This window comes from Pezoporus flaviventris, unplaced genomic scaffold (genome assembly GCF_033815535.1).
Source record: "Pezoporus flaviventris isolate CSIRO_AGI_PZ_B2104156 unplaced genomic scaffold, CSIRO_AGI_Pfla_v1 ptg000013l, whole genome shotgun sequence".
Taxonomy (NCBI): Eukaryota; Metazoa; Chordata; class Aves; order Psittaciformes; family Psittacidae; genus Pezoporus; species Pezoporus flaviventris.
In genome coordinates this window covers 9,258,762-9,482,251 of record NW_026892561.1, presented here as the reverse complement: position 1 = coordinate 9,482,251, position 223,490 = coordinate 9,258,762, and the positions used below count along the sequence as shown (strand labels likewise).

The window sequence follows — 223,490 nt, the reverse complement described above, 5'->3', positions numbered from 1 at the left end:
TAGCTGGTTGTCATTTAACAGTATCTCATCGAGATGGAAATGAAGTAGTTTTATGGCTTTGGAAAATAACACAGGATGCAAAAAAAGTCCACATAAATGAGAACATGGAATTGAATTCCAGAGCACTGCCTGTTCCTGAAGGTACAGCAGCTCTTCATGGTTCTGGGGTGAGACTGAAGGATCAGTTTGGTTGTACTTCTACCACTTCCTGTCTCTTCTGGTGAAGAAGCTACAGTCGCAAGAACAAAAATTTGCAATCAAAATGATAACATTTCTGGAAATTCATCTTGAAAACTTTTTATGGATCCTGTACCACTAAGTCGGTTCCATTACCATTCTTATTGGTGCCTCCAGTAACTACACGAAGCTGAACTAATAGGAAATTAGTATGGGACCAGCTGGAACATGCTGTTCTGGGCCTTCTCTTTTTGGTTAAACCAATTACCTAACACCCATAGCCTCCCATCAAAGCTAACTGGGTTCTATGTTTTCAAAAATCACTTCAGAATCCCCCAGTATTTTATGAGTCTTCTAGTTTTTTGTCTAGTGCCTGCTCAAGCACTAGTGGCTGGCATTTTTCACACAAGCTGCTACTCTGCTACCTACATTAAATCAGAACCAATGCTCTTGGATTGATGTGCTTTCACATGCTGGTGCAAAGTACATGAACAGTTTGAGTTTGTAGATTCTGTAACAAAAAACAATTATCTGTAGCCTTTTTGATAGAATATGCTGAATTACATGCTTCTTCTCCAGAAATAATATGCATTTTAGTGTAAATGCAGAACTTATTTGCAGCCCTGTATTTTGCTTAGTGTGGTATAAATTCAGCCAAGACTGCTGCAATGATGTTTTCATTTTAATGAGAAACCTGTTTTGGAACTCTTTTGCTACAGTGCTGTTAATGCTTTTTTGTTTAAGCTCTTAATGCTTTTTTGTTTAAGCTGCTGTTTACCCCCTCCCTTCTTGAACTTTTTTTTTTTTTTACTTTTCTACTCATATCGACATGTTACTGAAGTGAATTAAATCACCAATTGAAAGGTAGTGAAAACTACCAAGAAAAATCTATTCTCTGGATCTGATTTTCACTGAGTCCCAGAACTGCCACTTGACGTAACTTTTGAGGACATCAGGATAAATAAAACCTGGGATGGGATAAAATGTGCTGTTTAAAAGTTTGAGGATGAAATGTTGATTAACATTTCAATGTAAGACAAAAAATATTAAAAAAAGCCATAACCAAGTCACTGTTAAGCTTTGTTTTGATAAACTGAATAGCTGTAGCTTCTACTTTCCAATTACAGTGTAATCATTCTTTGACCCTTCCCTGAACAGTTTCCAATTTATCAACAGGCATTTTAAGCAAAGGCATTAACCAGGACACACTGTTCCAGAAATGGTCACACCAGTGCCAGGTACTGATGTGACTGAGCCTGTATATAACACCCTCATAGTCCTCATTTTGCTGTTTTCATGCTCACTGGCTGAGTTTGTGATGGTGTTCACCTTTAGCTGGTTATCTAGCAGACCCAACAGCTCTGCTTTCCACTCAGTTTTCTCGCATAAATTCCTCCACTTGAGGCTCAACACCTGCTTTTTATTCCTTGATGTATGACTTCATGTATTTGCTTGCATCCAATTTACCAAGAAAGCAGCATGCTCAGTAACAATAAGCTGTCCCCTTTGTGAGTTGCCACTTCACTAGTCTTTGCTCTCTAGCAGTGGTACCAGTGATTTTCTTTTTTTTTTTTTTTAATCAATAGAACTGTTATAGAGCACACAGCCAAAACACAGCTCCTAAGGGACCAAACCCCAGTATTTTCCATTTACACTTCATTTTTTGAGACCACTGAATCGTGAAATATAGGTGCATTAATTTTGATTCACTCAGCTTTCCTAAACAAAATATCTTGCAGCACTAAATAGATACCACCAGAACATCACACTTTAATTCATCAGCCAAAACAAACCTTCTTGAACAAGTATCTGTGAATAGATCCAAGAGAATTGTAGATTCAGAGAACAGGTTGGATCTATGCTCAAAAAATGGTATTGACTAGAATTAATTAAATTCCATATAAACTATATTCTGGTACATTCTTTTCAGTTCTGTTTTTTTCACTAAGTTCCATCTTAGATGGACAGGCCCATAGCTCCCTGTGCCAGCATCCTTTTAAAATACCAGTCTAATGTATTCCCAGAATGCAAATATTTCAAGGATTCTTACAGGCCTGGAATGTCCTTTCCAGCTGTTTTAAAAATCTGATACAACTTATCCAAATATGCAGATTTACTCAGTTGTTTTTAGTGGCTACTATTTATAAAACTCACCTAACTACCTACCTGTAATGGAGAATGTTTCATCATTATCCTGTGGTATAATTGCATCACCTGATTATTTCTCTGTATACAGAAATGCGAACATATTCCAGTCATATTTTTAGGAACTTTTTCTTTCTTTTATTCAGAAAAACAGCTCTTTTAACTGCTGTTCTGCCAGTCTGACTATTGAGGTTTATGTAATTTCATTTCCTTTCTCAATTTTTACAGTTCTTAAATCTCTCACATATATTCCTTACAGCTTCTAGTATTTGTTATAGATTTTTTTTTTATTCTTATGTATCTTTGTTTTCAAGACAAATTGCTTTTTAATCAGTGCTATCTTCCTTTTTTTTTTTTTCTTTTTGAGCCATAGGTTGTTAGTACATTGGCTGTTTTGTAGCATTTCTTAAATAATTCCAAATTATCATGCTTATTTTTCCATTTAAATCCTTGTTCTTGATCTGGCTTATAATAATTAGATATTATGAGGATATGGTAAAGGCATTATGTAACTTAATAAATTCAAGGTTACCACCACAGGAAATCCTTAGGCCGCTGAGAGATGAAAGGCAGGAGATCCTGTAGAGGTTTTCCTTGTTTTTAACTCAGTCCCTAAGATGTCTGGTCACAACTGGTGAGAACACAGACAGGGGCTCACACAGACTTTGTAATCAATCCATGACAGCTTCCTGATGCTTTTTTTTGCTTTTATTTTATGCCAATTAAAATTAAATATCCGGCCCCAAAGTGTTACAGAAATTGCTTTTAGGAAGGATTATTTTATTTTCCTCAGTCACCATTTCTCAGTAACTAATTAATAAACACCCCGAGTCATTTAATACTAAATTTTCAACAACTTAGAAATGCTGTGCTATTTTTTTCCAATAAAGTCTTCATTCCTTTGTCTTTTCAGCCTAAGGATCCAACAACAGATTTTAAGGTTCTAATCTGTCTCCAAATAATACAGTCAATAAAGCATTTTCAGTTCATCTTGTTTACTCTTTATGAACTAAGGAAATGCGGGTTGCTGTAGGAAAAAAAAAAAGACAAAAACAACACAAAGAAACAGCAGAATTCTGTTAATAAAACAGGCTTGAACTAAATAATGACTTGTGGGTGGTGGTGGTGGTAACAGAAAAAGAATTCAAGCACAGCTATTAAACTTTGTCTTGGGAACACTATGGAGCCTAAGATCATTAAAAAGTATGAGTGTCTACTACTTATCATTTGGGGTTTATTTCAGTGCTATAATGGACAAGCACCTTGTGGCATTATTTCTATAACCTGTTTTTCAGTCATACAGTGAAAATCTTCCCTACTTGAAAATCACCTTGATACAAAGTGCAGCTCTTGAAAAGATAAGCCTCTTTATTTATTTGTTTATTTATTAAACAGTAAACTAAATGAATCGACAGTAATGCCAACTTCCCATATAAAGGGCTTAGAAGAGTCATATCATGATTTTAGGAATTGTTCACACTGAGAAACCTTCAACATTTTCTGGTACTTGTATCTTTACACTGGCACAACACATTGTGATGTCAAGTCATGGGGAAAAAGGTGCAAGTTAATTTGATGTGATGATTTTTTTTTTTTTACTGATGGTCAAGAAGTATTCTTGGCAGGACTTTTTCCAAGTAGGGCTCCAGGACATTTTAAAATACCAAGTTTTGCTTCACTGTACTCAAGAGAAGTCAATTTTGGTCAGGTTGTACACGTATGCCAGAGAATAAAATAAAAATATGTGAATAAATAAAGAAATAAAAATTCCTGGTTTGTGACATGGCAATGTTTTTTACTTTTTTATATTTAGGATTTACAATGGGTTAGTGTTGATACTTGCTCTTTCTGACATCTATCATGGCAATAACTAGTGCTCTGGTTAAAGCTAAGAGTCACCTATTTCCATATTCACTGTATATTCAGTATATTGCCACATAGCAGTAGCTGTCAAAATCTCAGTCAGCAACTAGTGTTTGTTGTTTTGTTGCTAAAGAACTTAGTTTCGTTAGAGCTAAAGCTCTGTTTGTTTTTCATATTTCATAATGAAGTGGGAAATGACTGTCCAAACCCCCTTTTCCATACCCAGGAATGCTGTCATGTAGGCAGGTACTGGCTCTCAACTCTGAATTCTCTTGTAAGGAACACATTTTTTTGTCAAGGAAGTATTAATTTTGATTGAGGTAAGTTGTTTTTCAGTGAGCTAAGGTTCTTGAACTCATCAGTTTAACTTTTTGTTCTTGGATCACAATGAATAGAATCAATATATAATTAGATAAAAACCAGAATACAGAACAAGGGCAAGATAAAGAAACTACATCTTAAGACACAATAAGATGAGCTGAGAGACATGAGAGAAACTGGCAAACGTTTTAGTAATGAAAATGTTTTAATGGTAATTCAAAATTCATCCTTTCTGCTGACACACAAATACATTGCCTGAATTTAGTCACCAACTTCAGTGAATGTTTTCGTGACAGTATAACAAATGAGAATTGGATCAAACACCTGTTTTCAGTAGAAGATGACACCCTGCCAGATGGCTTATTAGCAAATACAACAGTTGATGAAACTGTCACGTGATGCTTGAACTTGAACTCAGATTCAACAAAGCATGGGTTGAAAACTTTCAGCTAAATGGAAGAGTTTAGCCTGATACTGAGTAGTTTTTAACATTTGAAATTACTAATAATCATTGGCACTTCTTGAATCATCAAGACTTTTTTTTTCCCATCATGCTATCCAATAAAACCAAGTAGTTGTTCAGCTGCAGTGGTAAAGAGGAGCCTTGGCCTTATCTTACTAGTAGCTCTTAAAAGATGCAGCAATTGTGTTCTGGGAATAGAACAGACCCTGGCAGGGTGCTGGAGTCATGACCCAAGGCAGGGTTCAGGAGAGGCTCACTAAGGACAGCTGTTTTCAGGAGAACTCCTTATGAAGTTCTGCTCCTCTGTGAACTCACTGTCTCAAGAGGCAGGTTACTATAAAAAGACGCAGCTGTACAAGGGACAAACTCTGTGCCTGTGGCTTTCATATTTATTCATAAATGTTCAGAAAAAAAAAACCAACAAGCTGACTCTTGTGTATTTGGAAAAGTGATCACTTGCTTCAAATGTTTTTTCTTGTATATCCTGATCTTCATGGGTTCATGAAGCAAGGCCTGTCAGTATCTTTTAGTTCCTTTTATCCATGTTTTCTCATAAAATGAATCACTAATATGATCCTTGCCCTGATTTATTACAAATTTGAAAGAATGGCTGTCTTGAAGTTTAGAGTCTTAAAAATGTCTTTGCAGCTTTCAGACTACACTGCAGCAGTGAGAAACCAAGATGTTAATAACTTTACCATGTGTTTGAATACTTTCTATCTGATACACCAGAAATTAATTTGTTAGCAATAACACCAAGCAAGTAATTTTTTTCTTACTTTTTAAAAAGTAATTCCGTACAAAAAATGGATCAGATTCAGGAATTTTTCTAGAGTCTTTACTTTCTTTTGTTGTTATCTTATAGCTGAGTTGGTACTTTTGGGAGAGATTTGCATATTCAAAGATCTCTTAAATTATTTCTTCTTCGACATTATACAGTTACATCACCTCTGCACCAGTTTTGGACAGAATTTTTAAAATTACCCCATAGTGTAGCTGACATTTTATTGTTCTATAGAAGTTGATTGACAATAAATGCTATTTTACTGAATTTTCCTGGCTTTCTGCTGAAAGTTTTTATTCCCTCAGCCTCTAGGCTAGGGAAAAGAGAATCACGACTTCTAGAGGTAGACTACAGTTTCCTAGCTGACTTCTTCTATGGAAACAGCATTACGAGCAATTTCTGGGAAAAAGATTGATTTTACCATTCAGTATTACTAACACACACACACAGACATACTCCCTTTCCAAAACAAATTTTTCATTTATGAATCTATGAAGATCTCCTCTGAGAGTGAGAAGACATTTCGTTTCTAGAATTCAGTGCAGATAAATGGCCTAACGGATGACTTTATTTCACAAAAAGATTTAAAAACTAATATAGCAATTTTAGATCATCATAACTAGATACAGAATTACTGTAGGAAATGGAAAAGATGGCTTATACTGTTCTGGTTTCTAGAGGTGGGTATAAGGCAGGCAAAATACATTCAGCCTCCTTAATTTTAAACACTTTTAGAATCTCATGATAAAAATCTATCCATGGAAAAGAATCTGTATTAAAAATGCTTCTCATAACATGGTAATATGTAACAATGAAAAAAATTTGAAATTGTTTTTCTTATCTTGCAGAAATATGCAGGCAAACAGAATCAGATGAAAGAGCAAAAATGACTATATAGTAAAAACACCCAAAATGTTTTAATAGTGTTTGAAGTATCCTGGTTTCAAGATGATAGGAAATTAACACTGGATGCTTTCAGACCTTCCAATAAGAGGTGCTGTACAGCTGCAAAGCCTTTATTATTTTCATATTTAACAAAGTTAAATGATTATAATCCTTATTTCAAAGCTAAGTAGCAAGTAAATGTATGTAGCCTTGACCTCATATCATGATTTTCATATCATTATGCTGAAAAGATTAATCTTAGTTCATTCTTAATTTGTTGTTTAATTGTTTGCGAAACTTCAATCTGGAATTCTTGCAGTCCACAAATAGACCACACACTTCTGTACCTGCTAAACATATATTATTTTCTTGAGATATATATGTAATATGAACATACAGCTGAAATGTAGGATAATTTTTTCTAGCATTTACAGAATGTTATAATGAGAGAATTTTTGCTTAAGGAAATCTTTGATAAACATTAGAGCGTTAGAGTGCAGGAAGGTGATTTTCACCAAGATAATACCTTTGCAAATGCATCCATTAAGGCACTGATTAGTTGAAACTGATTGACTGAAGGGTGCCTTTTCTCCATACACAAATTGAATGAGCATGTGAATTTGAATGCCTACCTTAAAATGTAAAAGTTTATTAACTACAGTAAATGCAGCTTTTACATTTTCATGTAATATATATTTAGCAGCTGAAACAGTTAGTTCAGGTCATAGAACACAACAGATACCTGGAAATGACAGGCACATATTCATGTATTGGTAATTCCTGTATCACTGGGACTACTTCTTTTCTTAATGGCCTCTTTCAGTTAGAAAAATCTCATCCGGATACAATCCTTAAGACAAAGATAAGGTCAAGTAAAAATAAAGCGTTTGGATTTTTTTTTTTACTGATGAGAGTTGCAAAATGACATAAAAGCCATACAGATTTTGTAACAGCACATTCTCACCTGGGCAGCTCTCCTCAGTTTGCACAGTATCCTTATCAACTTAAGCTTTTGGCTCCAATTTGGCTTTTAAGAAAGAAACTACCTGGAGGATTGCCTAGTCACCAGTTTACTTTCTTGCTGAATGTGTTTGGTTTCATCCAGACTTTCTGCTTAGTAATAACCCATTTAATTTTTTAAGCAAAATTCCACCTTGCACTGAGTGCCAGCACCGTAATGGTGAAAAGGCCTTTTACTGACCTTCTGCACAGAAAGGAATTTCAGCAAGACTCACTTTTATAAATCATAGCAAAATCTGGCTCCCAAGCAGCATGATTTCAATTTAAGAAATCATTCTGGCACTTCTACTTTGGAACAGCTTCCAGCAAATATGCTCAAATAGGTACTTTTAATTTCAAAGGGCAGAGAGTTAAGAATTTATTATGTGTTGAAGGATACACCATGCTTAGTTCAGCATGAGCTCTTTCCACCTGATCCATAGCAGCTTTTACAGTATCCTGCTAAATGAAGCTAAAGAAGGAACCAAAAGCTCTGCTTTACAGAGTTTCAGTAGTAAGAGAAATTATAAGGGGTTTCTGATCCACTGCCGCTTTTGCTCACAGCTACTCTAAAAAGGATAAGTGAGCTTTTGTATAAAAATATTTTGGGTTGTTTTGTCCTTCTACCCCAAAACTCCTGGAAAAAAACAGAAATAACCATGCATATTTACTTCTAAAAAATTTAAATTGTTCCTTCCATTGAGACTATTTCTTTAAAAGTCTTAATCGCTTATCTTTGGATTTGTTTTAAATTTTGCTGCTTGAGTGCAAACTAATGAGTTCTGATAGAATTTCAGTACCCATCACACAGTGATCTACATAAGCTTTCCTGGCAATTTACTGGATTCAGTTTTAGTTAGTGTTCAAATATTTAATGTTAATCAGTGTGATTGTACTTAGTGTACAAGTGATGTTTTTTAAAGTTGCCTCACTGCAACTTCAAGATCTTACTTCTAATACAATTTCATGAAATTGAGTATTTTTTTCAGCTAAAGCTGATGTGTATTCAACCCTTAATTTTCAAAACTTTTGTTTGTTTTCTCATATAGTTGCTGAGTAGTCCTCAATGGAGTAAAATCTCTTGCCTGCCAATGAAGAAAATTACTTGGTATATGTATATTGCAGGCTGTAGAGTAGTCTAAGAATATACACAGTAACTTTAAGTAATGGTTTGAGAGCTAAAATGAATCCATCTGCAACACGGCCCTTTACCTGAGTTAGTTTAACCAGCAGAGCTGGGACTCCTCCAGCTCAGTCACTACAGAGAACACCTTCCTGAGGCATTCAAATACTTGGTGTGTTTGGACACGTGACAGATTTATCACAGAGATGTCAGAACGAGTACTGGAATCAAAATGATGACTTCTTAATGATTCTAAGCCATGATATGTTATATCCACTGCTTGAAATTATGCTTATATATTTCACTTTATTTAGAGCAATTTAATTAGGATTCCTACCTTGTTCCTAATTAAGAAACCCATTAATTTTCCATTTGAGAATGAGCCCTTTTGCAATATTAATGGAAAAGTACAATGGAGACGGTAATTAAAAAAGACAGTGTTTCTTTACTGCTATATTATTCACATATTTTGTTATTTTAAGAAATGAGAATGTTTTGACAAAAGTTTTCATCATTGCTTTCTATTGAGAAAAATATTGATGCACTGAGACCAAATGTGATGTGCATTCATATTTCATGACTGCCATTGCATTCAACAAACTATGTAAACAAGCTGCCACTGTTTTTTGATGTTTTGTTTTCTCATATTTTATTTACTTTTACCGAAAGGATAAGCTGTTGCAGTGGCTCATAACCTCGTGTCTTCTGAAGACGAAATACTGGATTTTTACACAATTCAACATTATGGAACCTCCACACCTCCTGGTATTTGTATCATTAACAACAGAACTAACGACAAGGTAAATGGTTAATTCATTAAGAACAAATGTCAACTGAATTTCATTGTCAGTTGCAAGGTTTTTGCCTGTGTTCTATTCTGACCTCAAAAGACACTGTTAAAAATGTCTGTAGACTCACTTTGTAAATAACAGTATAAAATATTGTCCACTTTATGATTCCGATGCAGAGATAAGCAGTGTAATCTATGGATGAAAAGAAGTGTAGGTTCTAATGTGTTTAGCCAGTGTTAAAAAAAGAATCTATTGAGAAACACAATTCATTACAATTGTTTCAGCTCAACAGTATTACAAGCAAGACTTCTTTCAAGTTATTTTTCTTTGGAAGTTCCGTGTCTGTTACTCTCACCATATTATTTTTGCATATTTTTCATCAGTATTCTTTGCTATTGTAAATCTTCAAAGTACAAACATTCTGTAGTCAAGCCAGTCTTCCAGTTACAGAAATGGGAAAAAGAAAAACAAATGAGGAGAGATCTATCGTTAATTTGATTACTGTTGTTTCATTCAGGTTCCATATTTGAAGATAGCCATTTTATCAGCTCAGATATCAAACTGTAGTAGACTTGTCTGGTCAGTACGATTTTTTTCATCTATTGTATTGACAGTCAAAATGAAGAAAGTAATAAATCTGCATTTTTTTTAGTGAGATAATACAGCTGAGCTATTACTGATGATTCCTTAGGAATCAGTCTTGTTGACTTACTTCATTGCAAGAGTGCCTTTTCATTTTTCTTCTGGAAGCATAATAAATAGACCCAAAGATACATTTCTTTATCTTCTACAGTAGAAGATTATCAGGTAGTACATGCAAGTCTCATAAAAATAGGAAAAAAAAACACAGAACAAGGATGAAGGCTACAGAAAAAGGGCTACACTATGATACCTACAGGTAATATAATCAATACATTGTTGTTAATACCAACAACATTAAAGATATTTAATTGGTATTGTTGGCACAGAAGAAAAAAGTTTGTGGTCAAAAAGTGGCAGGTAAACTCTAGTTGGGACAATCCCTGTTTTAGGAGTTTACAGAGTTACCCTTGGGATTGCTGCCTCTCCTCAGAGGAAGCCAAGGATTGTTGGTTCCATGCTGGACAGGAGCAAGCTGACAGATGGCTCTTAGAGGGCAATTTCTAGAGAGTATGGATTAGAGGATTAGGGCCTGAGCAACCTGCTGGAGAAGGAAAGAATCTGGAAGGGCACCAAGATGTGCATCAATGTGAATAACAGCTGCAGTTACAGCAGCTTTTTAAATGGTTGTTTTAATTACAGATCATTTTGGGATACACACGTGGTGTCCCTTCTAATTACTCAGCATGAGGTACAAGAAACATTGTGGCAAAGGTCAAGCTAAAGAGACTCGGAGCATGAAAAATGCTGTGATTAGCATCAAAACAAAGCAGAACGAAGAACCAGAAGCATACGGTATAGGGCTTAATTTCTAGGGAAAAAAGCCCAGTACAGGCATGGGAGCAAACACCAAGTCTGTGCTGAGAGCTGCCTAAGGGAATAAAGATGAAAAAAAGGAAGGCAAAGCTTTTGGTACAATCTTGCTGGGGAAAAAAAAGAAGACATGATACTACCTCCAGGAATAATGCCTGAAGCACTGGCAGACTTGTGTGTCTGATGAATACTAAAGCCTATGAAAAGACTGAGACTGCAAAGAAATAAAAGGCAGAAGTAGATCCATTACAAAATACACACAACCAAGCTACAGGAATCCAGAAGGCAAACCAGAGACAGATTTAAAAATGTGAACCATACACTGTATTACGCATCACGTAAAATAGAGGGAATAATGGCCATTCTTTTGTAAGATCCCAATGAGTCTGTGAAACTGAGCTTGCCCTAAGTCAGTGCTGCATCTGCCCTGGGATGGAAAGGCAACAATATGACCCGAACACCTACGCTCTAAAAGAAACACCTGCAGTGTGACTGTAATTGATCCAAACATTATTCTCACACTGCAGCAGACAGCATGTGACACAAGACTGATGAGTTTGCAGCTCCGCTTTTACATCAAGAGCAAGCCAAACCTTCCTGTAGATTGCAGAACCAACCCATGAGAAACAGCAGCAACACTAACTGGACACGTATGCTTAAACTATTCTGACCTTTGGTGAAACCTAGGATTTCAAATGTCTCATCCCATACAGGTGATCTTTCATGTAAGGAAAATTTGCTACAGTTCTTAATTACTCAGCACAAATACTGGATGTTTGCTTGTAGGGCCCATAAATGATAATCTATGTTTACACTATTCCAATGCTACTTGACAAAAATTTTGGTGGGGTTTTTTCCATTTCTTTTTATCTTATGTAGCAAATCATACACAGTGGCCTGAAAAGAATGTCATTCAAACTGAAAGTCGAGTATTCCAGAGAATTTCACAAGGTTTGGCAGTTTTTATGTGAACCAGATGTTTTCAACTTTTATTTGCAGAAAATATGTTCAGTACTTCTCACATCAGGAATGCTTCTTGGTAAGCTGAAGTTACCTTTTGGTAACATTTAACCGAACTTTTCATTCAGTACAGACATCAGGATTTATGCCTGATTCAAAGACATATCATCAGGATACAGCTGATGGCATTCTTCTATTGGAAAAGCTGTTGACCAGAATGCATGATACCAAAGGATGATGAATATTTGTAATAAATGCAATGAGCAAAGAACTGAGCTTAACAGAAAGAAGTTCAGTCAAAGGTTAAGACTTTCTGTCACATTTTATCTATTCAACTCCACATGGGAGCTGAAAGGTAACAAGACGCTATCCAAGTCAAAGCGCATGAAATCAACTCACCAGTTTGTAAGACTGCATGAGTACATGCTCTGAAAGATAGCTGCCTATCCTTTAGTATTACTGACGCATCTTGAACACATCTCAGAATGATCAGAGGCCTAAGCATTTGAAAGGGCAAGGAAAAAGCTTAAGCTTGTCCCTAGTCTTAAATTCAGTTAGTTTTTTAGAGCAAGAAGCTAAACAGTGGAACTTACAAGCAGGCACCAAGGGACAGACACACATAGCACTTCTCAGCTGTTTCATAAAAGGTTCACATGGCAGACGTGAGCACAACATGAGTTGGTGGCTATAGTTTTTGATAGGGAGTTTGTCAGCCTTAGGCACAAAAAGAAAAGGCTATCTAATTACATGTCATTATTTTTATTGAGGAAACCAGCGATGCTTCCAAACAGCAAATGCAATGTTGTTGAAATTCCAACATCAATACATGGAAATATGCTGCTGTCTGAGAAAGTCATTACTGATGACAAGTACACAGAGCAGGAAATAGCTTCCATGGTTCATGGCAGGTTCTGAATCTTCACTAATGGAAGCCATCAGGCAATTGAACAAAGGTGGTGACAAGGTGAGTTAGTGGAAATGAAAGAATCAAGACCAAGTGGTTTGATACATTGAAATAAAAATCTGATGATTCATCAGCTCAGAGGGATGTATGTGCCAAAGGCAAGCCTTTAACAGGGCACTTTGACAGAAGACTCAATTCCAGATCCCCCTCTCTTCTCCACCAAAGGTGGTCGTTCTCCCCAGCTCTCCTCTTTGCTCTCTAAGGCAGCTTTTGCCCTGCAGCCCAAGGCCTCAGGTCATCCTCAGCTTGGCGTGCCAGCGTCAACAAAGTCCAGCGACTCCAGCATGTTTTTCCTAGGCAGCTGCGACGTTCGTCTGTTGTTACACCCCCAGGAGCCTCCCAAGCCAAAGGCCAGAGTGCTTTAACATGTCAGCCAGGCCTGTCCAAGGGATGGACAAGGTCTGGGTAGGGCTGCAACACCTCATGACGCAGCCAGAATGAACACGTATGCTGAAGGCGGTGGTGAGATCTGCTGCTATCCCTGCCTCAGCTCCGTAAAAAACGAATTCTAAGCAGGCTGGCAAGGCCGAGGGAGCTCTGGTATGTGACTGAGCGCGTGGCGCGCCTCAGAGCAGGCACGCGGTCCCCCCGACCGCCGGGCCGCCACCTCGGAGCCACCGCGCCAGCCTCCACACGGAAACTACAGGGCGCGGAGCATGCGCAGAACTCACTTCTCCCCTTCCGGCAGCTGCGGCGGCCGGACCCTAGCGGAAGAGTCAGGGTAAAATGGCGGCCACGGAGTCCGGCGCCAGCTGGGTCCGCGCCGCCGCCACCCTACTCCTGGGGTGCTGCGGGGCAGCGCTCACCAGCAGTGTCCAGGTACGAAAGCTGCTGGGAGCTGGTCGGCGGGGAGAGAGGGCGGAAGGCGCTGTGCTATCCTGCAGGCTCTATGCTGCTGGTTTCTCCGCCTCCCTCTCTCCGCGGGCAGAGCCCGTGCTCACTGCCCTGGGCTGCCCCGGGGCACTTGTGGTGCCCCTGAGAGGGATGACGCTGGGCTCGGCGGGCGCGGTCTATGAACAACTCTCCCCACCGGCTGTTCCGGCAGTGCTGCCGGCCCCGGGCGGGGGATCGGTCTGTCCCTCCCCTGGCCCGCCTCTCCCCGCTCCGCTCTGCCCTGCCCCGGTGTTCGGCGGTAGAACCGCGTGGACTGTAGTGCAGGGCATCCCTGGAGCGGAGGGCTCAGCGGGCACGTGTAACTCTTGTAAACTGTTCAAAGTTAAGCGAACAGTCTTTGAACGTGTTTGTAAGTTTCTGAATCTGAGCTTATCTTTGGCTACACGGTGTAAGTTTCAGTAGTCGGGGTTTTAGGTTACTTTTCCGGACTTTTGTTGGCTTAAGTTATGTGTGAATGGAATTTCATCGGTTAAAGACCAGGGTGGGGTGTTTGGGCCGTCTAGCTACCTGGCCTCACCTGTGCTCGATTGGTTACCCTGACCCCCTCCCGCAGGTTGGAGAAGGCATTTACCCATAGCGATGGGAGCTAGGATTGTTTGTTTCAGGTGGGAGTAGTTTTGTATTTCAGTAATTATGTTTTTGCACGGTGCCCGCACTACACCTGGAGTGTTGTTTGCATTTGAATTCTGCTTTATTACAGATTGTCATACTTGAAATTAATTACGAACAGGACAAAAAATAGCCAAATAAAATATAAGTCTTTATAATCAAGCTGCCAGTTTGCTACTTGGAATACAGTATGCTTTACATTTATTCTAACAAATGCTTTTTCTGTTGCTGTGTGTTTTGTGAGAAACCACAGGCATCAGCCCAGTACCCCTCAGAGATTTATCAGAATCTGATTAAGAATCAGCAAGTCTTGATTCTTGTCCAGTGACAGACTTACTCCTTTACCTCTGCAAAGTCTTTATCCCCTTTCTGTGTCCTGACATATGCAATCTGTTAAAGAAAAAGGGCCCTCTTTGCAAAGCCCAGTGGGAACTATGGAGATTACAGGCTATAAGAAGGCTGTTATCATAGATCCTGATTTTGGAAGATAAATGTAACCACCTTGGATTTAAAATGGGTTAAAATTGCAGATTCGCTTAGCTGCTTTTGAAAAGATGATATGAACAAGGAAAATAGAAATTAATGCAAGCCTCTCTTCTCATTAAGGGAGAAACTGTAGGTCAATAAATCATTTTATTTTGTTCTCAGTGTCCTTTGGAATAGAGATGTGTGGGCTTTTATTTTAACTAAGCTGCAAGTGACTAATAGTTCTTTCTCCTTTGTTATTTCACAAGTTTCAGGGAAAGATTTGAAGCAATTAACTTGCATGAAATAGGAAAAACAGAAAAAGACAAACTACCTCTTGAAGCTTTTGTAAGATTTATTCAGAGTTTCAGTATGGTAAACATATGCATTGAACACTGTCTTGTGGAAAGAATAAAAATGAGTAGTCATTTCTTATTACTGAAAAACATCTAATGTCTTCATCTTTCAGGATCAAGCAGAACAGTTCTTTAGAAGTGGACATACAAATAACTGGGCAGTTTTGGTGAGTATGGCCCAGGTAGTTTTCTTCCAATAAAGTTAACAACTTTTCAACAGGAACCATAGTAGCAACAGTCACTCAAAAATTCTGTTCATTTGAAAGAAATGGAAAGATAAAGACTTGGGAATGAATAAATTTGAAATTGTGCATGCAAATTTATTACACTGTAATAAAATTATCTTTTCAGTATGACTACATTTCAGGTACTCAGAATGTGTAGCTACGTGGCAGGATTTGTAAAACAAAAGCTCTGACAGCATTAAAACAGTTAAATTGCCATAGTGCTTATTGAACAGAAGTATAATTCTGATATCAGAGAATTGTATCTCTTAGACCAGAAAGGCACACTTGATTTCTGCTTCTTGTTCATACTTAACCTGTTGACTTGTGGTAACAGGCTTAGAATAAAATAAATTCAGGCAGCATGATGTTTAGATCAACTGTTCTTATGCCTTTTTTTTTTTTGCCATGAAGCTATTATTAGCTTTGGATCATGCTTCACAATTGGTTCTTAATCACAATTTGGGTCTTAATGACTAATTTGTTTCAGAACATGATTGTAATTACTCAGTAGCAGCTGTTTGTTTTCCAGATACTAAAACTGAGCAATATAAAAGTTAACAGTAATTAATTAAATTAGAAGGAATAATTTCTATATTCTACAATGAACAAACTCAAAACTATTAAAATATCAAGTACTACTCTAATACTCTTAACAAGTAGGTGCTTTTATGCTCCATAAAAACACACAAAGAAGGTGGAAAATTATGTCCAAGGTGTTATATTTTCTCTTCTCAACAGATTCTCTGCTGGTTATATCTTTTCAGTAGTTCATAGGTAAGCTTTGTAACAATTGCTGCTACTTTTTGAAGCAGTAAAAGAGGGAGGGTTTTACAGCTATCAGGCCTGGCATTGTATTGCAGTCCTTCATCAGTAGTTGGAATTAATATGCCACAGTCTTGTGGAAAGCTATATTTAAAGCATAGGAACATTTTCCACTGTACTGTAAGAGAGGTAACAGAGGAAAAGGGGCAGGTGCTAATACCTTGAAACGTCATAGCTAAGTAGGCCACAGTTAGTTTTCAGAGCTTTAAATCTTGCTGAAAGGCAAGTATTCTCATGGGCTGATTCCCATGGGCTTTTTTTCCTGACTGACAGCATGATTGAGACACAAAGGGATCCTTTTAGGCTGAATTTTTATTATTATTCAAGCTACTACTCATTTCTTTTTATGAAAAGGCTAGAGACAGAAATGTTACATAGTGTAACTTACAGATGTTTCTATTTAAGAAACATACATTTTATCTGTGTTTTTCTGTTCAAGGCCAGGTTGGATGGGCTTTCGAGCAACCTGGTCTAGTGGAAGGTGTCCCTGCCCATGGCAGGGGGTTGGAACTAGGTGATCCTTAAGGTCTGTTCCAACCCAGGTCATTCAATAAATCTATGATTAAATTAGAGCTTTATATTTAAAGCTGAAAAATTAAAAGACCTGTTTAAATGCTTGTTACTGCTTCTCTGTTTTTGTGTTTTTAAAGTTACCTCTTCTAACATGCTTCTTTATGTCTTTGAAAGACTTGTAAAAGTGAAAGAAATTTGTCTCTGGAGCAGGATTTCAGTCCTTGGTGTGGAGCAAACAAGAAGTGAATAAAAGTTAAGCACAAATACAATGATAAGGCTTTAGTAAGGAACTACATCAGATTGCCTCTGAAGCTTTTTGAAATCTCATTGCTTTAAGGCCTTTGAGGACAGATTAAATAATACCTGACCTAGGGATTGATTTAAGTGCAGGAATGGCTGATCCCCAGCACTTTGCCTGTTAGAACAGAAAAAACTGAACTCCTTTGAAATTTTTGAGAATTTGTATTCAGAGTTTGGTTAGAGCTCACTTAGCTCTTACTTTATTATATTCGACTCTTTAAATGCAAATGTCCTCAGTGTATTTTCCCCTGCGTGTGGCTTCTGCATGAATTCACTTATGCATTTGTGCAAGAATGATCCCAGAATGGGTTTGTTATTGAGATGAGAACTCTTCCTTTGATTTCTCTTTGATACAGAGAAAGCAAATGAAGAAAATTTAGCTTATCCACTTGCTATTGCTGAATTATTCCCTGAAGTGCCACTTTCTATACTTCGTTGGGTTTTATGACAATTTTTTCATGAGTCAGTATGTTAAGAACTAATTTTTTTTAAGGTTTTATTTTCAGCATTTGCAACTTTGGTACAACAAAGACTTCTATAGCTTATATCATGAGGTTTTTGGTGTTGCTGTGTTTTTTCCGATTTGTTACTAGTTTGTTGATATTTCTGTAATCACAGTCTTCTGATGCAGTGTGCCAGGCTATTTTTATCTTTTACAGTATTTAGTATGATTTTTTTTTTCCTTCTTTTCCCAAGGTGTGTACATCTCGATTCTGGTTCAATTACCGTCATGTGGCAAATACTCTCTCAGTATACAGAAGTGTCAAGAGATTGGGCATTCCCGATAGGTGAGGGAATATTGATGAATACCATTCCTTGCAAATGTACTACTAAAAGTCACCTTATTGTCTGAAGCAGTTTAAAAATACATTTCTCTTCCCAGTTTAACTGGCTAAAAGTAAAAAGGAGGGATGTGATTACATCAGTGTATTGAAAAGTGTGGTGATATTGTTCAAAAAATATGCCAGTTGGAATAGGTTAATTAGATTAAAATTATGAGGAGCTATCTGGCCACTAAAATATGCCACTTGGAAAACTTGTGAAAGCATAATGTGAAAATTTATAAATGCATCAGCAGTGACAGTACTACTCTGAGATACAGCTTTTGCTGTACTTTCAGTGTGGAGATGTTAGTAACCATAACTGAACTGAAGTGTAAGACTTCCACATCTGCAGCTACATTGAGAGTCTCTAAAAGCCTGAACAAAGCTGCTGCTACGTTAAAAGTAGCCTTGAAAAATCCATTTTACATTATGTTTTTAGAGAAACCAGAAGCTTTGTCCATACCAGTTGTGCTTCTTAGTGATAACACAATAGTCAAAATAGTATCCCTTCTTTGACAATAGGATGAGGAAGGTGAACAAACCGTTCTGAAGTGTCTGAGTTGTGTTCCGAATGGAAGTTGGCACAGTTCCATCAACTGTTTTGGAATGCAATTTACTCGTACCAGAATTGTGCACCAACATAATAGGCTATATCCGTAGGCTTCTGTGGAAATCCTAGTGGTTCTGATTTTTCATGTTTGTTTAGGGCACTGGTACTTTCGTCAGTATGTCTGCGTAAAGAAGTCTGAACAGCTTAATCATTGCAAAATATATGTTTTACTGGATTGAATTTGTACGGCATTTTTTTGTCAACATCCAAACTGTGGTACCTGGAGTCCCGAGCTAGTTTCCACTCAACTGTGACTGTGATGCAGTATCATCCTGTTCCCTGTGTTTATTTTTTAAAAAGAAAAAGTGAGTTCTTGGTTTTTGAAAGAGGGGATGTTGAAATCTAGCTTTTGGAAATGTTTGGGAGCTGTAAATCCAAGGCAACATACTGCTGAAGCACTGTGGGCTGAAAGCCACAGAAATATGGCTTTTTTCTTTTTTTGCAGGTTGTATTCGGAAGCATCTGTCTTCTTTCCTTTATAGCCTTGGAAGAGTAGGTACCCTAGGTATACTACCTTAGGAATTCTTTCACTAGTTTTGCCCTTACCTGAGAACTTTCATGTTCTCTGCATCCATCCAGCTTGACCATCAAAATAAGTGTCAGTTTTAGAAATACTGCAAAACCTACAGCATATCTGAAGACTTGTGTTGTTCAGTAGCCTAATCTGTTTCTTAGCCATACCCAAGGATCTTGAAATTGATCTCAAAAAACCAGCAATGCTGTAGACTAAGGTCAAGAAATAACACATTGGAGAAGACCTAAAGAGAGAGCATGCCTATTTTTTCCCCCATTTACAGCAGTTTTGACATGGGTTTGTGTGGATTTCTCCCTTAGACAAACTTCTTCCTCTAGTTTTTCTTTCATTTATCATGGTTTTTGGGGTTGGGTTCTTTGGAGGGGTTTGTGCATAGCCTCATTTTGAATGGAACTATGTCAGTTTGGCAATGTAAGTAGGTTTATCCTCCAACAACAGAACTCATTAGGAGAATGATTTGTGGTTTATAACTGTAAAGTGCTCTGGTTTGTTGACATGTGGGCACAATGCTCTAATTTGCAAAAGAAAAGTTTTGCTAAAGTAAAACAAAGAAAAAATGAATTCAAAAATTGTTTCTGATTCCTGGAATCATTATGCAATATAAGTCGTGTATCATGAAAATATTACTATAGTATATAATTAGGTTACTTTGGCTTAACTGTTAAGCTACGAGTTAACATCTAGATTGTTTTGCTGCATCTATGAACCACTTGTATGCAGTGGTTCTGTGGTGTATTCCATATGCATGTATACAAATGCCATGCAGTATCCAAACTCTGCATGTTTGTGCTCACCTGTCTGTACTACTACAAATCAGAACCTTTTCCTGACTGCATGTGATTACTAATTCCTCTTTTTGAATAAACACATTCCTAGCAAAAATACAGGGCTAAACTGTAGGCCTAGTGATGTCTTAGTGTGGAATATTCTCTTCTGACTAATACAAAAAATGGATGTACACTGACTATCTCAGTAAATCTGCAAGGCATATATTCTCCATATACTTCTCTTTTATAAAAATAGATTTGTACTGCTGTGCATGTGTGGAGAAAAAAAAATCTCTTTATTTCTCTTCTGTAGCTCTCCTCTCACTTCTATCATTACACCTTCATATTTATGCCTACATTTTATTCCCATTGAGATAATTTACTGTGATTATTTCTGAGGATTTATGCTTATGTTATTTTGGACAGCATTTCTCTTTTTTTCCCACCCCTCTCCCCTTCCTTTTTTTGGTGGAGTGTGGAGCCTATTAGCACTTAATAATGAATAACTTTATATAAAGTGCTCATGCAGGCATATAGGCGAATGATGACAAGCACAGGAATGATGCTTAAATAGCACACCACAGTTTAATTTATAGCTGTTTCTTGAGAGTCTGAATTAGCAGAATTCTTTGCAGGATACAGAGCTTTCCTTTTGTAAGCATTGTTTGGGAGAGCACAGTCCATGAGAAGCTATATCCAAGACAGGGTTATCCAAGGAAAGAACCAACTTCACTTTGTTCCAGACATCTCTGGCACATTCTTCCAGTGCTAACAGTCTCCAGTGACCTCTTGTTGTTTCATATTTTGACCCAAACCTTGCCCTTTTATGGGTAATAGAGGTCTTTGGCTGCATGCAAGTTGGAACAATTTTATAATATGCTGATTGTTTGTTTGTTTTTTTTTTAATTGGTAATATGAAATGTTGGGTTGGGGTTTTATTTTTTATTTTTGGTTTCTTTATTTCTTCTTTGAACTATGAAGAAGAAAAAATGTCTGGTGTCAGACCATTTGTGTTCTTCAGCAAAATTCCAGTAACACAGATAGTCATACAGTAGTGCATCAGATGCAGTATAATGGTTTGAGAAATGTTCATGAGCTCCTCAAATTAAAAATTGTCATAATATTTTTAAATGATCTGAAAAGGTGCAAACAGGCTTGGATTTCTTCTGATTTAGTGCCCCATAAAAATCACATTTTTTTATGAATAGTTCTGCCAGTCTAAGCCTGGGCATGTCTGTATCATAAAGCTGATAAGATCAACTACTCTTGTGTTCATCTTTGGCTTAACTTAATCCTATAGCTGTATAAGAGGTAGCTGCATTTCTGTGTGTGGTATTCTCATAATACTGAGGGTGTACATAAGGAAATAGGGTGTAAGTAAGCAAAGTTTCACCTATAATCCCAGGAATCTTCTTAGTTTTATAAGCCATTTTTGTAACTGTGGGACAGTTTTATTGTAATTTCTGTTGGAATGTTATATGAAAGTAGAATGTCTGAAATATTTTTGTCTTATTTTCCATAGTCACATTGTCCTGATGCTGGCAGATGATATGGCATGTAATCCCAGAAATCCCAAACCAGCTACTGTGTTTAGTCATAAAAACATGGAGCTAAATGTCTATGGAGATGATGTGGAAGTGGATTACAGAAGCTATGAGGTGACTTCTCTTAAATTAAATCACTGGGTCTTTGGTTTTAGTGTTGGTTTAAAGATTTATACATCACCTGTGAAGTCTGAGGAAGTCTTTCTAGTCACATTTCTGGTTTTGGGCTAGGCCTTTATTATCAACTGATAGGTTTAAACACCACACCCCTCCCCTCCTTGATACTTGTTTTATTTTATTTGAAGTTTATTATACTAGAATCATGTTATAATTCAGGTAATGAAATTCCCACAATTAAATGAATATATGGAACCCCTTGTATGTGTTAGGAATCCAAGTATTACATTTCTCTTTGGAAATGGTTGTTCAGTGTCTCATCTTGCAAACTCCACCGCTGTGAAATTTCTGGTGTGCAAGTGAAATGTTTACTTGGCATATCTACTTACATTTCTAATGTTAAGCATATGTTTTTATCAAAATACACAAAAGCCATAGTTTATACATTACTGTAAAGTAATTACTGTAAAGAAATCTGCATTCTACCATCTTTTCATTTTTGTGTAATATTCCTTCAAACAGTGTCTTTACAGTTAATCTTAATTTGGACATCAATTGCATGGTTTAATAGTGCTGTATAATCATTACTAACGGTTTATGGGGGAGAGTTAAGTATATAGTAGATGTTTTATTTCTCTGAAGCTTTGTATAAAGAAGTGAAGATACAACACCGAAATAGAGGTATATTCTTTTCATTGTGTTTTTTCCTGAGTATGGATTTTTTGCTAGCATTTGAGCTGTGTACGTCTGCATGAAGAGGAAGTGGTGTTTTACAGAATGTTTTACAGTCGCCATCCAGATGGGTCTTACCTGAGCTCTCAGACTTATGTAGCTGAAATTAATCTTGTTTTTCCCTTTCTGTGTTGCAGAGGGAATTTAAGTTTATTTTTCCATGGTAACACACACTAATGTTGGAGCATGTTTTGAGTACATGAACAGCTTTGACAAAATAAAGCTATACACTGACAGGATTTCAGATGAATGAAAATGTATTAAGAAATTATAATGGCATTAGCCTTATTTGGTGTAACAAAGCAACAGGCTGATGTTAGTGGAATAAAGTAAAAGGTACCATATGATTATGAAACTGCAGTAAAACCTTAAACAGAAAATGTTTGTTTATACAGTTTATACCATGAAGTATTACTTTTGGGTATATACACTGCCTCTTTTAGTGTTCCATTACTTAATGTAACCCAGGCTATAGTTGTTAATTGATATTTTTCTCTTTAGAAAATTAGTTTGTGCTTCTGTTCCTAGGTTACTGTCGAAAATTTTTTGCGTGTATTAACAGGAAGAATCCCACCAAGCACACCACGATCTAAACGTCTTCTTTCTGATGATAGAAGCAATATTCTAATATATATGACAGGTAATTACAGGTTTCTGTATACAATTTATTGATATTGTTCCCTTGGATGGGCCTGTTTAAAGCAAGAAATACCATTAGGAGTCCAAACAAACAAAAGGATTGACAAAAGGATTTTTTTTTCCTTTTTTAGCATGTAATACTAAGTAAGAAGAAGCCTATATGGCAGTAAGTATAGTTTCTATCTTAAATGATGTATGTATACTGTTCTCACTGTACTAATAACTATCTTTTGCTGGAGTCTGTTTGGAGAAGGAAAATTGTGTTTGCCTTTTTTATTTTTTAAGAGAAATGGTCAGCCGGACTGAGTGTCTTCCTCTCAGCTACCATCTTGCATAACTTCCGCTTTTTTTTTTTTTTTCTGCCAGGCCATGGTGGAAATGGTTTCCTAAAATTTCAGGATTCTGAAGAAATCACAAATGTAGAACTGGCTGATGCCTTTGAACAAATGTGGCAGAAAAGAAGGTGAGGAAAAAAGCATTATTTAGAGGTTAAATATTGTGTTTCCTGAACATGCCTGAAGTCTTAACCAGTAGGCCTTGCTTATCTTTGGCAGTGATACTGTCTGTTGTCCATAAAATTGCATGAAAGTTTACATTCAGAAAGAAGAGTTTTAAGTTTTGTTTGCAGCTTCCTGCGGTTACAGCTGCTCAAATGTACTGTGCTTTGACTGAACTTGCATCTTAAATGAATCAGTATAAACTCTTCTGTTCCTTCGGTTCCTAGCAGCTGTCCTGGTAACTAAAAAGCAAAGTATGTGAATGTTGCTTAAGGAGAGATGGATAAAGAGGCTGTTTTATTTTTTTTTTCAGGTACAATGAATTGTTGTTTATTATTGATACTTGCCAAGGAGCATCCATGTATGAACGATTTTATTCACCTAATATAATGGCCTTGGCTAGCAGCCAAGTAGGAGAAGATTCTTTATCAGTAAGTAGATTTTTGTGATCCTGAAGACAGATTTCAAAATGCCTGAGTAAAAAGCACAGGTCCTATTGTTTTTGAACTAAAAATTTCCCTTCTAATTCCTGAATGTGTAAGGTATTTAGTTACAAAGTGAGGTTTTGACAAAACTTGTAATTGCACTTTTTCTGCTTGTTTTTATGTGCCATTCCAAAGAACCAGACTAATAATGGATTTCTGTGCTTGCTGGCCCATTTATGCATAGCCTAGGATAAGAAGAAATTTTATGGGAAGATTGCTGGAAGATATGTGTGGGAAATATTCAATCTAGGACTTCTTACACTTGATGAACCTATTAGAGAGGGTCCAGAGAAGGGAAACAAAAAGATCAGAGGCATGGAGCACTTCACCTATGAGGAATGGTTGAGTGAAATATGGCTTTTCAGCCTGGAGAAGACTCCGGGGAGACCTTTTTGCAGCCTTTCAGTACTTAAGAGGGGCCAGTAAGGTGCTGGAGAGACTTTTTAGCAGGGCCTGTTGGGACAGGGGGTAATGGTTTTAGACTAAAAGAGGGGAGATTCAGGCTGGATGTGAGGAAAAGAATTTTTACAATGAGGGTGGTAAAACACTGTCACAGGCTGCCCAGAGAGGTGGTGGATGTGCAGTTCCTGGAGATATTCAAGGCCAGGCTGGATGTGTTTCTGGGCAACCTGATCTAGATAAAGCTGTCCCTGCTCGTTGCCGGGATGTTGGACTGGATGACTTTGAAGGTCCCTTCCAACCCAAACTATTCTGTATACAGGAAAACCCCAGACCACTACCTTTCACCTGCTGTAGTTATATCCCAGCTGAATTACAGACAGAGTGATATGAGAGAGATCCTAGCTGGACCAAAACCATCAAGTCAGGGTTTGAACCTATGCAGACCTGAATCTGTGCAGAGCCTAGCTCTGAACCTGTGCAGATCTGTAAGATAAGCTGTCTCTCCCAGTCCTGTTTTCCGAGTTCTGAGAAGCTCAGGGCAGCCCACAAACCTTTACTGAACCATCAAGAAAAAGGGGTTCCCTGCTTTTTCGCAAATGTGGAGATTACCAGGATACAGTATAGAAAAATGAAGATAAACTGTATTATTCAGCTTGTCAACAATATGTTTCTTTATGGGTGGTCATTTTCTTTGTGTAATTTGCCTAAGAACAAAAAATTGTTATGCTTAACTTTTGTAACATGCTGTTACATTCTATTTGCTCTCTAAATACTGAATTCTTTCCTGCAAATGCCCAATAACTGTGTGTTGTTTTTAAGCATCAACCTGATCTTGCGATTGGTGTTCATCTCATGGACAGATACACATTCTATGTGCTAGAGTTCTTGGAAGAAATTCATCCAGCCAGTCAGACAAATATGAATGACCTAGTAAGTAGAATATTGAACATTCAAGAACATGCTAATGATTGTAACAGTTTCAAAATGGTTGTCTGTAGGGTTCTCCAAATGATTTTTGTTCTCCTGCTGTTTCTCTTGGAAGCAGCTTTGGGGAGAGGGTCTTTTTGCCATTATTATAAATGTAGTGATGGTGTAACACTTGATTGTACGCAGTGTGAAAGTGGCTTGCTGGCTATGGAAAGAGATTAACCAAAATTAGCCAGATTTTTTTTACTATTCATTGGAAAATTAATATATTATTCAATATTCATTTTGATAGGATGAAACATTTGCACATGAAAAATGATAGTAGGAAGCTTCTAAAATCAGTTTAATGGGTAGTAGACACTTTATAGATATGGAAAAGCAGACACTGATTGTTTTGCAGAGAGATTAAGCATTTAAAATTCTAATGGTGCACTCACAAATGCCTGCAGAGACTAATTGCTCTGTATATCCGCTTAGATTCCAGACCAAGATACATCAAAATACATCAGTGTTTGGAGTTAATTATATGTTAGGTAAATATTAATTACAGCTTTTGGGGTATGAGGGAGGAGGAAAAAAAAAACCAGCCAAGCAGGTAACCTATGGCAAAATTTATGACAATGCCTGTGTAAGTTAGATGTGAGGTGATATAAAGTGTAAGTGTATTTTATTTATTTATTTATTTGTAACTTCACTAAAGTAATACATTATGCTTTGGTGCCTTGTAGCTGTAAATCCTGACATACTGTGTCAGTGATCCAAGAGCCGCTACTTACAGAACACATTGTCTTTAATTCATTTCTGTAAAAGGAGCAGCTGCTTGAAAGTTTTATGCCACCCTCTGTCTACAGAGGATGGTGTTAGCCTGGCTGCTAGATGTATAGTAGAATTCACTGTAAACAGCCCACACATGACAGATTTTATGTTGTTACAGAATTGATTCAATGACTAAGATTCAAGGTTCTTTTACTACCATGGGATTGAAATTTTTGTCCTGTAATTTAATACCTTCTGACCATGGGATACAGATGATTTTAAAATAAATCTTGTTAAACAAGAATATGCAAGTCCTTTATTGATTCTATCTTTTTCTAGCCAATTTATTCAAGCAGCACTTTAGAACTATTCTGTAAACCAGAAAATTAATTGCTGTTTAAAAAAAGTCATAACAAATGAACAGTGGTTTCTACTGTGTAAGAGACCATCTGGTAAGTGGTATAACTACTCTAGCTAGCTAGATACTAATCCAGTTGTTGTGGAAAGTGTAGAAAACTTGATAGCTGGCCAAGTAGTTTACCTTTTCAGCTCTTTGGAGAAGATGTTAAAACATTCTCACTTGTGTTTTTTCTTATATGTGAAATTCTCAGGAAGAGCTGTGGGAAGTTAACCCATACTGGTAAATTTCTTACATCATCAAAGTCATCATATGCTGATGTGCTTATTGTTGGTCTGGGAAGGGAAAAAAATGGAGTGAAATATATAATGATTTTTGATGAACATGCAGTGACTCATAATATGTATTTCAGCAAATGTGACCACTTTATTTCAAGTTGGTGCTTTTCAGGGCTTTATCTAAGAGTTCCGAAATGGCATATGGTTAGTCCATGGTAAGGATATAAACCCATTATTTGCCAACAGTTATAGGGTGTACTTTAGAACTAGAATGCTTTGTTACAGTTGTGCTGGTTTAAGAACAAAGACCTACTTTTTATCCCAGTCTCATTTTTTTTGTTAATGCTTTCCAAACTCAGGACAACATTTTAAGTGGCTCATTAACCAGCTTTAAAATCATTACCTAATGTTTAGTTGTTCGATCTTCTGATATGTCAAATGTCTGCTCTTTTGGAAGAGCTGTGTATTTGCTACACTGCTTCTATTCCATCATCTCTGTACTTTTCTCCAGCCACTCTTAAAACAGCTTCTTCACATCCACCTAAGGTCTGGATATTGCATTCCTGCAAAGAATGAGACATCTTTTTCATGATCCACTCCACCTACTCCCCACCTGCTCCGTCTGTGTTGCTAAGGGATAACATAAAGCTGTGCAATTGACTGACTTTGATCACAATTCAAAAAAATAAAGACTAAATTAAAATGTCACACATTTGAAGTTTTAAAATAAGTCTCAAATACATTTCTAAATGAGATATCATTTGTCATAAAATAACTAAAAATGTTGTTAAGAAAAGATAACAAAGTTCCCATTTTTGGGAATTGTTTAGCTTTACTTGACTAGTATCTTATTTTAAAAAATTTATGAAAATGGATACATGAGCAAATGTGTTTCCTTTAGCCAGTGTTTGCTTTTTCTTTTGTCAGAAGACCTTAGTTATTAGTGTTACTTTGCTCTGGTCTAATTGCTTTGCAGTCCTTCTTTTTTCACACTAGTACTGGATAGGTAGATTTTTTTCATACTGAAGTCTCAGTGTCATTGCCTATTTTTGTTTGATTCATCTCAACATCTAATAGTAGCAAATTGTTGTGGGACAGGTTAGAAATAGTTGTGTGGAGTATCAGTTTCCCAGTTTCAGTGCTGATGCAGTTGTTTTGGGAGATTTACACTCTCTAGAGCTTGGTAGAGAGACTAATTATATAACCAGCATAGATTTATGCATCAAGTAATGGGATTAAAAACAAGTACTTAGCTTTTATAGCTTACTTCAGAGACTTAGTTTTTATGTTTGTGCCCTTAGTTGCAGCAGAGCTGAAGAAAATTGATGGCGTTTTCTTGAAACTGAAGCTTAAGAGGGTTTGTGTGCCTTGACAGGTGGCTTTGTATGGGAACGTGATGAGTCTACTTCATTTTCACTTCACAGGGAGGATAATAAAAAGATCTGCTCTGCCCCTATCTTTTCGTCAGCAGCTGTGTGGTACTCTGCCAATAGGAAAGTTGGGAATCATTAAAAAACAGCTTGGTGGATATGCGTGCTTGTGTGCTTCTCTTAAGGTAAAGGTTGAAAGTGAGCTGAAGTCTCTTTGGGCATTAGGCAGCAGCCTAATGCTGTATATTTAGAGGCTTAGACAAAAAAGACAAGGTGTGGAAGAGAAACTGTAATGGAGCAGAAAGGGGGAATGGGAAGATGGAATCTGTCCTCTTTGAAGAAAAGCCAGGTACATTGTTTCCTCTCTGGGAAGCTTTTTAAATGTAGGGCACTGTTGTCCTAAGAGGAGGAGCCATACAAGCCCATGTGTTTTGTGTCAGGCTGAGTGCAGAATTTCTGCTAGGAGGTGTGGGCTGAAACTCACAGGCTTTGTCAGACACAATCCAGGGTAACTGAGGTTGCATCTGCGCTGAATTAATTAGGATGTGTGATTTTTGTCCTAAGAATGCAATGTTTTAAGAGCTGATCTGTGATTAGGTATATGAACTCTAGACCCAGTGACTGATGAACCTGGTTTGAAAATCGCCCGGAGAATTTAATATTAAGGAAGATGAGCAGTCATGTGGAGAGTGTCCTTTATAGTCCTGTGCATGAACCTGTTATGTTGAATGTTCTTTGTTGCTGGAATGCGTGAAGGCTCACATAACCTACACTGTTACCAGGTGATCTGCGGGCTGTTGTTGAATGGACAGCAACATTTGCTCATGAAATTGTCCAGAGCACTGTAGAGCTAGTGCCTCTATCTAACAGGGTTGTGTCTAGCTCCTGTGTCTAGTAGAGTTGTGAACTTCACTGTGAAGTGCCTTCTAATGACTGAGACATGAACTCAACTTTCCAAGCTCATCAGAGAGGTCAAAGAGTGAGGCCTTGGGCTGCATTTCATGGCACTGTAAGCTAGGTAGCATTATTAATAAAAATATGAACCAAGTATTATTTATTATATTACGTTATGTGCATTACAGGGTCCTTTGAAATAAGAATCTCTCCAGATGAGAAATATTGGAGACATTCATGACAAGTGTGGTATTGTGTCCAAAATGCCTTGGTGTTGTCTTGACTATCTGCTGGGTACATAACAATCTTATTATTTAATAGGCATGCTGTCTTCTTGGATATCAAAACGCCACAACAAATCTGTCACTGTTACGCCGTCTTATTTTCTTCAAATGTACCTTTATACAGAATTGAGTCCATTAAAAACAGTTTATTTGTGCTGTTTCTGTTCTAATGTGTGTTAGATATCGGGGATCTGATATATAGACAAATTAGATGGGTAAAAGAAATAATAAAGTATTTAGGTAAATTGTAGGTTTTACAGGATGACTCTGAACTTCATGTACATAGAACACCTTTGATATTTGAAGATCCTAATTCTGCATTAATTTTCAGCCTATAAACTAGAAATAAGACTGAGACTTTTTGATCAAAATGTAAATTCTTGCTTTTTTTTACAAAAGCCTGTACTGTTACTTACTTCTCAAAGCTTGTTTACTCTTGCATGCCTCTGGTAAATATGAAGAATTTATACCTGCTTGTGCTTTTTGGAAGGTTATAGCAGCACTGCTGCATCTGTATCAAAAGTAATTTGTGCATTTAATCAGTTAGATGTAATCAATGGTTGACTTTCTCAGAAGCATTTCTTAAACAGCATAATCATGAGGATAAAGGTTTTCTGAAATGCACAATCAAGATGTGTATGCCTTTAAATGCTTTTGTTCAATCATTTTTTTAGCTGTGGGGCTTGTACTGAAATTAATGAGTTTGTGTATCATTTATATATTTTTTTCATTGATTTAATTTTGGAAAGTATATGTGGAGACTAGTGATGAATGAGGAACAGGATATGATTGTCCATCTTGGTTTCCAGTTTCAGGTCTGTCCAAAAAGCTTGTGCGTTTCCACACCTGGGCACCGAACTGATCTCTTTCGGCGAGACCCTCAAAATGTTCTGATAACAGACTTCTTTGGCAGTGTGAGAAAGGTGGAAATTACGAGAGAGACTATTTCTTTGGACCGTGACATAGCTGGATTTGAAAGCAAGTAAGTAGTCACTCTTTAGAGTTGATTTGTATAGCTCTGTGCCACAGAAACAGAATAGTGGTATAGCTGTCAAGGAGAGAACTCTGATTTGCTGACATTTCTTGCAAAGAATCGGGGAATTAGTATGGACCTGCTACTATGATGATGCTGGGGTTTGTCAGCTAGAACTTAAAAGTTTAAAAGTTCTCATCCCTTTATTTAGACTTGTAAAGAAATACTGCTAAGGACCAAGGTGCAGATGTCAACAACAACAAAAATTAGTCCATCTTTTTTCCTTATAATTCCTTCTTTAATGTGCAAAAATGTTTTGTTACTGTAAATTTGTAATAGATAAGCTCTGAGTATAAGCCGTCAGTTGTTTCATAACAACTAGCTCTTTAATAAATGCTTTATTTCTGTTCTGTGAATCCTCTGGCTTTTGGCATTACCTGTCCTGACAGTTTCTGTTGCTGAGATGCAGTGATACCTTTGAATAAAACTGTTGGTGTAAGTTCATTAATAGTTTTAACAGGGCTTCCATTACGTTGGATGAAGAAAGAATTATAAACTACTTTGTATTTTTGGTATTCTGTTGCCACCTATTGGGAACATGTAAAGGAATATGTGCTTGTTCTTTAGAGTTTATTTATCATTGCACTTCCATTTCTGTTGCATCTTTTATGTTTCATGATACAGTCTTCTAAGAGGAGGAAAATAAAAGGTTTGAAATAGTCTGATGTACCAGGGCTGAAATATTTTTCAACCCATAAATTTATGCAGATCATTGTCTGCCTTGTTGTTTACTGTTGCTCAAATCAAAGAACAAGTTAGTGGGTAGCAGTTTACACATGGTTTAGTATAATACTTCATATAATTATGAAATATTTAGTATTATTATTGCTATTCCACACAATTATATTATTGTATTTATCTCGTATTTTATTTTCATACTGTATTTTTATCCATATAGTGTGTGTTAGGAATAACAGTATATGTATCTTAAGCTGATTTTGTGACTGCTTATTTTAGAACAGTATTTAGTGACACTGGTTTTGTTTTTTTTTTGTTTTTTTGTCAGTCAAGAACAGTATTGAGTGACACTAAGTTTGGTTGGTTTTTTTTTTTTGTTGTTGTTCTAGAGGGAAAAGGAAAAAATTTTTGGCAAATAACAAACATTTTATCAGTCAAGAACTATAATGGAAACTTATTTGTTTGGGTTTCTAATTTGTGGATGATTAGAAGGAGAAATAGGTTTTGGTTAAGTTTACTGTTCTCAAGCTGGAAGTGACTGGTTGGGATTTTCAGTTTTTATTTTTGAGTTAGTTTGGTGCCAATATATGAGGGTTTTTTTAGGTGTCTATCACACTGCTGAATTGGACACATGGAAGCAGCGTTGAGAAACTGGCACTCATACATGGAGCGGAATATTATCCTTGTGAAATGCTCTGATATTTAACGAGAGCTGTATTACATTATCACAGCAATTCCAGTCAACTTAAATCTGTGAAATTGGGAGGGATGGGAACATTCTGGCTTTTAATAGCTAAATAGTTCTGCTTTAGCTTGAGACAGTCTTTGAGAACATGTACGCCTAGGAATGGAAGCACACAGCAGCCACTTGTGGAATACTGCCTCATGTCTGTAACGTATGTGACCAGTTTAAGTGTTCTTGTATAAAACAGTAAGTTACTCATTGCACTATATTGAGATACAATTTTCAAAAAAAAGTATTTTGATTCTCAGCTTCTTGTTCCCACTTTGAAAGAGTTTATGGAGAATGTGTTTTTAATAGAGAAGAAAGTATGGACTTCATGGAAAAGTGCGGGAAAATTGTAGCATAGCCCTCTAGATAGTGATGTGGAGTGCTTGATAAATTCCTTAAACAGAATTCAGAGATTAGTATCTCTTGGTATGACAGATCTGTTTTGCTACAACAGATTTAAAAATTATAGCTTGAAGTGAATTTATTAAAAATGTTAATGCTTTTAAAAATGAAGTTTTGGAGAGCCTGCTCTGCAAAAAGCAATTACTCTGGTTTTATGTAAGGAATATTATAAACATTACACGTATCTGTTAGGGTGTTAAGAAGTCAGAACAGTTCACAAATTATGGAACCTTTGAAAAGATACTTCCCAGATTGTTCTACGTTCATATAAAGATAACCCAAGAATGAAAGAATGTGAATTCAGTCTTAGTAAAACCATTCAATGCCTTTTGGGAAAGTAAAATAATTTGGGAAAGATGGGACTAGCACAGCCTGGTTTATTGTTTTTGCTGTCATTGGGAGAGAACTAATCCGAGCATTTAAAAAATCAAATAATCCTTCCAAATTAGTCATGAATAATCTTGTTCATGCCTAGTTCTGTTTTAAGAGTCTTTGGAAAGAGGGGAAGAAAAAGTCATGCAGAATTGAACTTGTGCCTCTTAAGGGGTTTGCAAGAAGCGTTTACCAGGAAGTATCTGATAGATCACAAATGCATGCCACTAATACAAATTTTGATGTTTTACATTGGTTATGTAGTGTGCAGATCTCTTCTTATCCTGACAAAATGTATGTAGAATCTGAAATCTTTCCCTTTTTTCTGTATTGCATTCAAGTTACATTTTTTCCTAAAAGATAATTTGCAGAGGTCTTGCTGGTTTAATATTTGATATAGTCTTTGGCCTCATTCTTTTATGACTCATTTCCTCTTTGTTTTATTCTTCCCTCAATAGAAGGGAAATATCAATTGATACCTTTTTCTCTTTTATACACTGGTGGCAGTAGAATGCTACAGAATAGTTATGTTACAGAACATAACCAGAAGATGAAACAGACCTCAACTCTGATGCACTCTTAAGTAGTCCATGTTAGATCTGATTTGTTTCTTTGAAAGTTGCAGGAGTCATATGTGCAGGTAAGGTCTTTAAAAAACAACCAAACAAAAGAGATAACCCGCTGATAACGCAGGTAATGGGTAGAGAAGATGCTGTCATGTGAGGCATGATCATGTTATCTTAGTGCTGGCAGACTGACCCAGTTTTCATCTACCATGCTGCTGTGGCTTTGCCAAATCTTTTCAGTAGAAGTCTGTTCTTTTGTTACACACTTGCTTAGCGATTACTTTGTAATAGGGATCCACTCCCGAGCTCAGTGTGAGCAATAGCTGTGCAGCCAGACCAGAACTGACAGTTTCATGTTGAACGCAAGCCGTGACATTGCTCGAGTGAGGCCTTTGAGGTGTTCTGCAAAGAACAACTGCTAATTAACCAAAAGAGGAGGCTTGCTTTCTGTCCACGTAGTAGAAGGTGACTATTTGTGAGGAGAAGCTTTATACCATAAAAAGAATCCTCTGCTGTTTTCCTTCTTCATAGCAGTTTCAATCTAAGCTATGTTCACTTCAAAGGACTTGTTCTGCAGCTGCCACAGGCCTGACTGCGTTTGTAGCTGCCAGTTTTAGAAGAAGACCTGTCAATCTGGGGGTTCTGGGGTTTCTGATTGTATTTTTCTACATTCCTGTGCAAGAGCATAAAGTAACCAACCATTAAGGAGTAGAAGAAATCCTGCATCTTTGGAGAAGGAGCATTGCAGAGTTTAGTATATATAATAAATTAGGAGCATGTCTCTTAAACTTGGACTGTAACTCTTCAGCCAGTTGCAAGGAACACTTTCTTCTTTTCAGCTCCTCTCATGAGGAAAAGATATGTATCAGCAAAAAGCATCCATAAAAAACTGGGATGAGTATTTCTCCTGAGGGTAGTAAGAAGTGAATTAAAGACAGCATCATATAAAACCATCCCAGTTTCATTGCTTTTGAGAATTGGGCCTCATATTTAATACTTTATTAAGAAGAATTGTGGTACTACTGGCAGTGACTGTTTTCCTGAAAATGAATAAATTAGCCACTTGTGTTAGGGAGGATGCTTTTGTAACAGAGTAATTGCTTCATTTGCAGTATGTTAATGGCTGTTGTTCTCCCAATCTGTTTTTATTTGCTAGTGTCTCTTTTCCCATCTCTTTCCTCTACTTACTTCTTTTCCACTAGTTATTTTCTGTTTGATGTGCTTAATAAGTAAAGTTGCTGTTGTGTGTTCCGTGGGGATCCAGTTTGTGAAACAACAGGTTGGGGTCTTTTTTTTCTGGCTAGTATATGCTGTTCAGATCAGCATTTTTTATCTTAAAATAAAAAAAGGCTGTGTTTAGTCCAAGATCACCGTTCACTTTTTACCAGATGCCTCAGATTTTTAACTCTTTGAAGTTCTATAAATAATTTTAGGACTACATCTGAAAGCTTTTGTTCTCCGAGAAATTCCCAGTTCTCATTTGCATCCTGACCTGAAGTTATGTTAGTGCTAAGTTCACATCAGCTCTTCCCCTCTCCCTGTATTTCCCGCCTCTCCTGTACGCGAAGGCTTTGAACAGAGTTGCAGTACTTGTCCCGGTGGCAGAAGGTCCGGGCACTCCCCGTCTGGCGGAGGAACACTGTCTCCGTTCTCTGCGCCCAGGCAGCCTCCGCCTTTAAGCCGCGACCGCGCTGCATCTTCGGCTGCCGCGGGCGTCGGCGAGGCTTCGCCGGCAGGGGGCAGCATTGGAGCGGGCGAGCTCCAGCCGCTGTTGGGGGTTGGAGGGGAGCAGGCGAAGCGGGATCCTAGTGGTACTTAATGGGGAGGGGCTGGTGTGTTGGGGTTCTGTGCTTCCAACCCCATTTGTATGACAGTTTGAAATGAGACGGGGAAGGAAAGGAGTTGAAGGTTTTTTGTTGGGTTGTTGGTTTTTTTTTTTTGTTTGTTTGGTGTTTTTTTTTTTTGTTTTTTTTTTTTTGTCCTTTAGTGTAAATTTGAGGGGATAGTGTGAAATTTTTATTTTGGGCTTTTACCACTGGACAGCATCCTTGTGGAGATGTAATGTGTTTCAGTTCCAGAGTGATGCATCAATAGAAAAAGTACTTGTAAATTAGCAAACCTCTGCTAATCTGTACTGAGTTGACAGTGGGAATGAAGCTATTGTTATGAAACTCATTATTATTATGCTGTTAATTCCAGATAGCACTATTTTTCTGGAAATATATGCAGATGGATTTCATAATACTGTTTTTTTCCATGAACCATGCTAATCCATTACATACGTACTGTATTTTCCTCTAGTGCCTTACTATGAAAGCAGAATAAATTTCTAAGTGTGGAGTTTTTGCCCCATGTACATTTTAATAGCCTACAAGTAATTACAAAAGATGGGTGAACTAATACTTGCTGGTAAATATATTGCTATATTTCTTAAAGTATTTTGTAAATACGAGTGATTTTTCCTTGCTTGCTAAAGATGGGTCAGTATATACATACACATGTATACATAGGTTCCTATACCTCCTAGTGTAAAATAACTGTTCAAGGTAATGCAACTAAAATCAATAGGAAGGCTATAGTAGGAAAAATTGTATAGGAGGCTAGTTTTCACTAGAACAACATCAGTATAAAATAAATAAGGATGACTGACAGGATCAAAAGGAACTGCAGGTATAAATTGTGTTGGGAAGTCTTTAAATATACTCAAGTGTTATGATGGTAATTATAGTCCCTATTTAGCAAGGGATTTTAAAAAGCAGCTTTAAAGAATTCATTATTTGTTCATTTGGAAGGGTTTTTTTGGACCCTTGTTTTTGCTGGATTTTGTTTTTTTTTTGTTTAAAAAAAAAAAATTTGAAAAACTCTATCTCCCAAGTCAGGTTTTTTTTGGGATTTAAATGATTTTTTTTCTCCTCTTCCTCTACTTTTAGTGTTTTTTTTTTTTTATGACATCCTGCATTTCTTCTATGAGAAAACTTCAACTAAGAGTACCAGGTTGTGCTTCTATTTTATGTTGTTTCCGTTAGAACCCTACTTTGTGGAACTTATGTGTAGTTAATATTAATATGCACCGATGTCAAGAGAAACCCTTTGGTCTGTTGAGGTGCTGTGAAGCACATACAAGTCAATGGAAATATTAACTTCAGCTTTTGAATAAAGTCCAGAAGCTACATGTTCGTGACTTGCATATGCAAATTGACTCACGCACATCATAGTGTTAGGTGATGGATAGGTAATGTCTAAAATTGTTGCATGGCAGATTCAAAAGGAGGTCTCAAGTAAATCTAGAAGATTTTAATGTCATCTAGATAGCTGAGAATATCTAGAAATCACAGGATGCTCAGTCTATGGTTTTTACTTAATTTTCTTTTGCCCACTCCTTTTTACGCCATTCCTATATAACATTTTTACTTTGTCTTATTACTTCTTCTTCACCTCTTCACCCTGTGATCTTTAACTGCTATTATTTTTGCAGTTGAGTGGGCTGCTCTATAATTCCAGTCTCCTGAAGTGCTTGTTAGTCTTTCTAATGCTCTTTATATGGAGGTCTTGGCTTGATCTTCTTGCTTTGCTGTCCAGGTGCTAAATACAATTTAATGTCTGTTCTTAGAGGTACATCTGTAGTAGTGTGCTGTATGTTGCTGCTCAAGAGCACTGCACAAACAGATGTAGAATTTGGCATAAAGCAGACCAGGAAATATCTTAATGTAATTTTGGCCTATTCTCAGTGCTTTGAGATAGCTTGATAATTTCAATAAGAAATTACTTCCTGTCAAAAATACCAGAACTGCTGTTGCTGTTGTTTGTTAGGATATACTTTTTTGCGTGATTAAGTGGTAAAAGGAGATAGAAAAACGGTGCAAAGACCTGCAAACAGGCAGCTTCAAGCAGTGATTATGGGACTGTTATGTCTTTGGAATTTAGTGGGAAAGCATACATTAGCATTCTTTATGCCCCAGAAATGAATCTGGGCACATAACTATTAAGTCTCTGGGGCTCAAGCAACATTACTGTTTGTTTTTTCTTTTTTTTTAATATGGTATTAAGGCATATGCAAATGCTCTTAGTCCTTCCTTGTTCTGATATTGTGAAAAAGCTTACACTTGTTTGTTGAGTGTCTGAGGGATTACCTTCCAGATGGTCAGCGATTTCTGCTGCTGAAAATTCCTGTCTTGTCCAAAGCTGGGGGGGTGAGGGAGAGGGACGTTCTGCCTTCACAACACACTTGTACAACTGGTGGCTAAAAGACCAGAAAATGATCTCTATCTGCACCTCTCAGGTCTCTAGTCATAAAGTTTATTACTTAAATTCAAGTCCTTGAAGCCTTATTTTTGATTTTTTTTTTTTTTTGTAAGCTGTAAAGTGAAATGTGAGTTTTGAGAGAAGAGTGGAACTCCAAAAAAAGCACTGCATTACTGCTAAGTATCTTTTTTTCTCTGTCCAGTTAGCTGTTAGAGTAGACTAATGTAGATTCCTGGCAACAGGAGAGCATGGAAGTCACAATTGCATCAAAGGATGGAAAGAAAAATAAAAATGACTACAAAAGGTATTACTGATGACAAAAAGAAGTGGACTTACACATAGCTTGCTGAGCAATGTTTAATATTACTTTACAAAATAACATTTTATGTGCTTAATCAGTATCAGAAATCTGTAGAAACTATGGGAGGGGAAATAACAGATGCTGAATGTGTCTACCAAAGTGCCCAAGTTACTGCTAAGATTACTGTTTAAAATTTGCATGACAGCAGAATATTACCTGTGTGGCAAGACTGACCTTTGAGGAGAAGAAAGTAATTCTGTAAACAAAGAACTTTGTACAAAATGGGATTTATTTAGCATTTTTGTAGGCCATGATTTACATGAAAGGTTGATATTGGTAAATACCAGGAGACAATAACAAGAAGTAATGAAGCACAGTAAAATGGACTGCATTTTCTGAAGTAGAGAAAGGAAAAAAAAGAAAGGAAATTGGGATACAAAGGGAGTTGGAAGAATAGCTATTCAGGGTTGGATATATTGTAGTGTCTTTTGAATCCTAGTCAGCTTAATTCCGTTGGCTCCAATTACTATTTCAGAAATTTCTGGGGTTTCAGGGAAATATAGTAGAGACTGTGGATATTCAGCTTTCATAGAATGGTGACAGCCCATCTCTGTTGTGCCAGTTAATGTTAAAAAAAAAAACAGACTAATTTGGCCACAACTTTACATGATACTGAAAAAGAATTAAAAAGCATGAACTTAGTCATCAGCCTAGAGGTTAGATCTAACTTGGAACTTCTAAGATGGGAAGAATTTATCTTTCATAAAAGGAACTGGAAATTCTATTGTGAGTATATGCGTAGAGGTGCGTTTATATTTTGTAATATAGCACCAGAATTTATTACCACTGAAAGCAGTATATTTGCGTATCATAAATGAGACAAATATATTTTTATTGCAAACTGAAATGACTAGTTTTTTATGTACCCTGACTATATGTATGTTTCTTATGGATGTGAGAATGGTTCAAATCATTGGACTTCTGAAAATATACATTAAAACCACCAGTATTGTTTAGGGATTTCCATTTTTGCTTTGTACATACATACGGAATTATATAGCACAGAATTACCTGGATAGCATTCTGGTGACTGGCAGGAATGAGGATTTAGAAGTAAATTTGGAGAGGGGGAGTGTGTCACCCTCCCACCCTCCTGAGTGTTCAGGCATAAATTGCTCAATCCAGTAGTTCCCAAGAGAAGGCAGGACCACAGTGGAGGCTAGGATTTCCTTTCCTCTGGTGAAGGGAATAAATGTTGAGTATTGGTATTCACAGTTGCTTTAGAATAAATTCCTTGAATTATATGATAGCTATTTTAAGTTTCTATTCCTACTGGTTAAAAAACCGCCAGCCACTGAAGTCTAGCTGACATACAGATTTGTTCCAATACTAAAGGGAATGGTTGATCAGAAACTGAAACGATTAACAGTGTTGCGCCTTCCTCCTACTGCTGGAGTTTTAATTTTGCGCTGGTACTTTCTGTGTCAGTCTCTGTGTAATTGCTATTTAAAAACTAAAAAAAAAAAATCAATTCTGCAGGGACCAGATGCAGAGGAAAAGGCTGAATAATACTGACCATGTATTGGGACATTTTTAGTTCCTCCACCAGTCTTTCAGAATAATCTTCAATGGTTTATAATCTTTAAATTGATGGTATGTTTCCACTCTTTTTATGTTTCTTTTCTCAATATTTAAAACAAAGTATATTAGATTATTGGTTTTTCAGTGCTGAATGGTAAGTGACAGACGTTTGGATTTATACAGTTTCAGAAGGTGTGTGAAAGGTTATTTTGTAGAAATGGGCTACCTATTGTACTTTGCAAGAAGTTTAAATTCATATTTATCATGACAGGGGTACTCCTATTCCTTCAAGTTAACCATTACTGAAAGTGGTTTTGCTGGCCTGGGATGTTGCATGTTCTTAAGCCAAAACTGGGTTTATTTATTATTTTTACAAATCTGCTACCAGAGTAAGCCACTAAAATGCATATCCCACATTACTTAATCCATACCATAGCTGGTCCCATGTAATTTGTTAGCCTGTTTAATTTGTACTCTGCTGGCATAGCAGAGCCTGCTGCCCTTACTGCGGGAGAGATCAACTGCAAGGAGAGAACAGATGGTCTTTCTGCTCTTCACTGAAGGCACTGTATCATGGAGGGGGCAGAGTTAATCAGTGGCTAGGATGTGCTGGCTGGGGTTGCTGACAGTGTCCTCCTGGCCAGCATGACTTGCTTTTCAGTTTGTGCAGACCCCATATGGACTCTTAGAAGGACAGGAGGGCTGGGGCTGCTTGGTGCCAGTGTGTTTTCCCCATGGCTGCCTTCCTGGATCTGCAGTCCAGGGCAATGGTTCTGCTGGCAGAAGCTTTCCTAAACTAGGGGAACAAATCTGGCTCGCAGATTATACATCTGAATTTCCTCCTGAGCAGCACAGAACTCTGAAGGATAGGAACGGTTAGATTTTTCTATGCAGTCAGAAAGATTACATAAGTGTAAACTCTGTGAAAGAAGCAGATAAGAGTATGTTTTTTCTATAGTTCCACAGTGTGAGGCAGTGCATGTAATATTATAACTGTATTAAATAATTCAAATGAGATCAAAACCAAAGAGTTACTTGTATTCCTGGATGATTTCTGGTCCTGTGTTACCTGCAAGTGAGATGTGTTGCCATAGGCATGTTTCAGCCTCTCTGAAATTTCAGTAATATCTTTCTTTTGAAATAGTAGGACAGAAGTTACATCTCTACATATTTAGCAATTTATGTCTCGTTTTAGTTTGGGAGAATATAATGAACCCTGTAGTTACTGTAAGGTTTATCTCAATTTAACTGTAACATAATATTTAAGGTTCATAGTTCCCCACTGACTAGTATTTTTTTTTTTTTTTCTATTGGTTACTTAAAGAGTCTGAACCATGACTTCCTTCTAGAATAGAATAGCAATGAAGACTTCTTGCTGTAGGTCTAAATTCTATCTGGGGAATTGGAGCAGAACAGCCACTTAGTGAAACTGCTCTAAATCTCAGCCATAGAGGACATAACCTCTGTTTCTTCCTTAGCTGTCAAACAGAATGCCCTAGTTCCTTTTTCCTCTGTATGTGGTTTCCCTCTGATACAGTTTTTACTAATAGGTATTTTATTATGAAATATTCTGAGCTGACTTCTATCTTATTAGATGCTTAGGGGGCTTTACAAATGTCTCCATAAAAATATACGGTGTTCCTGTGAAACGGATAAATCTGCACTCTGCTTTAATGTTTTAAAACTGCAAATGGTGTATGCTTACAAAAAATGCGGTTAGATGGAACATTGTCCTTAAAACACAATATTTCTACGTGGCTTGAGAATCTAATGGCACTATTGAAAAATGTTAGACTGTGCATTAATCTTTGGGTTTATAAAGTAATTTAGGGAGGAGAGGAAAAAGTATTATGCCAGCTGTGGCAGGAAGATTTTGCATGCCATAGATTCAAAGGTTCACATCAGTGGTCGCTCTATAAATATTTTATACTTATAATGGTTGCATTTTAAGTAACATGTGTTTGTTCGGTTACTAATGAGTAAACACCTAGGAAGCACCATGAAAACAGCTTCCTCAGTTGCTGACATTCTTGGGGATGCTTCCGAACAGCATTGGTGGATGTTGAAATGATATGAGGAGGGACATACTTCCAGTTAGGTGATGGAATGTGGAGGGAAAAAGTGTACTGGCAGTGTCCATATTCTGGAGAGGGCTTCCATTATTGGTCACAGAATTCTTGTTGTATTGCACTTTCAAGGTTTTCTGCAAATGTAGTTATTTCTTCAACACTGTGAGAAAGTATACATGAGTCATTTGGTAATTATGAGCCAAATTATGACTGTTCTTAAATTCAGCTAACAGTAAACATAAAGCATTTAAAATTATAATGCAGTTCTTAAAAGATTATCTCTATAGAATTCTGTGTACACATATGTGAGTTTTATGGTTGGTAATGATAGGTGCAAGAGATGCCTTAGGATAGTAACAGTTAGTAGTGGACATGGAATTTATTTATGGTAGTGCATCACCCATGAGGTACTTAGTTGTGTGTTTTTAGATATCATAGATAATTGTTTCTTAATGGTTTCTAACTGTTTCTTTCTACTTTCTCTGGATGTAAAATGAAGTTCTTTACAAGACACATTGAGACTGGGAAAAAGAAAAAGAAAAGAGGGAGGGGAGTTAATTTTACGTGTCAATGATTATATCATAAAATGCATCTGTGGAACAGACCTAATCCCTATGCAGCTGTTGCCTGTATCTGTCTGTGAGCATAAGAGAAAGCTGTAGAAACTATGGCTGATACAGATATCATTAGAACGGAGATCCTGCCTACTGAGGAAATCCCTCCATCTTTGAATGTGCCAAATGAATATGCAACCTGCACATGGTAACAGACTGAAGACTCAGTAAAGCTAGTGTAATACGAGTTGAAACAGGGAATAATTAATGTGTTAATGCATTTTGTGCCTCCTGTGCTCATCTAGTAATCAGATTATTTTGCTAAATGTAATCGGAATTGCACAAAAGAGTAATTATATAATACAGCTACCTTCACCATAAATTTGAAAAGAAAGAAAATCAGTGAAATGAAGCAAATTGTACATTATTTATTCTCATTTGTAATTGTCCTTGTAAAATAAAAGAGTAATTTCTAGGTATGCTTCTTTTCATACTGAGTTGGGAAAAAAAATAAAAAAGCTAATAGTAGAGGAGGGAATCAGGAAGTCAGTACAGCCAGAAATAACAGCAATATACATGCTAGTAGTCTACCGAAGTCAAAAAACATAATGTGTTTCTGGTTATAAAACCTGAAAGCAAGGAAAATTTCCATATCGATGATACATGACAAAAAGGTGAATTATTATTGTTGAGGGAAATGGATATTGAATGCAACCCATCCCTAAACAAAGTAATGCAAAATTATTCTCAGGGTTGAATTCTACAAAATAGTAGTTTTCTTAGTTTGTAAAGCCTTTCAATTTTTGCTGACATTACTGATACTGCTTAAGAGGATGACAGTATTAAAGTTGAATTAATTTTACCTGAGGTTATTTCAACAGCCAACACTACTAACTGGACCAAACTGTCTCCAGGACGGCCCTGCCTATTTGCACTGCAGAGTAAAGTTAGGGGCCAGAGCCAGGTAACAGTGTTCAAGTAGAAATTTCGTCCAAGAATGCTACTTTTGGTCTTTATTTTGTGAGTGAAGTAGGTAATCTGTTTGTTGCTATAACTTGGTGTGGATTTACGGATTTAGTGATCAGTCCTGTGTGTTCGATGAATTTTGTGTAATTGTTTAATCAGCTCAGTCTGACTGAATCCCTGTGTCTGAGATGCTTTATGTGAGTAAGGTGGTAAGTACTCTTGAGAGGAGCTTCCTGTCCGGAGCAGGAAAAGATGACGTTATCCTGTAGAAAATACCAAGTGAGCATCTCCTTTCCATTAATTCAAGGAAAATCAAAACTTCAAATCTGCATTGAAGAATTTAGCTCTAAACTTCAGTATTCTTGGAAAAATAGATTTAAAATAGAGTCTTAATGCAGAGTGTTTGGAAATGAGTCAAGCCTTTGCACATGCTTCATCTGTTTGTTGGCATATGGAGCTTGTTTCCTGTAGGTTATAGACCAACTTGGTAACAGACTATGTGCTAATCTTAAGAAATATTTTATTGAAGTGACCAGAAGTATTTCTGGTCTATGACAGGGAGGTTTGATCTAATGTTAATCTACAGTGTAGTGCAGAAATTAACTCAGTTCTCATTTTGTTTAGTTATGTCTTCTGTTCCTTAGGCATTACTGATTTAGAAGTTGCTCTACCTTACATGTACTGGCATGTTAATTAGTATGTTTTACCTGAACAATATTCAGATTAAAAGAAAGAAAGGTACTCAGACACTTAAAACCCAAATAAACAAACCCCCTAAAGCTCCCGCTTCAATTGCTAGTTTCCAGAATTTAGTACAACTTGTCATTTTTCTACTTACTACTATGAAACACCAGGATTCTCATCTGGTACAGTATAGAGCACCTTAGTCAAGAAACTATTGTTATAGAGCAGATAAGATTAAAAAAAGTCATTGGGTTTGATGAAAACCTGCATGAACAGTGGGGAAGAAAGCCAAAGTTGCCATAGTAACCACCAGTGCTTTAGAGAGAAGCTAAGTAAAATGAGGAGACGTGTAACAGAAAAATGAGGGCCATTTCGTAGATCATTAAGAACAAAAATGACGTTTTAAGGCAAATATAATTAATACTCAGCTTTTATCACTTAGAGATCCCTGATAAGCAGCAGTTTATCTTTGAAATAAAAAAATGAAGACCACTATTAATAAAGAAGTTTTAGTGTTGAGCCTGTTAGACCCTTTTAGAGAGACACTTACATGAATTTGGTGAAAAATGGGTGAAAGTTTGATGAAGTTAGGTTGTTTTTTTCCTTTTTTTTTTTTTTTCTCTGCAGGCAGTTTTCTGAGTAACTGCAGTCTTAACCTGTATGATGGCATTTTCACAGCCTATTCCATTAGTTGTATAAACACAATCAAAAGTCTCCCTAATACAAACATGATCCCACAGTGGGAATACTGTGAGTTCTTCGTGGGGTGGCACATTGGGTCAAATGACTGTGTAGTGCTCCCTTCAGTTGAGGAGCGATAAAGGCAGCTTTACAGTTCTTGGACATCAGAACTTCAAGAAAGAGCAGTGTTGGTAAGTTTAGCTGTGCAAGTTGCCCATACGTAACAGGTTTACATAAAATAATGTGTGCAGTTAGTTGCGTGTGCCTTTGTATCTGAACCTATGTTCTGCTATCAGTGATTAATTTAAAGGCCGAGCTTTGATACTTTTTTGGTCTCTTTATTTATTATTATTTTTAATTTGTGTTATTTTTTATTTTCATTGAATGGAGTCAGCGTTCTTCTGTGAGTTGATATTGGTTATGAAGTCTAGTGTTTTGCCTGTGTATTGCTTCGTAGTTGTGCAGAATTGGATTTGATGTGGGTGAGCATCAAATGTACATGGGATAAAATTGCAAGCATCATTTATTTTCTACTAACTAAGCATCTGTTAAGCCTTAAGTTTAATCTTGGTCCTCATGGAGCAAAATGCCCATGTTGGAACCTTAAGCAAAGAAGAAAACAATGAAGAATGCAGTTTAATGGTCTATCCTGAAAGAGCAATTTGTATGAGTATTGAAACAATCTGAAAGTTTGAGTACAAGACAGGAAACAAAAACCACTCTCTCATCTTTAAAATCCAGTCTGAGTCACTTCTTGCCTCCTCTTTAGAGGGTTGTGTTGGTGTCTGCATGGTTGCAGCAGTTACCCTCCGATGTTGTTAGGATATGATCCTGTCATTTAGGAGTAGATTGTACTTAACTGTCCTAGACAGTACTGTAGCCTGCAGCTTTGGATATGTGTCAGTACAGTTGTTACTTGTCTGTTCCTTCAGAAAAAATAGGCTTTGTTTCTGAATAAACAGATTTTATAAACCATTGTGAAATGGAAATGTTTTCTTCTCTCATAGAAGGATAAAACGCTTTGCATTATTCCTCAGTCTTCCTGAGAATCCGAATGAAATATATAAGTTCCTTATTGTAAAATGGGCTTAGTATTTTTTTCTCTTCTGATATTGCACAAGTTACAAATTACATGTCTATATTGAAGTGAGAATTAAAACTGATTAAGCTGAAATTATGAAATAACAAATATTGAGAAAAAGAAAGGTGATATGAATTTATGTGAATGCTCAAGGACCCTACTCTGGAAACTTCAGGCAGGAGATCTTCTCCACTTTGGCACTGAACTGTTGCTTATTTAATTGCCCCCATCTAGAAAACATTCTATAGTTTCTGTATAGCATGATTTCTGCTCCAGATCAAATGCAGCAGACTTCTTTACTACAGTATGTAAATTTTTCCATAGGAATAATTGTGAGAAAAATGTATTCTGGATCAGTTCAGTGTTTAAATCAAGTCCTAAACGGCATATTTAATGCATTCTTGTCTATTATCAGGTTGTGGGTTGACCTGAGAAAAGAACTTTTCCAATGCAGCTGGACTTCACATATTAGTTTTGTCCTGGGGAACTGCATTATAAAGCAGTAAGCTAATAAACACAAACTGGAGTAGAACAGCTATTGCAAAAACAGCATAGGGGCTTGTTCCTGCTGCAGTTGGACTTTATCACTCGTGGTTGTAGCTCCCTGAGGAGCCCTTTACCTGCAGACAGAGCCCTTTGTGCTGTGTGCCTTCCTCTGCCAGGGGTGTGATCCTAAAGTCCTGCGGAAATCTTCCAAATCTCAGTGTGCAGCCTTGCTATCGCATAACAATTCTGTTAGGACTGTTGAGATTATGTATGGTGTGCTCTGAAGAAGTACTGTTGACATGTACTGCAAATTAGAAACTTGGAAATGTTATATTGGGAAACAGTTTACTATGGCATCTCTGTGAAGTTCCTGCAGAACTTAATGTAAGAAAAATAGTTATTGTTTCCTATCATTGTTTTTAAAGCTATGATTTTATAGATGTGTGGAAATGGGAAGTGTAGTGCTGTTAGTGGGTCATTGGGCCATGAAATATTAAGCATGTTGCGAGAAAATGTGGTATGTCATGAGGTAAGAGCAGAGCTGAGCTCTGTTTTGGCAGATTAAACTAAACCCCACTAGGTGGTGCAAGCAAATAAATCACTTTGCAAAATACTTCTCTCCAGATGAATAAATTTTGGGAAAGAGTGTCTTTCACTAAATTGAAATATACAGTCTTGGGGGGGGGGGGGGGGGGGCAGGGTATTTGCTAATATGTACAATAGTTATTAAAATTTAACACTTAACTGTCCTAGACTGCTGTTTCCACATACAAGAAAAAAGTGTGTTATGATTTTGGCTTAGACATGTGTTATCTGCCTTTCTTATGGTATAGGATGATGTCATGATGCTGTATGTGTAGCTGGGGTGGTGGCTTACAGAGGAAGCAGCAGAGGACTTCCACTGTGTTTTGCTGCACTATCAAAAGTGGCTGCTGTGAAATAATATCCTTCGTGGGGGCTTACTGGGGCATTTTCAGACTTAACATCTGCTTGGAGAATTCTCTGTCAGGATCTCTCTTGTGACTGTTTATCCTCTGCCAGTTTCACTTTGGATTTGCTTACCTTTACAGCACTATTGTGTACATACAATCAAAACTAATTATAAGAAAACTAGATTTCAAACAGTAAGTTACAGTAGTGTACTGTCAGTTTGCTGTCCTGAATGGAGTGAGTGAGGTTCCAATAGAAAATAAATTTTGAAATATAATGTATGCACTTGGTCTGGAAGGGTTAATGTAGTATGTCAGTGGTTCTATCATGTTTGTTTTTAAAAAAAACAACAAACAAACCAACCAGAAAACCACAAAATAAAACCTTAAACCTGGAAACACTCCTTCATTGTGCTCCTGGAGGTGATTATAGTTTAACATTATCAGTCTGTGTTGCACTGGGTATAGCATTGTCTTGAATTCAGACTAGATAATCTTTTAACAGCTCATGTTTTAACTGTTTTTTCTATTGCTTCTTCTTCTCCCTGACACTGAAAAGGCCTCTTTTGTAATGGTGGTTTTTACTAAAGATGGACTGGCTGGTTGTTGGTCAATGTCTTTTTATGAGATAAGTAGAAATTCCTGGAATCTTCCAGTTATGGAGAGCCATCAGCACTGTCATTTTATTGTCATAAATCATATTTTACCAGAGTTTGTCTGGCTGCCCAGTGGACCTCAGGCTGCCAACTCCTCTGGGAAGGTGATGCTACCATGGCTCTGCTTGTGATACTGAGGAAACCCCTGCCTGGGCTAAAGGGCATGTGCTGCATGGAAAATGTAGTCAGCTGCGTAGCAGTCAGCTTGAGATACTACGTCTTCTTATTGCTGTTTCCCCCAATATGTCTGTCTTTCAGGTATTTCAGTGAATGTTACCACGTTTCATTCCAGGACTCTGTAATAAGACAATAACTGCAGTCACTAACCAGCTCTTTAGTGAGAGTTCAGTACTTTTCAGTGCAGTATGTTTACTGAAATGGAAATTCTTTATTTCAAAGTGACTCATGTATTCATTGGTGGAGATGGGTGCATTTGCCACATTCATCCTAGTCTTGGTAAATACAGCAGGAACGGTTTTTTGGTTTTGTTTGTTTGTTTTGATGGGTTTTTGTAAATAAGGTAGGAAAACATTAAAGTATAAAAAGCCTGAGCCCATGAAATCTCAGTTGACCAGCAGGCATGAAGAATGCATATGCTAGCTACAAATCGTCAACACATACTCAGAGTTTTACAGTAAGATTTTGTTAGTGTCAATAGGGTAGCCATAGAAGAATTGTTGCATGAGTTATTAGACTTTAAGTGAAGAATTTTTTTTTTTTTTCTATTTCTTTCTTAGTTTCCTTGGGTCTGGAATACTTGCTTGCCATTATACGCTTTTGGTTATTGTTAACTCCAAAATCAGAGTAGATGGTGTATTTAGAAGGCCTTTATAGTGTGTATATTGAAATACTTTGGTATTCCCGCTGAAAAAAAAATTGGTGCCTATTGTTTTAGCTATTAATATTATGGTGGTGTGTGGGAGTCCCACTCATGAATGAGCATCCACTGTAGCTAAGCAATGAATATACCTGAAAGATAGATAAATCTCTGCTGCCATGGTGCTTACGTTCAAAGTACTCTAACAATTTTGGTGACAGAATGTTAAATTCATGAAAACATGAGAGAAAATGGATGATTTCCTTGTCTCTAAATTGAAGAGATACCAGTTTGATAGGTGGACCACTCAGCGGATGAAGAACTGTCTGGATGGCTGCATGCAAAGAGTTGCAGTGAATGGCTCAATGTCCAGCTGGAGACCAGTAACGAGTGGTGTCCCTCAGGGGTCGGTGTTAGGACCGGTCTTGCCCAACATCTTTGTTGGTGACATGGACAGTGGGATTGAGTGCGCCCTCAGCAAGTTTGCCAATGACACCAAGCTGTGTGGTTCGGTTGATATGCTGGAGGGAAGGAATGCCATCCAGAGGGACCTTGACAAGCTTGTGAGGTGGGCTGATGCCAACCTCATGAAGTTTAACCATGCCAAGTGCAAGGTCCTACACCAGGGTCGGAGCAATCCCAGGCACAGCTACAGGTTGGGCAGAGAAGAGATTTAGAGCAGCCCCGTAGAGAAGGACTTGGGGTGCTGGTCAATGAGAAACTTAACATAACCCGGCAGTGTGCACTCACGGCCCAGAAAGCCAACCATATCCTGGGCTGCATCAAAAGGAGTGTGACCAGCAGGTTGAAGGAGGTGATCCTGCCCCTCTACTCTGCTCTTGTGAGACCTCACCTGGAGTATTGTGTGCAGTTCTGGTGTCCTCAACATAAAAAGCACATGGAACTGTTGGAACAAGTCCAGAGAAGGGCCACGAGGATGATCAGGGGACTGGAGCACCTCCTGTATGAAGATAGGCTGAGGAAGTTGGGGCTGTTCAGCCTGGAGAAGAGAAGGCTGCGTGGAGACCTCATAGCAGCCTTCCAGTATCTGAAGGGGGCCTATAGCGATGCTGGGGAGGGACTCTTCATTAGGGACTATAGTTATAGGACAAGGGGTAACAGGTTAAAACTTAAACAGGGGAAGTTTAGATTGGATATAAGGAGGAAGTTCTTTCCTGTTTGGGTGGTGAGGTACTGGAATGGGTTGCCCAAGGAAGTTGTGAATGCTCCATCCCTGGCGGTGTTCAAGGCCAGGCTAGACAAAGCCTTGGGTGACATGATTTAGCGTGAGGTGTCCCTGCCCACGGCAGGGGGATTGGAACTAGGTGATCTTAAGGTCTTTTCCAACCTTAACTATTATATGATTTAGAAATTAAGTTTGTTTTCCACAAAACATTTAAAATATGAAGTTAGAAGGTGCGGGACAGAATGTAAACTCTTCACCAGACTTCATGTATTTGATAATATGTGCCATGCAAAATTGTGTAGAAGGAAGTCGTCTTTTGGCTTTTACATGTTTTTTTGTTTCCCTCACTTTGAATCTTTCTTGAGCATATTACAGTGCCGTTGGAATTCTTCCATTGTTTCTGTAACTGTTAGTTATTCCATATGCAGGTAGCAAAAGAGAAATCTGGCCTCATTATCTGTACTAAGTGAACCAAGAAACTTAATTCTTGCCTTAGTTTCATCGTTGTTTTATGTATATGTGCATACACAGACACATACATATTTATATATAGGGTTGTGAAGGACCTTAGCAGCACTGGGGATTTTGCTCTTTTGTGTAAGGTGTATTGAGAGCCTGAAGTTCTCAAAGCTGAGTGACAGATTGGCATTGTGATGTTTTCTGCTTTATGCAGTCTCTTGCTGGCGGTATCTACTGATAATGTATACTTAACATTCACATTGACTGTTAAAATGTTTTGTAGATTTGAAACATTTGCAAGAAATTGCTTTTAAATAATGGAAGAACCTACCTCTGGAATGAGATAAAGACTGAGATTAGGTTATTAATACCAGGGCTTCAATCTTGGTTAAAATTGCAAAAAATTTTTATGTAAACCTTTACATTTGTAAAAAACAAAAAGCTCCAAGCAAAACAAACAAAACAAACCCATGGATAATCCTCTGACAAAACAGTCGATATTTTTTGCGTGTTGTTTTTGAAAGTAAAACCAGATCGACCCATTTAATATATGTACTGCCATAAGACAGTCTTAGAATGTCATGGTCAGGTTAAGTTTGGTCATGTTCTGACTGAATACTGAAAGTTGAATTTTAAAAATCGAAGTCCTATTTTCAAAAATATTTAATATTAGTCATTGTTAGACATTTTTATTAGCAGAATAATTCTACTAATTCATAAACTATTTTTACTGTGGGCAAGGTCCAACCCATATAGGTGTTCTTGAAAAATGCACTTTATTTTTCAGGAACTTAACATTTCATAGAAGTAGCTTTTGCTTTATTACATTATGAAGAAGATCTTTGCTTAAACATTGCTTAGTATTTACCATGTTGATAATTAAGATGGTGTAGAATTTGTATCAACATAGATAAGGAAATAACCTGAAACTTCTATGAAAAACCTTTTCCATGTTAAATGGTTTTACCTCTTTACCCTTGCGGTAAGACAAATAAAACACTACAGAGAATTTAAGGTAACTGAGAAGGAAAGATAGGGAGGGACATGCCCATAACCCTCAGAGCTGCTTCTGTTCCTGCTTTAGCCTTGCCCCTTGGAGACTGCTGAGAGAAAGGGAGCTGATAGCTAGTGGCATGCTCCGAGCTACTGCATCTGTGCCTTCCCAGCAAGAAGAGAATGAAATAACCGTAAATCTGGACTTGGCAAGTGTCTGAGATGCCAGATCTTGTGTCAAGTATTTGGATGAGAAATCACCTTGGAACATTAGAAATCTGGCTAGTCCAGCCAACTTTTTGTTTTAGGAACCAGGAATAACTTGCAAATCCACACGTCTTGTACAGGTATAGCTGGCAGATATTAAAGAATTAGGTGGCATAGAATTAGGTGGAAGGAGATAGTGTGCCTCTCTCTGTCCCACAGACGTCTGTCCCACAGACCTCAGACCTAGTGGCTTGCATGGATAGGCAGGAGAATTCCCGATCGTGTGCCTGCTGGAAGCTTTGCAAGTGATGTGCCATATACTTGACCCAGGCAAAGTATGACTTGCTGCCAATGCTTTTGTTTTCCTGGGAGCTGATCACTAAAATCATTCAGGCTTAAAGGCTATGATGTTTGTAAAGTCCCTGAATTTAACGTAGGGCATGCAGTGGTCTGTGGTGGACAGGAGATGAGTCCTTTTTGGTCCTAATACTATAAAATAAGTAAGGACAAAAAGGCAGACTATAAAATACCAATATGAAGAAAAAGGGTGAATTTTTACAGGGTCAAGCATAAAGAGTTTCATTGTTCAACATCAGCAAACTCAGTAAACTGCAGTACCTTGGCCTCGGAGAGTATAATCTGGTTAAGTGTGTTTGAACTTGAGGTTTCATCTGCCATTAACAAGAACAAACAAAACCAGAATACAGACTTGAAAGTGCACAAGTCATCTATCAATAACAGAAAATCATGGTCCAGAGGATAAGACTGATAAAAACTTCACAGCTTTCTGTGAAGAAATGTCCTCCTAACACACTTGGCAATATAATGTTACATAGATACATGTAGTGACAGGAGATCTAAAGCATTTACTGCTAGCTGACTGGAATGCTACCTGTTCTGTCTGCTGTGGTCGCTCTTAGGACTCTTAGGGTTGGCTACAGAGAGGAACAGTACTGGTGAAAGAAGGAAAGAAGGGAAGGCAGTTGGTTAAGTTTTGTGGTATAGTGTTTTGCAGTTCTTGGTGTATCTTAGTTGTCAGATTTATGGAAATATGTTACTGATCATGTTGTATTCAAAAAGATAAAATGCAACATCGAGTGTTCAGGGGAGACTTGAGTGCACAGTAAACCATTTTGCAAAAGCCCAGAACTGTAATTTTTATGATTAATTTTCTGAGTGCTGAGGGTATAGCATGTTTCTTTCCAGAAAAGCTGGGTCTGTTATTGGTACCAATATATATATGGTCTTTTATAAACTTGTAGAAAGAAGTTCAGTTAGTAGGTTTTCTCAGTACTTCATTTCAGTAGGGGCTGGAAGCTGGCAAGCTGATTAGCAGCCTTGCTGTAAAGGATCTGGAGGCGGTGGTGGACACCAGGTTGAATATGAACCAGCAGAGTGCTGTCATCATCAGTAAGACAAGCTGCCTCCTTAGCTACATGAGGAGGAATATGATTAGCAGATTGAGCAATATTGCTGTTATTTCTCTTTGCTGGTGAAGCCCCACCTGAAATACAGAGCCTGGCTTTGGCCTTCCCTTTCAAGAAAGATGCTGAGATAGGAGAGAGTGGTTTCTAAGATGGTCAGAGCCTAGGCACACAACCTGTGAGAGGTGGTTGAGAGATCTGGGCTTGCTTAGCCTTAAAAAGAGAGGAAATGTAGGCTGCAACTGTTTGTCATGGAGATGGTGAAGGTAAACTCTTCTTTTGGTGACAAGGGCATTGGCTGTGGCTTGAGAGGTTCAGGTTGTACATTAGAAGTGGTTTTGCAAAGAGGGTAAAGTAGCCCTAAAGCATGTTGCGCAGGGAGATTGTGGAGGTTTTGAAGAGTCAGCTAGACAAAGCCATTGCTGACCTGATCTAGTGCTGGGAGGTTGAACTGGATGATCTCTGAAAGCCCTTTAGAAACAGCACTTCTTTATTTCTGTGTAGTTAGCTACATTGATTAAGGGGCAAAAAAGTGAAGTAGGAAGCTTGAAATGGGGAGGTAAGATAGAAGGTCTGAAGAACAGGCATTGTCACTGCTACTTAGATTCTTACACTGAACTATACAGTCTCATGAGAAATTATAGCTGGATGGTACATTACATGACTCATGAACTGAAAAAAATAGAAATATATCGAGTAGGTGTAGAAATACTGGAACTTAAAATATATGTATTCCAGGGTTTTTAGAAGGTGCTCGTTGAAAAGTATAACAATATAAACAAATGCAAGGACATTGTTTAATTTGAACATATGAAGGAACGGTGGTATTAAACAAACTATGAACTTTGCTATAAAGACTGTGTGTGGCCACTGAATAAAGGTGTTATCCTGGCACATTTCCATGTTAATTCTTTGTTTTAAAAACACCTTCCTGCTGTTTTCTCTGGCTATTTGTGCACTGGCAGGTGGTGTTGAGTTGCTCTACATAAAGATTAGGCACTGCTGATAAACTTTCAGTTATGAAAAATGAACAAGCTTGCTTTATCCATCTAAAAATATAATTCTAACAGGTACTGGTAGTACTGTTTAAACTGCATGTGTGATGTGATGGGGAGGGTTTGGTCTTTCTGTAAAATTCAATCACAGGTTTCCAAACTACTAGTCATAAAGCAGTAATGACCTGTGGGGTTTTTAACCACTCTTTTAAACATTTCCCATGCAATTAGGAAGAATAGAGTCCAAGGAGGAAACTTGCAGCCACAGTTACTATGTAGAGCACATAGCCACTTCAAACTACATTGAATATTTGCTACTTCAGTCTAGGTGGCAATGTTTTTTTCTGACTGGTTTGGACCATTAGTAGAGGCTTCTCTGATGTTGCTGGCCTTGTCCCATGCTGAACATGCCCCGAGTTTTTTTTTTTTTTTTTTTTGCCAAACCTTTGGGAATAAATTAACATTGATCAATGAGTGCCTACTTTTAGCTGTGGACTTAAATTGTGATTTTTAGTGATAGAGACTTAGCTAGTCTTTTTATCTCCATTTTTTGATTAGCATTATGTGCTTCAGCAGCATCATCATGTTGAAGTTTAAATTAATTCAAAAGAGATTTTCTAATTTACCTAAAATGTGGAATATTTGAGATAACTAAATGAAGCCCTACAGGTCATGTGTTTTCCAGTAGTAACAAAGTCAGTTCTGCTTACTTAAGCTGGTGTTCTTTTTAATTCCTTTCCTGTGTCTTGCCTAAGTATAAAAATAGAAGCAGGAAGAACAGAGCATCCCTTCAGCAACTACACATATTTTGACAAAAGTCATTGCTAGAGAAGAGCGAAGACACAATATTGGTCACCCTGTGTTAAAATTTCTATCGCCTCTTTAGGATCTTGGGATGGTTAAAAATATGTGGCTTGACAAAGGTTAATCCCACAAAATTCTTTAGATAAGAAATTATGTGTGGATCACAGAAAGGCAGAGGAAACATTTGTTACCCTCTAGTTTTATCCAGTTTATGAACAGCAGATTATAACTCAATGTGTCTGTCAGATTCCGGGAACACCAGCAGGTCTGTTTGTGATCAGGTCCAGCAGTGCATTACTGTGCATTAAAGAGACTGAAGGTATTTTTTTAAACTCCAGAAATAAGTCTGTACAACTCGTTTGGTTCAAAATCTTTCACATTTATTTGAAAAGAAGTGTACAGATTACAGAACGTATTTTCTAAATCAGAAGATACTTTGCTACTTTATTCTGCAGCAATATCTCTGTAGAGGCCAGCAGACAGGAATAAAATATGTTTTCTTTTCAGTGTAAGTTAGTAGCTTGCTTTTTCAGATAATCATAAATCTGATTGTGTCTAACGATTTAGTTTTTAATTTTTGCCTTAAATTTATATTTTTTACTTTACCTCCTTATTGTGTTCATTTTTATGCAGTCTTTTCAAGCTATCTTTCATAGTGCACCACTTGCTGCATTATGGTTCTGCAACCATCATGAAGTGGAGGTCACAGCATTGGCGGACCGGAGAATCTTCTTGTGCTTGGCATGTGAAATGCATGCATATTTACACTGTAGACATAGCTCCTCTTCTCCTCGTCTTTGAGTAATCTTTTACCCATTCAAAGTCATGACTTTCAGACTCCATAGCAGTGAACTGAGAAAGATGCACATTAGCATTCTGTTAGTGTCCTCCAAGGTCTCCCAAGGTAAGCTGCCAGCTGTCCAGCCTACCAAAGCTCAGTACTATGATAGTGAATAAAGTTGGTTGCATTATTAGGTATATCAGGTTTTTAGAGGGGAACACCCACAGTCACCTGAGCAAAGGCTGCGGTAACAAAGAGTACACTGAATGCTTTCTTAAGTTACCAAAAGACTTGGTTTGACCCCTTGACTGAAGAAAGTGATGCCGTGAAGGAGATGTTGTGAGGGTTTTCCCAGAATGGTTATGCTCTTGGGTGTTTGTGTCTCCTCTTTGTGAGAATCCATGTGGTAAATAAGCTAAGCAAATCTTGCATTCCCTTGATAATAAGAAATGATTAATTAGCACACTTTCTGGGGAAGAGCAAAGTTAACCGTGATCTCATTTTCAAGCACTGGCATTTTCCATGTATTAATGCTTCTGTTGTTTAAACATACCCTATTCTTTAATATGCGTACATGTGTAAAGTCAGGATTTAGCAGATAGATCAAGTACCTGGCATTAATCCAAAGTCTAATTCTTAATCTTCTATAGTATGGATATGGTAGATAAATTTTTCAATGGCCAATTTTAAAAACTATTTACTCAAACCCGACATAGCTCATTTCAGCCTCTCTTTAATAGGAAACCTAATAACTTTTTGTGATGTGGTATATAAAGCTCTGGTATTTTGTTTTGTTTTTATTGCCAGATGCATGTGTGTTCTTGTACTTACAGTCAATAAAGCTATCAGCACTATATACAGATGTTGGTTAATAATTTAAATCTTTCTGTCTGGGGTGTCTGATTTAGGCCAGCGCTGTGTTACTTGCATCCTTTGGTCACATACTGACTGTCCAATCCATTGCAGTGCTGCTTTCAAGCCGCTTCTAGAAGTGAGACAGTCCATTTCAGTGTTTCATTTATACTATTCAGAGGTTATGTGTTAAACAAACCAGGCTGTGCTTTAGGAGCAGTGTGAGCTGTGTACATCTACAGCAAATAAAGAAGGTAATCCTCAAACACCTTTTTCCGTAATGCATTTTTGTCTCTCATATCTGCTTCTTTACCCTATCCACACTCTTGACTTTTGATTTCAGTGATTACATGCAGTTTCCAAGAGAGATGATTATATATTAGGACTTAACCATCAAGGAACAGTAGCTTCAAAGAGGTGCAGTATTACTTGTGCATGGGTCATATGCATGAAAGAATGTGTGAACTGTCCAAACCATCAAATGTAGAGATTGTATAGGAAGGAAGAAATACTGGCTTTAGTCCTGTTGCCTTATATAATTAGTAAATGTGTGTATTTACCCAGAGAACCAGGTTTTATGGCTTGTCCTGTTACCTAGACTTTTCTCTCTAAAAGTGTCTTAACAGCCCATTTCTGCCTTGAGCAAACCAGTTAGTGATCAACGTTGCTCTTTTTTCCCTGTATTTTTGTAATACTTGCATGTGATAAAACATATCTCTGCCCTAAAGCCACTGCAGCTGTTCTGTGTAGCAGACCGTAGGCTGCGTTAGCACTTGTGGCAAAATATGCCACCTCTTGATGCTAGGGATTTATTTTACTTTAGCACACGTTGACGCGCTCAGGATTTTTCCCATGAGAGCAAGCATGCAAATATAAATAACAAATAAGATTTTTCACTAAATATCTTGACACATTTTACTGGATTTAGGTTCACTTTCTGCACTTTGCTTCATGCTTACTTTGCTTCATCTAAGAGCAGTCACAGTGGCAGTATAAAAATAACTTTTAAATTGAATTTTCAAGATCCTCCTCTTCTGCTGTCTCTTAGTGCTTCCCACTTCTCTTCTGATTTTCTATTTCTTTCTAGTCTTCTCCCTGAAAATCAGGATCTCCTTATGCTTTGCGTTACCAGCTGTCAGGCGTGATGCTGTATATGCTGATACTCTGCTGTGTTAGCTTGCTTTGGCACTGTTGGCAGCACTCTGCTGTCATGCTCAATTGAGACAGAAAGGACCGTTTCTTACTGGGAAATTAATTCATGAAAAATGACTTTTATTTTTGTGCTAGAATTGTTTTGAAAGGAATTAAACATACAAAGAAATGTGTATTATAACAAATTAGCCTTTAATTTTATAAAGATTCAAGTGTCAAATATCAAAGAACTAAACAGTGAGGCCAGTTAATTTTGTGAAATTATAACCTCAAATTGCTCATGTGATTTGAGCATAAATTTCATCAACTGAGATTTTTTTGTTTGTTTTGTATTTGTGGGCTTTTTTTTTCTGTACATAGCTGGATTTGAGCACAACAGAATACACCCCAGGCATCTGAAGATGGTCTGTGGGAGGAGAGTAGTAACCAATTTACTTGCATTCTTGTATGAAAGGAAGAGGCAAGGTCAGGAGGATAGCAATGAAGATGATCTTTCTCCTGACCTGTTCTCTTACTCCACCCTGCAAGAGAGGAGCAAGTAGAACATCCTCTTCTGTGCTGACCTTTTTTTCCTCTCCTGTTACGGCCTTCAGTGTCCCTTATGCTTTCTAGAAGAGGATTGCCTCTTGCAGGTAATCCTGCCATTCATGGAGGCCCAGTGTTAGAGTGCTACGAGCTTTGGGCTCATGTAAAATGAAGTATTGTTTTTTTGGCAAATTTCTTTATCCTTGGTGGACAAAAGCCTTTGTGGCTTTTCTTTGATCCACTTGCAAAACTGAACAAGCTAACCAGTCTAGACAGAATATGAGGCTGCTTCTGTCCTTGTAAATTAGATAGTCAGACTGACTTGCAGGCATGTATGATGTTTAATTGTTACCATGGTCCCGGATACTATTTTGGCTCATGCCAGCCAGCGCTTTCCTGGACAATGTTTGTACATAAGATATGGGGATAACATATGCTGTGAGTACCTAGTTTTAGATGCAGCCCTCACTTTGGGGCAGAGAATTCAGCCATGTAGTTGTGTGCTATGTCATGTTGCTTATCTTACTGGCAGTAAGCTGTCTCTGTTCTTATTGAAAAGACTATTCAAAAAATGACCTCTGTGCCGGCTTGCAGGGGATTTAAGGCTCCAGAAGCTGTTTCTGGCCTTTCCTTGGGACAGACAAATCTTGACTTTACTCCTGGAAACCAGAGCTTTCAGGATTGATGTTGCTTCCTTTCATATGCAGTGTTTTATCCTCCGTGCTGCTTACAGGATAGCAATTTCTTGTTGCATCATCCAGTTTTCACCTTTATTAGAAGGAGTGACTGTACAACAGGTTTTGTTGGCAAAATAAAACAAGCAAAAAGACATGTAGAGGAAGTTGCCTTATACCTGTTACACAAATATTTAGACCAGTAAGCTGGTGCTTGCTCTGAGAAATGAAAATGGGATCTATGGAGCCTCATAATAATAATTCTCTTCAGAGGAGTTTATACTGCTTGTATCTGCTAAAATGAGTACTGAAAGTGCTATGACTGACATTGTTACACAGCTAGAACCTAGCATGCTGGACATTTTGAAGCACTTCAAAGCATTTTCCAAACAGACTATAATAAGTACTAAAAACTGAGGACTGGAAGGTACCTCTCAATTTGTGTCACAGTTATCATCACTTGATAGGAAAATTGGAAAGGTTATTGATACACTGCTTTATTAAACCTGCTAGCTCAAGGTAATGACTTGCTCCAGGTAGAGAATATAGTTGGGTAAAATTTGGTAAGCTTTTTTTTTTTTTGGTCAAGAGCTTTGAGCTCCCATGCTTTAATTTATGCAGTTTCATATAAAAGACTGAGATACATGCTCATCTGCTTGAGGAGGCTTATCTGCAGGAGAGAAGAATCAAAACTCTGTTTTGTACACTTGACAGCTAGTACGTCACTGAGTATATATAAAAGAACTTCATGGCATTTAAGCAAAGATTTTGAGAGAACAGTTGAGAACTTTTTCTCCAAACTAGCTGTGTGCATGTGTTTATGTATGGTGTTGTGGGGGTATATATATGTAGACATGTGTATGTGTATATATTATAATGTGCACCTGTGTAATCTATATCATACAGTGTATATATAAAATATAGTGTAGTTCAATTGACTTGATTTATTTTTTCAGAAAGAAAAATAAGAAATAAAGTCTTTCTTAATGTTGAAAGGCTCTTATCAGCCTAATTTCAATTTAAATCTAATTACTTGAAAATACATGTTTATATCATTTTCCCCTCTCTATTTTTCTAGTGAAGCTTCCTAAGGCTCAAGATTATCTTGGTAATTTTCTCCATCTTTTTTAATCCTTTGACATTTGAAGAAAGGTCTTTTTTCCTGCATTTGGCAAGGAGGGTGTTTGAATATGCAAGGGAATGCTGACTGTCTAGACGGAAAACATTGCCAAATGTATGAAGTCCTTGATAGAACAGACAAGCCTTTTTTTTTTTTTTTTCTCCCAGCTAACATTCAGTTTACAGTAATTTTAGCTGTTACTTGCAGCTTCAAGTATTTAATTTTGGGATTTGAGATACTGGTTTCTTTTTTCCAGATTTGCAGGTTTTCCAGTCTGTAAAGACTGTAAGAGATAAGTGTTCAAGATAATTGATGAATATGTTATTCTGTGTACAGCGGTTACATATGTACAACTGTGGCTAAGAAATGGGTTTATGTAGCTGGTATCCATAAATCAAGGTCTTGTGTCAGCTGTCAGGCTCCCAAGAGAACACAAGTCATCTCAAATTCACACTGACTGTGATATGTTTGCTAGTCAGTACTCCGCAAATGGCAGAAAGTAGAAAGGAAACGAGTGGAAAGGTTCCTTCTGCACACTGCGGTGAAGTTGCTGAGCTCACTGTAAGTTTTGACGATTGTGTTGGTGTCCTGGCTTCAGCAGTGCATTTCATGCTGCAAGTACAAATTCATCATTGCCGTAATAGTCCAAAATCCCTTTCACTAAACTAGCTTCAGTAGTTCAGAGCTTGCTTTCTTAATTTTTCTTAAGCACGTTAAATGGTTCTAGACAGGCTGTCAGTATGATCTTTGAATTATTGCCATATTTCTTTCTTTCTTTCTCCATTTTAAAATTTCTTATACAGTAAGACTTTCATACTCTGTTCATAGCAAATTTCTGGGTATTTAGGCTTTTATTTGGAGCTTAACAGCATAGCAAACCACGACAGAAATTCACAAATGGAAGAGATGTGCATTTATTGTCCTTTCTTTTACCACAGCCTGTTGACTCCCAGTGTTGACTAAGCCTACAGTTTCTGTCTCTTACCTGGCAGCTGGTCTGCAGGTAAATTAACCCAGCAAATGTGTATCATTTTTAGACTAGGGTGGGTATGAGGTAGTTATTTGAAACTGGGAAATAATATCTTGGCCATAGTTCTTGTCTGAAAGAAATTCTTCAGCTTAGGGAAAGGCCTTGTTTTCATAGGAATCTTTTTCTGTCCTTCATGTCCGGTCATATTACTCAAATTCCTGTATTCAGAACTCTGCTGAAACATTGAGGAATGGCTGATGAAAACCTTGAATGATACTTAGAAAATGTAGCACATGCTGTGCAGTTTCAGTAGATGAAAGCAGTATGCTTGAAGGGTTTAAAACATGCTTTCATATTAATTTACTATCATTTAAATATAATGTCCTGGGTTCAGCAGTAGCCGTCATGTTTCTCCTTCTTGGTAGCTGGTGCAGTGGAGTGTTTTGACTTTCGGCCTGGGAACAGAGCTGATAACAATGATGTTTTGGTTTGGCCAAGGACTTTGTGAGCCTCATGCTCTGCCAGGGAGGAGGGGAAGCCAGGAGGAAGCAGAGACAGGACACCTGCCCCAAGCTAGCCAAAGAGGTATTCCATACCACAGCACGTCATGCCCAGGATGTAACTGGGAGTTAGCCGGAAGGGCTGGGAGACTGCAGGGTTGGAGGAGGTATGGGTCGGTGCTTGGTCAGGCTGGGGGGGCGAGTTATCAGTTGGCTGGTGGTGTGATGTTGTAGTCTCTTCCCTTGTTATTTCCTTTATCATTATTATTACTGGTGGTAGCAGTAGTGATTTGTGTTATACCTTAGTTACTAAACTGTTCTTATCTCAACCCATGGGAGTTGCATTCTTTTTGATTCTCCTCTCCGTCCCTCTGGGAGCAGGGGGAGGGCAAGAAGGGGGAGAAGTGAGTGAACGAGTTACCTGACTGGGTTTAAACCACGACATAAGAACTAACAATTCAGAATCCATAAGAAGACTGCTTATGGATTCTGAATTGTTAGTTGCAACTACAGTTTATTTGGAGTTTAAAGGGATATAATGCTTTTTCTGTGTGAAGTATTCTACTCTTCTTGTTCACGCTGGTTCTTTGGCTTTTTCGAAACCAGTAGTACACACTACTGTGCTGGCAAATGCATGAATGTTTGTGGTGTTGAACTTCTGTTACAGCTGAATGTTGATGTGTACTTGCAGCAAACACAGGAAATGGTGAGGAATGCCTCTTACTTTTTGAGTTGGTCATATTTGAATTATGTTGGCATGATTGAGTGAAGGAGCTTGTATTGCTAACAGTGCTGAATCTGCTCTGTAAATACAGAAGGCTTTTTAGTGTGGGGATTTCAATCCAGTTTTCACCAGCACTTTGTTCACCTAAAACAAAATGTGTAAGTTTTCTTAGGTTTCTGCTGGTAAATCTGTGGTTAATGTGCGTCAGTCAGGAAAAACTCCACAGTTACGCACATTTCTATTTACTAAAAATGTTTTCTTTCATTTAACTTTGTAAGAAATTAAGGTCTTGAACTTTTTCTTCGTCTTAAGCAAAATATTATCCTAGGTACTATATTTTTTACAGTAATGTACCTGAAACTCTTAAATTTCAGTAATTTAACTTGGTAAATAGTGTACTAACTTCCACGTTAACTTCCATTTCTGCCCAGGCTTCCAAAGGATGAGTTGGCAACAGAACCACTAAAATATGCTGAACAGCTTCCTGTAGCTCAGATAATACACCAGGTATGTCTTTCTATTTTCAGTATTTTTTTTTGTTTTTGAGAATGAACAGCATCTGTAATACTTAAGCTGCTTTTCTAGGTCACACAGAATCAATGTCCTCATGCTGTAAGTATGTAAAAACAACATACTGTTGCTCAGTTGACAACTGCTAGATTGTAAAAGTCTTATTCTGAACATAGCAATGAAAAGATGTTTGCTGTATAACATAGTTAACACTTCAGAGGTTGCTGTTAAAATTGCTGTCTACTGATAGGAAAAAAAATCCATTAATTTCTCTGAATTTGCATCTTGACCTAAATCATATTCCCATTCCTGAAAAAGCACCAAAGTATAGAGTCATTTTTGTGGAATAATTGTCATGACAAGTTCAGTAGGGAAAACAGTCTCCCCTCCTAATGCAGTTCTGAATTAGCACTATTTTTGACTATAGCAGTGTCATCCTTTCTGCTTTCCACATTTTTTTTTGTTTTGTTTTGAAAAAAAAAAAAACAAAAACAAACAAAACAAACCCCAGAGATTGTGATTTTGACTAGATTGTGCCTTCTAACTGTTTTAAAAACATTATTCTAACTTTATTTAAAAACGTAGACTAGTTAGGGTTGGAAAGGACCTTAAAGATCATTAGGTAAACAAATGAGGGGTGATGTGGACATCTGAGCTGAGATTGAATAGAAGGCGACAGTTTTTATTATAGCTTATCTCTTTTGACTCAGTTTATGGCAAGGAGGAGGAAGAAATCTTTTCTGTGTGAAAGGTTCTGTGCTCTGTTCTTGCCTTTTTCTCAAAGTTCAAGGTGTGATTCTCAATCCATCTTTCTGGTAGGTTAGAAGCCCAGTCTGCATTCACAGGTCTTCTCATTTTTTGCTGTTAGCCACAGTGGGCTCTGCCTATTTTGTGAAAACACTCATGGTCAAATAACATACGTAAAATTTGCGATACACTTTAGAACAAGTGTGTTGAGACTTAGAGACTCTCCTCTAGGTGATGCTTTAAAGGAAGCAAAAAGATGTACTCTGTTGCTGTCAGAAAAAAAAAAAAAAACAAAACCCCAAAAAAACAGCAACAGCAAAAAAAAAAAAAAGTTGGATTACCATTTTCTTAATGTTACTTTGACAGTGTGATATCTTTCAGGTAATCCAGTGTACTCTGACAAATTGACTTGTAAGTTGGGGAAGATAATGAAAGTTCATCATGGGAGGCAAAATGGTGCTGTTCTCACTGCCTTGAGATAAAGAAAACTTCCAACCTGAAAACTGGGACTTGGTGCAATAAGGCAGATAGACCATGTTTGATAAAGCTGCAGTTTCAGATGGAGCTGGTTTTGAATGCTTGAAGATCAACAGAGACAAATAAAAGTCCACCAAATATCAAAGTTGCTTACAATATCCTTTAAGTATTAATTATTATCGTAGAGCTTTCTGAATAACTTTGTCATGGATGTTATTAAGCATTTGAGTTGCACACTGCAGGCGGTGCTGGTTCTGCCTTAAAGGAAACATAAGCTTTATTTTAAAACTTTAAAATGTACAAGTCTTTTCTGTGAGATGTAAACACAAGGGATTAAAAAACTTCTGGCTGAAATCTGCACCACTGGGAAGAATCTCTGATGTGTTCAGAACATGGAAGATTGGAAATCAGGACCAGTTTGTATGTCAGGAACTCCCTGGTGTTGTCAGAGCTTCAAATGACCCAAGAGCCTGCAAATGTCACATTTAAAATTCTGTCTTCATGCCTGACTCTTAGCATAAATGAATTAAACAGCAGAGCAGGCAGCCAGTCAATATGTTCTTAACAGTGAGAGTGAGCAATGAAACAGTTTGAGGGTTGTTTGGAATCAGTAAATAGAAAGTGCACATATTGGCTCACCTAGAGGAAAATCTCAAATAGGAAACAGAATTAACCTTTAAGATGGCCGACCAGACGAAATGTCATAGTAATATTTTTACTACATTAGGTGGGTAATAACCACAGAGGGTTCATTTGGCTACTGTGTGTTACACTGCAATAGAATATTGCACTGTGGAAAGGCAAAAGCCTGTTTTTTATGTACTCTTACCTGTTTACTATAACAGATTTACTGTCAGTACAGAGCCGTGGTCTGCTCAAAGCTGCAGAACAGACCCAAAAGAACTGCAAACAACCCTGATGTAGAGAAGTAGAATAAAATGTTCATTGTTTAGCTGTCATGTCAAGAAGTCAGACATCATGCCCTGGGTTTGAATGGTGTACATGCCTTTTCAAGCCTTTAGGAACTGTAATCAGCTAAGTATACTCTGCACTGGTGTCCTGGTGAATTACTGCAGCATATGTTATAATGTGTTCTTTCTGAGGGACCTGTGACAATTGGGATGTGTAGTGAGTGTTAAGTTTATAAGAACAAATATTTTTTAATTTAAGAAAAAAGAAAATATGAGTAAAAGCAGTGAATACTATTTGTGGAATTATGGTGCTCCATCCAAATAAATAATCACTGTGTTTAAGTGTGGGCCTTGTTGTTGGTTCTGTATCAGATTAAGATTTCTGTCATGTTAACCCGTGTTTTGTTTACCTGTGGGCAGAAATAAGAACAAATATACATTAGAATTTCACAGTGGTAGACAGGCATCCTAAATCAGTATAATGCCAAAGTACATTTTAGTTGTATTTGTTGGCCAGTGTGGCTGCTAATTCTATCCAAATTTCACTGTAAATGTGTTCTCCTGAACACCAAGTCTACATGTTTTCCTTGGGTGTTTACATGTGATTTCTGACATTCGTTTCGGTACTTCATCTCTGGTATTTTAAAAGCTTTTGTACTAATGAACAGAAATGCCCTTCTGTTTTTTGTTTCAAAAAACACAACTCCCTCCCAAAAAAAGGGGGGTGGGTGGGGTGGGGTGTGTGTGGAGAGACTACTTTAATTCTGCGCTTGTCTTTAGCTGAAAGAGATCAGGTGAAAGAACGGGGAAAAGATTGTTTTCATTTATCATAAAGGATATTCATTTCTGGCCTTCCAGTTCAGCAGGGTGTTTTAATAAAAGTACCTAACTTCAGTGGCAGTGCTCGTGCTCTGAATGTCACTATGTGTTAACATATTTTGCCAACCTTGGGGTTTAGGATATTGAAAGGACTTAAACTGTTACAGGTGTCTTACTGATTGAAGAATGTTTTATTGATGAAAGGCACATTTCAGTGGATAAATGCCAAATCTCCTGATGTTGTTATAATTGAAAACAAAATGAAACAGCAAATTGAGATCATGATCAACTCGCATGCTTGAGTCGATTGTAAAATATTAAGCAGATAAAGTGACGTGCTGTTAAAACAGGATGGCATTTCAGGAAACTGACTTCCAGCCTGTGGTAGCAATTGAAGAATTTACCTAAATTTGGCATGGCTTGCAGTTGCACAGTTACTTAAAAATTGAGAGTTCCTAAGTATTTTCTTACGTCGGGGAATACATGGGGGAGTGTTGGATGTAATTTCTAATTAAATTAGATTGAGTTTCCTTTTGGAGGTAGGTCTTAAGCTTGTTGGATTTGTAGAGGTTTTTAACCGGTGTGTTCCCGTAGCCTCTCTGTAGAAGCCTCATTGGAAAATGCCTTGTGTAATCTCAGGAGATTATTACTGGGAGATGATGCTAACCTGCTAAACGAATGTGTCTCTCTCTTCCAAAAGCTAGTTGAGCAACTCATCTGAGCACCATTAGCTTTCCTGAGTTTAGGCTCAGAGACATTAGGGAGCTGCCACATCCACTCCACTTTGAGGGTGTTGAGTGCAGACCACAATAAGGGAAATTAAATAAGGAATTTAAGAAAGCAGGTGGGAGGGGGATCTCCGGAATTATAAATGCCCAGGCTGATGGCCATCAGAGATGACTGTAAAGTTGTAGCTCTGTATTAAATCTTTCAAGGTCTTTGTTTCTGTAATTTCTGTGCTTCTGTGTCGAGTTTGCCCCCACCCCAAGAAAATCCTTTTGCTTTGAAGATCAGTTTTTATTCATTCTCAGGACCTTGTTCTCGCATAGTAGAGGGGTGTTAGTTTATTGCATTTGTTGATGTTATTCTGTTTTCATGCTGATTTAATTGAGAGAGGTTTTCTTAAGCAGCATTTGGCAGAAACTGTTGAAACAGTATTAAGAAAATAGAACAAACTGTTGTATAGATTTTCTGAAGTATTTTTGATTATCTGTATCACGACAATTTTAGTCTCAGACTTAAATATTTTCACAAACATTAAAGTATTTTTATGTGGCTTACAATCTTTGTGAGTGTCGTGGTTTAAACCCAGTCAGGTAACTTGTTCACTCACTCCCAGTGAGTGGTGCCGAGCTGACAACAATCAAGGTCCGTGTCCGTCTCCCCCCCCCCCGCACCGGGGCTCTCCCCTTCCCCGCTCCCGGAGGAATGGGGAGGAGGATCGAGAGAGTGCAACTCCTACGGGTTGAGACAAGAACAGTCCAGCAACAAATCACCACCGCTACTATCAGCTAAAACAATGATAAGGGAAAATAACAAGGGAAGAGAATACGATACCACCGGCCAAGAAAACGAGTTCCACCCGGAAGCTCCTGTCCTTCCGGGTAACTCCCAGTTACCCCCCACCCCGGGCATGACGTGCTGTGGTATGGAATACCTCCCCGGCTAGCCCGGGTCAGGCGCCCCGTCTCTGCTTCCTCACAGCTTCCCCTCCTCCCTGGCAGAGCATGAGCCTCACAGAGTCCTTGGTCAGGGTAAACATCACTTAGCAACAACCGACAACATCGGCTTCACCAACGCTGTTCTCAAACTAGAAGTCAAAACACAGCACTGCACCAGTTAACACAAAGGAAAAAACATGACTGCTACTGCTGAACCCAGGACAGTGAGATGCTCAGTATGAAAATCATGTGCTCATACAGTCTTGAAAGCATAAATTTAAAATTTAGGCATTGCACTGGTGCCTTGCCCATTGCCCCATAGCTGTCCTTTCTCAGCTTTACTTTCAGGCATTCAGGGAACTACTGCAGTCAGTGATGCTATTCAGGACCTTCATATGTAAGCTGGTAGTGCGGACAAACAAAAGGTTGTTTCTCTCTTTTTCTTATTCAGAAATTAAGTAGCATGTTAGCCTAATGAAGCCTCATGAACAAAGTCTTAACATTCCTGAAATAGAGCATATTTCTGAGTGCAGCATTTTTGTAAAAGATTTAAACAGCAATTTTTTTGATTTGCTGCTGTTTTTCTCATCAGTTCTTTCCAATCACAGAATACAATGATGTGGAGTTAGCATAAATTACTGATGATTTGTTTTTGCAGACAAGGCGCAGCTGCTTTGTTTTGTTGTTTTTCATCTGGGCATGAGGGAAACCCTGTGGAAGCAGAGGCCTAGTAAAGCAGTCTCTTTTCTTCCATCTTCCTATTAAACGACTGTTGTGGGTGATCACTCTCTACCTTGGATCATTATTTTACTGCTTCTCAAGCACAGGGGAAGTTCTGCGTCTTTATCTCTTTGTTAAATTCAAATATTAGATTAGACTCCAAGACACAATAAAGATACGTATCTTGGAATTAGTTTTCTTTCAGATGCTGACTCCCAAATCTTAAAAATCTAGCAATAATTATGAGGAACTTAATTTCTGTAAGGGTAGACTACCAAAATATTCATACCCGGCAAACTCTTCTTTTGTGTGCACACAACACTGCTTGGCAGAGACAGAAAAGAAGCATAAGTGTTTTTTGTTGCTGACCAAGCATTACAGGGGAACTGAACATAGTATTAAATTCTTCCAATTACAGATAAATACAATGCAATAAAGAAATGCATTGAAAGGTTTCTTCCATGAGGAACCTGAACAGTCAGTTGTAGGGTTCTTGTTTCTAACCATTTCCTACCAGAAATACCACACTAAACATTTTCTGTAAGCCAGCTGTCCAGAAACATTGGAGAATAGTAGCTTTTTCTTGGCAGAAATGTTGCATACATGGTCCATCCTTTTTTCCCTGCTTATGCATTAAAATATGTAACTTTGCCTCCTTCTTTGCATTTTTAGAGATTAAACCAAAGTGTATTTTAAAAACAATAAAAGAATTTTCTCTTCCTGTTATACAGCTTGGTTAAGAACAGTTAGTTAAGTGGTTATCAGATTGTTCTTGTTTGATGTGCATGTACATTATTAGCTTGTCTGGGCATCAGTAGGGTCCAGTCTCTGCTGTCATTTCTTGGAATGTGAATTTATCACTTCCTCACACAAGTGGCATACAGCAAGGTGATGGTAACCCCTAGACCATGTTCTTCCTCAAAAACAGTCACCTCTTCACGGAGAGGTAGTAGCAGAAGCGGATGCAACTGATGCAGTGTTTTCAAAATGACCATTTTCAGCTACATTTTTCCTGCAGTTTGGACAAAGAAGTATTGCACCGAACTGTTCAGATTTCTGAGGTCGTGTCTCCATTCTCTTTCCCTGACCCATGAAAACCCTTACATTTAAAAATCGGCGTTGTATCTTCAGTTGTCTTTGGCACAGAATGGGACATCAGTTTGACAGGCAGCTCAGAGTAGTTTAACAAGGGCCTGCCCCTCCAGTGGCCACACTCTCCCTGTTAGATTCCTGTGCTCATTAAGCAACAGTAAGCTCAAAACTACTGCTTAAAAAAGCCTGGCTAGGGATGTGAAGACAGCTTTTCCAAAGCCAGATACAATAGATATCAGCCCAAATTGTATGTATATCCCCTGAAAATTTTTGTTTATATTTCTCATGAGCGCGTGAGAGTGAAAATAATTGTTACTCTGTTGAAACTGAAGTAAATTTAAGGCTTTTGTGCTTATCATGGGAGTGTGCAGTTTGCCTTTTAGAACAGTGGTAATGTGAGTTGTTATATGTGAATGTAGCATCATCCATTTAATGGGTTATGAGACATCAGTTTCATACCCACCAGCACATAGAATTGTCAGATGTTCTATTAAAAAATACGTGAAAAGGTACCCTGGCTTATTAGTAGCTATAATTGTTAGAGGTGTCATGGTGGATTTGCAGCTTCTTTAAGAGGTAATTCCTGTAAGTGTTTCTTTTTAATAAGCACTATCTAAGATGTAAAATGAAGGAAGAGGTTCAAGAAGGGACTGTCATACATCAGGCTTTATGGAGTGCTGTAGATCTTTGTGGTTTACTCATTTGAACTTCAAATATCTGCATTTGGAGGGTTGTTAGTAACTGTATGGCCATGACCTCTAAAAATTATTTATATATAAAAATGATCTGTGCTTTTTTTCATCTGAACCAGCCATGTGTTCGAAGATCCTGTATGCACAAACTTTTCACTATGCATTATTGATCTTTCTTTGTCTTTGAAGATCCTGTATGCACAAACTTTTCACTATACATTATTGATCTTTCTTTGTCTTTGTTTTGGCTTTGGACTGGTTGTGCCGTGATCCCCTTTTGTTGGGCTTTGCAACCTGCTCACAACTGTGATTTTAAAACTGTGGTTGTTGTTTCTATTATGCTGTAGCTGTGTTTGAGCTTTACAGAAAGAGACATATTCAAAAATGCTTACAGCTTAAAGTAAACTTCACATGGCATGTTGGCAAAAAGCAAAGGAAGGTTAACAGTGAGAGATTCTGATTTGTAGACTAAGGCCGTAAAGGACCATTATGTTAATCTCTTCTGACTTTCTGCACAAAGTACATAGATACCTTATTTATGTTCTCCCTTCTTTGTGGCTGTATTGAAATTAGGAAGGTTAACTAGAATTAAGGGAGTGAGTAGAGGCTGGTAGATGTTTAATCAAAACATTGTAATTATGGAGGGAATATAAATGAGGAGAACAATTACAGCATGTTAGTAGATGTACATGATTACAGAAAGTATGCTGTTACTGAAGAAGCAATATGTATGTGTCCCATGGGTCTCAGTTGCTAATGTCACGTGAATTACTGCACAGTGCTATAGATAAAAGTATCAATAGTGATCTTGCTTTGTTTTGGGCAGCTGATATTAGAACTTCTGCTGTCACTGCAAAAATAAGGAGGTTATTTTTAAGTGAGTTCTGTGATTTGAGACTCTTTGCTCTCCTTTGTGATCATAATAAGCTTGGCTAATGTCAGATCTTTTTTGCTAAAATTATCTCTCCAGCCACTTCATCCTCAACTTTGTAGTCCTCTATTAAGCATATAATTCACTGTTTTTTATCATTCTTTGCTTCCATGGGACTTTTTTGTGATACCCTACTCTGCATTCATTTGCATTTGTCATTTATAAGCCTCGATTCTTAGATGTTCTGAGTCTTTTTGGATTTATCTGCACTGGGTCCAATTTATTTGCTGTTCCTTCAAATATAGGAAAAGTGAATACTATTTAGGTCACTGTGGTGAGTTGTCTCCAGTGGGGATTACTGAATAGGTTTTTCAGTGCATAATGGTATGCAAATAATATACCTCTGCTTCACATGGGAATAGACTAAATATATGCCCAAGCTTTTTGTGACCTTAATATGTTTGTAGGCATCATAATACACCATGTGCTGCTGTACCCGATGTACAGATACTTCAGCTGTGGTTCAGGGCAAAGAAATGTATGAAATAACTGTGAATTTAGTATGTGATCCACACACAGTGTATGGAAGCGTATACCAGCTATATAGCTGATTTACTGTTGTAACATAAGCAGTAGGTTTTAATAATAGTCACCATCAATAAAACAGAAGATGCTTAATGTCTTGCACTTAAAATACGCTAATTCATTACACTGGTAGAGTGTCTTCATGCACGATGTGAGATGAAACTGGAAAACACACCGTAAAATGATAAATAAGTTACTCCATTACACTGGTTTTATGTTTATGGTGTTTCACATGTAAAAGCACCTTTTAAAAATTTTGCTGCTTTTTAGTTTATTACAGGTTCCAGAGCAATTCAGAAAACAGATGCTCCATGTAAAAAAAGCTTTGCTTTAGTGAAGCTTTCTGTGCAAGAGAATGTGTTCTTCCTAAAAAACTTCATTTTACTTAAATTAACTTGTATTTCCACTGAGGATGGCTTATATTAAGCACAAAGGGAGGCTTAGCAGTTTAGACTTCGATCAAATAAACTGCGTAACTAAAAAGAGAAGATGCCAAGCCTCGCACTCTTGTACTTGAAAGTATTGTGTTCGCTCTCATGGGAATTTGAGATTAGAGAAATTATAAAGGCTTTGCATAAAAACAGGGAGTTAGAATTAATTTTTGCTTAAGCAGGGAAGTGTCAAAGCCTATTATGGTAATTTTTCAATTTTGTCTTAACTGTTCACACATTTTAAAATGGTTGTACAATTGAGTGGAGGCATAATTGATGTGTTGTGGTTTCTGTTTTTTAGCTTGGGCTGTCATGAAACATAGCTTAGGTGCACTTAGGCTTGGAAGGAATAGGTGTGCTAATTAAGTAGATGAAAATTTTCATATCATAGTGAGAAAATTTGCCTAATGGATTGAAATAGTATTCTAAGAATGGTTTCCCTGTTCTTAATTACAGCCAGGTACCAAATATCAATATTACTCATAGACAATTAAACTACAAAACCTTAGTGAGAAAGCTTAATTCCTAGCAGTAGAATTTTGGGGTTGTGAAGACTATCATGTTCATTATTATTATAGTAAATAGTAGCAGTAAAAGTCTACCTTAAAAAAAAATGTTTCTTAATACCTTTATTTATTGTCTTTTAATGTAAATTAAAAGCTGAACATATCATAGAATTAATTGTTAGTGCTACAGTTGTTTAAAAAATAGCAAATCTTGTCTGTATCGTAACAGTCTATAAAGTGGTAGGGTAGTAACATAAAATTTATGCTTGACCTAAAATGAGTTTTAGGACTTCTGTAATTAGAGGAAAACTGATTTAGCAAAGCCTTTCAATGGTAAATTAAATTCACTTGTTCTATTAGTAAATACAATATTTAACAGAAGAAATAATCTTCTGGAGTCGCTTTCGTTTTGGTGATCAGTTTTGCTGTTCCATAGGAGGAATCTTTGTTGGAACAAGCTTTGCATTTGGGATGACACTTACTGGCAAACGTGAAAGTAAGTGACAGTAAGTGGTCATAGGTTAGTGGTAACATTGGTCACTGTTTATGCAGAGAAAGGGTCTCCTACCTAGCTTTCAGCTAATTTTTCTGCAGAGGCCTGTTTTGGCTATGAACTGCCTTCGGCATCTCCAAATTATGCCCAACTTGTTCAGAATTTTTCTGGCTTTGTCTGCAGTAGAAGCTGGCAAAAAGAGATCTGCTGTATCAGAGGGATGAGGCATGTTGTGCTTTATCGCTTTTGCTGAGACTGCTGAATGGCTTCTGACAAGGTCTGCTTTTCAGTTTCTCTTAACAGGTGTACCTTAAGAGGAGTCTGGTTCCTCCTTAGCTCTTCCTTAGAACTATCCAGATAGAAGTACAGTATGGCTGTGCAGTTTTTGTGAGACACAGCCTGGGTAGGCTCAGCATCTGTTCTGGCTGTTAAATTAGTTCTCCATTTTACAGGTTTCTGGTGTTTTGTATTTGTGTCCCTGGAGTAATAGTGCCAGGAATAAGAAAGCCAAGTGTGTCTCAGATGTCTGTGTGAAGTAGAAGGAAAGAAGGGGATTTGTTAGAGCCTTAGGCAAAGGGCAACGTATTTTTAGTTTTCATTCCTTGTTTTATAGCTTAATACTGATTGCACTGGCATAGAAACAATGCTAGTGTGTGTGTAAGCCCATATGTAATTTAAATGTAAGATTAAGTTCTTACTTAATTTGTGTTACCTGTCACTAAATACATGCAGGATCAGGGCCTTTCTTTGTAAAGCAGGTTACTGGAGTATGTTATAGATTGTCCACGACGCAAGATTTAATTCTGTTTTCTGGTGTCAGTTCAGTGTTCTGTAACGTTTTCATTTCTCACATTATAGTTTTTATTAATAATTACTTTTTATTGTTTGCACATGAAAGCTTCTCTGATAGACAGTGTTTATTTAAATGGTATTTCATTGAGTAGTAAAATTAGCAGTAACAGTTTTGCTAGGTTTTTTCTTCTATCTACTGTATTTATTCTGAGCTTATGCAGCATAAAAAGTAGCTGTTACCAATAAGCTCACATTTATAAGGAAAAAATATAAATGTTATCAATCTTAGCTTGACATATTTTGCAGTTCTGTGATGACAGATACCTCTCTGAACACTTTTCCTCAGGTGCAGGCACTGTTAACTCCAAATATATTTACTCATTTATCCCACTTAACTTTGTAAACTTAGCGAGGTGTTATTGGTGATTTTTTGTGTTAAGTTAATTATATTTTGTTTACTCTTCAATGGCATGCTGTGAGGAACACTGCAGTGTAACCCACAAGCTCTTGACAGGACTGATGAATGGCCAGAGATAGAGATATTGGCAGGCTGCTCTCTGGTGCTCTGTCTAGAATTGTTTTCCTAAATAATTCAGAGGGTTGAAATTTGATGAAATTATTTCCATTTAAAGAATGAATGGAAGGGGTAAACGAATAAAGTCTCCAGTAATGGAACAGTTGTGTTCATACTGTTGGACAGACAGGACAGCATCCTGCATCATTGTTCCTGCCCAAATTCTTTGCATGAGGTTGTGATTTAGCTTTGTGCAACTGATTACTTCTGTAGTGGCTTGCTTTCTTGCTTGGCGTGTGGCACTCTGCCTTAGCCAGCCTTCAGCCTTCCCCTGGCCTGAGAGGCCCTGCACATTGACAGCAGTCTCTTCTCTGGTGTCCCTGGAGAAGCCTGGCTCCGGTGGTGGGGCTCTGATTTAGTGAGATTGTGTATTTTCAGGAGGGAGTGCTTAACACAGGAGACCATCTACAAATGCATGGTTGACAAATGATGAGTAGTACTTAGAGGGGACTGAGTGACACATGATGTCAGTAGGTCAGTAACCTGTGGTTAGTTTAGCTGGTTGGCAGGAATGGTGCCACTAGATAAGACCATCTGTGGTTTTATCTTTTTTAAAAGACTTAACCTTTCAGAAAGAAGTCTGGAAGGGTGTGTATTAGCTGTGCTCATTCATCCTTCCAGAAAGATGTCTTTGAGCCCTATTCAGCTGATGAACCTAGTGCCATGTGAATGTCATGTGGGAACAGTGAGCATGTATGATACCATAAATGTGCCATTCTTTCCTAATGACAGCTGCCTACAAAAACTCTCTGCAAGAATGGATCTGCTCTCTGGGACTCTGTTCTTTGACATACTAACCGTAACAGAGATGGCTTTCTGCTGTAGGTCTAATTATGTGCAACTGCTTTGTCTATATTTCATGATTCAGTTTTGAGGTTGTATAGCAGCTAGAGTAACTGAAAGCATTAGGTTGATATTTCAGAACAGTTCTTTTTCCTTTTTTTTCTGCTCACATAGAAAGTCTATACAAAATAAACTTGGGTGAGCATACTTGTCTGGCATATGAGTGCTAAACCGTTGAATGCAAAAATTGCCTTTTAAAAGCTGGGTGGTGACGGGGGACAAACCAGTCTATAGCCAGCTGTAATACACTGGTTTCTCCCTGAAAACGAAAATGTTTTGCAAAAAACCCACAGCTATATTTGATCTTGCTCATATAAATGTGCAGGCATCTTTTGCCTCAGCCCTGCTCTGTGCATTTTTTCATGCCAGCCTCCTAAATGTAATGCCGGTTTGACTTGTGCAAGCTGGAGCTAGGAAACGTGGAGCTCTGCTGCACACACGTATCATGTAGCACACAGCTCAGGGCAAAGGAGAACTTTTAAAATTAGAATTGTAGAGCTTTAAGAAATGAGCAGTGAAAGCTACATGAATAAGGCATATTTATTTGAATTCCAGTTTCTTATGATGTAGCTGTTGAGATATTTGATTAGATCTTTTACTCAATATGGCATATTGAGCATAAGATCTAATGTTGTCTAACATCTGTTGTTAATACAGCCTGTCACCTGGAAATAAATGAATAGATACTCATGGGATATCTGGAAGAAAGAAGTGTGTTTAGAAGCATCACTACTCCTTTGAAAGGAATAGCATAATAATTTATGAACATCATGGTTGCTCCATATAAACAGAAACAACTTGGAATTTTAATGATCAAAATTATACTTCATAATGGAAGTTCTAAGGTATGCAATTAATTATATGAGATTAAGAAAAAAAAATCCTGCCTCAGAGTGCATTGATTTGATAGCATTTGAATAGACTCACCTTCTGGTCTAGAGAGATGATGTGGGGTATCTGAGTTAGAGTTCCAAGGAAGATGTGGGAGTGCTCTGCTCCTTTTGAAGGGTTGGGCTGAGCGAGGCTGGAACTTGGGGAAATCATCTCAGACTGAAGCAGGTAGGAAGGAGCCTAGGCATGCATGTACTGCCTTGGCTCTGATGAGCTCAGAGGTTGGTTCTGCTTCTGCTCCCACTGGCGTTGTATTTGTGTGAACAAGATCTGCCCCACAGACTTTGGGGTAATCTTTTCTCAGGGGAAGCAAGCAGTGCATACTGCTTGGGAAAACAGTGCTCCAAGAATAGCGTGGCCTTGTTTACACACTTGTAGTATTGTGAATACAAAATATCTTTGTCCCTCTAGCAGTCCCTAACTACCCCTTTCACCTCTGTTGATCTCCGCAGCTGCTGTTTCTTTCTGCTTAACCCAAAGTTTCAGTAGCAGCAAGTTGTTTTCATATCTGATCATTTTGGGAGGTACTCTCCACTGAGCTCTGCCTCACTAGTGTGTATTTTTGTTGTTTTCTGCCCCCTCCAATTAAGGACCTCAGGAACTGTTTGTGGCGTGGCATTGTGCACTGAATGCCTTTACTCTTGCTTTTACTAATAATCTGCCTCTTTCTTAAATTAATTAAATATAAACATATGAGAAAAGGATTCTTCTTAAAGTAGCGGTGGCCAAGTTTTAGATACTGAGTCTGCTTAATTAAGCTGCTCACCTTCTATTTTTGCATGCTTTGGCTGGCATGAAGCTTTGTGTTTGCAAATGCAATTCATATATTTGCTGTGGATTTAGGTGCCCTTCTGTAAAAAAATCATAATTGTGGCTTCATATAAAATTATGAATTTGATTAAATATTAAAAAATTAAGCTCAATATACTTTAAATAGATGTAGGTGTGGTTTTTTTTTTTTTAAATACATCTTTAAATTGTGACTTTTTTCCTCTCCAACTAAAGCATACATGAGTTCCATAATGTAACTCCCTGGCAGCTGAGCAGGCAGGAGCTCAGCCTTTGTACCTGAGCAGAGGTAAGACCTTTGCTGGGCTGGTATGTCAAAGACAGATTTGAGTGGTTGCTGCTGCCAGTATAGAGATGTGTTTGCTAGCTTTGGGTGTAGCAGATCACACACCTTAGTTTGGAGCCCCCGTAGTACAACCCCTGTTATGTCTGCCAGGCAGGCATCAGTCATCTGAGCACTGGCTGGTCTGGGAATTAAACTGCACTGGGTCCCAGGTGCTGGAAAGCTCCCTTTGGTTAGAAGTATATTATGTGTTGTGTCACAGGTTGGAAGATTAAGGAATAATTATTAAACCAGGGAAAGCACTTTAAAGTGCTGTGAAATGCTGAGAGGTAACACTGAAAGTAGAGAATAATAAGTAGAAGTACATTTCTAAAAGGCCGTTACAGATTACGTATTTTAGAAGAAAATGAAAAACTAAAGCTGTCGTAACGATGTTGTAGTTTATATTATAGTGATTATACAGTTTTCAAAGTAAATATTTAAAATGCAATTGTTGCCGTTGATACATTAACTTCATTGAACTGCTTTTCTTTCCTGTGTTCTTGAGTTTTTTGTTGTTGATGAGTGAACTTTCTTCGTGACTTTATTAATATTGATGATATCCGTAATCATGGAACTGTGGTTAATAAATGGAAACTGGGAGATTAGACAAAACTCCTTTAAATTGTTTTGCAGATTAACAGGCACTGTTTATGTTGGATTTCTCTTAGACTTTGATCTTTGTGTGGGCACAAAAGAGGATTAAACTATTACTAGATGGCTGGAGTTGTTTGATTCCCCAACCCCCTGCAAGGACCCCAGATCCAAGCTGTATCTGACAAATCAGAAGTGCATACTTCCACTAAAAGCTTTGAGGACATACTTTGTGCTGCGATTTGCTTGCGATTCGTACAGATTCAGTCTGAAATAAAACATTGTGTGCTTTGTCATAAGAATTGAGAGGATTACCCAGTTTGAAATTTTAAATTGCAAGTAAACCTGAATTATTATGGAGTGCCTCAAGGAAATACATGGTTTGATATTGGCACGATGCGCTGCATAGCAGGATTTGGCTTTTCCAAGGGGTTTTCTTGTAGTTCAGCTTGAGATCAGTAGTTTTTTTTTTTTTCTGAGATGAGAAGTAGGTGGGTTGCTTCAGTTTTGGGTCCGAGGTTGGCTTTGGGTTTCAAAGACTTGTTTTGAAATGTGGATCTTTCTTTTTCCAGATTTCAGTACTGGTCTTTAACACAGACCCTAACATAAAACTGGGTATCTTGAGATGCAAGAAAGAAAACCTTTAGTATTGTACTGGAAGAAATAGAAACGTTCATTTAAATGAAGAATGACAAAAAAGAAAACTTAGAAATTTACACCCCAGGATACATAAAATTCACCCCAATGGTCTAATACGACGGTGAGCACCACACAGACAAGTGTGTATCACTTCCCTTCAAGTGCTTCCTGATCCCCAAGACTAGTAGAGGTGGAGAACCCCACAGAGGGGTGTGCACAGGATTCTCCCTGTGCCATAGCTGCTGCTCTCTGCCAGGCAGCCCCAGAGTCCTGGGTGACATCTTAAACCACATGTGCTACAGTAAGTAGGCCAAAACTGGGTCTAGGGAACTCTGCACTGAAACTGCAGAGACAATTAAGCATTTGAATTTAAGAATTTGAAATACGATAGCTGCCACTTTAATGGGCTCGTTGGAACACAGCACTTGTAGTGGTTTGGTTTTGTGCAGTTGCATAAGAGATTTTGCACTTGTGGTGCAAGCACACCATCTGCCTCAGGTTGGGGAGGACATTCCCCGTAACAAGGATGATGCGCACATCAGTTTCCAGGTTTTGCTCACTTTCTTAAAGCCTGATTTAGAATAAGATGCTGGAGGAGACTGCAGAATTTGCATATCCCTTTTCCATTTGGGAATTACTACAGTCCAGACTATATGTACTGCTTTCTCTACTGCTGCCATCCAAATGCGAATTACGAGTTTAACCCAAAGCTTTCTGTACCTTTATTTTTGTCCTGACTGTGAACAGTAACGCAAAGGGAGTTCTGTTGGAAGAGGACTGTAGGGTATGGATTATAATCATACTTACCATAGTGTTTTCCCCATGAAATGTTAATACATGATATTTTAATTTTTTTTTTTGTGATGTAACATTTTAAAATTAAACCACTTTTAATCTAATTACCTTAATTCAGCTTTAATGTTTTTTCATTTTTTTTTGCATAAAGCTCAAAATTTGAATTGAAGTAACAAGTATTGCATGTTTTATGAAACACCTTCATTGAAAGTCTTGGATACTTTCCATTTGGGTCCCTCCAGACCCATCCAGTTTGAAAATACACTGTTTTATCCTCTCCTTAATTACAGTACTTGGAGCAACTCTCTGTTAACTGTTCTTAAGTTCCACAGGATAATGAGTCTACCAGAACTAGAGAGCATACGACAGAAAACTGTTCACAGGAGGAAGCTTGCTGTTGCTTAGCTACCTATCTTTTTAATTTGGAATTTCCAACAATTCGATAACGACTAGCCCTTAAGCTGCTAAGTGTATTTGTTCATTTTGACACACCGTACTGTGTTACATGTGCGTTCCACCAGTGTGTACCTGCTATTATTGGAGAGATAAAGAGGGTGTTGGTGTTATATTGTGTATATTGCAAACCCAACCTATTATGTCAGTTACAAAAGCAGCACTTGGTGTATACTGAGTTCTGAGGTGGGAACCACAGCAATGAAATTCAGAGTAACTCGAGCCAACAGAGCTATTGCTTCTGCTCCTCCAGATCAGTCCCAAATACAAGAAGTTATGCATCATTTGCAAGTTCTGCAACTGATCTGTGGTCTTTTAATAGAACACATTCTCACATCAGTTCAGGCATAATAAGATACATAATTAATTGCAAAGGAAAATACTGCAGCACTTCACATTTTTTATCCCTTTAGCATTTCCTCTCAAGTGAGAAAATGCCTGACTTTCAAAAATTGCCTTTTGCAGAAATTTGCTGGAATAAGACTCTGAACTAGGGAATGTGCATAGGATAAATACTGAATTATTGGTGTTTTTGTTTTTTTTTTTTTTTAGGAATCTGGGAAAAACTTTATATTCACTAGTGCTTTCTGATCAAACCTAAACATGGTGCAAAGGAACAGCTTATCTGGGGACTGTTTATGGCCGTAGAACTAGTATAAGCATAGAAAGAAACTGTTTTTTCTAAACCATTTTTCTGGTACGTGGATCTAAAAAGGAAATTTACTCATTTGCTCTTAAAGTGATTCTGTCTTGCTTTAATAATTTTTCCCACTGGGAGAAATCTCTGTGACTCTTCCCCGCCTGTCTGCACAAAACGGTCAAAGCACTTTCTGCGGCAATGCAGTTAAGGCTTAGCTATGTTCATAGAAGGGCATCATGCCTTGGCCTCTGACTTCATCATGCAACACTGCTGGCATTGCTGTGACGGCTGGGAGCAGTGCCTGCTTCCTTGCTGACAGAAGTACGCAGGCAGTGCTTTTGCTAGTGACACAGCTGTGCCAAGAGGAAAGAACTGTTGGGTCTGCCTTTACAGCAGTGCTGGCTGAAGGCTCTTTGCCAGCCTGTGTTACAAGCGCAACTTGCTGACATAATTGATGGAAGCAGCAACTCCATTTTACACAGAAGTGAGTTTGATTCACAGGAGCAAAATGCAGCTTTTTGTAAAGGAGCTTCAGTGCTGTTTGCTGCTTGTGGAAGTGCCCAGCTGGACAAAGATCTGTTATTGGCATTTTCTGTTATATTTGTCATGCTTTTACAAGGATGAACTCGCCAGTTTGACAACTGACTACATTTTTAATTCCGTGATGAACTTGGGAATCTATGATCAAGTTAATTTAACAAAAATTACCTATTTCAGCTCTTATAGTTATACTTTGTAGGCTTAGATATGAATCTGTGTAATTCCATTTTAGGTATTCAAAAGATTTTGATGTCTGTATGCCCCTAGTGGAAAATCCTGGCATATTTCAGTATAATTTTGTGCTCAGTTAACCTCACTATTGACTTAGAGATGTACAATAGAGTTACATCTCTTTGCCTTTTTACTGTGGTTTAGTGTGTGTGTAGATTTCAGTTCTGGGTCTGTAAATCTTTCTGATAAAGATAATTTGTTTTTAAAATTACTAAGTAATCTTAAAGGCTGTTGTGTAGCCTCCTGTATTTTTTTGTCATTCCTTCATGTTTTTAAGTCTTCCCATTTTAACATTGCATCTCATGGCTTTAAACTGACTGTATGCGTGTCCTTGATTTCCCAGTGCGGAGCCACCACTGCACTGGCCTCTGTTTCCTTGTGGAATTCCATGGATGTTTCAGTATATGGCATGACAAAATGAAAAACCATACTCATAGATCACCTTATAAATATTTATTCATATAAATTCTTTAAAGAAATTAAATTATGTGCTCTATACAACATAGGAGAGAGAGGCTTTTAGTGTCACTGACTGCAAATTGAAGTCATTTGTCTAGAAGGGTCAGGTGCCACTTTGTGGTAAGGTATTTGTCTGAGATCCAAGAAAGGAAAGATTGATAGTACAAAGAGGTGGATGAAACAGGCACTGCAAGAAGGATATGGGTTAATTAGGAGGATTTAAACAAGAAAGTTCTTTTGTGGGGAAAAGTGTCGTGTTCTGTTACTTTCAGAAGCGAGGTGTGCTGGCAGCCTTCTTGAACATGCAGAGTTGGTTTTCTCTGCTGATGTGGAGATGTGTGGTTGTATCAGCAAGGTGGCAGATTACCAACAGCACGTACGCTGATGATGAGTGATGATGATGAGTGCTGCTTCGGAGATTGTGGGGCTTGTATATACACACACCGTCTCTGCTGTATCTTTGGTTTTGTTGTTGTTGATGTAAATTATAATGCTGGTTCTGTGATTCCTGTATCAGAGGCAAATCATTAATATTTCAGACTGCCAGGTTCTCCGGGTGTCTTGGGTGACATGGCTGTTTGTTATACTTTTTAATTACAAACATAATACTTGAAGGAAAAATCCTAAAGCTAAACCTCTGTAGCTTAGAAAATAAGAGCAGAGCAATCAACAAACATTGTTCTCTTGTTGATAGGGAAGCTGTTCTGAAAGAACAGATGCTGCAAACTGTTCCTTATTGCATTGAAGTTCACCAGCCACCTGCTACATTTAGCAGAGAACAACAAGCTCCCATACACAGATTCATGCAGAAATTGAAACCGTACCATCTTTTGTAATAGTTATTTCACAGGACAGAAAGGGAATTTTAAAATTGGCTTAAGTGCCACAAACCCAGAATACTGTCTGTGCCCCTTGTGCCTCATTCTGCACAAGGACAAAATAGTGCAAATCTTTCAGCAAGGCAGGAATAAAAAGCTCAGCCAGCACCTCAGTATTCATTATTGTAATAGTAAATCACCTCTGTCTGCCTAGGGGATCTGTAAAACATACCTGCTGAGGGCAAGAGGAGGCACAGGCATGAGGGGCTGAGCCCTGTTTCTGAATATGGTAATTCTGATAGTTGTGATGTTCTTAACTAAAACTGCATTCACCTAACTGCACCTTATTCTTAGCCCCAGGGACAGATCCTGGGGCACATAGCAGCTCTTATCTTCTGCAATGCATTTCTCACTGCATGTGGAGTATCTGAGAATTTCTTTAAAGAGGAGGAAGAGGACAGGCAAGTTTTATCTTGTCTTACTGCTGAGTGTGATATAGAAAGGCCCTAACAAATTGCAGTGCATTGCTTTTTACTGAAGATGAAAAAATTGTTGAAGGGACAGGTATTTGAACTGAAGAATATATTTCTACGTTAAGAAAAAGCAGTTAGTCTCAATGAGGCCCCTGGGAAATGTGATTGACATTAAAAACAATCCTGTTTTGTTTTATTATATTCCTGCAGTAACGAATCTTAGCTTCTCATGTGGTTAGATACCTGTTTTTTCATATAATTCTGAGTACAAAAGGACCAGTAAAAAACATTCTAAGTGTTGGAAAAACAGCACTCTCTTTTCTCTGTCACATTTTCACTTACAGGAACTGTTTTTCATGTGGCATTTTTTTCTTGTATTAACATGAGGCCAGATACAAGAAACTTAGTCCAAACAAATAAGTTTGAGCATGTTCCACAATACTGATCAAAGTGCACTGTCAAAGTGGTGTCTCAGGCATAGTTCTGGTCGTCTTTTTGTGGTACTTAACCTCCCTCCTTGAGTGGCAGCTCACCTCCCGCCCAGCTTTGCCACCACATCAAGAAGAAAGCTGCCTCTACTTCAGGAAGAAATACAGCTTATTGGTATTTTCTCTACTGCAAGGGCATTTTTTATTTGCACTTGATCAACAACACGGTGCCTGTTTGGTGTGAAAACTGAGTATGAATTCTTTGTTTTTCTCTTTTTGTTCTTTTTTTCTTTTTTCAGAAACCAAAACAAAAGGATTGGCATCCTCCTGGAGGATTTATTTTAGGACTCTGGGCACTGATCATCATAGTTTTCTTCAGAACGTATGGAATCAAGCACATGAAACATGTCTTCTGAATTCATGCAAACAAGATGACTGCCTTGACTGCTATGTTGGATTCTTTGGTGTCACCCGAGTTCCCTGTTATGTGTGTTATGGCTGGAGTGAAAAACAGTGTTGAGATATTGCTTCTAAAAGTTCTTTTGAAGTCATGTCTTCTGCGCTTTCTTCTGCAGAGTCTGCCGAATGATTTTAATGTTACTGGTCAGAGATACCGTTTTATGTTGTCTTGTTTGAAACATATTTTAATGCTTTTCTGAGCAATTTTCTTTCTGGATAAAAAAGAGGATGGACCTAAACCAACTAACAGAATTTCTGAGGCTGCGAATTGTAAATGGGCAAATTTTCACCCCTGTATATCCAAGTAAATCTTAGAAATAGTCAGCCTATCACTAAAGAGCTAGGCATTGCACAGAATATTATTTAAGGTGTCATTTTATCAATGTCAAGCCATTTTGCAGGCTTTGGCATGATGTATTGAAAGCTTTCTTCACAAAAATAAACATACCCTAGAATATATGGATTTTTTCTTATTCTTTCTTCTTCCCTGTTAAATACAACCTTTAGATCAGTCCTCTCACCTCAGGCAGTTTTGAGTCTAGGATTCGATGACTTGGTGAAAGTGAAACAAAAATACATGACGAGCTCAAAAGTGAAACTGACTTCACCATGTCCACGAGGAACCCTTTCCAGGTGTGGTATTTTTCACTGCATGCAATATGGACTTGGATAATTTCGGGATCTTCAGTGCATTGGATTTTTGCAGAGAAGAAGAAAATCGACTCTGGCATCAGAATGAAAAATGTTATAAATCGTTCTGTTTTTCTGAGCTCTTGGAAAATGAGCTTCATCACCTAGGTTTTGTAAATCCTGTTTTGGCATACTGATTTGTTCTTCTTGGGTTTTTACTGATGAATGTATGCTAAAAGGGTTTTGTCTGTATAATATACTGATACTAGCGAAGAGAAGGGCAAATTGTGCATGTATAGAAACAAGTCTGCCAGCAAGGATCTCTTTTGCAGTATGCTTTTGGAACCTGTTCTCTAGCTTAATCATAATAAAGCTTACATGATGCATACATAGTGTAAATGCTAGATACAGCTCTCTAAAAGTTACTAGGAAATATTTATAATCACACATAATATTAGAGCCAATATGTTTCTCTTAGAATATGGTGTTGAGCATTTTCATGTTGCACAGAACAGGCAAATCTGAGAGCGTAAACATTTTTGTTGTCCTTTTTTCTTCTCTTTCAGGTTTGCTGTGGCATCATGTCCTCAGGTCAGGGGTAGCAAACTTGTCAGAGCTGTGTAGGTGCTCACTGGGGGGGTACAGAGGAGGCAACCATGGAGGCTCCCAGCTGGATCCAAGGGCTGATTGGCAGAGAACAATGAAAACAGCAGTGCAGTACAGCTCTTGAGTATTAAAACCTTATTTTTTTTCTCCATGCACCATCTAGGCTTGGAGAGGATAAAAGCACAAAATGATCTGTATCAGAATGTAAACACTCACCTGCTGCACCTTTGTTGTGCTTTCTGGTGGAACAGCAGAAGTTGTTTTCAGTAGCTCACACTAAGCATCAGGAATAGGAATTAATTTGCATTTAAACCAGAAGATTTTCTACACCACTATCCTTACAGTTCTGCAAACTGATATTCTGTGCTGAGTAATATTAGAGGCTTCTTCCCAGTTTGCTGATGAGCAGTTTTTATATAACTGTTGCACAGGTACCCCCTGCCAACAGCAATGCAGCTTCCTGTGAAAGATGAAAGATCTGGTTGCTGGGAGTGATTGATGGGCCTGAGCAGCATTCCAAGTGTTGGAGCTTGGATCTCTACACAATGTATGAGGTTTGGGGTCTGTGTTTTGGATAGCACCTTTCATAAGCAATGACTTTCTGTCCAAAACCTGATGCAGTGGTGACTTTTCTGAAATTCGGAACACATTCCTCCCCCTCCCTCCAGCTATTTCTAATGCAACAATCGACTAAGATCTGTTGTAGACAGACTGTATAGAAATGCAGATAGACACTATAGAAATGTGTAGACCCAGTACAGAAATGAATCCTACAGAATTTCTGAGAGGATTTGCTTAGCTTTCATTTTCTAATCCAGCCTTTGATACTCTTTTTCAATTGTCACGAATATTTTTTAATCAAATATTTATTCTATAGGCAAATTTTGTCACACTTTAAGAAGTGGTTAAAGTGAAGCTGATAGAGCTTTGTGCCTTGCTTCGGTTGCAATTAACACTTCTCAGGCTCCTCAGGCCTTATTCAATTTTTCTCTTTCCCTCAGGCCTTACTCAATTTTTCTCTTTCCCTCTTTCAGCCACCTTTTGCAGGAAGCAATAGATAGAAACATCTGCAGAACTCAGCTGAATTTTGCAAGTAGCAGAGGATGCCAAAGATGCTGTCTTCTTAAAAGCTTATTTGCTGGGGGAGAAGGAGGCAATTAGGTGGGTTATTAAAATGCAATTTATGAATGGAAGCACTCAGTAAGTGTGCCTGTGAAGGTGATTAAATTGAAGTGAGAACAACAGTTCGACTGGAATGCAGCAAACTGTGCTTCAGGCAGTTTCAGTGTTTTTCTGTGCACAGAGTGGGGAGCTTAAATAGATCGTTCTCAGAATCACCATAAAGTTGCCTGTGATAGACTTATGAGACGGTATTTTCCATACTGTGATAACTTTTATCTCTGGAATAGTTATACCATGAAAGCAGTATAGGCATGTCACAGAATTGTCTATAAATGTGTTTTGTACAATTACTTCTTTCTTTATTTAAATCTCATAATTAATTTTCCCTGAAAGCTCTTCAAACTCAGTTTGGGATCTGGGCTCCAGGAACCAGCCAGGTCATTCTCACAAACCATTTGTGTTTTGCAGGCCAGACAATGTGCTCATTCAATAGAGATGCTTCCTTTGAAGCAAAGATCTTCCTGTGCACAGATGATCTTCGTAATGGAATCCAGCAAACAAGCCAGATGGCAGTTTCTTGATGTTTCTTTGCATAGAAACTTCTAGAGCAAGGTGAGATGTCAGCATTTTGTGAGTCTCCGTAGATAGGTTTGTGAACCAAGCGTGCCTGGGCTCGCAAGATTTCGTACATTCATGTCTGCACCATATACCACGTAACTGCATTGACAGGTCTTGCAGCAAGTGTCATGGATGTTGTTTAGAATACTCATGGATGATAAGCATGCAAGTGTTCATTTCATTTCAGCTTTTTCAGGATTACATATTGAAAGGTGGTACAATTTTGAGCTGAAGAAATGGTAAGTTAACAGTAGGGTGATATTCACATACACATTCTGTCATGTCTGCATTTGATTTCTGAACTCTATGAAATGCTGTATACATTTGAGGATGCTGTTCTGAATGACAAATGTATGACCATGCCCAAACGTTTACACAAATGTATGACTCTAAGCTACACTTTTGTAACAGGCTCAACAGTGAGATTTCCACAAAATCAGTGGAGAGAGAAGCCAGAGCCATGAGCAGGCAGCATTTCGTTGGTCTGTGCCAGCAGAATCTTTTTGTGTCTGTGTGGCTGTTGTGAAATGCTGTCATTTTAGCGTAAGAAAAGAACATGGGATGTTCAAAAGCCTCTTTATAAATATCATTAGTGATAGCACATCTCTTCCAAAGAGGGGACTCTGAGAGTTTGTGTTTTTTTGTCGGTTGTTTTTTGCCCCCAGAGGTGGTCTCTGTTATTGGTTACAGAAAAGCGAATGTAATCTGGTGTCAATTCCATTGTAGGGTGTCTGCAAATCGAGCCTGTTTCCATCTCATGTTTCAGCAGTCAGGGATTTCCATTCCCTGGTACTGCATGCACAAAATGTACTGGATGTGAATGGATCTCGTGGACTTACGTGCCTTCAGATGGACATTGCTGCGTGGTAAAGCAGGGCTGAGTTGACATAATACTGAATCAGTGATTTGTGAAGGAGGAAAGACCAGATTCAGCTGTAAATTTATCATGGATGGAGAGGATTTGCAAAGTGGCAAGGACAGGGAGGGGTTGTGCTGTATCCCTGTAAGAGAGGTTTGAAGGACTGACCCTCTGAGGCAGGCAAGTAAAGTCTGCAACCCTGGCAATTCTGATAATCCAGTGTAGCATTCAGGGGTTGTTATGAAACTCAAGAGCTTCTTCTCTGATGGATACTTAGAGGGAAGGAATTAAAAGAACTTTCTGGTCTAAAGATTTCCAAAACCTGACCCAATTACTCCTTCGGTATAGATGGGGAAATGAGATGCTGCCAGTTGCTGGTAATTAGATTTGATCCAGTGCTTTATTGTGTTGTGCACTGAAAAGCTTCTACAAGTTCAGGGTTGTTTGGACTTCATAAGAACAGGTGAAGTGGAAGGCAGTTCACGAAGTGGGAATGGTGCATTTCACAGAGATCATGGCATTTGGAGACAAGGCAACCTTTGTATATGGTACAACCTGGGGGTAAAGATTGGGCGTAGCAGAAAACTCTGTGCCTGTGTACAGACCTTCCAGCTGTGCCTGTCACACAACACTGTGTGACCTGGTAGAATTTTACCATGCTTCTGATCCACGTTTGGACGAGGACAGGCATAAAATATTTCACCCGAGAGACTAATCTCTCCATTAAGTGATGAGCTACAGAAAATAGCAATGTGTATAATGAAAGTGTCTTCTCAACCATCGAGCTCTATTCCGCTGGAATATGAAGACTGAATTGAGGCATTGCTGATGGAGTGGAAAGTTGTGGCTTAGTTGCAGTGGCTGTCCTGCAGAAGTTTCTTTCCAGTATTCTACAAATTGATTGCATGTGCCACGGAAACTTTTCAGCATTCACTTCAACACTTCTGTACAATAATGAGCATCATAAGTTTTGCATTTTTTAAGTTGTGAAAGGCAAATTTAAACCCAAAACAAAAACCCACAAAAGAAATTTATTTCTCTTGGAAGATATCCTCTGCTTTGTGCACTCTACTGTTCTTTCTGCTTTTCCTCTTTCTGTGAGCTTTTAAAAATAATATGCTGTGGGGAAATGCATCTTGGAAGTGTGGGTGTTTTATGATGGAAACTGAGATCAGCATTTCATAGCACTGATTTCACTTGCAAGTTTTTTAAAATGAGTTACTTTTTCTCCCTTAATGAGGATTTCTGCCTGATTTAGTGATTAAATTGATAGTGTTTAAGGTTTTGGTTCAAAGTTTATGAAGACGTACGTCTGTTAAACTTTGTGCCATGTCTTCTTCCCCACGCAAATATTAAGAACTTTTTTTTTTCCTTTAATGTATATGCACAAAGAACACTGAAGCCTTCTCCAAAACTGAGCCAGGTTTGCTGCTGTGGCCAGCAGGCTGAATAAAGATGTGAAGTGTATCAGTGGAAGTTACTTTGGTGGCATCACTTAGAGCAATCCATTGACCAGAATAAGCTATAGCAGGAGCAGACTATTACAAGTGTCACAGCAGAGCTGGCAAAGCTCCAGCTTAGTTGCTATTTCTTTTGAAGCAGGTTTTTTTACACTGCTGACCACTACGCTCTGGTGACAGCTCTGCAGAGACCAGGCCACTGGGCTCTGGTTTATTTGGGCGATTCATGGCATGTAATGCTAGTTCCTATGTCACTGTTGACTAATTTGAAATAGCAATTACATTTCCTTTCTTGCCTGCCCCAGGACTGACTGGAAGCATGCTGTCATGTATTAAATGCATGACTTGATCCACTGGTCTTGCATGCAGTGAGCATTTAAAGCTTAGGCTTTGTCCTTATATCCTGTTCCGCTACAATGGTGCTTATTTCCTTCGTCAAATGCTTTTTACCAGTGAAGAGTGTCACTAAGAATTAGATAGAGCTGTTTGGTTTTTGTTAATTTTTCTGTACTGGTTTGTTTTCCTGTGCAGGTTAAGTTTGTGGCGCAAAATATCATGACTCAGACTGTGATGATTTTAGGGTCCCCTTACCCCCCTCAGTCTTCATAGTGCAAATGGAATGACAAATGGCATCAGTGTATCACTGCAATGTGTGTTTGTGTTCTGTACAAATCTTTTATGTCCCCTTCCCTGCATTTGTCCTTACCTTTGAAGTCTTCTTGTTTGTATAGGTTTTCTGCCTGTGCTTTTGTTGCTCATTTTTGTATAGCTGTTCCATCTCTTGCAATCTCATTTGCAGCTGAGTGACGAGGTAGCTTTTTGGTGTTTCATGCAATGCTTGACTACAGATGTAGAGGCATATTAAAAATACTACTGTATGGGAAGTTTTCCAGTTTTGTCCAACACAAACAAATAGTCCCACTGAATTCCAGTAACCTCTTTCCATTTTGGCTTTGTGTGCAGCCTGGTTACAGTGGGGGGAAGCACATCCTTGCTCACTTATTTTGCCTTTTTTGTTAAAACATATACCTAACCTGAGCTCTTGCCGTAAACCACACCAAATGTTTCCCTTCAGAATTTCCTTCAGTTTGCTGTTAACAGACTTGCATCATGCTATATGTCTGCACCCTAACAGGCTCCAACTGATCTGATGGCCAAAGTGATGTCAGCAAAGTACTAAAACCTTATACCTTGCTAAATGTGCTTTATTTCCTGTGTCCTCCCTATACATCAGGAAGTATCTAGTGTCCTAAAAGCTACTGATGCTATTTTAACAGCTGTCTGGGTTGTGTGAAGGATTAGGTGTCACTGGGCATCTCCTACTGGAGTTAAACTTGTTCTGAGAAACCAAGTTACTGTGATGACTTTCCTTGGCTGCTGGAAAGGTTACAGTCTCACTGTCTGAGCTGGATGCTTTGACACTGCTTTCAGTAAAATGGGAATGTTGTTAGATCTTGTGGCTGCCTTGCACGTTGAGTGTGGCAGGCCTGTAACTGGGCTCTAGTGTGTGAGCTGGTGTTCATTGTACGTTTTTTTTTTGTCCCCCCCTGTATTTTATGTATCTGTTTATGTAGGGTCTAGCTCCTGTATCCTGTGTCTACAAGTGACCTCTGGTAGATGTCAAGGAAGAGTATAGAAAAGCAGAGAAAATGTATTGTGACATTTTCTGGTGGAATTCTGCCTGTCACCTTAAGCTGATGATGTGTCTTCTTAGCCTTATTTCAGATGTTCAGATGGGTTGCATAGGTGAGGATCTCTTTTATCCCATGGTACTGTTGTTTCTTTGAAAGTCTTTTAGAGACACCTTGCAAAATTAGCTGTGGAACTCCAAGTGGGTCTTCTTGTCCACTTGCTTGAGAGAACTTGAAGAAATCTAAGTAGCTGTGCAGGGCATGGCTTTTATTACCAAAGCTGCATTACATCTTAGCCAGTGTATCTTCTTTATGACTGCTAATTCTGGTCTTCGTTAGTTTTCTGTTTGTTTGTGTTTTGTGACTTGTCTTGTGTAGCTTCCTGTCTTGCCTTTCTTCCTTACAACTCCCAGTCAAAGCACTCCACAGTGAACAAGGAGCACTGTAAGTTGATTGTCTGCTGAGTGGTTTCTCTGGCTTGATCTGGTGTTCAGCATCAGACAACATGAAGAAGCGTCTCCCTTTTCTGCTGCCAGTGCCCAAGTGTGTCCTGTGAGAGCTGAGTGCCCTCCTCCTGCAGAAGGGAAGCAGATGCTGGTTTATGGCCTGTTTTCTGCACGTCTGTGTTTGTCACGGAGCCTGTTCTACAGGCAGCTGTCATAAAAGTCACCATCTTTGTCTCTGCTGTGATACTGAAACTCCATCCATACGGTGGTAAAAGGGTTTGACATTTTAGGCTTTTTTTTTTTGTGATTTTCAATGTAGAAAGCATTTAACAATCAAATGGTTTTAGTGGTATCTAGTGTAAGCAAAGCCATTTTACAGCCATTTTACAAAACATCCTTTGAGTTTTATACTTTTCTGCTTCAGTACAGAGAAATTTCTCACAACCTAAGACTCTCGCCCTTTTGTATTGCCTTTTTTTATTTTATTTTTTTTTAAAGGGTTGTCCTTCAATATTTTTCTTCTCTTTTCTCCTTATAAAATCTTATACATGTGATGGGCAGGGTGTGCTTTTGCAATAGGCAGCTGGAAACTCAGAAGTGATGAGTATTAACTGGGGTACTAATGCCTGTGAGATTTTCTTCTCCTCTGCGCTGTATCTTGATGATTTAGAAGTGGTTCTTTCACTGTTTAACTCTTTATGGCTTTTTTGTTTTGCTTTTTAGTTGTGGGGTTTTTTTTTAATCCCAAAGCTGTTTTTCATTGAGCTAAGAACTGCATCTCCTTGCATCAAATAAACTTTCATTAGTCAGAGGTGATTACCAGAATTTTTTGAGGAGTTTATATGGCACTTGTGGTCGATTCGTAGAACACTGGAGTTTCTGCAGGACAGGCATTTCTCCTGCGCCACAGCTTTTCACTCCAGCTCCAGACAGACATTGGTCTTCATATTCCAGCGGCATAGGGCTTGACACACAAACCACATTTTATTCCTTACTCATTAGATATTGCTCATCACACCCCCACAATGTTTTTCTTGCTGTTTTTAGATGATTGTGTCTTTGCCTCGTTAGAGCTATTTCAGGTAAAAATCGCTTAATTTCCTCTGAAGATTGCCTGAGAAGTGCTGCAGGGCAAGACCCAGGTAAGCACCTCCTGCAAAATTTGATCCATTTTCACTCCTGCTCACACGTATGTATATGCAATAGGTGAAATTGCGATCATATGTTCTACTGGCTAGAGCCAGTTCTAAGGCTGCAACTTGGTCTTTGCAAGTTTCATAACCTCCCCTTTCCGTGGGTTCCTTACCCAGGAATAAACAGTATTAACTTGTCTTTTCAAGGTGCTTTCACACTTTGGATGGAAGGTTCTCTTCAAAGTGAATCACAGTTTTGCTTTGTACCATGATGCTGGTAGCTGAGTATCTTGCAACCATTGTGCCAAAATAACAGCAGCAGTTGGACTTTTCTGTTCTTAGCTGCAGAGATACTTTGTTTATCATTCTCAATTCCACTTGTACATATCAGAGCATTTCTTTGAGATGAAAAAGAGCCACTCTGGTGAAGCCAAGCATGAAAGCGTAAGGTATGCACAGAGTTCAGAACTAAAGTAACATAGATCTTGAAATTGCTGATGCCTGTAAACACCGTTTTGCAACAGTTTTTAACATGTGAAATGATGTGTGATGAAGATCATGAATCGATCAAATTATAGTGAAGAGTATAAGATGACAGCATAGGCCAGGGAATGGCAGCAGTGCCGAGTTTGTACTGTTTATCTCTGGTCTGGCAGCATTTTCTATCATGAATCTGTTTAGTTTATAACTAGGCTATAAAACCTTAGTTCGGGCTGAAATGTAGCAGTATACACTGTGGTTCAAAAATTGTGCTTTTACAGAAAAATACATCAGTAATTTGTAAATTAAAATTGCAGCACTTTAAAAGCTATTTATATTCTATGTAAATCTGTGTGATCAATCCTATTTAAAACTTGCTGTCTCCTTTGCTTCATCAGATTCATTTTGCAGTGAGTTTTATATACACATGTCATGACTTAGAAAATACTCTTTTATACTTCTTGCGACTAGAAGGGGGAACTTGCTGAGACTTGAGGAGGTTGCTGGGTCAAGGCTGAAGTGAGTTTTGGGGTTGTTTTACTTAAAAGACTGGATGTGTGTATGGGTAACAAGAACACAGTTGTTAGTAACAGAAACTGAAGAAGGAATATTTACCATCCTTAGGGTTGCCCTATTAGAAGTTAAGATATTTATTGTCAGTTTATCCCATGTTTCTTCTTCATCTTCTTCATGCTTCATCTGCTCTACTTGGTATTGACCAGTGTTTCAGACAGGAAACAAGCATGTGGAGCACAAAGGAGCCTGTCAAGTCCCCATGTTTCTACTGAATACTGAAAGTAGATCAGTGTAATCTATATTAAAATGATTTTGTTTTAAAAATAACATAACAAAACATTTAGCATACACATCCTTTGGCCCTTCATTAATGGAAAAATAAGAGCTCTATTTTAGAATGGCAAGGTCTTTTTATTATTACATCAGTAATAACAAAAGGATAGTGGCATCAGAGGACCTACTATGATTTGTATGATCTCTTTGCAATCACATTAGAAATGATCTGTAATCAGTTTGACAGAGTTCATCAGTTTGAGCAATATATGCTGGTTGCATGCCCCAGTATGCATGCTGAAAGGGATGTTCAACTTACCTTTAGTTCAAAATCCATTCTGTCTGTTGTGAAATCCAGTGGAAGGAATAAAACATCAGTGTAAGGGGGAGAGTTAAACACCAGCTGACAAGAGCCAGGTTACAAGCAATTGGCAATAGAGCTTTGTGCTCAGTTTGTATGCCGAAAGGGGTGTACCAGGAAGAACACCGAAAGACAGCTTTTAAGGCAAAATAACATTTAGTTTCTTGTGGAGGGCTGCAGCAAGGGGAGTGGCTTTTGCAGGCCTGCCTTTCCACTCCAGGCAGTGTTACAGGGGTAGCACTTTTTGCCTCTGACAGGGCAGTTCACTTTGTCCCCAGAGAATCGGGGTATCTGTAGGGTAGCTGCAGCTACTGCCATCCAGTTTTGGGAAGACCATGGGTTATAAGTGGGTTTAAATGATAGTGAGTTTGGTTCCAGTTCTACGTATCACCTCTAAGGTTCAGCTTCTTGGATTTAGACATTTTAAGGTAGTATTTTTGTTCTAGCTTTAGCAGTTGTCTAATGAGAGACACTTTTTATCACCTGAGGTATAACGCTTCATGCAATAGTTAACTCCTACTGATTACTTTGAAGAAATTAGAGATTCAGTGTTTTTGAGGCAAAAGGAAAAATAATAGTGTAACTGAAATCTTCTTTATTCACAAGAAGTAATGTAACCCAGTAATTCACACTGTGAGGCTCCACTTACAGCACTCGCATTGTCCATCCTGTGGCTTGCCATGCACAAGTACTTCATGAAGAAACTGCCAAGTGTAACTTTGCTTTTTTCAAGGGGACAGTTTTGTACTCGTGAAACTCTTTTCCCATCCCATATTGAACACGATCCAGGATCTCGGAGGTCAGTGGAAATCTTGGAACCGTTGGAATGCCAGGATGTTTGCAGCTGCAGTGTTGTAATACTTTTTTTTGCTAGTGTGGCTGGTACTGTAGAACCTGGTAGTTTAACATCTTAATTTCAGAGATTTGGTCATGGTGTTTCCTGTTTCATTGTGTGTTCCCTCAGGAGGGTTGCGTCCTCAGCCTCTTGCAGTGCTACAAGAGGCAAAAAAGAACACAACCCCTCCAGCCTTAGCCTTCACTGAAAAGCATGCTGCTATAACCAGTGATCTTTTTGTATAAATTTTGCCCTCCTTCCTCCCACCCCTAATTAAAAAACAGCAGCTTGACAGCACAGCAGCAAATGCACATTAATATCAAACAGAATTTTCACTACTGTTTTCTTATTAACATAGGACGTCAGTATGTAGAGTTAGCTAGATCTGCACATGGGACCATTCTTGCTGTTAAAGGCTTTAGGCTGGAATAGAGCCCCAGTTTTTTAAAAGAAATGCAACATTTGCAGATCAGATATTAATTACATGCTATATAGAATTGTATTTTTCAAACAAATTTTATAAATAAAAAGCTAGGCCTTTCAAACCATCAGCAATATTAATTTTGGATTTGAAAGATAAACAGCCACCTAACTGTGAATTAGAAAAATACTGGCCTAGGTTGCATAAAAACCTCCTTTAAATAAATACTGTAAGTTTTCACTATGAAAATTCAGTGGCATTGTACTTTAAAAAACTGTAATGATGTAACCATCTGTAATGATGCTCGAGTTGTTTATCACAAATCACATACACATACAGGAAGTCAGATGGCCAAAAAAGGCTATGTACGGGATTAACACACAGCTCGACAGAAAGTACTCTTGGTATGCTCTGCTCCTTCATCATAACTTCCTGACTGTTGTTGCCGTGATCAACTGCAAATCCCGGCACCCTTCTCCCAGAGGTTGCTTTGCCGTTCTAGAAGGTCCAACACCCCAAAGGCTGATAGAGGTGACTGTGGTTGTGGTCTTGTGCATTGGCCCCTCAGACCACCGGTTTAATCTCAGGGTGGTTTACAGTGAGTGGGTCTGGCTTCCAGTCTGGTTGGAAAAAGTGAATATTGAATGTCCGTGCCCAGTTCTCAAACACTCGTTTCTCTGTGATAAAACGGTGATGGCTGCCCTTCCGTCCCCGCTCGTGTGACATGTACATTGTGCATTCGTCAGGTCCCAGAGGTTCATAATAATGATAAGGTACTGAAGGATGATTAGGATCCCTGTGGAAGAAAGAAAATAGATGGAAGACCGAGATGTTCTTTTTCACTGATTGAAAAGATGCTATCTTTAATAAACTGATGGGCTTAAATCCACTTTTTCTCCCCGTTAAACCAAATTTCTAGGTGGCTGCATTGGTTTTGCATCTTTAATACGTCAGAATACGGCAGAGGTGTTTTCCTTTCTATTGCTCTCCTTTAATCGCCTCCTCCCAGTTAAAGAAAGGACAGCAGCAGCTCAAAACCAAGGAAGAGTGCTGCAGGGCTGTCTTACTCTGAAATTTGAAGCAAAGTGCTTAAAACAGATTTATATCTAGATTGTGATTTGTAAAAAGCCTTGCAGAGGTGTTTACTGGGCTGAGGAAGAAGGGGAAGAGAGAGATAGAGGGAAGTGGTTATCTGTGTCACATCAGCTCAGAGCATTCCCAGCATGGTACACAAGGTTCTGAGGGCACGCTGCTGAGTGCATATGCATGCTAGGTCAGTGATAGTCTGCTGTTGCTGGTTTTATAATCATACATCTGATGCACAAATGAGTTCTTTCTGATTCTACAACAGCAACTTTCATGTATCTAAGCTAAAAATTGAAACTGTTCTGCCATAGTATACTCCTGACACTGTGAGCCCCCTGGCATTAACCGGCAGGAAATGTGTACTCCTGTGGTGACACACAGGGTATGCTGAAGACCAATTACATATTTAGGATGAAGTTCATTTTAGCAGTTCTAACCTCAATGTTTTGATGTTATGTTCTGTAAAAGGCACATCTGTATTAAAATAAGCCAGTGATTCATTCTCCTTTTGTTTTACTCTCTATGTTAAACTGCACCCATTATGTTTTTACTTTGGGCACAGGCATTTTGGGCTGACAAGGACACATACAACCCTCTATCATAAATTCAAAGAGAGATGCCCCAGACAGAATTAACCCAACTGTATTGATCTCCACAGCTCCTATCAACAAACTGTTTTGTAGCGGCAGAAAAATAAATCCAAATATTACCATTTAATGAAGTCTTGGAACTGCTCTGTGTTAAAGCCTGAGCTAAACAGGACACTAGTACAGAGCAAAAAATCTCATGCAGATTCTGGGCTGTCAGCTCTAATATAGAGTTGATTATTTTCATTTTGAAGAGGTACTATTTAAGCTTACTTTCAATTGAATGCATCTACAACCTGTCAGTATTTTGTCCTGGTCATTATTTGTACTGTATAATTCTGTCACCTACACAGTTCTCTAATTTTTCTTATTTTGCCGTTATCCATATAGTATATGCACTGGTAATGTACAATAGTGCTTCTGCTTTCCATTTGTACCATAGATTAATGTTTTAATTCAATCAATCTAGCTTCCTGGTAACACAACACAGTGATCAATCATACAGAATAACAATAAAATCACATTTCTAGAATAAGATGGATTCTAAATTTACTATATATATATTCCCACTGGAATATGTAAGACTGAAAAGAAATCCTTCAATACCTCACCTACAGAAAACATATCTGTAATGTAAAATATAACCCTAATCTAATACTTTTAAAAAAGCTACAACTATTAGATCTCACTCTTCAATTAATTTTTACAGACTTTTTTGATAAATTGGACCTCTTATTATAATCTCTTAAATTAATTATTTTTATGGTTACTGTTAAGTCTAACAGGACACATTTTAATGCACAGGCCTCTGCCTCTCATTTAGACTGCTCTTCCTCTCTGCACTGAAGCTGGATTTTACTCTTGTGTTCTTGAGGGTAAACCTGTGTTGCTCTGGGTAAATTAACTGCTTTAACATGGGGATTAGTAAAGTTGAAATCAGACTTTGAACAAATGCAGTCACAGTGGGGAAAAAGCCCAGCACTGCAGTAGATTTGGCCAGGATCCTCCACTGTCTGTCTCCTCACCCCAACCCTTTTTGTTATGAAGGCCTGAGTTGGGTTTGCAGAAAATCAGTTGCTGTACATCTCTTCCCTATTCCTTTGCTGTAACTGAAATTAGCAATGGATGGAAAGTCGGGTCATTTTTTTTTTTTCCTCCACACAAAACCCAGCGTATACAGGTACAGGGTGCTGGTGGATGAAACAGAGGAAGGAAAAAAGGCTCGATAGTGATCCTCTTGCTTCTCCCTCACTCTGGTAACTTAGTATTTACCTAGGGTTGCACTCTTCTGTTGCCTCTTGGAAGAAACATTTGGAAGCCTCCCAGTAAGTGCTTTCTCTCTTACATTACTAGTATTCTACCGGTGGATATTTTAGCAGTGGGTTCCCTTTTGAAGACAGGGATTCCACATTGCATCAAAGGCTCTGAAGCTAGCACCAGAGTGTCCTAAGCCCTTAGCTCCAGGCTGTATAGTGGGTCACTGGGTTTGGCCCATCAGAAACAATCCAGAGCCAACTGCTGCACAAGGCCTGGTAGGAAGAGAGGCAGGGGAGCATGGTTTGGGCATCCTGTGGGGTTCAGGCATCCCCTGATGGCTTGCATTCAGGTCTGCTGGCTGAACTGGATGTGAATTCAATGCAAAAATGAAAATGCTGGTAGCTTTAGAATAGCTCTCCAAGCCTACTCTTCAGCTGACCGAGGCTTTGAGGCTAAATTCCAAATGTCAAATTTTGGATTTAGGAACTCTGAAAGGCAACTTACTTAGGATGTTTTGTATGAAGTCTTTCTCCTTTCATGGGAGTTCTGGATTCCACTAGATTGCATGCTAGTAAGGTTTGCATTTGAACTCTGGCTTGAGTAGCTACACCATAACCCAAATTAACTGTACTGTTATTTTCTAACTTTGCAATTAGCTTGTGTCACCAGCAAATGAAATGCATGAGTAATTTCTATACGGAAATTGCTTGCCACCTCATTTATTAACGTTAAAACAGATGCTGTTTTATCACTGACTGATACTGGACATTAATCAGTATTTTGTCAGGCTTTGCATGCATATTAATATCACAGCTGGGAGAATCTAGGAAAGTTCCTCTGTAAAATACGCTGTACTTCCTGCCTAACAGCCTGCCAGCACAGCAACCGCCTAAGCACTTGTAACCAGTGTCAGTCTTCTACTGTTTGCCACTTCAGTGCACATTTTCCCACAGATGGTATCCACCCACAGTGAAAGCTGAAAATACAGCAAACAGTGTTTGCCTCATAAGAAACAAGGCAAAAAAACAAGGGCATCCCATATCACATTTTGGTCACATCTTCTTTTACAGATGAAGAGATATTATGAATCAATCCACTGAAGCTATATGTACGTTTTGTCAAATAATTTGTATTTTGAAGGGTGAATAAAGGGTCATTAATATGTTGAGTGATGGGCAAGGTGCTATGCCAGGACTGTGAAGCTTTGGATATTTTTTTGCCTTCTATTGCTAGGATCCCATTTGTTTGAGCTCTGGAAGAGTCCTGTTTGCCAAACCAATTATGCGTTTTGTTATTAAGGTAATGAAGTGAGATTCAGGCATATGGACAAAAGGGTATGACTGTCTCCCACACAGTTTACAGTCCTGTGAGCACCCCTTCTTCCATTAAGCCCCAGGAAACATAAACTAGCAACAACTGCTTCTTTGCATTTGATTTAAAGCAATTGAAAGAGGAGACGGGGAGGTAAGAAAACACTAGATTTAAAAGCTGTACCCAAAGGAATAAATTAAGGGATTTCAAATGCCAATTTTCAGGCAAATTATCACAGATGGGAAATGGCCTGGCAGTCAAATGAGGATTCTTACAGGAAAATGATCTGGTTCCATAACTGGAGCAAAAATTATTCATATTAGTTAAAATAAAGCTTAGAATTAAGCTTTAAGTTTCTGGTAGTTCAAAAAGGCCCATGAAGAGGAGGGGGGTTAAAGAGGGCTTTTCTCACTAATACTTCAAGTCGTCTTTGTGTGCATGAGTAGCCAGATATACCTGCAAGGAATCAGCCTCTTGCTGCTACAGCTACTCCAGTGTTGGAGTTACTACAAGCTGCATTAAGGCTTGTCTCTGTCCTTCCCTCATACTGGCGATGCTGCAGAGCCACCACAAGAGCAGCAGCACTGAAGTGCCTTCAGGAATGGTGGTGCAATTCATGCACCACCATCTAGCTGCTTTCATAGGGAGGCAAGAGGAAAATCCTCCATATCCCAGTTTAGGAGGGAGTCCTGTGCATACAGCAGTCTCCTAAAGGGAGCTCAAAGAGGGAAATGCTTCCTCTCTGGGGTATTAGTTTGCTCCAGCAAAGGCTAGGACTGAGCACTGGAAAAATACATCAGGATGGCTTGCTTTCTTGTGAGAAATGCACATGCTCTCCAAAATCTTTGCAATGTGCAAGGAGGCACAAGGTTTCATCTTACTCTAAAATGTGCAAGTCAGATGTATTTAACAACATGAGAGCAGTATCAAAGCCATTAACCCTTACTACAGCATAAATCTATAGCAAAATAAAGGGATCCAAAGTAACATATAGCTTTGCTGTAAAGTACGAAAAATTTATAATAATCAAGTCACCAATTCCAGTTCAGCTATAAAAATCAATGTCCAGTGAAAGTAAATAGAAATGAACCTAAAAAATGTTGTTGCAATTAATAGTGACAAATCTTTTAGTCTGTACTCCAGACTCCTTCACCAGGCTAATTTCCCTGCACGGGTGGGAAGCAATTTGGTTAATGATCTTAAGCTAATAATGTGTAGCAGAATCAACAGTATGATATTCACGGTACCTTTGAGATGTCCTTCACGTTACAGATGTGATACTAATGGAGTTCCATGACAGTGATCACCCACACTCATTACTTACTCCACAAATTAATACTTAAAAAATAATGGGTACTGCTGCAGTTTAAATTTGGAGATACTAACTCTGAATAGAGAAAAGAGGTTTGGGTTTATTTTAATCTTAGTGATTCTTTTGTTGCACAGCAACTGAAGTACATATACCATCTTGTGAACACACATGAGAAATAGGGTGGGGTTTGTTGTTTGGGGGTTTGTTTGGTTAGTTTTTGTTTTGTTTTTTTTTCATGGTAGGTTTGTATTTTGTCTGACTGAAAACCAGGAAATGTGGCTTAAAATTACAAAACACTTCTTTCTTTCAACTGTTCTATTTTATTGTCATATTTCTTTGAAAGGAAGCACTGTTTAACTTCCTAATGAGTGGCTGAAGAGCAAACTAAGAAGGTTAACTGTATTTATGGCAAGAGATTCCTTTTGTAGATCTTCATGGATAGCTTCTTCCAGGCATGGCAACTGCAGTTTTCCCCTTCATCACATGGCAAATATACCTGAAGTAAAGACACTTTATATTCTTTTCATTAAGAAATGACCTTTTCCCTTTCATAAAAAGGGTGAGTGTACCTTTATGTTAGGATTTTTTTATGCAGGCTGTAAGCATTATTATTACAGCTATCAGTGGAAGGACTGAGCACAGCCTTTTTTGTGTTATAATTTAGTGTTATATCCATTTTATTTTAGGATGTATCCTAATATAAAATGTAATAAAAATAAAATGTATCAGCTATATGAAAGCCTTTCATATGGTCTCTACCTGAAAAGTTAGTATTGAACTTTGCAGTGAATTGCGGTCTTCTGCATTTTCAGATCATCAGTTTATTCAGGAACTACTTCCATGTGCCACTGGAATACTTCTGGAGTAAGGCAGACCACCCACTTACAGAAACTGAAGAAGTGTGTCTTGGCCAACTGCAGTGACAGGAGAACTGAAATGCTGTGCTGCGGAAGGTATTTATGTTGTCTGGAATATCTGATCTGGTTTGTTATTTTCCTTGGAGAATTCATAACGAAATCTGGCAGTACATCACAGCATTTATCATTAGTGTTCTGTTATAATTTGTAGAAATTCTCACAAAGTGGTATTTAGTGTTGACATTTTATAGCGTAATTTCTTCAGTGATTTGTGCTATGTGCCCAGGACAAATGCAGATTCCGGAATGATCCTTTCAGTGCTCAGAAGGAAGTCAGAGCAGTCCTGTTCTCTGACAGATGAGCTAACCTGTCACTGCAGCCTTGCTCCCCTTGCCTCTGGAAAGGATCTTGAATTAGTCAATGGACCAGACCTCAGTGAGATCACTCTATTTGCAACAGAAAATTCAAACAAGTACTTCTTAGTGAAAGGGAGTCATGTGCAGTTGACAAAGCATTGCACTGATGCCACTGTTCCAGACTGCTAGTACCAGCTCTGTGCGCATCACTGGTCACTGAACAACGCAGATGGGATGAGGTCAAGGTGTGGCCACACAAGTACATTTTTCTGAAAGCCCAGAGTGCCAGGCCTAGGAATGGATGGACAGGTGATAGTTAAGTCAGCATAAAGATTGTTGATGTAAAACAAATCTGTATGAATTTATATCAGATCAGTACTTTGCATCATGTGGCTAAATGTGATTTTGGTCCCGTAGCTGAAATCCTGAAGACTCTTTCCCTGTATCACTGCTCCACAGCAGGAAACCTTAACCAGCACCTTGCATCTAAGTGGTGAATATGTCTGGAGGCACAACATATCCATAAAATGTACCAAAGCTGTTGGTTCATAAACAGTGTGAAAGGGGGTAGTGATTTAAGCTCAGCTCCCACTGGCAGAATCTGTGTGCTGCTGCTTCTGCCACTTGCAGCCCATGTCCTGAATGCCCCAAATGGGCGATTACAGGACTGATCATCTATTCTGTGTAGGTCCAAATCCTGTTTGGTTTTTAGTTTTGATTTTATTTTTTTTTTGGTGGGGATTATCTAGGAAGCTAGTTTACTGGAAGACTGGGATTTATGTGACAGATACAATTTTAATTGAGCTGCATAGAAAGTTCAATTTAGAAACTAGTCACTGTGAGATCTCTGTTCCTCTATTAGCTGGGGGGAAACATTAAAACAAAAGTAATGTTTTCCAGTTCTACTTTTTTCAAGACTAATTTCATGCCAATTACTGCCTTACTTTTAGCTGATAAATATATTCAGAGACTAAACGAAACCAGCAAGATGGATTAACTCTCCCATACTACAAACAACATTTTTAAATATTTTATATAACATAATTAAATGCTGTTTGTTGTCTTCAGAATCAGATCTGTGGACGTGTTAATTAATTGCTTTAAGAGGGCTGAAGATGTTGCAGAGAAAAAAAATTAAAAGATTCAGATATTTATCTGTAGCGTTCAACCTTGTTGGCTAATAATGGTTCCAAAATAATTCCTACCTGCAGAAATCCGGTGGCACCATGCCATAAACATTTATCCTGTCACAGAGCTCTAATGCGATAGACATTGTGAACCAGCCCGTGCTAAGCCAAGTGTTGGATATCTTCCTGAAAGCAAAAACATAATTAAGTTTCTAGGCTGACAAATAATTTGTGATATATCTGAAGCAACTTCTGGGCATTTTATTTTATTCTTGTGAAAGGTTATGAAAATTGGGCAACCAAGACTACTTTGCTTGTGCACCTTTTAAGGCTTTTGCTAGTGTCTTCTGTCAGCAGACTAATCTATGCAGAAAATGTCCTTGCTGTAATTAATTTTGGGCACAGCAATGTTAATATTTAGCTGACCTTTTGTTAAGTTTACTGTAAGTGACTGAATCTCCATGTGCTATATTTATAATCTTCTGCTAGTAATGTATACACATCTATAATCACATACTAAGTGCTCAGGAAGATGCATCATGAGGGGTAAAGAGGGCTGCTTAAAATGCTGCCTCCCACAGCATGCAGAGGAGTGTGTCTGCTGGAGCGAGATTGAGCCTCAAGTGCTTGGTCTAACCCTCTTTCCTCTTACCCTGTCCACGATTTGATTTCTAGAAGCTCCCAGAACCTCACTGTGACTGCTGGCAGGAAACTCTTAGTTAGCTGCTATGCCTGTCCCTTAGCCAGCTTGGGAGTGAACCTGCCCGGAGTTGCCTCCCTGCCTGGTGGGCCCTTTGAATTTGAGTGACAGTGCTGCAAGGGAGCCCTCTAAGGCAGCTCCTTTCCTGGCCTTCTCTGCAAGATGGGAGAAATCTTTAAAAGAAGCACAGCTGATCCCAGCATTATTTATGCAAAATAGGAGAGATCTCCATGTAACTGCTCACAGATGCAAGAGATTTAGAAGCTGTGCTTAAACTTTGCTGTAGCACAGGTTCTGATCTGAAAAAGGGCAACAGTAATGTTTGGTCTTCCTAGCATTTGCCAGTCGTTGCTGTTCAGTGTGGATGAGCTGGCTACTATAACGGTTGCACAGCACATACACTGAAAGTCCTGGTCCTATGTTAAGTTCCTGCACTGTCCCTATGCTGGGGGAATTTTGGCAGTCTTGTAACAGGAGGGTCAAGGCAATGCCAGAGAGAAGCACATCTTAAAGGTGTTGTAAAGGCATGTTTAGCAGCAGCCCTAAATGACCAAGTTGGGCATCTCTCTTAGAAATGGAGGCATATAAAGTTGGGTATTTGCTCCAGAAAAAACAAGTTCACTCAAAGTCTCTCTTCAAATGTTGCTAAAGGAGACAACTGACCTCCCTAATGCCTTCCACTCAGGTAAAGAAGTCCTGCAGGAAGAAATTCATGGTGGTATCATCTGTGAACCAGAAAGGCCAGAAAGGCCTCAGATTCCTGATGTCCGCCTGTCACAGTGATTGGCTATCCTTTCATCTCTTGCTAAAACTGAGGCACGATGAGAGCACGCACAGGCTCATGGATGGGTTGTGTGCTGTATCACACTGTACTGATGTGGAATGTACATTAACCCCATTCTACTACACCTATATCTGCCTGACACCTGCGAAGTTTTGTGAGCCCCCCCAAAAAGCATAGCAAAGAACTCTCATCAGAGCAGTCACCCAGGTATCCCAGGTCTTGACCTCAGTCCAGGGCCGTCTTTTACAGTGACAGCAGGATGCACCACAATCCTGGAAGCAGGGACCTGAAGCCACAAGAGCTACTGTAAGCCAGTGCCAGTGATCACTAACAAGTAATTCAGTAGGAAAGCAGCTTCCTAAGATAATGCTGAACAAGTTGGTTCCAAGTAGGTCACCTAAGGGCAGCAGGAGGGGGATGTTTTGACCACTGTCAGATTAAGGAATGCCTTATACGAATGTTCCCAGTTTCCTCAGTGAGTTAGACTATTACGAAGGAAAAAAAAAACAAGTGGTAGTATCAATACCTGCTGCTTAACTAAAAGTGTCTGAAGGATGGTGGAGAGCCTGTGTAGCTTGTCCTGTCCTTTGCTGGGCATCTGACAGCGTGTGAACACCTGAAATGTACATTTTTATTGCTCCTGACATACAGACTTTCAGGCTAAGCTAGCATTTGGAGAATAACATGATTTAAGCATCTCATTAGTTCCAATTATGGAGCCTTATTTATTTTCTGAAATTGCACTTAAGCTTTGGGGGTGGTGGTGCAATTTGTCACATTGTCATAGCTAGGTCATAAGCTCAGCAGAGGCCTTCAGGCACTGAAACAATACAGTGAAACCAGTAAATAATTTTTGGTTCAAAATCATTAGGAAAGGGAGAGATAGGGAAAAGTCTAAAAAAAAAATCGCGTTCCTGAGCCTGTGAATTGCTAGGTAAATCAGGAACACGGTCAGGCTAAGAGTACTTTGGAGTAATGTGCACAAGGCCACTGTTTTAGCTGTCTAAGACTTTACATTCCAAAACCAAGGGAGCAATCATATCTAGACCATGACCGAAGTGGCTGTGCTTTACACAGGTCCAGCAACCCAGCTAGGCTGCCTGTCAGGTTAGTTTTCTTTTTGCTTACACACACTTACTTTGTAATTTAATGTTTTCAATAAATAGGAGAATAACTGAATTTAAATAAACTAGCTTAAAAGCTAAACAATGAAATAAAATTTAAAACTTAACTCAAGTATCACTCTAGCCTCTTTAAATACCATGTCTGTAGGACAGCAATACAGACACAGGGTTGCAGTGTCTTGCCTTTTCAAGATCTGAAGAAGAGTCCAACAAAAGAATACTGTTTTTATACCTACTCAGCTGTAATGGAAGGATATGAAGAACTGTCATGTGCTTATTAGGGGAAATTATCAGATATTCTTTTATATCCTGAACTAACACACTGTGCTGATAATTCTGTAGTGCACACTAAATTACAATTAAAGGCCTTTCTGCTCCACCAAAATCTCATTTATAATCTCTACGGAAATACTCTTCCTGCAGTTATTTCATTTATGCTTCCTTTATCTAATTACTGTAATATTGGTTCTGAATCATATTTTCTTAATGTGCCCTTATTCAATTATAAAGTTATTTTGAAGTACAGGTACTTTATAATACCAAATATATTGCTCTGCAGCCTTTGTCATTCACCAAACAATTTAAGTGGCAGTGTTTTCTGAAGGTTTCCCTTCGTTTCAAAATCAGGTGGGTTTTTTTTGAAAAGCACAATACATCCAATTACCTTTATTCTCATCATTCTCAAGACAGAAATGAATGGTTTGATCATTGCAACCTTGTAATCAGGCTTCTCTCTCCCTCCTTTGTTTTTTGCAGGCACTAATGTCAAGAGCTCAGCAGAAACCTCACAGGGAACAGCAAGCAGCATTCTGGGCTGTACAATGTTCTGCTCCTGCCCCCACAGCTACATAAATTTTCTCCCCTTACTAATTCCTTCCTACCCGTGTTTCTTTTCATCTTCCCTCTCTTTTGCTGTACTGCCTATTCATTTATTTTCATCTCCCGTTTTAATCTTCTTAGTCCTTCAAGTATGCTGTATGTGCCCTCTAAAGGAGCAGTTCGTACACAGCAGAGCCTGTGATTTCTTAAAAGCAACAGGACCTATTCATGCAGCTGAATTTTGCTAGTGTTCATGTGCCCTTGATTCACACTGGGAGTATAGGGTGCCCATGACTGAGTCTGCTATAAACTGGTTATAATGTCATTAATGTCTCAAATGCCTTGAAAGTATTTCAGAAACCAAGACTGAGCCTGGTGCCTGTGCAGAAACAGAAATGCTTTCACCACATGCACAGCTATAGGCCTCTTGCTCCCCATGGGTGGTGCAGAACCAGAAAGAGGAGCTTGCACAGCAAGTATCAGGAAGGGAATGGGACTGTGGCTCTCCCTGGCAGAACTGACCAGACTGAAGCAGAGGAGGTAACTTGTTCCTCAAAACTGGGAACTGCAAGTGGTCTTACACTGGAAAAGTAATCCAGGAAAGGAGGTGGCAGTGTGCACTCCTTGTGTAAAGGATCTGACCCTTAGGGCTGATGGTGGGCCATGGTACACTGCGACTACAACTTTGTTAACTTACGTGCCTTTGCAAACAGTGGGCATACAAATAGATAATCCTTTGCACTGTTCTTGAAGGGTTCAAATGCTTAATTCACCTTCTCGCTTCACTGTACTTTAGGTGAACAAACCTGGGAAAGACCGTAATACATCAGAACTGGCAGGGTATCTCCCCTTGGTATCCCTCCTTCTCGTTCTGACAGAGGCAGTCTCTGGCAGAGACCCAAGCAATGCTTTGAAGATGAAGAGAAAAGGACCTTTAATGGTAAGAAACTGACCAAGTTACTGTGAGTCAGTCAAGAACTTAGATGCATAGTTTGATACACTATAACTGAACAGAGCTCTGCAAGCAAACTGAGGGGGTATGACAAAGGCAGCGAAATGCCAAGCAAAGATACAGTCACCTTCAGCTAAAAGGATACAAAAGCTTCCTTTAACACTGGTTCTGCCTTTGTTGTGCAGCCCAGGAAACACAGTCCGTGCTCTTGAGTCCTCCCTCCCACACACTTTGGTGTGTATGTACAGTATTTGTGAAGCTAGAAAATCTCACTATGAATTACTGCACAATAAACCTACCTCTTCATTTGTACCTAAGTGGTGGGGACCCTGTTCCACTTTTACAGCAGCATATTTAATAAGTAAAAAATAGGAGTTCATTAAAAATAAATTTATTTCTTGCTAGGAAGTCTTTGGTTTAAATGTCCATTTTCAGACATTATATGCTCAAGTCCTGCAGTGGGTCACTTACTAAAATTTGATTTGAAGATCTGCCTACAAGTCATAAACAGTCTCGTAAAGATGTAACTATCGTAATAACTTTCCTTTTCCCGGTTGGAAGTATAAGATGAACTGTTTTGAAGCACCTAATGTATAACTAATGTTTATTTGTTTTACAAGAAGCTTTACAGCTGCAATGTTCCAAGAATGCTTAAATTCAATAAACAGCTATTATAATTCACTGAATGGTGACATTTCCTCTATAAGAAAACATAACCTATCCCTTCTGATTTTTCAGAATCAGTAAAAAAAACCAACTTCCAGGTATATTACCCCAAAGTGAGACTTAAACAGCTCCTGCCTCCTTGGCTGTGTAAACAGTACATCCAGCTTCTGGTATTCAAAGTTGATGAGGCAATATTCTATACAAATTATTTTGATGCATATTTTTTACTTATCTTACAAGTGATGTTATTTGGCATGTCATATTATATTACGACTCATGAGGCAGAGGATTTAATGGGTGTGATGGTCCCTCTGAGCAGATCTGAAATTGGTATATATATATAAACTATGTTATTTTACTACTGTATAAACATCCCCCAAATGTACCCACATAAATTCTCACCTGTCTTTCCCAGTTTCCTGTTTAAAAAGGTCATCAAACTGAAGCATCTTGTGGCGAGAAATCATATATGCTTTTAATTGAGGAAGTATCTGATTCATCAGCTGCAGGTTGTTATACACCAAGCCTTTACCATCTCTCCTCATGTAGCTGCTAGGACCCCAGAAGATAAACACGGCTCCGTGGCTCATATTTAAGAGTTCGTTGCGATTTCGCAAAATCCTCTGAATACTGGAGTGTGCAATGACTCGAAGGCTTGTTTTGTTTCCAACATCTTTTCCATAACCTCGAGTAGGTGCATCATTCATTCGTATTACACACTCTGTCTCGTCGATTCTTTCACCTTGTTTACTTCCCAGAAGGTGTCCAGAGCTGGTTACCAGTGCACAGCTCTTGCAGTGCATTTTTAAAGGCTGCAAAGACATACATACTTCAAAATTAGCTGTAGACATCTTCGCACCCACTACATGACAACTATGTTTTACATGTACATGGCATATTTTACAGCAAATATCTCAGAGCACTTTATATAATTCTCTGCCAGCAGTTTTCTGAAATAACTGGGGACACATTATCTGCACATTTCGTAGATGGGGAAAATGTTGTGTAGGTCTACAGCCCTTAAACTTCCTCCGTGGGTTCAAGTCATAGAATCATAGAATAGTTAGGGTTATAAAGGACCTTAAGATCATCCAGTTCCAAGCCCCCTGCCATGGGCAGGGACACCTCACACTAAACCATGTCACCCAAGGCTCTGTCCAGCCTGGCCTTGAACACTGCCAGGGATGGAGCATTCACAACTTCCCTGAACAGCCCATTCCAGTGCCTCACCACCCTTACAGTATATCCAAGTCCTCACCACCCTTCCTTATATCCAGCTCCACTGTTTAAATCCTCCTTTCCACTGCTGCTTCATATAGAGTATTCAGAGCAGCTCCTATACTATTCTTGGCTGCCAGGACTGTACTTCCACTTGCCATAAATGAGCTATAATTAGAGCATTTCTGATTATTCCCTTTCAGTCTTTTGCAGGACATAATCAATTTTAAGTCCTCATAAGCACAGGCGTAAATAGCTTTTCAACCTTGGGGTCAGGGAATTTTGCTACAGGAAGAGAGCTATACCTTGGTCCAATCCTTCCATGCTATTTCCAAGTTGCTATAGAACAAGTGTTCGTGTACCTCTGTGTTTCAACAGTCAGAGCTGGTCATTAATGTCTGTGTATATTTTACATGACAGGGAGTTAGTGCACTGAACTTTTTCTAGCTTGTCAGGTCATGTTTAAAAGTTACACAATAAAATGGAACAAGGAGGTGCCTGATCAGTGAATGGCTGACCTAATGGAATCAGGAGAGTAAAACAAGCTTCCATGAAAATGAAAATGCATGATAAATCCTATTATTGAAGTATGCCACCGATACAGATATAAGTAAGATAAGTATGAAATTGTATCTGCCGCTCAGCATGAGAACTAAAAAGGGGCCAAGGGTTATCCTCGAACTGCTACTTTGTAACAAGAATACAATAAACTGGGAGGTAAAGACTGTTTAAAAAGGTGGCCTTCCAGGAAACAGTATCTTGCAGCATTTAAGACCGGTAACATTGTATTACAGAATATACATAGCGTGTCTTCTCCTTTCTTTGAAAAAATACAAGTGAAACAAACAACCCCAAAACCAAAACTGGCAAACTGAACTGTGGTTGCTCACTGGTCCAGGCTTCCTTGGAAGGCCATCTGGATCTACTGATCTTCTTCCCTAAGGATGTCCATCAGAAATTTCTTTTCATTGCTAACCATAAAGAATGACATTCCAATACCATCCTGGTGAGTAACAGGTTGGTTTAATTCCAGAGGCTCCAAATCAGGCACACAATACACAGAGAACAGTTGTCTCCTGCAAGTGGCACTGGCCTGATCCTGTAACACCAAGTAGATCAAGTGTACCTAGGAGGTGACAGTATTCATTGCTCTGAAGAGTGCTAGCAACCTAAGCCCATCTTTTACAACAAGGGCCTCAACACCTCGGGTTCAAACCCTGTGGTCTCCATGGCAGCTTGTTATTCATGCTATTACAAACATGGCTAACATACCTCCAGGTGTAAACTTACTTGGTGGGTTTATTAGCAATGAGGGGACATTATGGTGACACACAATTACACTTAATATCAACCACATGTATATTGGAATCAAATAACTAAATCAGTGTGAAGTGAGGCACAGCTTAAAACTGTAAAGCTGAGAAGACATAGCCTAGGTCTGAGATTATCTCAGACTTCCATTCCAAAATGCTTTGGCCCCCAGTATTTGAAGGGGATATGTTACTTAAGTAACTTGGTTTTAATTTTGAAGGTAATAAGTGGTTGTAGTCTGAGCCTTTCTTCTGTGAGAATAGCTAATGAATGATTAAATGCTTTTCAGTTAAAGAGAGAATCTGTGTAATGATACAACCAGTAAGCTTTGTATCTCCATCTTCCCCAAACTGTTAACAAAGTCCCGTTTCTTTCACATACATGGATTGTAATCCTGAGCTAATGATATGGGTAGAAATGTTCATGCCTTTGTGAGCCAAGGTTCCTAATGCAGTATTTACATGCATTTTCCTTCAACCTTTCATCTGCCAGTTTGATGAATTACCAAGCAAAAGCTCTAAGGTGAACTAGCTGCTCCACCATCATGCTTGGGAAGGCAAGATGAAGTGCTAATGAGGTTAAAGGAAATGTAGTCAGCACCAATATTAACTCACATGGGTTTGAATATCCACATAGCAAGACATTTTCACCTAAACAATCTCTGCTGGTTTCTGGCCTACTGAGCTAAGACTTACTTGTTTCTTTTAAAAGTCTGCCAGAGAATCCATCAGTTGTTAGAAAACAACGGCCACCATCAGCAGAGCTGTGAAAACTTGGGGAGGGAGGGTGAGTGAGGAGCTGTCAGCATTTGCTAAATGCCAAACACTAACACCCCCCAAAACACCTGTCCCAGATCTTGTTTGAAAACTGTTTCTTCTGGGAAAAAGTCTTTAGACTGAGAGACATTCAGGTATAGCCCCGCTACTTGAATGATGCATGGGGGCTGAGCCCATGTAGCTGCTCCGGGCAAGTCATTTTCAGTCACCTCACTCAGACGCTTTCAGTTGTCTACAAAACTCACACCTAAAAACTGTCAGATGAATTCACAGCCAACAGCCACAACAGTCTCCTACCAGCTGTTTATAATACTTTGACAATATTGAAAGCAAGGGGAGAAAAAGCTATTGGCTGTAATATCATCTCATTGGGAGGCAGCAGTTGCACTAGAAATGTCATCTACTTAAGCAATAGTAATGGAGGCACAAGGCAGTTCTTTGGGATTGATGACCAGCTGGGAAAAGTTGATGGCCTGAGAATAACCAGGGGCCATTAAGCCAGAAGAACATTAGCTCCGCAGAAAGCTCTGTTACAGTAATTATTACAGTGATGTTTGGGAAAAAAGGCAAACAAAAAAAAAAAAGCAAACCCATGACATATGAGTTACATTTCAGGTAGGAGATGCAGCTCTTGCTTCATGAGCCTTGCTTCAAAATGACCAGAAAAGGGATAGGGTGAGAGGCAGGTGAGCTTTATGGCATCTGTATTAATTACCTTGAAATGCAGCATATTGGGCATGTAAAAGCTGCTGACACTCAGTCATACCCATTGTCAGTAAGCAGCCACAGTTCCATATGTACCTGAATCACATGTACAGCACCTTGCACAACATGGCAGTGCATGTGGCTATTTGGGCAACACAAGGCAGTCATATCAACACTGACGGCACTGAGACAATGAACAAGCCAAGAATTTACCACAAAAATTGCCCAAATTACCTCTCAGTTCCAGTCACATAAAGATACATACAGGGAGAGGGAGAAGAGAGGGTACAGGACAGCAAGCTCACAGCGTCAGAAACCCGGAAGATGGCAAAATCAGTTGCTGCTTTCCTGGGATAGATGGGCTATCCCAAGGGAATGAAGGAAGCAGGTGAACCTTGCTGGTAAACCCCGTAATAGCACCTTAACCCTGTAACAAATGAGTGCAACCTTGCACCACTGTAAGTATCACAGGCCAAACTAACTCCTGGCAAGTTTCACTTATATAGATTATAGCCTGGGAAGTACTGCTGCTATATGACATACCTCTGATTTGTTTAATACCAACCAACAGACAAACAGAAACAAAAAACAATACCACAATTTTTTCTGTATATTCCAATTTGAGGCAATCCACTCTCTTATTGACTTTCAAATCTATGTTGTTCAATGTTAGAAAAATGTTACTTTCAGACACTTTATTATTCAAAATAAATCAATGGAAAAATGTTATTCCTGATTCAAAATGTTACTCCTAGATATAATTATTTTCTTTGTGATGCAATCAAAATTTCCCTTCCCACCCCCCCCCCCCCCCCCCCCCCATAGAAGTCTCTTATCTTAAAGCAGATTTAGAAAACAAGACAAATCCTTCCAGTAAAATCAGGAAACCCTGGCAAATACATTTTTTCCTATACGGAGTACTTAATGACCTACTTTCAAACCCCTGGGTTCAGATCACTCCATTATCAGTAGTATGGAGTATTTTATCTTGGGATAAAAACAGCAAACAGCAACCAACCAACCAACCAAGAACAAACCCAAGATCTTCTGGAGTGAAGAACACCTCACTACAGAGTTCAGCAGAAAACGACTACCTGTCAGTTCATGAACACCAGCATTCCTCATAGATACATCTGGAAAAACTATAGATGACTTCAAAATAAATATATTGTGAAAGACTGGGAAAAGTTAAAGAATATCCAAATTCCTTTCAGATGAATGACCTTTAACTAAGCATTTGAGACTTACTTATGGCTTGTTCTCGACTGTTGGGTCATCAGCCACTGGCAACAACACTGCGTAATTAATGCATCTCCAGTAATACAGTATTTTGCCCTGGCAGCTTCAGTTCTAACTTTTTATTTGCAGCTTTAAGCTGCTTTGAGGTTTCTTACAGGCTCCTGGCTTGGGACCACTGCTCCACTAGGCTGGTTCCTCCTACCCAGTTTTCCTCTCCCAGAAGCTTTGAGGACAATCTCCCTGTCACAATGGGCACCCCAACCTCTGCAGGAGCTCCAGGCATCCTCAACCCATTGCTGGCAAGTGACAAGTGGCTGCTCCAGCTCTTGTGAGCTCCTGTCACTCAGCACTGCTCCAAGTATAAAGCTTCTCTATCCATTACATCCATCCTTCATAAGCAAGCTATACATACTGTTTCTATCTGATTGCCTCCTCCTTTTCCCTAGGAGGCTGACAATTATAAAGGCCAAATCTGGTTTTTTTTTTGAGAAATTTCTAACAATCACCTTAAAGTAGAATAGAAACCCTGAATCCTCACACTTGTGGAGTAAATTCTGTTCTGTAAGTCAACACAGCAAGCTGTGGCGCTTAACCTGTCTCGTTAGTGAAGTGCAGCTGCACTGTACTGTACTGCAGTAGTGATTTCTACAATGCAAGTACTCTGAGAGACATGATCCTGTGAAAATAATGCAAGATCCCTGATTATTTTTGCTTCGTAATATGTTGATGTTTCATAAAAATATGAAAACAACTAAAAATGAAAATACATACAAGCACAAAGGTTTGCTTTGCTATTTTTCAAGTCCCATCTATCTGATGCACTATGAAATGATGCTCTCGAACTAGTCTCCGAACAGTAAAAAATCATTCAGATGCATAGCGGGACATTTCAGGTAACACTTCTGTATATAAAAAGCTGGAACAAAAAACCAGACTGAAACACTTAACGTGTGAAGAGAATTTTGAACTTCAACCAAGTTCAACTTGCTCTGGTACATACCCTTTTCAAGTCTCTGGGAGTTTTGATTTTGTGGTGCCAAGTTCTGATCTAAGAGATGATTTTGCTTTGACTTTGACATTTTCACATGTATGTTCAGATGCAGAGTGTAGCTTAATTTCTACACTCTGCATGTCACCCCAGACTTCTCCCTCAAGCTTTGTGCATTTTTATTCTTTAACCCTTATGCTAGCAGGTACAGAGACCTCTTAAGGGGGGGGGGGGGGGGAGAAAAATCCTCTGAGCAAACACATTTATAATTTTTGTTGAACTAGACAGTTGGAATGTTGGAGCATCTGCCATGAAAACAAACTGCATTATCGCTGAACTAAAAACACTGATTGTCTTGAAAACTATATCCTAGTGGCTGATACCACACAAGTAAACAGAAAGGGTAGGAGATACCACTTGCCCAACATTGTTCATCCTTATGCAAATCTAAGTAACAAGCGTTTGCAACAAAACTTTGCAATTCAAAAAAGGCCTGGCAAGTCTGTTCATAAAGATAAATGCATGTCTGTTTAACAAGATAAGAGATAAAACAAATGAATTTCTTATTACTTCTCTCTGTTTCTTGGGCTGTGGAGCTTGCATATGCAAATGTTATGGAAACATTAGCATCTTCATTTCCCATTGATTCTTCAGAGTTAATTATATAACTGGACTCTGCCTTCAAATATTTGATAAGTAGAAACAGTGAAATAACCAACCTTCAGCAAATGCATTCATTACAGTAGTGATCACAGCACCCTAGGCTTTATTCCTCCAAGGAATGGAGTATTTTTGTTTTCCATGATACTATACTGATGGGCATCTGCAAAACCTGTAATAAAAGTACAATCATTCTATTTTGAAAAGGCCCTTAGACATGTCTAATTCAATTTCAAAACATGAGGCTGTATTATGAAAAGAAAAATAGAAAAACAAATGTACTCCATAAAGCTTTCACTGGGATAATTTTCTTAGAAAAAGTACTGTTAAGCACATTAGTCACTGAAGAGCCTTCTGCTTGTGTGAAGTGTTTTCCGGCACATTAACTCTTTTTCAGGGAACTGCCTGCTAGTCAAAGCTTCCATTAGATTAATAAAAATATGGCTCCTCTCACTGGAAAGAAAAGGCATGAGTTTGGTTACAGGACATTGACCACCTACAGAAACTGAGCCCTTTCTAGTTATATAAAATACACGCAGCAGCAGCACACGAGACTGAACAACAATATAACTTTTAGTATATGAAGCACATTTCTCTTCTTATTTGGAAGCATGATTACAGTTGCTGATGTTTTCCCCTAAGCCACCTGAAGTGAATATAAGGTGCAACCTTGCAAATTGTCAGCACATATAAAGCTAAGATTTAGAGAGTAGTTTCTGTCCTGCATCCTATAGATGTGTCCCATGAGGAAGATTAGTATCAATCATAGGCTTATTGGAGAGGGAGATAGGATACAATGATAACCTGAAGCTATCAACTAGAGTAATGGTCTAAGAAGAAAAAGCAATCAGAGAAAGAAAAGAATATCCTCAATGAAAGACAGAACTGGAAAATCAGGCAGGAATGTATCACATTGATGAACATGAGCTGTTATACAAGAGAGAGAATCATATGAACAATATACAGACTCTAAAGAAATGGTTATTACCTAATGTTTATCTTAAAAGGAGTGCAAATAGACATCCATATTACATCAAACTCCTTTACTTTTGTTCTGCAGCTAAAATACTTGCATTAATATGCAATAAAGCCATAACTGTGGTGTCTTACTATGCAAAATGTTATCACTGAAATGTCAGAAAAACAGGAATTATTTCAACAGCCTACAAAAAAGGGAAATGGACAATCAGATTTTTGCTTTAGGAAGTTTTCATATCAACTTCTCTTATCTGCTTTGGTATGTTTTGGCACCCCTTTCCAGTTCAAATGCTCCATGGACATACTTCCTCAGCTGCTCTCTCTGCACCTGTCATGGATGTGCAAAGGTGTTTTTGAGCCTCAGGTTCAACAACACACAATGTTGTACCACCTCCACAGATCCCAAGGTAGCCTCCATAATCACACTGATACTAAAGACAGATGCTAGAAACAGGTATCGGCAGCAAAACTGGTCAAAACATCCAGATGAAAAGAAAACATTTTGGAAACAGATGTTTAAAACTATCTATATCTGCAACTCTGTATCACTGTAATATTAACTGGTTTCGGACTACAACTAAATTTGAAAAACAATCCTCCGAATTCAAGGGTCAGCCCTTGAGATTTTTTGGGTGGATGGAAACATTCAGCACTGAAATGTGCCTACTGAGGGCTAATTAGACAAGCACAGGAGATGGCACTCTGTCTGCCAACATGGCATTGCTTCTCCAAAGAGATGCTCTTCAATTCATAGCAGGATGTTGAAACTATCTTCTGAGTAAGTTAGGGGTAAATAAGTTTGGGTGAGAAGGACGAGGTTAACTCCCAGTTTCTGGTAACTGGAGAAAAAAGCTGGCTGGAGACAAGGTATCTCTTTGAAGAAGGAACTCTGAGCTGCAGGGCAAATGAGAAGAGAGAGACCTTGAACAACTGAGCCAGGAAAGAGCTGATATCAAGTCAGCTAATTACAATGAGAGAGGTAAGAGGTCTATTTCTGCATCTATGTATTTCACAGACATTTATAACTGTGCATTCTCTTGTGGCTGTGGCACATAAACACACTTATTGTATTATTATATGCTTTACCATCAACTGATTTGAATGAAGCATAATTCCCAGGCACTTGGCTAACTCTCTTCAGTATATTCCTTGCTTAAAAGATGTAGGTTATCTATAACTGGGGAAATGATATAAATTAAATCCACAGTTACCCACCCATGGTCAAGGAATCTGAAGAGTAGAAGGGCATGCCACAGAGAGGATGCAAGAGGTAGGTTTAAGTACAGATACCACAGAAATCAAGGAAAAAATATATCATCTTTAAGTGAGCAACAGCAGAGATGGAACCTTCCTGCAATAAGGTGAAAAACGGAGTACCAGGGGATTTGTGGGTGCTTTATACACTTTATCTGCTTTTCATTTTACATTATTAGTCCTAAATTGTATTCCTTGGATGTGATGTGTCGTTTGAAGTGCATTTTACCTTGTAGTGACATTAAACAATTCCTGCTCACTTCTTCCTGCATGGGTGGGGGAGTATATTTCACTGGATCACTCCTTGGATCCATTTCATAATGGGAATAGGAGGCAAAGATAAGTAAAAACAAGGCAGGAAAAAAAAAGAAAGAAAAGAAGATAGGTGGATGATACCGCTTTCTTTAGTGATACCTAATGCACATAAAATTCAGCCCAAAATGCTACAATAAGATGGGTGATGGTAGTCATGGAAGAATGGAAAGGAGAGCATGGCAGCATGACCAAGAAGTGCTAGGCTGCAGAGGTTTTCTTTAAAGCATCTCTTACTCTTTCATTGTTTCAAATCACCATTACTGAATGCCTTGACATCTAACTGATATCCGTCAGCAGGAAGTTTCAAATCCTGCGAGCAGTGGTTGGACTCTGTACCATGCCTGGCTGCAGCCCAGCATTCTTGTTCCATGCGAATGAACTTCTGTCAAATGGTTTCTTCAGAGCTATAGGCACATTCTAAAGTAGTTTTTCTGCACTGGACATGTAGGTCATCCTTCCAGCTTTATTGCCCCCCCAGATAATACCCACCCACCTAAACAGGATATTTTTACAAACCCAGACCTCTCTAGAGCCACAATTTCTGCTCTCAGGAGAGATGACAGGATATTTTCTTCTTGCAGGAGAGAAATACTGAAGTGTCAACAGGTTTTTGTACAGGAATCTCTCAGTAAAGAATTAAAAAAAAAACCAAACGACCAGCTACTCATCAGGTGTAACTGCGTCAGTTCACTGAACAAAGATGTGACCAGGTAATTCAATCCGTCTTTACTGCATGGCCCTTGGCTTGCCCTCAGGGGCTGCTTCACCCTGCAGCAGAATGGTCCAGGACCCTCTGCCTGCAGCTGCCCAAACCCCACCGCCTTGCTGACAGGGCAAGGTGGCACCAGACATATCAGGTGGTTCTCAGGAGCTGCCTGATGCTTCACCCTCAAGAGCCCAGCAGTCATGTCTACCTTACTGCATGAGCAGAGGTGTAACATCTGACCCCAACAGCCTGCAGCATCCCCAGGAGGGCTCTGTGCAGTGCCCCTTACCTATGCTGTCCTCACCATTCCCCTCCCTGTGCCACACAAGGCCACCCACAGCCCCAGTGGCCTTCCCACTGATGTCTCTTGCTGTGTGTGACAAATACATCTTCAGAGGACAGGGCAAGGCAGGGCAGAAAGGGACACCAACAGCGCAGGAAAGGCAAACACAGTGACAATCTGCCAGGAGATGGCATGAGAGCATAATCCTGACTCGGCCTGCCCAGTTGCACACAAGTGTCCAAACTGCTTGCAAGGCAGAGCCCTTGAGGACAGCTGGCACCTGGACAGTATTAACCAAGTGGGAATTTCACCCTGGGCATAGCAGTGTCTGCACTGTGTTAGGCCTATTTCCCAGTTTTGCCCATCTGAAGAGAAACCAACACATCCTCCCAGGAGAAACTGTTGCTCCTGTTAGTGCACACAGCCAGGAGGAGCATCTGTCCTGGAAATCCACATTTGGAGAAACAAGCAGCCAAACTCCACTGATGTGTCAGCATTTAATTATAGAGCTGGAATGTGGTTCGAATCTCTCCCTTTCTATGTGTCCTGCTTCCCAAAACACAGAAAACAGCACCAGTGCATGCTTTCTACCTCTCAAAAATAATTATCACACTACAGCTATGATAATTCAACAAAAATTAATTACGTTCTATAGAAGGGGACAGGTTCTGAAGTTTTAGCTGGTTTGCTTTTTAATTATTGTATTACATTGAGAACACAGCGAAATCTTTTTAACATGCTAGACGTGCTGCAGGTTTTGTTTGCTTTGAGAGACTGCGATGGATGCTACGTTTTCATTTAATTAAAAAAAATAAGTTACTAAAATAGTCTATTTTGGTTCAGTATGCGTTTGCTTTACATGTGGATGGGTTCACATCAGAAATGAGGTATTTTTTTTCAATCTGTATTGAACAACAGACATCTGGGAAAGCAAATAAAGAACAGATCAATGTATTTTCAAAAGAAAGCTTGTTAATACAAAAACAAGTAGTCCTGTCAAAACCAGGTTATTTTTGAATAGTCACCATTTCCAAAGGAATCAATCTATCCCATAGCTAAATAGGGCATTACCTTTTTGACAAGAACAACATAACACAACCTCAGAAACTGGAATGCTTGCAGAAACCTCACACCAAGTATGGAGAGGAACTTGTAAGAGCAAGTGGTGATAAGACAAGGGTGTGTGTGTGTGTATGGTTTCAAACAGAAAAGAGGATAGATTTAGACATTAGGAAGAAATTCTTTACCGTGAAGGTGGTGAGACACAGGGTGCCTGGAGAACTTGCGGCTGCCCCATTCCTGGCAGTGTTTAAGGCCAGACTGGACAGGGTCTTGAGCAACGTGATCTAGTGGAAGGTGACCCCGCCCATGGCAGGGGATGTGGAGACAATCTTTAAGGTCCCTTCCAACCCGAACCATTCTGTTATGAAGTATGAACTACCTTATGAAGAAACAACTTGTCTGGGTAGATGCATCATCGCTTCCAGCTACGTTTCTGGGGGGCATGGCTAGCTGTTTGAATGTAGGGTGGGTTGGCTGAAACAGGCACACCATTTATGAGAAAGAAGTACTAATATCCAGCTCCTGAGCAGCCGTAAAGGGGAATCAGAGAAAGATTCTGGCAGATGCAGGAAAAGAAGTGTAGGCACCCAGTTCACTTGAAATTCAAATGAGGAAACAGTGAGTTGGTGCTTTCAGGGTTAGGCAGCAGCTAAGCAAAGATTTTTAATACTGCAATTTTACATTTACATTTAGGAGTGGAGCTTTAATTGGGTTAAGTCCTGCCTTACATACCAAAGCACTACACAAGCACTAACTCTGTGTTCCAGTATTAAATAAAGTCCTAGAGAACTGCAGCCACATACCTGATTCATCACTCTTTGGAAGGCTACAATAAATCTGTCATGGAAGCCTACTAATTGCTAGTAAATCACCGTCACAAGCATCTCCAAAAAGAGTAAAAATGAAGAGCAGAACATTCAAAGAGCTCTGGGGTGAAATTCTGTCCCTTTACAGATGAACCTGTAATCTATGTGAAAATAAATGATATATAATGATTACTAAATTTGAAGTCAAATCTTCACATGGGGACAATTCAGTAAGATTAGGTGACTACAGGACTATAGAGCAGCATCAATTATGAAGCCTGAAATAGTGTCATATCCCTCAGAGGCTACAAGAACTCTGCATTGCTTCATTCACCAACATCAGAAGACATTCACTTTCACCAAAGGGTCTGGGGGTTCTCATTTGGAAGAGAAAAAGAAAAAAAACAACCAGAAGGCATGAGCCCAAAGATGACTGGCAATGATCCCAATTTATCTGAGCTACCATTTGCACTGCCAATTGATGGGAAATGAAGTGTGATCAATTCTAGGCCATTGTACATCGTTCCCATTGACTGACCTGCCAATCCTTGATTGAATAATTAGTTAAGATATCAATATCTGCCATTTTGCACAATGCTCACAAGACAAAGCTCTCAAGTTTTCACAAAATGGACAATTATCACGTTATCTCTAACTACATTTTCTTTCACAGATATGACTAAGCCTTTATATTGCCAAAATATGGAATAAAAACATAACGGTGCATAAGAAGTGGTAAAATCCAGAAGCATGAAATCTAGAGGTCAGTGCAACCCCTGAAGTAATACAACATACATTTTTAATATTACAGATGGATAATAAGCCATATCAGAAAGGATTAGATCTGTGCTCCTCATAGTTCACTTTAAGTAGCAACCTGTCTATTTTCCATTCTCAATATCAGGGGAAACAGCTAACTCGGGTATTCGGTGGTGACTGACAGCAACGCTGACACTTTAATAGCAGCTACTGTTTAAGAGCACTATCACCATTCTGTGATTCTTAAATAAAGATTTAATCTACTTTTGATGCAGCAGAGCTCTGCAGACCAGGCAATCTGCTGCTAGGGCACATGAAAAGGTGGGGGTTTCTCTAATCCCATCACCCAGTCCCACACCGAGTGTGTAACCAGCTGTTCCAAAGCCATAAATTTGACTAGGAAAGGCTCTGCCTGATATTATGCTTTACATTACAGTCCCAAATCAGAACTGCTAGCAAACAGGGACACAACAGTTACTTTTCTATCTCAGACACAAATGGTGTTAACTGCAAATACAAATCAGTTATTCAGTGCAAAAATGATGACTTGTAAATTAGGCCATTTATAAGCACCCTGGCATTTCTATGTTTAGTTCACACGCATGGACATAGTTTCCAAGTATCCATATGCCATAGCAGTATCTAAGGACATCACTTCTCCCAAAACCATTCTGTCACGGCTTTAGGTGCCTCACCACCTTTCCCCTTAATTCTCATATCTATTCTCTTATCTGCCAATGAAGAGCAAAACCAGAAATGGAAATGTGCAAACTGAAAATGCAAATGCATCATCTAAAATGCAGGAAAGTGCTAGTAGTGGCTTACAAGGCAGAAATGAAGAAACCATGTGAAAGAGAAAATACCCTACTCCACATCATGGATGACCAATTTCTTCCCACACTACACTGTAATAAATACTAGCCTTTGCTAACAAAAGAACAGGAAAGCTTTTTACCAGAGCTAATAAAGACATGCCCTGCTTAATGTTCACTTCAGTGTGCCTAAATGGCAGACATTTCTGGTTTGCCGGTAGTAGCCACTCAGATAATCCAAAGAAAACAGATTCTTCTTTCCTTTGGGGCTGATGACAGGTTAAAGCATTATGCCATAGCTTGGTATTCACAAAAGGCTTCTTTGGACATGACACCAACCCTATCCTAGGTCTTTATTATTCAACAGGCAGAAAATATTGCAGCAGTGAGGTCCTATTACTTGCTGGCTGATTGTTTTTTCGATCCCTGCACCCAACAGGTGCGTGTTATAGCTGCCACATGCCTTAGTATATTTCTGTGGCTGCTGCTGTAGTGCAGTAGTTTGCATAACACTTTGAAGTGAACAGTTCTTAAGAGAGGAAATCTGCATTACACAGGCAGCACTTGTATCACAGACGAACTATATATTCAAGTTCAATGCATATCTTTTTATGTCAAACCAGCTTTCTTGTGCAACTCTTTATCAACAGAATTCTCTAATTAGGGAAGTGACACAAGTTGGACTGATCGCCCCCCTGAATTGTTTCAGCAGTGTTTGCCCACCAAGTACAGGCTATACAAGCTCTGTGCAGCCGGCAAACTCTTACTATGGAAATGTGATTTACATATATGTTTACTAATTGCAGACAAATACAGTCTGTGCATTTTGCATGCTGAAAGAGCTTTCTCTCTTATGTTCTAAATGATGCCTTTTAATCCTATTTGAAGACCAGTTATCCAACATTATGTTGCAGTATTTTATAATGCGTTTGTCCCTCCTGGTTGAAATGACCAACTCAAACCCACAGACAGATAAACTGTTAACACTCCATCTTCATCAGAAATAACTGTACGCTTCCTGTGTTATCCATGGCAATTTGCGTCTTAGTACTTGGTGGGCCTCTCCTTTTTTTTTCTTTTTCTTTTTATCTGTGGTTTTCTACAGGGCTTAGCTCTGGTGAGTATTAATTAAGCACTGTGAGCATCATGGTAGAAAATGACTCCTTTCTCCCTGCTAGCAAGACTTGTAGCAGGGTATATAAAACATAAAACAAAATATTCTACCCTTTCCAGACTAGCCCAAAGCACAAACAAGTACTAGCATTCTCTTTGTTGTTTTACCCAGAGCAAATGCTACATCAAGTTCAAGACAGACAGTTGCATCTCGAGCAAACTGGCTCCAGGAATCAATCAACTTACCTCATCCAAGAAGATGTCTAGGCTTTTACATTTGCGGAAATGGTTACTAGACATTCAGTAATAATGACAACATGAATGGCTGAAAAGACTTTATTTTCCTCTGAGATTGGAAAATTCTGATTCTGTTTGGCAATAAATGTAAATTATTTACTCTGTAAAGATATGGTAGATACCATGCAGTCTGCTACACACGGGTGTACATAATTCTTATATTCCATAATTGTGCACTATATATGCATTGATAGAACTGCCGGCAGAATATTTCTATTTTGAATAATTTTCCACATATTAACCATTCATCTTAATATCATGACTTTCCTTATCTGACTATTTTATCAAGAATTGTTAGGGATATTTATTCAGCTAAAGCTTACTGAATTGAAAACTTTCAGTTGTTTAGCAGGTCAGGGAAAAAAGTGGATAAAGAACCCTCAGGACTGCGCATGATGCCAACACCCTCCAAAATAACATTTACTAAGGAGGTTTTCACAAGCAGCAATCTCTATTTATTAAAGCGGTAAAATCAGTCTTTCAATATCTGAAAGAATTAAACATTCCCTGTGAAAATCAGCCATACACCATCACAGGAGATTCCCCTTTATCCAGCATCAGTTAAATTTCACTGTCTAAATTTCTCCTTTACATCTCCATTTCCAGCTGCCTAACACACTTCAACAAGCTTTCAAAGGCAGGCTGGCATCACAGAATTCTCTCTCAAACCCAGGCGGCTTCCTCTGCATCAAGTTTCTCCACTCACTATTTTTTTCAGTGTTTTTTCCTTTCCTTTGTGGTTGCTCACTCCCCAGTACATCTTCATTTTCGATACTAAAGTCGCTGTGCCACATATATGCCATCGCAGTGATACAACGTAAGTGAAGCACATACGGCAAATTAAGACCGCATTTGAAACATCCCTGAAATCCGTTCTGAAGGATGAAGGGAACACATAAAAAACAGGATATGAATGTGCATTTCAGGATGTTAACAAAATCAGTCTTTTTTCTACTTCTTTTGTATCTGCTATTAGCACAATACTACCAATGATGGACAAACTGCAGCCCATGGACAGTTTGTAGAATCTGTCTTCCGTATGTATTCATCACTTGTTAAAAACATATGGCAGTTACTTTATGAAAGCATATTTTGATAACCAATACAAGTTCAGGTCTACGTTTTGTTTTGTTTTGTTCTTCCTCCCAGGAACACAGTGACAGTTGTTTATGACACATCTGCAAATTAACAGCATTTCTGGACCTTAGTAGACAACCTAGTTGACTCAAGCATCACCAGCTGAGAAGGATGAACTGCTGCATATAAGAGCGTTAAATTGATTACCTGTTTACTCTTCTTACCATATTGACAGTTGTTACAATTTTATTACATATTTCATAATATTGCACGTTTTTCTTACATCTCCACCTCCCAGAATGGGATTAGGAGAGAACAAGTTTCTCAGAGAAGCTGAGAAACTGAAAAGTGTAACGTTAAGTACACAACGGAACTTCAAAAGCAAAGGAAAAATAAACTCCAAATATAATAATATTTATAGCTTATGATTTTTAAACCACAATATTAGTTGGACACTATTTCTGACTTTTTGACTTGGGTTGTCCAGAGGTATGGTATCTAGGGAGTGTGTGAAGAATGGTCACACATGCACACTTCAGACTTCTGTAGTTATCATAACTGACATACTGCTGCTTAATCTGTATGTACTTGCTATCCAGAAGTTTCGAGTAATTCTACCTGGGAAGTGTTGCACCATACTCTCCTTTTTAGCCTGTTAGTGTCAGGATTCCCACCAGCAGTTTGGAGAACAGTGCTTTGAGGTCGGGTGCTCTAAAAAACTTAAGCCCAGCATTTCCTTGGCCTCAGTTTAATATGTCCTCCTCCCCAAAGTAAGTTCTGCAACACAACCTGAGAATTTCCTGAATCTTCTGCAGGGTAACATTGCCTTCAGCATCACAACAACTCTCTGCTGGGTCACCCTGCTGCTGGCTCCATCCCTCTATGACAGAATATGCCACGTAAGTTTTAGCGAGTCTGCTCTATTCCATCCCTCTCAGACAAATGCAATGGAGCCTCTATTTCATGGACTCATACAATCGCAGAATAAGCAAGGTTGGAAAAGACCTGTAAGATCATCAAGTCCAACCATTACCCCAGGACTGCCAGGACCACCACTAAACCATATCGCTGAGGTTTGCATATTTGCTTTGTTCTTCCCACTACAGTAAAAGACTTGATTGTGCTGCTTCTCCTCCACTTCTCTTTCTGAAGAACAAGCCAGTAAGGAGTTACCTGCCACATGTCCTGGTAAAAACAGTAAGGCCATTTGGCCCACTCTTGTCCTCTCTGCTCTTGCCTTCCCTCTGAGAAAAACCAGCAACTTAACTCATTCCTGCAGGCAAAATTTCTCCTCACCCTGGGAGAGTGAATTATGTGTTTCTCTGTCTGGTTCTTGGCACTGATATACAACCCCCAAGTGACAATGGGAATTAAAGGAATTAGAAAAAAGCCACCATGAGTGAGACTGTAACTCTCATTGAAATGTTCGGCAAAATCCTTCATGCCAAATGAGAGAGATGCTGCAAGGTGCCTTAAAAACTGATCACAAATGAATCAATCACCTTAGTAAGATTTGGCAGGACTGATTTGCCTCACTAAGCCAGCACTGCCTCCTGGCATCCTGAAGGTAATCATTAGTGAGAAAGCCAACTACTGAATGAATGTAGAAGCAGATGAGAATCACTTACTCCTAGGGCAGGCTTTAGCTGCAGAGATAGCCTGAACTACTGCACCATATCACTTTCCTGCCCACACTGGAAAGCTTATGTTCTGTCTCAGAGGATGCTTTCAGAATGTGTTAACACAATGAGGAAAGTACAGGCTTAAGCGTGCTGTTTGCTCTCTCCAGGCTGGCAAGCTACCTACTTACATGAAACAACAATCATACATGCTATTTTTTTCCAAGCCTTACTGGACAGGTCAACAAGGATGAGATGCTGCTGTTCTCCAGCACAAATCCCAAATTTTCTGCAGTGAACTATGATCACCAAGAGTTGCTGAAGCGAAGATATGCCATGAGATGACAACATGGCTTTCATCCATCTAACCTCATTTTGGCATAAAGGAAAATGCATCTTTTAAAAAGCTCTTTCTTGGCTAGCAGTAAATATGTAAGTAATTTATCACCAACAATACCATTATTGCACTGAAACTGATTTCATTTAAAGAACTTTCAACCCTTAAAGGGCTTCAAGCAATTCTCAGTAAATTTCCATGCCTAGATATGTCAATAAATTCAGTCTCTTAAGCTGCAAAAAAAGCCATCATGGGAATAATACTCCATTTACCAAATGTATGCAAATAAATTTGACTAACAAAAAATATCACTTTAAAAACAGAAAGACAAATACTATTTGTACTTATCAGTATTAGCACAATTTTGCCCCATTTCCTTTGTTTTGTACCAGACAAACTACGAAAATGTGATTCCTTCACAGGCAATAATCCTGCTGAGCTTCACCTTTTACCCCAGTCTCTTCATGAAATTCATTCTAGCTGCCGAGTGTGACAGGTATGCAGCAATATACACTTGGTGATGAGCACTTGTGACAGCATTTAAGTTGACCCAGTTTTCAAGCTAGTTCATATATCTTAGTATAAAAAAAATCCATATCAATGAATAGGACAGGAATGTTATTATTATTGTCTCTACTGACCCCTCCCCAAAGAGAAAAAGAGATACTTTTTCTCTGTATTCAGCCTTTCCCATTCTAAGGTCATTTTTATTCTAGAGGCACATTATTGTTATCGCAAAACAAGTATATTAAAAAAAAAAAAAAAAGGAAAAGAAAAAAGAAAAAAAAAAGGAAAAGAAAAAAGGCAGTTTTAGCAGGGATACAACTATACGGGAAAGAAGTGCTTTGTCCTAGGCAAGTTGCATTACACCCTCACAATCAAGGCAAATTCTACCAGATTTATGGGTACAAATGCTTCTACATTAAAATCTCTTTCAAAATAACTGTGCCCGTCCATGATCTCCCCTCTCAGCACCCACAGGGCTCCTTAGCAGAGGTCTAGTGTCCAGTTCCTCCCTTCACCACCAACAGTAACACAAATTTATTCCCATTATCCACATCCTAAAGAAACCAGCAATCTCCACCATCATTTCAATAAGGCATTCCTGTCAAAAGGTCTAAAAATTCTGATATCTATAGCCTTTCTTTTTGGCAAACAAACCATTACACCTGATCCTCCCACTGACCAAATGAAAGTCAGACTGACCAGTATTGCTTTGAAAGGTTCCTTTGTTCACTTCTCTGCTTAGCTGTCACATGGGCACATCCTTGCTTGCCTACTATTAAATATGAATTTCATCTTACTATTTGCAGTCCTGCTTCTTAAGTGTTTTTTACAAGCATGAAAAATGGTAGTTTATTGCTTCCAAGCCAAGTATTCTCTGGTCAAAATCAGAAAAGCAAATATAAAATCCCTCCTCCCTCTCTTCCACATCAGATTTGTTTCATAGAAAAGCCATTTTGTTTTCTCCCATCTATCTCTTAGCACTTGGGATCCAAACATTGAGCTAGGTTCTTTCTTCTTCTATCATAGAGATCAATTAGGATTCTGCACTCTCTGCCAGTTGGCAACTTGGTTGATGAGGAGTAAGGCAGAAAATTAATTTAAAGTTCAATACTCTTTTCTATCACTTAACGCAGAAATCAGCCACAGAAAAAGGAAAAACTAGTGTGAATAATGAGAACAAATGGTGAACAGAGAGTGTACAATATGCTTGCTTGAAGGCTAAAGAAACTAGCTGATGCTCCAAGGACTTTGTGAGTTCTATGCAAAATGGTCACTGGATGATATGCAGAAAGAGGAGCAGGGGTTAAACCAAGCTCTTCCAGCATTCAGCTTGCACTTCTTCTTGCTCAGTTCTTTGTGCCTAAAGGCACAGCTCCAACAAGAAATACAAAGTACTCTGACCCCCACATTAGTTTGTAGTTTAGAGATTAGGGTTGTATCCTTAGAGAAAAAAATTGTAAATCACGTCTCAGCAAGGAAGACATGAAGGGTTTACATTCTGCATTCTATATAATCATTCTAACCACGAGGCTACTCTTCAGGGCAAAGCAGAGGACCTTCTGGTTTAATTGAACATCAGATGTTTTCTTGTAAAGGTGACCTTGATCTCTCATTCTTGAGAAAAAGGTGGAGGAACTTATTTCAGGATCAGTATTTAAGACAGCATGAAGAAAGTTGTTTCTTCAGAGCCATGAATAAGCACGAAGATAGGATATATTGACATAACCCCTCACTCACTGTTTGCTGTTATCTCTTGATTTGTATTTTTGGTGTGGTTGGTTTGGTTTTTTTTTCCAGGTAATTGTACACTGTATTAAATGCATGTTACCGGATATTTATTTACTAAATGCTGCATGAACCAAGGCGATCTGGCATTTTATATGCACACACAAGGCTCAAACAGTATCTACTAAAATACTTAGGATCGTCAAATATATTGTGTTTTACACATTTAATTCACAGGCATTTCTGAATGTATACCAATTCTTTCTTTTTTTTTCAACAAAGGGAAGCTGCTACTTCCTGCAGTACAAGTCTAGTGCAAAGCTAGACTTTGCACTGGTTATGTAAGCTCTGGTTATGTAATATGCTTTTGGTTTTCTTCCATGCATCTTTATCTACATCACTAATTTTGTAGTTTCAAGTAAATCCCAATGTGTATTTCCTGTGAGAATATAAAACATTGTATTTCCTTGACACTCACAGGGAAGCCCAGATACTGCACTGCTTTTCCCGAACATAGATTTGAGTATGTTCTTGACAGAGAAGTGCCCACCTTATTGATTCAAACAATGTATGAGAGGCATCAAGACTGCAGCAGTAGTTTAGCTGCTAACATGAATCACAAAATCTTTTTCAGCACATTTGTAGTGGGATCTTACTGCACTGAACACTGATACATAAATACAGTTATCTGACATAATGTAATTTCAGAGCAAAATCAAATCAGTGCATTGACTTAATACCAGGTTCTATGCGACAGTCTCATATTCTTGGTTGATTACTTAGAAAGTGCAGCATAAACAGCCCTGCACAAGGAAAAAATATCTAACCTATAGAAAGTAAGATGAATAACCTTATTGGACAGATGCACTCTGAAATTTTAATTCTGCTTCAATTCCTGTTTAGCAGAAGTTCATTAAACTTCTACATCATGAGTCTGACCTAGAAAAGTAAATAAGTACTCTGTTATTCCCTTTAGAGCCCTGAGTTACTAATAAGGAATTATAAATCTCCAGTCACTTTGTCAAGCAGCCAAATACATCCCAAGTGAAACACAACTGCAAAGTTCATAAAAATGAGAGTGATTGAAATGCAAGACTAAAAATGTGATTTGTTTTATAGACCATGAATTAATACCACATTGTTTCCGCCTTTGTGAACTACAAATACAGACAAGCAGGAATGCAGAGAATACAGCTATCTTCACCTACGCAGGTCAGCTTTTTCACTGACCCTTGTTTGTCTCCTCCTTGAAAACATCAAGTTACTGCACTTACACAGCACTATTCATCATAGATGTATACATGTTATGAAGACAGATAGGTAGTTTAGATGTGAAGACACTGGGGAGCAAATACCCATAAACATTCACAGAGGCTTCAGCCAAAGTCACTATGCAAGCCAGTGATGGATTTGGTAATAGGGCCATAGCACCCTGGATCGAATTCCAGATCTGAAACCCACAGCATATCATGGGCATTGCTCCAGTGAAACAGTAAGTCTATACATTACTAGAAATTTATGAATAATCGCATTGAAGATGTTTTCTGAAACAAAGCCACAGTGGAAAACTTGACACACTGATAAAAATCCTCTTGGCTCCAGCGGGTCTAAGAGTTTCCATTCCTTTCTAAATGTTTCTTAAAAATCTGATTTGGATTTGTTGATTCATTTGTTGGATGACCTCAGTTATACTATCCAGGCTATGTTAAATATAGTAGCTTGAATTGTTATTACCTACAGCAATTAAGCCTATAATTAGATCCCCTTCAATGTCTTCTTGACTTGCAAATGCATCCCTCTAACCTTCCCTGATACTGTTTTACCATTTGACCCTGGAATATCTCTGGGTAGCTTTTCCTGGTGCAATGATTCCAAAGTCCTCTTTGAAGTAATCTGGCCAAAAAGCTAAATGCTAGTTTTAACAGTATGGTGAGAATTATTTCTAATCAAGTTTCTTCTGACTAACTAAAAAAGACCTAAGGCTCATTTACAAATCACTGTACTGCAGTTTTCCCCACTGCTTTTGCAGCTGTTTGCCAGAACCCAGTTTTGCCTGTAGAATGTTCTGAATGCCGCTGAAACTTCAAAATCTGCAATTATATGTAAACACTGATTCTGGTTTGGTTATATTAATTTGGTTAGGAATTCGGTTATATTAAGAAAACTGGTGAGCTCAAACTTTCATGTTGTGAGGCTCACTCAGTTCACTGTGAGGAAACCCTCCTAATGGCACCATAAAAGCCCTAAGGTCCTGCCTGCTACCAGTAATGAAGAGGGCATGCCTTATTCAGAAGAGTCATGTTCTGGTCATGACTAAACCTTCTTAAATCAGATACTGCCCATTTCGCTGCAGCCTTCTGAGGACAGAAAGGTCTGTACTATGCGTATTCTGCATAACTCTGTAAAGCAGTTTAGGACTCTGCAGTATGAAAATAATTTAAAATAAGTTATAACATGGCATCACAATTTGAATTATACCTGATGCATTGTCATGCTGATTTTTAATTCTCTATCTACCTCTAAAGCTGAGATGGCACCATTAATTACATAGCTGGAACACTGTACCTGTATAAAAATGTGAATGAAATCACTAAATTAAGATTGCCTCCAAGAAACTGTTGCTTAGTCTCATTAGCAATACAAAAGCATAGCAATTGAAATGCATGCAAGAAGCTGTTTATTCAACTGGCCAAGAAACTTCACAGTTAGTAAAGGCAATCTTAATCTACACAAAGAGAGGGTTAATTAAAGATAGGCAAATACTTCATATTCTTGTGTTTCAAGTATCTTGTGCTCCATTTAAATAGGTGACGAGAAGACAATGGATCCTCTGGAAGATCACAATGAGATGTGAAGTACATTGTCTGAAAGATATTATAAAATCATGTGCTAAGATACTAGCACATGTACTAGGAAAACGGAAATTAAAATCTTGTACACTTGGCCCAATTTGCATGTATTTTAGCATCCCACTGGGAAAATAAATATGTTTTGTAACTACTGATACCTTCGACGAAGTCACTGAGGGGGTTTTCCAGCTACACACAGTGTTTCAAAGACAGAATGTCACAGGCTTTCCAGCTCTCACAGAAAAAGACAGACATGGCTTTGGGCTGTGGGAAAGTCAATGTTTTACGGCTATATGGTTAAAACCAGCTAACAATCCACCAATTATTCTGTAAACTCAAGAGTAATGCTAGCAGCTGGACAGCCTGTTTCTCCACTTCAGGCAATTTAATATCTCCTATCTTTTATTTTCCTTTTCTCTCTATTCCATAAAATGCCAATAAATCCTCCTTTTCTTTAATCTAAGCTTAATTGGGTTTTTGGCTGTTATCTGGGGAAATTACTTTTCACATTCCTGAGGGAAACAGAACAGTGTCCTCATGAGAGCTGAACACAACAGTCAGCCCACTGGTCAAGGTCAGCAGAAAAACTTATCTCCTTTCAAGGAATTGCCTCAGAGGGGTCAGTGGTACCATTATGAACAGGGAAAGGGCTAAATGACTTGAGGACACAGTGCACCATCAGGGACTCAGATACATGTAAGAGACTACTGGTAGTCAGAGGTAGGATTATGTACAAACATGCTAGGAATAGGATGGATACCTTAAAGAGAATTTCAAAAGCAACATGTTCACTGAAACGTAGTGCACATGCAAAAGTTGTATTATTCTAATTATAAAAGTATAATTAAAGCAGTACAATTGTCTTAATATGGATGCAGACTTAGAGGTATAACGGTGTTTATTCCACGATAAGCTAGTCTTGACACTATACATCTATGCCCATGGCAGATGACAACTATTTCCATTAGGGATGTGAACACAATAGCATAAAAACCACACTGAAACCAGTCCCAACAAAGAAGGCACATTTTAACAGCAATGTTAAATTTCTGTTAAATTTAACATTTTAATTTAACAGTTAAATTTAAAAAGAAATGGGGAAAACAGGGTTCTTGATAAAAAAGCATAAAAAAGCAGTTATCTTCTGTTTGTACATCAAAGGCACAGCATTATCAACACAAAGGAAACTTTGCTTCTCATTGATGCCCTCCTCAGGATTTGCACGTACAGACTTTCCACTAATAGTCCTCCGTATTGTGTAATTATAGAAGATGGAAATAGGCCTGCAGTTAGGAGGTGCTTTCAATGGAGTTATCACTTTGCAAGTCTGAGCCTAGCATTTTTATCATTTTTGATGCTTTGTATCTCTGTGCTACTTGGAATATTTATTCAGATTATTCAGAACATTTCTGTTCCAAATATTTCTATTTTCAGAATACAATTTAATGTATAGACAGAGCAACACTGTCTGCTTCCTGACAGGGCTGATAAGAACCAAAATGTTTACAACGTAAAACTGTCTGAGAAGCAAAGCAACAGAACCGACCTCTGCAGGACAGGTGCTCAGACAGGAATATCTACTAGTAAATCTGAAATGTATCTCACTGACAGAACCATTCTAGCTGCTCTCCAGAAATACCTCTGAAATACCAAAGGAACTCATGAGTATAGCCAAAACTATTTTTCATGTAAAAACACATCTTTCCCTGTTGTGGCCAAGATATATTCTGGACATGAACATATTCAAAACATTTTGCTGGGACACCAACATACATGTAGGTTTTTTCCTTGTACCTGAAGGAGTATCCCTCTGAACAGACTGTGATGTGCTATAACAAGCATACATATTGTCTTTCTCTGCTTGGATTTCTTCAATGGCTCTACAGAGTGTGGAAACACGTTACCCTTTGTGTTGTCCTTAGCATTGAGCACTGTCATCTCCAGTCGCTTTCTTCAGGAATGCCTCCTAGAACCCAAACTTGCACCTAGATCTACTAAGCCACTGTCCATATCAAGTTGCCCTCCTGCAGCAATTGTACAAGTAATTTGCAAAAAGATCACAACATCCATAATTCTACTATGACAACTTTGTGAGAGGCTTGGAAGGAAATAAATAGCCCTGAAACAAAGTCTGCTTTATGAATTATTCTGATGCAAATTCATACTCTAAAGCATTCCTCTTGTGCTAGAAGAAAGGAATATAAACAACTGAGAATTTATTTTTATATTTGGATTTACAGGGGCCATTATGAAAAATTGATTAACTGTGACAAACCCCCAAACAAATACTAATTCAAAGAATTAGGTGAGAACCACAGTAGCGATGAACAGCTAACCAACACATTCACAAGAGTCACAATCAAAAGATGTTAATGTCCATTATTCCTATTTAATGTTGTGGATTTTAAAATATTTTAGCTTAGATCTTTAAAACACATAGACACAGATTAATTTAAATCTGTTTGAAAGTAATGAGGATTTTTATCAAACTACTTTTGAAGAACTGGCCCTCTGGATTTCTCAGGGTATTATCATCACAGTTAATGCATTCGCACAGGAAAGAAATTGGCTTAGTCACACAATCCATCAGCTGAGGTTTGCAGCACTCTCCTCACTGAAGAAAATCATCCTGTATTAAAATTTTGAACATTTTCAAAATGCTTTAAAAGCTACAATTGTTCTGGGCAGCTGGGGCCCTTCCTACAGTGATGACTACTATGCTGGTATCACTGTAAAATTAGAGTTCTAAATCCACCAAATTCCAAATTATGCTAAAACTACTGGGTGCTGAATGTACCACGCTGTCATGGCATCTGTGGGCCAGCGAGCTCCAGCAGCTCCCTGGGGTGCAGGACCAGTGGGAATCCCCAGGGACTGGCAGAGCAGAGCCTCATCGCAGTCAGGGAGTAGAATAGGTGGGGGGCAGCCCCATGCCCAGGCATTAAGCACCTCCATGGGGATGAGGATGCATTGAGGCCAGGCCAGGATGTTAGCCCATGGGCTGGACCTGGCTCAGCAGGGGCAGAGCTGGAGCCTGGCAGCCTACAGTGTTAGTGTTGCTGTCATTGGGGCAGGGATGGATGGCCTTGGGATGAATTGAAATGAAGTTCCTAGGCACACAGGAGCAGTGTGTAGAGCTGTTCACATCCTCTCCAAAACAAAAGCAGAGCTGCTATGCAGCTCATGCAAAAAGTATCTGTAGATTTCGGGGATACAGATGAAGAAGACAGCAGTGCAGGGAAAGGGTTCTGTCATAAAGGAAAAGCTGGACAGCATTCATTTGTGCTGCAATATGCAGTTCACAGCAACATCAGTGTCAGATCTAATGATATATTATTTTAGTATCATGACATATATGGGTACCAGACAAAACATTTAGATGGCATTGCCCATCACTCCAGATACAAAGATTCCATGACAGCATGGTCAGATCAAGCCACACAAGCTGAGTGACATCATTTACAATTTTACCAGTCCAAGGCCTGTCAGAGAGTAAGACACCAGGCTATGTTCTTTCTCCCACATGTATCATTCTGATGAGTTTTACAAAATTATAACTTTGGTGTCATTATTTTATAGTAAGATATGAGATCTTTCCATTTGAGAGCCCTAAATGTGAGATACCAAGTTCAACATCAGAAGTAGTCAACTAGTATCAATTTTGGGCAGCTTGTGTGCATCCAACCAAGATACAATTAATGGCAACAGCCCTTTTTTAACTTCTAAAGACAACCTGTGGCCAGTTCTTCGAAAAGTCACTATGAAATTCACTTTGGATTATCTATTTCTACTTTTTCTTTCAACTTTTCCTAATGCAGCTTTAAATTAACATGTTCAAATAAAGCAAGCAACACTCCAGCTCTGATAGCCAGAATCAGTCTCGACCCTCATTTTATCTTAGCTGGATCTAAGTACTTGATAGTAATGTAGAGTGCCAAAGACATTTTCTGAATTTCACTAAATTATTATTAGACAGATTTTGGTTCAAATCACTCAGTATAACACTATAAAGCTATATATATATATCAGTTTATTTTGTAGTATTCTTGCTTGCCTGCAGATAAAGATCACAAACCTTGGCTGGGCTTTTAAGTAAATCCACAGACTTCAGGACCAATCCCATAATCTGATCCATGTGACTAATCACATCAATTAGTTTGTACACATCCTTCTCAAATAGAAAAGGGAATACTTCTTCTCCTGAACCACGTTACGTGCATTTATTACAAGTGTAATGCATAGAATATGATATTTCAAATAGAGTATCATACGTGTTGTGCATCAGCTATGTAACAAGTAGCCACTGCTTTTTGTGAGGTGTGTCACATGAGCTGCCGATGGAGTCTGTCAAGCAGTACTTTGAAATTCAGCTATATCTCAGTGGATGACTGGTTAATTTTACAGAGTCTAGACAGGAAGTCTGAAAATTAACATGCATAAATTTGAACCAATCATTTCTTTGCATTTACCAGTCACTGAACTACTGGTATCTATGGAAAAATGACCAGAGCTGTCTGGAATATCAATGACAAAACCCACAACAGGTGGGTACCCATCAATAGACACTGACGTATCTACCTAATGACAGTTGCACCAATTTTGAAAGGATATACAAACTCTCTAAATGAGGATGATCATGCCCTCAGCACCTATTAGCATTAATGGTCAGTCCTGGTGGAACACCCAGATGATTCAGCCTTAGTATATACAGCACGGTATTATGTGCCACGTGAGCAAAGACCAGCTAGGTTTTCACTAATCAGTTCTGAGAGTGCCAAAGGCTCACTGATTGTTTCATCAACTCAGGTTTATTCCAAGTATAGCTCATCAGATTACAAGTCTGACAGATGCTGAAGTACCTTACAGTGTTACACAGCTGATGAGCAGAGTGTTGCAACAGCCAAAATGAACTGAAGCAGAATCTTTCTTTCAAAGCATATTCCACAAAATACTAAGCTTTCTCCTTTGGAATGTACCTCAAAAAATAACTGCATCATGCCCAAGTTCTTAAATATTCAATTCAATATCAAATTAAAATTCAATATTAATATATTTAATTGCATTCTCCGAAATAGTCTACTTCTACTGTGTGTCTACAGTGATGCTTCTATACATGCTGGAGTAATATTAAATGTGGCTTTTGGTATTAATGGATCAGAACCAATACAAGGACACAGGATGGTTGATCTGAGAAAGCAACAGGCACACAGACGTTAATTGAACAATATACCTGATACATGAGGTAATCCCCATAGTGGATGTTTCACATGCATCAGATATGCTGCTATAATATCACTGCTCTAAAGAAATACTTCAACCTTCCTCTGCAGCCTAGTAAGTAGTTAATAATCCTAATGTCATCTAGTATATTTTTAAACACTGTAAAACATTTTGTGCTATTTACCATACACACATTCAGCCTAACCAGGAGCGACACACAGAGGTATATATCCTCACACTTGTTCTGAGAGCCTTATTTCTACTAAGAGGCAGATGGCTTTGGATCACAGGACTTTAGAACCTTCAAAACATTTTGCAGATCTGTAGGAAACTTCCACTGCAGCAGCACTTACAAGAAGCACAGATATTTGTAGGTAAACCAGTTACTTATTTTATCCTGTGACGCTTCAACTTTCTTCTTGTATTTTTTCTGGTGTTTGATACACTTACTTATTTTGTATGTAACTGCAACTATGTACTAGGTAACTGCAACTAGGGTACTATGGTAAATTGGTACTATGGAACTGTACCAATATGATAAACAGTACCTTCTAGCACTTAAAGAAAGTTCTCACCGTTCAGCTGCAGGTGTACTATAACAGTTACCTGACTCTTATTTTAGATGTTAACTTGCAACTTCCTGCCTTACCTACCGTCACCGTACTTAGTCCTCAAATTCTTAAGGTCTGGAAATTGACCTTTTTATTATGTGTTTGCAGAGTTCCTGGCACATTTAGGCTTGGTTCCCTGCCTGTGCCTTAAAATACATACACAATAACAGAGTTCTCTACGGCAGTTCTCTTGGGCTGCTACTCACCCACGCCTCAGCGCCCATTTCTTTCTAGCTCTCTGGCCAAAGCAATGCAAATCTGTACATTCCACTCACAGCAAGCTACTGCACCTAACAAAGGCCAGCTCAGCACAGCTTGACCTGTACAGCCACACATAATAAGTACAATTTAACAATCCTTAAAAAAAAAACAACAAAGCAAAAAAAACCCCACTCTCTAATCTATACTTTGTAGGATCCATGGAGTGTATGCTGATTTACAGAGAGTAACAATTGATCTCTCTGGTAGAGCAAACTGACACTTATTCTGATCTTTTTCAAACAGCCTCTGACCATAAATGCACAAAATATCATGCATTTTGGTATTGTTAATGTACAACATTAAATTGAACATGGGGCAGAAGGAGCCCTTATCATGCCAAGGCTTCATTTCTGGATAAAAAAGCACTAATGCCACTTTTATGGATCACGTCAATAGTAACTAATCAATAGCTACCCATGTGCAGATTTAAGTAGCCACATACTTCTAAAGATACCGGATCACTTCGTGAGAGGCCGTCACCTCCTGAACGCACTGATGACACTTACATGCACTGGCAGAAGCCAATGTCATTTTGGAATGAGACTAGTGTAAGCAGGAGTCTACTGCTGATTACTACAGCCCTCACTAGCACAAGAGTAAAGCATATGCTTAAATATTTACTTACCCCCACTGAAGCAACAGATAAACTCGCATGCTTAAGTACCTCACTGAAATATAGCTGTAATTATGGTGTGTTCTTCCTGCCAGCATCTTTCAATAAAGACCTCCAAACTATGTGGACATTTCTGGAGTAAGACTAAGAGTGGCTGAGAGGAGGAAGCCTCAACAGCATGGTCATTGAATCATTTCTTAGCATTATCCAAGTCAGTATTTGCATGCTACTCTATCCCATACATGCGATGATATCCCCAAGTATTCAGAAAGCCAATGCAGTCATGCCTCTGAAATACAGTAGCATGTGTTATTTGACTAAACACCGTGCTTCCCCAAGGGTCTGTGAAGCAACAGAAAGCCAGAGCCAGTTAGGTATTAAATAGGCCTTAAAACTGATTCTGAAGTCCCCTTTCCTAAAATCCTCCATAAGGAATGAAAAAAATTAATAAAATCCTCATCCTAGTAAGTAATTCATGATGAACACAATCTTTGGAATTTGAACACATAATTAAATGCTGCCATCATTAAACATTTAGAAAGTTTGAAACGCCTGGTACAGTTGAAAATACCAAATTTGTTAGTTACAGAGAAGTGTGACTTGCCCTGATTATTCACTGAACCCCTGACATGCTGTAACAACACACAGCACTGATGTTGGAACTTGGAACCTGAATTACTGCATTTGATGTTTGCTCAGAAGAGAAGGTTACAGATTACAAAAGAAGCTTTGGGCTTTCAGACGTTGTTTTCTTTTAAGAATCTGAAGTTGTACAGTGAAGGGACTGAGGGGGAAGGAGAACTGCTTGGAGGGAGTTAGATGAGTCGCGGTATGAAAAATTTATAGATGTACGTAAATATCTCAGTTATGTATTTAATGGTCAAACTTACAACCTTATGCCAGCACTGTGAAAGGCAATGAATCATTTGACAGAATAAATACAAGTTCATAATGGCGCATCTGTACCTCTCAAACTAATATCCCATCATAACCATTAATAAGTGGTTCCTTTGGAGGAAAAGAAAAATACGGATGATGATCACAATTTGAACACAGATTCTCATCACAAAAAACTTTCCAAAATGCTTTTCACAGTATCACAGTATCACAGTATGTTAGAGATTGGAAGGGACCTCGAAAGATCATCTAGTCCAATCCCCCTGCCGGAGCAGGAACACCTAGATAATGTTACACAGGAATGTGTCCAGGCGGGTTTTGAATGTCTCCAGGGAAGGAGACTCCACAACCTCCCTGGGCAGCCTGTTCCAGTGTTCCGTCACCCTCACTGAGAAGTTTCTTCTCAAGTTTAAGTGGAACCTCTTGTGTTCCAGTTTGTACCCATTACCCCTTGTCCTATCATTGTTTGCCACTGAGTAGAGCCTGGCTCCATCCTCGTGACACTCCCCCTTTATATATTTATAGACACTGATAAGGTCACCCCTCAGTCTCCTCTTCTCCAAACTATAGAGACCCAGCTCCCTCAGTCTTTCCTCATAAGGGAGATGCTCCACTCCCTTAATCATCTTCGTTGCCCTGCGCTGGACTCTCTCCAGCAGCTCCCTGTCCTTCTTGAACTGAGGGGCCCAGAACTGGACACAATACTCCAGATGCGGTCTCACCAGGGCAGAGTAGAGGGGAAGGAGGACCTCTCTCGACCTACTAACCACCGCCCTTCTAATACACCCCAGGATGCCATTGGCCTTCTTAGCCACAAGGGCACAGTGTTGGCTCATGGTCATCCTGTTGTCCACTAGTACCCCCAGGTCCCTCTCCCCTACACTGCTATCTAACAGGTCGTTCCCCAACCTATACTGGAACCTGGGGTTGTTCCTGCCCAGATGCAGGACTCTACACTTTCCCTTGTTATATTTCATCAAGTTACTCCCTGCCCAACTCTCCAGCCTATCCAGGTCTCGCTGGATGGCAGCACAGCCTTCTGGCGTATCAGCCACTCCTCCCAGCTTAGTGTCATCAGCAAACTTGCTGATAGTACACTCAATTCCCTCATCTAAATCATTGATGAATATATTAAATAATACCGGTCCCAGTACTGACCCTTGAGGCACTCCACTAGTTACAGGCCTCCAACTAGACTCAGCCCCATAGACTACAACTCTCTGGCTTCTCTCCTTCAGCCAGTTCGCAGTCCACCTCACTACCTGATCATCCAGTCCACACTTCCTCATTTTAGCCGCGAGGATGCTGTGGGAGACTGTGTCAAATGCTTTGCTGAGGTCAAGGTAGACCACATCCACCGCTCTGCCATCATCCATCCACCATGTTATTTCCTCATAAAAGGCTAAGAGATTGGTCAAACATGATTTCCCCCTGGTGAAGCCATGTTGACTGCCCCTCATAACCCTCTTATCCTTGATATGCCTTAAGATGGTACCAAGCATAAGGTGTTCCATCACTTTCCCAGGGATGGAGGTGAGGCTGACCGGTCTGTAGTTACCCGGGTCCTCCTTCTTGCCCTTTTTGAAGACTGGAGTGACATTTGCTTTCCTCCAGTCCTCAGGCACCTCTCCCGTTTCCCAAGACTTGGTAAAGATGATGGAGAGTGGTCTAGCAATGACTTCCGCCAGTTCCCTCAGCACCCGCGGGTGCATCCCATCTGGACCCATGGATTTATGGATGTCCAGATTGCTCAACTGGTCTCTAACCCATTCCTCATCGACTAAGGCAAACCGCTCCGTCGACCTGACTTCATCTAAGGTCTCAGGGGTACAGGGCTCTTCAGGACTGCCCGCAGCAGAGTAGACAGAGACAAAGAAGGCATTCAGTAACTCTGCCATCTCTTTATCTTCTGTCACCAGGGCACCCATCCCGTTCATCAGTGGGCCTACATTGCCTCTGGTGTTAGTTTTGTCTGCCATGTATTTAAAAAAGCTCTTTTTGCTGTCCTTGACCCTTCTTGCCAGGTTTAATTCTAAGGATGCCTTAGTCCTCCTAGCTGCCTTCCTACATCCTCTAGCAGCAGCCTTATATTCCTCCCAAGTGGCCAGCCCCTCCTTCCATGACCTGTAAACTCTCCTCTTCCACTTGAGCATACCCAGCAATTCCCTATTTAGCCACGCAGGTCTCTTGGCCCTCTTCCTTGACTTCCTACGTGTCGGGATGCTCCGATCTTGAGCACGGAAAAAGCAGTCCTTGAATGTCAACCAACTATCTTGGGCCCCTTTACCTTCAAGCAGCCCTGCCCATGGGATTTCCCCTAGCAATTGCTTGAAAAGGCCAAAGTTTGCCCTGCTGAAGTCCAGGGTTGCAATTCTACTTGGTATTCTACTAGTCCTGCCACACAAGATCCTGAACTCCACCATCTCGTGGTCGCTGCAACCAAGGCAGCCCTCAACCCTTACTGCTTCGACCAGATCCTCCTTGTTAGTGAGGATGAGATCCAGCAGCGCTCCTCTCCTGGTCGGCTCATCCACCATTTGCAGGAGGAAGTTATCATCCATACACTGGAGGAACCTCCTGGACTGTGGCTGGGTTGCCGAGTGGTCCTTCCAGCAAACATCAGGGAAGTTAAAATCCCCCACAACGACCACGGCCTGTGACTGTGAGGCCGCTCTTTTGATTTTAAGTTATTAAAAAAAGCCAAAAATAACCCCAAAGCTTCTTGTAAGTGCTTTTCCCCTCACTTCTAAGTTCACTTGGTTTTACTAAAATGCAGCTTTTCATTTTTAGGTGCAACATAGTTTAAAAAATATACAGTTTTCCAAATATGAAAAAATGGTTCTGAAATACTTGAAATAAAACAAAACAATACATTTTCTTAAAATGCTTTTGTCTTCTGGCAGGTTATCCCTAAAAATGAAGACCAGTATACTGATATCAAAGTATGTCTTCTTTAAGGCTTGTCCCTTTATATGCAGCATCATACATGAGAATGGTGAAAGAAACTCACCCTCTTTACTACTATAATATGGCTCACTGGCAAACACAAATTATACAAACTACACATAATACTTTCAGATCTATTCCATTCACTTAAAAACAACTGGAGAAACACTCCTACCAAGCAAATTATTTGATATTAAATCAGTAATTAAAATAAATTTAATTTAACTTGGGATTCTTTTTTATCTTAGAGCAAAGTAAGTAAATAGATCCTATTTGGTTTTATGTTTATGCTTTCTTTGATCTTCAAGACACAGGGAAATATACTGCATATTAAAGTAATTTTGTATACTCACTGTCATTAATTCCTCCAAAACCACAGTCACCAAACCACAGTCTCATTTTAAGACAGCATATAGCAATGCTCAGAAGTATTACCTCTCTCCTATGGGTTATTTATGAAGGCCCATTAAAAAAGGCAAAGGTACAAGCTATTAATTTATCCAATAAATCATAGAATCATAGAATCATAGAATAATTAGGGTTGGAAAGGACCTTAAGATCATCTAGTTCCAACCCCCCTGCTGTGGGCAGGGACACCTCACGCTAAATCATATCACCCAAGGCCTCGTCCAACCTGGTCTTGAACACTGCTGGGGATGAAGCATTCACAACCTCCCTGGGCAACCCATTCCAGTGCCTCACCACCCTCACAGGAAAGAATTTCCTCCTCATATCCAACCTAAACTTCCCCTGTTTAAGTTTTAACCCATTACCCCTTGTCCTATCACTACAGTCCCTAATGAAGAGTTCCTCCCCAGCATCCCTATAGGCCCCCTTCAGATACTGGAAGGCTGCTATGAGGTCCCCATGCAGCCTTCTCTTCTCCAGGCTGAACAGCCCCAACTTTCTCAGCCTGTCTTCATACGGGAGGTGCTCCAGTCCCCTGATCATCCTTGTGGCCCTTCTCTGGACTTGTTCCAACAGTTCCATGTCCTTTTTATGTTGAGGACACCAGAACTGCACACAATACTCCAGGTGGGGTCTCACAAGAGCAGAGTAGAGGGGCAGGATCACCTCCTTCGACCTGCTGGTCATGCTCCTCTTGATGCAGCCCAGGATACGGTTGGCTAAACTAACATTTAGCCATTTAGCTACCGGTAGCTAAAATAACATTTGTTATATCCTGCAATGTTCCTTATACTCAGTAACATTTGGGTTTTAGAAGGCAAGTTTTGTTCTTACAAGTTTTGCTCATGCAATCACCTACATAGGAATAACGAATGCGCACAGCTGTCAGAACATATCTACAACTGTATTCAGACAACCAAGCTATCAATAAAAACACCTGATACAGAATAATGAAGGATGTTTACAGCTGCAAATAACTGACCATATAGGATAGCTTTTATTTAGTGTTTTGTGCCTAGCATCAAATTTAACTTCACTTTTATTACAGTGTAGTTTGGGGAGGTAATTAACCATAAATTCATTCTATGCTTAAATTCAAACCACCTTTTTTTTTTTTAGAATTAAGGCTTTCTATGACAACAAAAGTGCATCTGCAGAAACACAATTTACAGATAGACCAGTGTAATTAAATATGACTGAGAATTCTGCACAGATCCAGGCTGGATGCCCAACTGGATTTACTCCAAAGAGGTATGTATGACTCTTTTGAGCACTGAGTATCGGGAAATTTGACAGTGCTAAGGTCCTCCAAATCTCCATCTGTTTTTGAACAGGTAAGCTGTCTGCAGTAGTTTGACTATGGCCATAAAGTCTAGCATTAGCTAGAGTTATTGGGCTCAAACCTAATTCCTGTTTAAAGACATGGAAGTCTGAGGTGGAATCAAGCTGAGGTATTGATCCCCATTATACGTAATAGGCAAAACAAGCATCGTAAGCCCTTATTAGTACCATAAGCCTCCAAGATGTACCGAGCACAAAGATACAACTGAAGTCTGGGAAAACTGAAAGGCAGAAGTAAAACAAAACATGAAACAGAATTAAATAAGCAAGTAGGAAGTAGAAAGCAAAAGAAGTAGAAAGGAGAAGAAACAGCTAAAGGCAAGAAAATGTGAAACTCAGTAAAGAGCATTACACTGTAATATAAAAGAGAAAACTTCACTTACGGAGTAGGCAAAAGGCAAAAGTCTCAAAGAGAGTACTTTTACAGAAAATATAACCGATAATGACATGGGACAATTTTAAAAGAAAATATCTTTAGTAAGTGGGAACACAACTCATGGTCTTTCAAACACATCTCACAACTGTAATTGGTATTCAAAGAGGATCAGAAAAAATAACACTCGTCAACTTTGTTCCCAACATCAAAACCAGGTTAGGAAAGGAAGGTGATCAAAAGCACACTCCAGCTACCAGCCAACTAGGTAAGGCAGTGCAAGGTGTTTATGGGAGAGAAGGAGCTTGAGGGAGGGGGGCTGGGTCACGCTAACCCCATGCAGGATGACCCCACCGTGAGCTGCAAGATCAGCTGGTGTGATGATAAGCAGAGAGGTCTTAAGGCACTGACCTCCTGCACTGACTTTCAACCTTGTCCTGGGTTCAGCAGTAGCAGTCATTTCTTCTCCTTCTTGGTAGCTGGTGCAGTGCTGTGTTTTTGACTTTCAGCCTGGGAACAGCGCTGATAACACCGATGGTTTTAGTTATTGCTCAAATGTTTACTCTGGCCAAGGACTTTCTGAGTCTCATGCTCTGCCAGGTAGGAGGGGAGGCCGGGAGGAAGCAGAGACAAGACACCTGACCCAAACTAGCCAAAGAGGTATTCCATACCACAGCACGTCATGCCCAGTATGTAAACTGAGAGTTACCTGGAAGGGCTAGATCACCGCTTGGTCAGGCTGGGTATCAGTTGGCGGGTGGTATTGTCTTCTCTTCCCTTGTTATTTCCCTTATCATTATTATTATTGGTGGTAGCAGCAGTGGTTTGTGTTATACCTTAGTTACTGGACTGCTCTTATCTCAACCCATGGGAGTTACATTCTTTTGATTCTCCTCCCCATCCCTCCAGGAGTGGGGGGAGGAAGGGGGTGGGGAGTGAGCGAGGACTGCATGGCTGATTTACGACTGAGCTTAAACCACAACAAACCTACAGCTATAGGGAGAAAAATTTCAATCCCTACCTACAATACAAACCCATCAGTGGGTAAATGAGCTATTAGAGGTTATGAAACCACTCTTGTTGATTAAAAAGGGTTTGGATTATACTCTGTTCCTCAAATCTGTATATAAACCCAGACCCTGTATCACACTTCTGTATGGAGAGTTGAAGTAACAAGAACTAAGCTAGTACAAGGGCACAGCACCTCTTCAGAGACATACTTGCAAAACAACAATGAAGCCTTGCAGAGAATACGTAAGAATATTGAACAGGACTTTTCTTACATCTGAAGTGAATGACCTAACTTACAGATGAAAGAATAGGAACTGTGTTACTTCCAGCCATGTGCAGGCAGTAGGAATCATTTGACCGGTATTATAGTAGCTTTCAAAGGACTGAATACTCAAAAGACTAGAGCAGCTGTGTCCAGTCCAGCTGAGAATTTAAACTGAAATCTTGGGAAAAAGAAAAAAAAAATCATATAGTTTTATTCTAAAAGGAACGAAAACTACAAAATCTCTTTTTCTGGTTTCAAGAAGCCAGAGCTTATGCTAATGAATGTATAGGATGGGAGACAAGCAATGCCCTTTGTGTATCATCATTTCACTTAAAAGCTGTTAGTAGATGGTATAGGAACAAGTCAAGTTTCTAATTCAAGAACCCCTACGCTACAGTGTTAAGATTCATGACACAAGTTCCTCCACATTTCAGCTTTTTCATATTCCAGGAACTAAAATAGTTTTCAGAGTGCAAATCAGAATAATGTATTATATGATCACATACAATATGTATATCCCCATACAGGTCTCCAGTGGAAATCCATTCTATCGTAGATATCAGTCTGTTACAGTCCAGCTAGAGTAACTCAGTCCTTTAGCTCCTACTACAGCACCCTTTGGTTTTAAACCCGTGGATCTACAGTACAAGCTCTGGTGTCTGTCATATACATTACTAAATAAAATACTGATATAACTACTAGAACAGCTCAGCATCTGAACTTATGCTGGCAGGACTGTGGCTTTCAATACTACATAACTGGAAATTCTTTGGAAAGGAAGCAAAAGGAAACATATCTCCTAGCTTCCTGGAGACAACAGATTGCATGTCCCAAAGTAAAGAATTATTTTAATTTATTGGTCAATGACAACAAGAGCAAAACACTATCACAGAATGCATTTCAGTATTTATTACTAATACTTAAAATGCCCCATACAAGTCACTGATGAATTCAATATTGACTTCAAGACATCAGAATCCAAACCAAGTCATATTCATTTAATAAATTCTAACCGAGTACAGGATGAAAGTACTGTCTACATTCCTGGAATGCCTAATGGTGTGTACATCACATTAGGCTATCTGACATGCAGGATGAAAACCAAGATAACCCTAAGGAACAACTAGTCATTAGCATTCCGGAAGACACAGCTGCTACTGAAGGTTATGGTTGAGTGGATAGTTTGGAAAAGCACCGAATTTTAGAGAACCACCTCACAGGGGGTGGAGCAAGGAGCCAGAATATGGTGCCATATACACTCCTATCAAGAGAGCTGAATAATTAAGGTAAAAGCTGACAGTTCTTCAGAGTAACAAGCTTGCAAAAGGACTATAACTCTCCAAGTAATGACACAGATATCTGTAACATGATGGACAAGCTTATGTTAAACAAGCACCTGCCCTTATGGAGAGGAGTGTACAGCCTGTAACTACTTAAATTCAAGGTGATGGTACTATAACCCTAGGATTACTGATTGTCCTTCCTCTCATTTCTTAATGTGGCTCATCTTCTATCATAAATCTCTTAGATGTCATATATATATATATCTATATATACAGTAAGTCTTCACACTGCCTGCTATGGACCTCTAAACATTCTTGCTTCACTACCTACAGAACAACTGAGTTCTCCACAGCAAGATTCAAAGTGACAGATAAAGCTTGCATTAATACACATGTGCAACCCCCTCATCACTACCACCACTCTCTAAATGCATATGCATGAGGTCTATCTGTCTATCTATCTGTATGTCTATCATCTACCTATAACAGGACAAAACAAAGGACAGGAAGGGAAGACAAGACATTACATGATATGCCTATCAGAAATGCCACTACAGCAAATTATTCCATTCTGAGTGCTAATTTACCTGATAAGTTTTAAGGGTAACTGTCACACACACAAAACCACACTTTTGATAATAAACCCTTAGCTGCTCTAAATAACCAAAACATTACAATAAATGAGCATGGTGAATAGTCACATATCCATTTCTCATTGATTTCAATGGGATTCAATGTACCATATCTGAAAAATTATACTGTGCAGATGATAAAACACATACAGCATTACAAGAATAATAATGGGTATTTCTTTCTTTAACACATAATTCTATAAATAGTACTTTGTATATTATATTTATTTTAGGGCATGTATAATACATTATGTTCCATTAGAATCAATGAGGAGTGAAAACACAATTACTGAAAATTATTTGGATTAAGATAAAGACAATTGACCTTTTAGGTTTTTTCCATGTTTTCAATGAAACAGGCTGAAAAATACATTTAAAATTACATTTACATTTAAGACTAGCATAAAGGAACGAGACTTGTGACATCCAGAGGCATGGGATGGACCTACAAACCAGACAATTAAATTGCTCAGGGGAATAATGAATAAATGCCAGATCAACTCTTCATGTACTTTCTTACTACTTGCTTCTTGTCTGTCCCTTACCAAGCTTAATTTTCTACCTAAATCAAACACTGAAATCATCAGCACTTTTCTTGCAACAACTAGAATTTAGATTCTATAGTATATGCTTAATCTTCTGGAAAACAGCATTAACACAAGCACAAGCAATTATATCAGAATATCAAATAGATGGATTTAACAGACTTCTGCAAAACCCATACATATGAACTCATTATTAAGATTTAAATGCTTGAATAAAACAATAATGCTACTTATGAAACATGTCTATGAAATGCTGATAGATTCTGCAGTTGCCAAGAGTAGCAACACACACCTGAGAATAACCATAAACACTGTAGCTTAAAACAAAAATGGAGTTGCCAGCTCCTCTCATTGAGGGAAGGAAGATAAACAGGGAATACTGACAGCAAATTACAGAAATTACAAATACTAAAAGACATCAACAGGCCATTTTGTAGTTGTATCACAAACACACTAATGCAAAATACTAAGTTTTCTCATGCAGGACACAGGCAAATTAACTTCAGAATCAAAGACTCTTACATTGTCTTCCAAGACATTAATAGTGAACTAGCATAGGTATATTGCTACCTCAAAAGAAACATTTTCCTTCCAATTTCTACAAACTTAATCACGTCTCTTCTACTTCTTGCTTTTTTAAAGCACCCGAGTGCTATGGGGTGCTTCTTTTGAACTAATGAGATTAGAGACTTGTATTATTACTATCTACTAGTAAAAGGGAAAATGTGCCTCATTGGACTTCAAAAAAGAAGCTTTCAGTATTATGTATCTTAATGATGTATTTCATTTGAATGCTCAGCACCAGACTGCACTGAGACAACACACTGAGGAAACTGAGGAAATAACACACAGGAAAATTAACTTTTTAAAAAAAAATGTCACACTGAGATGATATATAAAGTCCAACTGGCATTTTTGAGACTACTGCTCTTCCGATAGAGGATTTAACCTTTACTGAAAGAAGATCAAGGAGGCAGTTTCTCTGACTTGGGAACAAATATTTCACCAGCTTCCACCTTAGCACTGGCATCTCAAAATAATGTGAGGTAAACACAGCTGCAATATAACTAAAACCTGATTTATTGTCATCACTGGGCTTCAAAACACAAACTTTTTCTGTTTTAAACCAAATTCACTATGTATCACTAATTCACCACAGGTGAATTATTACTACATCTGCATCCCATCCCATATCCCAACACTACATATCACATTCATATTCTCACTTTTACTGTGAATAAGATGATGAACCATTCTGAAATACAAATCTGAACTGGCACAACAGAGGCATTTCAAAAGCTGGAATAATCTTTCCAAAAGCTTTATCAGTGAGAAAATACTGAATCTGGTGTCCTCTCCCTCGTATCTTCAAAACTGGCGATTTCACATACACCAGTGGATTAAATGGCAAAGATGGCAAAGAATGCCCACTGCTTTGATAGGTAGATATGTTCTCCAGCATGGACCTCCATGGGCTGCAGAGGGACAGCCTGCCTCACTATGAGCTGCACCACAGGTTGCAGAGGAATCTCTGTCCCAGTGCCTAGAGTACCTCCTCCCCTCCTTTACTGTCCTTGGTGTCTACAGAGATGCTTCTCTTACATCTTCTCTCTCTGGCTGCAATTGCTGTTACACAGCTTTTTTCCACTTCTTAAATATGTTGTCCCAGAGGTGCTACCACCATCACTGATGGGCACAGCCTTAGCCAGTGGTGGCTCCATTGGCACTGGCTGCCAGACACGGGAAGGTTCTAGCAGCTGCTCACAGAAGCCACCCCTATTTCACTCCTGCTACCAAGACACTGCCATGCAAACCAAATACAACATCTGATTTTGTTCTCTACCCAATTTCATGCCTGAAATTCAGCCCCCTTAAACAACTAAGTATTTGCTGCCTTTCATCAAAAAACCACAGCAGATATGCAGCAGGTCCAGCAAGTGTGGGTACAGATGTGAACTGAGTCAGTCTTACTCTGCCTAGCCAGGCTGTACCTCTCAATCAGCTGTCAGTATCCTCTTGGTCAACCACTGTCCAGGAAATAGAGATTTCTCAAGCAAACAACACATGCTTCCTTTCAGTCTAGGAAGCAGCCCTGTGTATCACTTCAAGCCCATAGGCTGCCTAGTTCATAGTGAAATTATCACTTTGAATTTCCTCTTTAAACTGAGAGTCATAATGCTGATCCATTCTTTACCCTAAGGGCTCAAAGCACTTTAGGAAGAGCTATGCAAATGATAGGTATATCATGTCAAAAGAACAATCAGTAGAATGGGACTCTTTGCCCTGTGCTTGAAAGCACCTGGCACCTTAGAGCCTCCTCTAGAAGAAGGTTTAAAGGAATAATGTTAACATAAATAAACATCTTATTTTGTAACTGTGTCCTGTTTGCACTGCCCCCAGAGCCAATTAATTCACTGTCAGGAACAACAGCAAGGTCTGTTAATAGCAGTCTCCTTGTATGCCCTTGAATAAACTATTTCTCACATACTGTCATATTATTTTCATTTCTGTACTAAAAAAGCAAATGAACTGCACAACATCACTCGCTGAAGCCAAATTATAATTTAAATGCTGCTTTCAACAGAAAGCATTAGGTAAGACCATTTCATGGGAGGTGCATCCTGTAGAACATCACCCCTAGAAGAATACATCCACAGTGAGTCTTTAGAGAAGTGTTTGAACAGTCTGCTTAAGACAAAAAATGTAGTCATTGGGATTCTTGAATTTTGGTCAGATGAGGGTGCTGACAGCATTTGTTCTGTATTTTCACTCTTTCTAAACTGCCTCTGTAGGAACGAAAATTCAATGTTTACAAGTGGGAGCTACAGCAAAGGTTAGGAGACATAGAACTTTCACCACCAGTTTCAGCCTTGCTAATGCCTTCTACAAAGTTATCACCATATACTTTACTGGTGGAAAGGCTCTAACATCTCAGGATGCAGAGCCTTAATTTTCTTGGGAGGGGGCACCCTCTCTGAAACCCGAAGCATATCCAGACAAAGACAAATTCATCTTGAAATGCTGGGCGTTTAATATCCAAAGATTTTAAACTAAGACTAGTTAACTTAGTCCTAGTTTATACTAAGCCCATTTCACACTCCCAAAATATTATACAGGACTGTTCAAGTGGGCACATTGTGAAGTGTCCAAGATTGGCTTTACACCAACCCTTCCCTCAGCCATTAGTACAGGCTGCAGCAAATGGGTTAGAATTGAACCATTCTGTTTACCACAACAAAGGATGATACCAAAAGGAGAGAATAATTTTAGAGTTAGCATGGAGCTGCTCTAACCCTCACCTGGGGCCAAAAGTGATACAGTCTGGCTCCAGAAATAGTTTGCTTCTTGAATTTCTCTTTCAGTCTCAACTACAGGACTAAACCAGAAGTCAGTTGCTGTGTAGTAATATTTAGACACAGGATTTATATTTAAAACAGCAAATCTCTCAAAAAGGCATACAAAAGTGTAAGAAGTATTTTTACACTCATAAAGGGTTTCTGCACCTGTATCTCCAGTTTCAAGTTGTGTGACAAGTCCTTCAATCTAATCAGACAAACCATTTTTTGTTTGTTTTTCTAGCTTTTTTAATACATGAAAGTGCTCTTTTCCATTTCTTAGATTTAGAATAACACATTTAAAAGGCATTCAGAGCTCACATTAACATCTAACCAGCAGCAAAAATTGTCATTTCTATTTTATCTTTCTTAGCTCCCTGATTACAAAGTTCTATTAACTGAAAGACGGCACCAGTTCACAAAGATAATCAAGAAGAAAGGTCAGTGGTTTATGAAAGGAAGTTCTGGCCTTTCAGGGCACCACTGGGACTTGAGCTCAGTGCTTGTCTCAAGAATGAGAAGACAGAGATTCAGTGTCCCTCAATAGTATAATCCTTGCGCTGCTCATAAAATCACACAGATTTCCTGAGATATGAGGATGATCACTGAAACAACCACCCTCAAATGAGAATTCCTTACAAATACACAGGCACTATCAGAATAACATATGACAATAAGCATTGCCAAAGTCTGTATTTTATTAAAACTTAGACCTGTTGACAGAAAAACAAGTATCACTATCACTCTCACCCTTTGATGCAGAGAATCCTAAAAAATATTTTAAAATACTGTAATTATTTCCCCAATCGCAATTCTGTATTTTCACTGTGGCTCAAATTTCCTCTGCAATATTCTCAGTTGGGCTCCTTTAACAATGGGATACAAAGATTTTTAGAAACATTCAGTGCAGGAAATATTTGGGACCCAACCACTATTAGCCTTGGACTGCAGCGTCCCATTCTCCCTAATCTGTATGAACCTGACAGAGAGGGCCTGACCTTGCATGCTACTTGTCCCTTCTACCTTCAAATTTTATTGATCTATAGATTACAGCACTTCAAAGTAGAACCAGAAATATCTACGCACCAACATAAGAGTTCTACTAGGTGATCAGCAGCTGATGCTTAACATCTCTCATACCCATGCCTGCAGCACTGGATGCCTCTGCGAGGAACAACTGATTAGGTTGCAGACATGGGTACTAATCTTGTTTCTGCTCATTTCCTGGGGAGAATTCCACAGTTTTAGCAAGCAAAATTGGGCTCTTTTAGTAACAGCATTTAATTCGCAGCGTTTCCTGACCTTGTATGCCTCTTCTTAGCTCCACAAAGCAGCATGTGGGAATGGCCTTGGTCACCCAATTCTACGCTTTTGTTCTGCCAAGAAATACAAAGTTACAAGAATGCCTGCCCAATCTAAGACCCTCAGGAGATGCACAAGATGGATTATAATAAAGGAAGAAAGAAAAAAGCTTTTTGAGGCTGCCTTCCCTGACAGAGTCTCAACATCACTTCATGGACTACTTGTCAGGGTTCACCATTTATGAATTTGTGAGTCATGTATCTGGCTTAAGCCGCAACATCATGGCAGGAATATGTGTATTTCAGTGTCTAATCAGGATGGTCTGGTTTGTACACATTCCCTCTGAAAACTGTGTGGTGCAGCTTTTATTGCAGTTTTATTATCCATGATAACAGGATTCACTACTTGCAGTTCTCTTCTCCAACTTTCCTCATTTAAATGACAGGAACAGAATTATCTTTATTTTTACTCTTTGAAAGGGAAGAGAAAAATACTTACTTTAATCCACTGAAAACAAAGCAAACTGAGGTCATTTAGACTTTAGCTGCATAATGTTAAGCCTGAAAGACCACCTTAATTTTTTTCAAAGAAAATATTCCCTAAATCCTCTACTTCTGTATCCAGTTGCTCAAACCTCATTACAGCTATACAGAAAATAACTGAAACTTTTCGTAACTGTATTCTTCTAATTTTTGTACTTGCTCTTTAGACTTCACAAATTTTAGTCAAAGAAAACCTAGAGCTATCTAAACACTGAGCATACAGTGGATGCCCTTTCAGTCTACAGAATTTCAGGAGACCTACTGTTTTCATCTAATGGATCAAACACAGTCACACCACAAGCGATTTTCCCATGACTCAATGTCCAGGGAAACGGTGGATCAGCATTCACTGAAAGGTTAAGGTCTGAACTGACAGTCTAAAGTCAAGAGCTTTGCTCTTAATGATGATCTTTATGGGTATACGGCAAGATTTTTCCTGGTCTTCTCAAACTGTTCTTGTTTTACAGCATTGTGACAGACTTCATACTTCAAAACTATCAGTCAGCTACTTTATGCAAGCACATTTATATTCAAATACATTTCAAATCATCCTATTTGTTAGTCATCTTCTGCAGTCAGATAAGGATTTTATTTTTCTTTACACTAAAAAATGAGGGGATTACTTGAATATGCAGAGAGAAATCTGAGATGCACCATCATGATTCTTCTCCCCATCAATGAAATTAACATATCTGATTTTTAAGCAGAATGTATGTTTAATGTCATATGACAGATATCAAATGCACAATTGAATACAATATAAAATAGATGCCAAATATTGTAAGGTATAATCAATTAATGAACTTTGTGTAAGTAGTTGGTGCCAGTATGATGAATACACTGCTTCCCTAAGGACCAGAGGGTGCCCATGTTATGCTGTTCAGTGCCTGTATTTGCACTCCCCATTAGAGTTTATTAAAGCCCAAAACACTGCAGCCGTCCTGCAAACATCAAATACCATGCTTAAAGAGTTAACCTGCCCTATGTCACCAGAGTTAGTGCAAAATGTGCGTGGTTCAACGTGCTCTGAAAAACAAGTGATTTATTTAAGTGCCTGTGTACTCATTTAGAGTGAGCTCTCAGTGTCTCTGACATAGTAAATGACACTTTGACAGAACCTGAAAGCCAAAACCAGCTGCATGGTCTTCAAAAACCCTGTTCAGCCACCACCTAAATCTGAGCTGAAGCACTGCTCTTTCTCTGTGTCTGCTATGATCTGACAGGGTATAAGTCCAGCAGCCTCAAAGGACATCCAACATCTTCACATATGACAAAGCTGTGGGAGTTACACAGTTCAGTAAAAAAAATTAGACAGCTCTTTGGAAAGTTACCAGGTAATGCTGTAATCTCCAGCTTATGTGCTTCTCAAAGTATGTGCTTTAAGAGCTTCTGGAGCAGGATCTCAAATGCCTTACACACCTTTTCCATATAAGATCCCCAACTCAAGACCACAAATCTGATGCTCTTTCATTATCTTTTATCTGGGCTAAACCATCCTCTATGATTCTGTCCCAGCAGAAGAGCTGGACTGCAAGAGAACTTGAGTATTTTTCTGACGGGCAGCTCTATACAGAAGAATCGATATCTCCTATTGAGGTGCGTAACTCTCCCAGTCCACTGCATATATCTCCAGTGTTATACAGAACAAGGTCTGAAATTGCACTTCCAAGCCACACATGAATGTCAGGTCTCTCAAGTGATTGCTTGTGCACCTATCCTGAGGTTGACCCCCCGCAGTTTTCAAACTCCTACCTGAAATTCCTTGTTGGGCACTCAAGGTCAAAACTATGGTTTGAACTTTTTTGTTTTACTATCCCTCATGAGGAATTAATACTCCTGTACTTTAAGGCAGGAGTCTCCATTTAATGCTTCTATGGCACCTGGAGATCCTCAGAAGCAAGGCAATATGTAAGTATAAAGTATTATTATTTAATGAGTTGAGGGAAAGAATCTCTTGTTTCAGAAAATGGGAAAGTAATATGTGTGTAAAATATAAAAACAGACACTTGAAACTATATTTGCAGGAGAATGGGAAAGGAAATTGTTACTTGAGGGCTTCTTTTCTGATTACTTCAAAAAAAAAAAAAAGCCTGATTAGAAAAGTACATCTTAGGCATCTATCACACTCAAAAGCTTCTACATAGTGTATTTTACGTACTGCTTCAACATATAACCCAGACTTCATTGTATGATTATGTTGCCACTTTGAATGAATACTTGCACTAATTGCACTAGTTGGCTATTATCAGATAATTATTTAAAAATTAATCTTCAGAAGTTTTAGGTAGGACAACACTAATTAAATTGTAGACATCCACAGTGAAATGTAAACCTCTGATACCTATAGCATAATACTGTGGCTCCTTACTACCAGTTTTATACCCTGTTGGGGCTAAAATACTAGCTTTAATCTTCCACAATGAATTTAACTTTGCCTCCCAGCTTCACCATTCTTTTCATACAGTTTTGTTTCAAGTCTTGCCTCGTCTAAATATGCTGCAACTATAGCACACTTCCTTTTCTGTGACTTAATGTTGTAATTTGAAAGGAAATCATAAGAATAATTACTGACATAATAAAACATGAACATACTGTAGACAACTCTATGGACTTTTAATTAGGAAATGTAGGTCCACAAAATTTCCCTGTTCTTTCAATGGGCTGTCACCCACTGCGCATCGTATTTTCATTAATTTAGTATTTTGAACACCTTCTGTCAACTTTGTCTTCGTATTTCACAAGCATAAACATAAAATTACGATGCTGCTAAGTAACAGCTTGAAATGCAGTCTTCTCATAGAAATATGTATAACACAGCTTCTCTTTTTATTGATTGCTCTGTGCAAAAATAAGGCATAAATACTAGGACAGTTTATCCGTTTTAATTTCTTTGCACTTAGACATGGCCTCAGTGTAAAGAAGGATCTAACCAGACTCTGACAGTTAAAGATTAACAGTCCTGCCATACCAACAGGCTTGACAAAGGAGCTTAACTTAATCCTTAAGGCAGTATGTCTTATGTGTATTACTGCATAGGAGCACAACTTTAATAAACACAGTGTAATGTAATTTTCAGTACTTTTATTGATGTAAAGTATGGGATATGAAACAGAAAAAAATATTGACAGATCTATTTGTTTTCCAAAGGAAACAAAGAGAAACTAAAAAGCTTACCTTTTTTTCTTAAGATTACTTTTATTTTGAATTTCAAAGTCTCATTGCTGTGCACAGACTGCTACACAGAAAAGCAATTCCAATAAAAATAGACAAGCAGATGCAACCTCATCATCCACAATCAAGAGGCGCTGGGACTACAATTTCAGCTAAACTGGCTTCCACAGTGCTCTGTTATAGCTGGTTTTACCTCTAATTTAGTCACAAGGTTTTCATACACTTCCTGTGAGTAATGCATTCCATTTTAAGAAAGTCTTGAGAACTTACAAATCTATTGGTCCTCAGACTTAGTATGAGGTGGCTGAAATCACCTCTTGCAATTTCAAGTAAAATTAATCTTGTTTTTCTATTGGCTACAGACCATGAAACTTAAGCATCATACATGAAAGTTCAAATGTTAGGACACTAATTGTCATGTTAAAATGATTTGGTTTTCCACAGTATGCACTACAAATAGGATATGTTATCTTCATAACACACTGAAAAGTATCCCTAGGAAGTGGCATAATTATAAAAAATCATTTCTGAGAAACTTTAATAAAGCTGATGCATGTTATCATCAATCATTTATTCTGTATGTGTCTGAGAGCACTGATAAAAGCATAATGGCTCTGATTTTAACATAAACTCTTAAGGTGCTCCAAACGCAGCCATTTCACTGTATTCCATACCTATATGAAGCCCCAAAGACAGGTTTTCAGGTCCTGTGAATTGTCTCAAACCTAGTTTTGATCTGAAGATATGGGCTCTTACAGGTTACATGTATATGTATGTATAGGGTATGTTGCTATTCCATCTTGACAGCAGTGACAGCTCTGACAGAAAGACAGAGCATCTGCACCTTCTACTGAAGCCCAAGATGCTGAACATACAGCATCAGAGCAGAAACATGATCCCCACACTTAAAGGTGGGTATCAAGCTGAGCAAAGTTTCAGATCAGCACAGCTGGGAGTGAAAGAGGATTCTAAAGCTTCATTTCACTTTCCAAGCGAAAATGTCCACAGGCATAATTAAATATACCCTGAAAGCTGTTCTGAATTGCAGAAATTGCTGCAGATCAAAAGGGATCACTGCGCTGGTGAAATCAGACACGTTAATACCAGAGATACTCTCCTGGCCCTGACATCCCTCCTCTACATCTACCAGTTGCACAAAGTACCTCATTTATGCCCTTAAACCATCATGGATACACCAACACTACTCCTGAGAATGAATATTCGGCAGACCTATAACCAGCTTCATTGCTGCCCTGCACTGCTACTGAGACATAAAGCAGATACAGCAAAAGTGAAGAATTTAACCCTAGTTTTGATTCTACTTGTAAAAAACTAGAGCTTTTAGCTATTCATAAAAATTAAAAGATAAATCAAAATTAAATCTATGGTAATTACATACAGAAAGAGTAACATTAAGCCTCAGCAGTCTTACGTTAGTAAAGCTATTACTAAATATCCTATCAGAAAAAAATTCTTCGTTGACTGAAATTAAGATACAATCCTCAACATTTCCAAAGAAATATTCAGGAAATATAAATGGTAAGAATACCAGAAAACATAAACGAAAACACAAACATTTGCAAGCGAAATAACCAGTCTATAGAAATAGCCATGTTACAAGCAAAAACCCCTCTTAACTTCATGATTTTATGAGCAATTAAAATCTTTTCCTTGATAAGTACATGCCCAGTGAAAAGAGCCGATTTCATCATAAATGGTAACTTAGTCATCTAAGTAGCATGATTTAGTTAGTCATCTAAATCATGCTCCGTGAACTTAATTTAGGGTCTCATTTCAAACTCTGAAAGATGATCCACAGCATCATCTATCATATAGGCTGCTCTACAAAAAAGAAATGCTGAAAATAGTCTCCTTTGTTAAGTGCACTAAACTGGTGGCAATCTAATGACCAAAATTTAAGTAACAAGAGTACGCTGAGGCAGGTAAGTAGAACTTCTGACTAAACACTGAGAAGTGTGCAATTCTACAATAAATCTGTAAGTTGGAGTTATATTTCTCAATTGTATTAGATGGGAAATTCTTGGTGGTGTGGCAGAGGACTGAAAACACTCCTCTGCAGCAGGATTAGGAAACCACTCAGATATGGACTAGCAGGTTTTCACAGGGAGATGCAAGCAAATACTGACCATGTTCTGTACAACCAACCACAAGCAAACTCTGCCCATTCATTGAGATAGGAGGATGCAGAGAAGCTCTATGGTGTAAGCTACATAACCGCACCAAATACACTGCTGAGCCCAAGATAATAAACCCTGCCTCTCAGTCAAGCTTATTAGTTCTGGCTTAGCAACATGCTAACTGCAGCTACTCAGCTGCCAGAGCAGAGTCGATGCATCTCCAACCAGCTCAAAGGGAGGGCAGAGCATGCTCTTGTCTGCTGGCAAAATCCCACACAGCCATATGCTTAGACATCATGTCAGCTGGCACTCGGCAAGAGGGGGAAACCCTCACTGAAGTGCTGGTTATTATGTATAGTCCCATTCATGTCCGAGGTAGCTCTCATGGCTAATGTGAGCAATATTATAACAAACTGTCTCAGTCTTTGTAAGGCTCATGAATCACTATTAAAACCAGGAAGAAATCCAGAGCAGCATTACAAAGAGAATACATAAGTAGATGAACAAATGGAAACAGCTGTGACTTTGCCACAGGTTTTAAATTTTTAAATTGTATTTTGCAGAGTCACCAATAACATCAATAATGAGCATTTTATGGAATATAAGTGTTAAGGAAGAAATTATCTAAATAAAAAAAGTGGTTTGCTATGTTTTGTTTTTAAAAAAAGAAGAGCCCACCTACAATTATCTAAGCACAGGCAGAGGAGCTGGGGAAGGACAGGCAGTATTAACTCTGCATCACGCTGGCAGCTGCAGTGAAACCACTGGCTGTATGGTGAGGTTTTACGTTCCTATTTTAGAATCAACTAATATGCCAAGGTGTGTAAAACTAACCCTTTTACAGTAGCATTAAGAATAAAATGGACAGCAACAATATTTAGGAGCACATGTGTCATTATTCGAATCTCCAGGGATGAAATTTAGCCAAGTGTCGGAAGGACTGACCCAGAGATGCCAAACTGAAAGTTAGAGAGGAGGCAGGGAAGGGACAGCACAGGTGGTACAACAGCACACACTCACTGTGAGCCTCTGGGCTCCGCGTAAAGACTGAGGATAAGGTTTGGAGAGCACTGCTTCCAGGCATTTGGCCAAAAGCTTTCTCATGAAGACTATGGACAAGTCTTGGAAACCACAATGTTTTCTAAACATATCTTTGCTGTGGCCAAATGCTCAATCTTTGCAAATACAAGGTGTATATAGTTTGGCTGGCTGAAGTTAAAGAGCAGCTAGTATGTCAAATGCTGTTTTCAGTCCCTGACACTGCACTTGAGAATTGCTCAGAAATGTTTTGAGCATGTCTGTACCGCTATTACCTTGGCACCCAATGTAGCTTCAGCCTACCTTGCTCCTGAACGCACAAAGTAGAGCCAGCCAGCCCCTGAAGAAACTTACCTGAAAAGATCAGGGTTTACTTGCTCAGATACAGTGTGACTACTGCGCTCTTAATACTGTGCAACTAAAGCTAACAAGCCTGTCTCAAACTGCACTATGAAGGCTTACTGATCCAACCTTCACTAGCTTTGGGATCTCTGCATCGCACTTTAATGGCCCATAACCATGTGCTACCCTCTTGTCAGTTGCCTTGATTACCTGTTTCCTGGGATGCTTATGTTTCATACAAGTCACAAGGGTGAATTTCATTGAAACTGAATAAAAATGTCTACCCACAGAGAATGCAATGCAGGTGAGAAAGCATAAAAGGAAATGGGCCTGAATGTAACCCACGCCACTACCTACAAAACTCAGCCTGGTTTCTCAAACTGGGAGAAAAGGTTTAAACCTCATGCAGGCAGCCTGGTAAGTAGCATGTACTTGGTGATGAATGCAGTCTCCATAAGCTTATTTCTCAGCAAGCCATTTCTTAAGCAGAGCAATAGTCCTTTAACTTTCCTGTGCACAAAGCTCGATACAGATATACATTTACACAAACTTGCACCATTGAATTTTTCTTTTCTTTAGAGATAACTCTTAGACTGATGCTCTGCTGAGTGTTATTAAATTTACTTTTATGACCTGCTATAGCTGAGGGCAAGATACAGTCTAATTTAATATTGTCCAACAGTATAAAATTTACAGAATATTTTGTTTTAGCAATATTAACATCATGCCAGTACCTGAGGATGCTAATAACATACTAAAATCAAAATATAACATTTACAAAACAAAAACACATATTCCAAACATACTGACTGTTTACTGAGAAACATTCTCTTCTTTTCAATGTTATTTCTTACTAAGCCATCCATTCTGTAATGGAATTTTTTTCTACAGATGCAACAAATTCGTAACAAGTTGTATTCAACGATGAAGTACATGTTTATATATTCTTGTTCTACGTTGCTTACAACAGTCCAGATTATTAAATCTGAATTAAGAAAACCTGATCTATGTGGCCTGTATCCCATATAAACCCATTGCTGTTCCCTTTGATTGGATAATGAACATTCTGCAAGAGTTCACTGTCATTGTGAAAAAAAATAGTATTTAAAGAACCCAATATTATTCTGAAGTATTCTTACAAGCTTGAGTTGCACAAGAATCTAGTATTCATTATGGCACTTAATATACACATTGTACTGCTCTTACACTGTATATCTCTTTGAATACATACCAGGCACTAACAGTATTACCAGATGTGCCTAACCTCTGCTCAAATGTGGTATATTCTTTATAGGAATGTATACATACTCCTTAGCACCTGTTGTGTCTTTCATGTAACACCATCAAGGGGCACCCCAGAACTCCACTTCTCCATTTGTATTTTGCACTTCTGTTGCAAAAAGACTGAAGACAGAAGGTTTCAGCTTTGACCTGTCCCCTCACTTCCCATGTGACTCTTAACCCTATTTGGGTATTTTCAGAATGACAATGGAGAACAACTAATAGCAGTTTCTGAACTGACAGAAAACTTCAGTAATTAAGCTGGTTTTAACCCTTTAAGCCTTAACTGTTAGAGCAAAGAAGAGTGATGACTAATGGAGACTGCTAAGGGATGAGGTGAAACAGAGTGAGGTGAAACATTGGAATGCTTCACCTCACCTTCAAAGCAGCTTTTGTGCTGTCACATCTGCTTATATAGGCACCAAAAGGCTGCTGATTTGATCATAATTGCCCTAATTAGAAGTTCAATTAATACACCCAGTTCTTCCTATCAATGCCACCTCAGCAGCAAGGTTGTGCATACAGAGTGCTACCTAGTAATACAGGTTAAAACAGTAGGGAAGGTCACTGGGAAAAGAAACTACCTCCAGTCTACTGTTCTGAGGATATCACATAGTTAGGATGACACTCAATATCCACTTATGCCCCAGGACAAGCAGAAAGGGAGAACTTAAGGAACTCTATTGAGAGATATCCATCAGCTGTGAACAAAAATTACATTTCCTGTCATTGAAAATCTCATTTAGTTCAGACTTGCTTCCACTAAGGATTAAAACCCTTCAAAAGAACACTTTGTCTTCACAGGAAGATGAAAATAGCCTAAAATGCTCACAGTGAAAGACTCTGAAAAAAGTGCACAATACAGTAACATTAAATGGTTATCAAATATACTTCAGCACGTACTAGGTATATAAATGTGGTCATTGAAACTAATGATGAAAATGAAAAGAAAACAATTCAGGGGGTTTGTATGAGAGACAGGAAGATCTCACTAGCAGACAAAGTGTTGCCAATTCCCTGCCTGGAAGTATTTGCATATACATCAAATGAAGCATTCTGCATGTTCACTAAAGAAGACAGGGAAGCAGACAAGGGAAACGGACAGCACCCACTTATTAAAATATGATGCATAAGATATTCATAAACCAGGAAAGAGGGTATTTACTCATTTGTCACTTTTCATGATTCAGGATAGAGGCTATAATCCAGAATCAATCAAAAAACAGAGGCACAAAATAAATAAGAGCATCTTCATGCTTCTGCAATTTTTCTTTTATGAAGGAAAAAAAAAAAAGAAATTTGTCTTAGTCAGTTGTAAACCCAAGATAACACTGTGACCAATTTCTGGTATCAGACACTGCTGTGAGATGTGACTTTTTAGCAATGTGATAAAATTAAAACACGATTCTGCATTAACTGTCTCGACCTGACCCTCCACCTCCTATTTATGTTTGGACTGAAATCAATCATCAAGATTTTGTGATACAGTCTCTGAAATAATATTTGGTTCAACTTCTGTGAAAGAATAAAGCTACATCACAGGATGTCACAAATTACGTGGGGCAAGAGCTTCACCAGATATAAACTCCAATACTTTCTCTGTTTTCAGTATAACAATTATTATTTACTCTCCTTTATCTTCTTGATAACCAGAAAATGATCAGAACACAGCTAGTTTGTGGTTGGGTAGGGTTTTATGCATCACATTAAACAGTTAAAATAATAACACCATACATTACATATAAGCCAAACATCTTTCCATTTTCAGGGACATCTGGATGTTTAACTGTACCTGTGTTCCTTTTAAACAATTATTTTAAACAACAGGCCCTGACCCATGCCTGGAGTCACTGTCTCCACTAGTTGGATTTCATATTTAATGGCACTTGTTTTAGAATAATGATAACTGTGAAATATTACTTGGTTTTATTCCCCTCATAGCATTTGTGTTCTCTCTCAAGCAGACACCAGAGTCAGGATTCTACCAAAAAAAAATATTTTTGTCCAACTACAGAATATGGACTTTTTCATAAAATAAATGCATAAACTGCACAGCTAACTGATATCTTTATTCGAAAATACTTCAAGATACTTTAAGTAGGAACAGTGCCAGGCTAGGACTACTGGTTGTTTACAGAGGTGCCAAACAACCTGGAAAGCAGTAAAATGTACCATCATTTCCTACCACTGTTGTGCACTCTGTATTGCACACTAGGTAGTATCATCTAGCACATAGAAGCTGCTAAAGATTTTGGACAACAGTCATCAAAAAGAATGAACCCAGTACTATGATTTGTCAGGCTGAAAAAACACACTACTGCAGTAGCTCAAAAGTAAGAAAATACAAAGCATAAGATAGTCATTATTCAAATGTTGGGTAAACCTGGTAAAACAACCGTCCCTACCCTGTCTGTGGATATTCAGTTACATTCTCTGACTCTCACGGTTTTAAATCTTTTCTTAAGCTGACAGCATTATGAAGGGGTTTAATAAACCTGCAGCTTATCAGCATAAAAGGTAACTACAGTACCTCAAAACAATAATAAAATAGATCTTAAAAAAGCCAGGAAGCCAACCAAAGGGTGAACCAGGGGCCTCCAGGACTCCCCCAGCGCCTGGATCTTGGGCAGACAGAGGTGTCCCCAGCAAGGTTATTCTAGAATAAAGTCTCCCCCTGGCGGATCTCTCACATAATAAAAGCTCCATCAAATAATTGCATAATATAAGAGGTAACAATTTCAGAGGCAAGTAGAAACATGCAATGAAATCATGGTACATGGTTTACAACTCAACAGGCTTGATCCCACCTCAGGCAAGACAAGTTGGTTTTTTATAAGATCCCTTATGATTTTGTGATAAATTCATTTGAAAGACACTACAACCCTCAAAGTAATTTAATTCTTTCCCATCTCCACATATGTTCATTATGAAGGTTGGTTTAGGGACACCCTCCACCTGCCCAAGCCCAAAACAGTAAATGCTTGAACTATTTAGGTAAAAAATTCCAATTCCTAACTCTTTATATCTAATACTTATTAAAAAGTATATAAAATACTGTGAGATCCAACCTGCTATTTTAAGTGCACAAAGTTTAATACCCTGGGAAAAAAAAGTTTCATGCCAGAACAACTTACTGTGTCTCAGAGCTTAAGGAGCTATAGCACTATTTGCAGAATGAGTCTTCCTCAAACACTTCATTAACTACACTGTTCTCTGATCTACATTAATTTAAAGGGATCACAAAGATTTCTTTGCATATGATGATTTACATTAGCATAAAGAAATCATTGCGATCACGTAAATTATCACATTGATCTCAATGCTCTCAAGGTATTTAAATGTGGTTCTAATAAATCATAGATTTTGTCTGCAAGATTGATTTTGATATGGGTTTTTTCTTTTCTAAGAAACAAAATCCTTGATGGCTTGAAATATTATTCAATTACATATGTGACAAATTCATATTTTACTCGCAGTACCAACTGTTGAGTCAATACTGGGTAGAAAGCTTTCTAACTATCCAGAGACATGTTCTCACATTCATTTCAGAATAGTAATATAATAGTTAAATATTTTATTTCTTGCAAGTTCTGGAAGAGTGTTAGGTTTCCTGCTTTCATTAACACTCTCTTATTTGTATGCAGTAATTGCTTTAAAAATATTAGCATTGTAATTTCTTGCTAGCACTATGATAAATCAACAGAAAGTCTTATCCCCATGCCTCTGCACAGAAGAGCGTAATTCTGCCTCCCTCGATGCCAGTGAGAAAACCTCTTTAATTTCAGGATTACAGTCAAAGAACTCACGAAAGATGTTAGTTTGACAGCCTGGGACTCCTGTCCTTTCTAACTGCTGAACAGCTGCAATAACTAAGCAGTGCTACACTCTGCCAGTACGTGGCTGTGAGAAGCAACAGCTCCTCAAAGTAGAAGGGTAGCTGCTACTTCTCCATTTCAGTCCTTGACCTTTCAATAGTAACCATCAGCAAACCATGTTTTCTGTTCCAGATGTGGGAGCTTTTAGAATATAAACATCTGGCTATTGGGAACAAAAAGAGATGTTATTCATTCATTTCAAACGTCCACCACCAACGACTGCTGTTGCTCTGGGACATGCAGAGGCAAAATGCCAAGAATCAATGTCTGAATTGACTGCATTTCTGAATTTTCTTGGTTTAAGAGTTCAGCTCAACAAGAACAAAGTTTGCGCTGCTAAACTGCACAAGGCTGCTAAAGCTGAGAACATGGGTTCTGATCTCTGCTGCTTGACTTGGGAAAAACAGGGCTTGCAGAAACCACGAAGGCAAAGCACTAAGAAACAAAACAGCACAAATCTGACCAAATGACAAAAGACTACAGCAAAAAGACTATTCAACACAGTAAAAAGAATATTATGTATTTTGGCTGTATTTTTCAGAAACTGCCTGCTTATCTTGACAGGATGATTGAGAAACTACAATTCTTATTGAATATAAAATAAAAGGAGGAAAATTATTGGTAATTACAATACTGCAAGATCTATTTCAAAATCATTGGTACTTTACTAAGCGCCTTGATTTTCTGGCAAACAGTCTCCATATATGATCACCCAGCACTGCTAAACGAGCTGTACTGTTCACAGTGACAGACATTTGTAATATATAGTATCTCACAATGTAGACAACTGTCAAATTCTATCCCTGAAATATTTATACTACCTTATGACAGTTCCTGTGTGTGTCAATACTCATATTTTAATTATGGATTTATAATAACATCAGTACTTATCAAATAGCTTTTACATATATGTGCATGCTTACTCATATTAAATACATCAGAATGGGTACACCACCAAAAACATGACACATCTCCCCATTAAAGCTAACTATGGGATCCAGGAACAAAGTCTTCCTGAAGTCAAGAACCTGTTTCAGCTCCTAGATCTGAATGATCTAGGCATTAACCTCCCATAACTGTCATTCATGCATGAACACATTCCAAGGATGAATTTAGTATAATGGTCATTCAGCTTCAGGTCATTCAACCTGACAGATAATCCCAAGATTCTATGTGGGAAATTAAGGAAGCTATATTGTGAAAATCTACCATCCGCTGTCATTTCACTCTGACACCTCTGTGCCATCAGAAGAACATGTACCATTGCTGAAGTCATTCGTCCCTTACCCTTCCCAGCCCATTATCCTCATACAACAGGTACTCTTCAACTTCCTCCAGGCCTCCGTTCCTTCAAGTATCACTCCCTTCTCACAGCTACAGAATTTTATCTTGCTCTCTTCTTGCCACTCTCCTAATAGTCGTTAAAACCTCCCCAGTTCCTTCATTTTCTCCCACTTTGGGATGGACTTTAATGCTGTATGCTATTCAAGCTGTCTTCTCTGTATTCTCCATTGTTCCACCCCAAAAAATAAAACATGTTCTCTGAAAATATTTCACCATTTCTCAGTTCTTGCAATCTCTCTCCCTCTTCTCATCATCACCGATCCTGTATCCTTCTTTTCCAAGCCCTTAATGTCTGTGATTATTTTGCATTCTCCACTTTCATTTCTGCAGGAAACCTATGTACTCCGGGATTATAAATCCATGTTAAATATACAGGTCTGTTAAATTACTAAAACACATACACTATTAAAAGTCAAAGCTCTTCTCTCCATCTCCTTATGGTAATACAGTGTCCTCACTCCCCTGTAGACCACAGTGACACAGCTCTCTGCATGATCTCATGTGCATTAAAATAAAAAGCACGCTGGGAACACAGCAGGGACTGCACAATCTTCTTTCTGACCCACAGAAGTTATGTGGAAAAGTTATTAAACCTTCAGCAGAGTATTACTGTGAGGTATGAGCTACATCAAATGAAATTCAGAAATGGAGTATCTGTGAGGTTTGGGCCATATTATAATATATTAAAAAAGAGTATTATCTTTCTCCAAAACACAGGGAAACACTAAAATTACTCTGGAAAATAAAAAACACAGAATAATGATTTTAAATATGTTCTATTAATGAGGGGTGTTCAGGACTCAGAAGAAACCAACATAAGGAGTTATGGTATCAGAGGGGCTATTCACATAAACAACCTAAAAAACTCCCATAGATGCCTTTTCAATTATTACTACTTACAAAAAAAATTATAAAAGAAAAAGTGCATATATATATCTACACCTCATCACTACAGTCATGTTCAAGAAGAACAGAAGAATGATGAGAGAACACTTCAACACAGTAGGAAGCCCCATGGCCAAACTTGCTTTTTCTACACAGACATGACGCTTGAGGATTTCCAGAAGAATCATGTAAGAAAACAAATAAAGCCTACAAGGGACCATCATGAGCTATTTTTCTGTGTTAAGAGCCCTACAGATAACTCTTGCATAGAAAGTGAAGCCAGAAGGAACAATAAAAATCTCTGTATATCAAAGTCACTAGTCTTCACACAGTGCCTCTAAACTGAGCCCAGTAACTTGTTTGACAAACATATTTTTCAGAAAGATGTCAGTCTGGATGTGAAAACATAAAGTTGAGAATCCTCATTTTCTGTGCTTATTTTTTACAGTAGATTTTTACTGCAAGAAGTGTGTGTACTAAATATTATCTGGGATTTTGGCAGAGGGGGTCCTTGGAGTTTCCAGGTAAGCGCAGCAAACTGAACACAGCACAAGAACTAGAGCAATCTGCCTTCTGAGAAAATTACTGAAACTGAAGTATATCTTCAGCATGGATGTGCCACCTTGTTCACTTTATCTCATTACGTCTGTCCTGTGAGATATCAAAGCTTAGGCTGTCTATCTCTGGTAAACGGGTATTAGGGTCTGATAATCCAGCCTCCGAATTCCTGTGTCAAGGGGAGGGACATCATTCTGTTCACCATTAAAGAGATGCCCCCAATTTCTAGAACAGAGACTATGGCTGACAACTTCTGCTTCCCAGGGGGAGGATGAAAAGGTCGTTTGTGCAGGAGATACAGTTCTCTTGGTTTCCCAAGACAAAATGAGCTAAGAATAAACACTTACCTACTGACTTTTCCTTCCAGCAACTAAACTTCCTTCTTTAACCCTTCTCAGCATCATCATAAACATACATTTGTAGCGTACCTCTAGCATTCATCACTAGAAACAAAACACTTCACCCTCCATCTTCTACAGGTCAAGGGAGGAGATGACCAACACTGCACACAGGCCTAACAGCAGGCTGGACACCGGGTCCTGACCCGGTTAATCCATGCGCACAGGGCCAGGGGCAACGGCACGTGTAGGAGCCAGCCCTGACAGCAAGATAGCCAGGCCAACGCGATCCCTGGGAGGATAGCCGGCGGGCACGGAAGAGAGCTCTGCAGGTATGGGGCAGGTTCCCCCTTGGAAGGAAAGGGCAGCCCCACGACCGAGGCTCACCTTATGCTCCAGGACGCTGATGTAGCCCTCGAGGAGGCCGGCCCCGACGGGGAGCGCCGGATGGTGCTGGCCGCGTCCCGGCGGGCGACTGGGCACCGCCGCCACCTGCTGCTGCCTCCGCCGCGGCTCCGGGCGACCCCCGCCGCCGCCGATACCGCCGTACATGAGCAACAAGCTGGTGCACATGGTGGTAAGCGCCAAGCAGACGGCCAGCCCGTGGCGCTGCGGGGGGCAGAGAGAGGCAGCTCAGCGGGGTCCCCTGCCGCGGACCCAACCCCGCGCACCGCCGCCCGCAAGTTTCATGCCACCGGAGATCCGGCAAAGTGCGAGGAGAGAACTGGGGAATCTCCTCGTTCCTCCTCCTGCCCCCTCCCCACCCCTGCTTCCTCGCTTCTTCGCCCCTTCGTGTGCCCAGCTCCCCCGCGCCTCTCATTCCCATGCAGCCGTCTCCCGTCGGGCATCTCATTCCCGCATTCTAACGACTGTTGGGGATTATAGCGTTTTCCCCCCACACACCCCGCGCGGCTACCTCCAACCTCGTCCTTTAAGCATATCGGTTTTCTATCCGCTCCTTAAAACGCGCACACACACACAAAACCCCCAAACAGCGAGCAACACGAATAAAAGAAAGCAAGCGGAAAGTTCTTCGCCGCCGCCGCTGCCGCCGCTGTGGTTCTGTGCTTTGCGCGATCCCGGAGCGCCGCGGGGCTGCAGCCCAGAGGAGGCTGGAGCGTGTGCAGGGGGCCCGGGGCAGCCCCGCGCCGCGCCGCTCCTCCCCGCTGCCGGAGCCGGGATGAGCAGTGCCAACAATGCACTTACCATCAGGGTCTTCATTTTGTGCGCCTCCCGCTCCCCAGCCCTCCCGCTCCCCGCTAGGCTCGGCATGGCGGGGAAGCCGCAGACATGGCTCGGCCAGGGAAGCGCCGCCGTGGTGGGGATTACAGGGGAATTACACCCGGCCGGACCCTCGGAGCCTGCCAGAGCCGGGTCCTCGGCTGCCCCGCCTGCCTCCGCCCCCTCCTCCGCCTCCTCCTGCCGGCGCAGCGGCGGCTCCAGGGCCGGTGGAAGTTAACTTCTGCCTCCCGCTCCGCCGGCGAGCCCCGGGCGGGGATGGGGGTTGGCGAGCAGCGGGAATGGCCGCGGCAGGTACCGCGCGGCACCGTCCCTCCGGCCCGCGGTGGGCGCCGGGCGAGCGGGCAGGGTCGGGGCAGGGGCTCCCTCCCTCGGCCCAGGCTTCTGTCCTGCTGGTAGCACCGGGGCACGACCCTCACATGATGTTCTTTGTATTTTTCCCTGCCAGAGAATTCGTCGCTCTCTCGCCGCCAACTGGGTCTCCCGAGGCTGGCGGCGTTCAAGCAACTCTTTATAAATTCACGTTAGTAAAAAAAAAAATAAAAAAAAAAAAATAAAAAAAATCGACGCCTTCAACTCCTTGTGCAGCGCTGACACCGCCCTCTGTCACACAACCTGCCCCAAGCCATAAAAACCGGTTTCAAAACCTTTTGGCAGAACACCTCTTCGTTTTTTAACAGTAAATCTCACAGGCTTGCTCCCCATGACGTCTTTCTGGTTTCTGAGGACGGACATTTTCCCACCCCTAAGCAGCCTCCCAAAGTTTTTTATTATTTCTTTCTTTGTATTAATGGTGTACAGTTCGGTTCTGAAAACTTTATCAGCAGGTCTCAAATTACACAGATTTCTTGCTTTGGGAATTCCACATTTATACATGTGCCCCTTCAAAACAAGCCATTTTAATGTTGATTTCTTACGGAGTTATTAAACTGACAGCATAGCATTAAAAAGAAAAATCATCTATCTCCTAATCATGAAGATATTTTTCTTGAAACTACTGATGGAAATAATGGTTCTAATAGATGGCGTCTCATTTAACCTATAACTATATAACATTAAAGATTACATTAAGGAGAAAACGATCAGGAGGCTAACTCAACCATGGTCACAATAGCAGCTTTCTCAAGGCTGGAATTGCCATTGACATCCATTTTTTATTTTTACTAATTCACTGGAGGACTAACAGTGAAACAAATGTCATCCCTAGCACAGGCACAGTATGCAGCATTCAGTGCCTTTTAAGAAACGAAAAAGAAACAAGAACATCAGGGGACAGCACAGTGAACACGCTTCATCATTCCAGAGAAGAATGCCATACTGCACACAGGCTTGCTATTTATTCAGTTTGTGGGTTTGGTTTCAATAGTACCAGTTGTTAAGACAAACGAAGCAATATAAGAAGAATCTTATCAGGTCTTGGTAATTCTTTATTAGGAGATTGCATTTGACACTCAAATTAGTGAAACAAAGGGCCAACTTGATGAATCATTGAAAGCAAATTATCTGTGGCTCTCCAAGGCTTCCTGCAAGAGACTACAAATGGCAACTCCTGCATTTTATAGTGCTGTTTCTCAAAGACCAGCAAAGAGGTTGCTGGTGACTGACCTTTCTAAGCCTTTCTAATGTATTTTGCCATGCCAAAGTGAAGCATCATTTTTATGATTTATGCTAGTGGCTGTATGTTAGACAGCTGTTACACAGTATGTGAGACCAAATTCATTAAACTTGTGGGTTTTGGTAGAATAGGCTGATTTAAAAATCTACTGATAAAGGAGAGAAACTAAATTTTCTAATTTAATGCTTGACTTGAATAATGTCCAGCTTTCTGCTCGTCAAATATTTAATTAGATTGCCATGATGGTCATAGACAGTATTCTTGGCAGTCAAATGCTCACTGAAACAAATACAGTAGTGTAATGTAAATCCTACAGAGATTTTTATGCGTAAGTATGGGAACTTTAGAAATCATCTGGAAAACAGCCCAGCTATTTAATTTAATTTTAAATTCCCATGAACTAGTAGTTCTAGCTATCTGGAGGTTTGTCTTTTAACACTGTTGGAGTCTACATACATGTAGATACACACCTGTATACCTAACAGTTAGACTTGCAAAAAGGAGAAGACGATAGGTTGAACTCATAAGGGTTGAATCAACTTGGAAAAGAGTCAATACAGAGAACATCTTAAAGTCCATCTGACTTCTTGCTTCAACCAACTTATTTTCAATATGCAAGGGATATTGCACTGCCTGTGCATTTCTATTCCTCTTTAGAGCTAGGGGTATAGACAGATTAAAACATAAACAGCTGCTTTCTCTAGTCCAGGATAGATTTTTCAACAAAGTCTGAGGATAACATTTCATCTGCATGGGTAGGAGCGGGTTGTCCCCTTTTCCAATCTACCCCTCTCGTTTCCAGCTTTCTGGCAGCTACAGGCTGACAAAACAGTCTAATGATATAAAAATGTGCTTGTGGCAACTTCTGGAGGACCTAAGATGCAAATGACTAAAATAAAAATCCATGAGTAGAGTAAGAAAACCATGTAAGAAGTAGTGATGCAGACAGAGACAGACTTCTTAAAACTGACAACAGACTTGGAGCAACAGAGCTCTTTCACTGATTCCTAAATAAAATTGCTCAAACACCAACTGACCCTGAGCTGTCTGGATGAATGGAACTACTATCTTTTTATAATGCATTTTAACCCAGGTTGTCTTTCAGAGATTTCATTGTATAGATATAAAACACCCTTTCAAACTATGGCTGATTTTCATGAGGCTGATCTAGAGACAACACAGCATAATCTACACCTTGATATAATGAAGGGAATGAGTACTCAAGTGGAAGAGACTCTTACTCTTCGTCTCTGCCAGTCCATCTCAGCAACTGGTGGTAGCCAAGTTGTACAATGGAAGTTAAGGTGAAGTCAATGGCTGGTATTTCTGCTGATGACCCAGATGATATTTGCCAGGACGTTTTTCCTGAGAGCACTGGATACTACCTGTGTGAGTCCAGCAAACCCTGCTCTGGACCTTGCTGGCCCTCTCTCCTTCCCTTGCTAACCAGAGGCAGGGTGGTTGTGGTTGCAGTCAGTACACAGAATGCCTACAAACTGGAAGCTGGAGCTACTCTTCAGCCCTGTCACCTCCTCAGAATGAAAGCCCAGACAGTCTTAAATGTTTTATTATTTTGTGACTCATTGATGGCAGTGTGACTCCTTTGCTGCAAAAAAAAAAGAGGATGTTTTAGAGCTCTGTTTTAGATCTGTGCCCAGTTTTAAAAAGGGTAAGAAAATGAAGGTTTTGTTTATCTACTAAGCTTCACAAAGAGTGAGGAAAAAAAGGGATCTGTGTGATATAAGTAGTTAAACTCTAGGTGAGTTCTGCCTCTTAGTCTGCAGGAGTGCTGAAAGCACTTAAATACATTCCCATCACGCTATGTGTATGAAGATGTTTTTCAGAAAAAATATTGGTGATAGAAGTGCTTAAATAGAATGGAGGGAGGGGGGAGTTTAACTGTATCAGGACCACTTTGGTATCCTTATGCCTTTGAAATGAAAAGTCTGACTTACCAAGATTCTGTAAGTGGCTAAGCATAAGAAAATATTTGTTCAAACTATAAAATTAGTCTAAAAGTGATTCCTGTTAAAGTTGCATTGTTTTATCATTTCCATTGTTCTCTGTGGTCTGTGAAGCCTTGGATCTGTCTCCTCAAGAGTAAAATCCTGGGCCCACCAAAATTAACTCCTATACATCTTTTAACTCTTTTTGCTGGTGCAAGGAGCTCACAAGCAAGTAGAAAGTTCCCAGTTCTAGTTCTGCAGCCTCATGAGTGTCCTGGGTTCAGCAGTAGCAGCCATTTTTCTCCATCTTGGTAGCTGGTGCAGTGCTGTGTTTTGACTTTCAGCCTGGGAACAGTGCTGATAACACCAATGTTTTCAGTTGTTGCTAAGTGATGTTTACCCTGACCAAGGACTTTGTGAGGCTCATGTTCTGCCAGGGAGGAGGGGAAGCCAGGAGGAAGCAGAGACAGGACACCTGACCCAAACTAGCCAAAGAGGTATTCCATACCACAGCACGTCATGCCCAGTATATAAACTGGGAGCAGTTACCCAAAAGGGCTAGGTCACTGCTGGATGGGGTGAGGTATAGGTCTGCAGGTGGTGAGGTGTTGTATTCTCTTCCCTTGTTATTTCCTTTATCATTATTATTATTAGTGGTAGCAGTAGTGGTTTGTGTTACACCTTAGTTACTGGACTGTTCTTATCTCAACCAGTGGGAGTTACATTCTTTTCGCTTCTCCTTCCCATCCCTCTGGGAGTGTGGGGGAAAAAGGGCAGGGGGAGGAGTAGACTGCGTGGTTCTGATTTACAGCCTGGGCTTAAACCACGACAATGAGGTATTAGCTTAAACCACAGTCACTAGCATAGAAAAGAATATTGCTTGTCCTGGACCTCTAGCCAGTGATATTTGGGAGGATGGCTGGGAATGCCACTCTTCACGGGGAGAAGTAAGCATTTTTTGAAGAGAAAAATGAAACCAAAGATGCTACTAAGGAGGTTGGAAGATGATGAAAGTTTGTGTGAATTAATGGACAGAGGGGAGGCCAAAGGTATATAGGAAATGAAATATATCACACTGATACCACCTCCATGTGTTGTTTTATTATTTATGTATACATGAAATTTTAACCTCTTTTTCCTGAGAGAAAGGTCTGCATTTTTTGCATTGCAAACACAACTGGTACAAAACATTCAGCAGCCAGCAAAGTAATGAGCTTACACTATAGATTTTTCCAACTGCCCAGCAATTCATGAAATGCTTTTCAAAACTGGAAATATGCATTGAGGATTGGTCAAGAAAGGTAGAAACAATATTACAGATCAATCAATACTGTTTCTTCTTTATGAAAGCAGGCTGCTTTTGAACTTCTGACAGAAGCAAACAGTGATAGATGCATGAAAAAAATGAAATATTGCATGAAAATAGAAGTGCAAATGAAAAACAGAAGGGAGAAAATAGTGAGATAAGATCTGCTGAATCTGCTGTTTTTGGGGTTTTTTTTTTTTTTTTTGTTTTCTTAGTTTTCTCCCCAGTCGAGGAAGTATAAATAAAAGTATTGGATGTTTTAGAAAAAAATCTGTCTAGCTCAATTGAATGGACTCATTTGCTTTAAGACCACATGTGAAACACCATATTTCATTCTAATCAGTTTTGCGTGGGGGAGGGAAAGTTAAGCAAGGCACATCCTGCAGTATACGGCACACTCAGAGTTCCATGTCTAAATTCAGAAACTTTGAAGGTTAAGAAAATAGCACAGGGGGCTGTGGATGGGGGTATCCAATACCACTTGATCAAGCCAACAGGCATGACCAGAAACCGTTCTTCATGGCCTTTTGTTTTACCATCCACCACCAAAACGAAAGAGCATACATAATCTCTATAAACAGACCACAGATTTAAGAAATAAAGCAACCAAGGACAAGAGATTGGATACATTTGAATATTCTGGGGGTAACTTTGCTGGAATAAAAAAGATCTCCACAGGGTCCCGAATAGCTTGGCTTTCATTGTGTGCATGTCTGCTACTTTTCAGAGAAAAACTATACCAATCGGAAGTCAAACTGTTAAATAGAAAAGAATTTCTAAACTAAAAAAGTTACCAAGCAAATATCAGACATGAAGGAAAAAAGGAAACAAAGAAGGATAAGTGCTTATTATGGATTGGTTTGCAGTTCTTTGTGTATTATTAGAGAGTCGATAGAAACTCTCCTGCTATTACTAAAACAAACACAAACATCACTTATGATGACAGGCTGAACAACAGCTGGCAACAAGGGGATCCATTACCATCAAACTGAAAAGGCACAGTCACAGAATCAAGTAAAGTCCTACAGTGGTCAAGCTATATATAGCTTTGGTAATAGCTACTGTTCTTATCTACAGGTTTATAGAAACCAACTTTACTATTCATATAGCATATCACTATATAAGCATATATGCAAATGCAGAGCCATCAATCAGTTAATGTACAGTGTGAGAATAGCTGCCAGTGACTCCTGTCATAGCTCAGCAATTTCATGCTCGTGTCCTGTGTGCTTCTAAAATTACATGTACTTCCATTTACCCAGTATACACCAGACACAGCTACCTAAATGAAGTCTGGGGGATTTGAGCTTACTGCTGAGAGGTTCTGAGTATTGTTTCCCAGGGAAAGTGAGAGGGATTGAAGGAGGGTCTCTGCATTCAAGTGAGCTGCATGTAACAGCATTGGTTCTAGCCATTTGCAGATTCATATGGGCATAGATTGCTACTAGGAAATATCAGAGATCATGGGCCTGGGGTGCAGTCATTTTAAAGGTATGGAGATAGTGACCATATTTATATGGCTTGCTTAGTTGCAACTGGAGATGAAATCTGGACCTAGAAGAAATCTGGCTATGGAATTATTTCCCATGTCCAAATCTGGGACTGCAAACCACCCTAAAAAACTCTTCTATCCAGGATGAGTAGCATTGTAGGAAGTAGCCTGAAACAGTGGGAGAGCTTCTCCACTGCAATAGATACCTAACTGAATGCTTCAAAGCAGCTGCTAAAACAGATGGATAGCCCTCCTTTGCAATGTGCTGTGTCCTTATTTAAACATTTCTGCCATATTATTGATATTTGTCACTTTTAAACAAATACAAAAACAAGTCTTCTCTCATACAGGATAGATGTCTTGGGTGTCTACTGGCAACTTCAATTCATGGATTACAGCAAATCCATGGCTATGTACACTCATTTTTTTTTTTTTCTTACATTTCAGGGCAGAGGACCAAGTTCAGCTCAGCTGCAGAGCTGGATCCAACATTTCCTGCAGCAGCTGTACCCTCCTTTCTTTGAACTGCTATTAATACTTGTTATCACATTCCCCAGCCTCTGTCACTACCACCTGCCTCCTGCTTTTGAGTCAAGTGAGAGAACTTTAAAAAATCCTGTACTTTTCCCAATCACGGTTAAATATTTTATTCAAGGTTATGATTATGTATCTATTCTCTCCCATAAACTATAGTGCCAGGAACATACAGACTCCATTTTTGTTGCAGTGCTTTGACTGCCTTCTGATTATTTCCTTGGTGGGAATTGCACTTGGCCTTTAGTTTTGCTGAGTTTCTCCAGAGACCAGATCATTCTAATCGAACACTCATTTGTCTAATTGCTTTATTTTCCCTTTTTGCTTGTGATTTATTTCAGTTTAGATGGGATTATTTTATTTCTTCTTTCTCTACAATCGTGTCTGTTCATATGGTAAGTATCTAATTTTATTTGATACCAAAGGCCCCCAAATTCTGTAAGGTTTGTTCAGTTTTTCTTGTGATCAGTACTTCAGATGTGAAGCTAAGCTCTGTTTGGCATGTGCTGTTGTTGTCCTGAGTTCAAATAAATGAGGCCTTAGGCCATTTATGGTTTAGACCATAAATTCAGATGTCAAAGGAACAGGTGGTAACGTGACACAAGCTGTTCTTGCTCATTGTATGAGTTTCCTCTGCTCAGTGTCCTACTGCTTCATCTCTGTCACAATCCCAAGTCACTCTCCAACAATGGTTGCTCCATTTTGCCGGGTTCAGTTTCTGTCCATTGATAAATGAGAGCTTCCCTGCTTCTAAGCAATATCAGTCTGTGGAGTTTGGAATCCAAAAGCATACCTATACTGGCACATTAACTTGGGCACAGGAGCATATTACTGTGACTAAAGCCTTCTAGGATGAAGCTGGCTCACATCACCCGGCTCGGAGCCTGTGCAGAGGAGCTCGAGTCCATCTGCACATCAGCTCCAACTCACTAGCAGTCTGCTAGTTTGAAGCACTGTGGTTTGTGGTTCAAGAACTTGCAAATAGTAGTGAAGAACAAAAGCTTACCAGAGAAGTGAAAACAACAGGAATGATGCATTAGCATAAAATAATGCAATAGCTGTTCAGTCACTGATTTGGGAGATGTTTTTTGTACACAATTTGATATCCTGCTGGTGAGAAAGTGCGGACAATATTGGACTTTCTTCCTAAGTGAGGAAAGAAGCAATTATCTGCCAGTTTTGTTTGTGTAGCTGGCTCAATCATTTTAATCAACGAAACTACTGACTTGGTCTGTTTCTTTAGGATCCTCAAAAAAATTTATCCTAAGCACTATTCATCTTCAAGCATTGTCTACACACTATGTAGTCCTCACAAAATACATGTGGCCTCATCCCTATTTACAGAAGATAGTTCTGTAATAAAGGTAAGAAATGCTGGACACTCAAATCCAGTTAAATATTCATAGCTATGAATATTTAGTATCTTGGGTACTGAAGCTCATGAAGCCTGAAGTTAGGCACTGAAAATTAGAAGCCTCTTTTGGAAATCTGAACCTTCTTGACTTCTCAAAAGCAAGTGTTCTTACTTCTCAGCATCACTTGAGGACTGGTGTGATAGCAATGTCTCCCTTCTCAGCTTGTAGTTAAAAAAGTCCCAAACAGAACTGGGCAGAAAGCGACCTCATACAAATGCTGCCTTGGAACATTACTTGACTGTTATTCTGCACATTTCTAGCTACTGTAAGTTACAGAATCTCACAGTCTCTCATGAGCGGTTATCAAAAGCTGATAAGACACATTGGAGCCTAACGGGCCATTGGAAAAACAAGTCTTTCCTTCACTCTTCCCAAAAGATAAAGATGGACTATGCACAGGCTCATTTAATGAGAAACAGGACTGGCCTTTATTAGCATATGTGCTAGACATATGGTCCAGCTCTGGTTTTAAGTTTCCTTTTCTCATCTTCTGTAGGGACTTTGCTCAGCCCTTTTTGCTTTGCACCATCTCTCTAGCCAGCAAGGTACAAGAACCTACAAGAAACTATGCAGAGCTGAGCCAGAAATGTCCAGGAGCCCCTGATCTCTGCAATACTTTCAAATTACCCTTACTGATTTTCCCAACACATTACACCTTCAACTAACCTTTCTCAAATCCCCCCATCCTCATCTTCAAGTAGATACACCTTCACTTATTCTTATTTTCATTCTGTTGTTATTTGTTTTGTTTTCTGTTTTGTTTTTTGGGTTTGTTTTTTTTTTTTTTTTTGTTTTGTTTAGGCTTTGTTGTTTTTTTTTAATCTGTCCTTTGTCCAGTGACTGAATATCTGGAGTAGGTCCTTCCTGGTTACTCTTTCCTCCACTCTGCCATGTACTTAGCCAATCCAGGCAGAGCTCCATAATATAACTGGCTAATGGTGAGTCTGCTTGGCAAGTCACTTTTCAACAGAGCATGGGGTGATTGCTAGCACAGCTACTTATCTGTAGATATATTATTACAGCATGTCTTTTTGATTAATTAGGAATGCAGCACTGTACTTTTAGTTTCAGAGTCTGGGCATTATTAACTAACATACAGAAGAAAGAGTGCCCTATTCACAGCTTTACATATTTGAGGGTGAAAGAGAAAGGGGAAGAAATTAGTGTGACAGAAAGAATATATGCAGCAAATATGGATACAGCGCAGTGTGGGAAGAACTTTGAGGAGTATGTCAGGAATAAACAAGGTCCTAGACATCACCGCAGGCAATCAGGAAGTCAAAAGAGATATTAAGAAACGTATTAAGTCTGATCTGCACAATTTCACTCACACAAGCAGAAAAGATAGCTTTGGGGCCCAAAGGCTGACCTGGGCTGCTGACATTTCAAGCCAGCTAATTAGGATTTAGCAAAGGAAGTAGAAGATAGTACACAGAGAAAACATGGTATGCAATGGCTGCTCTCTGACCATGCCAAATTTAAGGGAAATACCATTTCTAGATCATAAATAGAGAAACGGTATAAAGAGAAATAACATCTCTGCCTCATGCTGCTTGGAGCTTGAGACCCATTAAGAGGGAGACTGTATTCAAATCTGGGTGATTAAAGTATATTCCTAAATTGAACCCTAAATATTTCTGTATAAGGATGTTACTTCTTAGCATGCTGTGCTATCTTGAAAATACAGCTCTGGTCTAAGCTGCATCTTCATCTTATCTTCCATCTCACCCAAAGCTGCTTAGTCTTTGTTTACACGCTGGCTGACCTTTCACATTTCTAGTCTATTGCTATTGAATTGTTCATAAATCTTGTCATCATTAGACAAGGTTAGCCTTCACATTTCAGAAAGGGAACACCTTTCTGCAAGCTGATGTTGGCTGGTTTTGCATCTTTGTAACACTAGATTATGCAAACCGGGTGCTGACCAGCAGATATTCTGCAATGCCAGGGTGCTGATTGTGGCAACATTAAAACAGACTAAACCATACAGGAATACCGGTTACATAGATCTATTTTACTCCTAAATGCAGGTATTAACAAATTGGCAAAGTTATTGGCCAATTGATTCAAAGTATAAGAATTAAAATAATTCATCCTGAACAATGCGTAGTTTTATTTTACGTTTAGTACAGTAGGTTCACCTGCATGAATTTGCTGTGCTTATTTAATATCCTCTTTAAGATGAAAAATGATGCCAGTCCTGTGGTAATAGCATCTTTTGACGCTGAGAAAGCATTTCACTGGATTGAATGGCAGTTTCTCTTTACTATGATGGAAATTTTAAAATTTGCTGCGAATGTATTGCATCAGTTACACTGCTCTGAGCAAGGATGCATACTAATGTCACAATACTATCTCAATTTTGACTTTCGAGGGAGACTAGTCAAGGGTGCCCGCTGTTGGTGCTATTTTTGGTAATGGAAGCAAACCAGTCTTTAAAAGACTAGGGAGATTGGGTGGTGACTCTAAAATAGAATGTGTTAGAGCTGAGGGCTTGTATTTGCAGAACTGCCCTTTAAATGGTATCCCATTTTATTATACATTAGTAACCCTTTTGAGACTCTAAAACAGATTCTGCAGGGAGCTACATTTCCTAAACAACTTCCCAGATATTCAGTAGATGAGGATTCCTCTGTCTCCTGCCTTCCTGCTTCCCCCATGTGAAATGTCAGACCCTCTTCTATGATATTTTAAGATTCTTCCTGTACTGTTGTCCAGCATTATGCTCACTTTAATAACTCTGAGAGAACATCCTCCCTCAGTGGTGCTCTCTGGTACACATCAACCCTTACTTGAGCCTCTCCCATTCCTAGTTTCTCTTTCTGTTCTCTCACACACCAGATGAGCCTCTGGCAGATAGATGTTGGCAAAGACCCTTCCACTACCAGCTCATGTAGAGCTCTAACCTGTAACCTCCACACCACTCCCAATGCTACATGTTTGGGAAGCTAGAATTAGTCCCTATGGCAACAGAGAAATCAGCAAAGTACAGGTGAAATGCTGAGAGGTAGCCGATGAAACTAAGGAGCTGGTTCTAATTTATCACAGGCTTCTGTAATTAGGTGTAATCAGATCATCATTCCTTCTATGAAAAAGATTGCATGGCCAAGGAAATACATGTTTATGGTAGGACACAGGTGAACCAGAGAAGGTGGTGGGACATTTGGTTTGCCCTGAAATCAGCAATGTCTAACTGCCACTAGTTCTTGACATCCCTTGCCTTTCAGTAACACGGTAAACTGAGGTCTCTATGGAGGGAAAACCAACCTAAAAGTCCTAAATGCTAATTTTCCAGTCTCAAACCATAAACAGTGTTGCAGCTGAAGGACCTTTCTGAAAAGTCATTACTCTTATTCTCCTCTTATTTTTATTTGTGGACTTGTAACAGGTTTAAATATAGGGTGACGTAAATTAAATACACATGAAACCAAACATTTAGGAATAAAGCCGTTTCATTACAAAACCTGAGATTTCACTGTTTAGAAGTTAAATACAAAATCAGTAAATAAAGTTTAACAAATGTAAACTGAAAGGCAAAATGAACTCACTCTGATGAGTTAATGTAATTCCCTTATGGAATGCTAGTTTCCCTACTATAATTAATTTTAAACACTAAACCAGTATGTCTGGGTTTTGATAATTATAAAAATGCATTCATCCATGTCCTTGCAAATTATTAATATTTATCATAAGGAATATCCTGTTGACATTAAGAATCAAGGGAGACAAAGTTTTCAGCAAATTCTTACATAGCTTTACTAAAACAATAATTGAGTTTTAAATACCTGTGAGTCCAAGCCAAAGAGACATATAGGGCTAAATCCTTAAGCCTCCTTCCTAACATCAACCTCACAAATCACTCAGTCAAAACATGCACTGGACCTCAGGATCAAAGATTTGAGGACTGCAAGTGCGTGATACTGCCAAGTATCCTATGTGCTCACTTCATTCACGTTCCAATCCTGGGAGCCAAGAGTATCAAGTGTTCTAAAGGGATGAGGCCATAATGGTGTTATAAAAAGATTATAAAAGCCCCAGTAGTTCTCTTCCATTTCAGGGATAACTACTGATAAGGAAGCTGCATCATGACACTTTTGGGTTACTTCTCTGACATTTCAGCAACACTGATTATCAGTAGTTCTGTTCATGGATATTTTTAAGCCTAAGGCTTCACACTTGTAGGAACTCAAACTCATCATCACTAGCAATAAGAAGCTTCCCTTAAGTCAGCAGGAGTCAATGGGGGTTTTTGCTTCCATAGAAGCTGCTGGATCAGATGCATACCGTCTAGTTATATGTTGGCTTACTGGTTATGATAAACCTGAAAAGCAGGAACTGGTACCAAATATGAGGCACAGAATTTTGTAGTTCCAAAAACTTAGGTTCCATCTAAGTTTCTTTTCCATTAAAAATAAAAGAAGACAAAAATAAACCCCTCAAAAACCACTAAGCCCACCACTACCACAAAACCCCAAAACCCCACATATCTCAATAATTTCTGAAATGAAATCTGACCAGAATGTGCTTTCCTTCAAAATATACTTCAATCCAGATGCAGAAAATTGAGCCATTTAATAGAACAGCTGATTCTAACATATTCATTACGGTATGCATGTAGACATATCTGTATACACGAGTGTACACATTAAAACTTCCTTGCTTGATAGGTTAGCTCTTAAACTTCAGATAATTTGAATGAGTAAACAGGAACTCCCCCATAGTAACAGCAAGGATTACAATAGGAATGATCTACAAAACCTATTGTCCATCAGTTTCCACATTCATGAATTAGTGGACAAATGTCATACCCACAGATTAGGAAAAGGGAACTGAACATTGGTGGGACTATCAGGAAAACTTTACAACCTTTTTGTGGCTGATTCCTGTGGCAAACTGAAGGAGCTATGTTTTCAGGAGCTACCCAGAGTTTTTCTTTTTTCATTTTTGCAGAAGCAGAGCAGCTTAGCTCTGTTTGTGATGGGGGCTGTGAAAACAGATGAGACAGATCTAGATAAAACAAGATGTGTAGTCGTTATCCTATCTCTACTCAATGACTAAAGGAGGCAGGAGCCACAGCAATGTCAGCACAGGCAGATGTGCATTACTCCCTGTGCAGTGGTGACGCAGCAACCTTACACTTCTACAATGCAAATTAACTTACTGCAGTTTCATGTACTAATGGAAAGACAAACCGGCAAGTTAGGTAACATGCTAAATATACCTATAGACTGACCAAAGAAACTAATAGATTTACACTAATCCAAAAATATCTGAGGTATACAGGACAACCATCATGGTGTAAGACAAATGGAACAGCTGATGATGTTTTAAGGATGAACAGTTCTTGCCTCTGAAAGGGAAGAGTTTTAATTGGTTTGTGCTCTCTCATTTTGATCTGCCATTCCCAATTTTGTTCCCCTTGCTGGCCATCGAGAGAGGAGTGAAAAGAGTTGGAGTGTGTGATTGTAGGGTGTTATTTTTTATGTCAGCATTCTTCATTATTGAGTTGGCTGTTTATACTGCTGAAGTGTAATGTTGTGAAGCAGATGAGCTGGTAAGGTATGAAGGGTATTCTATAACCTTTGCTGTACTTTCAATTACCTTACAGTAACTTGGAATCCAGAAAGACTGCTCTGAGCAAAATCAAAATACAATAAGATAAACTCCATTAGGAACTGAAGCACTAGGGCTGTTATTGAAGGAGAGCAAAATCATCTAATTAATAGTTATTGCATCAAAATCATACAGCAGTTGCAGTAATGACACTGATGATATTGATACCATTGAAGATGGAGTTTAGTTCAGAATGGAAATGAGCAGAGTATTCATCTTCAACTGTATATTGCTGTAGGCAGTGGAAGGCCTCAGAGCTTCTTTGTTTTGCTGTTCTGTTGTTCAGCTGGTTGTCTTTGATAGTGCAGCTCCAAGCTATTAATATATACATTTACACAAGACGGAGCACGTTCATTTCACTGGAGCCCCATGGCTGACATTTGGCCATACTGAAGAATAAGCATTTATTGGATTTTATTCCTGCTGTTCAGTTTTTCAGTGACAGCTACATGTAGGTGGATAGTTATCTAAGGGGGTCTTCCAACTTCTTTATAATTTTTATAAGCCATTTCTCTCTGTTCTTTGGTTTGTGAAAGCTGTTGGCAGCAGGGAATGCCAAGTCCTGCATCCTGAGATAAGGTTTCATTCTCATCAGTATTTGGTTTCTGTTCAGGCTCCTGTTGATATGTTTTCTTTCTTTCACTCTACTGATGCATCTGTTTGGCTTGTGTTATTGTTCAGAAATAAACACATCACAAAAGTCTTCCAGTAACCAAGCTGATTTATGTAGGTAGATGAGGTCTTCATCGAATGTCAGGGTCAGTAAAGCTCCTGCCTGCTGTGATATTACTGCCCACTGTCTCACAAGCACTATTTATTAATATGAAATGTCAAATCCCAGAACAAGAACAAAAAACCCCACTGAATAGGACCAAAAGCTAACAAGGGAATGCAGAGAATTACCTTGGCATATACCTTGGGAATTCATCACAGTATTTTATGCCCATAACAGTAGCACTTTGATTCTGAATGGGTCATGCCATACAGCTAAGCTCAAGAGAGTCCTGTGATCAGAAGAGTCAGAGTTACATATCCTGGGTAAAGTCTTTTTTGAGTACCACTTAATTTGATAGCAAAATTATTCCTGACTTGAGCAGAGAAAAATATTTATTTCCTCGTCTCTCTCCAGACTTCACTCACTTGCCATATAAACTTCAAGGTTGCAATTGCAACCCCAGGTGGGACAGAGGTGCAAACAAGCATTCTAGGAGTTTACTCAGGTAAGTGACTCTGAAATACCCAGATGGACAAAAGTTTACCATACAAAGAGTATCACAGGCCTCCAGAAAAACTGTACAAACCAGCTATAGCACCTGTTTAGCTAGACACCTGCAGATTCTGCTAATTAAGGAATACTCCTCTGATGAAGATCTGGTGTAAGAGCTCTGAACTACCCACTTTCAGAAGAACTTGTTAAGAAAATGGTATCCACTCTAAGTACCTTCCTGGCTGCAAAGGTGGACACTTGTGATGGAGGCCAGCCTTTGGCTGTGTACCTTACTTTTTGCATCCCTCAGCAGCAGTAAAATGCTGGGTCACCTCGTGCTGAAACTCCTCCAAGCGAGTCTTATCTGTTGCCTCAGGAGCAAACTCACTGCTTGCTTTCTTTATATCTCAATTTATTTTCCCTAAAGGTAACACTTCAAAGCAGCAACTAACGTTCTGTAACCTTTTTATTGGTTCATCTTAACACCTGTTCATCCATTTACAAAGAGAAACTCTGTGCAGGGGAAGAATGTAAATATAGAAAGTATTGTAGTGGCCTGGACATATTCCCAGGCTTTACCATTAATATTTATGTTTAGTTTCAGGAATAATTGTAGGTTTCAGTCATTCTAAGTTGTGAATTTGTCCAATGACTTAAACAAGTTATACAACTTGTTGATGCTGCATATCATAAAAACTTCACAATCTTTTAGTCCAGAGCTGCTGACAGCACAGCTAACTGCTCCATTTCACCATGTATACATGCCACAAATCCTGAAAGTTCACTTTTCCTAGGACCTTCCTCTGCCATTCCCTGGCTTTTTTCATGAAAACTTTTTCATGCGTTTACAAGACTTGTCCAACAATTGGCATAGATCAGAAGCAGTCAGGACTGTTACTGAGAACATAACACAGCGGCAGAAGCAGAAACACTGAAAAATTCCATTTTCAAAGAGTGAGGATTTCCATGGTTGTTGTGGTTTGTAACCTCCAGTCCCCAGTTACTGAGTACAGGGGAACCTCTACCCAGATTCTCAGCACATCAACACACATAAGGCCATCAACTCCATATCACCTACCAGAATAAAACTTAAAGAAAATTCTGCTCTTTGCTTTCCCCTGAATAGGGAAAGCAAATCCTTCTCTTGTTTTTCATCAGCATTTCTGTCAGTAGTTTGTCTCACTGTATGTAGTCTTGCATTGACATGTTAGTATGTGGTCATTTGTTCATGATTTGGATTCAGAATGGCTGGCAGGTGTTCACTCTGGATTCCCCCAGAGAACCTGAGAAAAAGTTATCAGCTTTGTTGTTCCACTAGATTTATAGGATTATAGCTGAAATCAGACCTGGATTCAGGGAGTTTTTTTATCTCTAATCAGTAAGCAATGAAGAGGGCTAATATTGTTCATGTAATATGGGCACAAACTGTCTATAGGATACAAGAACATCATTCAAACAAGGAGTCCCAAACCTAGTTTGCTGGAAATATTTGCCAGGGGAATACTGAACCAGAACTCAAGAGATTTCTGTTCAGTTCTACAGCTCAACCAAACATCTAGTGTCTGAGTGGGGACAAATACTCTCACCTTGTCTATATAAGTGGGAATATTTTGTTTGATACAAGATTTACAAAATAATAATACCATATGCTGGCTAAGACAAAGTTTATGAAAGCCAAAGAAGTATTTAATAGATAGTGTTAAACTTTTAAAGATCTGTGCTCTCCCTCAAGACCTGTGCACAAGAGGTGCTAAAATCTGGCCTCCTTCCTGACACACTATGACTGAAGTAACATTCAAACTTTCCAAAGCTTCCTCTTATGTGAAACTCGGCAGAAGGGAAATATTCTTGCCTTTTAAACTTCTGTTAAGCTTCATTATACTAATTTTGTTAATTGGTTATTAAGTAGCTGATCCTAACCCTTCCTTTTAAGTCTACATCTGCTCTCATCACCATTTCTTACTATTTTATACAGTATTTACTTTCTATTATTTTTTTTTAGGGGGTATCCAATGCATTTATTTTGCTATTTTGCTGTGTATGCCCCTGCTTGACTGTTTTTTACCTCTCTGTGAAATACAGAACATTTGCTTGCAGAATAAACTTCATGAGTGAGTTGCTGCATTGAGTAGTATTTTTCCCCTTTCTTATGCTACCACATGCAGGGTGGCCATTCTGTCTTGCCAAAGTAAACTCAGCAAAGCCAAGGCTGCCAGCTAGCAATCTGTGTTTCGTCTGGCATTGCTGGAGCAAGTGGCGATGCGTATTATCTACATATTAAGATCATCCTTCAGAGTTAAAAACTGGCCATTAGAAAGCAAGGGTAAGAATGCACAAAAGTTACTCAAAGTAAAATGCTTTCTAAAAACTGCATCTGCTTTTATAAGAAATGGTAGCTCCAGGCACCACACACATCTTTTCATACTGGCAAACATAAGTGCAGACAAAGGTATAGTAAATGATTAGCAAGTGGAACCACCAGATCTGCCAAGAAATTGTGCACCTTGCCAAATAAATGCCAGCCAGTTTAGGCAGTACAGACACTGACTCTGGCCTTGGCACCTCTGAGCAGTAACCTTTGCCCTGCTAATAAATGGTAAAGCACAATGGCATTTTGGTTTACCAACATATGGTCAAGACCAGCAATATCTCAGTCCTCAAAAGGAAAACTCTCTCTTCTCTCTACTTCTCTATTCTTCTCCAATACTTCCCTCCTTTTTTAGAAAAATAATTTCATTTTCTAACTATCTAGCTAGTAGTATGCCCCTCTGTTACCAGTCATGAGCAATATTCTGTGCACTTGAGTGCACAACCATTTTAATGAGCTTTGGCAGAACATCAGATTCATTCTCTCTCTCCCTGTCTAATTACAGTGTGCCATTTGTGTCATTGTGGTTCAGGATCTATCAGCAGATCTATCAGAAATACCTATTTCTAGGGATTTATAAATAAGCAAAAATAATAAGTTTTAAAATGACTGAAGAATGGCATGCTTCTGCAGTATTTCTGGATCATTTTTACACTTTTTACCCAGTTGGTTTAAGATGTTTCTGAGGTCTTACAGCCTTGTGTAAAGAGCAAAGTTTCCTGCTATTAACATATGCTGTAAATTAATTCATTTTGGTAATTCAAGGTGTTTCATAAGCTCTTGTAAAACAATTCAGTGACAAAACAATTTGCAAAGCCTCACATATGGTTCAAAGCCCTCATCCTGCAAGGACAAGTACACATATTTTACTTCAGCAGACATGCTTGTATCTAAAAGATGACTGATGTGCTTAGAGCCAAGCCTGATGAAAGTCTTCAGCAGACCTAGATCTGCAGTAACAGGCTGAAGCTACTTCTGGACCCTAAATATTGATAAATTACTTTTAAAGTAATTTTCAAATGCTTTGTATTAGTTTTACTCATTTTCCAGCCTTGGTTTTCTCAGGACTCAGATCCTGGCAGAAAGATAAAGGATTTATGTAGAATTTTATACATGGACCAGCCGGGGACATAAATTGCTACAGTGCACTGTATGCTTTTCTCACGATGAAGGACAGGACATTGCCATCCTTTCCAGATTTTTCTGAACCCAACAAGGATTTTGCTTGAATAAAATCTGCACATAAGCTGATAAAGATGGTGCTCAAGTTGCTTTTGATTTGTTTTTAAGCTTTATGGGTAGAAATACATATACAGACACACAATACATGTACAAAAAGTTGCTTGTTTAATTTTCTAAGCTGTCAGTCATTTTCTAGTAACTGTAGACTGTAATCCAAGGCAAAGTCAAAAGGTATACTTCCTGCCTATAGAGAGGGGATCCTAAAGTTTTTCAGGGTTATAAAGCCATCAGCTTACACACTAATCAGATTTTATAATATTTACTATTTCTTTAGTGGGAGTGATTCAGGGTCCACTCAAGAGATTTGGAAAATGAAGGTATCTATCTTCACAGCTGTTATCTTGCTTTAATACAGGAATGAGTCCTCCACTTTGCTTACTCCTATAATAGGACACATATTCAACTTTCCTGTAAGTCACAGTCTCAGCTTCACCTAGTGACTAAGCAGTCAGCTGCACTGTCTTTTTTATTAGTCCACTTCCTTGGCAATGCTGCAATCTGAACCCCAGTCTGGAGCTCTCATCAGGCCTCTGAAAGGAAATGCAGCTGTGAAGTATGACACCTAGCCTGGCTCTGTAGAAGCAAGTCACTGGGTGACCTGTGGAGCTCACAAGCTGTAGAATTGTAAAGAATGTGACAGATAGCTGTGAGGATGAACAGAAAAGCATCCCTCCCCAGTCAGCCCCTTCACCGAATTTCATGATGCTGCTAAATGTAAGTTAATGCTTTCAAAATTTACTTTCTTTTCTGCCTGGGATCTCCTTCCATTGTGCTGAACATCTTCAGGGTTGAGAATACAAAAAAAAACAAACCACCCCACCAACTAATAGCTAAAATGAATGGCCAAGAGACTGTGCTGTAATAGAGACAGAGGCCTGAGTCTTGGGGAGCAGCAAGACAGGAATAGGAAAAAGGGAGCTCCTTAAACCCAGATGTATAGGATTCCGTGTGACTGTATTGAAACAGTCCACAGGTTATGTGGCTCCATACTCTATCATTCCTGTGTAGAAGCCTCAGCATCTGAAAGGCTCCATGGAAAGTGGCTCTATATCCCTTTACTCTTCCAATGCAAAGCTCAAGTGATCTCCCCATGTTAGTGTACATGAAATAATTTTCATTTAAAAATAACAGGAACCCATGGGCTCCGTATTTAGATGATTCTGAATTTGTATACTAAAAATCAGTTCTCAGCTGCAGGCACCTGATATCTCAGTCATATGTACGACTGAACAGATAAAATATGTAAGAGGTAAAGCAGACCTGCAATTTCCACTAACCAGTGATATCTGGCTTGACTAGGTCATCTCAATGCAAAGAAAAATACAATAGTTCATTTAAATATATCTGTTATTTCCCTCCTGTTATACCAAGAGTATATAATAAAGATAGTAGTTCTTCCTTTTTCTTTCTACAAACAGAATTAATACAGCCAAGTTGATAACGTGAAGAAAGAGGTGCTTTATAGGATGTCACACATGCACAGCAATTTTTATTACCATAAGTCCACCTCACTCCATACAACTATTTCACATGCTTTTTGCTTTGTTGCTGTACTGCATTTTCAAGTTGCAAGTTTGTTCTATGAATACAGAATGTCATGGCTCATGAGCTGACATTGTCAGCCTTTGCCCACTATCTCCTGTTTTCATCTATGTAGCTTTCTGGCTGCATTATCTGTAATATTTTTCTCAAGAACTAGTTTAGAAGTGGATGATGGAGTGTTACCTCCCTTATCCAACACACATGGATCTTCTCGTAAGACAATACACAGGCAGTGTCTGTCCTGTTTGCAGTCTTTCTTTATTTTTGTAAACAAAGAATGTATAAAAAGCTCTATTATTAAATTATTCTGAATTAAAAGTAGAGCAGCTCCATTTACCTGCATCTAGCCATGACTGCATAAGTACCTGATAACATATACCTCTCTGCATCTTACGGTTTCACCTTTCTTGTGCCTGTCTTTTCACGGATCCCTCGGGCAAGGAAGAATTTTAATCTCTCAACTATTCAGTCATGAACTTCCATATCTACAGTCCAAGTGAAATCCAGGTTTTACTATCTGGGCCTGTTATGTCTTATTTTCTGCAGAACTGACTGACATTGTTTCATTAAAGGGACTGCAGGTGCTAAAAAAAATGGTGTTTCAAAGCAAAGTTGAGGAGGACATTCAGAATCTGTTGATTTTGTCTACCTTCATTTTTCAGGTTCATTGCAGTTACCAATAAAAGCCACCTGCTGCTTCTTGTGGGGACAGAAGTAGGACCCAGAGTGGCCACATCCAATTATATTTTTTTTTTTTGGCATTTAAAAGTTATTTAATTTAATTCCATCTTCAGGTATTTCAACTCTCAATAATCTGAAGTAGCATAAAACATATTGGATATGTCATTGCTTTGTGACTGTCAGTTAGTGTTCATGTAAACCTGGGATTTGCTGCAAACCTTTATGACTTCAAGCGTGACATTTACCTTACACTCAATTTTCCTATTTAGAAAGCAGCAACAGTGGCTTCATGGGACTGGTGTGTGGATAGACAAACTTAACGACTGTGAGATTCTCCAATACTGTTGAGAGGTGGCCACAGAAGAATTCAGGTAAAATCTCTAATACTAATGAAGTGATCCAGTGAGGATCACAGTAACCATATACATAAACAACTTCCAGCTGGCCAAACGCTGCTGGATGACTAGTGCGAATTAATGAGTAGCCTTGGTTCTCCATTTGATTCTCTGATTTCTGTTCATTTGACAAAGTATGAAAAAATCAAATAGGGGTTTACAGTTTTCCTGTTAGGCAGATGGCTGAGGACTATTTCCTCATACTGCTTTGACTTGAATCTTATTAGCCATGTCAACAAAATAGTGACAGTTAAAATGAGCTGCAGTGTGGTTTTAGAATATCTCTCTCCTTTCCTATATACAGGTAATATTTTCCAGAGCTTGCTTATAGTTCCTGAATATATATAGGAGGCTATATAGGGCCTGGATATAGCTCCTTTGTATTTGCAACGTGGCAAAAATAATTAAAAAACTGGCCTCATGGAGTTTAATTCTAAATCTGAAAATTAAATCATACAAAACACAATTTTATGAGTCATAAAAGTAAAGATTCTAGACAAAGAACATTCAGCATGGGTCTAACTTTCATTACAGCAGTTTTTCATACTATGAACTGATTTTAAATAATAAAGATGCTCCCTAGTAGTGCCCATTAGTCCTTTGGTGCAGGCTAAAGAATGGATTCACAGAGCAGTAGAGATTGAAGTTCAAGGATGCTTTCTGACACAAAAATACAAGAAGCCTTCAGACTCCTGAAAGGTATCAGAATACAATATAATCCTGGTGATAAAGAAAGGAAAATGCCAAGCAGGCAGTGCAGCTTTCCAAATGTCTACTCAAAGAATGGAGGGCAGTGAGAATGTTCTAGAAATAGAGAGAATTATAAATAAATGAGCACAGCTGGACAGAGAAAAGACCAACTAAATGTGCACTGAGGTAATTTTAGCTAAAGAAGAAACAGTGAATAAAAGAATATTTGGAGACATCAAGAAGAAAAAAATACACTAATGAGAAATTAGACCAGGAGGATTACCTTACTAATGATTCAAAAAAATGACTGAGCTGCCTGCACTGTGGGTTTGTTTTGTTTTGTTTGTTTGTTTTGTAAGTTTGGTTTGTAAAATAGAGAATTAAGAAAATGTGGTATGGACAGGCAAGTAGCAAAGAAAACTGTCATCTCTGTATGGCTGGCTCAGAAGCCCAAAGCTTTTACTACCCTGCCCCAGGGCAGGCTCACCTGGAGGCAGCATGTTTTCCCCAGATCTCTACCTTCAGGGAAAGTTTTCGAACCCCCAAATTTTCAGTGATTTGTTGCTATCAGTGAAATTTGACTTCACTGTATGGCAACAACAAGCTACAATAACATTCACAAGAAGATCCTGAGCCTGGCTGGCTATAAAATAAGGAGTTTGTATCAAGTCAGACCTCTCTTACAGTTTGAATTGCTTTAATTCTGGGAGATGGAAACACTGTGCATAGAGAAACATGAAGATACGGAGCTAGACAAGGCCTTAGGAGAAGTTCTCTTTGCTCTGAAACAGAGTTGTGAACAGAATCATAGAATCATAGAATAGTTAGGGTTGGAAAGGACCTTAATATGAAGTTCCAACCCCCCTCCCATGGGTAGGGACACCTCACACTAATCCATGTCACCCAAGACATGGGTTAGCCTATTTTCCTTTCCACAAAATCCTCTGGGAAATGCTTACCAAAATTCCAGAGGCAGCCTGTTCCCAACCTTTCATCTTATAAATCAAAAGGTTTTCCTAACAACAAAACAACACTGTGTTTTAAACAGACCCATTTCTCCCTTTTATTGTAAGTAGGCACAGGAAAATAAAAATCCCCATATTACTGTTATCTTCATTACAATTCAGGTGGTTCATTACAATCACAGGTGGTTATTATATTCAACTCCTTCTTTAGGAATCAGTTCTACCATCCTTTCATTTCTAAACTTTGTATTGTTCTTGCTGGGCATTCTCTCAGGTTTCTCTGAACTGTCTGTAGGTTTAAGTGTGAAGTTGCAAATGGAATACAGTGGTCCTTGGAGAGCCCCAGCAGTACTAAAAATCATGGCATAATTAGATCACACTCCTGTTTCACACTTCAGAATAGCATTTGCTATTTCTACCCAGCATCACATTTGTGCAGTGACTCCCATTCAGTTTATGGCCGTGTAATTAACTGCAGTGATTTTGCATGGCTAATCCGTTCACAGTGTGTTGGTGTTTCCATCTAGAGACCTGTCTGTGTTGGTTGTCCCCTTACTGATTTCAGAATGCCTTTCCAATTTATCATCACCAATTGCACTTCAAATTTTCCCCTTGCAAACCTTTCCAACCTTTTGGCCTCATCTGCATTTATGGGTTTTCTTTCACCCTCCATTTCATAATCTCAATCAGTAGTGTAATGCTTATACAACCAGACATAAGAAAGATCCTTGTGGGATTCCACTTGTTATGTCTTCTGAGTTTGACGTACCAACAGACTTAGCAAAACACCTCTCATAAGATCTTATTTAAAATATATTGAAATTATATTAGATATGATCACTACCAGCAACAGGATGCAAGCAAAAATTGCTGTGAAGAGGAGGCTAGCGTGTTTTATCTACAACAGTGACAATTTAAAAGAAGTAGAAAATACATACCTTACGTATCAGCATGTAATTTCATAATAAATTTGGCAGGTTTATATTCTAGTCAGAGATAGAGAAATTATACAAAAAACCCTCTTAAATGTTATAAATGAGAGTAAAAATAATAAGTTCTTCCTCCAAAAATCAAAGTCATTCCTTGTTATGCTTTGAAGCACTGCAATCCTATAGAAAGGAGATACTGGAAGTCCAAAGAGACAGCCAAGCTTGGCAAATTAAAGCTTACAGTGAAAAGCTGAAGCAGCCAAAACAGCAACTGATTCTGGGTTGTGGAAATACTGTATCACAGCCCAGTTATGTGATTATCTTTCTCCTTGCAGCTCTGGTGAGACTGCACATAGAATTCTGTGCATAGCTTTTGGCACTCTAATACCAGAAAGGTGTCAGTGAACTAAATATAATTCAGAAAAAAATCCTGAGAGATTATGTGTTGATTAGAGAGGATGCTTTTGAAGAAGGATTAAAATAGCTAAGTTAAGATTTGCTAAGGAATGACTATAAGGAACTAAAACATATTTAAGAAGGAAGAAGTGAATTTTTTAAGTTATACAATGGATCATAATAATGAGTTACAAAATGAAGGCAAAAAAGCAGACATAACCAGAATACTATGAGAAGCTTCCTAACTCCATGGCCAAGGTATATATCTACCAGGAATTAATGAAACCCCCTTTGTCAGCAGTAGCAGAACTGGCTTTAGAAACTTAATGAAAGCCAGGAAATGGATGTCATCTCAATGAACTTTCTGAGCATATGACAGTGTTATCTCACTTCCATCTTTCAATCTCACTTAACTGTATCAGAAACTAGACTCTAGATTCAATTTAGAGTATGGAGTTTGAAAAATAGGATCTCTTAGTAAACCTTTCCAGAAGGCAGTAAAAGATTATTAACTAAGGCAAAAATGCTATTAATGTCTCTCAGACTTAATGACTAATCACTGCTCGCTAGTGTTAAGCGACAAATGGAATGTTTAATTTTGTTCATGTCTGAGCAGCTAACCAGCAAGCGGAGGAAGTTAACAAAGGAAACAAGGACTGTCCTGGTCACATGGATGACAAGATTATATTAGATTTCACTTAGATTCATAGAAAGATCAGGGCCTTTCTCTTAGGTGATTCCCACAGCTGCATTTGTAGTAATAACCCTGCTTCTTAGACATCATTGAGAATTTTCTCTGAACTCCATCCTTTGTTATATATCGTATTTATCTAGATCTACAATTCACACCGCTAACAAGAATCCTGTGCCAGTGGAAGTAAAACCAGCTGGAATTTCTGCACACAGAATTATATATTTAGCTTGTGAAATATTCTACTTGTTTGAAGCAAAAGCTGCAAATGGCCCTTTCACTGGAAGAGAACCAAGTTCATACTCATATCAGGTGAGCTCACCTACTTCAATTGGAAATACAGAACATCCTACCAAATAAATGAGAAATGGAATTTTAAATCTATGTTATGCCCCTTTCATTCCTCCATTAGTGATCCTGCCTTATAAGTGAGACGGAGGTACACACCATGTATTTTGATATTCATTATGCCTTTAATTACTGCATCCTAACAGTGTCAGGTTCTTTGTAAACAAATAAGGGGACAAGGCATAACAATCTAAACCACTTACAAGTGTTAACATGATCCCTAGCAAAGCAGCCAGAGGTGCTAAGCAGAGATTGGCCAGAGACAGCACAACAAAGCCCAGTTTCTGCCAGAGATTTTCATAAGAGAAAGAATGGACTTTCCATGAGTATCACTGCCATTTTAGTCTGCGTGGCAGGGTGCAGGCAGCCTGTTGGGCCATTCTTGCTGTAAAACATTGGCAAATACTTCTTTGCCTTCAAGGTTTGGTCTTTTGTAAATGAACTAATGACTTAAGTAACAGCTGCAGGAATTAAATGGAGGCTGAGAGAATGTGTACAAAATAATTAAACAAGAAAAGCACTACCGTTTTAATTAATACACATTATTCTTTTTTTTTTTATGACAGGAATCACCTCCAGTATTTCCATTGCTTCTACCACAAGATACTGTTTCAAAAATACTGTTCGAATTTGGTTTTAAAACCTAAATCAAACTATAAATGTGTATGTTTAAGTAATTTGCTGAACTTTGGTCTGTATTTATTGAATTTTTTTAAATTATACAAAATTATTAAATTATTATTTTTCTTTTTTAATAACCAGCTTCCATTGTCATTCTGTAAAAGCTCACAGAACTTACTGGAGGACATTTTCCTGGAAAAACCTAAACATAGAAACAGATTAGGTACACGTCTATTTTGTACTTCAACAGCCACCTTTGATAGAGAAAACAGGCGGAAACAAAACAGAGATAAAGAATGGAGATTGTGTGTCTTGGCAGACAGATCTGCATTACCTTATACTTTATTATTAATATTCATATTGTGCCCTGGGTTAGTCACACAATACATCCTGAAAAATTTAAAAGGCATAACTTATCAGAGTCTTTTAATCTGTTTAAGAGATTTCATTGAGTTGTATTAAATTGACAATGTCGAAATCCAGAGACTGCTCCCCGTCTCTGGCGAAGTTATCAAAATCAGATGAAAGTAAGCTGTGCTACAATTGTTAGGCAGGAAGCCCATCCAGGTTTTCTGCCATACTTGCTGATGAAACAAAAGCTATAGCTTGTAGAGAACAATTGAATATTTCCATGTGTTATCCTAGTAATAGCTTTCCCTGTAGAGAAGTGTCTCTTGCTTCCTGCTAACAGCAATGCTAGCTCCCTAAAATGTGACAAATGGACTGTGTTCAAAGTTGGCTAATTGGAGTCTCAGTAGTGTGGACGTGACTTTTATCGCTTAAAGCTATGACAGTTCATCTGTTCTCAAGGGTAATTTAAATAGAAAGCGCAGACTATTCTTCTGTCATCCATTGCTATATGCTCACAAGTGCTTGCTGTCACAATTGTCAATATACTCAAAAAGAGAATTATTGTGAAGATAGTTTCTATGCATTCTTGAAGAATCTGAGTTGATTCAATAAAAGGCCCTCAAACATGAAGATAAGACAGTTTGCTTTAGCAGCTTCTATAATATTGTTCTTGAAGCCTAAAAACAAGATAATATTGTGCCTAATTTTGGAAAGTTTAGGATTTTGGATTGTTAGAAGTATGCACTGATTTCCATTTAGTTTGAATTCTTAAAATAAATACCGTTCTGCAAAAATACAAGTTGTAAGAGCCACACTTAATTACTCCATTTTATACCATATTTTCTCCTAAAATGTGTGATAAATGTTGTCAATAACTGATCGTTTAGATTGATTTTAGGCTAGGCTGAATGTTCACTCCCCTGACTGCTTTCAGATGGGAAAGTCTAATGGCAAATTAGCAGACAGCACAGTCATCTGGATTATGCCTGTTGCACATGCCAAGGAATCCTCATTAACATTTGAGAGAAGCATATTTACAATCTTTACAGCCTGATAAACACTGAAAAAAATTACCCCAGTAAGCTTGCTTCTGATCTCACTTCAGTTAAGCAGTGTACTTAATACACAGTTTAAACAGGTAAGCAAGCAACATCTTCAATTTAAAGGCTCCATTTGAATGCCTGCAGTTTATTTGTTTACATCAGACTTAAAGCAAGAAGATGTAGGAAGCAGCTGTAGGAATCATACAGGCAACGTCTGGACTTTAGACAGTCTAGTCAGTAAATAAACTAATGATACTAGATCATGGTTATAAGCCACTAAAATAAAAATGTGAACTGGCATTTTCTTCCTGTAGCTTAAGTGGTCTTCTCTGTAAAATCTCAGATGCAGCGTGTTAAATTCTGAGTATCCAGAAAATTGGAAAAAAAAAACCCCTCCTTTTTTTTAAATGTAATTTTTACAACCATTTTAAGTGCTCTAAAAATTTGGTTATAGCAGACTTCCTGAAACTTTGGAAGAAAAGATGGGATAAACAAGGCAAGATACTCTATTTAGTGTTCAAACTGAGCTCCCAACTCAAGAGACCTTACAAATCTTTTCCATAAATACATTTTTATCCAATGCTGTGGCAAATCACTGCTGAATATATTAACAATTCCAGTAACCACTTACATATGCAAGTTCTTTTTCATATGACTCATCACTATCAATATATCTCAGAAATGAAACAGAGAAGAAAAAAGACCGAGTTGATTTGTAATTCATAAGTCAGTCAGAAATAACTTTTAAAAACAGGTTTTGAAACACTAAAATCTGTCATAGTCTCAAACCAAAAAGCCTTCACCTTGTTCTAAAAAGAATAAGTAAAATAAACCTAAAAATTCTTATTTTAGAGGAGTATCTTGGCAAGCAGTGAATAAATAAAATAACCTTATTTTACCTACTCTATTTCAAGACAGCAACTTCCACTCTATGTTCAGCCACCTCTGACTGCAGGACTAGTCAAAATCAAATCAATACAGCGGTTTGACCAAAAGGGTACAGCAGTATGTCCTCCAGTTTCTCTGAGATGGCTTGCAGTACTCTGAATTACTATTAGGACTGAATGTAACCTAAATCATGGCAAAGTAGATCTCTTTTTATCATATCTCCTTATTCCACATTCACATCAGATGTAACTAAGATTAAAGACCAGTTTCACTTCTAGAGTAGCCCAACTTCCCTTAGCATCTCTCAAGAAGCCAAACCACGGGTGATAAAAGGGCTATATGAAGCAAAGCACTATATCTAGGCTATTTGAGAGTATGTTTGAGTCAGATGCATGAGGAGTATTGCAAAAGTGAGCTGGCAAAACTGCTGAGGATTATCATAACCCTTGCGCATCTATGCTGATTAAATTCTGTAAGGCATTCATGTTTGCAGAAAGCTCAGCCCTGTATGTGTATGTGTGTGTACATATGCAGGGATTCATCTCAGAGATCACTGGCATAAAATGCAAGTTTATATAAATTGTCCACTCTCTTATAACACGAGCACTCATTTACACCAACAATGCCAAGATCTAAAATAAAGGTACATGGAAGTCTTGGATCCGATTCTAATTTTCACTAAGTAACTATATGCTTTTGACCATGTTTTGGTGCTGTAAATGTGTGTAAATCTCAGCTAAGCAGATATTTTTAAAGATTCCTTTTCATTGCTCAACAGGTGTTCAAAACTCCTTTGAATTAGAATCAGGCCCCACCAAAAAACAGGACAGTATATACTAAGATGACTAATGACAATGGCTTCAATGCATGTCAACATACACATGGAGATAAATTCATAATGTAATTAAAACAGTTCAGAAATTCAGAAAGTGAAACACTCTATTTGCAATTTAATTCACACTAAGCCAGATTAAATCATGTTATTTTTCTCTTCCCACAGAAAACCTTGCTGGTATTTTTGGAAGTGTCTACATAAGCATTTTTTTTTTATAGTTTATGAAAATAACAGAGGATTAGGCCATTTATTAACTGGAACCTGACAGCATGTAGACATGTGGTGTTATTTGCATAATAATTCAATTTAACTTCTGTGGAACTACAGACATGAGCAAGTGACTTATGTCTTTAAAAGTTTGTAAGATCAACCTGGGTTGGTTTTTTTCCTCCTTCAGTACTGTTAAATTTGGCCTTTTGCAAATACATGAGTACTGGAGTACGTCAATTTAAATGAAGAACCGATGCGCCTTCACATACTGGTTTATACTGTAAAATAATCTTTATTAACTTATAAAACTTTAAGAAAGAACGACCCTCAGCTCGATATTTTCCTGACATTAGAAATCTAACAAAAGAGAAACAAATCCATTCTAAAAAGAAAGTAAGAATATGTACACTCAGTTAAATGCCACTGTAGTGATTTGATAAGGTAATGGAAAAAGCTGTGTTTCTGTTTGTAGAAGTTACTATTCTGCAAGTAATTTTTACTAGTTTTGCTATTATTTTATTTATTCTCTAGAATTTAGATTAGAAGATTTGCATTTTTATTCTTTTACACTGTCCTAAAGAAAGTTAGACATGTGTTTCCTGCAATGGAGATACATACAGTACAAAGGAATTTCATTTTGCTTTTTTTATTTAACTAATACTATCACAGAAACTTTTTAGCTCTGGATGAAAAATCACATCTCACTGATTTTACTAAATGTCAAGAACTGTTAGGTTAATATAACAGTTTTTTAGCTGCTTGCTTTTATTCTCCTGTGCATAGCTTTCACTACCCCTATTTTCCTTCATTTGATCATAACACTAGTAATAAAACTTCACTTCACCTTAATAAAATGGAGTCAAAGCATCTCATTTCATATATTTCTATTTTATTTTAAATAGACACTGATTACTGATCTGAAAACATACTGTCCTATACTGTTGTACCTTTCTGCCTCATTTTTCCATTTATACCCATTGTTGACTGTGATGGAATTATACTAGCAAAACAATATGATCTCAGCCTTGAGAAGATGTCTCTCTGCTAGGTCAAACAATTTGCCATAATGAAAATTGCAAAAAGAAAATAACTACATTCTCTAAACAGTCAAGAACACTGGCCTTTCTTCTCCATGCCTCACAATAACAAATTGGCCTTGCCAACTTCCATCACAAAAACATTTTCATCTGTAGAAGATCTTATAATTCTTGCTCTGAGTGATTGCTTTTAGATGACACATAGCAATAAATATGAACTTTATTTAGTGGCCAGTGCTTCTGAAAGCTGCAAGCCAACTAGAGCAGCAGAATATTGAATACATAAAACTGCTATTAAGGAAGGTTAAGGCTGTGTCATAAACTGTCTAAAATGTTATTATTATTTCAAGCTCAAGCTGATATGTGTGTGTACTGTTGGGAGAAAGAAAAGGATACAATAGCAAGAGTGAAAGCATAGTAACAGTGAGAAAAAGTTGCCGTAATAATGACTTTCAGATGACTTCAATACAAACAAGAGTAGATCCATTGTGGTTACACAGTCTACGCCAATGATACCATATCAAAGTTGTTCAAGACCTAGCTAACAGTCTAGAAGATGCAAGAATTGGCCTCGTTTGCAATGAATATAATGTGAACAAGAACCGTCATTACAGAACTGAATGTTAAACTACATTTCTTCTTTTCTGTCTCCATTATTAATGATTTTATGGCTGGAATAATAGTTGATGGTGTCCATCCAGAACAGAAAACATAAAAGGCCTATTAAGTCCATAAATACATAATTCAGTTGTATTAATGAATAAAGCTTATATTAACAAATACAACTTTACCATTCAACTAACAGAATGCCTCTGTACAATCCTCTCCCACTCCACAGCAGCCAGTCTTTTCAGGGATCATTGGCTCTTAAAGATTTAAAAATGGGGTTGAGCAACCATCACTGTCCTAGGAGCATGTTCCCAGGCCACTGCTGTGTGCAGTTTCATTTGCCCCCATGAAAGTAGGCTCATCTCTGCTTTTTAATACTGACTTCAGCACTCGCTGTTAGGAAAATATGGATTGTTTACCTCTTCAACAAAGTCAAGGAGAAGCCTTTTCCACAGACACAAGCCTTTATACTTTCAAATAGTTTGGCCAAAATGCAGTCTACCCTAGACATTTATTTTTTTAGTGCATTTAAATATTGTGATATTCTAAATCCCCATCCAGGACTCAAACCACAAAGACATAGCACTATAATCCTCAACTCAGCTAACGCTTTACCTTCACATTAAGGTTATGAATGGTACTACTCTTTCAGTGAAATTTGCCCTCTGAACTAAACACTTGAGTCTTAAACAAGAGGGACGTTTTAATTTAAGTGTGAAAAAACGATGCAAAAGCCTTGCCACACTTTTCAGATTCTGCCACAAGGTAATCCACCAACCTCATAAGCCTACCTACCATTTCTTATAGGTATTAGTAAAAGCCTAAAGAACATGGGCAACTTTAGGGCCTGCACACCCAGCCAGGAGGAGTTTCAGGGTGTGCACCCTTTTGTTGAGAGAACTGCTGAATTCGACATACATCTGACTGTTGTGAGTTAAGAAAACAGCGTGGGTAATTCCACACAGGATTGGGAAAAGTGCTATCCCTTTTTTTGAGCATTCATAACCATTACCTGATAGAATAACATGGAAAGTTTGCTATTCTCAAAAGATATCAACAACAAAAACTTTTAACAGCTACACAGCTTTCTGGGCTTTCAGCAAAGAGGAGGCACCATTCTGGAGTGGACAGCTGGAGGAAGGAGGCCTCAAATTTTGACCTTTAAGCAGAGTCAGCTGTGGCTGCATCCAGCTTTCTTGATCAGGACCTATATTCTCAGCTTGTTTGTTTTTCTGCTTTGCTCCAGATTTTTATTTCAATTTCATTCCTTGTCATTTGTGAGAATGTCTGATGGTGAAACTGCAAAAGAAAAGCCAGTACTCAAAGGCTGGGTTTTCAAGAATGGATTAATTGTTAAAAAAATAATAATAATCCAAAGACATTGATCAGATGACTGCAGTTAACATTACACAATTAATGAAGTCAACAATGAAAGCCTTCTATACCAAGTTATTTAGTCTATATCCATTTTATGAAACATTATGCTCACAGGGAGAAGAAAAAAGTCTTTTCCTTAGCTGGCTTTGGTGATTAATGTAACTTAAAAGAATCTCATGGGCTCTATTCAGTCACTTCATTAACCTCTGGAGTCCAAGCAGAGTGAGCATGTTGCACTCAGAGTTCCCAGATATACCTTGGTGAGGTAGCTACTATGCCTAGAAACCTCTCCAGAAAGATAGAATCAGAGGCCAACTCCTTGTCCACTGGAATTGATTATGATGCTTCAGGAGTATTTGTGATTTAATCAGCCTTTTCCAGAAATATCCACTGGAAGAGACCCACTCATCCAGTCTGCTTCATCCACTCACCCAGAAAATTTACATGGTAACTATAACTCACAAAGATTTTGTAAATATTGTCTTTTCAATTTAACAGCATAAGAAATGTTCAGATTTGAGCTCAAAAATAGTGTTGCATGCACTTCTCTTTGTTTCCTCACTGCTGGCTGGAATAAAGCCCAATGGAGTAACCCATGGTCTTTCTATGACCATGGAGCTTGTTCAGCATGTCTTGCATAATAGTTGTGGCTGGTCCTGCAGCTAAATCAGATCCTACTCTGTTGTTCATCTTCTCCAGACAACATTTCTTGGATCTTTTTTAGATGAGTCTTCAAACTAGTAATTTATCCAAATTTTCTGTTTGGCAAATTTCGATTGCTCCAAATTCAAAATGCTTCCTTGCAGTCTATCCCTATCAAACAACTTTGTCATCTACCTTGTTCCTGTCATCTTTCCCTCTTAATAAGCTTCTCATTAAGTTTAACTATCATCAGCTACCTGTGTTAAGGGGAAAATATGCTAAAACTTATTTTAGCAATTTGGTTTACTCATTCATGTTGTCAATTAAAATACAGTAATTTTACCTTCACTATATCTTTGAAACTACATAATTCACCAATCAGTCACAGATAAAAGTTTCTCAGTTAATATTGATGGGCATTGGCTCAGATATTGAAAGACCACTGAAAGAATCAGTCTACTGAACAGATGATTTCTGCACAATAGTGCTGTTGTAGCTATGATGGTTTGTGGATATAACAGAGATGATCATCATACTTCTAGCTACTGCAATGAAAAATGTAAAAAGGAATTATTTCTAGCCTGTGTGAAGTGTAAACTACATTTATCAACTAAGTTATATGGCTTGCAGAATGACTTACTCTTATGTGAATTGTACATAAAATCATACATGAATCTGGTTGAAATACCAAAAATTCACCATCTGATAATCTGCTGACTGTGAAACTCTGAACTCTGTTACGGTTTGGATCATGAATAAAGAGTACGTTTAATTTTACTTCTACCCAATTCCCCAAAGAGTTGAAAACAGGGTAAAGTTAACCAAGTATTTTCTGATACCTATTTGCTTAACACCAATCGCATTACTTTTTTTTTTCCATTTTACTAGCTGCTGATTTTGTTTGTGCTTTTTTTCCCCCTCTCTGCTTTTGTGTACCCTTGAGTTTTACAATCTAGGGATCCTGGAAAACAAAGCCAGTTCTGGAGCTGTAAAACTGACATTTACAGTAGAAGTTTGCTACACCTACTTTGCTCAGAAAGAACTCTCCCACAAGAGAACAGAACATCTGAATGACATCTTCAACACCTTGGCAAATCTAGTATAACTGTAATCTAGTGCCAGACACAGAAAGAATTAATTACCCAGTACCTCGGTACTGAAAACATGATTATAACAAGCAGATAAATGTCATGTACACAGACATAATGTGGTAACAACTTTCTACTTTGATAATGATGTAGATTTGAACTGCAGTCTAGAAGCAGAGATCATGAGGGTTTTTCTGTGCCTTCCCCTGTGAAAAGTCTACCTCCATGGGGGGGGGGGGGGGGAATCAATTTTTTGTGTGTGTATTTTATGACCTCTTTCTTTTTCTATCCTCAGTATATGTTCTACAATATGGGAAGGAATTTGGAAGAGAAACATGTTTCTCTTTAGAAGTACTTAAATAAACCTATTTATTTTCTGTAAATCAAATGTCTTTATTGCCATATAATTTTATTTTTCTTATAATGTATAGGGTAGAAAATATGATGATATGAAATACTTCAATTTTAGATTAATCACTGAAAGAAAATATAGCTTGGTAATGAGGTTAAGAATGAAAATGTGCTATATAAAAAACCCCTTATGTGATATACATTTCAAATGCAGTTTTAATCAACCCCTTATGGAGGAGTGTGAAATGTAAGTAATAAAAATGACATACAGCTCATGAGAGTTTTAAAATGACATGAAATTATTTTCTAAAAAAAGGCTGGGTAGTCTCACAAATAATGTTATTGGGCATGAGGTATAAACTTTCCCAGGAAATTGATTTGGGCTGACAATTGTTCGTACCAGCAATTTCCAAAACAACTTCTCCATGCTTGTCAGCAAAATGAACTCACACAAGTGTTAGTATAGGTGTCTTAAAACTTATTTTTTCAGTGTCATTATAAAAAGGCTAATTGAGACCAGACAGCACACACAAATTATATAGATCATGAGTATCTTGTGAAAAAAAAAGAGGATTAGAAATTATTATAGGCAGAGTGATAATTTTAAGGGTTTCTACTTATTTTAATAAAGTTTACGTGTCAGTTCCAATTGTAACATTTGAAATCAACAAGTCCCTCTCGCAAAAATAAGTAAACCCTGGCATACTTATGAACAAATGTCAAGTATTGAAGCAAAGGGTATTAAATAGATCATTTTATTACCATGACTGTAGCTAACACTAGGAGCTGGGCTTCTTTTCTGACAGAGAAAAAGCCCAACAAATTTAACATGACAAAAGATAAATCAGTGCTCTCGAAAAGCTATTAAACTGTAAGTGTTAATTTCCCCTTAGTTAAATCTTTGCTCCATCACCTTGTTATATATGAAACATTTCATAAAAGTGAAAAAATGGTGCTTTAGAAATACTGAAGTCACAGCTTTATGTCTTCTTGAATAGGTCAGGTTCTTAAACTTTCAGTAAAGGGTAGCTAAATGCAGCTATCTTTGAAAAAGCTAAAAAAAGAAGACACACATAGTGCAGTGAAGAGAATCTATGAAAAATCAAGTATACAGACATATCTCAAATAGATCTCATTGACTTTTAGAAACACTTTGAACAACAGCTGTAGCCACTGGGGTGCTGTAATGACATACCCCATTATATAATGTAACACTAAGTAAATGTAGGAGTGGAAATTTAACAATCGGACGCTTAATGGCTGCAATTACGGCAAAAGAATAATGAACCTATTAGACAGAAGAACTGGCAATTACTCTAAAGCTTATTGCAATACAGCTGTGAAAAAAGTAATACAGAAGCATGCTTAAAAATGGTTATTAAAGGGGATAATGCATTCTGTTTACCTTGACAGAAGCAATTTTTCTTCTGAAATGAAATGGAGCTTTTTGGCTATCAGACATGGGAGCTCAGATGTGATGGATCCTGCTATTTAAAGGCAATGTATTTTTAGATATGGTTTTCTAGGTATAAATGATGTCTACACTAAGACTATAATGGCTAGATTTATCAGCCAACAAACAGACAGAGGAAGATGTTTAAGAACGCATATGAACAAAAAGAAAAAAAGCATGCAAAAATTTAAGGTACCCTCTGAGCAGTCTAAGTAGCCTCTCTTCATGAATGGAAATAGCAAAAGTTATTTGTCTCCTATCAAGACAGATGAGGTGCGAGACCCATTAGCCAGCTTACAGAATTCCCATGTTGGGATTCAGATATAATTTATTTGGTTTGTTTAATTTTCAGCTGTACACATCCCAGAAAGGGTATAAGCAAACAGAAAGAAGTGTGGTATAGATGAAACAAGGAAAATTGTAGAAGAGAGCCTCAATTGTCTTGTGTGGAAGTATAATATTTGATTATAGCACCATATAATTTTTTAAATTTCAGCTTTCTTTAGACAGCCAGAGTCAACAAATAAGGGTAGAATGGCCATGAAAGTGTTAGTAACTGATACAGGATGTGTTGCTTGTCCACATAATTGGCAATCTGACATAAATTTAGAGGACAGCTGTGTCAACCTTGTCCAGGTCAATGATTTATCTGGTGACTATGTTAAGCATTGTGGAACGTTAAACGTTTCACATCAAGTCATGGCAGTCTTCCTAAAACACACGTCTCAAGGCTGACTAATAATCAACCTGTGTTCATCAGCTCTCTACTTGATTCAGTGTTTCATAAGGGATTTATTAAATACAATGCAGCTCTCAGCCATACAGTCCATCAAACAGCTCAAAACTTAAACATGGATCTAAATTTGGATGGCAATGACTGCAACTGCAGAAAGGGCCTCAGGGCCCATATCTTACCATTTGATGCGGATGGTTAGAAAGAAATAAAGACTTAACCTTAAAGGGCAATGAAAATAGGACCAACAAATTGAGAAATAGAGTCTTAGAAGACAAAACATGGTGCCTTATGAATGGCTTTGTAAGGCCAGGAACCAAAGTAATCAAAAAGTTATGCAGTAGCAAAATTCTCAAATTCTCATCAAGGGGTTTGCTCTAAGCTTGCTTACATCACAGAAATTACTATGTACAAAAATAGGTTTAATCTTGGCTTTAAACAGCATGACTGGCAGTCTGTGTGTATTTGGTTCAGGTTCTGGGACTGGCTTTGGCTGCTTTATGCAGCCGCGGCTGCTCAAAGCAGCTGGAAAACTGCAATGAGGGGCTATAAAAGTGTTCCAGTTTGCTCTAAATTATTTAATAGGTCATTTAGGCCCAAAGCCAGTACATGAACATGGGTACAGAAAAGCAGCTTTGAACTATGGCTGTCAGTTTCCTGGTACAGGAATTAATTTTGAGAATGAAAGGAATGATGTTGAAATTTGACCTACGGACTTAAAAAGGTTTCTGTTTAAGAGCAACATGAAATGAAAAATCAGGCTATTCACAATATGTATAAAGTATCGACCTTGTACTGTGGTACTTTTTTTGTTACATACTTTGGCTACTCTATGGAGCTAACTCATTAGTATACACGTTCCCTGCACACCTGCCTCAGAAAGTGTTAGTTCCTGAAATAAGCCCCCGATCACTGCAAGAGCAGCAGGGCTAGCAGCCTAGAAGAAACACACTTTTGAATCTTAGGAATGGGGATCCTACAGGCTATGGCAAAGCACGTTACAGAGACAGAAGCAGAGAAGACAACTAAGGAGTTCTGAGGTAAACACAACCTTGTATTTCACGTCCAGAGTCAGAATTCCATTACTTCTGGAATGCAGGCTTTTTATTTATTCTTAAAATACATAAATATATATACTCACAGATGACTTGTGGGTGCTATAGTGTGAAAATTCAGTATAATAATTCCCCTGAAAAAGATACTCTTTTTACTTTGAAGTATAACATGAAGTTAGTGACACTTACACCATCACTCCTTAAGCATGTCTGCCAGACAAAATGTCATGATACTATAAATGATGTCTCTTTTTCCACATATGCTTCCATCATGTTTCCCTCTTCTTTGCACAAGATGCTGCTGTAGAGGTTTTAGACCGTACTTACCCTAGCAGTTACATCACCATGCAAATTATACTTACACCTTTCAATGTGCATGGCTGTTTTACTGCTGTCTAAATTATTAGCCTTCTCTTCAGATTTCAATGTATTAGTGGTGTCTCTGGCTGGAAAGGTAGTGCTGTCACACATTTAACCCAAGCATGACTAAAAATGTAACTTTCAAAGAACAGTCTGTTTGATTAGTGTTGATGCATGCATCAGACACTAGTAAGAAAGACAAAATCCAAGAAAACCAGTATGAAGGAAAGTGGAAACCCCATGCCATGAAAAACTGCCTTTAAAGCAGGATGTTATCCTCGGTTGTCATCTGCTGAGAATATATTTGTTCATCAAGTAATAAACAAACATATCCTCAGGTTCTGAGCTTTGAAACGATACTACAGAAAAGCACACTGCTACTATAATCAAGTTTAGCCACCATTTGGTTTATGGCAAACAGACCAAATGGTATTAATTAACTTTCTCTGGAAAGAATGATTCATTGCAGGAGAGGCAGTGTTTTGAAGACCTCCCTTCAAACTTAGCTCCTCAGAGATGATGCATGTTGCACGAGACTGGAGAAGAATAGAGACTGTCTTTGAAGAAACATTAACATGCAGTGCCATCTTTTAAATGTTCTAATTGCTGGTATTCAGCATTTGTATGAGTAAGACAGTCTGTTTATATAAAATTTCTCTTTCTTGTTAACTTCCTTGTTCCTCAGAATTTGCTGAGAGTTGTTTGTGCTTTTTCTCTACAAGCTGTACTCATCTGGGTGCCCCTGTGCTCATTTTCCTTCAGGGAGAAACCCCTTGCTCTTACACTTCTTGAAAGTTCTTAAAATATGTGTGCTTTTTGCAGCATGGTTATCTTTGAAATATTACAGAAAGTCACTATTAAAAAAATCTAGGTATAATACAGAAGGATAATGCCAGACCAGTTCATTTGAATCTTCTTGAATGGGGTGATATAATTGATTTCCTCAGGATGATTATTCTATACAGTACAGCTTCCATTTTTTGATTCCCCCCCCCCCCCCCCCCACTCTACATCAGACCTTTTTAAATGAACTGCAGGTTTTCCTGGTTCATTTAGCTCCGTCTGCTTCAAATATGGTTTTATTATGTGGTAGACTTTCTACAAGTGTCTTCTTTCTACAGTAAACTCTTAAAGTAAATATGTTAGCAGAGTATGAGAGCTTGCTAACCAAGGATTTGCCTTGTTTTCCTGAGAGGTTCCTCTCAAAGGAAAATTCTCTTGTCACAAAAAATTGCACAAATTCTGCTTACGATGTCAGGACATGTCAACTTGGTGCAGCAAAATACAGAACAGGTCTCTGTATTAGTGGCAATTCAAGGCTGGTGGCAGCCTCCTATAGATGTAGTAGCTTGGATCTGGAAACAGAATCCTGTTTATCAAGTGGTTCTGTGACCAAGTAAGAATTCCTGCTGTGGTACAGAGAGGATGAAGTGTTTTGGATACAAGCTGCTTTGTGTACACCTATGTTGGTGTTTCTAAGCTGTATCGTAGAAACTCTACAATGTAAGAAGCATCTATCAACATGGCTAAAAATGCATCCAAAGAGATATCTGTGAAGACCACAGCACATAGTGAAGTAATACTTTAAACGGGCTAACTGGAATAGCCACATCATTCTTGCCATTAGCTATTCAGTAAGATGAGTGGGAAACATCAGCTCAAATGGCTCTCTGTGACAGACACTCACAGATCTGTTCCTTAATAAGCTAAACACACCCTGGCACCAGACTACAACATCAAGTTCTTAAATGGAATGACTTGTAAACTCCTGAATTCTGACTAGTTGGTGGAAATAAATGTGAATAATTAGATCACATGTATTTAATGATTGTCTGGGGTTTTTTTAGACAGTAAAATATGACTGTTACATTTCTTGAAAGTGCAACTAAGCTGTATTATTTATAAGACAAGTACATTACTTGCTTAGCTTTTGGAAATCTGTGCTTTAGAACTGCTCTGACATCTTCATAGTTAGCACTGAGATGTTGATGTTTTAAGGAAAAAAAAACAAATCATGCCTCCCGAAGACTCACAAACTTGAAGTACATCTGCAAACATCAGAAAATGTTTAGAAAGTTTGGGTAAACTCAAATTTCATGAGAATTGTTTATCCCTAATTTGCATTCATGAGTCATGTAATTGTCAATGAGTTATGAAACAGGGAAGCAGGTGGTAATGTCTGCACACTGGGTTATGAGAAGAGCGTTCTGAGGCAGGATGTGTTTCAGTCTGCAGGAGAATTACTGTGACAGAGTGAATTCTTTTTGGTTACCGGACAAAAGGAATAGATCTGAAGAAGCAGTTTAACAGGCCAGGAAGATAAATGCTCTGGCTATGTTAGAAAGTCTGTTATAAGAAAAGAAAGATGATTTCTCAGATGACAGATGTGAAAATACTGCAGGCTCAAAAAACACAAAGCACTCTAAGGGCTTCTATTATAACTAGCTCATCCAGAGATAAGACAGTAAGATCAGAGAGATACACTTGCAATGAGGGGAAAAGAAAAAAAAGAAGTCACCCCCTCTTAATTCTGCCCAATGGCCTCATTAAAAAAAGAAAATAAAAAAAAATTCACCACCTTGTTATAAAATTGAGATCCACTGTCTGTGTTCCTCCATGCTGGCACAGGCTGTCATATTGCATGACATTTGCATATTCACATCAAATTTATACTGCTGCAGATCTTTCTCAGCAGCATTATACTACAAAAAGTAATGTACTAAATATCCAGTAATAGAGCATCCTGTGGACTAGAAAGAAGAAAAGGTCTATATTCCTCCAAAAAATTGTTTTGGAATGTGTTAGACTACGTAACTATTTTGCACTTCTGGAATGTTTCTAACCACTAGTTTTTACATGCTGCTTTTTTGGCTGCTAAAAGAAGAAAAAGGTTGAGACCAATGAGGTGGGAGTTGGGCTTCCCTAGTTCATCTGAGGATCAGTTCAGAAATTAGCAGCAGCATGACAGCTAGGCATGGGTAAACATATGATGTAGTTGTAAATCCTGGGAAAGCACTGCATAGTATTTATAGTGTAAAATTCTCCACCTGTCGTAAAGCAGGCAATCCTTTAGGCTTGTTGACAGACATATATGTCAGATTACAGTGGACAGAATTAAAGTTCTCTTAATTGCTAGATCACTACAGCAGACTAATGAAATTTAGGAGTAGCATTGTTAATTGCAAAAACATTCAGAAGTATTCTTGACACTGAGATCAGCATTTCTGACTTGTCCATTTTGAAAGATGATAGCTCTGTACTGAAAGCTAAAGGCAAATGTTTTGTCACTGGCTTGTTGCATGACAAGCTCCATTTAGGACTAAACCATCCGTACTGTGCCAGGAGATAGAAACCATGTAAAACACTACAAACTTAAGAGTCATCATGGGATCTCAACTGTATACATCTCTTCCTCACTGCAAGTCTTTGAATGGACTCTGGAAAGAAACCTGCATGGGAAAGAAGTGAAATTCTCCAGTGGTTTACTCTGAAAGCTGCAGTTCATCTACCTGAACACTTAGCTTGCCTGAAGAGTGAAAGCCATTTTATTGCAACTAGTAAGCAGAACTAGCTGGAAGAAGAAAAGGCAGGAGGTATCGATTTGGACCAAGGGTGCTAAACAGAATGAGAATCAAAGGTGAAGCAAGATCTATCAATGAGAATTTTCTTGGTTTCAGACTTCCAGTGCTCTAAGGTCTTTGAGAGAAAATGTCCCTAGGATTAAGAAATGTTTTGCTAAGCATGCTTTTGTCATTATTACCTCAATACCAGTCCATGAACATACTGAAGCTGCCAGGCTCTCTGGTGCTGTCTTGTCTTTCAGTGCATTAACAGATCGCTGCAAAGCAAATTAATCAAGTCCCATCTTTCCTTTATATGTTATGTCTGTTAGTGAACAGGTTAACAAAGCCTAGCAGATTCTAGCATTTGTGAAATGTCAAGTAAATTTGTGTGCATATGTGCATATTTCTAGACACTGCAATACCTTCAGGCTTGAAAAACAAGTAGGATCACAACAGCAACAGGCTTTAGGCAAACAGATAGAAACCCCACACTCCCGTGGTGGTTATAAATCTCCAGTTCCATACCTGCCAAATGAAGTATCATCCTTCTGCCACCATTTGCTTAATTTATGCATACATTCATCTAGGAAGTATAAGCCTGAACGTATAAAATAATCTGTATGAAGTGAGAATTCAAAACACCAAATTACTAACAATGGATGTTCAATCATCTGCTTTGAGCCTTAATTTCCAGTTTCTTCATGGACAGACTTCTGTGACCAACATGCATGTGTAAAAGCTATTGTAACTGTGCCTGCAGCAAGAGCAGCACTTGGCAAGTAAAGCGCTCCTTGAGACAAGGTGGTTATAAGATTGCATACAGCTCTATAGTTTTCTGCTCTTAACTACTGCTTAGAAATAGACCTCTTTGATTGTCATTAAGAAATTAATTTAGCCAGTTATGGTACTTGTTGCTGGTTTATATTACATTTTGCAGATTTCCAGTTTAGTGCCAATGAGATGTAAACTTCCTCTCCTTCAATACATTAAGCTAATGTACTACCACATTAATGTAATCAGATGATCACAGCACTTCCCACCATGTGCAATTTACTTTTATAGTGATCAGTGCAGAAGTCATCAAGCTTCAGTTGCGCTGTCCACTGTAATAACAATCTCCTTGCTATGTAGCTTTTAGTTCATTATTATAGTGCAGTCATACTTTCCATAAAAAGAGCTGGTGGCTATGAGAAAATATAACCTGCTGAATACAAAAGGAAAGTTAGCTTTTATGAAAAATCTATATTTGACATATTAGGGAGAGGTCATTTCTTTCACTATACAAGCAAATACACTAAGGACAAACAGACTGGTTCTGGGTGTGCAAGGCCTTCTCCATGTGAGGATTTTCTCCCCTCAACAATACTAATAGCTGTTGTGATAATGTGTATTACTTTTTCTTGAAAATCTTGACTTATCTGTATTCTTAGATCATCACAGCAACAATTTTTCCTTACATGTATATACAAAACTGAAACCCATGGGATCTCAAAATTAGTTCTATTTTTCTGTATGTCGTGTTGTTTATACACCTTTAAACCACAATCAGCTCCTGCATGGAGACACGGGTGTGCAACACTGAAAGTGCATCACAAGTATTTGATACTGGAAATTAAGAAATTTCCCTTGTTAGAATTAGCAGAAGGAATTAGTTTTGAATGTTATGATTACAAGAACTGGAAATTTCATATTTTTCAAAGCTAAGCATGAGGTCACATGGGACAGAAATTCCAAAAGAGGGCTCACTGCATATCAGCAACTTTTTCAGTAGTGTAGTCAAATCAGGTACTAGCTCCAAGAACCTTTAGGCATCTAGGCTTGGTTTGGAGGCACATGCTTCCTGCAGTAACAGAGTGATAGAGCAATGCAAAGAGGAAATGCATAATAAACTTGCATAGTTTGTGAAACTCATAAGCTTATCTTACAAGCTGGTTACATGATATATTCTCTTTGAAAATGTTATAGATAAACTTGTGCCAGCCACAGTTCATCAATTTTATGAAATGATATTTAATGAACGCAGCAGATTCCCATAGCATAGGATTGACTAATTGAACCATCATGAATAATGAACATAATGAAAGAAATCTACCTCCAAGCACAGAACAATCTACTGACTGCATCATCAGATTAAAAAAAAAAGTGACTTAAAGAGTTATTTGCAAATATCATTCTGTAAACAAATTTGAATATAAAAGCCACACAGAGTTTGTTATTCTTCAAATCTGTATTAAGAATTTGTCATCTCTGAAATGGCAATCCATTCAAAGTACAAAGGCAAATGTGCTGAAGGTGCCAGTTTGAAGTACCAGAAATACCAGAACTAGGGCAGAATACAGCTGAGCATAAATTCCTGCTAAAAGTTATCCTCAAGTGAGTGATCACCAGGGAGTAAAATGCTTGTGCCTCCACTTCATAGAGATACTCAGGAACAATAGTGCACTTATCACTAATCAGTACTATTGCCACTGTACTCCAGAAAATTGTGTTTACAGAGGCTTATTGCTTCCTTTATTTTACTGTCCCCAAGTGTAAGACAGACATGGATCAAAAATGGTGCTCACCTTTCCCCAAACAGAAATAACAATACACAAAGAAAATCCCCAAATCACTTGCCTCCCCATTCAGACAACAGTTTGAAAATAAAGAAAAAAAATAAAGAAAAAAGGATTTTGTTTTTATTTTCAGTTACTGCATACCATATTCAGGCCATTATCACATATTGAAAGATTAGTCAGCTGACAGTGTGGTCACCTGACAGAGTTGGCTCAGTTTGTCCCTTTTTAGCCATTTTCGATCCAAGCCTAAGAAAGGGAAAGTCAGATTGAACCTGCCAGTGTTAAGCCTTCTCTGGAAAATGTAGATTTCTCTATCATCTTGCTGCATTTATCATCTCTTTGCCTGCCTCCTCATCTCCTCATTAAAGGGGAAAATTAACTCACAGCAAGGAGGAGGGTGAAACAAACATCCAAAATGGGATGAGAGCTTCCAAAATACTTTACAGATAGGAGAGACGCAACTGCCACAGCAGAGATGGTGTGATAGTAACACTTGAACTCCATTCTAACAGCTGCTTAGCGCAAATGCAAACAACCACCAGGACAGGGCAGGTGAAAGCAATCTGGGTTTTTCTCCTCTGTCTTCTGAACTAAACCTGAGCTGCACTTCAGTGAGAATCTGGGATCTAGAAGTTCCTCCCTGCTGCACTACAGCACAATAGACTGTGATTTTTATTATGTAAATAAAAATGGTAAACAAAACAGTAAAGGCTTGCCCTAAAAATACTGAATATAAAAATATTGCTGTCCTTGAAGATAATTAATAAAAACCTGGCAAAACCAGAAGAGAAGTATGTATGGTCCTGTGCCTGATATGAAGTTTAGACATGTGGAATACAGAGTTTTAAAGAGGGTAGTTACACCTCAGCTGAGTTTCTTAACTGATTCATTTATGCTCCTTTATACTCCAAAAGTACATATACTCTGGATAGTGTAGTGATACCCCGACTACAGACAGAAAAGTTTTCAGTTGGTTATAGACATAGTAAGGGGAAAAAAACCCTGACTTTGTTTATTTGGAAGCTACTGTCTCCTGTGCAGAATCATCAAGAGGAAGGTATGAAATTATGACACCGAGACAGAATGGAAAAACTGGCCAAGAAGGTGAAGGAATATAAAGAAGTAGGAGGCAAGATACACTAAATGAGTGATGTGGATGCTGATTTGAATGCAGAAATGTTTACATTTTTAGGGTGAGTAAGATGTGTTTTAAGGGATCTCAGAATTAATCAGAGGCTTATTCATGCAAAGCACTGTTATGCATGGAGCCTAGTCTCAGTAACTCTGCTTCTCAGTGGCTTTTTTAATGTTTCAGGAAGCCAATTAAAAAACACAATTATAAGCAATCTGGTTATGTCACTGCATTTCCTGGATGGTAAGTCTGTAAAACGATGCTTGGACTTTGTATAATTGGGCGTACAGATGTCTCCCGGAGGAACCGTAATGTACATAGAAAAGATACATGGGTTTTTGTTTGGGTTCGTTTGGAATGAGAAGACACAGCCCTACTGCAAAGCATATTTGTGAAGCTGGGGAAAAAAAAAATAAATGAGGTTGTTGCCATCTGGCTCTTTCAAAATGATCCCTATAGAGATCTGTCTCTGTCTATTTATACCATATCCATTGTCATTATATCTGACTGTCCTGTGAGACAGCACTCTGGGCAAGAAACATAGAGAATGATACTCTGAAAATTATGGAGATGATTCTCAGTGAAAATTGGCATAGCAAGATCAGTGAATGAAGTACCTAGCTTATGCCAAATGAGTATCTGCTCTTATGAATGAGCTGCCTGTTAAAAGATTTTAGAAATACACTTGTCATGGCTGTTCTTGGTGTGCTCATCCTGTCTCAGAGACCAGGAATACGGTGAAATGGATTTTTTGCTTTCCTCTTCTGGTAAGCATTTCTGTGTATGTACAAATGTAGTCCCATTCACGCTAGTATTCATGGACCCTCTCTAATATGTATTTGTGTGTGAATACGTTTACATAAGAAAAGCTTATATATCCACCTATGACATTCTCTCTAAGAATCACTGCTAAGAGAAGCTTGGAGGCACCCTGAAAGAGAACAATTAAAGATATATAACTGTAAATTAAATACAACTACTGTATAGCTAACAATGAAGGTGGGTAGGCAGTATTTGCTATTTCATATCTTAATTCGTGAATTCAAACAGAATACCATGCTCCTCTAAAAGCTCTTCCATTTGTAGCTCGTGCCTATGTATCTCCAACTGCCCTTACCCTTCATACAATTCTCTCCTTTTTATAAGCCAATAAACCCCCTAACAGGCCCTTCCAAGGCTCATTTTCTGATTAAAAACATTGTGGGCATCCACTCAAGGAACCAAGGAACAGGCGCAATACCATGTGATTTAAGCATCCATTCACACCATTCAACTGTTAATTATTCACAGTAAAATTCCATGAGGAAGCCACAGGAAAATGTGTTAACGATATCTTAACAACAAAGGTACTAACAAAAGATACCTGATCTGGGGTAAGGAGCTGGTTTCAGCAATTGAAAGGGGCTACATTCAGCTAATGGGTTTCTCCTTTACTCACTTCATATACCACCCAAATAATAAAACTCTTTAAAATATTTGATCAGCCAAGGGAAAAAACCCATAGAAACTCCATTGACTTTTTTTGGTACATTAGAAGAAATGCTGTAAATATCATGTGATTAGAAGTTAAGTGTTCTATCAGTCTTTGTAAACTGCACCACTAAGATTCAAAAAACCCAACCTCAAAAAAAAAAATCCAAACCCCAAGGAAACCCCCACCATCAACCCTGACATAATCTTTAAAGCTCAAAAAGGGTTCTGAAATGTTGTTCTTTCTTATCAAATCCAGCCTAACACAAGGCAGGGGGCACCGACAGTTGCATTACTCACACATAGCATACTTCTCCCAGTACTAACACCCAGAAAAAAGGCTCTCTGCTTAATCATTTCTGAAGGTTTTCAAACTGGCTTTCTGTTTATTATCATAGACTTAGCATTACAGCTGCTTAGGTATGTAAATACAGCATAAGAATTGCTAGGTGTTCAAGTACAAAAGAGCATCTACAGCAAAGCAACACTGAACAGCTTAATTCTCTCCTTTTTAACTCAACTGAGAGCAATAAGGGGCAGTTCAGTGCTGGTTTCCACGACATGCCTGAAACCTCTGCTCACTGCTGGCCTAGCACACTGCTAGTTGTTTTGACAAAACACTACTATGGAAATCCTTGCTAAGATATAGGAACTTTCACTGGGGTGAAGGACTGGTGGGAATGCAAACACCTTAACATAGTATTCTCACTGAACCCTTTCTGGGCTCCACCTCACAGCAAAAGGTCTGATTCTGATGCACTATTTAGTGTAAAAGGGTATGAAATTTAAATCAAAATCAGTCATAAGATTTTTTCCTAGTGACAAATCCACTCAATCATAATTGAAGTAGGAAGTATTCCTAATGCATCCACCAGGATTTTCACCCTAACCACAGCTGCCAATTGAAAAACCAAACCAAACAAAAACCAGACAAATAAAACCTAGTTCAGGGAGTATGAAATAAGAGAACAGTGGTAGCTGGCTGATACAGGTGAACACCAGGTTAATGTTAAAATCTTCATAGGAGCTACTCTTGGATAGGCTGTGAAATGTGAGTGTTTATCTGAGCATGGACATGTACTTACATAGCAAGTCTCTAGCACATTCATTTTTCTTCAGCATTTTGCTATGCATAACTCTTCTAGAGAAGCCTGGTAGCAGATTCTTTCCCTACCTTTCAGCCACCTCTTAGAAGAGCTTCTTCTACTTTCTATTCTTTAGGGTTTACTGCTGTATCTTTTCTTCTAATCACATCTAGCTCCTTTGCTGGAGGTTGATTTTTCTTTCACATTTATTTCCTCAAGGGAAATATAATTTTTCCAACTATACCTTTTGTTCTTTTCTCTTTAAGTCACACAACTATCATTCTACATCTCCCTGTAAAAAAATTTCAATTTTATATAATCACTCAGAAATCAAAATAGAGAACGTGTTTCCTGATAATTTTTAGTGTTTTTGATAGTTATATAATGAGAAGAGGCTTTGCATTATACTTCTCTTGTGCCCTAGTTGGATATTATTTGTATTTAGATCTTGACACAAGCAGAGCTTGAAATTAATTTTCATGAATATTTGTAGTAAAAAGAGGAGACATTTGAAATGATAATATTTAGATTCTATTAACATGCAACTGTCCAGCTTGCAGACAGCAGAACAGAGGATCAGGAAGAAATGACCTAAGATCCCTGTAGGACTCAACATTCAGGCCTGATTCTCCATGTGGCTTCAACAGAGCAATGCTGATGTACTCCCACACAGTCTGGGCTTGTTCTCTGCAGTGCTGCTGCACACAGTACTCTTCTTTTTAACATGTTTGCCTTTGTCTAACTAAAGCTTATTTTCCTGATGTTCAACCAACACTATTAAAAAAAAAAAAAATCTTCTGTGTTTTAAAGCTCTAAAATGCAACCAATGGACTCTGTTTGGCTTGATGCTTTTTGGTTCAGTCTCCATGTGCAAACTGAAAGACCTTCAATACCTATTTCCTTTCTGATTCATCTCCCACGGATGCATAATATTCCCTGGAAACTCTTCCAGAGATGAATGTGCTGAAGTTTCACTGTGTAGGGGTAAAATATTATATTATGTAATGCTGAATTTTAGTCCCATGTCAGAAACTTTCATCTGGAGATATTACAGCACCCAAAATGTAATATTCCAACTTTTGTATTCAAGCATCAAGTATTTAACTGCCAAATAAATGCTTTGTCAGCTGGACCCCTGGGACCTCCAGTGATAATCTGGAGCTCACCAGACAATTCTCTGAGTATTCTTTTTACTGGGAATTTCTTGCGGAAGTAGCTCAAGCTGGACTGTGTCTATATAAAAGCAGCAGTCTGAAAATAAAGCAGTACTTGCATCTTACATGCCTAGATGAAACATCATCATGGGTTTATTGTCCAACGTTCTGCAGTAACAGAGAGGAATGGCAGGCAAAGCCTGGAAATTAATAAAATGATTTCATGCATGTATCTATGGGGAGTCTTCATTAACACGGAAGCTGAACCTTTTTAGAGATGGCTAGACAGTTTGCATGGTGCTCCTCCTGGCCCATTACTGATGGTATTTTATTAGCATTGACACCAAGATTTTACTTACAGATAAGAGTTTATGACAGCACAAGTGCTTGTATGAAAGGACTGCACTTCATTAGAATGTATTTTCTGACTCCGTTTATTCTTCATTAACTTTTAAACATTTTACTAATTAGATTTTACTTTGTGAAATGGACACTAAGTAGGATGGCTTTTATCCTGGTTCCTACTCAGTGAAAAAATTATGGGATTGCAGGCAGCAAATGTTAATTGAATACACAGCTGTTGCTGAGTTCTGCTGCTGCCCTTCTCCTCCTGCTGCCCTTTTCCAGACTGAAGGCTGCCATTATTTTTTCATTCTTTTGACCTCTTCTGAGGGCAGCTCAGAAAGGTCAGGCTGCTCTTTTCTTTCCTGTCCTCCAGATCAACTGTCAGTCCAGACTTCTCCAAGTATCTTTCCATAGTTTCTTATTACACAAAATCTCCCTGCACACTTTTATTCTTACCTCTGGTTTATTGTTCCAGTACTAATATATCAAAATTTAGATATCTCCAGGCACCTAGACAACCTCTTAAAAAAACAAATTATTTAAGACTTGCCATATGATCATATAGGAGGAAGAAAGACACCTAAAGCAAAATGTGATACGACCTTCCAATAGTTTCATCAAAATTCGCTTGCTGCCTGCCCTCAGCCTGTCTCTGTGACCAAAGGGGAAACTAACAATCTTGTCCTGAAAGTTCAGAAAGATGTCCATAGGAATGGTGAGCCACTGCCTCCACCTTCCCTTTTTTTTTTTTTATTTAACCCTAATGACCCATTGCAATCGAAGCTTACATGATCATAGACACTGCTTGCTTGCAAGTCTGTCTGCCTCCGATTATTAACTTTGTTTTTTACTGGGTAATTTAAAACTAATTTCACAGAAAAACTGAAGTCTCATGAAGCTCAGGAGCTAACTAATAGGAAAGAGCCCCTACTAGCGCTTTGCATGTAGGAAAGGCAGGAGCAGTTTAAATTGTCTCTCATTTGCCCAGAGGTTGCAAGGAAGTAGAGAACAGAGGAGTCAGTACACATTTATTAACTCCACCAGAAATTTACACATAACTATAATCAGCCAAAGCATACTTCCTTTCACCATCAGATGGGGCAGAGGTTGGCGAAGAATATGGGAAGGAGCTCTGAAGCTACCTTCAGAAGTTACTCCAGTAGAAAGTGCATCTGCAGACACAACAAAGGAATAGGGAAAGTGTGGAAAAAAACAAGTGGACACAGAGATGACACAGAGTATAAGGATTTTAAGGGACATGGGGGAATCTGGAGTTTAATCAATGGAGAAATGCAGACCACTGAGGACAAACCCATTGCTAATTAGACTTTGTTACTCCCAGAACTTGTGGCTTACATCCCATCACTAGCAGTAAGTACAGAAACCATATTGACAAGACCTTCTTCTAAGGATTCACTCTATTTAGCTTTCTAGATCAAAGACAACATCTTCAAATGAATCTGGAAGACAATGGCATGAGTGGCCTTACGGGGTAACAAGAAACTTCAGCTTTTATTTATATCAGTGAAATGAGATGCAGTCACATAACCTTCAAAAGCTCAGGCAAGTCTAGTTATTTCATTATAAATGAGTGTATCAGCACTTGCTCTGTTCAGGTGTCAACATTTTTAGGTTGAGATAATATACAGAATTTTGAAGTAAAACTTTTACTGTGTTATCTTTCCAAATAGCCTGACTCCAGTATTCATACTGTGCCCTGAAAGCATAGGGTTTCCAGAGGACGCTTGCCCAGGCCTAATAAAAGCATTTGTAAAACTGTCCATAGAAATCTCTGCATATGAAATCAAGCTGATCCTGGACAGAAATGGCAATGCCTTTATTAAGTCAAGCATTTTCTTATTGAGAGATTTTAGTACTCTCATTAACATTAATAGCACGAGAGCAATGTCTTGTTCAGAGGAAATATAGCAGCGGAAGAAAGAATGCTCCAGAGAAGAAAATTTCCATGGGTCTTAAAGATCCTAGGCACAAGATACAAATGAGAGAGACTTCTGTGTCTCTGAAAAGTTACCTTGTCTTGCTGACAGAAGAAACACGTCTGACTCTGAGTCAATTAAATACTGCCCCCCAGTCTTGACTCCTATAGCCAACGAGTTTGATTTTAGCTATTCCTCATGCATTCTAAGTGATGAACATACTGGTTTTGTATAATTTGGATGTGAGTAGCACTGCTTTGGAAAATACAAAGCAAACATGTTGTATGAATTTCTCATGTATCTGAATACAATTTGCTTACTTGTTCAACAGAAACATATATCTGGAATAAAATTCAGGAAAAGTTACAGACTTTTCATCTCCCAGGTCACATACATTTTCAGGCAAAATATTATTGAGTTAAATTAGACAAGTAAATGTGGATCACCAAAGTAAGAAGGCAAACTTAATCTATCCTGAATAATCTTTTGGTTTCCAGAAGTTTTAAATCTTTAATACTGGAGAAAACCAGTATACTGGCAACTGGGCATACTGGGGTCTGATGGCATCTAAGCCAGTGCCCATTGTACCTGTATCAAACATGACTTTAGGCATACTCAAAGGTGCGGCATGGGAGGAATTAAATTTATTCTTTCATGTCTTTATAGCTAGTACGTTTTATCTAGTTAGTATGTAGCCTGATCAAATGAAGAGTGTTTAAATACTTGGTGACTTGTCACACTGGGGCCTTCAACTGTTTGAAATGATAGATTATTTTCAGACAGTTGCTACTGTTCAGTTATGCATTTTTTGTTTTGTGATGCATGTAATCAGTCACCATATCCACAAACACAAGATTTCCCAGTGGAAACAGTTTTAAAGATAGGACTTCTGTTGCTTTCATGCCATATCAAAACAGGGGCAAGCAATATGTTTTCAGCAACAAATATCTTACAAAATATACTTAGGAACTAAGGGTTCAATCCTGCCATTCCCAGAAATTTTAGGATTTACTGCTACTGATAGAATGGTTAAGGCAGTATGCTAAGTCCAGATCTCTTCACATTCCAGGCAGAAAACTGTTTTGAGGGAAAAAACAGGGAGGTTATCAAATTCCAGAATAAAAGGGTAAAACACGCAAACCATTTACTCAAGAATGAATGTTAAGTTTCTTTGATTTAAACGTTTTCAACATTATTAACCATTTCTGTGACCAAAGCAGGAAGAAAAACCTGTAACCAGGGCTAAAACCTCTCTTCCTAAATACTAAAAGAACCTCCTCAATCAGGAGGAATGGACAGTTTTGCAGCTGTCCATTGCAGCACCTGCATATCCACGCCTGTGACAGAGCCCATCAGCACTTACTGCAGACACACAGAATGGTTGCAAGCCTTCTCTGGGAGACAATTGACCTACACATACCTTCTCTTGGCCCTGACAAATCTTCTGTGTTTTAGATGAAGTAAAAAGGAGAGTTGCAGGAAGTTCACCTATATTTGCCCCATACATTCCACCAGAAGCTTAGAATCTTTTGATATATTAAAACCAGAAATACTTTATGTCTCTGACAAACTGCAAGATAATTTTTGATTTGGAGATGTACAGTGATGTTACATCACTAAGTGCAAATCATCGGCCTTTAGCATGCTGAAGGCAGTCAAAATAGTATCTTAAGATTTCAAGCCTCATAAAATGTAAAAGAGAAGAACACCAAAACACAGATATGAGCTTTGTTTGTACATCCGCTTCTATTAATATTGTGTAGGAATATTCCCCCAGGACAATGAGTATGGCAAAGCTTTGCTTATACATTGCTGCCCAGAGGATACAGACACAGTTTTTATATTTCAAATCTTTGTTTTGCTTAACTTCAAAGCTATTTCCAGAGCCCCCCTGTGAGAATCAAGAAATCATTAAGCTGGGTGCTGAACAGACAGCTGGTGGCCTGATTCAGGCCTGAAGATTTTCCCTTCCCAGACAAGATTTATGTAGCCAACTTCAACAATAACTTTCCATGCCATTCTTTTTGATTAGAAGTGTGCTTAGAAAACAGTCCATTAAAACTGAATGAAAGGTCAAGTCACCATTTGGGTAATTACGTTGTTTTCAAGAGTGATCAGAGAGAACTATGGTAACATATTGTGGATTAGTATCTGCCACCATATGGCACTTCAAAATGACAAATAGAAACAATGCATATACTTTGTTAAAGAAGCAAATGGTAAGCAATTTTATAAACAGCTTTATAAAATCAACCCTTCGTATTAAATACAGGAAACCTGTGGGATATTTTGTTGTGTGCATCGCTGTTAAGTACAGACATATCTGAGACCATCAAGACCTGGGCAATTCTCTTGTTATGTCTGACTATTTGAAACTATTCCTTTGTATTATCTGAGAAATCTTTAAAGCATCTCTACCCCTAAGGAAACACTTGAGTTGCTTAAATACATGCTTAAAAGGCAAAGCAAAGACATCAAAGTACCAAGGTCGAGTACTTAGTCCCATTGAGAACAGAAAACCAAATGAAATCCTAGAAATCTAAATGACACACTTTTCATATCAGAACGGCTTACAGAACAAACCCCAAGTTTTTCCTCTTCCCTACTGCTTCCCCTTTCCACAAGCCATGAGAGAGGCTTAAAAACTTAGAACACAAAAAGATGAAAAGGTATTTTTCTCTTACCTCCTGCTTTTGAAACGCTGAAATGTACACAGGTCAGCTCAGAGGTGCTTCTGCAAGATGAGCTGCATTTTTAAATGTGGGGGGTTGAGGGGTTTTTTTCTTTCTTTTTAAAGAGAGTTCATGTATGAACCAGGTCTTCAGGAAACAAATCACATCATGATGTGAATATGATGTCTTCAAGAGCTCAGAGCCATGCGCGTTGGTGTGCCTTGAACAGCCCTGGACAACACCCACCTGGAACCCTTGAGCTCCTGCTGCTGGGAGATGTTAAGCAGGAATGGAAGCGCTCCAGCACACAACTTTGAAGGTCAAGTAATGATGTCTACTAAGGCGCCATGTCCCTGGCACCGTCCTCCCCAGCTGTGCCCGGGCCAAGAAAGCTCTTCCAGGATAACCCTTGTCCTGTAGCCTCTCCAGACAGAGCTCTGGGTTGGAAATGGCTGGCTGGAACTTTCCAGAACAACCTCTGCTGCCCCGGAGACTGTCAACACACCTGGGCAGCCCCAGGGCCATGGCAACTGCCAATCCCGTGCCTCTCTTCAAGAGTGACACTTCTCTACTCCAATGAAAACTGTCAGGGAAGGTCCCGCCCCCAAAAGGCACCTGGAGAAGGTGCAAGGGTGAGGCCGCGCTGAGAGGTTGCCTCCTGCCTCAGCCTTTCCACCCTCAACTTCGCCTCTTAGACCGGGATGAAGTCATCGACATACACAGAAAGTTCCCCCCAGAACCCAAGCACCTGCTTCCATCAAAAACCTATGGGAACAGATGGTGCGAACAATCGCATGGAAATCGTGCAGTCCCTCTCTTACCTTATCATTCCAATTACATTCTCCTAATCTACAAAATTGAAAGGTAATGAGAAGTATTTCCTTAAAACACATTAAATAACACTGTCAAAATGCAAATTTATTCATTAAGTATAAATGAGTGTGTTAAATATTCATGAATTGTTGCTTGCAGTATATAATTAATCCCATGGTCTGTGTGTCCAAAAGCATTTAGGAGATAAAGAGTTGTGAAGACAGTGCTGTAGAATGATAACATTTAAAGCATGTTTTTAAAAGCAGAGGTCACAAGCCCTCTGGATCCTAAATTATTACCAGTGCTTATAATTCATTGTAATACCTCTTCATTATGTACACATGCTTTCATGATTCAAGGTTTGCATCTTCAACCCTTGCTGTCTAATAATCTATTCAAGGAAAGAAATACTTGAGAGCGGAAGGTGCCATTAAATTATCCCGTTCACTACTGATGCACTCAATACGGTACTATCCAGATTTTAAAATTCCCAAGGACTGCAAATCTGCCCTTGAAAAATGATGCAGTTTGACTCCCTGGCCCTCCTTTCTCTGAAAAAAAAGTGCATTCTGACACTAATTCGAACAATCACTGGGGCTGGTTGCCACTTCAAATGTCATGAAAAATAAA

The 223,490-nt window shown here is 38.7% G+C and overlaps 2 protein-coding genes and 1 long non-coding RNA gene across 5 annotated transcripts; 2 read left to right on the top strand and 1 right to left on the bottom strand.

The window, feature by feature from the left end:
• The first annotated feature begins 13,588 nt into the window (after positions 1–13,588).
• Positions 13,589–83,043, top strand: PIGK (phosphatidylinositol glycan anchor biosynthesis class K). Its single transcript, XM_061451532.1, has 11 exons — positions 13,589–13,746; positions 15,365–15,418; positions 17,810–17,901; positions 21,372–21,507; positions 22,771–22,882; positions 23,248–23,344; positions 23,692–23,809; positions 25,085–25,195; positions 29,942–30,114; positions 61,761–61,836; positions 82,425–83,043. Exons 1-11 carry the CDS (start codon positions 13,654–13,656, stop codon positions 82,539–82,541), a joined length of 1,179 nt encoding a protein of 392 aa, XP_061307516.1. The 5' UTR covers positions 13,589–13,653; the 3' UTR covers positions 82,542–83,043.
• An 11,457-nt stretch (positions 83,044–94,500) lies between these two features.
• ST6GALNAC5 (ST6 N-acetylgalactosaminide alpha-2,6-sialyltransferase 5) lies at positions 94,501–222,152 on the bottom strand. Of its 3 annotated transcripts, none has more exons than XM_061451530.1 (5): positions 222,060–222,152; positions 167,252–167,473; positions 107,316–107,725; positions 101,947–102,054; positions 94,501–94,771 (listed from the first exon to the last, which is right to left on the bottom strand). In XM_061451530.1, the coding sequence occupies exons 2-5, from the start codon at positions 167,435–167,437 to the stop codon at positions 94,540–94,542; spliced, it is 936 nt and encodes a 311-aa protein (XP_061307514.1). In that variant the 5' UTR covers positions 167,438–167,473; positions 222,060–222,152; the 3' UTR covers positions 94,501–94,539. The 3 variants fall into 3 exon arrangements, with proteins under 3 accessions (XP_061307514.1, XP_061307512.1, XP_061307513.1); XM_061451528.1 differs by lacking the exon at positions 222,060–222,152 and adding an exon at positions 168,071–168,622; XM_061451529.1 differs by lacking the exon at positions 222,060–222,152 and adding an exon at positions 167,781–168,019.
• On the top strand, positions 100,313–106,933 carry LOC133268441 (uncharacterized). The gene is made up of 2 exons (XR_009743070.1): positions 100,313–100,481; positions 105,233–106,933. It is a non-coding gene; the product is annotated as an uncharacterized LOC133268441 (long non-coding RNA).
• Positions 222,153–223,490: the final 1,338 nt, after the last annotated feature.

Bases quoted from the DNA above. Each gene is read 5' to 3' on its own strand.
- PIGK (XM_061451532.1), top strand. From the start codon at position 13,654: ATGGCGGCCACGGAGTCCGGCGCCAGCTGGGTCCGCGCCGCCGCCACC. The intron at 13,747-15,364 runs GTACGAAAGCTG...TTCATCTTTCAG, and splicing joins CGCTCACCAGCAGTGTCCAG to GATCAAGCAGAACAGTTCTT. The intron at 61,837-82,424 runs GTATGTCTTTCT...TTCTTTTTTCAG, and splicing joins TAGCTCAGATAATACACCAG to AAACCAAAACAAAAGGATTG.
- ST6GALNAC5 (XM_061451528.1), bottom strand. From the start codon at position 168,136: ATGCCGAGCCTAGCGGGGAGCGGGAGGGCTGGGGAGCGGGAGGCGCAC. The intron at 167,474-168,070 runs GTAAGTGCATTG...TGCCCCCCGCAG, and splicing joins ACAAAATGAAGACCCTGATG to CGCCACGGGCTGGCCGTCTG. The intron at 94,772-101,946 runs GTAGGAATTATT...TTTCTTCCACAG, and splicing joins GTGCCACCGGATTTCTGCAG to GGATCCTAATCATCCTTCAG.